The following is a 285,856-nucleotide window of genomic DNA, read 5'->3' on the forward strand; positions in this document are numbered from 1 at the left end:
TGACCACGAACGCCTTGGCTGCCATACCTTGCCTTCCTTTTTGCAGGGAGAGGAGGGATGAGGAGCACATATGTCAGATGGGAGCTAAACATCTGACGGTAAAGAGTAGCGATCTCAAGGTTTGTACCAACAGAAGAATCCGTAGAGATTGTTAACCTGGGAGGGTTAGCCTGCAGGGGCCTTGGACAGACCTCAGAAGCCGTGTGCGTTTTTGTTTGTTTGCTTGTTTTACTCCCTTGAAATTCTATGCAGGATAGTATATACTTCAGGGAGAGAGTTTTTTTTTTTTTAAGAAATTATTATTCTTTTTAAAGATTTTATTCACTTATTCATGAGACAGAGAGAGAGAGGCAGAGGGAGAAGCAGGCTCCACGCAGGGAGCCCGACGCCGACACGGGACTTGGTCCCGGGACTCCAGGCTCACGCCCTGGGCCGAAGGCAGGCGCCAAACCGCTGAGCCACCCGGGCTGCCCTAGGGAGAGATTTTGACCACCTTTCTCCTTACCTCTTCCCCCATGGAAAGTAGCTACTAACCTAATAGTGAAAATTAGTGTATTGATTGACCCACATTCTTGGTGGGCAGGGAGGGCCACTCTACATTCATTAGTGGGTTCTCTGCCTTCTGCACACACACACACAGCTTCATGGTGTAGTTGAGCCAGGATACGCTCTGCAGATCTGGTCATTTTATTTTGCCTGTCTTTAGAGCTTTCTTCATGTGGCCTGATAGAGGTTAAGACTCCCATGTTTTTAATAGCAGGGAATTGGTGGCTGTTTGAGCCCAGGAGCCCAAACCTCAACCTCTTTCTCAACTTCTGGAGTATCTTTCGTGTGAGAGTGCTGTCATAAACACCGAGTGTACAGCGGTAAACAAAGTGCCTTGGTTCCTGTTTTCATGGAGCTTATAATTTGGTAGAGAAACAGTAAACAACGAAGCAGATACATAGGTAAATATGTTATAAAGCATCATGTAGAAAAGACCGGTACAGATCTCCAACTTATGATGGGGTTATGTCCCAACAAACCCATCATAAATTGAAAATACTGTGAGCACTAGCCTGGGAAAAGATCCAAATTCAAAATTTGAAGTACAAGTTTACTGAATGTGTATTAGTTTCGTACCATCAGAGTCTAAAAATTGTAAGTCAGACCATTATGGATCAGATCCATCTGTATACTGTGCTAGAGGATACTTAAGGAGTTTGGAGAACACCCTCTATGAGAAAACAGGAAGCCAGCCGTAGCAAAGAATAGTTAAAACAGGTGAAAGGGGTTTGAGGCACTTTTGAAGCTATTAAAATGATACTTTCATTCCTGTTAGGCTGCTGGTCCTAGTATATGGCTCCCTCAGTAACCTTTTGGAGGATGGGGAGTGGGAGGAGGGAGAGAAGTTAGGGTGATTCTGGAAGCCTGGTCCTAATACCAAAATTTCACCAAATCCTACCTACGTTTCTTGAAAGTATGACATATTTTCCTAGGGAGGGAGATCTTACTTTTCCAGACATTTACAAAGAAGTCCTTGTCTGAGTTTTGGTTTCTCCCAAAATCAAGCACTGAACCCAGGATTTGGATGCAAATAGTTTATTTAGGAGGTGCTAAGAGGCACTCTGATGACAGGAAGGAAAGCCATTAAAGGATGAATTAATGAGGGGTTCCTGTGTGGGCTCAGTCACGCTGTGAAATGAGAAACTGGAACACACCCCCAGAATTTTCCTCCAAAGAGTAAAGGTAGCCACCCACCACATCCTTTCCCTCTTAGAGTGTTAATGCTCCTGTACTTCTACCCAGTTCAGTGCTGGGGAAACATTCTCCTAAAGTCAGAGAATGCATTCAGGCAACAGACATAGGCAATCTTCCTCATGTACTAGAATGCTCTGAAAGCAAACTCCAGAGTAAGCCCAAAGTGTATAGACAGCATCTACGACCCAAAACTTGAGAATGGCTACTTGGACTGAGAAACCTAGAGGGAAGGTATATTCATGCTTCCCCTTCTTTCTTGCCTTTGAGCAGCTTACTTGCATTGTGTTCTGCTTTTTTAGCACCTGTAGGATAGAGGAAAAAGGACTAATTTTAGGACTAGCAATGCCTTGAAGTGGTAACTACAGTTTTAATAAATAAAATTAAATAAAAATGTTGAAGTCTAGAAATTTATGTGTATCCTATATAAGTAAACTGAATAAAGAAAAGCACAATTTTGGGATGCCTGAGTGGCTCAGCAGTTAAGCATCTGCCTTCGGCCCTAGAGTCCCAGGATCGAGTCCCGCATCAGGCTTCCTACCCGGAATCTGCTTCTCTCTCTGCCTGTGTCTCTGCCTCTCTCTGCGTGTCTCTCCTGAATAAATAAATAAAATCTTTAAAAAAAAATAAAAGAAAAGCACAATTTTATGTATTTGTTATAAAGCAGTTTTCTTGGGGCATCTAGGTGGGTCAGTGGTTGAGCATCTGCCTTTGGCTCAGGTCATAATCCTCGGGTCCTGGGATCGAGTCCCACAGCAGGCTCCCAGCAGGGAGGTCTATGATGTAGATCTCTGATTACGTCTCTGTGTCTCTCATGAATAAATAAATAAAATCTTTAAAAAAGTAAACCAGTTTTCTCAGCAGTCCCATGTCAGTGTCAGGAGCAACTGTAGATTGCTAGAACCTGCCCCCCTCATCTTGAGTCCGTTATTACACGTTACATGTGGTATAACATTATCTGCTGTTTGGAGAGGGGACAACACTCATACCTTACGTAGTTGTGCTTCCTCCCTTGTGCCTGGAACAGTACTCCACATAGGCACATATTTCAGGTGTCATGTTGAATAAATAGATGGAGCATGAGAGTACAGGAGACTTCTACAAACTAGGAGTATGGGGCCTGGTGAGAAGCTGGTATCTTGGTAAACCCAGGAAATAAATGTTCAAGAGGACAGGCACTCAGAACCTGTAAGAAATAGGTAGGTGCAAAGGTTACCGTAGGAAAAAAATCAGTCTGTGCAGAAAGGAGAATCTCAGCATTAAGCTGGGTTCTGAGCCAGAGAGTAGTTCGAGGTTCACCCAGACTGGCACAATGCTGCCAACTTGATGAGTTCAAGCCAAATTAACCAGAAGATGGGAAATACCTCACTGAGGTGGAGCAGGTTCCTAGGGACCTGCTCCATTTCAAACATTACTCTTAAGGGTTTACTATGTCTAAAAACCTACCTCATCAGGTTGTTTATCATAGCATCATTGTAATAGGGAAAAACTGGAAACAATCTACATGTCAATAGAGGATTGGCAATTGCTTGTGTATATTAATATGAAACATTTCAGGATACATAAGAAAAGTGTGTGTTTTAATTAATGCTAGCTAAAATTACAACCCCAAAAGTTGGCTAGTTTAACCCAAAAGCTTATTTCTCACCTAAAGTCCCTAGTACCTATCCTTCAAGCAGAGAATCTAAGATTTTTGGCTTCTGATGTCTTGTGGCACTATCTTCTAGGGCCTCCTTGGAGTCCTCCAGTGGACTCTCAGCATTCAGCCAGCTGTTTAGCTAAGAGAAAACCACAAAGGTGGTGAACACTGGAAATTGTGTCTGTTACTTTCTTCCATGTTGTGTTGATCAGACCTGATTGTCTGACCCCAACCTAGGTCAAGGAAACCAGAACATGACTTCCTGTGTGCTCAAGGAAGAAGAAATGGGAAAGGTCAGCATCTGGCCAATCTCTATTGCAACTGCTAACTTTGATTGCCTCTGGGAGTGCTACTGACTTGCTGAGGAAGAGGAGTAAGAAGAATATGCTCTTGTACACATTAGATTTTATAAACCCAAATATTACTTGTGTTCAAAAAAATTTTTTTAAAAGAGGAGACCATGAAACTGTGGGTCATTCATACTGTAAAATATCATACAGCAGTTAGAATGAAGTACATCTATGCATACTGGAATGGGATAATCCAATTAGGTAAACAAGCAAGTTGTAGATAAATTAGATTTCAGCTCTACTTAGTTTGGGCTACCATAACAAATTACCATAGACTGCTTGTTTAAACAGCAAATATCTTTTTCTCACAGTTCTGGAGTCTGGGAAGTCTAAGATCAAGATGCTGGCTGATCTGTTGTCTGGTGAGAGCCCTCTTCCTAGCTTGTAGGTGGCCATCTTTTCATTATATCCTTGTAGGACAGAGAGCAGGAGCAAGCCCTAATCCCATTTATGAGGGCTCCACCCTTACGACCTAATTACCTTCAGAAAATAATACTAATAGCATGTTCCAGGTAAGGATTTCAGTATATGAATTTGGGGGAGATACACACATTCAGTCTATAATGTGCATGTATGCAAATGTACAGAGTAAGGTATGGGAGATGTTTGGAAGTGCAACACACATTTGTTTTATGTGTGTTGTTTTAACTATAAGAACAAAACAGGGACACCTGGGTGGCTCAGTGGTTGGGCATCAGCCTTCCACTCAGGGTGTGATCCCGATCCAGGGATCAGGCCCCGCATCGGGCTCCCTGCGAGGAGCCTGCTTCTCCCTCTGTCTCCCTCCCTCCCTCTGTCTGTGTCTCACATGAATAAATAAATAAATAAAATCTTAAAAAAAGAAAAAACATTCCAGTAATTTATAGCACTAACAAAGTAAATTCTTAAAGTAGTTCATTAAGATTGATTCCACATGGGCAGCCTGGGGGGCTCAGCGGTTTAGCACTGCCTTCAGCTCAGGGCCTGATACTGGAGACCCAGGATTGAGTCCCATGTTGGGCTCCCTGCATGGAGCCTGCTTCTCCCTCTGCCTGTGTCTCTGTCTCTTTCTCTGTGTCTCTCATGAATACATAAATAAAATCTTTAAAAAAAAAAAAAAAAAAAGATTGATTCCACAACAGTATTTTAGGGGCTCGAAAATATAAACCCCAGCTGCATTAGTAACCAAGAAAATGCAAATTAAAACTAAAATGAGATTCCATTTCACCCTCTCCAGATGGGGAAATTTTAAAAGCCAGATCATACCAAGTGTTGGCCAAGATGAAGCACAGCAGAAATTCAGACTTTGCTAGTTAGAACATCACTTGGTGCAACCTCTTTGGAAAGGAGGTTGGTATTACCTAGTAAATAGAACCTGTGCTTCCCCTGCAGTCCAACAGTTCCACTCCTTGGTATATATCCTAAGTAAACTCTTGTACATATATTCCAAGTAATATATATAAAAATATATCAGTATGCTTATAATAACTAAAGGAAGCCACCCAAATGGAATGTAAAAACATCCACAGAAAAATGTACTTTTTTTTTTTTTTGTGAGAAAAATGTACTTATTACAGCTATTTAAAAAACTAAGATGAATCTCCAAAACAATAGAAACAAAATAACAGGAGAATACATACACTATGATTGTACTCACAAAAAGGACGAAAATAGGCACAGTTGAATAAGCTTTTCTGTATTCAATACCTAAGAAGAGCAAGGAAACAAAAAAATCCAGTTTGGTGATTGGCTCGAGGGAAAGGAGAGGGATGCCACCCGGGTCAGGCCCACAGAAGACTTCCAAGATTTGGGTTACAAGTGCCCAATTATGGGGCCCCTGGGTGGCTCATTCGGTTAAATGTCTGCCTTCAGCTCAGGTCATGATATCAGGATCCTGAGATCAAGTCCTGCTCCTTAGGCTCTCTGCTCAGCGAGGAGTCTGTTTGTCCCTCTCCCTCTGCCTATTCATGCTTGTGCACTCGCTCTCTCTCTGAAATAAAATCTTTCTAAAAATTAAAAAAAAAGCTCAATTATTTGTATATGTTTATGTGTTCTTTTAAAGTATATTTCATAATATAAAGTTTGTTTTCTCATATCTCAGGTGGTACTAATGTTGCTGGTACCCCATAATCTGTTCTTCTTTCAAACTGAGGGGACCTCTAACACTCTTCAACCTGGTTTCATTGCGCCTCCCTTGGCCAAACCAGTCCTCTTTCCAGGGATGCCACTTTTCTCCACCTGTCGAAGTCTTCTTTTTTTTTTTTTTTTAAGATTTTATTCATTCATTCATTAAAGATACAGAGAGACAGGGAGAAGACATAGGCAGAGGGAGAAGCAGGCTCCATGGAGAAAGCCCGATGTGGGACTCGATCCCGGTATTTCAGGGTCATGTCCTGGGCCAAAGGCAGAAGCTCAACCACTGAGCCACGCAGGCATCCCACCACCTGTACAGGTCTTGCTGGCTCTGCCAGTTTCAGCCAATGGCCCACCTTCACTCACCCCCTGCTGTGAATGCTTTGAGATTGTTCTAGGCCTAAGGGAAGTACACTTTCCACCTCACCCAAACCATTTCTGGACACTGAGCCTACAGTGCCATGGACCTACAGTCTTCTCTTTTTGTGATTATTCTGTATTTCAAATTAGGTTGTGAGTCACCAATTAGGGGCAAGGAATACCCTCTCACTAGAAAGAAAGTAAAGGATTTTTGGGTTTGGTATTTTGTTTTGCCTTTTTGCCCACCTTAAACTCTGCCAGCATGATGATAATTTAGAAATTCGTGAAGAGCCACATTTCTCTGCTTTCTGGGAAAATTTGCAAAAAAGGTACGTGCCACTTACTTCTCAACCTCAGGCAGGGATTCCAGAATCTTAGAGGGTGACTGTAATTTATAAAAGCATTTAAAAATACAGGTATCTCTCACTAAACTCAGGAACCTAATACTCATTTATCTTCTCATAACTTGGTATCCCTCCCTCTCTGAATTCAGGAACTGAATAGATGCAGACAGCCTGGAACTTAATGCCTAGTTTCCTAATATAAATTCAGATAAAAAGCCCAATAAAAACTTTATAGCAACAATTAGATTTAAGTGTTTATAATGTGCCAGACAACGTGCTAAAGGATATATAGTTAGTAAAATAGCCTTGTGAGGTTTTTATGCCAGTTTTACAGATGAGGAAATAAACTCGAAGTTTGAGGAACTTGCCTCCAGAAATTCCTGGAAATGCTTAGCACAGTACCTGCCTTGTTGTAAGTGCTCAGTAAGCGATAGCTATCATTTATTAGTTGGTAGAAGAGAGCAAAAAAGTATTATGGGATGGAGGTTGAGCAGCAGTGCCTGCTGTCTGTCTGACCCAGGTCTGCTTACTCAGGAAAAAAAAAAAAAAAACAGGTTTCTACCACCGTGAGCATGATGTCATTCACACCATACCGCTGCTGCTGCCCTGCAGCCCATGGCACTGCCTCATTTCCTATTGCAAAATCTGATGAAGGAAATGAAGGCTTTCTCTTTGATTCTTAGTAAATTGTGAAGGTTCATTTGCCTTGAGCACCCAAACTGAAAAAATGAATTAGGGTTTCATATCTACCAAACTAGGCCCCCAACTGACTGGACATTGAGTTGGAAAATTCAGGACTTAAGAAATAGGGATGGGGTGCCTGGGTAGCTCAGATCATAAATCCAGGGTTCTGGGATTGAGCCCCATGTCAAGCTCAGCAGGGAGCCTGCTTCTCCCTCTCCCTCTGCCTGCCACTCCTCCTGCTTGTGCTCACTCTGTCAAATTTTAAAATCCTTTAAAAAAAAAATAGGGGAAAAAGTGCCCTATCAAATGCAGTGCCTGGACATTTGTGAACCATTCTCCATATGCACAGGCTGTGAACAGTCTGCCTAAAGAGGAAATTGCCTTCCATCATCCAAAGGGACCTGGATCCCAGAACTAGTGTTAATTCCCTGGTGAAGGGCAGTGGATCATGACAGAGGGAGGGCTCCCTGCGAGTTTAGAGTAGTCTACACTCTAAGCATCCCATCTAGGAGACAGAGAAGGTGTTATTCTACTATTAATAGACTCTTCTGGTTCAGTCTTTTGGGGGTAACTTGATCTCTCTTAGGTAAGTGCTAGCCCAATTAGCCACCCCTCACTTCTTCATGCCATCTCCCATAGAGCATCTAGTTGGACATGAAGATAATACCGCCCACCTTATATAGAATTACATAAAGGTGTTCTACAGTATGCCCTGCCCAAAAATTTAATCCACCCAAATTCTAGAGAAAAAAAATAGAGATTTGGTAGCATTGTGGTAACTATTACAGAATAGTTGATGTTCTCATGGGCCTTCATATGTGCCAGGTAAGCCTTGGGGAACAGCCTGAAAGCAGGGAAACAAATAGGAACTAACTCCAAGTATTGCAAAAACACCCACTGGTCTTCAGAAATTAAAGCTGTACAGACTATGCTGCAGCTAGAAAAAAAAAAAAAAACCTTAGTAAAGAGTTGTGGAATTTCACTTATAAATGTGCATATGGTATGTTACTAACATTTCACCTGGCAGGGAGACCTTGGAAGGAAGCAAATTTGGAGTGCCAAGAACCTCTTGGAGTGTCCTGGAGAAGCAGGTGCATATGCAAGGGCACATACAAATGTGGCATTCTTCTAGATTAAGTAAACCAGGCTGTAGGAAATGTACTGCCAGGAGAGCATGCCCACAGATTGCCTGGGGGTAAGGGAGCAGATCTTAGTGCCATCACCCCAATGTAGAAAGGATAGAAAGGAATTTGCACTCTGAATATTTGAAAAAGAGAAGTGGGCAAACCTGAGGGTAGTAGAGTAGAACCAGCAACTAGGATGCTTGCACAAAGCATCCCTGCAAAGTAGAGTGTCTTAACCTTTTAACAGCTAAAATTCAAGGGATAGACCATCAATATAATTGTCCTTGGAGGGCCCTAGTTCACCGTTGTCCTGCAGCCCTCATATCAAAAGCCATGCCTAATTCACTCAGAGCATGGTGCTCCTTCCCTACTGTAGGGATGAAACCCCACCTACCTGTGATGTCCAGACCATGAGAGTCACTGCCCTAGAAAAAAGGAAGAGGAAATAAAAGTCACACTTGTGTTTTCCAACCTGCAGGGATGTGGAGAGGAGAAACAGAAGAGGGAAAGAAAGGAGGGCGGGAAGGCTTCAGGGTTCTCACTTTCCCCTATCCATCCTCCCCAATCCATCCAGATCTTGACCAGGGGAAGCTACAGAAGGCAAATATGGAGACTATGAAGAACCCAAGAACATCAGAGACTTGTGGACCACTTCCTCAGGTCCACAAGGGAGGCTGCCTGTAGGCTTAGGTGAAGCCTTGCACTTGGCTTTTCATCATGTCCAAAATACTGAAGGAACAATAGTGTAGCAATGATGGAGGGCAGAATCTAGGCCAGTGAAAACCAGGATAACATACCCAGTCCCTTACAGCCTATACTTGTTCTGCAGGAGATCAAAAGCTTCCCTCTTCCCCATGAAGGCATGAGGAAGTACTGTAGAGGCTTGCACAGAGAACTGAAATGAAAATCCTGCAGAGGTAGGACTTTGTGGCACAAGGCAAATGTTGGGACCATGGACTTCAGCTCTGGGTGATTGCATCACACTCCAAAGACCAGATTAGACGCACTGCATCTCAGCTGATAATTATAGAACTCAGGAATCAGACCCAGTATTTCATGACAGAACCAGAGGACAGTACAAGGACTTGCTCACAGGGATCCAAGGCAACTCTTTCCTCCTACCACACAGATATGAGTGTGCCTTCCCTTTCCCATACTCCCAGATACCATCCGGAAAAATGAAGGGGAAGGGGAAAGAGAAGCAGCATTTACTTAAGAGAGACCAAGTTCTAGGGTGGTGGAAGGGGAGGAGGGCTGGGGGTGGAGGTGATTGGGTGACGGGCACTGAGGGGGGCACTTGATGGGATGAGCACTGGGTGTTATTCTGTATGTTGGTAAATTGAACACCAATAAAAAATAAATTTATTATTAAAAAAGAGAGAGAGAGAGACCGAGTTACCCCCAAAGACACTGTTTGAACGAAACTAATCCCATCTGTTATTTACTGGCAGATCAAAATCTCCCCTCCACATCCAGCAGGGCATGGGCTTATGAGAAGTGTTAGATTATAGAAAACAAGAAACTCCATTGTCTCTGCACCTCCAACTTATAGGGTGAGTAAACATGCATCCCTGCTTTAACTTTTCCTGTGCTTTATACTATAGGGCAGGCATATAGTGTACGTACAGTCGGCTCTTCAGTCAAGCTAGATAGACCCTGACCACTAGCAGTGCAGCAGGAAATGGAGGCCTTTGTGACAGGAGCAGCAGTGATCCAAGGCAAAGCATGGGTGCCACATTCCACAGCAAAATGGACAGGACCCACAGTAGAGTGAAGAGGAGACCAGGAGCAGGTTGGGACTGTGGTTGGATAAACTCTGCAGGGGGCTTGCAACAAACCCATTTTCTAAATTAGGACCTCCTGGTTGCTAGTCCCAGAAAACCCAAACTGCATTAGGCTGCTTGCATTCCTGCCATAACAATAGCAAAAATAAAAATGTTTCTTTCTGACACAAAAGTCTGAGTATAAGCAGTCCTATGCTAATAGTTCAATGTCCTACTGCCAAGGTCCCAGGCCCTTCCCATCTTGTGTCTACCATCCTCAACTTGCAGCTCTTAGCTCCCATAACCACATTCCTACAGCATGAAGAAGAGGGAAAGTAGAGGGCACACACTTTTCTGTTAAGGTTATGAACAAAGTTGCACATATAGCTTCCTCTTCCATCCTAATGCCCAAAACATAGTCACATGGCCACACCCAGGGTCTCAGTTAGCTATGCCCACAAACATGCTATGTTACAAACAACCACAAAATACCAGTGGCAGCCAACAGTAAGCATTAATTCCTTGTTCACCTGTCTACAGGTGTTTGGCTAGTCTATGTTGGATTCAGCTGGGTATGGCTCCGTACAGCTTGGGTTCAGATCTGTTCCATATCTCTCATTCTCTTGCCACCAGCAGGCTTCCCAGGCCATGTGATCCTCATAGTAATGACTTTCATGGTAATAACAACACGCATGCCTTGGGAAGTCATGTACATAGGTTAGAAGCTATGTGGAGAAGGTTGCCTTAGAACAGGATTGGTCACCTGGCACAGGTCTGAACCGTTTTACTTACCTGTCCAGAATCAGAATGGCAAGATGAAGGTCTGAGCCCACCAATTTCACCAGCACATTTACTTATTTAAATATTATCTATTTATTTTTAAGATTTTGTCTATTTATTCATTAGAATACACAGAGAGGAGAGAGAGGCAGAGACACAGGCAGAGGGAGAAGCAGGTTCCATGTAGGGAGCCCGAAGTGGAACTTGATCCTGGGTCTCCAGGATCACAGCCTGGGCTGAAAGCAGCACTAAACCGCTGAGCCACCCAGGCTGCCCCCTCACCAGTACATTTAAAGCCTTTGCTTGGATCATGTCTGCTAACATCCCATTGATCAACACAAGTCACATACCCAAGCTCAACATCAGTGGAGCAGGAAGTATATTCTCATGAACAGGAGAGGAGGAAAGGAATCAATGCCTTATAAATGATAATCTAGTCTATTGTCTTCAGCAGGGTGTTCATATTAACAGGAGGGTCATGCCCATCCTTATCCCTTTTTCCCAAAGCCATGCATTCTGGCTATGGGGGAGATGGCGTCAAAGACTGGCTGCTGATTATTAAGGCTTATAAACTAAGACTTAAGCAGGCAAACCCACTGTTCTACCAAACTAACTCTTTCTGGGTGATAGGACATATGGTAAGTCCTGGAATTCTAAAAATGTGAGGCCACTTGTCCCAGTTGATTTGCCATAAAAAATGTCCCTTTGATGGAAGCAGCATCCTGTGAGACAATGTGGCAATGGATAAGGCATTTTGCAAGTCCATAAACTGGTGGTGCTAGAAGAAATGCTGCAGGCAGGGGAGGCATATCCATACCCATGCTATGTGTCTACTCCTATAAAGGCAAATAGCTTTCCTCAGCATGTTGAAAGGGGTTCAGTAACTGGGTGTCTGGCTGGTTCTTGTAGCACTGGTGCCATTTCTGGGCTCAACAAAGCTTCTGAATAAATAAGTGGGGCACTCAGCAGCAGTATTCAGGGAAATGTATAGCACTAAATGTCTTATATTACAGAGGAAGAACAGAACAGTCAAAAATCAATGACCTCAGTCTCCATCTTAATAAATTGAAAAAAAAAAAAAGAGTAATTTGAACTCAAAAGGAACAGAAGAAAAGAAATAATGACCACAGTGAAATTCAGTGAAATACTAAACAAAAAAGAGAGTAAAATCAATGAAACTAAAATTTGATTCTTTGAGGAAAAAAAAAGTCTCTACAATTGTTAAACTGGTAGTCAAACTGATTAGGAAAAAGTATAGAAAACACAAATTACCAAGATCAGGAATGACTGAGGTGACATCACCACAGTTTTTACAGATATTGAAAGGATAATTTAGAAATATCATGAACAACTTCAATGTCAGTAAGTTTAACAAATGAAATGAATGCATTTCTTGAAAGACAAAACAAACTGCCAAATCTCATTTATGAAGAAATAGATAACCTGCATAGAGTTATTAAAATTATTTATTTATATTTAAATATTTTATTTATTTATTCACGAGAGGCACAGAGCAGTGGGGTGGGGCGAGGGGATCGACACATAGTTCAAAGGGAAAACAGACTCTTCATAGGAGTCCCCAATGTAGGACTAGATCCCCAGACCCCAGGATCATGCCCTGAGCTGCCAAAGGCAGACACTCTACTGGTGAGCCACCCAGTAATCCCCAAATTTTTTAATTTGTAGTTAAAATCCTCCCTGACACACACAAAAAAATGTTGGCAGTAGCCAGGTCAGCTTGGGGAGGGCAAGTCTATGTTGAGCCCATCACTGTCTCTTTTCCTGCTACCATGGCCACTTTGCAAATGGGTCTATTGACCAAGCACCAGAGTATCTGAGGAAGAGGCCATCTTATGTCCACAGGTTGGGTCATCTTGTCCTGATTATTGAGAGTCTTATCTACAACAGAGACCCTTGGATGAACATTTATGTGGAACATGAATATACTTTGTGGATGGCAAGAAGTCCATCTTTCACTTGACGATCTTGTTCTTTATAAATTCCTGACCAGCGGGCTAGCCTTTAAGTCACTACCAACAAGTCAGGTTAGATCTGTCATTAGCTGGATTTGCAACAGAGTACTGCTCACTGGAGAATGTCCCTTCACTACAAGCTTTTGGAACCACTCCAGAGTGGGCTGTGGCACAACATTTCTGGCTGCTTCTGGAAAAGAAGCCTGTGCTTTCTTTTCCTCCATTAACTGATCTTATCTGTTTCTCTGGAGGGCACAGGCAGAAGAATGTTGGAGGAGATGTAGTCAGGCAATGGCATTGGATACCAAGGAAATCAGATAGTTCACTATGCCTTTGGATCTGCCCAGGACATACCCATTTCTATGTTATAATGGCAGGCTGATATGCCTTTCCAATTTTATGGCTCACTAGACTAAATAATACACAGTTTGTGATAAGTACTTCAGGTTGGTTGAGTCTCCTCATGTCTTTATCCTTTATTACCTGTGCTTTATCCCATGCTACTGCCAGTGATAATTTGCTTATTTGTGATGACACTGCATGTTATGGATTGCCAGGGTTCCATTTCACCAAAATAAGGAGATTCCATGTCCTCCTCATATACATTAGCAACTCAGTTCTGGAATCCTTAATTTTTTCAACAATTCTATATATTATGCAGTGCTCACCACAGTAAGTGGAGTTACCATCTGTCACCGTATGGTTTTATTACAATATTATGGACTGTATTCCCTATACTGTACTTTTCATCTCCATGACTTATTTACTTTATAACTGAACGTTTGTACCTCTTAATCCTCTTCATCTATTTCACCCATCCTCCCACCCACTTCCCCTCTGGCAACCACTAGTTTGTCCTCTGCATTTATGAGTCTGTTTCTGTTTTTTGTTTGCTTTTTTATGTATATATTTTTTAGATTTCATGTATAAATGAAATTATATGGTATTTGTCTTTCTCTATCTGATGTATTTCACTTAGCATAGTACCCTCTAGGTCTATCCATGTAGTCACAAATGGCAAGATCTCATTATTTGTTGTGTCTGAGAAATAGTCCATTGTTTATATATATTCATACTACATCTTCTTTATCCACGGAATCCTATTTAAGACCACTCCTGTTACTAATTATTGTACTAGTCAGGTCTGAAAAGGAAATAAATGGCACACTCAAAATGGATACCTTGAGAAGAATTTGGCCAAAGAGCTTTTTGCAGAGTCATGGTCAGGGGATACGGAAACCAAAAGAAATGTGTAATAGTCCAGGATTCGCAATGTTGGGAGCAAATGACATGACAGAGGCCATGACAGAGCAGGGAGACAGAAGACTATTGGAACCAGAGAAGGTAAGTGAAGGAAAGTACCAGAAAGTAGCTATCAAAGTAGCCTTTGATGGGAAGTTTGACCTTACCAAGCTCATAAGAAGGGAGGTAAGCAAATAAATACCCTAACTTCCATCTCTTCCTACTCTCTGATCTCCTGCTGATACCTCCCTCTGGCCAAGCCCAACAGAAAACCAGAGGGCAAAGGGAGCCTATTGATGTAATCCTTGAAGGTCAATACCCTGAGGCACAGAGCCTGGTAGAGAACAAGGGGAGGAGAGGTGGAGGAGGAGACAGATAACTAACTAGCATACAACCCAAACACGTTTATTTTTTTTTTTTAAGATTTGATTTATTTATTCATGATAGACACATAAAGAGAGAGGCAGAGACACAGACAGAGGGAGAACCAGGCTCCCAGGAAGGAGCCCGATGTGGGACTCGATCCCAGGACCCCAGGATCACACCCTGAGCCAAAGGCAGATGCTCCATCGCTGAGCCACCCAGGCATCCCACAACCCGAACAAGTTTAAACAAGCAGGTAATGTACTGGCTCACATATCTGAGAAGTCAAGCTGTAAGGCTTGAAGCAGAGCCTCAAATGAGATCATCAGTATCTGATTTTCCTCCATTCACAGGCTTCATATACAGGCAGGCTCTCCCATTGTGCTCCAGAATGGCTCCAGAAATACACAGCCTTTTTTATTCAAACACAGTAGAATCTATCAAAGGATTCATTGGTCTCATTGACTCTCGTTGGGTCGCATGAAATGCCTGACCCAACAACCATAGTGCTCAGCACTGAGGAAAAGTGCTGCTTGACTTAGATCCCTGTCTGGAGTTAGGACTGAGTGAAATTATGGCACGGAAATTCGATGACTAGGAGGACTGTTGATGTTGCATTGCCAAAACATTTGTACCCTTTATCTCTCTTCCCCAATGTATGAGGCAGATCCATAGGTACAATTTTTTGTACCTATGGATCACCAGGGAATCCTATTAAAGTACAGAATCTGATGAATTATGTCTTGAATGGTGCCTGGGATTCCTTATTTCTAACACATGATGTCAATGCTACTGATCCAGGGACCACACTTTGAGTAGCAAGGTTCTATAGCTACATAGTCCAATATGGTAGCTACCAGCTGCGTGTGTGGCTATTGAGCATTTGAAATGTGGCTAGTCTAAGTGGAGATGTGCTGTAAGTGTATATACGTGCTAGATTTTGAGGACTTAATATGAAAACTAGTTAAAAATCTCATCAATAGTTTTTATATAGAATACATGTTAAAATGATATTTTAGACATATTGGGTTAAATAAAATGTATTTTAAAGTTAATTTCACCTATTTCTTTTTAGTTTTTTAACATAGTTACTGGAGAATTTAAAAATACATGGCTTGTGGCTTGTATGTTTCTGTTGGATAGTGCTAGTCTAGAGTAAGGTAATGAAGTGCATAAGAGTGGTAGTTTTTAAACATGTTCATCTTCAGGGTGCCTGCGTTGCTCAAGCATCTGCCTTCAGCTTGGGTCATGACCCCAGGGTCCTAGAATAGATTTCCATTTCAGGCTGCCTGCTCAGTGGAGAGTCGGCTTGTTCCTCTCCTTCTGCTCCTCCTCCCTGCTCATTCTCTCTCTCTCTCTGAAATAAATAATAAAATCTTTTTAAAACCCCACATTCATTTACACTTATGGATACTCAATCAGAAGAACCTAATACAGCAGGGACCACATGAGACTTGCCTCATGGGTCCCTGCACTTGGCCCACTTCTAAGACCTCAGGACCTCAGAATTAGGTAGTTACAGGCTGTAGTAATGCATGAGTTTAGGATAGGGGTCACCTGAATGAGCCTGGTGAGGTTTGAGGAGATTCTGGGGATCCCAGAATTGCTCCCTCCCAACTAGCAGTCACTTCAACTAGCTGTCACTTCATTTCTCATTTTTTTCTTTTTCTTTTTTTTTTTTTTAAGATTTTATTTATTTATTCACAACAGACACAGAGAAAGACAGAAGCAGAGACACAGGCAGAGGGAGAAGCAGGCTCCATGCAGGGAGCCTGACGTGGGACGATTTCTCATTTTTTATGCAGTTGTCTGAGGCAAAAATTACCACAGTGCTTATCAAACTTCCCTGATCTGTCCTGCACATAACCACTAGACTAATCTCTACACTCGGGTTTAGCCTTTTCCTGCACAGACACATGCACTCAGTTGTAGTCTACATTCCAGGGGCTCCCTCCCTCCCTCCTTTCTTACTTTCCCCAACTAAATTATTCTCTTACTGCTTGAATCTGTGGCCAACAATTCCACGTTTCTTCTTTTTTTTTTTTAATATTTATTTATTCATGAGAGAGAGAGAGGCAGAGACACAGGCAGAGCGAGAAGCAGGCTCCATGCAGGGAGCCCGATGTGGGACTCGATCCCGGGTCTCCAGGATCACGCCCTGGGCTGAAGGCAGCGCTAAACCGCTGAGCCACCCGGGCTGCCCATATTAAAGCTTATTAAAGAGAGCGGATCCTAAGAGTTCTCATCACAAGGAAAAAAACTCTTTTTTTTAAATCTATATGAGATGATGGATGCCAACTGAACTTACTGTGGTAATCATACACAATGCATGTAGGTCAGTTCATTATGCTGTATACCTTAAACTCACATAGTGCTATGTATGCCAATTACATCTCAGTGAAACGGGGGAAAAACAGGATGGAAAATTAAGCTTAATCATTGTGCAAATTTTTTTACTTCATTTTTATGTTAAATTTTTTAAAAACTTTGATCTTGAAATAATTTTAGATTCTCAGGAAGTTGCCAGAAGAGTACAGGGTAGTTTTTGAACCTCTCATACAATTTCCCCCAATGGATACATCTTAAGTAACTGTGATACAATGTCAAACCAGGAACTTGACATCAGTACAATGTGTGTGTATATAGTCCTTTGCCTCTTTATCACATGTGGAGACCTGTGCAACCACCAGTACATTCTGGATACAAAACTCTTACCTTCAAGATCTCCTTTGGCTACCTTTTTATAGACTACCCACTCCCAGTTCCCAGCAGTCCTAACACCTGATTAATCTATTCTCCATTTCTATAATCTTAGTCATTTTGAGTAGAATTTCATTTTGATTTATTGACAGTGTTTGGAGAGTATTTCTTTGTATAGATATTTACTAAGTACTCAGGACAATATTGTATGTGTATAATTTATCTCAAGTTTACTTGTGTTGACATTGCCAGTTTTAATGCGGTGTCAAAAGTTTCTTCCTTTCAAGTCCCTTTACCTTCCTCTGTTGATAAATAACAGTCTTAATAGTTTCTCTACATAAATTGAGAATCACATCAGACAATGCATGAGTGTGTGGGACAGGGGACTCTACACTGGATCTGTGATCTTTTAAGGAAAGAGGAAATCATAGAGACCACAGAGTCCTCCTCCTGGTCAGCCATCACTTCATTTCTCCTATTCATTGTGCAGTTGCTTGAAGGAGAAATTATAACCATACTTACCAACTTCCCTAATTTAGCCTGCATACAACCGCTAATGCTTTGCTTAAACCATCAGATGTCATTTAGAAAACTCAAACGGGGAAGGAAAGCATATTATGTTAACTTATTTTTACACTTCTTCCTTCTTGATATTCCAAGATTCTAATTTTTTAGTCATTTAATTTCTCTTTCAAAAATTCCCTATAGCTACTTTTTAAGGGTAGGTCTGCTGTTGACAAATTCTTATTGTTTTTCTTCATCTGAGACTGTCTTCACGTCCTTTTCATTCCTGATTCTCACTGGATATAGGATTTTGAGTTGACAGTTCTTTTCTTTCAGCACGTGGAAATCGTGCAAAAAGAAAAGGAAAGGAAAGGAAATATTGTGTCACTTTCTTTCTTTGACCTCTGAAGCTTCCAATGAAAATTTGATGTCATTCAAATTGTTTTTCCATTATAGGGACAGTATCATTTTTCCCTGGCTGCTTTCATGATTTTTTTCTTTGTCTTTAGTTTTCAGAAGTTTGACTATGATCTACCTTGGCATGGATTTGGAGGGGAGTGTCTTGTTTGGGATTTGATCAGCTTCTTGAATCTGTAGGTTTAGGTCTTTTGCTATATTTAGAAATATACTCAGCCACATTTATTTGAATACTTCTAAAATTCCACCTTCTCTCTCCTCTACTTTTGGGATTCCAGTTGATGTGTGGAGCAAAGGTAAAGGAAATTTACATAAAATTAAATCTCCCTATGACTTACAGCTCATTAACAAGTGCTTGGGATGCAAATATTAGATGTTTTCTTAAAGTCCCACAAATTCCTGAGATACTGTTGATATTTTTTCAATCTATTCTCTGTTGTTCAGAGTGGGTGATTTCTATTATTCTATCTTCAAGTTCACTAAATCTTTCCTTTGTCCTTTCCATTTTACTACATCCAAATGGATGAATTTACCTTCATCCAATGAAGTTTTTTTTTCTCACTTTTTTTCAGTTTAAAATTTTCACATTAGTCCTTCATTTCTTTTATTGCTTTATCAAGAATATTTTTTTGTTTGTTTGTTTGAAGTGTTAGTCTAGAGGGACAACAAGATGGCAGCCGAGACAGTGGAACTCCATAAGCGAAGCTTGCTGAACTAAAGCAGGAATGTCTTGCTCATGGTTTGGAGATTAAGGGAATAAAACAAGATTTTATCAATAGGCTCCAGGCATATTTTGAAAGCAAAGCCAGAGCTAGGGCTCATCTAGGAAAGCACTCAGAGATTTGGTTTGAATCTCTCCTAAATCTTCAGAAAGTCTGAAGATGATGAGAAGCTGAAAAAGAGGAAGAAACGATTTGGGAGACAGGCAATGAAGAGGAATAGGGCAGAGTGCTTTGGGATTGCCTGATGAAAAGCTCTTCACACTTTCTGTTCTCCAGTGGTTTCCATCTCTGACTCTTCTTGGTCATATATTTACCTAAGTGCACAGTCCTGTGCCTGCCTCACCATGAGAGAGCATGGGCCCGGGTACATCCATGCAGCAATTTCACTCATTGCTCTTCCAATTTTAAGGTTGTTCTTGTGTTGTTGTTGTTGTTATTGTTGTTTTTAGAGAGAGTGCGTGCATGTGTGTGAGGGGATGCAAGTTGCAGGGGGAGAGGGAGGGAGAACATTAAGGAGTTTCCACACTCAGCATGGAGCCCGACAGGGGGCTTGATCTCACGGCTCTGAAACCACAACTTTGAGCCTAAATCAAGATTGTTGGTCCAAGTCAACTGTTAGTCCAATCAAGTGTCCAAGTCAGTTGGACACTCAACTGACTGAGCCACCCAGGAGCCCTTTTTTTTTAATTAATTATTTTTTTTTATTGGAGTTCAATTTGCCAACATATAGCATAACACCCAGTGCTCATCCCAGCAAGTGCCCACCCCAGTGCCCGCCACCCAGTCACCCCCACCCTCCACCCACCTCCTTTTCTACCACCCCTTGTTTGTTCCCCAGAGTTAGGAGTCTCTCATGTTCTGTCCCAGGAGCCCTTTGTATTGCTGTTTTTTAATCATTATTTTGCTTGTTCATAAAAAACAAATAGAAAACGAAGTGCATTTGTAATTGCTCATTGAAACATTTTTACAATGGCTGCTTTAAAATCCTTGTCAGGTAATTTCAACATCTGTGTCACCTTGGTGTTAGCATCAGTGAGATTGTCTTTTCTTTCTTGAGATTTTCCTGGTTCTTGGTATGAAGAATGATATTTCTGTCCTGAAAATTTTGAATACTATGAGGCTCTGGATCTTATTTCAACCTTCTGTTTTAGAAGGCCTTCTCAGTGCTCTTAGATGGAAGTCGAAGTTCAGGTTCCCCTGGGAAGTGGGGGTACCTAGTTACTGCTGGGCCTCCCCTGATACCACCCTGGCTGGAGGGGAAAGGATGCCTCATTCCTGCCCCCCTTGTGGCCTCCACTGACATGATGGAGCACATGGCTGCTGGCAGTGGTGAAAATCCAGACTCTCCACTGAGCCTCTTCTGACACCACCCTGGCAGGCAGGAGAAGTCTGGGCTTGGCTGGCAGGGTATAGTTGGTATTGCAGTTTTTCTAGTCCTTTAGCTTGAGAGAGCGAGCCTTTTTTCTCCCCAGTCTGTACCAATTAATTTCTGGGTTGCTGGCTTTTCCAGTACTCAGTCAGAGCTATATGAGACAGAAAGAAAGCCCCGGGAATCGTCACCATGTCATTCTGTGGGTCCCCAGGATCCTAGCCAGTCTGTCTTTTTCTCTCCATCTTTCAGAATCTCCTTATTTTGTTTTATTATATATGAAATCCAAGGTTTTGGTTTTTTTTAACTGTACTTAACAGAGGGAATAGGGAAATCTGTGTTTACTCCATATTTTCTCAGAACCAGAAGTCCCCAGGGCCTTTTAGACCATTTATTCTGCATGATCTGGCACAGAGCCGCCAGTGGGACAAAGTTCCCCTGAATTGATGGTGAACTCCCCTCTCACCCACCTGCCTACCAGCACAATGGCCCAATGTGTTCTGCTCTGTGACTCTGAGTTCACCTTCTAGAATTTGAAGTCATTCTAGCCTGGTTTGAACAGGCATACTCCAGTTTTCCACCCCTTGCCACTTCTCAGCCCCACAACCCAGAATTCTCTGTCAACCAGAGGCCCTAAAGAGGTTGCTCCTGCATTGTTTGTGGGAAAGAACTGTATTCATGTCTTCCTGGCTTGGCTAAAGAACCATGGTGCCCCTTTGCTATAAAGCAAGGCTTTCAGCGTGGCTGCCAGGGAGTCATGGCACTTCTTCCTTTGTCCAGGGTCAGTAGGTCTGGTCCTTCTGACTCGAATGCCATGCCATTCATGAAAGTCCCTTTTAAGATAAAGTTACAGAAAAAAATTTGAGCTAAAGAAAACATTTTTTTTTAAAGATTTTATTTATTTATTCGTGAGAGACACACTCAGAGAGAGAGAGAGGCAGAGACACAGGCAGAGGGAGAAGCAGGCTCCACACAGGGAACCTAATGTGGGACTCGATCCTGGAACTCCAGACACTAAACTGCTGAGCTGAGCCACCCAGGGATCCCATGAAAGAAAATATTTTTGGTATACTTTTTTGAATCTCAAAATTAACAGATAATTTTTTTTTTCAGATAATTTTTAAAACCAATTGTCAGGGCAGCCCCGGTGGCTTAGTGGTTTAGTCTCTCCTGGAGACCCGGGATCGAGTCCCACGTCAGGCTCCCTGCATGGAGCCTGTCTCTGCCCCTCTCTCTCTCTCTCTCTCTCTGTGTCTCTCCTGAATTAATAAATAAAAATCTTTAAAAAATAAATAAAAATAAAATCAATTGTCGGAGAAGAGCTTTTCAGATGTCTGAAAATATATTATCCAATTTCCCCTCCACTTCCCTGACCAGGCGAGAAAAGATTATTTTTTGTTTCAGTCATTCCTAATTAATGATTTTAAAAGACCCACCTTAGGGAGATGCAGCAAGGGAGACAGCTGTCCAAGTGGAGTAGCAACAACACTTGTACCTTTAAACTCAATGCATCTTTTAATTATCAAAAATTTTAAACACACAAGAATAAGAAAAAAGTGAACTTATTTAATAACTATTGTATGGTCTCATTTGCTTTATATATTCCTTATTATTTTTTTCTCAATTTACTCAAGTATTTAAAAATCCCATGTATCACTTATTTCATGTCAATATGCTTCAGATTTGGACTCTTTTAACAAATTTGGACATTTCCTTATGTAACTGCAATGCTATTATCACATCTTAAAAAAATACTGACCATTTTTTAGCATCATCAAATACCCAGATTTCCCCAAGTGTCCCAAAGATGTCTTTTTTTTTTAGGGGTAAAATATACATAATGTACCATCTTAGCCATTTTTTAAGTATACAGTTCACCAATGTTAAGTACACTTGCATTTTCCTACAACCAATCTCCAGAACATTTTTCCTTATGCAAAACTGAAACCATGTACCTGTTAAACAATGACTTTCCATTCTCTCCTCCCCTTGGTCTCTGGAAACCCCCATTCTATCTCCTCTCTATAAATTTGGCTATTTTAGATACCTCATATAATGGAATTATATAGTACTTATCTTTTTGCCACTGGTTTATTTCACTTGGCATAATGTCCTCAATGTTCATTCTTATTGCAGCATATGTTAGAATTTCATTTCTTTTTAAGCATGAATACTATTCCTGGGACCCCTGGGTGGCTCAGTCGGTTAAGCGTCTGCCTTTGGCTCATGTCATGATCTCAGAGTTCTAGGATCAAGTCCCATATCAAGCTCCCTGCTCAGCAAGGAGTCTGCGTCTCCCTCTGACCCTCCCCCATCTCGTACTTTCTCTCTCTCTCAAATAAAAATCCTAAAAAAAAAGGTTGAATAGTATTCCACTGTGTGTGTATACTACATTCTGCTTATCCATGCATATGTCAAGGGGTATTTAGGTTGCTTACACAGATTTGTTGATGGGAATAACACTGCTATAAATATGCATATACATATCTCTTGAAGACCCTGCTTTCAGTTCTTTTGGGTATATACTGAGAAGTAGAATTGCTGGATCATATGAAACTTCTGTCAATTTTTTGAGAAAGTGCTGAAACATTTTCCATAGCAACTCTAACATGTTACATTCCCACCTAGAGTGTATAGGTCTCCAAGTTTTCCACATCCTTGCTAACTCTTGTTATTTTCTGGCATTGTTTTATTGATGGTAGGCAATCTAATGGGTATGATATAGTATCGCGTGTGTGTGTGTTTATGAGTGTGTATGTTTGTGGTGGGGGGAGGTGCGGAGGAAGAGGGAGAGAGAATCTTAAGCAGGCTCCACACCCAGCGCAGAACCCAACAAGGGGCTGGATCTCACGACCCTGAGATCATGACCTGAGCTGAAATCAAGAGTTGGACACCTAGCTGACTGAGCCACCAGGCGCTCCTTGTTGTGGTTTTGATTTGCATTTTCCTGATGATTAGGGAAGTTGAACATCTTTTCCTCTATTTATTTGCCATTTGTATATTTCCTTTGGAGAAATGTCTGTCCAAGTCCCATGTTTTAATTGTGTTATATTTCTTTTTTGTTGAGTTGTAGGAGTTCTGGATATTAACTTATCAGTTTTATGACCCAAGAATGTCTTTTTACAATAGGTCTGTTTGAACCAGGATCCAGCATAGTCATCCTATATTATATATATTTTATTGTCTAATCTGGAGGAAATCCTTCTCCTTGTTGTTTTCCCCTTGTCATTGACTTGTGGCAGATTTCATGTCCATAGGCACGTAGATTCTTGTCTACATGTGTAGTATTTTAACTTTGCTGCTGCCCTCCAAAATTTTCTGCTTTTGTCTTTGATAATTTCAGCAGTGAATTTCTCCTCTTGAAAAATGAGGGTTTCTTAGCCAAAGGTTCCTAGAGGACTACACTCAAGATGAGAAGAGGTGGGCAGCCCAGGTGGCTCAGTGGTTTAGCACCGCTTCAGCCCAGGGCATGATCCTGGAGACCCGGGATCGAGTCCCACGTCGGGCTCCCTGCATGGAGCCTGCTTCTCCCTCTGCCTGTGACTCTGCCTCTGTGTGTGTGTGTGTGTGTGTGTGTGTGTGTGTCTCTCATGAATAAATAAAATCTAAAGATGAGAAGAGGAAGTTTTCTTGGTATCTGGAAAACCCACCTATATGGAAGTGGGCATTGGTGGAAGGAATGTAGGAGAGATGTGAGGTTCAGATGGGAGTGAAGTGAGCACATTCAGGTCACCAGCCCGGCCTGAACGAATGGAATTGTTTCCCATGACTCTAGTGGTGTTACCCAGAGAAACCCCTCACCCAACCCCATGACCAGGAATCAACCCAAAAACTAGTAGATCCTAGGGGACTCTTTCGGGACCACACTGAGGCTCTGCTGCCCTGGGGACACTGGAGAAGGAAGTTCTGTCTCAGAGCTGCCCTGAATACATGGAGCCTTTCTAGGAGTCCCTGAGAGCACAGGGGCAAGGCTGGGGAGCCTCCAGAATTCAGGAAGCTCAGGGGTCAGGAATGGTAACAGAGTGACTATTGAGTGAAAAGCTATGGTCACTGATAATGTCTGGGCCCTCTAAAAGATCACTAGAGCTATCTCTTGGATTAGATTTATCACTGATTTTTAAAAATAATATATTTTCTAAATTTTCTTCAGTGAATAATAAAAAACTGATATTCTATTTAAGAATAGATCAAAACCAGGGCACCTGGCTGGTTCAGTCAGTAGAGCATGCAACTCTTGATCTCGGTCAGGGTTTTAAGTTCAAATCCCACGCTAAGTGTAGAGGTAAAAATAAAATCTTTAGGGATGCCTGGGTGGCTCAGTTAGCTAAGCATCCAACTCTTGATTTTGCCTGGGGTCATGATCTCTGGGTTAAAAGATCCAGCCCCATGTTGGGCTCCATGCTGGATGTGGAGCCTGCTTGAAATTCCCTCTCACCCTCTCTCTCTGCACTCCCCACACATGTGTATGCTTGTTCTCTCTCTCTCTCTCTAAAACAAAAAACAACAACAACAAAAAAAAACTTAAAAAAATAAAAGTTCTAATAGATCAAAATCTTCAGGATTAACACAGATAGCTTAAGGATGACCATTATTGATAACAGAGTTCTCCAGAGATCTGTGGGCTGTAATGGAAGTTCTCCAGACTTTCCTTAGAGCCTAGAAGGGCTGGGCAAGGACCCAGAAACATGGCACAATCCAAAGGAGGCCACGCCTGGCAGAGGGGAGCAGTCTCCCCAGAGTCTGGAACTGAGGCCACTATTCCTGGTTTCACCTGCAGCCCTGGTGAGGCCTGGGACCTGTGAGGAGGCCCAGCTCTCAGCAAGCCCCTGACAAACCCACTGGAGCCTACCCAAGGGGCCAATTTCTCTTACCCAGGAGAGCCTTATCCCAGGTTCCTGCTTCCAAACTCCCAGACACAAATGAAACCTGCTATTCCAAAAGTAGAGAACTCTTTATTATAAACCCAGGATGCAGAAGACAAATAACAAATATAGGCATATCTCAGCTCTTTTTGGAATTTTCACAATGCATACAAAATAGGTATGAAAGATACTTTTTTGAAATTGTTTAAAAATATTATATTCCCCCATATCAAAGTGGGGATAAGTGCACAGTTAGCGAAGTGCTTTGTCAAGATCATGCAGAGAGGGGCCTCCAGTCCCTCCCCAGACCCTGAGAAAAGGTAACTTGCCCCCAGCCCTGGCTAGGTGTAGAGTAGAAAAGACACATTTTCTATTAGATTTAGGGTCTTGGGGTCTGCCCTGGGACAGAGATATGAGACCATGACATTTTCTCCCCTGAGAAGAGCTTGAAGATAACAAGCATACAGACCCCCTGGGAGGGAAGAACTGCGCCTGCAGCTTTCTTGCTATACGAGTTCAAGCAGCTCTCTTTCTTGCTCTGGTTCGCCAAAGGCACAAATGCTGGCATGTTGGGTTCTTTCCAGAGTTTGGTTTCAATGAAGAGGGGAAAAGAGAGAAAAGGAATACAAGCATGTCCCACCTTTGTCCAAGGTTAAGCCCATCGATAGTGATTCAAACATAGCTACTGCCAGTTCTGCCCACCCTACTTGGTTGTCAAATGGAGAAACTGAGGCTTAATATGTGTGGCCAGGTCAGGGCTGCTTCCACGGTCCTCTTAGTCCCAGCTGGCTCTGGACTTCATGGTCTTGGCTGACAACCTAGCATGTGGACATGCCACTTAATAGCTACTGGTTCCACAAAGGACATGACATGCCATGTCCCAGCTAGGTACAGTGGCTACAGATGTCTGCAGAGTTGGCATCTCCAGGAATGAAGAGGCAAGTGGAGCACAGCTTACCCCAACCACTGCAGGAGGAAGCAGGGGCAGAAGTGCACGCAGAGGCTGAGAGATAGACACACACCCACCCACGGTCCCAGGGCAGTCTTCAGGGCAGGGACAGGGCCTTGGCGAGGCGAGTCCAGAACCAGGACTTGGTGCAGGGGTTGGTGTAGTCACAGACAGTGATGAACCGCAGGATGCTGGGGAACTCTTTCTTCATTGCCTTGTACTTGATGGGGATCAGTCGCTTCTGATGGGCACCTGCAAGTCATGGATCAGAGCTGGCACCAGGCCCTCACTCCACAGTAGGGGGGGATCAGTCCCCAGCTCAGGGGTTAACCACAGCTCTCCCCCCAGCTAAGCACCCCTGGCACACATTCACCCATGCAGAGGGGACACTCACGTGCACACACACACTCAGGAACCTACAGGAGTTCCTTGATGCTACATCCATGGCCCTTGGTGAGGGACAGATGGCATCCCAAGGTCCTCTCTGCCCCCTGACCCCCACCTGTGGCAAAGGCAGCACTTACCTGGAGAGAGACTGAGTGCAAACTTAGTCTGGAAGTCACATTCCCTGCTTTGCAGGTAATCATCAGAGACAACCACTACCATCCGGCGGCACCTGAGGGAGAGTGGGCAGGCTGCAGGCACTGTGGCAACCTAGCATATACCACCCCCTCCCCAGCCGCCCTCCTAGCCCCAGGGGATGGCCTCAGCAGGAGTCCATTGTGCCCAGGCTAGACAGGGCCCAGCTGGGAGAATCCCAGCATCTGGATCTCTTGGGCAGGGCTTTGTGTACCCACCCATTTGCCCCCTAGCCACTTAGCCAACCTCTTCTCAATGAGCTCGCTGGCAATGGACCAGACACAGGTGCCAGGCAAGACATCACGATCAGACACACACAACTTCAGCCGATAGTTTGTCTGTTCCAGCTGCCGGATCATTTCCTGAACAAACTGGATATCGCTGGGGCAGTAGCAGATGAAGGCATCAAAACGCTCAGGCATTTGCCCTGGGTGCAGAGCACAAGGGTGACATCAAAGCTCTACAGGGGAGGAGCCCCGCCAGGAACCCTCAGCCTAGGTAATCCTGGTCCTGACTGGACCTATCCTGAGATGACACTAAGAGCAAGTGCCCTTCCTACGAAAGGAAAGATGAGTGTCTCTCTCCCCACCCTGTCACCCTGGGGCCAAGCCCTGGGTTGACCATGAGGCAGACACATTTCGTGAGTCTCATACCAGCTCAGAGGTAGGATTATAATTATTCTCATTTCTTAGATGAGGAAATGAAGAGATCAGAGAGATTAAGAGACTTGCCCAAGGGGCCAACAGCCTACCTGCTTTCAAAATCTGCTCTTATTTTTTTTTTTTTTAAATCTATGCTCTTAACAATATCCTAGGGTTCACCTGTCACACCTGAGGAGTGAGATTGGGTCCTTACCTGAGGGATCATCAAGCATGGTGATGCCCCCTCGCTCTGGTGTCCGTGGGTCACTGCTGTCAACAGCAGGCACCTGTAAGGGCTTCTCAGACTCCTCCTGCTGCTGTTTCAGAATATACTTTTGGCAATCCTCCTCTGTGGAGAAGAGACAGGGTGTGGCAGACTCCCCAGGTTTCCCCATGCCTTTGCGCACAGTTGGGACCCATCCCTTGTCCCACCCCCTTAACTGGGTTGTGCTCCAGGGCTTTTCCAGAGCACTGGTGCCATTCACAGCTCAACAGCTCTGAAGAGCTGAGTTCCCATCTGGCTCCGACCATCCCAAAGGGATGTCATTGGTGTTCTGGTCATCTGTGAAGTCATCATGGTCAGGCTTGTGTCTTTCTGTCCCTTTGTCCTGACCGCCCTTCCTAGAACTCCCGAGAGTACAACCCAAGGTCTGCTTTTTCTAGGACCCATGGCTGATGGAAGCAGGAGACCGGGATGCAAGAACGGCTCAGGAGACCCAGTGGTTACGTGCAGTGAGGGCAGAGGCCCCGACCAAGCAAGATGCATCATCTGTGGGCCACTGTCCTACACCTATGCGTGCATATTCTGTGCCGGTGAGCGGCCCGTAAGGGTGCATTTCCCAGGGACCTGAGGTTTCCGGGACTGTAGATTTTGCTCTACTGGAAGTAGTCCTGACATCCCCACAGAGGACCCTGATTCTGACTCCTGGCTCTACTACACGAAAGCCTCTGCCCGTTTTCCTGCGTTCTCTGCCTCTGTCCAGCCTTCCCCTCCTTTCTCAGTATCACCCCGCTGGAAGAGGGAACTGGTCTCACAGGGTGTACCCCCTCAGCAGGGTGCCTTCAGCGCCGCACCCCACCCCCGCCCCAGGCAGAACAGGAGGTTCTCTCCAGGGGAGGTTAGATGCTGAGGCTGGCGAAGGTCAGCGCCCTCATCCCCGAGGTACGAGGCCCGAGGCCCGGAAGCGCGTGTCCTCACCGATGCTGGGCCCCAGTTCCACCAACACGTCGTCTCGGCCCAGCTTGGTGAGCAGCTCAAGCAGGCGGCCCACCGAGGCGCCAGGGCGTCCCTGCCAGTCGTCCAGCAGCTTGCCCGTGGGGTCGGCGTGCATCTCCAGGTGCCGGATCTCCAGGTACTCGAAGCCCATCTCCTCGGCCAGCGCGGTCCAGTCGGCCGCCACCTGCGTGCGCACGTTCAGGAACAGAGACAGGCGGCGGCGCACTCGCACGTTGAGAGCAGCCAGGGGCAGGGAAGCCTTGGGGCAGGCCGGGGAGGCGGACCCCGCGCGGGAGCCCTCGGCGGCCATGGCCGGACGCCGGGGACCGCAGCGCCGTCTTCGCGTCCCGGGCCCGCGCTTCCTCCTTCCTCCGCCGCCGCAGCCCCGCCCCCGGCCCCGCCTCGCCCCGCCGGTTTCTGTTTCCGAGAAGCCCCGCCCCGCCCCGCCCCGCCCCGCCCCGCCCCGCCCCCGCAGCTGTGCGAAGGCGGGGGACCGTGCCCCCCTCTGCCCTCCGGGCCGGGCTGCAGGGATACGGGAACCCGGCACCTGCACCGCAATTCCTGTCCTCCGGGGGCTAGAGCCGTGGCAGGGGCCGGGGGCCCGGGGGGAGGGGGCGTCATCACACGACCCTCCCTTGGGACTTGTAGGAACTAGGGGCCTTAGTCTTTGGGAACTAGTGGAATCCCATCCTTTCCGTTGGGGACCTGGGGCGTTCATACCGTACTGCCCTCGAGGATGGCGGGGAGGCGGCAAAGGAGGAGACGTCACCCCCACCCCCAACACCCATCCCTGGATCTCTGGGGAAGGCACAATCCAGAGGTGAGGTGGGAAAGAGTGATACTACCTTCTGTAGTGTGAGGCATGCCAGCCCTGCCTTTGAAAGGTGGGAAACCCTCTGGGGTTGGGGGTAACAGGGCACCCTAATCTTTGGTGTCTAGGAGAAACCCAGTAGTGTTTTCTGGGGTCTAGGGAAACACATTACCATTGGGAGTCAAGGGGGCATCTGGCCTTGCTCTTTAGGGTTGTGGGGGTGGGAGGTTGGGAAACACAGTCCTGGCCTAAGGAGCTCTGGTCTTTCATTCTGTAGGTATTTATTGATCACCTACCAAATGTACAGCATGTTGCAGTAACTCCAGATACAAGGTCCCTCCCTGCCCTGGTGGAGACTCCAGCCTAGTGTGAAGGTGGGGACTAATTAAATAAACCCAAACCACTGTAAAATTGGTAAGAAGTGCATGGTACTCTCCCTAGATAGGCGGTTTGTCACATCTCTGCAACTTTATACAATCCATTCTCATGCCACACCAGAGTCCACAATTCCCTCCGTGTTCTCGAAAAGAGAGCACATTTGCATCAGGGTAAGGCTCTGGGGCCTCTAGTAAACATGTAAGCCCCCCAGCTTGGGTACTGAGATCCAGGAGACACAGAGAAGACCAAGAAGGGGGAAGAGGAATTAAGAGTCCCCGCCTCCTTCCCAAGGAGGAAGTCGTTGGCAGGAAGGGGGTGGCAGTTGGAGCAGAAGGGGGCTGGCAGTGTCCTCTTCTTAGGTTTGGTAGCATGGGGTGGGCATAGTTACAGAGAAAATAGACCCGGCAATGGCGGACTTTATTTCAAGATACTGAAAGGGCTATTCAGGGCTTGGGTGGCTCAGTCAGTTGAGCTTCTGACTCTTGGTTTCAACTCAGAGCCAGGAGGTCAAGCCCCAGAGGGGATCATGCTCATTGTGAAATCGGCTTAAGTTTCTCTCCCTCCTCCTTTGCCACTCCCCAGCTCTTGCACTGGAGCTCTCCCTCTCTCTCTCAAATAAATATTGAGAGAGGGGAGAAAGCCAGAGAGCACGAGTGGGGGGGGGGCGGGGAGGAGACTCCCCACTGAGCAAGGAGCCCTATGCAGGGCTTGATGCCCTGACCCAAGGATCATGACCTTAGCTGAAGGCAGACGCTCAACCGACTAAGCCACCCAGGCGCCCCAGTATGTAAAATCTTTTTTATAAAAGGGGTGGAGAGCGCCTGGGTAGTTCAGTCGGTTGAGTGTCTGCCTCCTGCTGAGGTCATGATGTCAGGGCCTTCTAAACAGGCAGAACGTGCTTGCGGGGGAAGTGGGGGGGGGGATGCTCCAGGGATGGAGCCCCCGCCCCCACAGGGCTTCTCGCTGAGCCGGGAGCACGTTTCTCCCTCTCCTCTGCCTCTCCCCCAGTTTGTGCTGTCTCTGCTCTCTCTTTCTGCCAAATAAAATCCTTAAAAAAAAAAAGAAAGAAAGAAAGATGGGCAGCCCCGGTGGCTAAGCGGTTTAGCGCCGCCTTCAGCCCGGGGCGTGATCCTGGACACTCGGGATCGAGTCCCACGTCGGGCTCCCTGCATGGAGCCTGCTTCTCCCTCTGCCTGTGTCTCTGCCTCTCTCTATGTCTCTAACAAATAAATAAAATCTTTAAAAAAAAAAAAAAAAGGAAAAGATATCGAAAGGACTGTTTAGTAGGCAGGACCGTTAAGTGGAAGGGTTTCCTGCCTGCATTTCTGGGCGGGGCTTCGGAAGGGTCTACCTCCTGGTTGGCCTCCTTAGCGCGACTCGGAGGGGCAAAGACCCTCTCCACCAAAGGGCGAGCCCCGCTTTCGGTGCTTTGGTTAGAGGCCGGGCAGGGGCGGGACCTGAGGCACACACGCCTTCTGCTTGGCTGAGCCGGGAAGCGCGAGAGTTGGAGGCGGGGCTGTGGGCGGGGCTGCGGGCGGGGCTGCGGGCGCGGGGCAGAGTGGCTTCCGCGCCTGCGCAGTTCCGGGAGGGCGAAGGGGCCTACTGCGCCGCGACGCGAGATGCGGAGGCTGCAGGTGGTGCTGGGCCACCTGAGCGGCCAGCCCCCCTCGGATGGGGCGCCGGCGCCGCAGGCCGCGCGGTGCTTGGGCGGCGCTCCGGGGGCATCGGCCGACGACGTGGTGGTGGTGCACGGGCGGCGCACGGCCATCGGCCGAGGGGGCCGCGGCGGCTTCAAGGTGAGGCCCCAGGGTCCGGGCGCCGGCGGGGAGCCCACGGGCCGAGCTGGCTGGGGCCTGGCCCCTCGAGTCGGAGGCGGCTCCGCGCGCGAGCTGTGACCGCCGTGTCTCTGGGGTGGGCTGGGAGCGGGGCTCCTGGAACCCCGTGCGCTGCGGGCGGGAGCTCACGGTGTCCGCGCCTCCCGCTGCAGGACACCACCCCCGACGAGCTTCTGTCGGCTGTCATGACCGCGGTTCTGCAGGACGTCAGGCTGAGCCCCGCGCAGCTGGGGGATATCTGCGTGGGTGAGCACACTGCCCAGGCCCTGGGCTCGGTCCTCCTCGCCCTCCCCAGACACCTCCTCACCCATCAGGCACCTTCCAGGTGCTTTCACGGAGGAGAACGTCTAGGAACCCCATGCGTGAATCTTTAGGCTACGTCCTACCCCTCCCGCCCACCTCCAGGCACCTTCTGCCCCCTCTCCCCACCCTTTGCCGCAAGCACGTTCTGCCTGTTTAGAAAGCAGCGCTCCCTGTGACATTCAAACCCAAGCTGCTGGCACGGCGGGGGGGGGGGGGGGGGGGGGGTTTGCGGACACCGTAGGAGACAGGAGCCAGGGGTCTCTACTCATCCCGCCTGTGCCACCACAGAACAGACGGACCACCAAAAACCATGTAGTTCAGCCCCTCACAGATGGAAACACTAGGTCTTGGGAAATTTGCAGAGATTGGACCTGAATCCAGGGCCTCGTGACGTTCAGTCCAACCCTTTACCTCTACCCCTACTCCTCTAGCCTGGAAACAACAGAACATGGCCAGACTCCCATCACGTAGGTGCCACCCCTAGGTTGGGAATCACTGGTTCCACCTCTGAAATGCCATCAGGACTTGGCTGAGGATACTCAGAGCGGTGTGCATTTTCAGAAATTCATTTTCCTAAGTGATAAGACCTGCTTGTTTGACTGCAAGCTTTGCATTGCAGTCTTCTTTTTGTGTTTCCTTTAAAGGCAGGCAGCCAGGCCACTGTACCTTGATTTGGGAAAGCCGGGTGCATGGCAAGGGAGCTTGTGACTCTCGGGGACTGGGTTGATTTGTATGACCAGGATGAACTGCTGTATGACTGGCTCTTGGAAATTCCAGAGCCCCGAGGGAGCCTGCTGAGGGCATGTGTTGTTGAAGAAAGTTCTGGAATGTACCTTTTCTAGTATTCACAACTGTACCTTAGTGCCTAGAACACTATCTGGCACTGAACGAAAGTTTGTTGTCCACAGGAAATGTGCTTCAGCCAGGGGCGGGAGCAATCATGGCCCGAATTGCTCAGTTTCTGAGGTAAACTTTCCTACTTCTAGCTGTGGGTTGGCCATTTTGACTCTTGGGCAGTCCTAGGCCCCAGGAAACCCAGCCTATGAGTGGAAGAGGGTCAGGTTGGACACCAGACCTGTATGCAGCCAGGATTTTTGGCACCATTCTCTTGTGGACACTACCTTTCCCCTACTTTGGCATTGTCTTTTTTTTTTTTTTTTTTTTCTTTTTCTTTTTTTTAAAGTAATCTCTATGTCCTGTGTGGAGCTTGAACTGGAACCCCGAGATCAGCTCTACCAACTGAGCCAGCCAGGTGCCCCTCCCCTACTTTGAAGGAAGGTTGCATTATCAGTGCTGAGCCAGGACAAACAGGGCCTTTGCAACTAGAGCAAAAGCTTTCTCTGGTTTGATGATTCAAAGTCAGCTTGTTGCTTTACCTTTGGTAAATATGGACTCTATCCTCTTTTGCCCAGCAATAACTAGGAGGGCACACTGAAAAGTGACTTTGAGCTTTTAAAATTTGGTAGAGCAAGCTGAGATATCCAAGGCATAGCATATCAGCAGAGACTTGGGGATGTGGCCCAACCCTGGAGTGAAGGGTAGCCCAGGAGGCGCCCTGGTAAACTTGCTGTCCTAAAACAAGGGAGGAGTTCTTAAATTACTGTCAGGTATAGGTTTAAGAACCACTTAAATCTATATACTCCCTGCTTCCTGAAGAAGAAATAATAGGAATTTTAGCCAGTGAAGGAACAGGGAAACTGACAAAACCTCTAGGGACCAGTAGAGGTTCAGACTGCTTAGCCTGGAGTTCAAGGACTCTCTCCATCTGGCTCCAGATTTAGCTTCCAGCCCTATCTAAGGTAGTAGCTAGGTAGTAAGGAGGAAGGAGACCTGGGAAGGGTTACATAGGCTGCATGGACTAGGAGGGCTTGAACTAGGACCTGAGAGGCCTTCAGCAGAGCCTGACCTGGGCACTAGCTCACGGGTTGCCAACCCTGGCTGCATACCAGAATCACCAGAACACATTCACCTCCCCCCTGAGGTTCTGGGTCCATGGTTCTGGGGAGGGCCTGGGGATTCTCTCAGGGTTTTGTACCCCTGGTTAGGGCAGGTTACATCAGGAGGGGTAGCCCCACCAGCTTCTAGGACTGGGACCAGTGTGGGAACCTAGGGGAACACACCCAAACAAAGAATGTTAGAATACTTGTACCTATCAGGGGTTCTTTGTCCAGCTGGACAAAGGCCTTCCAGAGAGAGTGGAAACATCAAGGGTTAGCCATATGGTTACTAGTAAGGCTGACAGTTTCTGGCCTTATGCTTGAGACTTGTTTTGTTCTGGTTCTCTGTCCCAGGAACAGATCCCGTTCTCTGTTTTTTGGAAGAAACGAATGTATAGTTTTCCTTTTTTTAATCTTCAAAGGGAGAGAAAGAAGGATTCCTGTGGTCCAGCCAGCTTTCCTTGCCTTTGAGCTGTTCTTGACCTTGCTTGAGGAGAATCACAGGAGGAAACAGCATGTGTTTGTGGGGCCCTGTGGAGCAAGTGCCTGCAGAGATGGGGTCTTCCCAGTATGGATCTGGCCTGGAGTGGGGACAGGGCTACTGGTTTGTTTCCCTGGTTTTTGCACACCTTGAGGGGGCAGTCCTATTGACCAGGAGCATAGGCCTGTTTTCCATGAGAGCCTGGCAGAGGAGAGGGGGCTGACTGTGATCTCACTTTGTTTCAGTGACATCCCAGAGACTGTGCCTTTGTCCACTGTCAATAGACAGTGTTCATCTGGGCTCCAGGCATTGGCCAACATAGCTGGTAAGTTTTGATGGGGTGGGTGCCCACTGCTACTGCCTGGCCTTGGTCCTGGCTCCATGGCTTTGGGTCAGAAAGGTCACGGTCTGCTGGGCAAGCAATAAGGATTTCTGAGAGGACCCTCTGGGGCCACAGAGTGAAGGAGAGCTCCTTGCCACTGCACTCAGCCTTTTCGGACACTTGGATCTGGGGCTGAGTCCCGTTTAGAGACCAGGAGGGGAAGACATGCCTCTGTTTCCAGAACAGGTAGACTCTGATAAAGAATGTTTATGAAATGCTTTTGTTGCAGGTGGCATCAGAAATGGGTCTTATGACATTGGCATGGCTTGTGGGTAAGAATTTCTTTCTGCCAGAGCTTACTAACTAACTTCTAACAACAAAACTAATTGTCATGTCCTGAGTTCTCAGAGGCCGTGATTACAGGTTTCTCCCCTGGCTCTTTTAGGCAGCTTAGAAGTAGCCTCCAGTTCTGAGTGCTCGGGAATTCCTCACATCTCTCAGCACTAGTAGGGAAAGGGAATTGGCTTTTAAAACCTTGCTTTCTTGGAAATTTGTCAGGCTGGAAAATGCAAGTATTTTGAGAAAATATAGCCGTTGGGTTTCCTTCTGTTGCCCTTGTTGATTTCTGATGCTAGTGAGACATTGCAGGTTTGGTTCCCTAAAGCCAGGGACAGTTGCCTAATATATAACTAGTCTGTTCATTTTACGGGGCTATCAGTCCCCTTGTCCCTCTCCTTGTTACCAAGGTGGAAACTTGAAGCTGCCTGCTGGGCTCTGAGGGGCATGGTCAGATCTGTGGTTTGCTCACTGTCAGCTGTGGCTCTGTCTTTAGCTGTAAAGCCACAGAAGGCTTAGTAGGCAGTGCCTCTGGGGAGAGGACAGGCCCTGAGGCCCAGTCTGGTGTGGGCATCTGTTGTGGAGAGGCAGGCCCAGCCCAGGCTCTGGCAGGCTCTGTGAGGCGAGTGCCCCAGGGTTTTGACACCTTCTCTCTGCCTTTCATTTCCTCTTTGTAGCTTTTTTTTTTTTTTTTTTTTAAATATTTATTTATTTATTCATGAGAGACCCAGAGAGAGAGGCAGAGACATAGGCAGAGGGAGAAGCAGGCTCCCTGCGGGGACTGGATCCCAGGACTCTGGGATCATGCCCTGAGCCAAAGGCAGACAACCACTGAGCCACTCAGGTGTTCCCTGTAGCATTTCTCGATTGGAGTGTTGTTGGGCCGCCTCGGGGCTGTGCTGCCTAGCACTGTGTTTGTCCATAAAGCCGGAGACCACACTGCAGAGCCTTCTGCCAGGGAAGAGCCCCTGCCAGTCTTCCCTTTGATTTCTGTCATGTTCCTTACTTGAGGAGGGAGAGGTGTGGGTTACTTGAAGAGGAGGCTGGAGCCTTCAAGTTCTTTAGAGGGCACCTGAGTCCCCAGGCAGGTTAAAGACTATGTTTTTAGAGTATTGAGGGTTTGGGCCAGGACTGTCTCCTATAGGCTTTGATCATGAAGAACAGCCCAGGACATCCTGGTTGGGAGTGCGCTCTGGGGCCAGACACCTAAATTTGGATCCCTGCTGAGTGACTATGGACAAGCTATTCAGCTCTCTGGGTCTCAGTGTCCTCATTTATAAAATAGGGATAGCTACCTCAGTTCTGTTAAAGTCGATAAAACTAAATGGAGTAATAGCAGCCACCACGCTGGGACTAGGTCATGTGACCGACACTGCTGAAAGCTCTCTAATATCTGACAAGATTTTCAAATAGTACAGGGTATGTGAAAAGAATTCAAAATTACATGTTATTCCTTGAGGCCTTATGTTTCTGTATCCCCTTGAGGGTCTTTTTTTTAAAGATTTATTTGAGAGAGAGTGAGTGAGTGAGCAGGTATATGCGTCTGTGCCCCAGCTGCAGGGGAGGAGCAGGGGGAAAATGAAAGAGAAACCCAAGCAGACTCTGCACTGAGCTTGGTGCTGGACTTGGGGCACATACAAGGAACAATGGCAGCTGTGTGCCTGAGGTCATGATCTGAGCTGAAACCCAGAGTTGGAATGTTTAACTGACTCTGCCACCCAGGCACCCTGCCTTGAAGCAGATCACAGTTTAGATTACAGCTCTAAACTGTGATCTTGCCTTCCTCTGAGCTCCCAGCACCTCCTGGTCAGTGCAGGTCAGATGCCCTCTGATCTATGGCTTTTAAAATATTTGGCTCTTCTACCCTCTGAACCTGTGGTGTCTGAGGGCAGGGCCCAGGCCTCCTGGATGTGCTTCCCCCCACTAGGCAGCTTTCCTTGGGAACTACTGATTGGCTGGCTACAGGAGCATTTGTGTTAGGGAAGCATAGCCTTGCCTGGGAGTGTGGACTATGTGGACTCCCTGGGAGTGCTTTGTCCTGGGGTGGAGGTGACCTCAGCCACCCTGCACCCCCAGCTCTGCCCTGCTGGCCAGTGCCCTGCCCAGGGTTCCCAGATGGTCTGCTGGATTTCCCAGGGCCCCCTGACTATTTCCCAGCGCCCCCTGACTATTTCCCAGCACTTGCCAGTTGCACAGCTATCCCTGGAGGGTGCCCTGAGAGTGACTCCCTCCTCTGCTGCCTCCTCAGGGTAGAGTCCATGTCCCTGGCTGACAGAGGAAACCCTGGAAATATTACTTCACGCTTGGTGGAGAAGAAGAAGGCCAGAGATTGCCTGATTCCTATGGGGTGAGTGTGTCCCCTCAGCTCCCTTCCTGGCCGGGAGCAGAAGCACAGACTTGGATCATCTTGTGGCATCTGGCCTTTGGGCTTGTTCTGCTTTGATGGGACATGGGGATGGCATCTGGCTGCTCCCAACTTCCCTTTCTTGAGGCTTCCAGGTCCTCTGCACCTCTAGGTTTCCAGCCATGGCCCAGCCTGTCATTTCCACCCTGAGGAGCCAGTCGCACAGGGAACAATGGCAGCTGCGCGCCAAAGCCTTGGAGGCTTAGAAACATGGGAGTGGAAGGGCTTTGAGATGTAACATCACAGTGCAACATCACAGTGCCTTGCATTTGCTCAGCGCCATTGCTCTGCAGCCAACATCGCTGAGCCTCTGGGCCATCCCCCAAGTCCATAAGCAGAGAGTCCTGGCTCCCCTGAATGTGAGATTGAGGCTCAGAGAGGGGCAGTGTCCTGGTTGCATCCACATCAGGAACCCTGTCTCCCAGGGAAGCCTCTAAAGCCAGAGCCCAGGTTGGAAGGCCTACCTGTGGCTCTGGGTTTCCAGCGTGAGGACAGGCTCTCTTCACAGCAGAAAGCCTGTAGATAGCCTTCCCAGGGGCCTATGGGGACCCTCCTCTCCCCACACCAGAGTAGCTTTCCTCACGGCATAGGAGTAACCAATTAGTGTCCCCAGCTGTTCCCTCATCTGCCCCGCTGCTGGGCTGGTCTTTCTGGCATACAAGCTTCTTAGGGTCCAGCCAACCCTGCTGCCTCCCTCTCTGCCCCCACACTCCACCCTGAGTCATCTATCTCCGTGGCCTGGACTGGCCCTCCTGGTCTCTACCTACAGCTGCAGGGACCCAGAGTTGGAGGCACAGCTATGCAGCCTGGCCCAGGCCCGAAGGCTGTTTGGCATGTCCCCACAGTGTGCTGGTTTTGTTTTAGGATAACTTCAGAGAATGTAGCTGAGAGATTTGGCATTTCACGGGAGAAGCAGGATACTTTTGCCCTGGCTTCCCAGCAAAAGTGAGTGCTGTTTGGGATAGGGTCTCTAAGGGGCGGGATTAAGTGGCCTCAGGTGGAGCTGCCCTTAGGCTACAGGTGGGCCAGGGAGTGGTTTCCAAGCCTAACTGCAGTCTCCCTCCAGGAGGGAGAGGTGGGCAGGGACTGGGGAAGTGCTGGAAGCGTGCTGATAGTTCTTCCATGTCCTATCACTGTCTGTTTACCCTGAGTGTCTCCTTAGCTGGGCTTCTTTTCCCCATCTATTCATGAGATGTAACAAGAATCAGGACTCTTCTCTGATTGTCTGTGGTTTGGCGATTAGATATGGCAGCCCTAGGCTTCTCTGGATAGCCTGGATCGTGGGGCCTGCACTGCTGGGGACCCTGGCATCCCAGCTTCCGGACCCCTCTTGGGTCTGGGTAGCATTAGAAGACCCCCCGGGGCTCAGGCCTCTGGACATGGGCAGGCTGAGGTTGGCCAGCCCCAAATGCCCAGAGGACAGGGACAAAAGAAAGGATTGGGCTTCTCAGAGGCAGTGGTTCTTAGACCCTTGGGGTTAAGGAAGCATTTGAAAATTTGCTGAAAACTATGGAATCTTCGCCAGGGGAAACCCCTGGGCACTGACATCTTGCATATAAGTGCAAGGATCATCTTAATGCTTGTGTACTGTTTAAATACTAAGATTCATTAAGTAATTTAGTGCCTATCATTTTAAATGAGTAGAACCCGGGGAATAGTTGAAATTGAGCCATTGGGATGGAACAGACAAGTTGGTAGAACCCAGCACAAATGTTCCTGGGGCTGTATGTTCAGTTTGGCCCAGAGAACTGAGCAGGCTCAGTCCCTCTTGGGTGAAGGGCTCACCACATCTAAATCTCCCCCTTCCTTCAAGGTTGGGATTGGCCAGGATTTGAAAATAGGAGGTTGATGGTGAAGAAGGCCCATGAGGCCTCAGGCTCCCAGGCTGGGGGAGAAGGGCCCACAGCAGTCCCTTAGAGCTCCCCCAAGGCAAGCATGTCCCCCTGTTTAGCAGCCTGAGAACGTGGTGCGTCTGCCCCTGGAAGGAAGGGACCCCTGGAAGGAAGGGAACCCCAAGGGAGCCTGAGCCTGGCTGTCCATGGTGCTGGCAGGGCGGCCAGAGCCCAGAGCAAGGGCTGTTTCCAAGCTGAGATTGTGCCTGTCACCACCACGGTCCATGATGACAAGGGCGCCGAGAGGATCATCACCGTGGCCCAGGATGAGGGTATCCGCCCCAACACCACCATGGAGGGCCTGGCCAAACTGAAGCCTGCCTTCAAGCAGGGCGGCTCTACCACGGCTGGTGAGACTGGGCTGGGGGAGGGGCAGGAGGGGCTGCGTCCATCCCCCGTGTTCTCTGGGAGCCTGGAGCCCCCAGGCACGGTGAACAGGTGGACCACCTCCGCCCTGCTCCAGGGCACCCTAACCCCCGCTGTTTGCCTCTAGGAAACTCTAGTCAGGTGAGCGATGGGGCAGCTGCCCTCCTGCTGGCGCGGAGGTCCAAGGCAGAAGAGTTGGGCCTTCCCGTCCTTGGGGTCCTGAGGTCCTATGCGGTGGTTGGGGTCCCACCTGACATCATGGGCATTGGGCCAGCCTATGCCATCCCTGTAGCTTTGCAAAAAGCAGGTAAGGTGGATCCTTCACAATCTATATCTGTATCCCACTCCTGCCTCGTGCTGTTACCAGTGGGGTGGGCGAGGTCATGTGAATGCTGCAGAGGGAAGGTGGGTCAGGCTAGCACCCCTACCCCAAGCCCTTCCTGACCTTACAGCTGGGACCCTTGTGGATTTGCCTTTAGGCCATGGATAGGATGGGGCCCTGGGGAGACAGAGTCCTACCAGGGGTCCACTGGGTCAGCTCAGGTCTTTCCCCCGTGCCGACAGGGCTGACGGTAAAGGACGTGGACATCTTTGAGATCAATGAGGCCTTTGCAAGCCAGGTAAGCTTTTCTTTCTCACTGTTGCCTGGGTCTTGGAGAGCCGAGTTGGAGCCTGTGGGCACATGGTACGGGGTGGGGGGAGCTTTAGCTGATGCTCTGCCTCCTTTCAGGCTGTCTACTGTGTGGAGAAGCTAGGACTACCCCCCGAGAAGGTGAACCCTCTGGGGGGTGCAGTGGCCTTGGGTCACCCATTGGGCTGCACTGGAGCTCGACAGGTCATCACGCTCCTCAATGAACTGAAGCGCCGTGGGAAGAGGTAAGGCTGGCTGGCTGTGGGGGTGTTCTGTGGGGTGCCCAAGCCAGGGTAGTTGAGGGGGAAGCACACATGCACACACTCAGCTGAAGACACGGGGCCATGACCCCTGTTTTCCCTGGGAACCAGCGAGGGTGGCACCCTGGCCTGCGCCAAGTACCTGCCACCCTGAGTGTGGGCTTAGGTGGGCAGTCTGGGAACTGTATGCCCAGAGATCTGGGGAGAGCTCGGTGGTGAGGCCTTGGCTGGGTGAAGGTACCAAGGGCAAACACAGTCTTGCTTCCACAGGGCGTACGGGGTGGTGTCCATGTGCATCGGGACCGGGATGGGAGCTGCTGCTGTCTTTGAATACCCTGGAAACTGAGTGAGGCCCCGGGCTAGGGGCGCTCCCTGGCTCTGCTCTGGTGGTGGTGGCGGCACTGGGACTAACATGAGCACTGGTGACACAGTACAGGAGTGGCTGAGGTACAGAGCTGCCCTCTGCCAGGTCACCCAGGCCACTGTGTAAGTCCTGGGAGTGAGGAATGCAGCAGACAGTAAATATGTATTCTCATCTTGGTGGCTGCAGTTTTTCCCAAGGGCCAGTTCTGGCTGTCACTGGTCTTGCCTCTGGCCCAGCTCGGTGCTTGGGCAGAGAGCACTGTAAGGGAGTCCCTTCCGGCCCATGAGCTGCTTGGAGGTCTTCAGCATGCACCCCTGCACAGCAAACCTGTTCCTTAGCTCTGGGTCATGTTTTATTTCCAAAGCTGGAGGGCTGAGGGCAGAGCCTCAGAGCTGGTGGGGTGATATGTATCTCTCATCATAAGAGCCTCGGCCCCGGAGCCGTAGGGTGCAGGCCTTCTCGCCAAGCATACCTTCCACCACCAGCGTGGACTCATACAGCTCACTGCTCCTATGGGGAGTAGGGGTCAGTTACCAAGGGGACCCTGGGCCAGGACCTCTGGCTTACAGGCAAGGCTGGGAGGGGCTGGTACCTGGCAGTGAAGAAAACTTGGAGGGTAATGGTATTTGGGGGGGCATTGACCAGTCGTGCCTCCAGCAGCCCACTGTTTGGAGATACCCTGAAGGCTGCAAGGTCCTTATCTGGGTCCTGCTGGCCTACACCGAGGGAAGGGGGCACACAGGAGCCTGGGCAGCTCCATGTGTTCCCCCCACACTTACCCCACCTCATCCCAGGGGTGCACCTCGGGTCTGGCCCAGGGCCATGAAGCAAGGCCACCCTGGGATCACTTGGGATTTGGGAACCAGCCTTCTCTGCAGGGCCTCCCACGAGGTGCCAGCCTGCACAGGAAGTGGGGGGCAGGCCCAGCCTACCCATCAGCACAGCCCAGTAGCTCCGACAGCCGCTCAGGTTCATGAGGGAGACCTCCCGGACCCGTTCCTGGTTCACAAAGCAGGTCCCGAAGTCCACCCAGCTGGTGGAGAGCTGCAGCTCGGGCACGGCCACGGTGGCTCTCAGGGGCACCACCTAGGGGGACAGAGCCTGTGGTGTGGGGCCCCTGCCCACTCCTGCTGGGCTCCAGGCCAGGGTCTCAGGGACACGGGGCCCTCTGACCCCAGGTACTGCAGCTTCTGGGGATCCCACGGGCAGCGCCTTGGTGAGCAGAAGGGGGCTGGGCGCCAGCAGCTGAAACCAAGGCTGGTGGGGGTCTGCAGATCAAGGGCCCAGAAGATGCCCTCTGCTCTCCCTGCCACCCCCTGACGGTGAAGGACGTGGCCATCTTTGAGATCAATGAGGCCTTTGACCATCAAGAGGCCAGTGATCCCCCCAACCCCCTGCCCTGTTCAAGCCCTGGTTTCTGCTCCCTGCTCAGGCCTCTCTCTTCCTCCTCTTCCCCCATCCCGTGGGGGCCCCAAGGCCCAACCCCCTGCTCCTGCTGGGGCCCATCTCACCTCTTCTCTTAGCCTCAGGCCCCACCTGTGCGCTGAGTGGTCCTAGCTCCTGGCGGTCCCCCCACATCACCCTCAGGCCCTGCCTCAGCCTACCCCACCTCTGGGCCCCAGCAGCCACCCAAGGACCAAGCTGGAGGGCCTGCCTGGTCACAAATGGATTCTTCCTTCTGGCTTCCCTGGAATCCACCCCTGAGGCTAGTCCTTTTTGTTCCTCACCTGTACCTTCCAGCTGGGACACTTCACATGCCACCTGCTCTGGGAAGCCTTCCCTGTTTCCCACCCTACAGTACCTCACCTGGTTCTGAGCTGAGGTAGGTAAGGAGAGATGATCCTCCTTTCTCCATGTGTGTGTCCTCATGGAAGGTCCTCTTCCAGGGCAGACGGGGCCCTCAGGACATGGGCCGGGGCTCCTCTTGTTTCTGAAGTCTTCGTCGGGGTCTGTCCTCTGACCCCCGAGAACAGTCTGGCCCGGCTGCACCCTCCTCGGTGTGGGGCGGGCCCGGGACTCACCTGAGTGGTGTGGTTGGCGTACTCCAGGAGCAGGCTCTGAGTAAACACCATCTCTTTCTCCCCGCTGGCATGCTGCCGAATGTCCACCCCGGGCAGCATCTGGTCAGCCGGGAGCTTCTGGTAGGAGAGCAGCTCCAGGGACAGTGAGAAGGACACGTTCACCTGAGCAGGTGCAAACAGGGCTGTCAGCTCCGGCTGCTGCAGACAGGCACCCCCGCCCCCCACCCCTCACCCCAAGCTCCGTCCTCCTCCCCTCCACGGCCCCCAGCTGCCCGGCAAGGCCCCAGCTTGGCCCCTGACACGACCAGCCCAGCAGTGCGCCTGCCTCCTCCTGGTGCCCCTGCTTGGGGCATTCGGTCCATAGACACTGGCCGTGCTCTGTGCCCTGCACCTACTAGTCCTGGGGATGGGGCCTCAGGAGCCAAGGACCTTGGAGGAGACCACAGGAGCCTGGGCGGCTCCATGCGCAGCTCCATGCGCAGCCCCTGACCTTACATGCAAACCATCCCTTACCCCTTGGCAGGATCAGGGCTATGGGTGTGGGATGAAGAGTACGGAGAGGTGGAGACTGAGGAGGGGTGGCAACAGGGTGTGGGGGCTGGCTGGTCAGAGAGGGGCCAGGGAGGAGGATGCCAAGGCCTGCTTGGGCAAAGGGTGGGAGGCAGTGGTATTTGCAGAGATAAAATGCTCCCACCATGAGTGGAGGCACAGGTGTAGGCAGGACAATGGAGAATTGAGTTTGGGTTTGAATTCTGGTCAGGACCGGATGCCTGGGTTCCATCAGTGCACGGAGGGTCAGAGGTGGTACTGTTACGAGATGTCTTCTCTCTGAGAGCCCTGCGGCTCCCTGAGGCACTTTAAGAGGACCTTTACTTGGTGACAGTGTGTAGTTTCATGGGCGCTCTGGTAGAAGAGGACTTTGGGCTGTGCTTTGGGGCTGTCCCTCAGTTTACCTCTGAAGAAGGGAGCAAGTGCTAAGTAAGCCGAGGGGGCCCATCCTCCTTTCTTTTGCAGATGTTTCCTCCCTCCATGGTGAGGTCCTTGGAGGAGTCTGTCACCTAGTACAGCATCTAGCACGTGGTAGACTCAGTATACCTGTACCAAAGTGCACTTTTTGGAAGAGAGGATGTGACTGCTCACTGAAGCTCTGGAAGTGGATGACAGGAGAGTGTGCAGTGTCTGGACGCAAATGTCTGTACAAGTGCATGAGGGTAATGGGCACATGTCTGTACATGCCTGCATATGTGTGAGAGGAAGGTGACCTCTGGCCCAAGTGACTGCCTGCAGTGCACCTCCCAACTGACCAGCATATTTTCCTGGGGGTGGAGCACCAGCTGCTTGCTAGCCGTGGCAGGCTCTTCCTCTCGGCCAGGGCCAGGAGCTCTGCGGCTGCGGCTGGCCCCTTCTTGAGAAACAGAGAAGGGCCTGGAGACCAGGAGTTGGAAGTACTGTGGGATCTCTGTGGTGTTGGTCAGCTTCAGGTGGTGGGTGGTCACCAACTCACTCAGCACCTGGGTGGTGACAGATATTGGGGGGTGGGGCTGGGGATGCATCTCTCCCCTCCTGGAGCCCATGGCTCTGGGGTAGAGGACCCAGACCATAGGAGGCCTCATGGAGATATCTGAGGTCCAGGTAGATTGGCAGGGGGTGGGCAGCACACTCACCCCAGTACAGGGCTGCTCGGGGATGAGGTCACTGGCCTGGTGCCGGAACTCCACACCACCACCGTAATCCAGCTCCATGCTTAGCCTGTCAGCAATGAGCATGCCTGGGCCCCGAGGGCCTCCTGGCAGTCCCACTTGGCTCATCTGGCCCTAGCCAGCCTTTGCCTGGGCTCACCTGCTGGCTTCTCCCAGTCCCATCCCAGCCCCAGCCTCCCAGAGCAAAGGTGCTCCCCACAAGGGGGTAACGGGAAGCCCAGGCAACTCACTGTGCGGGCCTCACGTAGCCACACAGGTCCAGCCTCAGGGGTCCTGCGGCAAAGTCCTGCAGGCGATGCCTCCTACCTGGAAGCTCTCGTTCTGCCTGCGGAGCCCAAGCCCCATCACTGGCGGTCCCTGAACTGATGGGGCAGCCCACCACCCAGGAGAGGCAGTGGCTGTCACCCCACTTGGGCCAGGAGGGCTCACCTCGTCATCCAAGCTCATGAAGCCCAGGGCATAGCCGACACACTTCACCTTGTGCAGGACTTCAGGGCCAAGGACCATAGGTGTGTAGGAGATGGAGATGGTGCTGCTGCCCCCCGTGGGGACCACCTGGCACAGACAGCAGCCTCATTACTGCCCCATGCCTACCCGCAGTGGACTCTTGGCAAGGCAGCTCCCAGCCCCGCCCCAACTCACCACCTGCTTGGGGCTGACGCAGTACAGGTGGTCGGCGGGCACCCCATCATGCTCCCGCAGAACAACGGAGATGATCTTCTGCGAGGCTCTGTCACTGCCCTCGGCCTGTCATCAGGGAGTTGCTGAGGCTCACGAGGCTCAGGGCTCACTGGCCCCAACTCAGCAGCCAACCTGCCCTGCCCCTCCATCCCTGCTCACAGACTGGGCAGCTTCATGGCTGGAGTCTGACGTGTTAGAGGGGCTTGAGGACCAGAAGGAACTGCTGCTCTCAGGGGTCTCTGGGCACGAGAGGTCATTCCCAGCTTGGTCCCGCAGTGGGAAAGGTGGCCCATAAAACACCAGCAGCTCCAGCAGCCGGTCCTCTCTGTCTTCCGGAGTGTAGGTTTCCCAGTCCAGGCGGATGTCTGCGGCAGGGTGGTGAGGGCTGAGGTAGGGGCAGGTGAATCGTCCCTGGACACCCCCTCCCTGCAACTCCTGCCGTTGCCTATTCTCCCACACTCAGGGTAGAGGGGGACCTCGCCCCCTCCCTAATGCCACTTCCAGACAATTCTTGAGAAACATCTACAGGTATGCCAGCTGTCTCTATCAGCCCTACCATGTGGATCACAGGAGCAGGCCTTCACATCCAAATGCACCCCTCCCAGTACTTGGGGCTCCCCCTACAGCCACCCCAGGCCCTCTGGCCCCTCTCCGTACCTGTTCCCCTCCATCCATCAGCTCCCACTGCACTCACTTCCTTCCCCAGCTGAGCTAGTCGACCCTATCATATCAACCTCTGTCTTGCCAGGATTCTCCTCTCCCTTTACCCGATCCTACCCACCTGGCAAAACCTAACCTGGAGAGCTGAACCGACCTTGGTCCCACTGTTGTGCCTTCTGTGCTGACACCTACCTTGCCTTCCAGGCACTGGGCTGCTGGCCCAGTTCACCTCCCAAAAGCCCCCAAATCAAGATGGCCCTGAAGTCCCATCCTGACACCCCTTCTGTCAGCAGGCATTTATGCCATCCCCCTTTCCTCCCACCTCTCAGGGGCCAGCCATGCCCCGTTTCCCCTCCCCTAGCTGCTTCCAGTAGCACTGAGGCAAAACCAGGTCTCCCCGCCTTGAACAAGTTTCCCTCTGCCAGACAACATTTCCAGTAGCACTTCTCCCTCCACAGCATGCCTGTAACCCTGTGCACCATCGCCTCCCCCACTGTGCTCTCAGCCACTCCCTAGCTAACATCTGACTTGTGGCTAGCCCTGCGGGAGACCTGGTGAACAGGGGCACACCACTGAACTCGTATTTCTTCAAGTTCTGACCTCGGCACCTGCCTCTTACACCCACCACATCCCCTTCACCAGGGCCACCAGTGACCTCCATCCCCCAAAGTTACATAAAGACACAGAAATAATACATGTGATGAGCCCTGAGGACAGAAGGGAACCACCAAAAGAAAGGAAGGTAGAAGAGAAATTCCGAGTTGAAGGGCAAAGATGAGATTTAGTTCTCAAATGCATCTAAAAACAGCAGCTTAGAAGTGAAACTGCTGGAAACACCAGATTATTCTTTTTAAGCTGTTGTTTTTCAATCTCTACACCCAATGTGGGGCTCAAACTTACAACCCCAAGATCAAGAGGTGCACACTCTGCTAAGCCCACCAGGTGCCCCTGGGGATGCCAGGAGATCATGATACAGCTGATTAGAGGAGAGCAGCGAGTTCCCTGCCCCTTTCCTAACTGCCCAGACCTCAAGGGCCGACGGAGCAGGGTCACAGGCGCGCTAGCACTCCCCCCGCTGCACATTCCTTACAGTCCCCAAGGAGCTTAGAGCCCTACAGGCTGGCTCAGGCCTGGAGGTCCAGTGTCTAGAGGCCTTAAACACTCTTCCACCTCCAGACTGCCAAAGCTCTTACTGTGGCCCCGATACTCTTCCCATACGCTCCCCTAGGCCCCACTGGTCCATCATCCCTCCGGGATGCCCCTCCACAGGGGAGCCTGTGCCCTACACCATGTGATCCTCCAGCAGCTCCCCCTCAGTGCACTCAACCTGTGGGCAGCCCACAGCCCGCATCAGCACAGGAGCCTCTCAGTAGAGACCCCACTGTCCTGCTCCCCCAGCAACTTGCAGAGCACCTGGCTCTAGCTCCGGGAGTGCTGGCCGGAGGGATGAGAATGGGTGGCCCCTGCCAGTGTCTGTCCTTATGCAAAGTGAGCCTGAGAGAACAGAGCATTTGTGACCCCACAGACGGGGGACCCAGGGTTGGCCAAGGGCCAGTCCTGTCCTCATGCATGGAACTAGCTATCTCTGACAACCCCCAACAAGCTGGCTGCTCCCCCCTTGGCCCTCAAGGGCTTCCCTCAGTAACCACAGGCCACCTGGACTCCTGCATCATGGGCCTTTGGGCCATCAGCTTCCTGCAGCCCCATCGTCCCTCCCAGCTTGACCCACCACAGGGCACAATGTGTCAAGAGCCCCAGTCTGTCTCATGAGCCTCTCACCACAGGGGCTGGAGTTATTCAAGCGAAGGACCCGGGTGACTGTGTCTCCTCCGGAGACCTGGGTGCCGAACCTGGAGGCAGGAGACCAGGTTCAGCACCACCACAGCCAGCACACATGTTGCGGGCAGGGCTGCTTGACAGAGGCTAGACGGGCTCAGGCAGGGAGGAGGCCCCCAGTGGTCCATCCTGAAGTCACGAAGACAGGGCAGGAGGCCTTCCCTGTGCAGTGCCTGGTGAGCTATGACCCAGGGCTGCTCGGTACCCTGCTAGCACCCACTCCCCGCACCCCCCACCCCACCCCACCAGCTCTACACCATCACCTACATAGGACAGATCCCAGCGTGTGGTATGTGGGGCCCCAGGCCTGACACTGACCTCAGGCCACACTGACTACTTGCTACTTTTATCCCCCCAAAGATGTGCAGAGAACAGACATGTCCTCTGAGGCCTCGCTCCTCTGGGGCAGCCCTGTCCTGGGGCCAGAGGGTTTCAAGGGTTAGAAGATGAGGCCAGTGGGGTCACCTGATGATAGGCTCCTTCTGCAACTGGTCAGTGGTATAGTAGGTGGTCCTCTGGGAGCTGATGGGGCAGCCTACCACTGCCATATGCACCAGGATGACTGCTGGTGGCAGGTCTCCCACCTACAGATGCACACCAATCCTCTGTCACTCTGGTTCCCTGCTGCCATGGCATTCCCTGGCTCCCTGTCCCCTCCATTTAAGGCTTTCCCTCCTCCAATATGACAATGTACATAGTTCATCCCCCATACTAAACTAGGAACTCCTTGTTGGATCATCTGTTGTGATTTGTCCCTGTATCCTCCACAGTCCAGGGGACCACATGGGAACCCATGCATAGCAGGTGTCTACTTCACATTGAATGAGTGAGGGAAGGACCAATGGGAGAGCGAGGGGATGCGCCAACGGCTAGGTGACAATATAGCTCTGGGAGTCTATTCCTGCTTCTCCGGTCACTGCCCCTCCAAGTCTCAAGTCCTGGCCCCAGGAGACAGCCTATCAGATTCTCTGCCCTCCTCCATGTGCCCAGCCTCATGGGACCCTATGGGAAAAGCCATGGAAGGTTCTGCTCACAAAGACCCCTTCTGCCTGGATCCCTGTGGTTTCTGTGGCTGCAAATGCCTGTCCCAAGCTCAAGAGCCATGTCTCCCAGCTCAGAGAGATTTGAGAGGCTGAGGGCCAGGAGGTGGAGGAGAGAGGGCCAGAGGGCAAGACCAGGCTCAGGCTATCTATTCTTACCGTGCAGATGAGGTTGTCCCAGTACTCGCCCCACATGTTGGCATAGCCTGTGATGTCGATGCTCAGCTGTTGGTGGGCCCCCAGTGTGCCCTGGGAAATGTGGGGAAAGAAGGCAGCTCCTTTCCCATGTGACAACATGCTTTCCATAAAATCTAGGTGATAACCAGAAATGGGGATTCAGGATTCCAGGGCAGGAATGAGGTCCAAACCCTCAGAAGTTAGCAAAGCACCATACGGGACAAGCTGCTGTACAGCCTCTCCTTGGTCTGGCTAGACAGACTCTCCTCCTGGGAACCCAGAATCCAGTAGGCAGCCTCCCTCTGCTCTCAGGGGCCAGGCCCCAGCAGAAGCCCTCCCTTCTGAGCCACTACCCATCCCAAATCAAAACCAGGCCCTGTGCATGGGCTGTATGCCTTAGCCAGGAGATGGCCTCATTCCAAAAAGGGGACGCTGTCAGGCAGAGGGCCATGGCCACCTCAGAGGTCTTGCTAGAGAAGACATTGAAATGGGCTCTGTGGTCAGGGTCCCCTCCCTGCAGCAGGCGGCCCACAACCGGAGAAGGCCCCAGCAAACCTGGCTGTGACCCGCCCTGGGGCTCTTACTCAGCTGCTCTCGCTTGGCCAAGTGTTCTCGAATCCGAGACGTCTTCAGCAGGGCAGGGGGCATGTTGGGGCTTTACCAGACAGGACACAGAAACGGCATCAAGGCATCAGGCTGTTCCTTAGAACTGAGCCACATCTCTCAGCAACTAGCATCCTCCAGGTCCCAGTGGAGGAAGGCGGTTCCGCATGTTCCTCCCAGGGGAGAGGTCAGGTCTATTCACCCCCCTCTCTGGTCTTGGCAACCTGCTACACTCCCATCACTCAAAGCACCCCAGCTACAGGCCACCCTCCAGCCCAGGGATTGCCTTCCATGAAACGCAGAGGGTGCTGGGCTAGGGACCTCTTATCCCCAGGCTCTGTGCCCTGTTGGCCCCAGATAGAAATGCAGCCCAGACTCCTCATCTCTTGCTCAGCCTTCTGCAAAAGGCCATTTCCAGTCTTTCCTGCTGACAACTGCCCAGCATCGAGTGTCCACTCACTCTCCTGGAGTGGGAAAGTTAATGGCTTACAAACCCTGAGTGGTTCCCTGCCACCCACGGCAGTGGTTTTTAAGCTGGGCTCTCCTGCCTTAGTAGACTAAGTGGTGCAGTGTTTGCTATGGTGTGCTGGTAAATTGGCAATTTTTGTGGTGGAAATACTTTCCCCATGGCTGAGTTCTAGATGTAGCTTTGCAGAATGCCTCCCTGCCACATCTCTGGGATGGATCTCCACGCAGCTCCCTCCGCTGCCAGGAGCTTCTCCCTCACGCACTGGCCTGAACACTGCCTCATCTCCCAGAAGCCCTCCCCGTTGCCATGACCCCAGGCTCTCCCAAAGGCCCCCTCAGAGTCTGGGAGGTGGGCAGTGGGGCCGTTTCTCTACATCACTCCATGTGTACTTGTGAAAACACACCTTTAAACAGCCTCTGGCCACCTAAGCCACACATATGCTTAGTAGGGCAAACCCACCTGGCAACTTCCTCCCTGGGAACTGCCTCTGAAAGAAACCAGACTTACAGGCTGGGTTTCTGGTTCAGGCTGTTCTGGGGGCTCCCAAAGTACTCAAACTTGAGGGTGAAAGGCGTCTGTATCGGGGAGTGATTGGTCAGGATGAGCTGGCAGTTCATGCGGGTCCTCAGAGGCACCTTCGAGCCGAAGTCAAGGCGGAGCTCCTCCAGGTGGCCCGGCCACAGCGCTGTGCTGGGAACACTGCCCCGAGCCCAGGGCACGAAGTTAGACACCTCCCTTGGCCCTGCCCAGTGAGCCCACAAGGGGAGGACTGTGAGAGTCGCCTTTATGCTATGCTCCATCCTTAGACTGCCTCCCGTTAAGCTGCCTCCCCACAGACACCACCTCCTTGTCAGCTCATGACGCCAAGAGGGGCCTCAACCACAAACTCTCCCTGCCCAGGGGTGACTGACCTGTCCGCAGGTGCTGGGCCTTGTGTGGGAAAGCCCAAGCCCCCTGCATCTCCTACAGCCTGGACACCATACCTCCAAGTGTGTGGGGAAAGACCACACAGAGGGCAGGGTTTGGGTGGAGAGACCTGCTCCCAGAGAGGTTACTGCGGCCTCTCTCGGCTGTAGGAATCAGCTGGGAATCTCCTGGCTGACAACCACAGTGCAGTGCAGTCCTTTGTATGGTCGTCTCAGCACTCAGGCCCTGGTCCCAGCCCTGGGCTCACCTGCTGTCAGAGCCCTCCATAGAGATGGCAATAGCCACTTGCAGTCCCTGGGGCTTCCCAGAAATGCCCAGAACCAGTGGCTCCTTCATGCCAGACACGGTACAAGGGAGGGCCAGATCACTCAGCTCTTCCTATAAGAAAGCCCACCAGGGGAGCATCACTACATGTAAGTCCCAGGACTGGGTCTCAGATGGTCTAGCATCTGAGCGTAGCACAGGTGGTAGCTGTGGGGCACTCAGCACAAAGGCCTTGACCTCTGTCTAGTCTCGTCTCTGTGGAAGGGCTCCCTAGTCCCTCCAGTGAGCTGCCATCCACAGGTCCAGTCTGACGTCCCACACCCTGGCCCCTTCCTCAGGGTCCCTGGTTGAGTCTGCTCCAAATATCTGTGCACACCCCCATGAAGGTAGACCCCTCAAAGTGGGCCTCTGGAGAAGCTGTGTACTTATTCTACTGAAGCTGTTCTCACAAAAAGCAAGTCCTTCCTGAGTGAGATCTGCTCTGGGCCTGGGGCCTTCTGCCTATCGCCCTAGAGCTCAGACCCAGCTGAGAACAAAGTCTACTGTCTCCAGGTTTGCCAGGGAGAAATGGGACTGGGTCTGCAAGTCTCCCCAAGGAAGAAGTCTCTTATCCCACAAGAACCACAAGCAGATAGCAGCAACCCCCAACCAAGTCCTGATGGCTTTCCTGTGGGCTGTGCCAGGGAGCAGCTGTGCCTTCTTCAGGGAAGGTGGCCACTGGCTAGCCTCTCCCCGTAGCACCCAGCACAGGCCCAGAGGGGAGGGGTAAAGCTGGTGCCGGAGGCTAGACACAACCAGTGAGCACTCAGGCCGGCTCCAGGCTTCCTGACCTTGTATCCCTAGAGAGCAGGCCTAACAGGAATGGGGACCCAAGACCCAAATGCAAGAAATCTCTTGCCCTCTGATAGAGGAGTGGGGTTTGGGGGGACCTCCGTGCTGGTACAGACAGCTACGGGGAGTCTTCTAGTCCCTCAGGCCTCCTCACCACCTTACTCACCTCAGTATGAGCAGTCAGCTCCAGGTTGAGCTGGCGCTCCTCACTGGGACCCAGTGTGCCACGTCGAGGGGAGACCTTTGCTGTGCAGACACTTGCTTGGTGCCCCAGCAGCTGACAGACATATGGGTATGCAGGCCTGTTGTCACATGCCGGGTTCCCAGCATGGACCACGCGGTGCTCAGCACTGGGGCATGCTCTGCCAGAGGCTGGCAGTCTGAGGGCCCGCAGAAGGACCAGAAGGGCTGGGCGCTCACTGGTGGGGGTAATCTACTGGGCCCTTCTCCTCACCTCCCCAACCCTCAGTGGACCTCACACCTGTCAGGAGTTGCCTGTACTGAACAAGCTGCTCTGGGAGGCCTAGGGTTATGGGGAGCAGAAGGCAGCTGCCTCTGATCCCCAGGACATGGCTCCACCTCCCATGGCACACAGAAAAAGCTCCACATCAGCTCTAGCTGGGCTCAAAACAGCTGTGTGGACCAGTCATGGGCTACACCAGTGGGGAGCCCTAGCTGTGTGCACTCCTTCTCGGGAGGAGAAAAGGCAAGGAAAAACCAGATCAGATGTGCTGCTTCTTCAAGGAGCCCAGCATTTCTGAGCATCATGGGGCAAGGGGCAGGCTGTGGGAGAGAGGTGAGCCTCTGTTATGCGGAGCAACAACCCTCTCCACATGGGCCTCTGGTGCTGAGGGCTGTAGACCCAGTGCCCAACAGTGCAGGCTCACTCACCTTGCTCCAGTGGAATCGGGTAGGCAGGAGTGTGCCATTGATGAGTGTAATGGTTGCCTTGGCAGGCACACCAAGGTACAGGTTCCTGACTTCCACATGGCTGCTTTGCAGGTACACATAGGGCTCCTGTACCTCGGCATACACAGGAAGGTAGCTGAAACACAAAGAAATAACAGCTATAGTGATTTGAGAAGAAAAAACAAAACCATCCCTATTTGTAGATGACATTATGTTCTGTGTGGAAAATCCCAAGGAATCTATATTTTAAAAACTCCTTAAAAAACATTTACAACAGGGACACCTGGGTGGCTCAGCGGTTGAGCGCCTGGCTTTGGCCCAGGGCGTGATCCTGGAGTCCTGGGATTGAGTCTCACATCAGGCTTCCTGTATGGAGCCAGCTTCTCTCTCTGCCTGTGTCTCTGCCTCTCTCTCTGTGTCTCTCATGAATAAATAAATGAAATCTTAAAAAAAAAAAAAAAAAACAGTAACAACAACTACAACAACCTCCCACAGCTAATGAATCAGAAAAGTTACAAGGTACAAAATATGAAAACAAATTGCATTTTTAAAAAATTTTATTTATTTATTCATGAGAGGCAGAGAGAGAGAGAGAGAGAGAGAGGCAGAGACACAGGCAGAGGAGAAGCAGGCTCCATGTAGGGATAGGGAGCCTGATGCGGTACTTGATCCCGGGACCCCAGGATCATGCCCTGGGCCAAAGGCAGGCGCTAAACCACTGAGCCACCCACGAATCACATTTTTTATGTTAACAGTGAACCTGTGGATATAGAAGTTAAAAATATAATACTATTTATAATTGCTCAGAAAAACTGAAATACTTAGATATAAATCTAATAAAACCTTTACATGAATTCAGCAAGATTGCAGGATATAAGATCAATAAACAGTTCTATAAACTAGCAATGAATACTCATAAAATGAAAGTAAGAAAATCAGTCCATTTCCAAAAGCATCAAAAAAGATACTTAGGAATAACTTTAAGAAAAGAAGTACAAGGTTTATATACTGAAAATGATAAAAACATCATCAAAAGAAATGAAAACAGACCTAAATAAATGGAAAGAAATTTCATGTTCACAGATAGGAAGACTTAATATGGTTAAGGTGAATATACTCCCCTCATTGACCTACAGATCCAATACACTCCCTAGTAAAATCCCAGCTGTTTGCCACAATTGATAAACTGATCCTAAAACTCATGAAAATTCTAAGGACCCCAAATAGCTGAAACAATTTTGAAAAAGAAAAACAAAGTTGGAGAGTTCATATTTCCTGATTCCAGAACTTACTACAAAGCCAGAGTAATCAAGAAAATGTGGTACTTGCAAAAGAATAATTGTATAGATCAATGGAACAGAATTGACAGCCTATAAATAAACCTTCATGCATATAGTCAATTGATTATTTTGTAAGATTTTATTTTTTAAAGTAATCTCTACACCCAGCATGGGGCTTGAATTTACAACCCTGAGATTGAATCACATGCTCTACTGACTGAGCCAGCCAGGCACCTCTAATTGATTCTGATAATTGATTTTGGCAAGGGTGCCAAGACAAGTCAATGGGTAAAGAACAGTGTTCTTAAAAATGGTGCTGAGGGTCCCCTGGGTGGCTCAGTCCATTGAGCAACTCTTGATTTCAGCTGAGGTCATGATCTCAGGATCCTGGGATTGAGCCCAGTGGGGAGTCTGCTTGACTGCTCACATGCTCACTGCATGTGCTGCTCACATGCTCACTCTCTCTCTCAAATAAATAAATATTTTTTTTTAAATGGTGCTGGAACAACTGGTTTTCTTCATAGAAAAGAATGAAGCTGGATCCCTTTCTCACACCATACACAAAAATTAACTCAAAACAGATCAGAGACCAAACTGTATGAGTCCAGACTACAAAACTCTTAGAAGATCTTTGTGACATGAGATTAAATAATGGTTTTTTTAGGTATAACCTTGAAAGGACAAGATATCAAAGAGAAAAATAAAGTGGACTTCATGGAATTTAAAAAATTTTATGCTTTGCAGTACATCATCAAGGAAGTGAAAAGACAATCCTCAGAATGGGAGAAAGTATTTGAAAAATCAGATGTCTAGTAAGAGATTTATATCTAGAATATATAAAGAACACTTACAACTCCATAATAAAAAAAAAAAGACAACCTTATTTTTAAAAAGTGGGCAAAGATCTTAATGGACAGTTCTCCAAAGAAGACAAACAAATGGCCAATAAGCACATGAAAGATGCATAACATCATTTGTCATCAGGAAATAATAAACCAAATCCTCAATGAAATATCACTTTGCACACACTGGGATGACTACCATTGAAAGATCACAAGGATGTGGATAAGCAGGCCAACAGGGTGGAGAAGGAGAGTGGGTCAGGACTGGCCACTGTTACACTTGCACCATTATATTTTATCACATACCATTTGTGGAAAACTGTACATAAAGAATAAAAGAGGTAAATATAATGCTGTTCTAATGAGAATAAAAAAAAGAAGAATGGATCAGATCAACTGACCAAACAGTACAAACTACTAAAAATCTCTGGCGAAGAAGGCCCTGCAGAGCTCCCCTAACAGAAGGAGGGGCCTCATGGGCAGAAGTGGGCCATAGAGAAAGGGCAGAAGAGTTAACTGGAGGCTGCTCAGAGGTGAGCGTGGCCAGTTCAGGGCCCAACGCCTGAGCCCACTGCACAGCACACTTCACACCGCACCACAACACAGCAACACACCAACACACTAACACGCCAGAAGGCCAAGCTGTGGCACCCCTGCTGAGGAATGTGGGTGTGGGGCTGCCCAGAGGTCAGGGCAGATCCTGCAGTAACACTGGGACTCTCAATTATCACCTAGGGAAAACAACCAGAGAGATCCGCGTCCTTTATCCCTATTTACAAATGATGGAATGCAAAGATTTCAGTAGCTGGCCAGTGGGGGGGTCCTCTACTGTTTGCCTTGGCTGCCTTCCCCAGAAGGGCCCTCCTTCTCCTGGATGCGGGTGGCGGGGTACAGAGGGTGCTCACAGACACACGCACTCCACTCCCCGGGAGAGCAGTGCTCTCCACACCTACACCCACTTCCTCAGGAACTTAGACCGCCAGCTCCTCTCGCCAGTCGGCCTCCTCTCCCACTCCAAGACAGGAACCCGCTGCCAAGGGATTACTGAATGTTGAAGAAAATCTGAAGAGTGAAGAAGCAGCTCAACCAAATCTGAGGAAACAAAAATGAGTTTCCTCGGGGGAATCAGAGATGCTGCTGCGTCCGTCAGACAATGACGGATTCCTATAAAAAGGGAACCATCTGAGAACAAAAAAGCTTAAAATTAAAAAAATATGATTGCCTGGGAGGCTCACTGGTTGAGCATCTGCCTTCCGCTCAGGGTGTGATTTGGGGGTCCTGGGATGAGTCCTGCATTGGGCTCCCTGCAGGGAGCCTGCTTCTCCCTCTGTCTGTGTCTCTGCCTTGCTCTGTGTCTCTCATGAATCAATAAATCAAATCTAAATAATATTAATAAAATAAAAATATGATTGTCAAAAAGGGCAGCCACCAAAGACCAAAGGAGTGCCCTGCAAGGCCCAAGGACATCTCCCTGAAGAAGCAGCACAAATGCCGAGATGGAAAACCTGGGGAAAATGGTGAAACTCCCACAGGACAGATCCAGCAGGCCTGCCCTGGGCCGCGGTGGCCACTGTCATTGTCTGGCCAACCTTCCCACCAGCTGCTTCCGGAGGCAGACCCGCCCCCTGGGCACAGGCAGAGGGGAGGGCGGCACGTGACCTGGAGAAGCCCACTCTGGAGAAAGGCAGTTTCATCCCTGCCCCCAACCCCCAAGGCTGTTAGGCTGGGAGCCTGGGAGCCTGGAGCCCTAAGCAGGCCCCTCCCCTGCGGGCCCCTGCCAGTGGGGGTGGGGAGCAGAGAGGCTCACAGAGAAGGGCAGTTGGAGGTGGGGCGGGGGTGAGGGAAGGAGAAAGAGGATGAACAGACCCAGAAAAGCAGCCCTGGGAAAAGGCTGGACTCAGCAGGGCAGGGCTGCCCAGTTACAGGAGCCACAGGAGCCCTGTTTCGCCTGAGTTGATTGCATCCATGTCTCCATCACGTACAACTGGAAACATTCTGATTCACACTCGGTCCGTAAAGAACAGCAGAGATAGGAAAGGAAGCAGGCAGGCTTAATAAAAGGCATTCCCCCGAGAAGAAAGACTTCACCTTAGGATTTCAGGCCACAAGATGCCACATAGGACAGGTGAGGAAGATGCACACTGAAACCCGTGCTGGTTCCGCGGAGAAACCCTTTCAGGACCCTGGTGGTACTACCCCCCCCTTCCCCCCCTCCCCCACGCCTGCCCCCTCCCTCCCTCCCCTGGGAGGCTGTGAGACTGTAGGGTAATGGGCACTCTCATACGCTGGAGGTGGAAATATAAAATTGCAGTCTTTTTGGAAGATAAATCAAGGAAGTAAAGATTTAGAACAAGCACTTAAGTGTTTTTATAACGAAATACCAAGTGTATGCAGAAATGACTATTAAACACAGCTACATCATAAAGGATATACACAGTTTGAAGAATAATAAAAAGAATACCTGTGTGTTATCCTCACCCAGCTTAAGAAAATGAATATTATACTTCAAAATAATTTGGGAAGGGATGAAGGATATGAATGGAATAATGTCTGCAGAGATTTGATAATTATTGAAGGTAGGTGATGGGTATGTGGGGGCTCATTGTACTATTCTATTTTTATATATGTAAGACATTTTCCACAAGAAAGAAAAAAAGGAAGGCAGGAAGGAAGGGAGTGAGGGAGGAAGAAAAGGAATAGCACCGATAACCTTTGAAACCTCCAGTGTGTACCTTCCCAGAAATCAGTGGTATTTGCTCATTTAAATATGTCACTCAGCAGTTGAGCACCTGCCTTCGGCTCAGGGTGTGATCCTGGGGTCCTGCGATCAAGTCCACATCAGGCTCCCTACATGGAACCTGATTCTCCCTCTGCCTGTGTCTCTGCCTCTGTCTCTGTGTCTCTCATGAACACATAAAATCTTTAAAAATAAATAAATGAATAAATAAGTGTAAGTAGGTAAGTCACAATTTTTGGTGTCCACTCTCCTGTTGACCATCCTTGGTTGTTCCCAGTTTTCCACAGCTGTGAACAATCTGGTGATGAGCATCCCCTGTGAGTGCTCAGCTCCCAGTGCACATGTGCAACATTTCTCGAAGGGCTGATGCTGGGTCCCAGGGAATGCACACAGCTCACTTTACTGAGTAACACAAAGTGCTGCTGAAAGTGATTGTACTAATTTATAATCCTTTACACACAAACTTGAAGGATGTACCCTATAATATTACCAGTGAATTTTATCTGGCTAATGGATTTTCTTTTCTGTAACTCCCAAATTTTATAGAACAAACACATTTCAATATCTTTAAATTCTTTAATGTCTATAAGCACTTAGCGACATACAACATCACTATATTGTGAAGAGGCATAACATGAGCTGTAGAGGCTCCCCACGGCCTGTCTTACCTCCAGGTCCCGTTTACCACCTCCAGCTCTAGGACTGTCTGCAGACGCTGGCACTGCTTGGCCTCCAAAGTGATGTTCACTCTGCACTCCCCCAGAGGGTGAATCTGGCCGCTAGAGGGCTCAATGTCGAAGGGAGACACCTGATTTAGAGGTCAATCCAGGGGAATGAGGAGAGAGGACACTTGGAATTGCAGAACTGGTGGTTGGCCCAACCAGGGTCCCCCCAAAGCTGCCCCAGCACTTCAAAGAGCTGCTAGGATGCAGGAAAAGCAAGCAGGGAGAGCAAGGGTCTCAGGAATAAGAGGACAAAACCCTGGTCTCTGGGACACCTGGGTGGCTCAGTGGTTGAGCATCTGCCTGTGGCTCAGGGTGTGATCCCGGGGTTCTGGGATCAAGTCCCGCATCAGGCTCCTTGCAGGAACCCCACTTCTTCCTCTGCCTATGTCTCTGCCTCTCTGTGTCTCTCATGAATACATAAAAATCTTAAAACAATAGCAACAACAAAACAACAAAACCCTGGTCTCTAAAGGAGAGGGTCCCTACGCACTGGCCCAGATCTGAGAGGTAAAGGGCAGAGGGAGTGCCCCAGGAGACAGGGGGAGCCACCCTGGGGGCAGGCTCAGTGGCTCTGAGAGGTCTGCCCAGCCCCACAAAGCAGGCATGAGTCAGGACCCTGAGGGCTCTAAGTAAGGAAAACTACCAAGTCACCAGATGGGGAAGGGTGAAGCTTCCACGACCACAGCACACATACATCCCCACTGCCCACCATTGCTCACTGCAGGCTTGAACACTTAGCCTCTACACCAGGCACAGGAAGGAGAGAGGAAAGGCAAAAGCTTAGGAAGAAGAATGCACCTGGGACCGGGGCTCTCTACACCCCTCTTCCTGCCTTGAGACAAGGAGCAGTGGTATGAGGGAAGGGCCCCAGGGCCCCACTCCCTGGTGAGGGTGTCATTGTACACAAGGAAAGGTCACACCCAGGGGAGATGCTATCCCCTCTTTGGTCTCTTCATTCTAGGAGACTGAGGGTGCCAGGCACCTGCCTGGAGGGCGTCCTCCCCACCCGTGCGGGCCTGCCCTCTCCTAGCCCCCCCGCCACGTCCCACCCATGCTGCCATGCTGGCCAGATCAGGTCCAGAGTGCTAGTCCTGAGCTTTGCACTCTCTTGCTTCTGACAGTTCACCTCCCTGGCACTGGTGAGATGGATGGGCTCACCTAACTCTCAGCAAAAGTGGCTCAGGTGCTCAAGTCTGGGCCCCAAACTCTGGTAGTAATGACAAGCCCTTTTGCTTTCCTTGGCCTTTGCTCCTCATATGTGCCCCCCTGGGAGCCCTGGGGGATGTTGTAGGCCAGGACTGGGTCTCTTGGACCCTGACATATGCACATCTAACCAACCCCGGATCCCAGCACTGTTTTTTGAGAGTTCAAAAGAACAGAGTAGGGCAGCCCCAGTGGCTCAGTGGTTTAGCACCACCTTCAGCCCAGGGTGTGATCCTGGAGACCCGGAATCGAGTCCCATGTCAGGCTCCCTGCATGGAGCCTGCTCCTCCCTCTGCTTGTGTCTCTGCCTGCCTCTCTCTCTCTCTCTGTCTCTCATGAATAAATAATAAAATCTTAAAAACAAAACAAAAGAACAGAGTACAGAGAACCATAGAGACAGGATTCAAAGCAGCCTCAATTAAGACATAAATCTTAATATACTATGAAATTGACAGTTACTTCAATTATAAAATTCTGTCATTCTTCCCCATGGGAGAAAAACCCGGATTGGGAATCAGAGAACTGGGATCTAATGATTCCACCACCCACTAGCTGGGTGACCCTGAGGAAGCCATTGGCCCTGTCTCTATCTGGCAAGAAGGGTGGCTGTAGTTCCAGAGTGCCTAGGGCAGGGGACCAGGGTATGGGGAGAGGCAGGATGGGGCAGGGGGCATCTACTAGGGCATCTCTCGGTGGCCAGAGCAGTCACACTTTATTATCGATCTTGAGCTTCTGCCTAAGGTTTCATTTGAAGAAAAGCCTCCTGCTTAAGATACAGATACGTCCATGTCCCTGCCCTATCTTCCATGGTTCCTGAATCCAAGTGGGGAGGCCGATGAGGCTGGATGGACAGTGCTAAACTCCAAGCCTGTGTAACAGGACGCTTGGCAGTGGTTCTGGGCAATGGTGTAGATAATCTGATGAAGATGGTCACAACTGCTAAGTATGATCTGAGTGCCTGGCTGGAGAAATGAGGCTGTTGCCTAAAGGACATGGTTGGTCAAGTGAAAATGCAAAGTCCTGGAGAAAGGGAACACCCACTGGCAGAAAAGATGGGTGTGCAGCTGCACCTGTCTTTCCTGGGCTTCTGAGTATGGAAGGAGAGAGCGGCAGTGTTCTGTCCCAGAGGGTAAGTGGGCAAGCAAGAGGAGGACGTTGGCAGGAAGCAGCCGGGGGGGGGGGGGGGGGTGCTTTCACCACACAGACCTAGTCAGAGCCTCCCATGGGCAATAATGACCTAAGGCAGCTCCCAAGAGGCCACAGCTGCCATGTGTATGGAGAGCGGAGGTGGCCAGCAGTGATTTACAGCTAACCGCCAGCAGGTAGGGAGTAATTGATGTGCCACTTGCCCTAGTTTTGCTCTTAATCACACATCGTATTTAAATGTGACAATGATGATAATATTTAACCACTTTTAGTATTTTCTATTTTTATAGGAAGAAAGAAAGAGCTAGTTGAGTGGAAATGAATCTTGGTTCTGTGTTCTGAGCCCTTCAGTTTGGGCCGCAAGCCCATGCCCAAGTGCCACCTGGTGGCAGGTACTCAAACTGCAAGCACAGTCCCTGGGAGGATGGGAACCTTGGGGGAGCGCTGCGGGCCTGACCCTCCCCCAGAGGCCTGGGAGCTTTCCACCCACTCAGCTGCCTATTTTCTTCTTATCTTCTCTATCAGGCTGCTCTGACAGAGGGAGAAACCCATGTCTTCTTTCCATATCAGATGGTGGAGAGAGGAACAGGAAAATCCAGTCCAGGGATAAGTTCTGCTGTAGAGAGGACCCCAAGTACCTCAGAGATGGGGAGAACTGGGGACACTGCTAGGCAAGAGTCACCAGGCAGGCTCTTCCTCTCCAGCCTCAATGCTCTGAAAGCACCGTGGGTAAATTGGCTCGTGGGGGGAGGGGTGGCATCCCCGGAGACAGCGGTACCCAACTTACATCTTCATGCCTCTCTTGGAGGCAGACTGGGCTCTCCTTCATGCACCACGTGGCCGGGAGCTGGCTGATGTTCTGGATCTGGATGGAGTTGGTAGCTTTCTGCCCCAGGCGCAGCAAACCAAACTGAAGGGCTGAGACACTGATGACCAGGGCGGGCCCCTGAGACACCCAGAGGGGCCTGTCACTGGGCTGCCTGGGAGCAAACTCTGAGCCCTACCCCTGCCACCTTTCTGGCCAACCCAGTTGCCCAGCCCCCCTGACGGCACCTTAAAGGCCGCCTCAATGTGTAACACCACTGGCGAGGGGGAGTTTTGGATTTCACACAGCAGGTCCTGGCTTACTGGGCCAGGGACGCCCCCCGTGAAGCTCAACTCAAAATCCTCCACCTCATTGGGCTCTGGAAGAGAGGAGGAGGTGAGCTGGAGAGGGGGAGGAAGGCAGTTCTCCACTCTGGCCTTCACTGACTTTTCATCCATCACATGTGCCAGGCTGCAACTGGAGCTGACCCCAGGAGCCCCTGAAACCCCTGTCTAGACCCCCTCACCTCTCAGGCCTCCCTCCCCAGCCAGCCCCAAGAGGTCACAACCCCCACCCCCACCCCACCCTGTCCCTGAAGTACCTATGGTCCCCGCACAGGGTTCCACTTCAATGATGTGGCAGTCACTGATCTTCCCCCACAGGTATCTGATGGGGGATTTGCTGTTGTTCCACATCTGCAAGACACGCCCCGATCCCGGCTCCCAGGCACTGCCTCTGCACACACACATCTGTGCCCACCGAAGGACTGCAGGGCTGTTGGCCCCCGACGGGTCCTCCCAACACCCTTCCAGCTAATTCTTGGCCAACAGCATCGGAGGATGCTGGGGAGCTGGTAAAATGAGAGTCGTGCCCAGCCTACCATGTGTGCACACCAAGTCAGTTTCAGGAGCCCTGGGGACAGTGGCTGCCATCTGCCCTTCCAGCCACGTCCTCCCTATACTCATGTCAAGTTCAGCACACTCAGGGCCGGGGAGAGACCATAGTGTACCTTAAAATCTTTCTTTACATTTATGCCAACGTAGTTCTCCCCAGGGATGATGAGGGCGTATGGTTCTAAGAGAAGCTGGAAGGGTTCCACTGAGCCTTTCACCTCGATTTCCAGGACAATCACGTCATCCACAGAGAAGGACGAATCCTTCAGGTTTTCCAATTCCAAGCTGAAGACAAACCCACTGTGAGATAAGAGCCAACACAGCCCGGAGCATGGCCCCGTGTGGCCCTCACCTCTGTCCCTTATCTGTGGTCTTATGAAAAGAAAGCACTCCCCCTCCCGCAGCTCCTAAGCACCCACAAATCAGAGGCATCAGCCAACCAAACAGTGATGAATGACCACGGCTGTGACAGTACTGGGATGGGGCCCTTGCCTGCCACCTCCCAGGACAACGCAGTAATGGTGCCCAGCGCGGGGTCTCCACACGATGCTGACTGGAGACCCAGCCTGACAGTCCGTCTGGGGAAGAGCTGGTGGAGATGCCTCCAATGGGGCACAAGCTCCCCGCCTCAGTCACCACTGCCCAGGGCCCCAGGCTGGCTGCCCCGTGCGAACACTGAGGGAGCCCGGTGAGTGGTTCCCCACTGCTGAGCCCTCCGGGCCTAGGTGCCAGGGCAAGGCAGAAGCGTCCCTCACGTCGAAGCCTGCTGGGGGCCAGGGGGCTCATCTGCTCCTTGAGCAGGCCCTGCTGTGCACCCCTCACAGAGGGCCCAGTCCCCACTCACCTCAGGGGCTCTGGGACTTCCTCTAGCACCATCTGGAGCACACTGTGAAAATCCCTCAGCTGCAAGACAAACACAGCACCCTGAAAACAAGCTGCGCTCCTGTCGGGCTGCCCTGGAGAAGATGGGAGCCATGGCTGGAGTTCCTTCTCTCCCTGGCCTCGCTGCCAGAGAGGCCTTCCGCAAAACACGGTGCGGCTTCCCTGCTACTGCTCCCCCATCCTAAGGAAAGAGGGTGGCCTGCCAGGACGGGAGCCAGGACTCACGGCGTGGGGGCCGCTGCAGTCTCAAGACTGCCATTCTTGCCTCAGCCAGGCCTGAGTGGACAGGAAGGAGAGGATCTCGGGACCCTGATATTGCCTCTCAGCAGTGCCCCCCCCTTTTTAAAGATTTTATTTATTTATTCATGAGAGACGCAGAGAGAGAGAGAGAGAGGCAGAGACACAGGCAGAGGGAGAAGCAGGCTCCATGCAGGGAGCCCATTGGGGGACTTGATCCCAGGCGCCTGGGATCATGACCCGAGCCAAAGCCAGACACTCAACCGCTGAGCCACCCAGGCATCCCTCCGCAGTGCCCCTGACCGTGGGAAGCACCACACCCTCCCAGGAAGGTCCGGGCTAAAGAGGCAGAGAAGCTCTGGAGGGCCCCAGAGGACCCCCTCCCACCCAGCTCCCATTCCTCTCATGTTGCATACAGGGCCTTGCGCTGGAGCCCACCATGTAAACCCAGCCCTTGGCACCCACACCTCACTCTCTGGGGGGTGCTAGGGGCCGAGCAGAGATGGTCCTGTCACCCACACAGTGGAAATACAGGAGACACCAGAGCCCAGGAAGCGAGCCCAGGGTCTGGGGCAGACAAGGTGCGTGCATGCTCAGGACCAGGCGGAACAGGCTGCTTTGACCTCCAGCCCCACACTTAGCTAAGTGCTGGCCTTGGAGGATGCCAGGATCTCGTCAGGCTCAGCTGTGGCTTCAGGGTCACTACAGAACAAGGATGGTGGGTGGGGATGGGGGGTGAAAGTCACCCGATCACACGTGACTATTGGATGGCATCATGTTTACCTCATGAGGAGAAAAGGTGAGGATGAACTCATGGTCCGTGTGTGGGCCGAGAACCCCCCTTTCAGGCAGGATGGAGAAGGCCGTCTCCCTGTCAGGGTGGTACTTGAGGCTGTCCAGGCTGTAGGTTTCTCCAGGCATTAGGGACTGCAGATTGGGCTTCATGATCTGCCAGTGGAAGGCCAGCTCCACATGCCTGTGGGGGCAGTGGATGGCCCAGTTTTGCCAGGACCAGTCTTCTGCCCCCCTGCCTGGCGGGGCCCCCCTCTAGCAGTGAGCAGAAAAAGACCCAGGGACAGGAAGTGGGGGAGCACGTGGGTCAGGGAGTGCACACTGGAGACCTCCTAAGGGAGCTTCCCTCTCCCCACTACAGCAGTTGCGGGTCGGAGCCACAGTGACTCAGGGAAACTGATAACTAAACACAGGGAATCAGGCTCTGGTTTTTTTTGTTTTTGTTTTTGTTGTTTTTTCATGAGAGAGAGGCAGAGACACAGGCAGAGGGAGAAGCAGGCTCCCTGCAGGGAGCCCGATGCAGGACTCAATTCCAGGACCCCGGGATCACGCCATAAGCTGAAGGCAGACGCTCAACCACTGAGCCACCCAGGCGTCCTCATGCTCTAACTATTAAGGTGCAGCTACCCAGAAAATTTTCTGCAGTGTCTCCTACCATGTGAGAGTTCCAAAGATCTGCCCCACGGACTCCTCGCTCTACCCTCTACCAGCCTCCACCCCTCCATCTCTGGCCTCGCGGGACACCTCTGTCCAGGAGGGTATGTGCCCACTGGCTCCCAACAGAGCACTAACAACTCCATGGTGGTGGGGAGGTGGGACTCCAGCATGCTGCTGGTGGGGAGGGACAGCAGATGAGGACCACTCATCCCCTCAGGTGACAGAACCGTGTACAGCCTGGGGTCACCAGGGAAGCCTGGCTGGGAGGCTCCCTGAGGTCTGTGCTAGCGTAACGGCGGTGCTCCCAGGATGGGCAGGAAATAAACAGCAGCAGGACTGAACCCGCTGGTCACAATCTGTCTGATCTTGGAACTCGGGTGGCTTTCCCTCATGGGCAGGGCAAGACCTCTCTGCAAAACTATTGTGGACTGAGGATACTCCAGGATGTTCTAGAACAACACTGTCCAATATGACAGACTGCAGTCATGGAAATGTCACATATCTGCTCTGTCCAAAATGACAGTCACAAGCTACACACGTGGCTAATTCTTAAAATGTGACTGGTGCCACTGAAAAAGTGAGATTAATTCTAATTTCAACTGATTTCAGTTGAAACAGTCACATGTGGCTACCATGATGGACAGTGCAAATCTGGATTCTTCCATCCTGTGCCCAGATTCCTTCCTGGCCCTTGGAAGGAACCTCTCCCGCTTCACTGGGAATTCTGGGCCAGGTGAGGAAGGAGAAAGGGTGCATGTTGGAGGGTCCAGCACAGGGGTCACTCACGTAGCATTTCTAATAATCAGTTGTTTTCTAGCTGTGGATTGAAGGTTCTCAGGCTCAAAGCGTATGAAGTGCTGGGCTGTTAAGTCTGTGAGCTCTCCAGGCTCCGGATGACTTTCTTCACCAGAAATATAGATCAGATCCAAAGCAACCAGCTGCCCGATTCCTGACACGGTAAGATGGTAAAGTTTCACCAGGGCTAAAATCAGGACTCTGTGGCCAAAGGTTATCACAGGACCCATGCCACTGTCCATATGCAATGGCCTTGATCATGACCCCAGGAATGGTACACAAGAGGGGGGCAGGGGGCCATCAGCATACAGATCCTGTACCCATACCTTCCCAGACTAAAGACATGATTTTGATAACCTGGCACATAACTGGCATTCAGTTAATGCTTGCTGGGTGAAATTGGATGGATGGATGGAAGGAAGGAAGGAAGGAAGGAAGGAAGGAAGGAAGGAAGGAAGGAAAAGGATGGATGTAAGGAATGAATGAATGAATGAATGAATGAACAAGGGCATCTTGGGGAAATCCAGCAGGATGGCCCTTCTAGCTCCACAGAACCTGGGGTGCCTCTGGTCATTCATATGTAAGTCTCTGGCAATTCCCCAAAGGAGACTGAGGTGAGTTTCAAAATGAAGTAATCAAACACTTTACCCCAGGTTTCCATCTGTACCTTTCTCTAGAAGGTTCCTTGGGATTGTCCCAAAGTCCACACTGGTTTGGGTCTCCAATGTCTGACCAGAGCAACAGGCCCCATGCTAGACCCCGAGCCTGGAGGCTGCAGCACCCACTCAGTGTGCCCCCTGACACAGGGTGGGCACAGCTGTGCCACAGTCAATGCTAGAGTCAGGGTACCGGCCCACCCTGGCCCCAGGCCTGGGAGCACACACAAGCCCACCTACGGTCACCAGCTCCTTTATCTGGCAGTTGTCACACACAACGATGAAGGTCTGCTCTGCCTTTTCTAGGCTCGTTGGGAGGAACAAAACCTAGTGGAGAGAAGGGTTCCCCTGTTACCTCCCATTAAGGGGCTGACCCCTCCTCCTCTCACACCTTCTACCCTTGTTCTCACTTCTCTCCTCCCTCCCTGCTGCCTGGCACCCCCTGCCACCCCCAGTCGCCTTCTCCTTAAGGCCAGTGGGTTCTGCCAAGGTTCCGGCCCAGACCAATGCAGGAAGCATGTTGAAACGGATGAAGAAAATGTTCACAGAGACTGAGATACAAACAGCTCTCAGACACATGAAAATTCGTTTAACCTCATTCACAATAGAAGAAATGTAAATGAAAACCACCCAGAAGTAGTTTTCACTCTTCTTTCTGGCAAACAGCAGAAAGCCAGCAATCATAAATGTAATGACAAGATATCTGAATTTTCTTCAAAATAATCTGGAGGGGAAGGGTGGTTTGGCTGGAAGAGATGGAGGGGCATAGATGCAATGAGGTTGGCCAAGAGTTGATAAACGTTGATCGTGTGCTGTGGACACAAGTGAGCATTAAACTAGCCTCTCCATTTTTGTATCTGCTTTAAAATATGCATGACAATGGTTTTCTTTTTTTCTTGTCTTTTCTTTTTACTTTCCTTTTCTCTTTTCTTTCCTTCTTTCTTTCTTTCTTTCTTTCTTTCTTTCTTTCTTTCTTTCTTTCTTTCTTTCTTTCAACAGTTTTTCCTTTAACTTTGATAACACATCATATTGGCAAGGGTGTGAGGAACCAGGCACCCTGCCATATCTGCATGGTGGGGATTTTGGCAACGCATAGCAGTTCTGGCCAGCAGAGACCCCCGAGTCAGCGAATCCTCTCCAAGGACTGTAACCTGCCGGTAGACTCATGGTTGGACAGAGTGATGTATGTAGTCGCCGAAATGGCAGAGGTCAGAAAGAATCTTCATGGCCATCAGGAGGGGACAGCTGACCTGAGTTATGGTTCACTCACGTAGTGGGATACTACACAGCTGTGACAAGTATGAGAAGGCTCTTCAGGATAGAGCAGAACAGTGGGTGGGAAGAACAGAGTACAGGTTGGGCAACGATATATGGGAAGGAAAAAGGAGAAGCAAAGGAAAGAAAGCACTCACACAGTTTTTCATCAAGCATCGGGTATCTCTGGCAGGGCGGCCAGAGACCTGGTGGGGCTGTGGCCTCCGGGTGGCTGAAGAACTTCAGTGTTTTGATTTTTAATTATGTGAATTTGTTTCTTACTTGGAAATATGACTGCATTTTAAAATAAACTCCAAACAATCAACAAAATACACAAGGAATGCCAAGGGAAAAGCCTCCCCTGGACTCTTCATTGTTCCCCCAAAAGTCCTGCTGCTCCCCTCTTCCTTTCCCTGGGGATCACAGGAGGATGCGGTGGGGTGGGGGTGTCCTGGCCTCGGCAGGGGTGCCCAGCCTCAATTCCTTAAAGCCACAGCACAAGGTACTGACGAGGCCTGGACCAGGCAAGAGGACCCAAGCCACCTCCTAGCAGCAGGTGAGGTCTGACAAAGCCCTCCAATGTCCTGAATTGGCTTCATCCCAACCCCCAAGGGCCAGGTTCTTATCGGGGATCAGATCAGCATGGACATGAACAAGATGGCATCACTCCAGGACTCCCGGACGTCCATCAGGTGCTTGAAACTGGAAAGCAGTTGATAAAAGAAGCCCTCCTTTTCACTATGGCAAGCAGCTTACATCAGTGGGCCTCAAACTTTGCTGCACACCTGCAGAGCTTTAAAAATCCTATGTCTCAGGGCAGCCTGGTTGGCTCAGCGGTTTAGCACCGCCTTCAGCCCAGGGCATGATCCTGGGGGTCCTGGGATCGAGTCCCACGTCGGGCTCCTGCATGGAGTCTGCTTCTCCCTCTGCCTGTGTCTCTGCCTTTCTCTGGGTGTGTGTGTCTCAGGAATGAATGAATGAATGAATGAATGAATGAATGAATGAATGAATAAATATCTTAAAAAAAAATCCTATGTCTCAGGCAAACCCCAGACCCATTAACAAAACCTCAGGACTGGCAGCCAAGCCAGTGTACATTTGCAAGTTTCTCAGGAGGCTGCAATAGGTAGCTAGGTTTGAAAACCCACTCTCTGGTTCTTGGCCCTCTACCTGCTGACATGGTGTAGTCCAAATCCCCTTCCCCAGAAACCAAACAGTTTTCACTCTTGAATGTCAGTGCCTTCTCCAAAGGCCAGCAGGGAAGGCCACATATGCTTGCAGCACCCAGTATGATTCCTAGACACAGGGGGTCAGGCAGTGGGGAGTCAGGGAGGGGGAGGGTGTGGAGCAGAGGGGCAGGGAGATATCACCGTTTCTCACAGACTATGCTGGGCACCTGTGAGCAGGTGTGATGAGCCAAAGGGACCACTAAAAGAAGCTGGTTAGGAAAGGAAAACCCCAAAGCCAGCAGATTTCAACTCTGGGAGCTTTTGCAGAGGTTCAGAGAAAGGCAAAGGAAGGAAGGCCTTCAGGTTTTGCTGGCCATATAACTGAGGAGAAAAGAGGAAAGAGGATGAAGCCACTATCATCCCCCAGGCACTGGATCTGGTGTCCAAGAGAGAGCAAAGAACCATGGGAAGATCCTGGAGGCAGCTAAGATGGGAGGGCCTCCCAGGCCAACAGCATGGGCAAGCGGCATTTAGGGATCATGATGGAAAGACTAGGGCTATCTGCACTTGTTTTGTAAGAGGGGTCATGAGACAGTCAAATGAGCTCACCCTACCCAATGTAAGAGGCCATTCTAGAATGGGAATAGATATTCAGGTCACATAAACCAGAGGCAAATGGCCTCATGCAAGCAGTTGAGGAAATAGCTGTGACCAGCTGTGACAAGGAGAAACTGTACGTCACATCTAATTACCTACCTCCATACATACGGCCTGCCCAGGAGCCAGCTCAAACACTGAAGGTAGGATTCCAAAAGGAGGTTGCTCAACGAAGCCAATGGTTGCAACAGCCTTAAAGAAAAGCGGAGATTACACAAGAGCGTGGAAGAGGTTGTAAAATCCAGTGCTTGATGACATACTTCTCTCCTCCAAACACCTCTTTTGCAATCTGAAGGATCCTGAGGGTCAGCCGGGACACTACCAGTGAAGAAACTGAGGCTTGCCCATTCCGCAAGGACCCCCTCCACTTTCCCTGGGCATCTGAAGGCTGGCAGCGCACCAGTGAAGAGCTGAGCTCTGGTAGGAGGTGGAAGGAACAGCACTGATGCATGCTTCCAACATGAGGCAGAAGCGTGATAGGAGGCCTTGTCCAGCAGGTGGGCTCCCAAAGTATAGTCCTTTCCCCACCACAGCGCCCTGGGTGGCTGCTGCCAGCTTATGTGTCTGCCTCCATCTCTGAGCCACCCACCCACCCTGCCCAACCTCTAAGCCCCAGAGTCAGGGGTGGGGGTGGGGGAGCTGCCAAGTTGCTGGCAAAGGAAGCCATCCCTGCACCCTGGGGACACAAACCCACACCTACAGGATCCTGGCAGGTAACAGAAGGGAGTGAAACGTGTGTCTTGGCACATGCAGTCCTCTGGATCTATCACCTATTTCCCGGAGACACAGTTACAGAGAAATATTATTTGAAAAATCACAGTGTGAGCGTGCAATCCATGGTGCCAGTGCTCCATTCCAGCCAACAGGCCACGGTGAATCCGGGCCCAGGGCTGCATATCTTCCAATCTTTTTTTTTCCTGTTTTTTTTTTTTTTTTTTTAAGATTTTCATTTTTTAAAAGTAATCTCTATATCCAACATGGGGCCCAAACTCATGAGCTCGAGATCAAGAGTCACACGCTCTACCGACTGAGCCAGCCAGGCAGGGCCCCTCCAATTTTTCAGGAACTGGAAATGCATATTTTAGGTGAAATCTCTCTATGTTGTCTCAAAAATGATTTTAGGGGCACCTGCGGGGCTCAGTGGTTGAGTGTTTGCCTTTGGCTCAGGGTGTGATTCTGGGGTCCTGGGATCGAGTCCCACATCGCCACAGGAAGCCTGCCTATATCTCTGCCTATATCTCTGCCTTTCTCTGTGTCTCCCATGAATAAATAAATAAAATCTTTAAAAAGATGATTTTTTTTTAAAATTTTATTTATTTATGATAGTCACAGAGAGAGAAAGAGAGGCAGAGACACAGGCAGAGAGAAGCAGGCTCCATGCACCGGGAGCCCAACGTGGGAATCGATCCTGGGTCTCCAGGATCGCGCCCTAGGCCAAAGGCAGGCGCCAAACCGCTGCGCCACCCAGGGATCCCTAAAAAGATGATTTAAGCACTCTACCAAATAAATATGCACACAGAATTCAGCCAAAGAGCTGCCAACTTAGGGCCTTGGCTCTATGAAAACATTTTAATGACTGAATGAATAAATGCAGTGACACTTGAGCCAGGCTAGGAAGGATAAGGAAGGTGATACAACATGCCCGGGTGACACAGGTGGCATAACAAGAACTACAGTGCTGGTCTCCATACATGGTAGATATGGCAGCTGGGAGAGAGTCACACAAATCTTTTCTCTGCATGTTTCCCCTCACAGGTGTACTCTAGGACATCCCTCACAGGATGGGGGTGGAGGGATTTCCTTTGATGGATTTGCTCTTGCTCCAGGTAGTGGTCTGTGATCACTCACCCTGAAACTTGGTGGTGGCCAGCTCTTTTTGGGCATAATGCAGAATTTGCCAACACTGAAGCCCACGTTTTTGCAGATGAATCTGGTTATCTTCATTCCCCCAATGAGGCAGTAACCACAATCCAAAACTGGTGACACTGAAGCCATAAGAAAAGATGCCCAACGGAAATGACGTGTAGCTCTGAATAGCCCCTATTGCCCTTGTTCACCTTAGGTCCAGCCAGAGCTCAGAGCATCTGTGGAAGAACACAGGGCCTCCGGGCCAGCACCCAGAGCAAAGCGGATGGAAGAGGACATGCCCTGACCTCTGTACCCACGTGGCAGCCACTGATCTCCACGCACTGCTGGCTAGAACGACAGGAGTCTGTGCTCACTATTGGCTCGGACCTCAGCCAGGGCCACGCAGCATGGTCCTGGTGGTGGTGGGTCAGAGTCCTAACCTGCAGCCTGTGCCCAGCTGAAGAGGCTTACTGCTAATGAGGGAGCCCAGCCAAAGCCAGCTTCCCCAAAGAAGCCACCCACATAGCCACGGAGGTGACATCTACTGAGGGCCCCAAGGCACCCCTTCCCCAGCTCAGGGTGACACAGGCCCCCTCGGGGATCTGGGAGCCAGCGAAGCCTGTGCTGGGGCTCACTAGGCTGCTGGGCTCCTTTCCTACTCTGTGTAATTCTGAGTCAACCTCCACTGGGAAGTCAGACAGTTGGGGCCTGACACCGGGGAAGGCTGTATGGGAACTGTTAGTCTTTGCAGGGACTCGTCAACCTGGACTTCCTGTCCAGGGAAGGCAGAGCACACACTCACGCGTCAGCACTGGGGGTGGCCTCCTGGCCTGCAAGGGGATCAGGAGTGTGTGAGCTGATTGGGTCTCCACTAAAATAAAATCATCAAAGTCTCCAAGGCAGTCGGGAAAAAACTGGACAGTGTACTGGCAGGTCATCCCAGGGGCCACCATTCCACCTTTTCCTGGGAACATCCCTGCACATGACAAAAGCAGCAGATGAGGACCTGGGGCCCCGCCAGCCACCAGGACTCGCACTTCAATGCGACAGATGGCAAGCAGAGACCCCATCACAGCTGGGCTGCTGCAAGGCCACACTGCTGGCAGAACTACCAGGTTGTGCAAGGGGAATGGGCTGCTAGAGCAGGGAGTCCAGGTGAAAACACCAGGGCCCGGGGCAGGTGGGAGGGATATGGTCCACCTGGAAGAGTTAGGTGAGGCCATGCCTGGCCTGACGGCTCAGAATTTATTTTGTGGACAGCAGAGAGCCATTTGAGCTTCTGAGCATGGCTGGGGAGGGGAAGGACAGGGTCAGAGCTATTCTTGGAAAAAGCACTGTGTCACGGAAACTGGAAGGCTGGCTGGGAAGCCACCACAACGAGTTAAGTGAGGAACGAGGACGGCCTGACTGGATGCAGTGGCAGCACAGAGGGTGAGCAGAGGACAGAGAGCAGGGCCTGGAGGGGGTGACTGGAGAAGGGGGCTGGTAGGACTCAGAGATACCCCAGGACGATGGCTGGGAGGTGGGCAGGCTATTGGCAGAGCACGAGGGCCCCAGGGACTGTGAAAAGAAATGTAGGCCCAGGCTCATCTGACAGTCAGGTGGGCCTGTGCCAGGAGCAAGCCCAACATACAATTTTGAGGTGGTCCACATCCCGGGAGGCTGACTCACCCAATCCCAGAGCGAAGTACGGCGTGGAGGGCGGGATGACTCGCAGGTAGCGGCTGGTTGCGGTGGTGTTCTGCAGGGAGATTACCATCTGCCCAAAGGTCAAGGGGAGCTCTTTTAGATGGCCGCACGCATGGCCAAGTGATATGAAGCCCAGATTGACTACATAATATGGAAAGTGCTACCCACTTTAGAGGTGCCAAAGAGTGAGTCTGGGCTGGGGGATGGGCACATGGGGATTTATTATGCGACCTTATGGATCATAGATTCTATTTGCAAAAACTAAAATGCAAGGTGAACGTAAGGTGGGAATAGACCTGACTTATGCTTTGTCCTCTTTAAAACCAGACCTACTGTTGAGCACCTGCCATGTGCCCCCTCAACCTCACAGTAACCAGGAAAAGGTGGGCACTGTCTCTATTTTACCCCCAAAGAAGCTGAAGTTCAAAGAGGTACCCTAACCAGTAATTAACAGTCTTGAGGTTTGAGCCCAGGACATCTGGCTCCAAAATCCTGCCACCTGGCCTCTTACTTGTTGACTTCTTCCCATGCCCCCAGTCAAGAGGTGCTGGTGGTCACCTATACGACAGGGTTGTAATTGGGCATTCCTCGACCACTCCACCCATCCAACTCCCATTAAACCCTGCCGCGGGATCCCTGGGTGGCGCAGCGGTTTAGCGCCTGCCTTTGGCCCAGGGCGCGATCCTGGAGACCCGGGATCGAATCCCACATCGGGCTCCCGGTGCATGGAGCCTGCTTCTCCCTCTGCCTGTGTCTCTGTCTCTCTCTCTCTGACTATTATAAATAAAAAAAAAAAAAAAAAAAAAAAAACCCTGCCTCTACTCCCTTCTCAGACTGGGAGATCCCGAGGGGCAAGGCCTGGAACTCACACACTGCTAACCCCCACCCCCACTCCGCACAGCACCTAACACAAAAGAGGAGCTCAGTGTATGACCACATCTTTTGCTTCTTTTTTGTGAAATATTATAGTGGATATGTAAATTTTAACATGACAGAAGCCATGTTTCCATCACCCAGCTTAAGAAAAAAACACTAAAAATACAGATGAAACTCTACTCCAGCACCCTTACCCTCCACCAGATAACAGCTACATAAATTGGAAGTGTGTGTCTTCATACTTCTACTCATAGACATGTATTCCTAAGTCAACACTTGTCCATATTTGGCCAACACAGCATTTGCACCAGTCCATCTGCAAACCATACCCAAGTGTGGAGAGACCCATATTATGGTTTTAATTTTCATTTCTCTATTATTCATAATGATGAGTATTGTTTCATACCTTTATTTGCTATTTGGGGTTCTTCTTGTGTGAGTTGTCTGTCCATATCATTTTACCATTGTATACTTTGTCTATTCTTATTGATTTGTAGTTCTTGCTATATTCTTGGTACTAATTCTTTATAAGGTATATGCTATAAACATCTCCAAGTTTGTAACTCATATTATGTTTTGATGTACAGTTTCTAAAGTTTTTTTTTCAGTTTCTAAAGTTTTAATATAAAATTTATCCACAGCTTGTGCTTTCAAGAAATCTTTCTATATCTCCTATATTTTCTTCTTTAAATTTTGTTTGAGGGGTTCCTGGATGGCTCAGTCAGTTGAATGTCCAACTCTTAGTTTTGGCCCAGGTCACAATCTCAGGGCTGTGAGATCAAGCCCTTGTTGGGCTCTGCACTGAGTGTGGAGGCTGCTTAAGATTCCCTCACTCCCTCTGTGCCTCTTCTATCTCTCTCTCTCTAGAAAAATTCATAATAACAATAAAACTAAATTTCAGGGCAGCCCAGGTAGCTCAGCGGTTTAGCACCGCCTTTGGCCCAGGGTGTGATCCTGGAGACCCGGGATCGAGTCCCACGTCAGGTCCCTGCATGGAGCCTGCTTCTCCCTCTGCCTGTGTCTCTGCCTCTCTCTCTCTCTCTCTGTCTGTCTCTGTGTCTCTCATGAATAAATAAATAAAATCTTTAAAAAATTAAATTTCATTTGAAAATAAATTTTGTTTGAGATCTTTGCTGAAAAGTACTTTGCTTAGGGTATGGAGTAAGGTAGGGATTAAATTATTTTCCGTATGCCAAGCATTCTCATTTGCCTCCTCAGGTGTGCACATGTACATGGAACAGCCGGAGCAACAACATGTGCAGCTTCCTCCATCAGGCTACTGTTTCTTCAGACACCGAGCCAGGTGCACCCACTGCTGAGATTAACGGTCAAGGTGTTCATGGCAGCAGCCGCTCCTCATGTCCACCGAGGCATTAAGAGAGCCTCACTCCAGCCACACAAGGCAGATCTCTGACCAGTAAAAGGCAGGAGCCAGCAGTTTATATGGCTTCTGAAGGGATGTGCCACATGAAACCGTCAATTGCGCTCAATGGCAGTCAGCTCAATAACACATTCTCAGATTGGTTCTTCCTCTTTCCATCCCCTTTCCTCACTCCTCTCCAGAGATGCAAATGACAGCACATGCTCTCACTGCCTCAGAGTCTGCTTTATGAGGCACCCATGCTATGACAGTTGGCATCAGAAGGCTTCTAAAGCAGCAGACCCTTAGGATGCAAGTCTGGAGTTGGCTTTCCCACCAGTCTGGTGGCAATCAAGACTCTAGCTGGTAGGAGGTCGGGTGTGATGACCTCGGGTATGCAGTGACATCACAACTACCATGGCTTTCACCCATGGTCAGCTGAAATGAGATGCAGGTGGAGGCCAGGAACTAGAACATGGGCTAGCTATGGTGCTTGAAAGTTCTGGGGGCAGCACTAATTATGAGGACTGTAGAGTGGTTAACAGCACTGAAAGCCCCAGAGGGAAAAATGACAGGCTCAGGGCAGCGAACTGCCAATTCAAGGCCCACTGTGAAGACATGCCTTACACTCCTGGGTTACACACAATTTGCTCCTGGCATGTTTGTGTGTGTACACATGCGTGCGTGGGCCCACGTGCACTTCTTGCTCAATTTGGCTTGCCATTTTTCACCTAGTATTTCTGCACCTGTGTTTTTTATTTTTTCCTTTCAAATGTCTTTTTTAAGTCACCAAAATATTAAAAGGTAAAAAAAAAAGAGCAAGTATATGAAGTCTACAGCCACCTGGCTTACAAGATACAGATCTCTATTCCCACCACAACCCTATAGCCTTCACATTCACAGCCTGGGTCCCATCTGTCCCCACCTCAGGACAGAGAAGCTCTCCTGCAGCTTCCAGAGGATGGGGACTGGGGGTGTACCAATGTTCTTAAGCAAGTTTTTCATTGTCATAGCTCCTTATGTGGCTTTGAGGTCAAGGTAACATTAGGCTCTTTCTTGGTCCATTTGGGCTCCACTACAAAATGCTATAAACTGTTGGCTTATAAAAATAGAAATTTATTTCTCACAATTCTGGAGGTTCACAAGTCTAAGAACAAGGTGCCAGCATGGTCACATTTTGGTGAGGGCCCTCTTCCTGATTCATAGCTGGCACCTTTATCACTGTGTTCTCAAAATAGTGGAAGAGGCAAAGGATTTTCTAGAACATTTTTTACAAAAGCAGTAATCCCATTCATGAAGTCCCATCCTCATGACCTAGGCACCTCCCAGAGGCTCTACCTTCTAACACCATCATCTCTGAAGGCTAGGATTTCAACATATAACTTCCGGGGGCACACATACATTCAGATAGCAGGCTCATCACATAATAATGAGGGTATGTTCCTTCTTTTTCTAGTCTCTGAAAGAGTTTATATATAATAGGGATTAGCTTAAATGGTTGGTGGTGTGCACCTGTAATGTGATCTGGGCCTAGCATTTCTTTTGCTACAAAGTTTTGTTTTGGGGGTTTATTTGTAGTTATTTTCATCAAAGTTGGACAGCCACACAGGTTACAGAGTCAAAGGTTTTGAAAATCTTTGATCTCTTCCCTTGGATCCTTCTCCTGACATTTCCTACAATACTTTATCCTCTTTTAGCTGATTATTTCAGAATATGTCTCCATATGACATGTTACTTTTTTTTCATTTCTAGGCATTAATTATGGATAGATGATATACACATTCTCTCTTTCCTCTCCCATATCACCATATGATATACCCTTCCTCTCTCCCATCTTTCCAAGATAAGTTATATCCTACTATTTGGTTAATATAGTAATTAATGTTTACATTATTGTCATGGTATAAATGATATTCACAGCTGAGCATGAAATTGTCCCTTATATAATTATCTTTCCAGAGTTAATAATCAGTTGATTATTTTGTTTAATGTGTACTTATTAATAATTCAATCTCCCTGCACTTCTCTAAAAATCTCTTCCCAAGATGTTCAGGTGTATCAGGGACTCTTAATGATGTCACTTCCATAAATCAACCTCTGCTAGAGTCTTCTGGCCTCTTCTAATATGGGCGGCTTGACTGCTAGGCCTACTGCTATCACCCAGGACAACCCCTGTAGCAGTTTTAAGACATGTCTACAAGTTCTTTGATATCCTCCCACTGAGCAGTGAGATGTATACAGCCTCCCCATGAATCTGGGTCAACCTTAGTGAATCACTTGTAACCTACAGCATGCAGAGGAAACAGTGACTTTCTCTACTTGTCTACTTGGAAGGTAGCTTCCAAGGTTAGATCATACAAAGTGACACAACCTCCCCATCGTGCTTGCTAGGATATTCACTTAGAAGGTCTGATGCTCACTTTGAGCTGCCATGTACAGTCAGACTACCCTGAGGCAGCCCTTCTGTGAGGAAACCCAGGCCACAGGGAGAGTTCATGTGTAGGTGCACCATGTGTAGGTGCTCTGGTAGACACCCTCAGCTGTCTACTGACAACCAACCACTCACTATGCAAGTAAAAATGCCTCAGATAATTCCAGCTCCAGCTTTGAAGTCACCCCTCGGCACTGACTCTTTATGGCTAAGGCCTCAAACACTGTGGAACAACCCATTCCCATTGTGCTCTGTCTGAATTTCTGATCCAAAGAATCTGGAAGCATGATAAAATGGTTGTTTTAACTTGCTAAGCTTTGGAGAAATCTGCTTTGCAGCAATAGCAACTGGAAAACTACTTAACTATTAGGAACCTGGGGATTTCTTTTACCTCTCTCCTATGTTGGATCTTTTTGTTTCCTACATACCATGCCTTCCTCCTCCTTTGTTTGCTCGCCGATAGGAGAGCATGTTCCCTAGGAGTTCCCTGAGGAAAGTGCATGGGGCATACATTTGTAAGAACTTTATAAATTTGAAAATATTTTTATACTTAAACTTTGTAGTTTAGTTGGGTAAATAACCTATGTACAAAGTCATATGCCCAACAAATGCAAGGTGTGTTTCTAACAGATATCACTATATATAATACAATTTATTTTTCTAAAGATTTATTTATTTGAGAAAGAGAGTGTGTGTGTGTGTGCGTGTGTGTGTGTGTTTGTGTGTGTGTATGAGCGGGGGACGGGGAGAGGGAGAGGGAGAAGCAGACATCCTGCTGAGTAGGGAGCCCACCCTGGGGCTCGATTCCAGGAACCTGAGATCACAACCTGAGCCAAAAGCAGACGTTTAACCAACAGAGCCACCCAGGCGCCCCTATATAGTAAAATTTATATAACAGACTGTGGCAGAGTGTATCTTTCTCTTTGGGAGGCTTGCTCTGGGGAAGCCAGCCACTGTGCCGGGAGGAGAGGGAAGAAACTAGCTGATGTAGAGAAGCCTCCATGGGAGGCCACAGGGAAAGGAACTGAAATCTAAGGTGAAAGCCAGCATCAACCACCAGACCTGTGAATGATTTGCACTTCGGAAACTTCGAGCCTCCTTTTCTGGTTAAGACTCCAAACATCACAGTAGAAATAAAACTCTTCTTACTGTGTCCTAACTGATCAGCAAGTAAATAGCTATTTTTATTAAGTCTTGAGACAATTTGTTACATGGCTATACCAACTGGAATACTGAATACATTGAAAGAAAATGAAAGTTGCCCCTAAAACCATGCCTGAAAGAACCATTTCAAATACTTTTTTTCTATCAAATACTCTTAACCACAAATGTTGGTTCCAGAATATAATACATCTGGGATTTATGCCTTCCACTGTATAAATACTTAGAATCCTGCAACTGGACATCCACTTAGTGTGGAGATCTGATCGTGTGCCTCACTAAAAAGCCACTAGATGCAGAGACTTCCAAAAGTAGAATTTGATCCCAGAGTCTTGAGATGATTGTGGAAGAAGCAAGCCACAAGCATGGAATGGGAGGAGGCAGTGTGGGATTAGACTATAATTAGAGGCATCAGTACAAAGTCATGATTTTAAATACGTATGCAACCGTGTATGGACATATGCATGTACATGTGTGCACATACATATGCATATATATGGTTGGATCTATGCAATTGCTCTTTTTCTCCAGATCTGTCTGTTGAAAGGACCCACAAGCAAGGACACCTCAGCAGTGAAGAGTAGGTGTAGTGCTTAGACCTTTGTTTCTATATACTAAGTTTCTGTGTTCTCCACAAAAAGGAACCAGGGCTTCTTAGAAACTGATTCCAAAACTGGAACAAAGTGAGTATAAGATGAACCTGGAACATCTTGTAATGCTTGAATGTAAGAAAGTACAAAAAAAACCAAACAAACAAAAAAAACAAGCAAACCACAAAAGAACATAGCAGACCATCTGTAAGACTCCCACTGGACAAATCTACAATAATTATAGAAGCAAAATAAATACTGACTTTTAAATGTTTTATTTAAATTTTATTAATTAACATATATTATTGGTTTCAGAGGTAGAGGTCAGTGATTCATTAGTCCTATGTAACACCCAGTGCTCATTACATCATGTGCCTTCCTTAATACCCATCATTCAGTTGCTCCATCCCCTCATTTCTCCTCCAGCAACCCTTAGTTTGTCTTCTACAATTAAGAGTCTCTTTTGGTTTGTCTCCCTCTCTGATCTTGCTGTTTTATTTCTTCCTCTCTTCCCCTAAGATCCTCTGTTTTTTTTTTAAAGATTTTTATTTATTTATTCATGAGAAACAGAGAGAGAGAGAGAGAGAGAGAGAGTGAGAGAGAGAGAGAGAGAGGCAGAGACACAGGCAGAGGGAGAAGCAGGCTCCATGCACGGAGCCCGACGTGGGACTCGATCCCAGACCTCCAGGATCACGCCCTGGGCCAAAGGTGGCGCTAAACCACTGAGCCACCCGGGCTGCCCAGATCCTCTGTTTTGTATCTTAAATTCCACACATGAGATTGACTTATTTCACTTAGCATAATATCTTCTAGTTCCATCCACATTGTTGCAAATGGAAGGAGTTCATTTTTTTTTTTGATGGCTGAGTAGTAGTCCATTATACATATATACCCCATCTTCTTTATCCATTCATCTGTCAATGGACCTCTGGGCTCTTTCCATAGCTTGGCTATTGTGGACATTGATGCTATAAACATTAGGGTGCAGATGCCCCTTTGGATCACTACATTTGTATCTTTGAGATAAGTACCCAGTAGTGCTGGGTCATAGGGTAGCTCTATTTTCAACTTTTTGAGGAAACTTCAAACTGTTTTCCAGAGTGGCTGCACCAGCTTGCATTCCCACCAACAGTGTAAGAAGGTTCCCCTTCTCTGCATCCTCGCCAATGTCTGTCATTTCCTGACTTGTCAATTTTAGCCATTCTGACTGATGTGAGTTGGCATCTCATTGTGGTTTTGTTCTGTATTTCCCTGATGCTGAATGATTTTGAGCATTTTTTCATGTGACTGTTGGCCATTTATATGTTTTCTTTGGAGAAATGCCTGTTCATGTCTCCTGCCCATTTCTTGATTGGATTATTTGTTCTTGGGTTGCTGAGCTTGATAAGTTCTTTTTAGATTTTGGATACTAGTCCTTTATCTGATGTGTCATTTGCAAACATCTTGTTCCATTCTGTATGTTGCCTTTTGGTTTTGGTGACTGTTTCCTGTTGTGCAGAAGATATTTATCTTGATGAGGTTGCAATAGTTCTTTTTTTTTTTTACCTTTGTTTCCCTTGCCTTTGGAGACATTTCTAGCAAGATGCTGCTATGGCCAAGGTCAAAGAGGTTGCTGCCTATGTTCTCCTCTAGGATTTTGATGGATTCCTGTCTCATATTTAGGTCTTTCATCCATTTTGAGTCTATTTTTGTGTATAGTGTGAGGAAATGGTCCACTTTTCATTCTTCTGCATGTGGTTGTCCAATTTTCCCAACACCATTTGTTGAAGAGACTGTCTTTTCCATTGGATATTCTTTCCTGCTTTGTCAAAGATTAGTTGACCATTGAGTTGAGGGTCCATTTCTGGGTTCTCTATTCTGTTCCATTGATCAATATGTCTGTTTTTGTGCCAGTACTGTTTTAATGATTATGGCTTTGTAATGTAGCTTGAAGTCCAGAATTGTGATGCCACCAGTTTTTGCTTTCTTTTTTCAACAATCCTTTGGCTACTTGGTGTCTTTTCTGGTTCTATACAAATTTTAGGATTATTTGTTCCAACTCTGTAGAATAAGGTAATGGTATTTTGATAGGGATTGCATTGAATGTATAGGTCGTTCTAGGTAGCATAGACATTTTAACTATATTTGTTCTTCTAATCCACGAGCATGGAACCTTTGTCCATTTCTTTGTGTCTTCCTCAATTTCTTTCATGAGTGTTCTATAGTTTTCTAAGTACAGATCTTTTGCCTCTTTGGTTAGTTTTATTCCTAGGTATATTTTGGTTTTGGGTGTAATTGTAAATGGGATTGACTCCTTAAATTTTTTCTTCTGTCTCATTCATTGTTAGTGTATATAAATGCAACTGATTTCTGTGCATTGATTTTATATCCTGCCACTTTACTAAATTCCTGTATGAGTTCTAGCAATTTTGGGGTCAAGTCTTTTGGGTTTTCCATATACAGTATCATGTCATCTGTGAAGAGGGAGAGTTTGACTTCTTCTTTGCCAATTCGGATGCCTTTCATTTCTTTTTGTTGTCTGATTACTGAGGCTAGGACTTCTAGTACTATGTTGAAAATAGTGGTGGGCAGTCCTGGTGGCTCAGCGGTTTAGTGCCGCCTTCAGCCCAGGGCGTGATCCTGGAGACCTGGGATCAAGTCCCACGTCGGGCTCCCTGCATTGGACCTGTTTCTCCCTCTGCCTGTGTCTCTGCCTCTCCCTCTCCCTCTCTCTCTGTCTCTCTCTCTCTCTGTGTCTCATGAATAAATAAATAAAATCTTAAAAAAAAGAGAAAATAGTGGTGATAGTGGACATTCTTGTCGTGTTCCTGACCTTAGGGGAAAAGCTCTCAGTTTTTTCCCATTGAGAATGATGTTTGCTGTGGGCTTTTCATAGATGGCTTTTATGATATTGAGGCATGCTCCCTTTATCTCTACACTGTGAAGAGTTTTAATCAAGAAAGGATGCTGTACTTTGTCAAATGCTTTTTCTGCATCTATTGAGAGGCTTATGTGGCTCTTGTCTTTATTTTATTAATGTAATGCATCATATTGATTGATTTGTAGATGTTGAACCACACTTGCAGCCCAGGAATAACTCCCACTTGGTCATGGTGAATAATCCTCTTAATGTGTTGTTGGATCCTATTGGCTAGTATTTTGGTGAGAATCTTTGCATCTATGTTAATCAGTGATATTGGTCTGTAATTCTCCTTTTTGGTGGAGTCTTTGGTTTTGGGATCAAGGGAATGAGTTTGGAAATTTTCCTTTCATTTCTATTTTTTATAACAGTTTCAGAAGAATAGGTATTAATTCTTTAAATGTTTGGTAGAAATCCCCTGGGAAGCCATCTGGCCCAGGACTCTTGTTGGGAGGTTTTTGATTACTGCTTCAATCTCCTTGCTGGTCATGGGTCTCTTCGGATTTTTTATTTCTTCCTGTTTCAGCTTTGGTAGTTTGTAAGTCTCTAGGAATGCATCCATTTCTTCCAGATTGCCTAATTTGTTGGTACATAGTTGCTCATAATATGTTCTTATAAGTATTTGTATTTCTTCAGTGTTCGTTGTGATCTCTCCTCTCTAGTTCATGATTTTATTTATTTGGGTTCTTTCTCTTTTCTTTTGATAAGTCTGGCCAGGTGTTTATCAATCTTATTAATTCTTTCAAAGAACCAGCTCTTAGTTTCGTTGACCTATTTTACTGTTCTTTTGGTTTCTATTTCATTATTTTGCTCTAATCTTTATTAATTGTCTTCTCCTGCGTGATTTAGGTGTTATTTGCTATTCTTTCTCCAGCTCCTTTAGGTGTAAGGTTAGCTTTTGTATTTGAGACCTTTCTTGTTTTTTGAGAAAACAAAAAAATTCCCTCTTAGGACCACCTTTGCTGCATCCCAAAGGTTTAGAACAGTGTTGCTTTCATTTTCATCTGTTTCCATGGATTTTAAAAATTCTTCTTTATTTTCCTGGTTGGCCCATTCATTCTTTAGTAGGATGCTCTTTAGCCTCTTTCCAAATTTCCTCTTGTGACTGAGTTCATTTCAAAGCATTGTGATCTGAGAATATGCAGGGAATGACTCCAATCTTTTGGTACTGGTTGAGACCTGATTCGTGACCCAGTATGTGATCTATTCTGGAGAATGTTCCAAATGCACTCAAGAAGAATATATGTTCTGTTGCTTTAGGATGGAATGTTCTGAATATATCTGTGAAGTCCATCTGGTCCAGTGTGTCATTCAAAGCCCTTGTTTCCTTGTTGATCTTCTGCTTAGATTATCTGTCCATTGCAGTGAGTGGGATGTTAAAGTCCCCCACAATTATTGTATTATTATCCATGTGTTTCTTTAATTTTGTTATCAATTAGCTTATATAACTGGCTGCTCCCACGTTATGGGCATAAGTATTTATAATTGTTAGACCTTCTTATTGGATAGATCCTTTAATTATGATATAGTGTCCTTCCTCATCTCTTATTAGTCTTTGGAGTTTTTTTTTTAAGATTTTATTTATTTATTCATGAGAGACACAGAAAGAGAGATAGGCAGAGGGAGAAGCAGATTCCCTGCAAGGAGCCGATGCGGAACTCAATCCTAGATCCTGGATCAGGACCTGAGCTAAAAGGCAGATGCTCAACTGAGCCATCCAGTTGTCCCCAGTCTTTGGTTTAACATATAATTTATCTGATGTAAGAATTGCTACCACAGCTTTCTTTTGATGTCCATTAGCATAATAAATGGGTTTCCAACCCCTCATGTTAAATATGGAGTTGTCTTTGGGTCTTAAATGAGTCTCTTGCAGACAGCATATCAATGGGTCTTGCTTTTTTATCCAATCTGATACCCTGTGTCTTTTGATTAGGGAAGTTAGCTCATTTACATTCAAAGTAACTATTTAAAGATATGAATTTAGTGCCATTGTATTAACTATAAAGTCACTGTTTCTGTATATTGTCTCTGTTCCTTTCTGGTCTATGTTACTTTTGGGCTCTCTTCACTTAAAGAATCCCTTTTAATATTTCTTGTAGGGCTGGTTTGGCGATGATAAATTCTTTTAGCTTCTGTTTGTCCTAGAAGCTTTTTATCTATCCTTCTGTTTTTAATGAGATCCTCGTTGGATAAAGTATTCTTGGCTGTGTATTTTTCTCATTTAGCATCCTGAACATATGCTCATCCTTTCTAGCCTACCAGGTCTCTGCGGATAGGTCTGCTGCCAGTCTAGTGTTTCTACTCTTGTAGGTTATAGGCCTCTTGTCCAGAGCTGCTTTCATGATTTTCTCTTTGTCTCTGAGATTTGTAAGTTTCATCTTATATGTCAGGGTGTTGACCTATTTTTATTGATTCTGAGGGCTGTTCTCTTCCTCCTGGGCTTGGATGCCTGTTTCCTTCCTCAGATTAGGGAAGTTCTCTGCTATAATTTGCTCCAATATACCTTCCGCCACCCCCACTTCCTTTTCTTCTGGGATCCCAATTATTCTAATATTGCTTCACTTTATGGTATCACTTACCTCTCTAATTCTCCCCCTTCCCTCCAGTGACCCAGTAGTTGTTTATATTTTTTTCTCAGTATCTTTATTCTCCATTTTTTATTTTCTAGATCACTAATTCTCTCTTCTGCCTCATTTATCTTAGCAGTTAGAGCCTTCATTTTTATTGCATCTTATTAGTAGCCTTTCAGATTTTGACTTGATTAGATTTTAGTCTTTTTGTTTCTCCAGAAAGTTATTCTCTAGCGTCTTCTATGCTTTTTTCAAGTCCCATTATTATCTTTATAATCATTATTCTGAAGTCTAGTTCTGACATCTTACTTATGGCCAAACTGCTCAGGTCCCTGTCTCTTGTTTTCGTTTTTGAGATGAGTTTTTATCTTACCATTCTATCCAGAGAAGAACAGATGGAACCAGGGAACAAAAATCTAAAATAGCAACAATGACCCAAAATAGACACTAAACAAATCAGAAGAGACTCAAAACCAAAAAGAAAGAAAGAGAGAGAGAGAGAGAATATAATCAACCAGGTGAACAAAATAGAACAATACACTGGATTCTGCATGTTTTTTGGTCCATTTGTCTGAAAACTAGATCCTAAAATTATAACAAAAGAAAAAGTTATATGTACAAAAACTACAATGGAGGAATAGAATGTAACTGTAAAAATGAAAATTAAAAGACAAAAAAAAAGGAAAAAGGGCAGTCTGGGTGGCTCAGTGGTTTAGCGCCGCCTTCAGCCTAGGGCATGATCCTGGAGACCCAGGATCGGGTCCCACGTCAGGCTCTCTGCATGGAGACTGCTTATCCCTCTGCCTGTGTCTCTACCTCTCTTTCTCTGTGTCTCTCATGCATAAATAAATAAAATATTTTTAAAAAAGAAGGAATATAAACAGAAAAGTGAACAGAACAGAGCATTACACTATATTCTGAGTGTGTTTTGGCTGGTTTGTTAGAAGAAACTACATCTCAAAATTATAAGGAAAGAAAAACATATATATACAAAAGTAAAATTAAATACATTTAAAGGATAGAATTAACTGTAAAGATGAAAATTAATGAAGACTTTAACAAAAATGAAAACAAAAAAAAGGAAGAAAAAACAAACAAACAAACAAAAGCAAATATGAACAGACTGGTGAAGAGAATAGAGCCATACACTAGATTCCGGGCTGTTAGAAGAAACTGAATCCCAAGATTGCAAAGAAAGAAATATATATACAAGATAAAAATGAAATACAATGAAACGGTAGAATGCAACTGTAAAAATGAAAATTAAGAAAAAAACTTTAAAAATAATTGATAAAACAAGAAATTGGTTGAAAAGGAAAGAGAATATTAAAATTGAAAGACTACAGAATCGTGAGAAAAAGAAACAAAAAACAAGAAGTCATGAATTCTACATGCTATATTCCCCTAGTGCTGGAGTTTTGCACTTCTGTGTGATTGGTAGACTTGGTCTTGACTGGATGGTCTTGCGGATCTTCTGGGGGGAAGGGCCTGTTGTGCTGATTCTCTAGTGCCTGAGTCCCCAAACCCTGTAGGCTCCTGCAGGGAGGCAGAGGGGGTCTCTGCCACTTGCTGGGGCCCTGCTCCGGAAGTGGGAGCAGGGAACAGTCATGCAGACTGTGCCATGGTTCACAGTTTATGGCAACCCCAAGCTGAGAGCCCACTCTCTAGCTTGCTGACTGCAGCCAGCTTCCCCTGCTCCGATGATGCTCAGGAGCTCTGCTGACTCCAATGCCTGGGTCTTCCTGTGACCTTGAGGATCCTGAGACCACACTGTCCCACCTAGGATTCCATCCTTGCTTGAAAGGGTTCAGGCAGGGATGTCTCCAACAGGAGCAGACCTCTAAAAGTTTGGATTTGTGCTCTGTGGCTCTAGCACTTTCTGGTGGGGCTGATGGGGGCTCCCGACCCACCACCCCTACCTGCTACAGTTTATCTTCCCATATATCGCCTCAGATTCACTTCTCCGCATCTCCTACCCTGCAGAAAGTGGTAGCTTTTCTATTTGCAGAGTTGCAGCTATTCTTAGATCTCCAGTGGGATTTCAGGTGTTCAGAATGATTTAATAGCTATCTAGCTGAATTCCTGGGACCAGATAAAACTAAGGTCTCCTACTCCTCTGCCATCTTCAACTCCTCCCAAATACTGACTTTAAATGAACTCATTTTAGGCTAGGCTAACTTAACTTCTATAGGCTTAATAAAGCTTTTTCCATCCTTTATCCTTACTTTTAAGGTAATGTCATACAAGCAATGTTTAGTTGGTGTTTGTTTTTCTAACCAGTCTGATAATCCTTCTCTTTTAATTGGAGTACCTGGTCCATTTACATGTCATGCAATTGTTGCTTTTCATTCCTTCTTGCATTACTCTCCTTCCATATGGGTATCATTTTCTTCTGACTGGAAATTCCTTTGGTGCAGATCTCCTGGTGATGAATGATTATTATCTGGTTGTGAATTATCAGCTTTTGTCTGCAAATGTCTTCATTTTATCTTCATTTTTGAAGAATATTTTCACTAGGTTTAGAATTCTATATTGAAAGTTACTTTCTTTCACCACTTTGAAGCTTCCATTCCAAGTATTTTTTAGCTTCAATCATTTTTCTGTTAGAAGGTAGTGGGTCTTTTTTCTCTAGATGCTTAAAGTTAGGGTTTCCCCCTCCTTCTTTGGTTTAGAACAGAATTTTAGTATAACATGCCTGGGTATAATTTTCTTTTATTTTACTCTGCTGAGGGTTGTTAGCGCCTCAATCTATGGCTTGATGTCTTTGTTACTTTTATTTAGTTATCTTTTAAAGATTTTATTTATTTATCCATGAGAGACACAAAGAGAGAGAGAGAGAGAGCCAGAGACATAGACAGAGGGAGAAGCAGGCTCCCTGTGGGGAGCCTGATGCAGGACTCAAACCCAGAACCCCAGGATCACAACCTGAGTCAAAGGCAGATGTTCAACCACTGAGCCACCCAGGTGCCCTATTTTTTTTTTTTTTAAGATTTCTTTGTTACTTTTAGATCACTGTCATCCACTACATCTTCCAACTCTGCTGCTGCCCCATCCTCTCTCTCCTCTCTTTTGGGGACTTCCAATTATGTAGCAGACCTTTTGGGACCCCTGGTCCCATACCTACTAGGTCCCATATTTTAAAATGCTACTTTCTGTATTTTTCCTTCTTTTTTTCTCTTTGTGGTTTGGTCTGGATCTCTTCTACTGAACTCTCTGCAAGTCTTCTCTTCATCTGTGTCTGAATTGCTGGTAAGCCCTATTACTACTGAGTAGTTTCAGTTCTATCTAGAATTCTCATTTTCTTTAGATTCTTATTCTTCAGGTTATCTAGCTACAATATTGCCATAACCGGAGATCTTCCTAATATACATATATTTTTTAATGCTTGGTTTTGATATTGGATTTACAAGAGTTACAGGGATGCCTGGGTGGCTCAGTGGTTGAGCATTTGCCTTCAGCTCAGGGCGTGGTCCTGGAATCCTGGGATCGAGTCCCACATCGGGTTCCCCTCAAAGAACCTGCTTCTACCTCTGCCTGTGTCTCTGCCTCTCTCTGTGTGTCTCTCATGAATAAATAAATAAAAGCTTAAAAAAAAGATTTACAAGAGTTACAAAAAATAATCCAGAGAGTTCCCATATGTTCTTTACTCAGCTTCCCCTTATATTGGCATCTTCATAACAAGAGAACTATGATCAAACCTAAGAAATAAAGTTTGCTACACTATACTAACTAAACCACAGAATCCATGTAAACTTTTCCAATTTGTCTACTAACTTCCTTTTTCCATTGCTGGATCCAATCCAAAATCTGAAATTGCATTATGTTTCCATGTCTTTTTAGTCTCCTCTGATCTGTGACAGTTCCTTAGTCTTTCCTGTTGCCCATGACCTTGAGCCTTTTATTTTTTTTTAAAGATTCTATTTATTTGGGGGGGGGGGCAGAGGGAGAGGAGAGAGAATCTGAAGCAGATTCTGTGCTGAGCATAAAGCCCCACATGGGCCTCAATCCCATGACCACGAGATTACCCGAGCAGAAACCAAGAGTCGGAGGCTTAACAAATTGAGCCAACGAGGTGCCCTGATCTTGAGCCTTCTGAAGAGCACTGGTCAGTTATTTTGTGCAATGTTCTTGTAGAATGGCCTTCCGTTGTGTTTGTCTGATGTCTACTCATGATTAGATTGAGGTTATGCATTATTTGCAAGAATATCACATAAGTGATGTGCCCTTCTCAGTACGTAATATTGGGGGCCTATGATATCAAAATGTCTTATTATGGGGATGTTAAAATAAATCATTTGGCCAAAGTGGTGTCTGCTAGGATTCTCTATTGTAGTTATTATTTTTCCTTTGTAATTACAAGGTATTTGGGGAAAGACTTTTCTGTTTCTATTTAAACTTTTACTCACTAATTTTAGCATCTATTAGTGTATCTTGCCTGCAAATTTATCAGTGTGATATTTAATGGTAACTTTTTTATTTCTTTCATTCTTTCTATATTAAAAATGAGAATTCTCCTGTAATAGAGGCAGCTGATGGCTCAGTAGAGCATGCAACTCTTGATCTCAGGGTTGTGAGTTTGAGTTTGAGCCCCATATTGAGTGTGATTACTTAAAAACTTAAAAGTTAACTTAGAATTCTTCTGTAACAGAGAGTTATCCTTTTCTCCATTTATTTATTTATTCAGATATTTCCTTATATCAGTATGAATTCATAGACATTTATTTTATTCTTTGGGTTATAATCTAATACCATTATTATTTATTTTATTGTTTCAAATGTTTCAACTTTGGCTATTGTGAGCTCTGTGTCCTCTTGAAATGTCCCCTCTTCCAACCATCCATCTATATCTTTCTCTCTTTTTCTCTCTCTTTCTCAGCACTTCTTTACACTTTATGGTACCACAGATGCTCTAGGTTCACATATTTCCCCTGTTTCAGCCCTGGAATCAACTACTTTACTAAGCAGCCCTGGTGCCTTTTATTGGGACAGTACTTAGAAACCAAGATCTGGACACTAGGTGTGCTAACTGCTATTAGAGTGTCACTATTTCTGTTCCTCTGGGTAGATAGGAAATACATGCAATTGTACTAACTTATGCATTCATATACATCTACATTTATTCCTGTACCTATCCATCTGTGTGTAAGTGTAATGCACAGTTTGAAACCACAAATCCATACTTATGCCTCCAACTACAATCCAGCACCAGAGTTGATTCTAGCATCCCCATTTCTTATTTGTAACTTCTTTTTGCAACAGTAAAAAATCTAATTTTCATTCATATATTTTTAAAATTTAAGATGTTTCATCAATATCAAGTTTATTAAAAAAACTTATGACCATAAATTTTTCTCTGAAGTGTACTGATTATGTATGATTCTTTATGTACTATTGGTGGCTTCTAGCCATAGGTACTCATTTTATGTAATCATTACATCATACTTTAATTTTTAACGTTATTGTACATATACTTCCCCATAAAACACTTTTCCTGCTTAGTAACCTTCTTTTTTTTCTGCCTCTTTGAAAATCACATACCTCTTCTTTTTTTTTTTAAGAGAGAGAGAGAACTCAAGTAGGGAGAGGGGCAGAGGGGGGAGAGGGAGGGAGAGAATGTTAAGCAGGCTCCATGCTCAGCACAAAGTCTGAGGCAGGGCTTGATCTCACGACCCTGAAATCATGAACTGAGCCAAAATCAAGTCAGATGCTTAGCCAACTGAGTCACCCAGGCATGCTGCTTAGTAACCTTCTAAAGGAATAAATACCTTAAGCCCATTTGTGGGCTGTCATTCACTAACTTATCAAAACCCTTTGGAAGTCATTCTCTCCCTCTCTCTCTGACTCTGTCTCTTGTCTCTCTCTCTCTCTCTCTCTCTCTCACACACACACACAGAGTTGGATGTTTTTTGTTGTTGTCGTTGTTGTTGTTATTGTTTTTTAGTAAAATATGGCACCTTTCATTTGCTCTCGATTTATCTTATCAGGGGTAGGCAAGGCTAACAGGTAGACCTGTCTTCAAGTATTTATGTAATTCAGTCCATACATATTAACTGAGGAACTACAGTATGCCAAGCACTAATAATAAAATGATAACACAAACCTAGAAATAATTCTGTTGGGCTTACAGTCTATTGGGAAGACAAATGTAACACTGTGTCACCAAAGAGCAAGTGGTAGGAAAAGAGCCTGCAATCAGGACATTTAATCCAGTTAAGAAAGGTCAGGGTGATCTTCCAAAGAAGTGACAACTCAGCAATAGGAAAACGATGAGCAGTAGAGCACTAGGCAGAGACAGGAGGGAAGACAAGAAGGCATTCTGTGTCTACCTTGTCTATAGGCTTCCACAGTTGACACCCTCCAGTCCTGCATATAAAGGGTCTATCATATGGCCCTGCGTGTCTCTCCTTTTGCCTCCTTCCACTCTCCAATGGAAATTATTTTTACTCTCTTTCTTGGAGTCTTTGCTAGTTTCTGCAACTGTCCTTGAAACATGGTGACTAGACACAGAAGTCCAAAAAAGAATCTATCACTGTTATATTAAAGAAATAACAACAACAACAACAACAACAACAAAACTGCTTTAGCAAACAGCACATAAGACTGACATATTTGTCTGCTTTTACCACAGGTGGTTGAGAGTTCATGAAGAATGATGGATTTGCAGGGCACCTGGGTAGTTGAGTTTGTTGAGTGTCTAACTCTTGATTTCAGCCTGGGTTGTGATCTCAGGGTTCTGAGATGGAGCCCAGAGTCAGGCTCAGCAGGGTGCCTGCTTGAGGATTTCTCCCTCTGCCCCATCCCCCATGTACACATACATGCTCTTGCTCTCTCTCTAAAATAAATGAATAAATCTTTAAAAAAAGATTATGGATTTGCAAATGCTCTTTAAAGTGTAAATTACAATTCACATGTATATGAAGGATCTGTCATGAGATCTGTCATGATTAAGCCTGGCTGTCTTTAGACCTGGTGAGCAGAGTCAGTGACTACTATGCGTGGTCTTGGTCTGATTCCCTAGGATGGTGGAGGCTAGCATGAAAATGAAGGAGACTGGGAAATCAGGTCAGTCTCTATATCTACTCTCCAAGGAATCACTAGATATGCTGTTAAGTGAAACAAACAAGGTACCAAGGACAGTAAGAAGGAAAGGGAACTCAAATATATCCACATATTTGCTTATGATTCCAAAAAGAAACAATAGAAGAACTCAAACTAATAAAAAATCCCTATGGGGTAAGGAGAGAGTAGCATGATATATTTCAAGGTTATTATTTGGAATTGAAGGAAAAGATATAAGATTTCGCAGAAAAATAAGCTAAAGGAATTCATCACCACCAAACAGGCTTTAGAAGAAATATTAAAGGGACTTAAGTGGAAAAGAAAAAGTCATAATTAGAAATACAATTATGAAAGGAAAAATTTTATAAATAAAAGGAAAGACACAGTAAAGGCAGTGGAGTCATCACTTAAAAAGCTAGTATGAAGTTGAAAAGACAAAAGAAGTAAATCAATTATATCTTAAAAATTAGCTGAGGGGACTTGCGGAATAAAAAGATGTAAAATACAATAACATATACATAACATGTGGAGGGAGAGTTAAAATGAAATTCCTTAACAATGTTTTCAAATTTAAATGATCATCAACTTAATATAGACTGCTATATACTTAGAATGCGCTTCCTGATAACCACAAACCAAAAACCTATGGTACACAAAAAAATGAAGAGAAAGGAAACACAACTTAACATCAAGGTAATTAATCACAAGGAAAGAAAACATGAGAAGAAAGGAACAGAGAACTACAAAAATAATCAGAAGACAATGAACAAAATGGCAATTAATTCATACTTTCAAATAATTACTTTAAATGTAATTAATTAAATGTAATTAATTTAAATGTACTTTAAATGGTCTAAATGCTCCAATCAAAAGATACAGAGTGACACATGGATAAAAAACAAGAGCCCTCTATATACTGCCCACAAAAGACTCACTTCAGGTCTGAAGGACATACACTGAAAGCTAAGGGATGGAAAAATAGATTCCATGCAAGTGGGGAGAAAAAAAGACAGGATAGCAATACTTATATCAGGGAAAAGAGACAAAACAGGCATTACAAAATGATAAAGGGATCAATGTAATAAGAGGATATAACAATTGTAAATATCTATACACCCAATGTTAGAGCACCTAAATACACAGAGGAAATCTTAATAGACATAAAGGGAGAAATTGACCATCGTATGATAATAGTAGGGGACTTAAACACCCCATCAATGGGTATACCAATGGATAGACAATCCAGGCAGAAATCAAGAGGGAAACAATGTCTTTAAATAACATATTAAAACAGATGGACTTAACAGATATATATGGAACATTTCATTCAAAAACAACATAATACATATTGTTTTCAAGTGCACATGTAACATCCTCCAGGAAAGACCCCATTTTAAGCCACAAAACAAGTCTCAATAAATTTGAGAAGATCAAAATCATATTAAACATCTTTTCCAACCACAACAGTGTGAAACTAGAAATCAATTACAAGAAAAAAGCTGGAAAAATCATAAACACATGGAGACTAAACAACATACTACTAAATAACCAATGGGTCAATGAAGAAATTAAAATGAAATTTTAATGACAAATGAAAATGAAAACACAATGGTCCAAAATCTCTGGGATGCAATGAAAATGGTTCTGAGAAGGAAATATATAGCAATACAGGCCTACCTCAAGAAACAGGAAAAAGCTCAAATAAACCATCTACCCTTAGATATAAATGAACTAGAAAAAAGAAGTACAAACAAAGCCCTAAGTTAGTATAAGGAAGAAAATAATATAGATCACAGTGGAACTAAATGAAATACAGACCAAAAAACAATAGACAAAATCAATGAAACCAAGAGCTGGTTCTTTGAAAAAATAAAATTGATAAATTTTTCATCAGAGTCATCAGGACAAAAAGTGAGAGAACTGAAATAAATAAAATAAAAAATTAAAGAGAAGGAACAAATGGCATCCACAGAAATCCAAAAGATTATAAGAGATTATTATGAGAAATTATATGCCAACAAATTGGACAACACAGAAGAAATGGATAAATTCCTAGAAACACATGATCTTTCAAAACTAATCAAGAAGAAATAGAAAATCTGAAAAGACTCATAACTAGTAATGAAATGGAATTGGCAATAAAAAAAACTCGAAGAAACAAAGGTCTAGGACCCAGTGGATTCATAAGTAAATTCTACTAAACATTAAAAAAAGAGTTAATACCTATTCCTCAAACTATTCTACTAAACATTAAAAAAAAAGAGTTAATACCTATTCCTCAAACTATTCCAAAAATACAAGAGGAAAGGAAATATTCCAAATACATCCTATGAGGCCAGCATTATTCTGAACCAAAACCAGACCAAGATGCTACAAAAAAAAGAAAACCACAGGCCAATATCCTTAAAATACATGGATAAAAAAATCCTCAACAAAATATGAGTGAACCAAATCCAAAAATACATTAAAAGTATCATTCACACAATCAAGTGGGACTTATTCTGGGAATACAAGGATGGTTCAACATCAAAAACTATTAGAATAAATGAATTCTGTAAAGTTTCAGGACACAAAAATAATATACAAAAATATGTTGGATTTCTATAATTAATAATGAAGTTTCAGAAAAGGAAATTAACAATTTCACTTAAAATTGTACCAAAAAGAATAAAATAACTAGGAATAAACTTAACCTAGGAGATGAAAGACCTGTACTCTGAAAACTATAAGACACTGATGAAAGAAAATGAAGATGACACAAATAAATGGAAAGATATTCAATGCTCATGAGTTAGAAGAACAGTAAAACATCCATACTACCCAAAGCAATCTACAAATTCAATGCAATCCCTATCAAAATACCAACAGCATTTTTCACAGAACTAGAATAAATAATCCTAAAATTTGTATAGAACCACAAAAGACCCTGAATAATCAAAGCACTCTTGCAAAAAAAGAATAAAGCTGGCGGTATTACAATCCCAGATCTCAAGATACACAAAACAATAATAACAAAAACAGTATGGTGCTGGCACAAAAACAGACACATAGATCAAGAGAACAGACTAGAGAACCCAAAAATCCACCAACACTTATATGATCAATGAATCTGTGACAAATGAGGCAAGAATATGCAATGAAGAAAAGACAATCTCTTCAATAAATGGTATTTGGAAAACTGGACAGCTACATGCTGATTAAACTGGACCCTTTCTAACACTATACACAAAAATAAACCCAAAATATGAGACCTGAAATCATAAAACACCTAAAGAAAAATAGGCAGTAATCTCTGCCGTTAGCCTTAACAACTTTTTTCTAGATAGGTCTCCTCAGAAAAGGGAAATAAAAGCAAAAATAAATGATAGGAATTGTATCAAAATAAAAAGCTTTTGCACAGTGAAGGAAATCATCAACAAATGAAAAGGCAACCTACTAAGAGTACATATTTGCCAATGATGTATCTAACAAGAGGTTAGTATCCAAAGTATATAAAGAACTTATACAAGTCAACAGCAAAAACCCCCCAAATAGTCCAATTAAAAATGAGCAGAGGACCTGATTATTTTTCCACAAAAGACATCCAGATGGCTAACAGACACATGAAAAGATGCTCAACATCACTCAATGAGGTATTATCTCACACCTGTCAGAATGGCAGGTATTATCACACAATGAGGTATTATCTCACACCTGTCAGAATGGCTAAAATCAACAACACAAGAAACAACAAGTGTTGGTGAGGATGTGGAGAAAAAGAGGAACCCTCACACACTTTTGATGGGAATGTAAATGGGTGCAGACACTGTGAAAACCAGAATAGAAGTTCCTCAAAAAATTAAAAATAGAGCTGCCCTATGATTCAGTAATTCTACTGCTGGGTATTTATCCAGGGAAAGTGAAAACACTAATTTGAAAACATGTATGCACCTCTAGGTTTATTACAGCATTATTTACAATGACCAAGACATGGAAGTAACCTAAACGTCTTTTGGTAGATGAATAAAGAAAATTTGGTACATATACACAATGGAATATTAGTAAGTCATAAAAAGAACGAAATCTTGCCATTTGTGATAACACAGATGGACTCAGAGGGTAGTACACTAAGTGAAATAAGTCAGGCAGAGAAAGACAAATAAATACCATATGATTTCACTTAAATGTAGAACCTAAAAAAACAATGAACAAACAAAAAAGTAGAATCAGACCTATAAATGCAGAGAATGAACTAATTGATGGTTGCTAGAGGGGAGACGGGTGGGAGAGGGGCAAAATGAGTGAAGGGGAGTGGGAGATACAGGCTTCCAGTTTGGAATGTGTTAGTTATGGAGATGAAAGGCACAGCATGGGGAATGGAGTGGAGTTAATGGTATTATAATTGTGTTGTACGCTGACAGATGGGAGCTACACTTGTGGTAAGCAGAGCATAAGGCACAGAATCATTGAATTACTATGTCATTCATAGTAATGAAACTAATGTGACGGTGTGTATCAGCTCTACTTCCATAAAAGAAAAAAAATGAAAAGGTAAACTCTGAGAATAGATATGGTTCAAAAAAGAACTCAAATCTATTATAGGACTAAAAAGTCTATCCATAAGCAAGGAAAAGACAGACAACCCAAGAGAAAAAATGGGTATTAATCAACAGTTCACAAAAGAGGTTATCCAAATGGCCAATAGACACATGAAAATGTGCACAATGAGTTATCTCTGATACCTTTCAGAATGGTTAAAGTTAAAAAGACTGAGTCCTGGTGAAGATATTGGACAACCAGAAGTCTCAACCACTGTGTACAGCAACAGAAATAGTCACTTCAGGGGAAAAAAATCTAGCAGGGGGTAGAGGAGGGATCACTACCAATTAAGGAGGAATAAGAGATATTTTAACCAAATGCAATGTTTGAATTCTGATTCAAATACACCAAATGTACACTGACTTTTTTTTTTTTTAAGATTTTATTCATTTATTCACGAGAGACACAGAGAGAGAGAGGCACAGACACAGGCAGAGGGAGAAGCAGGCTCAATGCAGGGAGCCTGACATGGGATTTGATACCAAGACTCCAGGATCACACCCTGGGCTGAAGGCAGATGCTCAATCACTGAGCCACTCAGGCATCCCGATATTAGTTAGTATTCATTAATGTTAATTAATGTTAATACTCCTGGGTATGATAATGGTTATCTTGTAAAAGTCCTTGCCTGTAGACATACATACTGAATTTTTAATTAAAGAATGGTCTGATGTCTAGGCTTTTTTTAAAAAATATTTTTATTTATTTATTCATTCATGAGAGATACAGAGAGGCAGAGACACAGGCAGAGGAAGAAGCAGGCTCCCTGTGGGAACCCCATGTGGGACTCGATCCTGGACCCTGGGATGACACCCTGAGCCAAAGGCAGATGCTCAACCACTGAGCCACCCAGGCATCCCTAGGCTTTTCCTTAAAACACTCCAGTGTATGCACATGTACATAGACACACACACAAAGAAGCAGTGGGAGTAATACGTGAAACCAGATTTGCAGAAAAAAGATAATTATTGAAGGTGGGTGATGGGCACACAAGGATTTATTGTAGTCTCTTACTCTAATTTTGTATATGGTTTTAAAATTCCATGCATCCTTAAAACATAAGGAAGCTGATGAAGGGGGGGTGCTAGAGAGAAATAAGATTTTTTACCTCATAAACTGGCCCAATTTCATAATCCGTGAAAAATCCGATTGATGGTTTAGCCAGAAACACGGGAGTATCCACACAACTGTGGAAGGGCAAATGAGGGGAGAAAGGCTGTCAGTTTCATTTGCGTGATTTGTGCAAAACAAAGACACCCAAACTGTCAAAGCTATTCACAATATGTCATGTATTGGGTTTTGTTCCTGTTTTTAAAGCAGGTTACAAAATAATTTTCCTGTAGGACAGAATCTTTGTGAAGATATGTGCAGCTGCGTGTTTCATTTTCAATATGCACACAGGAAGCTTCCACTCTGGAAGCTTCCACACAAATATCCTAATTGGGTTTTCAATATAGGTGCTGTGTTTCTTTGCAAATATCTGTCTAATTTTTCTTGATAAAAAGACATTCTTTAATACGTGTGAATAGTTTTAAGTCCCCTGAAACTATGAACCCATGAAGCCATTCATTCCCTTCATAAGGACAGTTAATGAAATAAGCCAAAGGGGTGCTCTGAGAGAAAAATCACAATTTTAATTTATTATTTGTAATTAATCAAATTTTAAGTATTTTTATTTTTAGGTTCGTATTCCAAGACGTATGAGGGCAATGGAAAAGCACATGGTTACAGACCAAGACCAGTCAGATGTAAGCAGAGGGGCTCTGGCAGGTCAGAGGAACACAAACCCAGGCCTCTGGGGAGCCCTGAAGCCCTGCTCTGTTCTGATACTGATATCCTGCCCCCCACCCTCCCCCAAAAGTCTAGGATCCTCTATAACCCAGAGCAGACCTAGGACCTTCTGGGTTTACTTCCACAGGTCTGACTTTCTGGAAAAGACCCACCTCTCCTCCAGATCTCCACTCGGGAAGTCTCCTGTCAGCATTGGCTTCTTTGGGGGAAAGAGAAGAGACTTGCCTCCTTGGGGAGTGTTAGGAGGGAAAAACCGAGGGTTTTTTAGGAAGCGGTTCCGACTCTCCATCCTGACAAGCAGAAGTCGCTCCAGTTCTCTTTGGGGCACGTGTAAGTGGCTCATCCACTTTGCATTCTTGGATGGACCTGCCTTTTTTTAAAAATACACAAGAAACTGAGTCCACGAACGGGCTGGGGGACCACGTGTGCCGACCGCATGACCCACCCATCATCAATGCAAACTCTCCTCCCTATTCGCCTGTGGATCCAGGACATCCTGTGTCACACTGGCTCGCCTTCCCCTCATCATGTCCCTGTGCCCTCTGGCCACACACACCCCTGCACACAGGTCGTCGCACCAACCTTGACAGTCTTGCATTTGCCCTTTAGGGACAAGTCCCCTGTCTGGCTGTCCACGGTGTAGTCTAACTCGTCTTTAACCTTAGTGAGCATCTCCTCACAGGAAGCCTCGAGCTTCTTGGTCAGGTGCTTCTTCGGGACGGAATGCTTCTCACAACTGAATGTGAGTTTGGAATATCCAGGGATGGAGACACCTGTGGCACCAAGGAATCAAACTGTGCTCCCACTGACGATGGGGACGTTTCTAAGGCGACTACATAAACCCACCAAAGCCACAGTTAGCTTGATACTTTTTCCTCAACTTTCCCATTTACTATACTAGATACAATTGCCTGTTGAGTATATAAATTACTCCTGGAACGTATTCTGTGTACTCGAGACTTAGGACTAGAATGTAGAAGTGTTTGATTGATTGTCAAGCATGGTCAAAGAACGTGAGGAGTCTTTCAATCTCTCTCTCTCGTATGTACGCATAGCCCATACGTGAACTTGCTGTTCACCTGAGGAATCACCTGAGGAATCAAAGTTTGTACCAGCTTTTTACCCCTGTAAGATCATCCCCAAAAGGTGAAAGAACACTTGTTAGCAAGAGCACAATAAAACTGGTACCAGTATAATACCTGGTAAACCTTTGATACATGTTAACTCTAACCTTACTTATCTGCGTAAGACAGTGAATTTCCGACTCACTTAACAACATTAAGTCGCTTAGTTCATATGACACTTACTTCTGCTCCCTCTCTCTGGCCTGCCTTCTCTATAAGGCTCAGGCTGTCAATGGAACTCTGTTCTCATTAGCACCCTCAATTCTCTGGATCTCAGTCTTCCCACCCCAAAGCTCAGCTCCAAAGCCTCAGAGATCACCAGAGTCCCACTGACTAGGGTGGCCAGAGAGCTCATCTTTGAAATCTAGCATCGCTGGGCCATCCTGATATGTGGTCATCAGGACCCACGGAGCAACTTCTTCCTATCTGTACACTGACTCTCCCAAAAGTCCACGTCCTTGTTTAAACCCACAATCCAGCTCCCACCCTACTCACTCTCAGAAGATCTTGCCTCCCACATCACAGGAAATTGGCCCGACATCACACACACATACACATCCTTCTCTGCCTCCCTACCAAGTCTGTCCACCATATTCAAAGAATATAAAGGTGCTCTTTTCCTATGTGGGGTATAGAAAAATCACATGGTCCATGGTCTCACTCCAGCAGGAACTTCTAATCACTTATCTGTCTTCTGTCCCTCCCTCTCTTGGTTCATTCAACTACTTTTTAAAACATTTTCGTATCTTTTGCTGTTGAGCAGCTGACAAGGGTGCAAATTCCATATTGAGGAGTTGAGAATTTTGTCTTGCAGGTGTTAGGGAGCCAGAGAGGAAGTGGCATGCTTAGAGCTGACCCTCCCAATAGTCACTATCGAAATTAAACAAAAGGCAGGAAAAGAATCAATGAAGAAATGGCAGGAAAGATGGCCAGTGCGGTTGTGCTACTAAAGAACTTCCCTCGAATGAGAGCAGAGCCCCTAGCAGAGCAAAGAAGCCTTACCTTTAGGTGCAGAGCAAAATGGCACCGTGTCACTGTAGTAATCGTCTGGAGAGATCAAATGATGTTTCTGTAGCAACTCACTGTCCACACACCATCTGAAGATAGACTTCACTACATAGAAGGGAAAAAGGACAAAGGTGTTTTGGAATACCTGGCTGGCTCAGTGGTTGAGCATCTGCCTTTGGCTCAGGTCATGATCCCAGGGTCCTGGGATCAAGTCCCACATTGGGCTCCCTGTGGGGAGCCAGCTTCTCCCTCTGCCTATGTCTCTGCCTCTTTCTCTGTGTCTCTCATTAATAAATACATAAAATCTTAAAAAAAACCCCACAAAAACAAAAGCAAAGGTGTTTTAAGCCAGATTAATGTTACAGGACCTGCACCCCAAACTTTTTCATTCTCCAAATCTAAATCATCTCACAGAATTCTTTCTGAGAACCGTGTGGTAATTTTGAGATTTCAGAAATTAATCAGCAAATGTTTACCAGGCACTTAAGAGAGGCCAACCATTACGCGAGGCTGTGCTGTGGTATTGTTTGAGCTAAAATATTGTGTGATTCAAGGAGAGGTCTATTGATAAAATATAATTAAGGAAAGTATGGTAGATTAAATAAATCCTTCACCCTTCTCCGTATCCATACCCTTTGCCATATGACTTTGCAGTTCCTACTATTAGAGACAGAGTGCACTTCTTCACCTTTGACTTTGGCCATGTGATGTGCTTTGACCAATGAGATGTTGGCAGGGATTTGCACAGCTGAGCCTGTCTCTTGTGCCTTTGCCATCATCACAAGAAGAGCTCCCTTGTCCCTGAGAAGAGCTCCTGCCTCTTCAGCCTGGACTCCAGTAAGAATCCATGTGAAGCAGACTTGAGCCCAATTTGTACCAAGGAGCCAAGTTCAGCTTAAAGCTGGCTTAGCAAGCCAAGCCCGGCTAGATCAGCCAACCCGCAGCAGACCCACTGATGCATGAAAGTGAAAATCTCACTGAATAGAGTAAGAAGTCAGTCATTAATATCCACAGCTGATGAGTTAATAAAAAGTAGCAGAGACATATTATTCAGGGTATCCAGAAGAATCAAAGAGCTAAAAATGGCCACCTTTGGCAGGTGGACTAAGCTTGGAAGAGGTGACATGGAACATTTTTTTCCCCAATAGACTTCATTTTTTTAGAGTAGTTTCAGGTTCATAGCAAAATTGAGTGGAACAGAGACGTCCCACATACCTCCTGCCCTCACACATGTATGGCCTCTCCCACCATCCACATGCCCAACCAGAGTGGAACAGATGGAGCCCACACTGACACATCATTATCATACAAAGTCTGTAATTTACATTACAGTTCACTCTTGGTGTTGTAGATCTATGAGTTTGGACAAATTCATAGTGATATGCATGGGTGGAGGCTTTTTATATTTCATTAGAAGCTTTTCAAACTATTTGATTTTCTAAAAAACATATATATTAATACATTGATAAACATTAAGGAATAAATAAGATGAATGGAAAGCGCAGAAGTTTTCGAACTTTGCTGGTTTGCCCTCTTAACCAAAATGGTGCCGGTAAGTGGCCTTGCCCTTTGGAGGTTCCCTATAACCAAGAGTGTAGATGAGGAAGGTGAAGAATATATGTTTCTCCCATAATATATATTAATTTAGGAATTTCAGGGTTTGGCTTAGTTACTGTTATAGTCAGGGTTCAGTGATGAAAACAAATCACTCTCTCTGTATCATATATAAAGGGGTTGAATGCAGAGGATTATGGAATCAGAGACTGAAGGTCAGGGAAACTATCGGTACCAACTTCAGCCAGCAGCACTGAGGCGGGGGCTTTTCAAGAAGTTATCTGGAGGGGAGCCTGGGTGGCTCGGTTGGCTAAGTGTCTGCCTTCGGCTCAGGTCATGATCCCAGAGTCTCGAGATTGAGTCCCACACTGAGCTCCCTGCTCAGCAAGGAGTCTTCTCCCTCTGCCCCTCACCCCACTCATGCTCTCTGTCTCTCAAATAAATAAATAAAATCTTAAACACACACACACACACACACAAAGTGTTAAAAAAAAGAAAAAGTTATCTGGAAGCTGCTGTGAAACTCAAAGCTGCTTAGTCATCTGCCCACTAATGCTTCTGAATAGTGACTTCCCCTTCCAAAGCTCACCAAGAGCTTTTCATGAGTGACCTAACATGGACCTATTGGGAAAAGTTGCATTCTGGGAAATGCCTGGCTTCTCCTTTGCAATACAGAGACCTTAACAGAGGGTGGCAAGAATACCAAGTTCTGTTCCAGCCCAGTTGCCAAGGACTTTGGTGATGTCCTATTTGAAATATTAAAAGATAAAACTTCCACACAAAGGGCAGGGGCCATGTAGGAAGATGTATCCACTCTCTTCTGATACCATTTTCTCCACTATCCTCCCCCAGGCTCTGGGGAGTTAGGTGTCATGGCTGCAGAAGCAGGGGAAGTTTGTGTATCAGCTCTTTGGAAAGTCTCTCTCCATGTCTGGTCTGTGCTATGTACCAGGTGAGCCTTGGAACACCTTGCATGGGCCTGTGACCATCCTTCTCCACCCAGGAAGAGTAGGCTTCCTGCACTGACCCTATGTTCCTGTGCGTGGCTTTGTTCCATTCCCCAAGAGATAATGTGGACAATTTATCAGCAACAGAAGGGAATTAAAGCACAAGATGTTCTCATCTTTCCCCCTCTGTCTGGAGAATTTACATGTTTTCCACCTTGTGACATGTGTCACAAATAAGAAAAGTTTCAGAGAAATATAATCACTATCAATCATCTAAGGTAAAAAAAACTTTCTTGGGTCATTTTGCCCCCTCCCCTCCACCCCAACCAGAAGCAGGAACCAGAGGGATATCCGTGGAACTGGATCAAGATCTCTACTTCTGCTACTTTTGAAATAAAAGAGAAAAACATCACCAGCAGAAGACTGATAAACCAGGACAGATAATGTCTGGTTGTAACAATATTATCTTGGGTAAAAAAATATAATGAAGGTCATTGAAAAAACTCTCCTGACTGAGGTTTGATTCTCAGTTCTCAGTCTTTTACTTTACTTTCATTTAAAAACAACCAAACAATGATTTCATCCCCCTTGATCTCTGGCCGAAAGAATCCTACCCACAACAAGAACAGTATTGGACTCCCGGGACTGAGGGGATAGCAGGTAACCTCCTGGGAATCTGTTTCAACAATCTCTGCCAAATCCACAATGGAGGGAGGAGTCCTGGCAGTTACAGGACTCTGCTGTGGAGGCTGGGGAAGAGAAGATATGGAATACACACGGAATGTTCACTATCTGTCGGGCTGAGCCTCAGAGGTGGCAAGCCTGACCAAGTTTTGGTCCTCACACCCAGGGCCACACCCAGAGCCACATCGTTGACACCTGCATGACACTGTGCCTATTCTGGTCAACAATCCTTCTTCCTGCTCCTGATAGAGGAAAGACAGGCTCTGACAGCAAACTCACTCAAGTTCAAATCTGGAGTCCTTCTGAGTTGTGTGAATTTAGGGAAGTTATTTGATCCTTTCTCTCAGTTTAGTCCCCACAGGTATAAAATGGAGAGAAAAACTACCTCCCAGGGTCATTGGAAGGGCTCAATGGGATAGCCTATGCAAATCATCTTATACAACACCTGGTCCCTAGTAGGACCTCATTAGTATAACGCCTTCCTAAGCCACTAACACTTCCACTTCTCCCTTCCTCAGGGCCATAGATATGCTGGGTCTCTCAACCCTAAAAGCACAGTCCCTTCTGCCTTTTGTACTGGAAAATGATGACTTTCAGGGATGCAAGAGGTTAGACCAAAGTCTCTGGGGACAAATAAAAGGAACCAGCCTTCTTGGAGAAATGGCTGATTCCAGGTCTGGTACAATAAGAAAAACACGGAATATTGGACCATTCCAGAAAATAAGGAAGTTATCAAAGACAATTGCTATTGTTTCAAAAGAGTTAGGAGGGAACTTGAAAAGGCTCCAACTGGCCAAAGATGGGAAAATTTGAGCATTAAAAAGATAATAAATATAACTGTAGTTATGAAATCCATGAGTTCATAATGATACTAAAAATCAACCAACAGGGTACCTGAGTGGCTCCGTCGGTTAAGCATCTGCCTTCAGCTCAGGTCATGATCCCAGGGTCCTGGGATCGAGCCCCATATAGGGCTCCATGCTCAGCAGGGAACCTGCTTCTCCCTCTCCCTCTGCTGCTCCTCCTGCCTGTGCTCTCTCTCTCTCTGACACAATAAATAAATAAAATCTAAAAATAAAAATAAAAAAATCAACCAACAAATCTCTTTAGTCACAACTGGAAGATCCTAGGGGAACCAACTTGTTATTTTAAAAACTGGCAAATAAGGGGAAAGAATTCATCTAGCCCATTCATACCTTGGAATAATCATAGTAGTAGCTGAAAAGTTTCTCTTTATGGAAGTATCCCAGTACCATTAACATTTTGTTGTAATTTACAACCCCTAATGAAATAATAGATCTGGGCAAAGGTTGCCAGCATCACAGAGGGAGAGACATCAGACATCATGTACCTCCTGAAGACAGCACTCAGCACAACCTATGAAATAGTCTTACCCCTTTCCCCACCAAAGAACAACCTGAACCTCATGAAGTCTCTAGAACTAATTACTGAATTGCAGGAAATGCAGGAACCAGGAGAACAGGTTAAATGACATGACAATGCTGAAATCAGCAAAATCCAGACTACAGATAACTCTACTGGAAAAACAACCCAATTTCTTTAACAAATAAATTGATCAAAGAAAGTGTTGTCATGGAGGTGGCTGACTGAGAAAAGGCTGTGAATGCTGGTGGTGATGGAACTTGAGGAGGAAGGAGAATCGGTGAAATCTGAGGATATTTCTCCATGAATACTAATCAGTTGTAATTTAATTTGGAGAATTTAATGTAGAAAACCCCCAGCAGATGCCAATTTGACCAGGTGATCCAGGTTAATATCAGCTGTGACTGCGGCAGTGAGAAGAGGGCCCCTCAACTTCTGTGGTATTGCTGCCCAGAATGAGTCTGAGTCCTGTCACAAGGAAACACAAGAGCCATCCTATGGAATGAAAGGCCATCCAGAAACCATCAAGGGAGGATTCTGTGATGACATGGAGTAAGAAGCACCAGAAATCCTCTCCCCACAACTGCACTGGCAGAAGTACTCTAAGTAACTATTTTGGAACCCTAGAGCCTAGGGAAGGCTGGTAACTTCTGGGGAAGACTTAGAGGTAAACTGCAATTAACTGCAACTCTTAGCAGAGTAGCAGCTACCCGGCCACCATGCCACTCCTATGGCAAGCATCTGTGTATACGTTCCTAGTGCAACCTGCACCCAGTTTGTGGAAGCCTGGGTGAGCAAAAAGGACTCCATTGTCCAAATGCCAGGGATCCACACTCTGATTACATATTACTTCTTCTGATCACAGAGGTGTAGACAAAGAAGCCAGGAGCCATTGCTGTGGTCCCGCCTCTACTGCTGCAAGCCCCTCTCCCTGCAGCAGAAGTGACTTCTAGGCAATTTAAAGGGCTGATGCCTTTTTCCTGTCATTCACCTCCCTTTTCTCCCTTTCAGAAGCCAAATATTAAAGGTCAGGACATTCAAAAGCAACTGCAGCTGTGGGGAAAGTCAGAACATGACTGCACGTGCCCAGGGAAAGGCTCAGAAATGACCTGAGAAGACCTTAAGTTTACAGCTCATGCTGACTCTCAGCACAGACAGCCTACAATTAAAACAAAAACAATAACGAGCACTGAGGCGGGGGGCACTTGACAGGATGAGCACTGGGTGTTATACTATATGTTGGCAAATCGAACTCCAATAAAAAAATACAAAAAAAAAATAAAAAATAAAAATAAAATAAAACAAAAAAAATAAACAAAAAATGGCAAGAAGGGGAGAATCTGATTTCTTGAGTTCACACATTATTAGATTCAAATACCCGGTTTTCAATTAAAAAAAATCACAAGAGGGGTGCCTGGGTGACTCAGTCGATAGCATGTGACTCTTGATCTCAGGGTGCAATTGGGTATAGAGTCTACTTTAAAAAAATCACAAGACATGCAAAGAAAAAAGAAAGTGCAGTCCTCTCAAATGAAATCAACCAACCAAAACTGTCCCTGAGAAAGACCTCATTACAGATACACTCGTTGAAGACCATGAAACAGCAGTCTTAAAAATGCTCACAGAACCAAAGGAAGATGTGGCCAAAGTCAAGAAACCATAGATGAACAAAATGTAAACAAAATATTCACTATCAGAGAGGGTTCAAGGTCAGATGTGAGCAGGTAGAAAAATCAAAATAGGACAATGGAAGTGATCGAGTCTGAGAAACAGCAACGAGAAAGATGGGAGAAAAGTGAACAGAGCTAGATGATCCATGGGATCCCATTAAACAGACCAACACACACACGTGGGAGTCCCAGAGGAGGACACAGAAAGGGACACAGAGAACACTGTGAAATAATGGCTAAAGACTTTCCAAGCTGGATAAAATACATGAGTATGACTATCCAAGCAGCTCAATGAACTGTAAGAGGAACTCAGAGACTCACGCAGAAACACATTATGATCAAACTTCTAACAGACACAATGAGGGAATCTTGACCACAGCAAGAAATAAGTCACTTATCAGTACAAGGGACCCTCAACAAGGATGCCAACAGATTTCTAAGAACTTTGGAGGTCAGAAAGCAGTGGGCCAATGTATTCAAAATGCTAGAAGAAGAAAACTGTCAATCAAGAATCCTATATCCAGTAAAACTGTCCTTTAAAAGTAAGGAGGAAATTAAGACACTCCCAGTTAAGCAAAGCTGAGGGTGTCTGTTACCACTAGACCTGCCTGCAAGAAATGCTGAAGGGAATACTGCAAAGTGAAATGAAAGGAAGCTAGACAATAACCTGAAGCTGTATGGAGAAATGAAGATCTCAAAAAAGGTAAATCCATGGGATATCATGAAAGTTTTCTACATGATTTAAGAGACCATCACTTAAAGAAAAAAAAAAAAAACAGTACTAGCCTAAATGCTAGTATTATAGTAACTTCATTTTATAACTCCAAGTCTTGTTTTCTACATAATTTAAAGAAACAAAGGCATTTAAAAGAATTGTTAGTTTATATAGGAACACAACATATAAAGATGTAATTCTGTCACAGCTAATTCTGTGACATCGACAACCTAACATAACAGGGTGGGGATGGAGATGTAAAGAAGCAGAGTTTTTGTATGTTAAGCTGGTATAAATTCAAATTAGAGTGTTATAACTTTAGGTTGCTAAATGTAATCCCTATCACAAACTATGGCTGGTTTCTTTGTAACCACATAGAATATACACAAAGAAATTAAAAAGGAACTTAAACATTTCACACACACACACACACACACACACACACAAACTCACTCAATACAAAAGAAGACAGCAATGCAGGAAATAAGAGATAAAAGATCTATAAGGCATATAGAAAAAACTGACAGAAGTCCCTCCTTATCAAAGTAATTACTTTAAAGTGTAAATAGATTAAACTTCTCAATCAAATGACAGATTGGAAGAATGGCTAAAAAGATACAATCCAACTATATGCTGTCTATAATTGACTCACTTTAGATCCAAGACACAAATAGAGTGTAAGTGAAATGATAAAAAAAGATATTCCATGCAAATAGTAACCAAAAAGTAACTGATAGTATTCCATGCAAAAACACCAAAAGGAGTAGCTATTCTTTTTTTTTTTTAATTTATTTTTTATTGGTGTTCAATTTACTAACATACAGAATAACCCCCAGTGCCTGTCACCCATTCACTCCCACCCCCCGCCCTCTTCCCCTTCTACCACCCCTAGTTCGTTTCCCAGAGTTAGCAGTCTTTACGTTCTGTCTCCCTTTCTGATACTTCCCACACATTTCTTCTCCCTTCCCTTATATTCCCTTTCACTATTATTTATAATCCCCAAATGAATGAGAACATATAATGTTTGTCCTTCTCTGACTGACTTACTTCAGGAGTAGCTATTCTAATATCAAACAAAAGAGGCTTTAAAATCAAAAGGTTCCAAGATACAAAGAAGGATATTATATATTAATAAGAGGTTCAATACAAGGAGATGTAATCATTATAAACATTTAGACACTTAGTGACAGGTCATCAAAATAATGAAGCAAAAATAGACAGAACTGAGGGGAGAAATAGACAGTTCTACAATACCAGTTGGAGACTTCAGTATCCCTTTTACAATAATGAATAGAAAAACCAGACAGAAGATAATAAGGAAACAGAGGACTTGAAAAACACAATAGACCAAATGCATCTAACAGACACAGACATAACATCCTAAACAAAAGCAGCTTAACTTTCTTCTCCAGTGCACATGGGACATTTCCCAGATCATATGTAAGGCCACAAATTGAGTCTCAGTAGATTTTAAAGGACAGATATCATACAAAGTATCTTCTCTGACAACAATGTCAGAATTCAGTAACAAGAGGAAACTGGAAAATTCACTAAATAGTGGAAATTAAACAATACACTTTTAAACAACCAATGGATCAAAGAAGAAATCACTATGGAATTAACAAATACTTAGAGAAAGTAAGTATTTCTTTGAGAAATGAGAAAACTTATAGCTATGAATACATTTGAAAACAAGAAAGATCTCAAATCAATAATCTAACTTTAGAACTTAAGGAACTAGAAGAACTCAACCCAAAGCTATGAAAGAAACAACAAAGATTAGAAAATAGAGAACAGAAAAAAAAAAAACAGAGAAAAAAATCAATGAACCTAAATGTTAGTTCAGAAAAATCAACAAAATTGATCAACTAAGAGAAAGAGAAGACCCAGATAAATTAAAATCAAAGATGAAAGTGGTGATGTTACTACCAATTTCACAGAAATAAAAAGGATTCTAAGAGAGTATTAGGAACAATTCTACATCAACAAATTGGAAAACAGATAAAATGGAGAAATGCTAGAAATATGAAACCTACAAAGACAAAAATCCCAGAGAAATAGAATATCTGAATTGACCTATAACTAGTAAGGAGATTGAATCAGTAATCAAGTCTCCCCCACCCCCCAAAACAATGTCCTGGACCTGATGGTTTTACTGGTGAATTCTACCAAACACTTAAAGAATTAATACCAATTCTTCTTAAGTTTAAAAAAATGGAGTAGGAGGGAACACTTACTACCTCATTCTATAAGGCCAGCATTACCCTGCTACCAAAGCCAGACAAAGACACTACCAAAAAACTACAGACCAATATCTCTTATGAACCTCAGTGCAAAAATTCTCAGCAAAATACTACCAAATTTAATCTAGTAGCAGCTTATTGAATGGATTAGACACCATGACCAAGTGAGAGCTACTCTTGGAATACAAGGGTAGTTCAACATATGAAAACTGATCAAAAAAAAAAAAAAAAAAAAGAAAGAAAACTGATCAGTGTGATACATCACATTAATGGAATAAAGGAGAAAATCATATGATCATCTGAACTGATGCAGAAATAACATTAAACAAAATTCAACACCCTTTCATGATAAAAAACACTAAAAAAGCTAGGACTCAGAGGAAACTACTTCAACATAATAAAAGCCACAGATGGAGAACCAATAGCAGGGATCCCTGGGTGGCGCAGAGGTTTAGCGCCTGCCTTTGGCCCAGGGCGTGATCCTGGAGACCCGGGATCGAATTCCACGTTGGGCTCCCAGTGCATGGAGCCTGCTTCTCCCTCTGCCTATGTCTCTGCCTCTCTCTCTCTCTCTCTGTGTGACTATCATAAATAAAAATTAAAAAAAAAAAAAGAGAGAACCAATAGCAAACATCATTCTCAATGGTAAAAGACTAAAAGCTTTTCCCCTAAGATCCAGGAATGAGGCAAGATGTCTGCTTCCACCATTTCTAGTCAGCACAATGTTGGAGGTTTGAACTAATGCAATTAGTCAAGAAAGAAAAAGGAATCCAAATTGGAAAGGAAGAAGTAAAATTATGTGTTTGCAGATGATATGATCTTATATGCAGAAAACTCTAAAGGTCCCACAAAAAAAACCCTATTAGAATAAATGAATCCACAAAATAGCAGGACACTAAGTCAACATGCAAAACTCAGTTGCATTTCTATTCATTAACAATAAACAATCTGGAAAGGAAATTATGGAAACAATTCCATTTAAAATAGCATCAAAAAGAATAAAATACTTAAAAGTTAACTAAAAAGGTGAAAGACTTTTATAATGAAAAGTACAAAACACTGCTGAAAGAAATTAAAGATGATAAAAATAAATGGAAACACATTCTATGCTCATGGATTAGAAGGCTTTTTTTTTTTTTAAGATTTTATTTAGGGGCACCTGGGTGGCTCAGTGGTTAAGCATCTGCCTTTGATCCCAGGGTCCTGGGATCCAGCCCGGGAGTCAGGCTCCCTGCTTAGTGGGGTGCCTGCTTCTCTCTCTCTCTCCCATTCCCCCTGCTTGTACACACACTCTCTCTATCAAATAAATAAATCTTTAAGAGATTTTAAGATCTTTAAAATCTAGGGGGCAGGCAGGGGGAGGAGCAGAGGAGAACCAGACTCCCCACTGAGCAGGAAGCCTGAGGTGAGGCTGGATTCCAGGACCCTGAGATCATGACCTGAGCTGAAGGCAGATGCTTAGCCGACTGAGCCACCCAGACACCACTAGTCAGATGATTTTTGACAAGGATGCCAAGAGCATTCAATGAGGAAAGAACAGTCTTTTCATCAAATGATGCTAGAGGAAATGGATATCCTCAAGCAAAAGAAAGAAGTTGGACCTTTATCTAACACCATATAAAATGTCATATCAAAACGAGTCAAAGACCTTTGCCTTTCTCTTTCTCTGATTTACTGCACTTAGCATTATACCCTCTAGGTCTATCCAGCTTGCTGCAAATGGCAAGATCCATGCTTTTTATGGCTGAGTGATATTCCACTGTATTTAGGTACCTCTTTATCCATCCATCTATTGATGGACATTTGGGCCCTTTCATATCTTGGCTGTTGTAAATAATGCTACAATAAGCATTTGATTTCACTCATGTGGAATTTCAGAAACAAAATAAATGAACAAAGAAAAAAGACAAATAAAAAGTGAGACTCTTAAATACAGAGAACAAACTGGTGGTTGCCAAATGGGAGGTGGGTGGGGGGGATGAGTGAAATGAAGGGGATTAAGAGTACACTTAACTGTGAGTCACTGCATCACCTAGTCTGACTTCATGCCAAAGGGAGTTAAAGTAATTTCACCACTTCTAGCTCATGGACTTAATGAGGCACCTATAGTGTTACTCAATAGGAAACTATTTGCATCTTGAGATAAGTATTTCATTGTGTGCAATTGTCTTAAGTGCTGCAGCATGTCTTAGCCTCCCTGACCTGTGGTGTACGAAAAGCCAGAAGCAAACCTTCCCCCTTCACTGGAACACCAGAAATGCTTCCAAATATTTCTGCATGTCCACTAGGTGGATAGCGCTGCCCCAAGGTGAGAACTACTGAAGATACTCTAAGGTTAAGTATATCCTTCCCTACCAAAAAACTCAAACCTATATCTCTCCTTATTTGGATAATGTATCAGCCACCCCAAGAGTATAAATTCCATTTTGACTAAAAGGCCTCCACTTCTTACTAGCTGAGTGACCTTGAACAAGGCAGCAAAACTTATGGAGCCTTGGTTCCATCTGTATAATAGAGCAGTAAGCTCTAGTGCAGAGGCAAGTGTTCTCTCCTGACTTTCCTCTGGCTCTACTCCCTTTCCTCATGGCTTGGAGAACACAGGGAGATCACTGCCTAATTTACCTGCCACAAGGTTAAGGAGCCAGGATGTGTAAAGAAATGAAGTCAGTAGGGAGAGGTTGAGTCCAGCTTTAGCATAATTATCTTTGATGACGCAAATGGAGAGGTAGCTGCTAGTCTGCCAGCAGGACATGTAGGTGGCTTTCCAGTTTTGTAATTGAGAGTGTTCTTCACCCTGGCGCTTAACACCATTTGCTTTTACTCAACACAAAATATGGGTCTTGGCTGTTCTGGAACATCTTGTACATTAAGATCCTTTAAGAATTTGTAGAAGCTAGTTCCATTAAGCACAAAAATATATTTACTGCAAACAGAACACACTCAATTTCTTTAAAAAAAAAAGAGGGGTACACTTATGGTGATGAGCACTAAAATTGTTGAATCATTACATTATACACCTGAAGATAATATAACGCTGAGGGTTAATTATACTTCAATTCAAAGACCTAAAACAATAAAACTCTTAGAAGAAAATATAGGGCCAAAGCTTCACGGCATTGGGTTTGACAATGATTTCTTGGATATGATACCAAGGCACAGGCAAAAATTCCAAAAATGATTTAAAAATGGGTTTGAAAGGACATGTCTCCAAAGAACATATACAAATGGCCATAAGTATGTGAAAAGATGCTCAACATCACTAATTAGCAGGGAAATGCAAATCAAAACTACAGTAAAATACCATCTCACACTCACTAGAATAGCCACTATCAAAAAAACAGAAAATAACAAGTGTTGGCAAGGATATGGAGAAATGGAAATCCTGGTGCAATGTTGGTGGGCATGTGAAAATGTTACAGCCGCTGTAGCAAGCAGTATAGTGGTTCCTCAAAAAATTAAAAATAGAACTACTATATAACCCAGCAATTCCCCTTTTGGGTATACACCCAAAAGAATTGAAAGCAGGGTCTCAAAGAGATAACTGTACACTCTTGGTCAGAGCAGCGTTATTCATGATAGCCAAACTGTGAAAGCAACCCAAGCGGCCACCAATGGATGAATGGATAAGCAAAATGTGGTAAATACAACAGAATACTACTTAGTCGTAAAAAGGAAGGAAATTCTGACACATGCTACAACATGGGTGAACCTTGAGGACATCATGTTAAGTGAAATAAGCCACGGGCAGCCCTGGGTGGCTCAGCGATTTAGCACCGCCTCCAGCCCGGGGTGTGATCCTGGAATCCCGGGATCGAGTTCCACGTCGGGTTCCCTGCATGGAGCCTGCTTCTCCCTCTGCCTGTGTCTCTGCCGCTCTCTCTCTCTCTCTCTCTCATGAATAAATAAACAAAATTAAAAAAAAAAGAAATAAGCCAGTCACAAAGACAAATACTATATGACTCTACTTCTATGAGGTACTTAGAGTAGTCTAAATTGGACAGAGAGAAAGCAGAATGGTGATTGCCAGGGGCTGGGTAAGGGGAAAGGGAAATTATTGTTTCATGGGTATAGAGTTTTCGTTTTGCAAAATGAAAAGAGGCCCAGAGATGGAGGGTAATGATGTTCATATGATATTATGCATGTGCTTAATACCACTGATCTGTACACTTAAGTATAGGTAGGATGGTAAATTTTCTGAGTATTTTAACACAGCAAAAAAAATTGGAGGAGGGATTCCTGGGTGACTCAGTGGCTGAGCATCTGCCTTTGGATCAGGTTGTGATGTCAGGATCCTGGGATCAAGTCCCACATCGGGCTCCCCACAGGCAGCCTGCTTCTCCCTCTGCCTATGTCTCTGCCTCTATGTGTCTCTCATGAATAAATAAATAAAATCTTTTAAGAAAAAATTGAGGGAGAAAAGCACAACTGTCAATAACATGAAAGACAATTATGGAATGTAAAGTCACAGGAATAAAAGGCACAGCATAAGGAATGCTGTCAATGACACTGTGATAATGAGGTATAGGGACAGATGGTACCTACACTTGTGGTAAGCATAGCATAATGTCTAAACTCATCAAATCACTAAGTTGTACACATGAAACTAATGTAATATGCGTGTCAACTGTACTCAAGAAAGAATTTTTTTAAAGAGGTTGAGAGAAAGAGGAGGGGCAGAGAGAGACGGGCTCTCAAGCAGGCTCCATGCCCAGCAGAGAGCCCGACACAGGGCTCTATCCCACAACCCTGAGATCATGACCTGAACCAAAATAAAGAGTCGGATGGTTAACTGGCGGAACCACCCTGGTGCCCCAGACAAGACATTTTTTTAAAGAACATGAAAGACAAGAAAAGATAAAGGAATTCTTCCAAACTAAAGATTCAAAAAATGGGTCTTGACAATCAAATGCAACATGACTTCCTAGACAGAGTCCTGGACCAGAGAAGAGAAACAGCCACTATAGGACAGCTACTTAAATCTGAACAGGACCTGTGAATTGTAGGTTAATGTTGCACAGATGCCGATTTCTAGGCTTGAGGGGTTGTATGCTGGTTACATAGTAGAGAGTCCCTGTTTTGGAGACATGCATGTTAGACTGTTTTGTGGTAATGAAACATCACACCACATCTGCAATTTGATCTCCAAATGTTCAGAAAAAGACTAGAGAGTGGACAATGGAGTAAACATTGTAATATATTAACAGCTGGGGAATCAGGTGAAGGGCATGTTGGAAGTTCTTTATACATACCTGGAGGCACCGTGATAAAATTCTCAAGGACATGCACTTTGGCCTGTTGCATGATCCGTTCTTTCTCTGCAAGAGCCCGGGCGCGGGCCTGAATGATATGTCTCTCCAACATTTCAACTTCATCCAGTCGCTGCTTATAGACCTCCCGAATCTGGCAGGTAGACCATAAAATGCACAGAAATATGATGAGATCACAGTTTTACTCAACCCTCCCCCGTCCCCGAGCATCAGGCTTCCTGTGAAGCACAGAAGAACAGTCACAGAACTATGGAGACCATCTGGTCCAACCTAACAGATGTGAAAACTGAGACCCACGGAGGGAAAAGGCTTAAAGGTCTCATAGTAAAGTCAGGAGCAGAGCCAAGCCTGAAACTCTGCCTCCTGCCTTCACAGCTGCCACCCAAACTCTGAAACAGCAAACACAAGTTAGCATACCACCCCTGGTAGACGGAGACGCACCACCCAGATGCCCTTCCAAGGAAGGACTTACTACCTACCTAGCAGCAGGGAGTGTAATGAACAGCCTCCAGCTGTCAGTCCCTTTAAGTTTACCACAGCTGCTAGAAAGTGCTCACCTGAGACTCCCTTTAAGGGATTCCTCAGCAGTGTGGACAGCAGTCGCACTGAGCAGAGGGGATCCAAGTCAGCTGCCTTCCTCCTTGCACAGATGAGGAAGCAGTTGCCTTCCAGAGACTGGGCATGCTTCCTCAAATCTGGGCATAAATGCCTCGGTTACGACTGTGGTTTGTGATACAGAGACAGGCACCCCAGAAGGGGTGACTTTTAGCTTTATCATCCGTCCCCAGGGAACAATAACTTTAGCTATCTGCCCCAGTCCTTTTATTTACATATGCAATATACGTGTGCATGCACGGAGAAAAATGAGGGCGGGTGGGTGCCACAGACTAGAAGGTGCCCTCTATGTGTGTTTATATAAACGAGCGAACAGAGCGCCCTTCCACCAGACTGTGGAACACACTGCGACGCGGACTTCGCGCTTTCCTAGCTGCGCCCCCAGAGCCTGGCTCCCGGCAGGTGCCGGCACTCGTGGAGCGGCTGAGTCCCGCGGGGCCGGCCTCTCTGGGGGTGCGCTCCGGCTCCACCACGCTGTCCGCGGACCCCGGGGAGCACCTGCGGGGAGCGCGCGGGGCTCCGGGGCCGCCTTACCCGCCGCAGCTCGTCCACGAATTCCTCGTGGCGCGCATCCTCGCCGCCGCGGGCCTTGATCAAGCTCGCGCTCAGGTCCGCGCCGACCACCTCGTCCGTGTACAAGTTGCGGAAGACGCCGGTGAGCAGGTGCGAGACGTCCTGGGTGCGCAGCGAGGTGGGGCGCAGACGCAGCAAGTGCGGCTCCGGGAGCGGCTGGGGCGTCGGGGGCCCCACGCGGCGGGCCCGGCTCCCGAAGCCGTAGTGGAAGGCCTCGGAGTAGGCTAAGGAGGGCAGCCGGGTGGCCTCGCTGGGGCTGCGGCCCCGGGCCACGCGCGACGCCGGCGTCCAGGTCGCTGCCCCGAGAGCGCAGGACCCGGACTCGCCAGATTGCGGGGCTTCGGCTCCGCCCGTCTCCATGGCAACCGAGACGCCGCTAGCTGCTCGCCGCCCTTCCGCTTCCGGCGGGGCCGCTTCCGCTCGGCCTCTCGCTGCGGGGGCGTCCTCGGTGCCCTGGTGGCGGCCTGTGCTCGCGTCTTTTGCGTCGCCCTTGTTAAAGCGAGCCTGGGCTGAGGCACCAGTGCAGGGTGGCTCATAGCGCAGCCAGGCCCGCCCGCTTGCAAACCCTGGCTCCTCCCTTCTCGGTCCGTCCGTCCGCTCGGGCACTACTTAGTGTAGATTCTATCTCAGGTCTGTGCTAGGAGCTGGAGACAGCAAAGGAAGTAAAATGCTGCTTCTGCCCTCGTTCGTGTGTGGGTGTGAGAGAGACAGACAGACCGACAGACCTAGACCGGGACACCAGGGTGGTGAGCAGGGAGGGAATCGGAAAGCAGGGTGAAGCCCAAGGCTGGCAGTAAATGTCGGTGGTCACGGAGCCACAAAGCACAGGAACTGAATCATCTCACAGAGGGAGCGTGAACAGTGGCTTTTTGGACCAAGTGAAGACCAGGCAGAGATTTTTTTTTTTTTTTTTTTTTTTTTAATGATAGTCACAGAGAGAGAGAGAGAGGCAGAGACACAGGCAGAGGGAGGAGCAGGCTCCATGCACCGGGAGCCCCACGTGGGACTCGACCCCGGGTCTCCAGGATCGCGCCCTGGGCCAAAGGCAGGCGCCAAACCGCTGCGCCACCCAGGGATCCCTGTTTTGTTTTTTAATCACCATCATTAGTCATCAAGGAAGTGGAAATTAAAACCACAAGCACGATACCACTACACACTTAGTAGAATGTCATGAAGTTAAATAAATGTACCAAATGAGTGCTGGTGACATGTGGAGAAACCCCAATTGTCACGTTGCCATGGGAATACCAACAAGCACAGCCCGGCTGGAAAGCGGTGGTCTGGCAGTTTCTTAGAACGTGACACACACAGCAGGCCCGCTCCTAGGTATTTTCCCAGGGGAAATGAAAACTTAGGTGCACACAAAACCCTGTACCCAAATGTTTATGGCGGCTTTATTCATCATCACCAAAACCTAGAAAAAACCCACATGTCCTAACCACTGGTTAAAGGATAAATTGTAGTACATCTGTTCAACAAATGCTCAGCAATATAGAAGAAACAGAATATTGGTACATACAACAGCAGAGATGAGTATCAAATGTATTATGCTGGTAGAAGAAACCATTCTCAAAAGGCTATATACATAATGATTCCATTTTTTAAGGACATTCTGGAAATGCAAAACACAAAACACATCGAGGAGCCTTGGGGGCTCAGTCTGGAAACAGCAGACTCTTGGTCCCAGCTCAGGTGTTGATCTCAGGGTCATAAGTTCAAGTCCCATGTTGGCTCCATGCTATACATGGAGCCAATTTAAAACAAAATAAACAAACAAAACAGAAAACCAATCAGTGGTTGCCAGAAGCTGGTTATGGAAGCTAGTGTTGGCTCCCAAGGAGCCTGAGGAAATTTTGGGGGGTGAAGGAGCTATTCTTTATTGTGGTGGTGGTTACACAACTGTATGAATTTGTCAAACCTCACAGGACTGTAAAGGATGTAGTTTGCTGTATACAAACTACACTCCAGTTTTTTTAAACAGTGAAGGAAAAAGAAGAGAATGAGTAGGAATAAGAGGAGGAAAAGGGGCATTCTGGGCAGAGGGAACCATTGTATAAGAGTGGGGTGAGAGCAGTGCATATGGGAAGAAATGAAAGAAGTTCAGGAGTGGAATTTCAGAGTTTGAGCAGGAGGAATGAAGCTGAGAGGTGAGGGCCAGATCATAAGCAGGTTTGTAGGCAACATTTAAAAAAAATATTTTATTTATTTATTCATGAGAGAGTCAGAGAGAGAGGCAGAGACATAGGCAGAGGGAGACGCCAGCTCCTGAGATGGGACTCGATCCCAGAATCCTGGGATCATGACCTGAGCCAAAGACAGACAACCCACCATGTGGAAATAAATGGGAACTTAAACTTTAATCTGAGTAAAGGGCCACCAAGGGTCTTCAGCGAGGCATGTGTTCTACTAAGATCACTCTGGTTGCCTCAAAAGAACAGACTGGAGGGAGGAGGCAAGAGGTGTCAGGGTGATGGATTAGGAAACTAGTGCAAAGGTTAGAAAAGAGATGGATTAGGAGCTTGGGTTGGGGGGAGGAACTGATTGGAGACCTGAATTCACAAAGCCTGCTGATTCATAATGGAAGTGAGAAGAGGAGCCCAGAATGACCCCCAAATGTCCTGTGTGTGCAACCAGGGGAGGGATTATCTCCCCTGAAATGAAAGAACCAGGCTTGTCCAGGCCAGCCCCTTGACATCACATGGACTGTCATCATTGGCACACTATGGTGTCCGCTTGCACCTGCTTTTTCCTCCTGGGATGAGTAGGCTTGTCTTCTCTAAACCCACTTCCTGAGATGAGCCCTAGGATGTTTGCCACTGACCTGGGCCACTTCCACTTCTTTTGGGTGGGCCTGTCTCCCTCATCTCATCTGTCCTTTCCAGCACCTTTCCAGTCCTCAGAGAGGACCCTACTCTGGCTCTCTCCCCAGCTGCCCCCTTCTCCACAGAATGAGAAGACCGAAGAGAGGCCCAGCGTCCACCCTTCAAGTACCTGGGACACAGGAATGATTTGCTCAAACATCCTGAGGCCATTGACAAGTCCTGGGCAGGCCTCTTTTTAAATCTTTCCTCCCTTAAAGCAGTGGAACAGTCTGGGGGAGTCTCCATTTTTCAGGTATTAGGAGTAGGCCAGCTGAAACCAGGGGGTCTCAGGAGCAGCTTTTGTGGGGGCTCCCAGGCCTCCTTCCCTGTCTCGGGGAGAGACAGGAGAATGGATTCTTACTGTCACTTTTGGCCTCCTCGTGCTGCCTCCAGATAGCTTTGGGTCAGTCACAGGGAGAGGTCTGCATCAGCCCAGGAGAAGCCTCCCGTTTTTCTGTGACCCTTCCTACCCTCTGGCTTTAGCCCCCTTGTTCTGTCCAGGCTGAGGTCTCCGGCAACCATTCAGTGCCTCCAGCAGTGGCGGCCCCTCCTCTGTCCTGGTCATCCAGGGCTTCTCAACAGTCCTGCAGCCATCTCCTTTTTTTTTTTTTTTTTTTTAAGATTTTATTTATTTATTCATGAGAGGCAGAGGGGGGGGGGCAGGGACACAGGCAGAGGGAGAAGCAGGGTCCATGCAGGGAGCCCAACATGGGACCCGATCCAGGGTCTCCAGGATCACGCCCTGGGCCGAAGGGGACGCCAAACTGCTGGGCCACTGGGGCTGCCCTGCCTCCTCCTCTCTTGCCTTGCTCCTTCCTCTCCTCTGTGCCCCTTCCCCACCCACGTGTCTCTGCCTGCTGCCAGTCTCTCTCTGTCTGATCAGCTGGATCCATCCTCCATTCTGCCTCCAGACCATGAAATGAATGGTTCAAACCCTGCACCAGAAACAAAGGGCCAAAGGGCTTGAGCCATGTTTACGTCCACTCTCCAGCTTCCTCCTCCAGGCGGACCTCTTAGCACAAAGGGAGTCCCTGGAGCCGCCTTCTTCATTTACTAACCTGTTCTGCTGACTGGAATGTGTGTGTGTGTGTATGTATGTGTGTGTGTGTGTGTGTGTGTGTTTAAAACAGATGCAAGACAACCCACCATGTGGAAATAAAGTGATTTAATCACGTGCCTACTAATGAACTTCACCTTGTACATGTTTTTGTATGTAACATATAGATAAGATGACAGGATTAGATAATAAGATAATATCATGGAATTAGAATTGCTTAGCCAAAGGGTATGTACTTATTATTAATATTTGAGATATTGCCACATAGCCCTCCAGAAAGATGATCTCAGAGCAGACTCCCACCAGCATTCTGTGAGAGCATGACGGATGTTTTTCACATGTTTTCAACCATATCCCAAGTTTTATATACAGCCCACATCTCCCTCCAAAACTCTATTTGTGCATCCATCATATACTTGACATCTCACCTCGACAGCCTGAAGGCATCTCAAACGTATATGTCCAGAATAGAGCAGCTGCTCCTCCTCAGCCTTCCCCCATTTCAATTACTGGGAACTCCTTCCTCAGTGGCCCAGCCAAATACCCAGAGCCTTGACTCCTCTGTTTTTCTCAAGCAGCCCCCACCAGTAACTCTTGCTGGCTCTCCCATCAGAATATATCCAGCATCCTACTACTTCTCATGACCTCCACTCCTACCCCCAAGGTCTGAGCCACCACCTGCCTCACTTGGATTACTGCAAGAGCCTCCTCGCCAAGCTCCCTGTTTCAAGCCTTGTCCCTCCACGATACTTCTTTCTGCAGCCAGAGTGATTCTTTTCTTTTTTCTTGAGGGGGGTGGGGAGGGACAGAGGAAGAGGGAGAGAGAGAATTTTAGGTAGACTCCATGTCCAGTGCAGAACCTGATGCGGAGCTCAGTCTCACAACCCTGAGATCATGACCTGAGCTGAAATCAAAAGAGTTAGATGCTGAACCAACTCTGCCACCCAGGTGCCCCAGAGTGATTCTTTTAAAATATAAGTTGGATCATGTCCCTTTTTGGCTTGAAACCTTCCAAATGCTCCCCATTCCTCCCAGTGTAAAAGTAGAAGCCCTTAGAAGGCCCAGCAGAATGTGGTCCCCATTACTCTTGTCCCCTCTCATTATCCCTCTCCCTTTGCTCCAGCCACATTGAATTCCTTGCCAGTCCTCCAACACACCAGCCATATTCCTGCTGCAGGGCCTTGGCACCGCCTGTCCTCTCTGCCTGGAATCCTCTTCACCAGGTATCTCCAAATGGCCCACTCTCTCACCTCCTGCAGAGCTTTGCTCAAATGTCACTTGCCCTGTAAGGTACAAACTATTTAAAATTTAACCCTCTCCCATTCCTGAATTCCCTTACCCTACATACCTTCAATATACTATACAATTCACTTCTTACGTTTATTATAGTGTCTCTTTTCTTCCTATTAGAAGTTAAGCTCCACAAGGGCAGGAATTTGGGGTATATTTTGTTCACTAATGATTCCCAAGTCTCTAGAACACTGCCTGGCACATAGTAGGTGCCCAATAAATATTTGTTGAACAAACAAAATAGCAGAGCAGTATCTTCTTTGCTTCATAGGCTTGAGTGTGTCTCCTCCTTCAGAGGAGGGTCTGAGGGCCAGTTTCCTGACAATTTCCCCACACCAAGCACTAGACCCTGCCTGTGGGGTGGGATTGGGTGGGGGTGAGCATTGGGATTTAGTCCATGTTCAAATAAATATCACAGTTACATTCACAAGCAAGCATACCATAAAATTCCACAAATGTAATTCTGGAAAAGTAACCCCAAGTCGTCCCATATCATCCTGGGATAACCAGTGGGCCCAGACACCCTGTGGTCCATCACAGCATCCTGAAAACCCTGCATAGTCAGTACTGTCTTCATGGCATGATGTAAGCATGCACACTTGCCATAGCCACTTCCTTGGGAGAGGCCACCTTTGCTTTTCCTCTGGATGTGTCTGATTTGGGTCCAGGACCCTCTGGGGGGGATTCAGGTGGGCTTTTCTCCAGCTCTGGCAAGCATCAGGGGCATGCCCTCAGAACAAGAGCCTGAGGCTGGGCTCTGTGACCACCAGGCTCGGTAGAGGAGGCCAGGTAGGGGACATCGGTGGGGACCGTGCATGTCCATCCAGCAGGCACTTATTTGTACCAGGGAGCCAAACTCTGTTATTTCAGGGAATTCTGAGGGAGACTGCAGCTCCTGACTGTGGAGGTCACAGAAATGAAGGGATTTGCTCAAATTCTCACAGAAAGAAAGAGCACAGCCAGTTTAAACAGCCGCTCATCCTGGTGCCCTAGGACAGCCTCCAAAGACCATGGGGGTGCAGAATAAACTGCCTGCAAGTCACCTACCGGAGCTTGCCTGGGTCTGCATTTCTGGGGGAAGGGTGGGGCAGGGCCGGCCCTGAAGCCCTGGGGAGCCTGACAGTCCTGAAAGTTGACATTCATAGCTTTGATCCTCCTCCTCCCCAGGCCTCTAGAGGGGGTAGTGATGAGGGAACAGGGAAGTATCTAGAGGTAGGCAGGACCCTAACACCAGGTCTCACTAGGTCTTCTCTTTCTCCAATCATCCCAGAAGTCCCCTTTGCCTGCACCCAGCCTCACACACACACACCAAAGGCAGGATGGTCAGGGGATCCCTGGGTGGCTCAGCGGTTTCGCACCTGCCTTTGACCCAGGGCGCGATCCTGGAGTCCTGGGATCGAGTCCCGCGTCAGGCTTCTGGCATGGAGCCTGCTTCTCCCTCTGCCTGTGTCTCTGCCCCCCTCTCTCTCTCTCTCTCTCTCTCTGTCTATCATAAATTAAAAAAAGGAAAAAATAAAAAGAAGGCAGGATGGTCAGTTGAGGTGGCAAGATGCCTGAAACTCTACCATAGGACAACACGGCTTTGAGCATGCGTGGCCCCTCTCTGCACACTAACTGAGCCTGCCAAAAGTCCTGTGAGTCACCAGGATCTCAGGGCATCTTGCAGAGGTAACTGAGAACTGGGCTTTGGGGAGGGTAATTAAGGCGCCTGCCCAGGGCTGGGCCCACAGGAGGCCTTGCTTGTTTAGGGCAGAGGGAGCAGAAGCCAGCAACCCTGTGGTTGGGTACAGAGCCTCTTGCTGGGCCCTCCACACAAAGACGCAGTCATACTCCCTGCAGAGCCTTGCACCCAACAGAAGCAGGCGGAGTGCCTCACGGTCTGTAAGAGTGGGAGGGCCAGACAGAGGAGGTGAGGACAGTCCTGGAGTTCAGTCTGAGCCACAGGGCAGGGCAGCAGCCTGGCCTCTCTGAGCAGGGCACTGCCCAGCTCTCTTTTCTGGCAGAACCTGGTCATATGTGCCAACTCTGAGTCAGCCACACCTAACAATCTCAGGCCAGGGAGGTTTCAGCTTGGGCCAGATGCCAGAAGACGACCTGTGTGGGGAGGGTTCAGGGTATGTAAAGGAAGAACCTGGCTGCAGCCCCCACCAGAGGCATCTGGGGCCGGGGGAGAAGCTGCGGTTCCACATAATGCCCTAGTTTGGAGCCTGGGGCTCAGAGCTGGGAGGTGACGTGGATAAATAGGAATGATGCTTGAATTGAAGCCAAGGCAACTGCTGGTGTCAGAATTTCTTCGCATTTCTGCCTGGGAAGAGGAATAGGGCTGGAAGAGTCCTGATGTACTGAGTAGAGGGGTTTGGAGGACCCCAGGAAAGTCAGAGGCTCCCAGAGGGCAGGCCTGAAGGCATATGTCCTAGCCTAGATGAAAAGAGAGAGAGAGAGAGAGAGAGAGAGAGAGAGAGTGAGTTGAGGGCAGAAAAGAACCCCCTCATCCATCCTTCCCCCATCCCCCTGGCTCAGGCTCTAAAGTCAGGCCTGCCAGTGTGGACTTGCTCATCCCTGACTGGAAAGGAAACCAAGGAGAGTCTGCCAGGCCTGCCAGGCCAGGGAGCACTCCTACTGAAGAACAGGCCCACCAGAACAAGTGCCAGATAAAGAGCTAGACCCTGTATGTGGGTCAGAGAGGAGGCTCTCCGAAGTTCCTAAGCCCTGACCCAGTCTCAGTCCTCAGAACAGGAAGACCTGCTCTGTGGCTTGCATCCCTACCTGGGGTATTCAAGACCACCTACACCTGATTGTACTAGAAAGAGGAGGGGTTAAAGCGAGCCAGGCTTCTCCTCCAAGAGAGGTCCAACAGACTTTCAGGTTGGCTTGATTGGCCCAAAAAGCCCGGGTGATTCACTGGTGGGCCCAGCACCCTTCATCCTGGGAGGACTTCTGGAGGCTCTCCCAAGGGACTCTCCCAAAGGGTGGTGGGCAGCAGGATTCCTGCTGGGGGTATATGGGTACCCTATAAAGAGGGTGTCTGGGTTGCTATAGTTGAGGGGGAGCCTCCATGTAGGGGGCTAGGGACCCCTTGTTCAGACAGCCCCTTGGAAAGCCACCCAAAGAAGGGACCCTGGAGATGTAACCCACCCCTAGGTCCTGTCCTTCCACTCTGCTGTACAGATCACCAGAGATTCGCGGTGTGAGAGGCTCAAAGGTGAGTTCCCTGCACCCAGTTGCTGTAAGCTTTCCCTGCCTGCGCCCCAGCCCCCGCCAAAGGCGCTTCTGGGGTCAGAAACTTCCATGGAGAGAGGAGGGGCCCCTCCTCAGGACAAGATCCAGGCGTACCTCTCTGAGGACCTCCTAACCCATGCCCGTGCACCCATTTTGCAGAAGGGAAAGCAGAGATCCGGGGACCCACAGCTGGACGGCCGGACGCCCGGGCCCTGTTTCACAGCAGCTCTGAGGGGCGTCGGAAGTTCCGCGGCCCCTCTCCCAGAAGCAGGCCAGATTCTTCCGAGCATCACCCCAAACCCGGAGCGGCGCCCACAGGTAGGGCGTGGGCCGGACCGCCCGCGGTAATGACAGGGCCCACGGCCTGCGGGCGGCGGCGGAGGAAGCGGGAGGCATCCGGCTATTTCTGGCCGGGACGCGCCCACTGGCCCGGGCGGGGGTTGGCTCGGCCGCGCGGCCCCCCTCGGCCCTCCCAGATCCCCGAGAGGGGCGGGGAGCAGCGCGGGTCGGCGCGCCCGGGGGCGGGGCGGCGGCCCGGGCCCACCTCCGCTCTCCTCCCCGCGGAGTCTCTTCGGGTCCCTCGGCCGCGCTCGGTCGGACCCGTGCGTCCCGAGGCGCCCCCGCCCGCTGCGCGCCCGTCGGGCATGGACCCGCGCCGGGACTTCCTGACCCTGCACGGTGAGCTCCCGGCGGGCGGGCAGACCCTGCGGGGCCCACCCCGCCCAAAGGCTCCCGGCCCTGGCCGGGGACCCCCGCTCCTTCGGCCGCCCTCCGCCCCGCCCCGCCCCGGGCCCGCCTCTCGGCTCCCGGTTGCATCGGGGAAATCTCGGCCCCGGACTCTCGGGGCGGGACCGCCGGGCAAGACCCTGGCGTCTCCGCGCTCGTCCCCCGGGTCTGGCCGGAGGTGGGGTGGGGTGGGGGCGGGGGTGGGGGCGGGGGTGGAGGCGGGTCTGAAGACTTCTCTGAAGGCCACCCCCGACCCCCTGACCCCGCTGCAAGGATTCAACCTTTTTCTGGTCTCGGAGGGCTGGGCGCCGCGGTCCGGCGGGCGCGGAGGGCCGAGGCGGGACGGTGCCGCGTCCGTGAGTCGCAAGATCTCCGCGCCCCGCCCGCGCCGCTGGAGAGGCTCCCCAAAGCCCGGGCTCGCCTGGCCGCGTGAGGCCGCGCGGGCGGGGCGGGGCGGGGCGGGGCGGGAGGAGGTGAGGAGGTGTGCGAGGTTGGCCGAGGTCGGGCCGGGCGGCAGGAACTGCCCCGCGCGGAAATCCCAGTCAGCGATGCCCAGGCTGGAAGCGGCAGCCCGTCCTCCCGTCCGCGCACCCTCCCGGAGGGACTGAGCCAAGTCTCACCTGGAACTGCCTGCAACTCCGCCCTTGGTCTGGCCGAGTTCTGTCCCTCTGACCCACCGGGTAACAGGCTGGGTGGGCTCCGTGCGGTAACGCCCTCCTCCAGGAGAAAGAGCCGCAGTGGCTTCCCACTGCAGGGCCTGGACGTCTGGCAGGTCAGGACGGCCAAGCTGGTCTGGCATCTCTTCGCTCCAGCCTGGGGACTCACTCACTCTGAAGGATGTCCTGCGCTCCTGGTTCCTGAGATCATCTGCGGTGATTTTGCCTTACGCAAATCCCTGCTTAACCATATCTCCGTGTTTTCTAGTATCCCTGGGGCTGGAGACTTCAGTGCCTGCCACCTATCCATCTAAATCATACATGGAGGTATTGGGAAAGAGAAAGGCAGAGCTCTCCAGCTGCCCGCTAGAGACCCCCTGGAATTCAGGGGAACAGGACATGTTCTTTTCAGACAGCCCCTAGTCTGCCGTGTGTTACCTGGTCTCCATGGCCCAAAGAGATCTTGCTCAGCGCCCAGAGCAGTTATCCTCCCACCAGTAGCTTGGGCTCCTCAAGGCAACCTCGTCCAGCTGGGTCATGGGATCCCTGCCCCTTCCAGTGCTTCCTCTTCTCTCTTCAGAGCAGAGGTGTCTTTAGTGCTTTGGCCAGACTGGCAGGAATGGAGCCTGGATGGCTCAGAGGACCACAGTGGAGACCTCTCCTTTCTCTCTCCATCGTTTAATTAGTGCTGTCTCCTCTGCTGAGTGCCACCTCGTCTGTGCCTGTCTCACACTCAGATCTCCTAGAAGCCCTCTGGTCTCCTCTGAACCAGCTCATGTTGGAACGGGCTCCATCCTCAGGAGCCTCATCTGTGCCCTTGTCATCTTCCCTGGAGAGGAAGCTATGTGGAGACACTGTGGCGTGGATCTGGCCACATTGGCCCATTCTGTTTGAGACCTGCCTCCAAATGCCTCACTCTGTCCAGCCTTTCCTGTGGGGCAAGCAGGAACCCTAAGCTCTTTCCCTGAAGGCCCTGCCACTTCTAGCCCAACACCCAGAATTACCTCCCTTAAGTGCCTTTGATCCTCCTGTAGACCAGATCAGGGAGCTCTAAGGACCTGCTGAGGAGAATTGATGGTAGGAAGGAGTGGTCATTGTGCCCTGTGCTATTCCAGGGTGTCCACACTTCCACTGGAGAGTCTGTACCTCTTGCATATCTGCACCCAACCACGCTATCTGGCTTGGGCAGTCAGCAGACCGCTGCAGAGAGCCCCCCACCCATCTACTGGCCTGGGGGGCTATAGGGCCTCCCTAGTCATGAGATGTCTCTTACATCCTCACCCCAGATGCAGGTAGATGCGGTGTCGCAAATAGGCATAGGTTCTGGAGGCAGACTGAGTTCAAGCCTTGACTTTTTCATCTTAGATAAATTCCTGGTTTTCTTTGTGCTTCAATTTCCTCAGTGAAATAGGAGATAAGGACACTACCGACTTCATAGGCTTGCTGTGAGGACTGAATGAGGTAATACATATGAGGCAATGGGAACAGTGCCTGGTGCTCCATCGGGCCTATATTTCTGCAGGAGGTTCAGCCACAAGTGATCATGCTCTCTGTGTTCTTGGGAGATGAAGGGGCATCATAAGGGAGTCCCTTGCTAGGAAAAATGTGCCCAGAACAGGACTCAAGTACCAAGGGGCTCCTTCTGGTGTCTCAGAAGCCCTCAGACTGATGCTCCAGTCCCCTGGCCTCCTCCCCCTACTCCACTACCTCTGCTGTCTCCATCCTAGCCAGGCCTGTGCTGGGCTCTCCAGGAGGTCCCCAGATGTGCCCAAAAGGACACTGCTTCCCAGGCCCTCCCCTCACTGAATACATCCACCTTCACTAACTTTACTTACACTAAATCCACCCTGCCCCACTGTAAAAACTGGCATTTGTAAAAGTGGAAGGCAGGCTGTAGGGGGGGCCTCATCTTGGACCCAGGAGACCTGAGTTCCAGTCCTCATTTTGCTTCTCTTTAGGTTGTGACCCTGAGCATGCCCCCTTGCCCTTTTTCTGGGCCCTTTTTTTCCACCCATGGCATAGCAACACCCAATTTACAGGGGATGTCATGAGGGAAAAGCACAAATGGGCATAGGAGCTCTAGTTTGCAAAAAAGCCAGTGCCCCCAAGAGATCATGGTTCCAGAGCCATCACAGCAAGTTGGGGTGGCCAGCCCCCTACCCATTCAATTATGTTTCAAAACTGTCTGTCTCTGGGGTTCCAGGTTCATACCCCACAGACACACACTGATCCACACTGATCTTAACATTTTGTGCCATAGGGCCACTTTGACAGTCAGAGGAAGCCTGTGGCCCCCTCCTCAACGTCATGTTTTAAATACATAAAGTAAAATACAAGAGAATTCAAAGGAAGCAAATTACATTGAGATGTGATTCTATCCATAGGTCCTTGGTGTGGGGCAGTGTGTGTGTGTAGGAGGGTGTTCTTGGTCCTCTGGATGGGAACCCTTGTGTGGTTCCTCTAAAACAGGTTCATCTTACCGTCTGCCTGCCCACCCCTAAAAGAAGAACAACTTGTTTGTGCCTGTATTTCAGCCTGTCTACACTAACACACGTTCTCATGATTTATTCTGTGTGGCGTGACCTTAGGCAAGTCACTCTGCGCTTCAGTTTATTGTTAGTGTTGCTTTGCTTGGCCGAGCTAATGGCTGGCTTTGCCGGTGACTCACTGCCAGCGCTGGTGACTGGAGCAGCAGTGAGGCAAAAGGAGGTACTGTTCAGAGGCAGAGAGTAAAAGAGAGGGGTGAGTCAGGCCTCTGGGTGGCGTCCTGACCTTGGCACACAGTAGGGGCTGGGTGCATGAAAGAGAAGTTGTAACTTCCATGAAAGGTCCCACTGTTTCCCAGCGCCCTGGCAGCCCAGTTTTGTATAAAGTTGCAGTGGCTCTCATCTATTTGTCAAAGCAAGCCTGCGTTAATGAACTCATTTTTAAGATCAGCCTTTTTTAAAGAGTTCCATTCGTATTTGGAAGCTTCGAGATTACCCCACTCGGGTGGAGACACCGAGAGAAGGAAACGGGTCTGCCTGTGAGGCAACAGCCAGCTGAATGACAATGAATTCGTTGAGTAATCGAGGCAAAATATTTGGCGGCCTTGGTGGTCTGCCCCAGGCCGGGTCCCCCGCGCCGTCTGACCCCGCCCCATCCTGTCCGCTTGGTCCGCCCACCCAGGCCGCCGCTGCCCGCCCCCAGTCTCCCCTCCTCGGCTTCGTCTCGCCTCGCTCACGCTTTGGGGCCTCCGCCCGCCCCTAGCAGGTGTTTCGAATTCGCGACTCGGGCTCCGCCCCCGCTTGGACACCGCCCCTGGCGGGACACCCACCGCCTCCAGGGCCGGGGTTCAGCCCCTGCCTGCCCGAACCCCGCGTTTTCAGTGAGGGACCCTCCCCCGGCTCGCCCCTGGGCCCCGGCCCCGCCCCTGGCCGGTTTCCCGAGTGAGGCTCGGCCTCCACGTGGCCTCCCACTCGCGGCCGCCTGCCCCGGCCGCCCCCACAACCTCTGGGGTTGGGGCCCCGCCCCCTGCCCGCCCTCTGGGCTCGCGCTCGCCGCTCCTCGGCTTCCCGGGCTATAGACTAATCCCGCTTCGCCTCTTGCGTTCTGGCTCCTCCTCTCACCGCCTGGAGGCCGCCCTCGCCGCGACTCCCGGGGCAAAGGTCCTGCCCCTCCCGGACCGGCCACGTCTCCCAGGCTCTGCCTCCGCCCCTTTCAGCCCAGATTTCCCTCCCGCCCCGCCTCCGGGGCCGAGGCTCCGCCCCTCCGGGCTGGCCCCGCCCCTCCCCGGGGCTCTGACCCCGCCCCTGGCCCGCCTCCAGGGCGGTGGCTCCGCCCCCGCCGCCGGGGCTTTTTGGAGGCTGCGCGGTCCCGGGCCGGGCTCGGTGGCGCGGAGGCACTGGAGGGCGTCATGCAGTGCCTGGGAATCCCGAGCCGCAGCCGCTCCAGAGAGCGTTACCTGCAGGAGGAGAGCCTCAAGGTGGCCGCGCTCAATGGGCAGAGGCTAGGTAAGGCACGCCGGGGGCTCGGAGCTCTGCGGGGAAAGCAGCTGGGGCAAGATGCAGACTGTTCCCGAGCCCCGGGCTCTGCCTCCCATCCTTCGGTCGGACCTGTTTAGTACTTCTGTGAGTGGGAGACCCACCGCGGGGCTGTGTTAGCAGGGGTGGCATGCGGGATGTGTTTAGGGGGGATTGGTTGCTCTCCTGATCTACCTGAGCCACTCCGAAGCCCCCCACCCCCGTATTACCCCTAATGCCGCCTGTTTACAGATTTCTGAGGCACTACTAGATATATGGCCCAGGGTGTTACTGGTATGACTGTGTAGCTCAGTGAAATGATTTTCCGAGACTATGTGATCCGGTGTGATGCTGTGCAAGTGTGAGTGACAGGTGTGACAGTGGGTTGACCTGGTGTGTAACCTAGTGGTGAGCCTGCCCCTCGTGTGGTACGTGGAGCCGCTGTGTGGCAATGATGATATGTAATGCTGTATAACCAAGTGTGTGACATTGTGACACCAGTGTGGTGTCCACACACACCAGTGTGTGATCCAGGGTGATGCTGTGCACTGTGTGTGACTGTGGGAGACAGACGGTGGGTGCCCCAGGTGATTGATGCTGTCCTGTGTTACAGTGTAGCTTATGTGGACTTTCTGATACTGCTCTTTGTGACATTACTCAGTGTGCCTGAGTGGTGACTTGCATAAGGTAATGTTAATGTTTTGTAGCACTAACCCTTAGGCAGGCTTCTGAGTCCTGACTCCACCATGTAACTTCCTAGAACCTCAAGTTTCCTCATCTGTAAAATGGGAATAATGATAGTGCCTTCCTCAGAGGGTTGTTGGGGGAATTAAATACCTGTGCTAAAAACAGTATTTTATTCAAATACTGACCATTAATGTGATGGTGGCTGCTATCATTATCATTGTGATGTCCTGGCACTGTATGTTGAGATGGCAGTGTGCAACTGCGTAGCTGTGTATGGCTGTGGGCTCCAGACCCAACTTGTCTCCATTGTGCATCACCTTCGGTATAGGGGCAGGACTCCCGGCACCCGCCTTGGCCTCCTCTTAGCACCTGCACACCCTCTGCCCTCCTCCACATGGCCACCTCACTGTGTGCGGCTGCCTGAGCAAGTTGGTGAGGCTACAACGTCAGCCCAGGGGCCCCTGAGGTCAGAGGCCCCGCGTCTCTATCCTCCCACAGGAGGAGAAAGTACTAAAGCTGAGTGAGTGGGGCTGAGCGAGGGGTGCCCATGGACTTTCTGGGTGCTAAGGGAGCAAGGATGGTGGGGCAGGCAGCCCAGAGGCCTCAGAAATAAATGGGCCACGCAAATGAGACTCAGAGATGGGGGTGCCTGCCCAGGTTCTCTAATGGCCCAGAAAGCAGTGGCTATTATCAAGGCCCACCTTGGGGCTGAGGTACGTGTTCCGGAAGCCATGTCGGCAACCGGGGGACTTATCTCTGCCTGACCGCAGACAAGGCCACAGCCTGGCTCCAGGACAGGATGAACATGTCATCTCCCCATGGTGTTTTCCAGAACCGGAGGGTGGGGTTCACCTACTTTCTAGCCCCCTCCCCTGCTACCATCTGTGTCATTGGCAGTGGCTTGTTCTAATGAGTGTCCTGCCTGGGGGTAGGGAGCAGGCAGGGGGTAAGGCGATGCCTTGCCTTAGGAAGGACATGGAATGTCCTGGCAGAGGCTGAGGGACTCTCTCCTAGCATCTGGGACTCCCTTCCCCTTCCTGCTGTTCCAAGTGCTAGGGACACAGCCAGCAGTTTAGGGTACCCTGCAGGAGCCCCCTTCTCTTCCACTGAACATCCCTGGCACTGAATGGGGGATGCTCACACTAAGACAGAGGGGTCTCCCAGCAGTGTGGAGAGACCTGGGACAGAGGAGGGAGGAGGCCCATAGACGCCTCTTGCCACGTTGTTCTCACCCAGTGCTAGTGGGGGAACAGAGGCACAGGGAAGGAAGCTGCCTAAAGCCATGGGGTGGGGCGGGGGGGGCGGGTTGTTAGCACTGGGCTCTGTCTTTAGTGGAGGCAGGAGATTTGGGAGGTATAGAGAAGATATGGGTGGCTGAGGCCTGGGGAAGCGATCCAGAAGGTTCCATAGGTTTTGTGGCTGTGTGGGTTTGGCTGGTCGAGTAGGGGCAGTGGGGACATGGATGAAGCTGGATGGCTGATCAGGGTCTGTAGACCTGGGCTCAGAAAAGAAAAGCTTAGAGGCCTCGTCACAGGGCCCTCAGACTGGACCCACACGGTCCCTGATGTCAGCGCTCTGCTGGAGCCAAAGGACCACATAGTTTTAGTTTTGGGGACGGAATGAAGTGAGATGGCCACCTGGCTCCAAAGAGAGCTGGCTGCTGGACTGCATCTGGCTCAGCTGATAGATATGAATCTAGATGCATCTATTTCTATATTATACTGATGAATCATTAAGGTGGTGAGTGGTCTCTCCTGGATCCCAGTTGATACAGGGTCTGCTTGGGGATGAGGGCTCCTGGGGGCCAAGCCCAGTGCCCCTTCAGTTCCTCCTGCTTGGTCCTGTTAGGACAGAGGGCATTGTATCTTTGGGAGCCCATGCCATAGAGACCAGCCCAGGTCTCTGAAGACAGCTGGGCAAGAGGGGCCATGCAGCCAGGGTTCTGGTTGTCACTTGGGGCCCTGGGCTGGGTCCTGCCTCAGACACTAAGAGGGCTCAGTGTGCCTTAGGACTGTTATACCCTGAAGGTCCCAGACCCAGGACATTCAGAGACAGGGTGGGCAGGGAGAGCCTGGGGCATCCCAGCAGGCCAAACCCTGGCCACAGTGGGCTCATTGGTCTCTTCTCAAGCAGGTGGAAGTCAGGGTGGGGCAGCAGGGGTGAAGGTGGCAGGGATGGGCCCAAGGGTCCTACAGCAACCATAATGTTGACACCAAGAACTACAACTGCTGTTACCTCCAGACCTTTTCTGTTCTGCTCTGCCTAATATTTTGGTCCCAGCTTCCTTCAGATCACTTTCACCCCTAAGTGTGACCAGGAAGGGCACAAACTTTGTTTCGCAGAACCAGGCCATTTCCTAGGTGTCTGGTTCCTCAGGAATTGGATGTGCTTGAATTAGCTGCTTCCCCTTGTTCCATTCTGCTGTGGATGGCAGGTCACAGTATATAAAGTGTAGCCTTGAGTGGGGGGGCGTCCTAAGGTTTGCCTGGCCTTAACTGGCAATCAGATGACTTCCTGGAGGAGGCAGGGCCTCCAGGATCACGTTGGAACATGGGTGAAGGTGGGAGAAGGGGACTGAGAGCTGAGGACAAGGCTGGTGGGAAGTGGGTCCCTTCTCAGAGAGGGTCCAGAGGCAAGAGGAGCTAGCACAGGGCCTGGGGCAGCAGGGACACCAGAGGAAGTGGCATTTCACCAGCCCTGCCCCCTAGGTCTCCAGCACGATGAGGACCTACATGCACTGCTGAAGGGCAGCCAGCTCCTGAAGGTGAAATCCAACTCATGGCGGAGAGAGCGTTTCTACAAGTTGCAGGAAGACTGCAAGACCATCTGGCAGGAGTCCCGTAAGGTCATGCGGACCCCGGAGTCCCAGCTGTGTGAGTGTCCCTGGGGCTGCAGGGTGGGAGCAGAGCGTAGGACCTGTGCTTGCATGGGGAAGCCAATGCTGGTTGGGGCCGGGGCCAGGGAGGTCAGTCCTGGACCAGGACCACAAATAGGGAAACCCAGGCCTGTCCTGGTGGTGCCCAGGTTGGTCACACAACCAGGACCAGATATAGGGAAGCTGAAGCTGGCAGAGTTTGGGCAGGGGGTGGGGGGGGAGTTAGTTAAATCCCCCACAGGGAAATTGAGGCCTAGTCTGGGCCAGGGAGGGTAGTCATTGAGGACCAATCTCGGAGGCTGCTGGACAGTGTTGTCTGAACTCATGGGGTATCCACCCAGACAGATATGGGAAGGAGGGAAGTTGGGTGGATTAGGACTCCAGGTGTAGTGAGACCAAAAGCCAGGCCCAAAGTCCGGAGGCAGATAAGGCCCTTCCTGGTTTCAGTGGCCAGGATATGAGGTGGGGCCGCAGGAGGCAGTTCCTCCCTGGGACTGGGGCCATAGCAAAGAGGGAGGGTGGAGTAGAGAGAGGCCATAGCTGGGCAGTTCCCCTCAGGATGTTGGGGCTGAGGGTTTTCTGAACCCAAGGCTGTGAGGCCTGCAAATGGAGAACACCTCCAGCAAGGCCTCACAGAGAAAGCTGTACTGACTAGCTGCCTTTTAACCCAGTGCCCTAAAGATTTTGTAAAATGAGATGCCCACGCTACATCTTTACTTGGTGGGAAAGTTTTAGACCAACACTACTCCAAGGAACTTTCTTTGATAATGGAAGCGTTCTATTATCTGCGCTGTCCAGTAGGGGTGCCGCTAGCTACCTGTGGCCATTGATCGCTTGAAATGTGACTAGTGTGACTGAGGAACTGGATTATTAATTTTACTGAATTTTAGCTACTTTATATTTAAATAGCGCATGTAACTAGTGACTGTTGCATTGAATCATGCAGAAAGATCATTGTAGCTGGATTTCACACAACCCCGATCCCCCTTGGCTGTGATGGGTAGGGGCAGGGGCAGCCCACTGGGGAGTGTGATCAGACACAGATGACAGGCTCCGGGTGGGAAGGGGGACAGGAGGAAGGGGAGGTGCCCAGGAAGGGTTTGCTGGGTAGAAACCTGAGAAAGTATCACTGGCTGGCCCTATGGCCTGTAGCAGGGTTAGAGGGAGGCAGGACAGAAGCAGGGTCAGATGAGGATTGCTGGGCTGGGGCTTTGGGGGTGTGGGCCATGGATGTTTTCTGTGCAAGGCAGGATAGGGTTAAAGTGGATAGAGCCCGAAGTCCTCTCACACAGCATGGGAGTGACCCAGACCTTGCCTCTGCCTGTCTGTGGCACCAGCCAGGCTGCTTCATAGGCCTCTGCCCTGATATGGGGCTTCCTGTCAGATGCTGGCTGGGGAGGAGGCAGGGGTAATGGCACAGTAGGAGTGGGCATCTTGCTCTCTGGGCTCTGGGGATTCCTGAGAGCACCCCCACCAGGCAGGACATGTGCATGGTTCCCTGCATGTGCCCAGCACTTGATGGCAGTGGGTATGGGGGCAGAGACAAGAGCAGGGGCCCTGGGCTGGTGCAATGAGCCGCCCTCATACTGGGACAGCTGTGAGCGCCAGGGCAGGAGGGGCATTCCAGGCAGGAGACCGGTGTGAGCAAAGGTGCAGCAGCAAGATTGGGGAAGGGGTGGGAGTGAGGGCTCTGAACCTGACCAGAGGGGCCGCCGGGGTGACAGGTGCGGGGTCAGGTAGCAGGTGGATTCAGGTGAGGAATGTGGCTCTCTTCCATGTCGGAGACCCCGAGACGGCTCTCGGGCTGAGCAAACCCGTTGGCTGCTTCCCTTCCCCAGGTAAGCAGTAAGACTGTTGTCCCCAAATACATTCTACCCTTGGGGAAACTGAGGCCAGGTGAGGTGGGAGTGGAGCAGCACCCCCAGTTCTCTCCGCATCTGTTCCCTGCTTGAAGTTTCCCCTGATCCTGCCACTGCTATGCTCGCCCCGCACTGGCTCCCAGAGGCAGACAAGGGGTTATCAGCAGTATAGGCATCTGGACTTTCTCTCTGTGCGGGCGGGGGTGCTGGCCCGGGTGCTGCCTGGCTCATGTTTCCTCTTTCCCCTCCGAGCCAGCCCCGGGCAGGGCACAGGAGGCTGGATGAAGCAGTGATGTCCCCCTGCACCCCAGATGGCCCAGGGCCCAAATGGCCCCCTCTCAGAACCTGCCCAGGCAGGGTGCAGGCAGGCTTGGGGAGGACAGGTGAGCTTGCAGCTGGAGCTAGTCTAGGACCCAGGACAGATGGATGTGGGTGACTCAGGACATAGGTGGGGCAGGGGCAGAGCCTAGAGCTTGATGCTGAGCAGCTTAGCATGAGCCCAGCGGGTGAGACTGGCTCCCTGGAGGAAGGGCTCCCTGGGGGCCCACGAGAGGCAAGGTCTTGCTTGGAAGGCTTGGGTATGATAGGAAGTCTCCCTCCCAGTTCCTAAGGACAGAATGATGTACTCTCCCAGAGCCCTAAGGGATACCTCTTGGGATCCTAGAGGACGAGATTGCCTTCCCGCAGCTTTCTCGCCAAGGGGTTCCCTGAGGTCAGGACACATCCAGACCTACGTAGGGCAAGGCCCTGTCTGTGATGCAGCACAGGCACTTCTCCCTGTGCCCCCACATTCCAGGGCCAGGGCTGCTGGAGGGGGGCTCCAGGCTCCTGAATGATTGGGACAGGCGCCTGGAGGCTCGCATGGTGCAAAGTCAGGTGCAGTAAAGGAGGCTATGTGGCCTCCTGTCTGTCACAGGCTCCAAGCTCCAGAACAGTCTCTCCCCATCTCTAAAAGCCCTGCCCTGCCCTAGTCCTCTCACAGGGGCCCTACTCCCTCCAGTCTAGGAACAGCAGGACTTGGGGTCCCAGGTGCTTCTCTAGAGTCAGTCTGTCCCTCTGTCCCCGTCCCCCTCCCCGTGTTTCCCTGCCCACCACAGCTGTGTCTCACACTCCTCCACTTCAGTCCCTGTCCTCTTTCCTCTCTTGTGTTCCCACTTATCCATCCTCCTGCCACCCTCCTCGTCCCCAGACCCAGGCCTGAGCTCCAGCCTCAGCTCTGTGTCCCCACGCGGTACCTTGGCCACATCAGGGGCAGGGTCTGGCCTCACAGCTCTCTCTGCCACCTGTCCCCTCCTTGCAGTCTCCATTGAGGACATTCAGGAGGTGCGGAAGGGCCACCGCACGGAGGGCCTGGAGAAGTTTGCCCGGGATGTGCCCGAGGACCGCTGCTTCTCCATTGTCTTCAAGGACCAGCGCAATACACTAGACCTCATCGCCCCATCGCCAGCTGAGGCCCAGCATTGGGTGCAGGGTCTGCGTAAGATCATCCACCACTCGGGCTCCATGGACCAGAGGCAGAAGCTGCAGCAGTATCCTTTTGGTGGCAGTGGGTCCTGACCCAGCCCATGGGTGCTGACTCTGGTCATCCCCAGGGCAGCCTGGGTGTGGAAGATACCCAGCTTGGGCCATCATCCCCAAATGGCATAGGCTGCGTGGCTCCAACAACAGAGATGAATTTTCTCACAGTTCTGGAGGCCGGAGGTCTGAGGGCTGGGTGCCAGCATGGTCGGGTTCTGGTGAGAGTGGTCTTCCTGGCTTGTAAGTGGCTGTCTGCTCACTGCGTCCTCACGTGGCAAAGACACAGGGAGAGAGACGAGATCTTTGGTGTCTCCTCTTATAAGGGCACTAATTCTATCACGAGGGCTTTACCTCATGACCTCATTAAGGCCCCCAAGACTCATCCCAAGATGCCATGATATTGGGAGTTGGGGCTTCAACATATTAATTTGGGAGGAACACAGTTCAGTCCTTAGCTGAAGGGAAGCAGAGAAGGTACCTGGGGTCCTGTTTGATCTACTGTGTGCAGCCCCCAATGTTCCCTCTCCTCCCCCCCATAACCAGCACAGAGTTCTGGAATGGCAGCAGCCTGCTTCAATGGGAGACTGTGTCTTGGGCATTTTAATCTTGTTTCTTGGAGTTACTACATTTTTTTCTCTCTGGGAATTTGGAAGGCCATGTGCCATTCTCTGGGGAGTGATTGATTTTCCCTGGGCCTCATGTGCAGGCCAGCCTGCAGGCTTAAAACTAATTCACCTCCAAATCTGGATGCACAACAACATGCTAGCCTATGATTCAAAGTGATCAGGCTTCTGGTTCATAGGATTAGGGTGGAACCGGTTCCAGCTCCTTTATTTTAATGACAGTTTTATTGACATATAATTTACATACCATGTAATTCACCTGCTTAAAGTGTACACATCAGTGCTGGTTAGTTGTAAATTCACAGGCTTATAAGTAAATTTACAACATTTTCATCACCTTAAAAAGAACCCATTAGCAGCCAGGCCACATCTCCCCATGATCCCCCTGCCCTGGACAATCGCTAATCTACTTTTTGGCTCTGTATATTTGCCTTTTTCTGAACATCTCATATAAATGGAATCGTACAGTCCTTTGTGACTGGCTTCATTCACTGAGCATGTTTTTCAGGTGCATCCGTGTTGTAGTATGACTCAGGATTTCCTGGGGTAGTATACATCAGACCTTCATTCCTTCTTATGGCTGAACAATATTCCATGGTGTGGTTATTCCACATTTTATTTATCCAGTCAGCAGTTGATGGACAGTGGAGCTGTCCACTGTTTCACTCTGGAGCTTTTATGAATTAATGCCGCTATGAACATTTGTGCAGAAGTTTTGTGTAGTCTATACCTAGAATTTATAAGTCTTACAGTAACCGTATGTTTAACCTTTTGAGGGACTTCCAGTTTCCCAATGAGGAAATTGACGTTCCCACCAGCAGTGTAGGAGGGTTCCAACTTTTTGCATCTTTGCTAAGGCTTGTTGCTATTCTTACTACTTTATGGTAGTCACCTTTGTGGGTGTGAAATGGTATCTCCTTGTGGTTTCAATTTGCATTTCCTTGATAGCCAATGATGTCAGCTATCTTTACATGTGTTTATCAGTCATTTATAGAAATATCTATCAGATACTTTAAAGAAATATCTGTCAGATCCTTTGCCCATTTTCTGTTCTTTTGGTTTTTTTAATATTTTATTTTTATGTAATTTCTATAGCCAATGTGGGTCTGGACAACCCTAAGATCAGGAGTTGCATGCTTGGGCACCCGGGTGCTCAGTCAGTTAGGTGTCCAGTTCTGTTTTGGCTCAAGTCATGATTTCAGGATTGTGAGATCGAGCCCCACGTCTGGCTCCATGCTCAGTGGGTAGTCTGCTGGAGATTTTCTCCCTCTGCCCCGCCCCCTGCTCACACATGCGCGCGCGCGCGCTCTCTCTCTCTCTCTCTCTCTAAAATAAATTAAAAATCTAAAAAAAGAAAAAAGAAAGAAAAAAATTGCATCTTCTACCCACTGAGCCAACCAGGCACCCCTGTTAAGCTCTTTTTTAAATGGATCTGTCTTTTAAACATTTTTATTGGTGGGAAAATCTACGTAAAATTTACCATCTTCAACTGTTTTAGTAGTGTTGAGTACATTCACATTGTCACGCCAGTCAGAACTTTCTTTGTCTTGTAAAGCTGAAATTCTATACCCATTGAACATTCTCATTCTCCCGCTTCTAATCTCCACCCCCACCCCCTACCCACCCCCACCCCTGCCCCGCAACCACCCTCTACTTCCTATCTCTATGAATTTGAGTACCCTAGGGACCTCAGACAAGTAGAATCAGATAGCATTTGTCTTTTTTGCACCTGGCTTATTTCACTTAGCATTATGTCCTCAAGGTTCATCCGTATTATAGCCTGTGTCCAGATTTACATCCTTTTTAAAGGCTGAATAATAATATTCCATTGTCTGCATATACCATATACTGTTTTTTCATTCATCCGTTGAAGGGTGCCTGGTTTGCTTCCACCTTTTTGCTGTTTTGTGAATAATGCTGCTGTGAACATGGCTGTACAAATATCTCTTTGAGACCTTGCTTTCAGTTCTTTGGGGTATATACCTAGAAGTAGAGTTGCTGGATCACAGGGTAATTCTACTTTCAATTTTTTGAGGAACTACCATACTGTTTTCCATAGCACCTGTACTAGTGTACACTAACTGACAGTGCACAAGGGTTCCAATTTCTTCAAATCCTCAACACACTTGTTATTTTATGGATTTTTTTGTTTGATTTGGTTTGGATTTTCATTTGCATTTCTCTAATAATTAATGATGCTAAGCATATGTGCTTTCCTGAATTTTCTCTGGAGAAATGTCTATTCACATCTCTGGTGCAATTGGTTTGTGGTTTTTTTTAAAGATTTTATTTATTTATTCATGAGAGACAGAGAGGCAGAGACATAGCGGAGGGAGAAGCAGGCTCCATGCAGGGAGCCTGATGCAGGACTCGATCCCAGGACCCCTGGATCACACCCTGAGCCAAAGGCAGACCCTCAACCACTGAGCCGCCCAGGTACCGCCCCCCCCCCCCCCCCCCGCTGGTACAATTTTTAATTGGGCTATGTCTTTTGATTATTGAGTTGTAAGAGTTATTTATATATGCAAGGTACAAGTTTCATCATAATTATCCTTGTAAATAATTTCTCCCATTCTGAAGGTTCTTTTCTTTTTCTTGATGGTATCTGAAACAAGAGGGTTTAGTTTTGGTGACACCTAATTTAGCTACTTTTGCTTTTTTTTGCTTGTGATTTTTGCTGTTATATCTAAGAAGGCTTTGCTTAACCCAAAGTCACAAATATTTGCTTTTGTTATTTTTTCTAAACGTTTTATAGTTTTAGCTATTACATGTAGGTCTTTGATTCATTTTGAATTCATTTTTGTGTGTAGTGTGGTTTGGGGGATCCAACTTCATTTTTTTCACATGTAGGTAGTTGTCCTTGCACCATTTGTTGAAAAGACTGTTCTTTCCTCATCAGTTGTCCTTACACCCTCATCAAAAACCAATTGACCGTAGATATGAGGGCTTATTTTCATGACTGTCAGTTTTATTCCATTTATCTGTATGTCTGTCCTTGCACCAGTACCATATTCTGGTTACTGTAACTTTGTAAGTTTTGAAATTGGGAAGTATGAGTTCTCCAAATTTGTTCTTTTTTTAAATAAAAAAATCTGTTTATTTATGAGAAAGAGAGAGAGAGAGAGAGAGGAGGACCAGGAGAGAGGGAGAGAGAGAGAGAGAAAGAGAGTGAGAGAGAGAGAAAAGGAACAGGAGGGGCAGAGGGAGAGTGAGAGAGGATCTCAAGCAGACTCTATGCTGAGCATGGAGCCTGGTTCAGGATTCAATCTCATGACCTAAGATTGAGCTCTTGGCTGAAACCAAGAGCTGGACGCTTAACTGACTGCTCCACCCAGGTGCCCTTGTTCTTTTTTTGCAAGATTGTTTTGACTATTCTGGGTCCCTTGATGTTCCATGTGAATTTTAGGATCAATTTCTGCAGAGAAGCAAGCATGATTATGATAGGGGTTGTGCCGAATCTGTAGATCAATCTGGAGAGTATTCCCTATTTAACGATATCAAATCTTGTGATTTGTAAATATGGGTATCTTTCCATTTATTTAGATCTTTCTAAATTTCTTTCAACATTGTTTTGTAGTTTTCAGAGTATAAACTATACATTTAAAAAAATTTAGGTGTTTTAACTCATTTTGAGGCTCTTTGCTGGAATTACTTTGTTAATTTCATTTTCTGATTATTCATGACTAGTGTATAACCAGCTGCTTTGAGGGACATACTTTGAGCCCTGTTAGTTTCCTTACTCTGTGCTTTTCAGCATTTCACAGATTTTTAAGTATTTTTTTCAAGTCTACCTCTGACTGATTTTGAGCTTTTTTAAAAGTCTAATTCTGTAAGTGGTGGCTTATCCTTGGACAATCTTGTACCCTCTGGAGGCTTCTGTTGCCCAGCCTTTGAGATCATAAAATCATCCCAGCTTGCTGAATAGTAGTTAGCATGGGAACCTCATATCCAGCTGGACCACTTTGAATTTGATTTTTTTACCTGCAATTCTGCTATAATTATTTTTTCATGTAAATATATACATAAAATGTGGAGTTTTCTTTTAATTTTTAAAAAAGATTTAATTTATTAGAGAGTGTGTGTGTGTGTGTGTGCCCACGTGTGTGCATGTGGCGGGTGTGTGTGGGTGTGTGTGTGTGTGTGTGTGGAGGGAGGGGCAGAAGGAGGAGAGAGAATCTCCAGGTAGACTCCCTGCTGAGAACGCGGAGCCCAAGGCAGGTTTCAGTTTCATAAGCCTAAGATCATGACCTGAGCCAAAACCAAGTCAGACGCTTAACCAGCTAAGCCACCTAGGCACCTCAAAATGACGTTTTAAAGGCCCACAAAACAAAACTCCGATATTTGGGTTTTCCCCCAATCTCCTTTTCTGCATTTCAATTTGCCTAATGATGCATTTGCCAAAATAGTGGAGATCATACATTTGTATCCACTTTCTGTGTACCATTATGTCATAATTATTTCCCAGTGTTAGTACAGTTTCCATAAAAAGCTGTAGTGACTGTGTAATATTCCCTGGAGTAGATGCCCTATAAGTTAGTGATCTATTCTTTTTGTGCTGAACATTTATTTTCAGTCTCTCACTACTATAAGTAACATTGCAAAGAACTATGTTCCTAAAACCTTTAGGTATTTAGGAGTATCTCCTTATCAATAGATTCCTAGAAGTGGAATTAGCAAGTACAATGATGTAATAGTTTCAAGCTTTAGCTGTATCTCTGCATCACATTGCCAAGGGTTGGACAATTTCCTTTGTCCAAATGGTGGTTAGGAGTATCCGTGTCACCTCACCCCTACCTGCACTGAGTAGTATGCTTTTATTTATTTATTTGCTTATTTATTTATTTTTAAATTTTATTTAAATTCAGTTTGCCATCATATAGTATAACATCCAGTGCTCATCTCATCATGTGGGTAGTATGCTTTTAAATTGCTGATCTTATAGTTTAAGAAATTGCATCTCATTTGCAAATTATTAATATCTTTGATTACCAAGAACATTTGCAAAAGATCAGTTTGTGTCCTTTTCTCAATTATTAGGGTCATCCTCATGTTATCTGGATGGCTTTATTTCTACTTTACTCAACCCTCAGAATTATTTAAGTTTATATGGTATCAGTTATGTTGTTTCCTTTGTGACCTCTAAAAACCTGCTGACTTCTAAAATCCTGCTGTCAATTTTTAAAAATTGTTTTTGTTGTCTTTGTTCTTCAATTTCTGTGGAATGTACCGTGGAGTTCCTCTTTCTTGGCTTCTCCAGGTCAAGTCTGAGGGGAGAGGGGCTGGAGGTAAGGGAGAAGTGGGGGCCTAAGTGCCCCAGTGTGACAGCATGATTCAGGCTTTGTTTTTGCCTGTGGTATCCTCACCTTCTGACCTGTGGCTTACAGTTTGCTGTTTCCTGTAAAATAAGTAAGTAGAAAAAAGACCTCTTAATAGGATGTAACATTTTCTCCAAAGAGGCCATCGGGTTGTGTCCCTGGAATGCTGATGTGCAGTACAGTATGCCTGGCCTGCAGGGAGCTTTGTCTATAGGTGATCTCAATCCACCTTGTTCCAGGAGTTGACCCTGGGCTTGAACTGTGGTTCTCGCTGGGACCTTGGGGGTACCAGGGCTCCTGGGTTCTTTCCTTACTTCTTGCCCAGCTGGATTCACTCCTGCTTGCGAAAAGCTGACAAAAACAAGGACAACAAGATGAGCTTCAAGGAGCTGCAGAACTTCCTGAAGGAACTCAACATCCAGGTGGATGACAGCTATGCCCGCAAGATCTTCAGGGTGAGGCAGGGAGTGAGGGCTGGGCCTGGGTGGCTGTGGGCCCTAGAGCCGGGTTGGGACCATGCTCTGAGCCCTGCCCACCTGGCCTTGCAGGAATGTGACCACTCCCAGACGGACTCCCTGGAGGACGATGAGATTGAGGCCTTCTACAAGATGCTGACCCAGCGGGCGGAGATTGACCGCACCTTCGCTGAGGCGGCGGGCTCTGGGGAGACACTGTCCGTGGACCAGTTAGTAAGCTTCCTGCAGCACCAGCAGCGGGAAGAGGCGGCAGGGCCTGCCCTGGCGCTCTCCCTCATTGAGCGCTATGAGCCCAGTGAGACTGGTGAGAGCCTGGCTGCGGTCCCTGGGGTCACACGGGGCTGGGAGACCCCTGGGGAGACTGCAGCCCAAGTGTAGGGAGCTGGAGGGAAGGGGGATGCCTCAGCGGGCCCCAGGGCCTCTGGTCAGCGTTTGCCTGCCCCATGAAGGCAAGCAGATGGGAGACAGGGCCCCAGCATCACTACCCTTCTCCTGGTTCTTCGTCCAGGGGGGTTTGTAGGCTCCTCCCTCAGGAAATAGAGAGGAGGCTGGAAAAGCAAACCCTTTTCCTGCTTCCATCCTGGGGCCCTGTCCTGGGGAGGCTTCAGTCTGGAGGCACGGAGGAGGAGGAGGAGGAGGAGGAGGAGGAGGAGGAGGAGGAGGAGATGATGAGGCCCCACCTTCAGGGGCCTCACAGTGTGGGGGACCGGGGAGGAGACAGGGTCCCAGTCTGATGGCTGACTCAGACATACCCCCTCCGAGGGATATCTCGACCACCAGCTGAGGACGGGGAGGCAGGGACAGCAAGGGGCTCCCCTGCCAGGGCGGCGGCGCCAGGAGGGTCTCCTGGAGGTGGCTGGCCCCAAGGCTCTGACCGGTGCCCGGCTCCTTTGCAGCCAAGGCGCAGCGGCAGATGACCAAGGACGGCTTCCTCATGTACCTGCTGTCCGCCGACGGCAGCGCCTTCAGCCTGGCGCACCGGCGGGTCTACCAGGACATGGGCCAGCCGCTCAGCCACTACCTGATGTCCTCCTCGCACAACACCTACCTGCTGGAAGACCAGCTCACGGGGCCCAGCAGCACCGAGGCCTACATCCGGTGGGGCCCGGGAGGGGGCGGGGCGGGGCGGGGCGGAGCTGGAGGGCGGGGGCCGGGCGGCCTGGGGGAGGGGCCGGGCGGAGCTGTGGGCGGGGCGGCCTGTGGGCGGGGCTGAGCTGGGGGCGGGGCTGAGCTGGGGGCGGGGCTGAGGGCCTAGCGGGCGCGCCTACCCGCAGGGCGCTGTGCAAGGGCTGCCGCTGCCTGGAGCTCGACTGCTGGGACGGCCCCAACCAGGAGCCCATCATCTACCATGGCTACACTTTCACCTCCAAGATCCTCCTCTGCGACGTGCTCAGGGCCATCCGGGACTACGCCTTCAAGGTGGGCGCGCCCCTGGCGGGTGAGGAGGGCCGTGGTAGGGGCCGCCCCCCCTCCTAACCTGCCCTGGGGCCTCCAGGCGTCCCCGTACCCCGTCATCCTGTCCCTGGAGAACCACTGCAGCCTGGAGCAGCAGCGGGTGATGGCGCGACACCTGCGCACCATCCTGGGCCCCATGCTGTTGGACCGGCCGCTGGACGGGGTCACCACCAGTCTGCCTTCCCCTGAGGTTCGCGGTGGGCATGGGGGCGTCCTGGTGAGAGGGCAGGGGGACTGGCTGGGAGGCCAGCTGGGTCTTGACGAGCTGCTCCTCCGGCCTTAGCAACTGAAGGGGAAGATCTTGCTGAAGGGGAAGAAGCTTGGGGGCCTCCTGCCCCCTGGCGGGGAGGGCGGCCCTGAAGCCACTGTTGTGTCTGATGAGGATGAGGCTGCTGAGATGGAGGACGAGGCCGTGAGGAGCCGAGTGCAGCGCAAGCCCAGGGTTCGAGGGGGAGCTGCGGGGAGGGGGCAGCGCCGGGGCCCTCTGCCATCATGGGCTGTCTGCCTTGCCTCAGTTCTCCGTGGCTGCCACTCAGACCCTCTGCCCCCCTCTCTCTGTCTGTCTCCCTCTCTGTCTCTCTGTGTCTGGGTTTCTGGCTCTCTCAGTGCCCACCCGCCCCAACCTCTGAATCTAACCTGGGCCTCCCCGTGGCCCCCAGGAGGACAAGCTCAGGCTAGTGAAGGAGCTCTCAGATATGGTCATTTACTGCAAGAGTGTCCACTTTGGGGGCTTCTCCAGCCCTGGCACCTCAGGGCAGGCCTTCTATGAGATGGTGTCCTTCTCTGAGAACCGCGCCCTCCGACTGCTCCAAGAATCAGGTGAGCCTCGGCCCTGCGTCCTCAGCGCGCTGGCCATCCCTCTGACCGTTTGGACTGGCCAGGGCCAGGCCTGGCTCCACCACTTGGGTCGTGGCACAGAGCTGGCACACTCCCTACCCTTCCAGATGGGGTGGGCATGGGGTTGGGGGTTGGGAGGTGGGGGTGCTTGGGCTCAGCAGGAGGCCTGCACTTCTGACCACCCACACCCTTTTCAGGAAACAGCTTTGTTCGCCACAACGTCAATCACCTGAGCAGGATCTACCCTGCTGGCTGGAGAACGGACTCCTCCAACTACAGCCCTGTGGAGATGTGGAACGGGGGCTGCCAGATAGGTAGGGGCTGGCAGGGGCTGGGAGGAGGCCTGCATGGGAGGGTTTCGGTCCAGAGGGCCAGGGGTCAGGAGGCTCTGGGGACCCAGCTGGAGCTGGACACAGGGGCTCTGGGGGCTCAGGAGCTAACCAGCCACCAGCGAGTCTGAAATCCCATTGTCAGCACCGTAGTCCTTTGAATTCTGGCACCAGGAATGGAATGTGAGGTTGGCGTGGGGGCCAGTTAGGGTGGCAGGAGGGCAGTGGGCATCGGAGTGGTGCCGGACCACGTTTCTGCCTCCCCACGTGACTCTGAGGCCTTCACTCTACCCCGGGTAGGCTGGGCTCCAGGGCCCCCCGGGGCCAGCCCGCAGCCCGTGACTGGTCTATCCTGCCTCTAGTGGCCCTGAATTTCCAGACACCTGGCCCGGAGATGGACGTGTACCAGGGCCGCTTCCAGGACAACGGGGCCTGTGGGTATGTGCTGAAGCCTGCCTTCCTGCGAGACCTGAACTCTACCTTTAACTCACGTGCCCTGGCTCAGGGGCCCTGGTGGACCAGGAAGCGGCTTAGCATCAGGGTATGGCCAGCCACAGGAGGGATAGGAGCCTGTGGGCCTCCCTCCCTGCTACCCCTGCTGAACCCCCATCTGTCCCTTGCCCCTCAGGTCATCTCTGGACAGCAGTTGCCAAAAGTCAACAAGAATAAGAATTCAATAGTGGACCCCAAGGTGACGGTGGAGATCCATGGTGTGGGCCGCGACATGGCCAGCCGCCAGACTGCTGTCGTCACCAATAATGGTACTTGGTGGGCCTCGGTGGGGCCTGACCCCTGGAGCTGGTGGCCATGCTGTTGACATGGTACTGGTACTCCTAGGTTTCAACCCGTGGTGGGACACAGAGTTCGAGTTTGAGGTGGCCGTGCCTGAGCTCGCCCTCGTGCGCTTTGTGGTGGAGGATTATGACGCATCCTCTAAGAACGACTTTATTGGCCAGAGCACCATCCCCTTGGGCAGCCTCAAGCAAGGTGTTTGTTGGGGAGAGGGGGTGACAAGTTGGAGGGGGCAGGGCCTGTTATCTCTTGGGCTAGGGCCATTATCTCTTGAAGCATCCTCATTGAGTGACTGGAACTCTCCTTGTGCTCTTTCCTGCCCATCCACCTGCCAGGATACCGCCATGTCCACCTCTTGTCAAAGAACGGAGACCAGCACCCATCTGCCACCCTCTTTGTGAAGGTGTCTCTCCAGGACTAGGTTTGGGGGTTCTGGTTCTGGCGGGGGCTTCCCCAAGCAGGCCTGGCCCTCTGTCCACGTGTAGGGACAGGGCTGGTATAGCCGCTCCTGACCTCTCATTCGGAGCTAGAGGCCCCACGCTGCCTTCAGCTCTACATATTGTCTGTGCTGCTGCCTCTCTAGGGGTCCCAGGAGCTGGCCTAGTCCCTGGAACTCTCCTCAATTCCGTTAGGAAAAACACTGCAGCCCTCTGCCCTCTGGCCTGGCCCTGGGTTGAGGGTTTTTATAAAAAATATAAAACTTAGTCCTGTGATCTCCTTATCTGAATGCCAGAAAATCCCTATAAAGAACACATGCATGTGTGTGTATGTGTGTGTGTGTGTGTGTGAGTGCGCTGGAGCCCCAGCACCTCTCTCTCCACCTCCCCCACACTCACACTGTGAGTACGAGGGTGGTCTGTCCCCTTGGGCAGGAAGGACCAGCAAGAACAAACCCCTCCGTGGAAGACAGTGAAGAGAGCTCAGTCCTCTGGAATGTCACAGACCATCCCCATCAATCCCAGAGGCCCCTTCTTCCCAGAGGTGGACCAACCCAACAGAGTGATCCAGACTTGAAAGTTCACACATCACACCTTGTGAGGGCTACCAGCTTTTATTGACCGGGGTGGAGGGGGTGATCCGGGAGTCTCCGACTAGGGAGTGCCAGCAGGGTCTCCCCGGGGCTCAGGTATGTGTTGAGAAGGTACCCTTAGAGGTCCCGGCCATGTGGGTAGCACCAGCAGGGGCAGGGCCTGGGATCAGAAAAAGCCAAGCTGCTTTTTCTCCTGCTGCTGCCTCCACTTGGCCATGCTGTAGAATTCTTCCTTGGATTTCCCAAAGATATCTTGGAAGTCAGAGTCAGAGAGATAGAACTGGTGGGGAGAGGGTACAGGGGAAGAGTTGTCAACTGATCCCAGAATCCTAGCCCATCCACCCAGTGGTGTTATCCCAGGGCTAACGGCTCTCCTCTCCCACATCTCTCTGCCTGTTATCCCATCTGGAACTCATATCTCCCAGGTAGCCTGCCCATTGCCCACCATCTGTGGGCAGTGCCCCAAGGGCCTCCAGCTCAGTTTTAGATGATGCATCAGTGTTGGGGCAGTGAGTGGCAGGGCCTCAGGCACCCACCTCCTTGTGGGCTGGGTCCACGCCCTCTGGCAGGTCCTCAGCAGCTTGGTGCATTAGCTGCTCACGGGGCAGGCTCCCCTTGATGGTGGGTTTGGGGCTGCTGTGGTAGCTGCTGGTGCTGGTGCCACCGCCCTTGGAGTCAAGCTGCAGCTCATTTCCTGAGCCGTCCTGGGAGCCCTTGAGGGTCCGTGGGGACAAGGGGCCTGCCCTGCCATGGCTTGGCACTCTAGACAGCTGGAAGTTGTTGAGTTCCTGCCCGGAGAGGGGACTCAGGCTGGGGAGATGTGGGGAGAAGTTCCCAGAGGGAGGCCACACTGAGCCCACTGGCCCCCTTCCCCCACTGCAAACCCTGCCCCCCACCAGGGCCTGGCTCCTGCCTTGCCCATTCTTCCCTTCTGGATCATACTGACCAAGCCTAGAACCCAGCAGGAGCCTGGGGAACCCAATACTCACTGCTGTGAGCTCAAATATGGCAGGTTTTGCTCCCAGGCCACCATCCACCACCTCCTCATAGGATTGGTTGTTCTGAGGGCAAGAATCAGGGCAGGGGCAGGATGGAGGGCACCACCGGGTGATGGAGGGTGGTGGAGGCCCCCAGGAGGGGGCCTGCAGACAAGACCAGGTCTGCTCTACCCACACCGGAGGTCCCCAGACAGGGCAATACCTCCTTCCAGTTGGCTCAGGGCGGGCCCCTCTCCCTGAAGTAGGATGGGGCTGGGAGTTGAGGCCTCACTCACAGTCCACTTGTAGGGGTCCCAAGTGAAGAACCATCCAGTGAAGGTAGGAGGCTCATGGCCCTGCTTGATCACCACGATTGGCGTGGCAAGGCTCCTCCCTGCCGGGTGGGTCTTCAGGTACTCCTGGCCCCAGGTCACCGCCTCCTTCCACCCACTGGCAGCTTCTCCAAGCCACAGGAAGATCTGGGCCACAGAGGGGGCCTGGCCTTGGGCGAGTGCAGGGGCTGCCCAGAGCTGACCACTTCCTTCCCACCCCTATCCATTAAATGGTCTCATGGCCCCCAGACATCCCAGCCAACCAGGCCCACCCAGCAGGCTGGCCGCCATACACACACACCCACAGACGTGCTGGAAGGTCACAGGTATGCATGTATACATTCACTCCACAAGTATTTATTGAGCACCTATTGTGTGCCAGACGCTGTTCTAGGCACTGGAGATTCAACAATGAAAAAACAAAACGGGTAAAAATCCCTGCCTGCTCTTTATAGAGTTTTCATTTTATTGGGGAAGAAAGACAATAAGTAAAATATGTGCTATATTAGATGGAGAAAAATAAGGCAGGGAAAGACGACTTGAAGGAGGGTGGGGATGACTATAATTTTACATTAGAATCAGGGAGAGCCTTACTGAGAAGGTGACATCAAGGAGGCCACCGTGGCTATACCAGAGCAAGTGGAGGGGGGCAGAGAGTCGAGGCCACCAGGTCATGTGGGCTGCCATAAGGGCTTTGCTTTTGTCCTGAGATGGGAACACACAAGCCTCATCACCACATTCACACGGTGTCACTGGCACTGACGTAGACACACAGTCACTCGCTACACAGTCACACAAAGGAATCACATACACTCGCATGGTCATTCAATCTGCAGCCACTATCACTGCCACAGTAGCCACAGGCACGTAGTCACCTGGAATCACCCTGCTATAAGGTACACAGACACAACTACAGGATGGCTCACAATTGCACTGCAGCCCCAGACACAGCCAGTCCCCTGCAGCTTCACCGTGACACAGAGGTGTCCGCGGTCATAAAGTGCACCGTCACTCACGGTGTTACTGTGTCACACACAATCACACAGGCTCACCCGTGACCTGGCATGGCTAGGAACCCACAGTTCTGCACACTCAGCCCCAGCTGTGGTGGGGGTGGCCGCCTCACCTCCTGCCAAGTGTCCAGTAACATGATGTCATACTTGTCCAGGTCCTCTTGGCTAAAGAACACAACTTCTGTGAGGACCAGCTGGCCCATCTGGCTGGAGCACTCAAACAGTCGTGGCTGGAAGCTGGAGACATCCTCGGGAAGCCTGGCCAGTGTGGGCAGCCAGGCTGTGAGGGCTGCAGAGAGAACTGTGCCCCTCATCAGCCTGGACTGAGCTAGCCCTGAGCACAGGGCCCCTGCCCCCAGGATGGGAAACGGCTTCTGGAGCGGGAGGCCTGGACCCTCCTCTGAGCTCCACCTATCCCATAATTTACTCCAGAGGAGCCTGGCTCCTCTCTGGGCCCCAGTGTCCCCACCTGCCAGTGGGAAAGCATGTTATGTGACCTGTCTAGCCATAGCCAGCTGTGACACATGCTGCCCTGGGAATTCCCCTATGAATGGGCCCTGGGAAGAGGATGGCAGTCTTATTGGGACTGGGCCGGGGGTGGGGGGTCTTGAGGAGGGGTATTAAGCTGGGGCCCTGGCCACCACAGGAGGGAGGAGCCCCTGGTCCTGGCTGGATGCTCAGGGGACTTGCAGGGAGTACAGTGCATAACCCAGCCCCACAGACACTCACAGTGGCTCTGACTCAGCAGCCTCCTCCCTTGAAGGCCTTCTGATCCACACCCTGTCCTTTAACACACTCCACACATGCTGTTTATTGACACGTCATGTTACACACACACACGCACACACACACTCAGCACCATGACGCCTGGGGACTGTGGCGGGGAATGTGATAATGGGGCTTTGCCTTCTTGCCCTCTGCCACTGGGAAGGTCCAGGACTGGCCAATGTAGGGAGCATGTTTGGCCAGAAGAGGGCGCCACAACTCCGCTGGTCCTGGCATCTTCCCAGTTACCCAGGACTGCAGAGTGAAGGGTGGGCCCACTCTTCTGGGAACCCCTGGAATGGGGAGCCAAGAGACCTCAGTTCTAGGGTGGCCTTTCCAGCTTTCTGTATGACCCTGAGGTAGTCACCCACCCTCTGTGGGTCTCAGTTTCCTCCTCTGTGTAAGGATAACACCCTTCTCCCAACCTTGTTACCTCTTATTGCTGGGGTAGGGAGCCCGGCCCCCCAGGGCCTCCCAGAAGCAGGGAGGCTCCTGACCCTCCAGCACCGTTTCCTTGGTCTCCCCAGACATGGCAGTGACCACTGTCCGCGCCATCTCCCGCTGGTCACCACTGCAGCCCTGGCGGACAAAGCTGGGTGAGGCCCTGAATGGGGAGGGGTCTTCACCTCCACCCCCAGGGACTCTTGGGGACTGGGCCTGAGACACAGGAGGCCTAGGCTGATGGCAAGGCACACATGAGCAAGCAATCTCCCCTTCCCCATTCCCAGGACTGGGACCTTCTCCTGGTCCAGAGAATGGGATGGGGACCCCAGGCTCAGGGATCATTTGTGGTTTATGTTGAAGAGAAGAGAAAACGACTAGGCCTCCTCTTTTTCCCAAGAGACTCGGTAAGGGTCATGCTCCTTGCTCGAGGCAGGAAAGAGAGGAGGCAACCTGGGCCTGGCCTGACTCTGACCAGTAGAGTCCCAGAACTGCCTGCCAGTTTCAACTCCCTCCCCCCACACCAGGCTCCACAGGGAACACTATGGCCTTTCCCCTGCTCTGCTCCTGGCCTATCTGAGGCTGGACATGAAGTCTGCCTCCCCTGTGGAGCAGAGCCATCCCTGCCTGCGGCATAAGTCAAGTGGTCAGTGTAAGAGGTACCTTTCCAAACCAGAGGTAACAGATGCTAGCTGTGACCAGCAAGAAGACGTCATTGGAGTTGAGAGCTGAGGCACGGGCCGGCACCTCCATGGTCTTGGTGTTGTAGATGTCAGTGCCTTGCACGTGGAAGAGCCTCATGGCAGATGCTGGCAGCTCCTTCCTGTTGTGCCCCATGCGCCCCTACAAGAGGGCTGGGCCTCAGGATGAGGCTGGGAGCTACCTACCTGTCCCAGTGATGGACAAACTGCCCTGGGGCCCAGAAGACTCTTGCTTAAAGCCACCACCCTCTTCGAGACCTTCTGAGTATGGAGTGTGAAGACCTCGTCAGCCTAGGATAGGGAACCAGGCCCTTTCTAAATGAATCCCTCCCCCATCTCCAAGGAGTCAGGTTATGGTTCCTCTAGGCCTTGAAGACAGGAAATGGAGACCCCAGGCAAGGTCCCACTCCCTTCCAATTCAACTTCTTTACCTGTGCTTCTGTTTTGTGGCTGACTCTGGGGAGCAAGTGAAGAAACTCAGGTGGGGGTCACCCTTGGAGCTCCTGGGTGTCTGACAGCACCAGGAGATCAGGGGGTGGGTAGGCTAGGTGTTGGGGCTGAAGAGAAGCCTAGCCCTTACATAAGGGCTACGGGCACAGGAAGGAGCTGGGGAGTCTGCGGGAACAGCACCAAGGTGGGCCCTACCTGGAAGACCACCAGCTGGCCCTGGAGGATGGCGAGGAAGTGCGGGGGCTCGCTGCCCATGGTAACATGCTCCCGCACCAGAGCTCCATGGTACATGAGGTCCAGCTCCTCCGCGTTGCAGTTCAGGGCTTTGATCTCACTTGTGGTGGCCTGGTGGCCCTGCAGGTGGGGGTGGTAAGGGCCTGGGGCAGCTCTTAGATCCCACTCTCAGATCCTCAGCTCTGGGGCCTGAAGGTGCCTACCACCCCCTCAGGCCAGCATACCTGCCACAGGTACAGAATATACTGGACGCGGCCCATCTTTTGGTATGTATAGAGGACAAGGTAGCAGTTGCCTGCATACAATTGTCCGTGATGCTTGGGGTCCATGGGTTGTCTGCATAAGTCCTGGATGCACCATACCTGGGGAACAGGGGACCAGTGGGCACAGGTGGCTCCTCCATTTGAACCAGCCCGCCCAGCTTGTGCCCAACCAGAGAGCTCTCCTCAGCCTAGGGGCAGGACTCATCTGTGCAGGCAAAGGCTCTGCTGGGCCACAGGCAGGTTAGGGGCGGGCAGGTCCTGGCACAGCTGCTTGCTGTTCAGGCCAGGGCAGAGAAAGCTGGGCAGACACAAGGCCTTGGGGCTCTTGGGAAAATTCTCTTTTCTCACGTGTCACTTAAAAAGACAAAGTTTGTTCAAAGGTTTAAAGGAAAATACTTCCTTACACTAAATAGTGTGATTTTCTGTTCCTGTGGGGAGAGCGCCTCGGCTCTGAAGCCAGGCAGATCCTCATCAAATCCCAGGTGGTGAGACCTTCCAAGCTTCAACTTTTCCCACCTGTAAAGTGGGTGTAACACCCACCTGACAATGGCAGGAAACAATGCCTGGGCATCCTGTGCCCACACAGAGCCTGACAGCTCTCTCTGGGGAAGATGTCTCCTGGACCAGAGCAACCCGAATCCAAGTACACATGCCCCTGGTGTCCCTGTGTGACGTGCAATTGTGTGTACGTGGGGCACTTTAGTGGCCATGCGGGTCACCTGAGGGCAAAGCCCACCCCTGTGTGCCTATCTCCTCCCAGCTAAGTTAATGCCCCTTACCTCCACCTGCCCGGAGGCGTCGTCCACCATCCTGAGCTGGGCCGCTAGCTCAGGCTGACTGTGCAGCTCACCCACATCCAGCCTTCCCCGAATCAATTCACCTAAGGGAGGCCGTAGGGTATCACTGGCGTCCTCACCCCCGCTAACCTCGCCCAGCCCATCACTCGAGAAGGGCCTCTGGCGGCGCGCCCGACCCTGAGGCGCTTCCTGGGTGCAGCTCCTTGTCCGTCCCACTCCAACCCCCAGACCCGGCCCCGCGTTTGCGGCGCGCGTATCCCCACAACTACTCGGGCCTCGTCCCGCGCATTCTTCCCTGCGGCAGAGGTTCTGGGTGCCGCCCCGCCCGCTCTCATCCCACCGAGGCTCTGGGTGCCGCCCCGCCCCGCAGGCCCCGCCCCCGCAGGCCCCGCCCCACGGGCCCCGCCCCCACGGGCCCCGCTCCGCTCCGGCCCCGCCCCCCCACCCCGCCCCCGCCCCGCCCCGCCCCGCAGGCCTCGCTCCGCGCCGGCCCCGCCCCGCCCCCGGCCCCGCCCCGCGCCAGCCCCGTCCCGCCCCGCAGGCCTCGCTCCGCTCCGGCCCCGTCCCCCGCAGGCCCCGCCCCCCGCCGGCCCCGCCCCGCAGGCCCCGCCCCCCGCGGGCCCCGCTCCGCTCCGGCCCCGCCCCCGCCCTCGCTCCGCGTCGGCCCCGTCCCGCCCCCGGCCCCGCCCCGCCCCCGGCCCCGCCCCGCGCCAGCCCTGTCCCGCCCCGCAGGCCCCGCTCCGCTCCGGCCCCGCCCCCGCCCCAGCCCCGCCCCGCCCCGCAGGCCCCGCCCCACCCTGCAGGCCCCGCCCCCCAGGCCCCTGCCTCCGACTCACTCATCCCGTGGAGGTTCCTGTTCTCTGGCTTCTTCGCAGACCAGGCCCGGAAGAGCTGTTTGAACGCGGCCGACTCGGCGCCGTCGTTCACCACCTCCACGTTTGTGTAGGTCGGGTAGCCCTTGGCCTGGATGAAGGCCTGGGGCGGGGGCTCTGTCAGGCGTGCAGCCCGGGGGCCCCATTCGCCGCTCCACCCCCAGGGCCCTGCGGCTCGGCCCAGCCCGGAGCAGCATTCATTAACCGAGCTCATGACCCGCTTAAGAAGTTGGCTCCTTCGCTACCTACTTCTCTGAGGTCCCTGAGAACGGGCAAGGTCCCCTCAATCTGCACCTCGGGAAGGGCGGGCCATGACAACACCCCCAAACCTCAGGCAGAGCCCTGTCTCCCTCGAAAAGGAGGGGGCGCCCAGTGCAGTAGGCTTCTCGGCCTGCAAAGGGGGCCTTTCACATGATTTTGGGGTGCTAACTGGTCACCCGCTCCCCCAACTCCTATCAAGGTCCCAGGGCAGGCTGCATGCCCCTATGTTTCCCCTCAGACCCCTGGGCAGAGCTGTGTCTCCCTCTTAAGACGGGGGCGGGGGTAGGGGGGCGCTTTGTCTCTAGGCTCCAGACTTTGTCTCTTAGGGCTCCCAGGGCAGGATGTATCCTCCTCCTGGCCCAAGGTCACCTCCCCTTAAAGACCCCAGGAACGTGGATGGCTCCTAGCTTAGAATGGTACTGCCATTTCTTCCCTCACACCCCAGGGCAGAGCTCCCCCTTCCACCCCCAGGCAGCCCCCTTGAGCCAGGGCCCAACAGCTTCACCAGGGCCCGGCTGAAGGCGGCCTTTTTCTCTTGGAGGCCAGACATGCGTCCCTGCCACACATAGATCTTGGAACCGCCCTGATCCAGGATGTAGTAGTCCTGGGAGCAAGAGAGGGACAGGTCAGGAGGTGGTGCAGGCTGGGGTGGGGTTGTGGGTGGGTGGGGATGGATGAGGTGGCTGGGGCAGGCCACCTCACCTCCTCTCGCAGTAGGTCTTGGGTTAGTGGGCAGGTGGCCAACTCCTGGATCACCAAGTCCTCCTCCTTCTCACAGACACTGGGGACAGGCATCCAGATGGAGGCAGCCCAGCCTCCGTGGGCCCTGCTCCAGTCCAGCCTCCTTTAGCCTCCCCGCCCCACCTCCCTGAGGCAGAAGGCATGGGGCCTGGGGCCCTGAGTTGAAGTCTTGACTTCACTGCAGCCTTGCTGTGGAGCCTCGGGTAGCTCCCTTAGGTAACCCTCCAGTGCCTTAGTTGTCCTATCTGTACAGTGGGTTTCTCAGAAGGGCAGTCATGCAAGACTACAGACTGGGCCCAAAGCCCCACGTGGCTTGGTCCAGAAAGCATGGGCCTTTCCTGGAGAGCTTTCTAGAGACATTGTTATTGAAATAATGATAGACATGCAGACCCAGGCTATTCCACCCACCCTGCCCATTCCCAGGGTCTTCTCACTGGTAGAGGCGGACACTGGCCTTCTGCAGCTGGTTAATACTCTTGTTGGGCATGGAGGCAGGCAGGTTGCCCACTCTGCAGCCCAGCACAGCTTCCATGATCCTCATGAGGTCAGTGGCTTTGACCTCGTCATCCACCACACCAATCTGTGCGCGACCACCACGCTCCCTGTCCTGGAGGCTGCAGGTCAGGGCCAGTCCCTGTAAGACAGGACCTGGCCATCAGGGCTCTCCCAGCAGGCTCCTCACCCCCCTACTGCTCAGATAGTCCTAGATCCCTCCTGTCACAACTCAGCTCCCAGAAGCTGGAGTCGGGGAGGTGTTACCGTATCCTGGCATTCAAGGATACCACCAGTGCAGGGTCTGGACTCAGCTGGCACAAAGTAGGAGCTTCTCAGATTGTAGTGGAGAACCAAGCCCACCTCTTGGGGTGGCTGGAGCATGGGCATCTGGAGGATCCCCCTTCTCCCTGAGCCCTGCATCCCTTACCTCTCAGGGTAGACACTGACCCTCGCCTTCTCAGAAATGCTGGTCTCGGGCCCATTCCACTGGATCATGATCTTGCCCAGGTCCAGCAGGAAGATGTCACTCTTATTAAAGCTGTTCCAAGAGAGCTCCACCTGCCAGAGCCAGGAGGGATGGCACAGGAAACAGGCTGTCATACCACCAGCACCGAGGCAGAGGGGTACCACAGCCTATTTCCACCCACATGAGCAGCATCCACTTGTGTGCACGAAGCTGTGAGCAACTGCGTATATGTGTGACCAGTATTGTGGAGCACAGGCATGCCTCTGTGTGACCATGTGAGACCTTGAAGGTCCCTCTGTGGGCGTAGCTGTGTGCATCTCTAGGCACGTGTAACTTTAGGTAATGCTGCATTTCACAGGGTGTACGTGATTATGACACTTAATGCATGTTGGTAGCTGCACAAAGGTAGTTGTACATGTGTATACAACTGGGGTGTGCATATCCATTTATCCACATGTGTAGATATGTGTGTACATGCGCATGTGTATATCTACAGGGACACATCAAATGTGAACAAGTGTGTGAGCTCACGGGTGACAATGTATATATGCCTGAGTGGGGGCAGTGTGCTACCTGTGGATGAGGATAGTTCTCATCCAAACAGAGACACTCTGGGGAGTAAAAAGAGGGACTCTAATGATACTATGCAGGCAAAACCTTGCACTGTGTGTTTTCCCTGCAGGTCCAGGGAGATAGGGTCACTGAATCTGTGGGGACAGTGAGTGAGCCTGTGTGGGGGTGTCACAGGGCTGCCGTATACCATATAGACAGTAACATGCACAAGTCAGGTGTCACCACTGACATCACAGACATCACACATCTGAATGTTCACGATACCAAATCCCTCCCAAATGGCAGCAATGTGTCTTGTTCTAAAAAGATCCCATTACTTGCCTGACAGATGGAAGTAATGGGCACTCTACAGACTAGGGTGGGCTTGGCGGGGGGACCAGTGGGTCATCTGGGAAGGCTGACAGCCCATGGTCTCCTCCCCCTGCCCTGCCTCCACCCTCCACACTTCCCTATACTGCCCTACACACATCGCACATCCTGACCTGAGCCCAAGGATGAAGCGGCATCCCGGCAGCCCTCACCTCAGTGGCTGATACGTGCTTCCTCCCTTGGATGTGCAGCAGTCGCTGGATGTTGTACATGTTGGTCTCCACATGCTTGAGGGCAGAGTCCAGGCCACCTTTCCTGTAGCTGAGGAGGGAATGGGGTCTCCTGTAAGACTGCATGTTGCTACGTGCAGGAGTGAGCACAGTTGTGAGCACATGTGTACACATGTACCTGTGTACAAGTGGGGGCATACGGGTATCTGTCCACGGAAGGATAGACCTGAATGAGTGGAATTTGGGCAACAGCATACATGTGTGCCCATGGACACATTTGCATGTTGGTGTGCCCACCTACCGGCCCATCCCATAGGACTGGTTTGTTTTCTGCCTGTGCTCATATAAACACGTCCATCTGTATACCATATGCATGTGTGAGGCTTAACTGTACAAAACAGAAATGATCAAATATTGGCATTTTCCTATGGTTTAACCTAATCTATTGCAATTATTAATTTAATACAGATTTGAAGCAATTTACAGCCAAAGACATATTTTTACTAGGCACAGTAACATAGAGGCAAACTCAAAACAACATTGGTATCCACTCCTGGGTATATCCCCGAGAGAAGTGAAAACCCTGTCCACACAAAGCTTGTAGACAACATGGATGTTAACTAAACTTAGGGTGGTGATCACGTCATAATAGTTGTAAGTCAAGGGACGCCTGGGTGGCTCAGCAGTTGAGCATCTGCCTTTGGCCCAGGGTGTGTGATCCCGGAGTCTGGGGATCGAGTCCCGCATCAGGCTCCTTTCGGGGAGCCTGCTTCTCCCTCTGCTTGTGTCTCTGCCTCTCTCTCTGTGTGTCTCTCGTGAATAAATAAAATCTTTTAAAAATTAAAAAAAAATACTTGTAAGTCAAACCATCATGCTGTATACCTCAAACTGTACAGTGATGTATGTCAATGATATCAATAAAACTGGAAAAAAAACAACCCAAAACATGTATACAAATATCCATAACAGCCCCTAAGGGTTAGCAATTCAAATATTCTGGAAGTGATTAATGCATACACAAAGCGGGTTCCCACATCACGTGTTGTATAATTCCATTTATAAAAATGTCCAGAATAGGCAAGTCTATACAGCGTGAGGGACGAAAGTGTTGGGTGGGGGGAAACAGGGAGTGTTGTGAAGGGTATGGGGCTTCTTTTTGGGGTGATGTTTGCACAAGTCTGTGACTATATGAGAAATCACTGAATTTATACACTATTTTTTTTTAAAGATTGTATTTATTTTTTCATGAGACCCAGAGAGAGAGGCAGCGACACAGGCGGAGGAGAAGCAGGCTGCCCGCGGGAGCCGAGGCGGGACCGACCGGGAACCCCGGGATCACACCCTGGGCCCAGGGCAGACGCTCAACCGCGGCGCCTCCCAGGCGTCCCACATTCACACTCTGAAAGGGTCGCTGAGACCCGTTTGTAACTCAGGCAAGGCGTCTCCCCCAGCCCGACCCCCAGCAGGGAGCAGGGCATCCGCCAGGCCTCGCCGCCACCGCCCAGCACTTACAGGACGCCCGGGCGGAAGTAGCTGCGGAAACAGTGGGACTCGTGGCCCTGCGCCTCCCGGTGCTGCACGGCGGCCCCGCCCAGCGCCTCCAGCAGGTGCTGCACGAAGGCGCCCGCCGAGCCCTGCGCCGCCGCGTCCGCCTCCTTCCCCACCCAGTAGTGCAGGTCGCTGGATGCCCCCTGAGTGGCCTTCAGGCTCCGGGGAACCTAAAGCACAGGTGTTTGCGGGGGGGGGGGGGGGGGGGGGGAGTGGGGGATGGCTTGCAGAAGACCCAGGGGTGGAGTGGACCCAGATCCTGGATGCTCTGACCGCCTTCAGGGGACTGGGCAGGTGCCTCCACCCCTAGGAGGTTCAGAATGGGAAGGGAAGGCCGAAGAAGCCTCAAAGGCGGCAGCCCCCTCATGGGATGGACTCTAGGGCAGCCAGCCTGCCTCTTCCCGAAGCAAGAGCCTCATCTGCATGATCAGACTCCCCAGCGGGGCCAAGCCACCCCTCAGACAGACTCCCCAAATGCTCACATGGAGGACGATGTAGCAGTGTTCCTCAAAGAAGTTCCCATAGGCCCTTTCAGGTACTGGCACCATCCTCTGGTTCTGGGAGAATGGGACACCTATTGACAACTCAGCAGGACAACTCAGCCATGACCCTCTGGGGTGGGGTGGAGGAGGGAGCTCTGAGTTGGCAGGTGGTGGGGGGAGCCCTAGCCTCAGAGACTGCTGTGTCACCATCTCTGCTGTCTGGTGGTGCCCCTCACCTCAATGATCCATACGTGGAGGTCCCTGTGGCTCGCAATGGCTGGGAGGCCTTTGTTGATGTCCATCCTAGGACAGGCGGGAATGACAAAAGCTGGAGTTCTCATTCTCAGGCCCTGGCTACCTGTGCTCTGTGCTCCAAGCAGGAACTCTCCCCACCTGCAGCTCTCCAAAGCACCAACATCATAGAACACGCCTTTCATCAGAAGGGCTCTATAAATACCCAAATGCTAGCAAACCAGGACAGGTACTGCAGACACTGGCACAGAGGCTTTGCAAGCAGGGACCTGGTTTGTTGTCTGTGGTTATGCTCTTGAAAGAGAGCCAAGCTCTGTGGGCAGGGATGAGTTTTGAACACAGGGACCTCTGCAAACAGGGAGTTAGAAACAGGTATGTAGACAGACAAGATCTGCAGCTAGGGACAGCCATGGGGAACAATGACAGGTTGTGCAGACAGGCAAGAGTTCTGCTAGTAACAGAACAGATTCTGCAGCCAGGGATAGGCTCAGCAAACAGGCTCTTGAAATGAGACTAAATCCTGTAGATTTTGTCTACAGGATTCAAAGCTGCAAACAGGCCTAGGTCTTCCAGTTAGGGGACAGGCTATGCAAAGAGAGACCACACAGGCAGAGAGTGATAGATTCTGTGGATAGAAAAAGGCTCTACATATAAGCAAGGCTCTGCAAACAGGGACGGCTTCCTCAGACTGAAGAAAGAGCTGCAACAGTCACAGGTTCTCCTGACAAAAATGAATTCTGTGGTCAAGGATCAACTGTGTGTATCGGGACAGCCTGCAAAAAGAGACACAGACTCTATCCAGGGAAATTCAGACAGGCCAGGGAAACAAGCAAAGGCCATGAACACAAAAAAAGACTCAAACAGCCACAGGCTTGGCAGATATGGAGGAGCTACACAGACTGGGAAAGGCTCTGTAAATTTGGGTGAGGACAAACCCTTAAGATAGGGACTCTTTGCATAAGGGACAGACTGTAGATATGGACAGGTACATAGAAAGGATAGGCTCTGCAAACAGACGAGGCAGGTTCTTTAAGCAAGCAGACGCTGCATCCAGGAACAGCCTTGGAAAACAGACTCAAATCCTACATACAAAGAGATGGGAAAAGCTGGGCAAACACCCATCAATTCTGCCAAGAGACCCAGACTCTGAAAAAAGACAGAGGCTCTGCAGACAGAGGCTCTACAGTCAGAGACTTTGCACTTTGTAAGCCCACACATGCCCTGCAAACAGACAGGTTCTGAAACAATGACAGCCTCTTCAGAGCAGGCAGGGTTTGCTGAAATGAGCTGGCAGGGAAATCAGCTTTGTGTTCAAGCACACGGGTCCTGGATCTTGAAACAGGACTGGGTTCTATAGACAGCCCAGGTTCTGCAAACAGGGACAGAGTTGATAGAAAAAGATGAATTCTGGAAACGGATACTCTGTAAATAGGGGAAGGTTCTGCTAACAGTTATACATAGAATTAGGAACGGAGTGTGTGGACAGGCAGAGGCTCTGCAAACGGGGATGTGCTATGCAGAGAGACATAGCTGCTCCCAGACAGACACAGCGTCCTCTGACAGTGATAACTCTTCACAGGACTAGATCCTGCAGGCAGATATCGTTTCCATTCAGGGAAATTCAAATAGGTTGTGCAAGCAGTTAAAAGCCCTAAAAAGATGTCATAGATTGTACAAATAGGGCTCAGATTCTGCAGACAGAATCAGACTCTGAAATAGGAAAAGACTCTGCAAACAGGGGCATAGTCTATGGACAGAGACACTTACTGCAGAGGAAATAGGGTCTGCTGATAGGGACAGGTACTGTAAACAAAGCTTTGCAAACAGGAGCAGTGTCTTTCGGCAGGAAGAGGTATCCCAGACAAGGACACCAGACAAGCTCCGTAGACAGGGATACGTTCTACGTGCAGGGCAGCTTCTGCCATAAAAGTGAATCTTATACATAGAGGAGTGGGGACACACTGTTTAAAAATACAGGTACTGGGAGACTCAGTCGGTTAAGTGTCTGCCTTTGGCTCAGGTCATGATCTCAGGGTCCTGGGATGGAGCCCCACGTCAGGTGCCCCTGCTCAGCAGGGAGTCTGCTTGTGCCTCTCCCCCTTCTCTCAAATAAATACAATCTTAAGAAGAAAAAAAGACACATTCTGAAAAAAGACCCTGAAAAGAGCCTCTAGACCCAGGCTCAGGAGAGAAACAGACAAAAAGAAGTTTCTGCAAACTCAGGACAGACTGCACACAAGGATCATCTCTGGAGACTGTGATGGAGTCTGTAGCAAGCAACAGGCTTAGCTAACCTGAGAGGCCTGGTAAATCCAGCAGAGGCGCTCTTAAATTCTGAAACAGAGCTGAACTCTTAATGCAAACAGACCTGTGAACAGACACAGGCTCTGCAAACAGTGACTTGGCTTCCCCCTTCACTCAGTACTATGGTTCTGGGTGTACCTGGGAGAGCAGCATGGACTGAGAGGTATCTGGGGAGGAAGGGGCTCTCGATCTCGTTACATCAGCAGACAACTCTTGACTCCCCCAGGCTTCCCCATAGCAGTGCTTCAGAAACCTCTGTGGGAGGTCTGGTCATTCCTTCATCTGTGGAAGTTCTTTCTTCATCTAACCTAAATCCCGCCAGCTGCAGAGTTTGCTTCTTGCTGCTGCGGGGCCCCAGATCCAGAATCACCACTCTCTGAATTTCTCTTTCCTAGTGACCTATGGTGTCGGTTCCTCTCCCCTCCCCACCCCAGTCCAGCCCCGTCTTAGCAGCGGTAGGAACCCCTGAGGCTCTGCTGACCCTGCATGACCGGGGCAGAGGAGGTAGGGGGAGTTAGGGACTTGTAGAATCAGGGGCTTACTGTGACTTACAAAGAGTCACCTGCGTGCCTTTGTCCAGGGCCCCTGAGGGCGGGCTCAGGCCCCGGGGAGCTCGGAGGTCCCTATGGAATTCCAGGCCCTCTCAAAGAGAGGTGGCTTCTGGAAGCTTGGAGTGGTGAGCATGGCAGGGAGCTGCCTGGAGCGGCCGGGTAGAGCAGGGCCCTGCGGGGGCTCCGGCTGGAGCAGAGGAGTAGAGGCCTCCGGGGGCAGAGGCCTGTCCTCTCACTTCCTGCCAGCTCCCAGCTGCCCCATAGCCCGCAGGTACTCAGTGGCAACTATCCATACCTACCCAGGGAGGGTGGAGGGACGGCGGGGCCACCATGGCTCTGAGCCCAGAACTGCTGTTGCAGTACCTGCCACGCTGTGTGACAGTGATGCGGGTGATGGACAGCCATGGTGATCGTGGAAAGGTGATGACACTGGGCGACAGGCACAGTGACATTCAGTGGTGATGGACAGAAGCATTGTCCAGGGACAGCAAGCAGGGCACAGGTGGGTAGTGGCCAGAGGTATAAACTATGGGCTGCAGTCATGTGACAGAGTGACAGGAAGCCTGGCTGGCCACCGCACTGTGGTCACCAGTGACCCGTGGGGGACAGGAGAGTCAAACTGGAGACCAGAAGACCGGGACTGGGCAGGGTCAGCATCACCTGCAGCAGGCGGGAAGGGTGCCTCGAATCCAGGTCCAGCTTACCTTGTGGGCTCTGGGGGCCTGAGTCTCTCACCCCCACGTAAGCTGGGTTCTGGGGCTGGAGAGGGATTCTCACAGGGATCCCGGAGCACCTCTCTCTCTCCCCGAGGCAGTCTCCTTCTCCCTTGGGGTGGAGGGGGGCAGGGGCGGGGAGGGCTTCCCTTCCCAGAGGGCCCCCTCTAAACTGCCAAGCCCTCCCGCCTAGAGCCCCTCCCCCCTCCTTCTGGAAGCCCCTTCCTCTTCCTGGGGGCTCACTCCCTACAGCCCAGGACCCCCTTCTCTCCCTGACACCCAGTTCCTTCTCTGACAAATTCCCCTCCCCCTCCCCCATGCTCCCTCCTTTCCTGGGCCCCCTCTGTCCCCACTGGGCACTCCTTCCCCCAGGTATCCCCCCTCCCCAGCCCCCTTCCTCTGCCCTCCCGGCCCCCAGCGCTCCCTACACTGTTCCAGAGGCCCCTCTCCCCAACCTCCCTGCAGCACCCCTTCCCTTCCCCAGTGCCCCCTGGCTCCCCTGGCCTCCCCTTCTCTCGCCTGGGCCCTCCTCACTGCCAGGTGCTCCCTTCCTTCTCCAGATGCCCTCTCCTTTCCTGGGCTCCTCCTCTCCCGAGGGGGCCCCCTTCTTCTGGGGCCCGGAGGTCACTTCCTCCTCCTGAGGGACCTGTGGCAGGCGGGACCCTGAGGTCACTCCGCCTGAACCGCAGGAAGCGGGGAGGGGCGCCGCCCGCGGGAGTGGGGGCAGGGGGTGCCGGGCCTGGCCCCCAGGTGCTCCCACCCTGGCCCACGGAGCCTCCACCCGTACAGGATCTGCCACCTTCTCCCCATCGGTCGCCGGGGGCGCCGGCCCTTCCTCTCCCAGCGTGTGTCCACTCGCTGCGTCCCACGTTCAGATGACCCCGCGGGACACCCCAGACAGGCAGCCCCCCCCCCCCCCCCCCCGCCCCGACCCTGGGCCCCCTCACTGCCAGGCCTACCTGCTGCCAGGTGCTCTCTTCCTGGGCCAGTGGGCAGTGCCTGCTGTCCCCCAGCCCGCCCTGCTCTGTAATTCGACCCCTGCTCCGCCGTGGACACACCCCACTCCGCCGCCTGTGGGCTGGGCCTCAAAAGCACTCAGTCAGTCAGTCAGTCAACAAATATTGACTCAGCTCCCAGGCCGTGGTCCACAGGGCCACAGCTGGTCGGCCAGGCCTCACCTCCTGGGGACTGGTGGCCAGAAGGGCACGGAGGTCTGGGCTGCTCTAAGATGCGGGGTGTGGAATATAGGATCACTTTCCTGAGAGCCCGAGGAGCCCCTGATCCGCGACCCCCAGAAGGCCAGGCCATCCCAACAAACCTTAGGAGGCAGGAGGACCATGGCTGTTGGATTGGGGGCGGCAATCTGGCTCCGTGAGACCCCGGTCACTTCAGGAGGTGGGGGAGGTGGCCAGGGCTCCCTCTAGCATCTCTGCTATCCTGGGCGCTCCCAGATTGGCCTTGCTGCCCAGCACCGTCCTCCCCGGGGGACCCGGATACCCACGGTGGGAGAGGCCAGCCCGGCCCTTGCACGGAAGACACCTTTCCCACACCTCGGGCTGCTCCCTCCTTTCCTTCCTGATTGTAGGGTGGGGCAGGTGCTGAAAATAGAACATTTCAGGAACTGCAGGAACAAGGCCACCCCTTACTTTCAGCCGTTTGTCTCAGTCCTAGCCACAGCCCAGCTAGTGGGGCTCCTCTCCCAGGACATACTGCTAAAGTCTGCCTTTTGGCACCGAGCCTCTTTCCCCGTGTCCAGTCCTCGTCCCTACCTACGGCTCCCTGTCACAGAGAGGGGGTGACTCCAGGAAGTCTGGGTCCACCTGCCTAGTACAACCTCCTGCCAGGACGTGACTGCATTTGACAGAACTAATCGGCCCCTGTGACTGAAGGGATGCCTGTGTCACAGGACAGTTGGTCGGTCCCCGTGTGTGTCTGAACTCGTGCGTGAGCCAATGTCTGTTCAATCCTCTGTTCCTTTTTATGACGGTGTGTGTTTGGCTCTGCTTGTGCTTGTGCAGGCCTGTTTCCTGTTTTCCTGACCCCTTTGGTCCCCAAGCTCAGCAAAATCCGGTGTCCTCACTTCTCATGTCTTCACTGCAGATCCTCCCCTCCCTGCACTCTGCTTGGCCTTTGTTCTGGAACGCCCTGGAAATGGCTCTTTCCTAGTCACCGATGCCCACTCTTGCCACAACAGGTTGTTCCCTGTGTTCATCTTACTCTCCCTCTTACCACCCAGGGACCCTGCCGACCACCCCTTCCTCTGGAAACACCTCACAGGCCAAGAGTTCTCCCCAGCTCACTGGCCACTCTGCCCTCTCAGCTGGGTCCTTGACATGTCAGTGGCCACACAACTCAGGCCGTAGCTCCTGTTCCTTGTCTGTTTTCTTCCCAGGATGTAAATGCCACGGAAACACCAGTCTCTTCCACACCCACTCCCTCTCCTTCTGAACGTCCACCCCCAACTCACCCTTCATCCTTCAGCTGTCGGGTCACATCTCTCCCGATGCATCTGACCTCACACTTGACATCCCAGTCAAGCCCCTCCAAGGCCAAAAAATGTTATGAATGTCCCCAAACCTGGGGGCCATCCTGGGTTCCTCTCCTTCCCTCACGTGCACAGGGTGGCCACTAGCCAGTCTGGTTCATCTTGGATCCTGAACTTGGCTGGGCCTCCTTGCCCTGCTCTGGGACCCAGCCTCTCACCAGTTGGGCGGGAGCCTCTCTCTGTGTCTCCTGGTCTCTCTGGCCCCTATGTCCATCCTTGTCCATCCCCCCACAGTTGCCAAAGGGATCTCTTAACCACAAATAGATCACACCATTCCCCTTCTTCAAACCTTCCAGTGGCTTCCCTAAAATAAAGCCCCAAAGTGCCTCTCCCTCTGGCTGCATCTCCATTCACTCCCCCCATTTCCTCACTGTGCTCTAGCTATAATTTTCTCATTGTCCTTTAAGACACCAACCTCATTCTAGTCTCTGGACTTTGCACTTGCTGTTACCTCTGCCAGAAGCCTCTCCCCGAAATCGTCCCATGCCTCTTTTTCTGCATTCTGGCCTCAGCCAGGATGACACCTGCCCAGAGGGGCCTTCCCTGACCATGTTAGCTAACACAGCATTCTCCCCAGCCACCCGCCACTTTCCTCATCTTCCTACTGCTTCCAGAAGCAGATAACCTTACTGATTTGGATCTTTGTTCCGGGTGTGAGGTCCCTGCGAGCGGGGCCTTGCTTACTGCTGTAGCCTGCGTGTAGAATGGCGCCGGGCCCACGAGGGCTGCTTAATAAATATTTGTCGATGAGCTCCCGTGGCCTGCGTTCTGATCGCCTGGACCCTTTCTGAAGGGGAGGCCTGGAGTCGAGCCTTCCTCAGAGTCAGGTTCCAGCCCCAGTTCAAGTGCCCACTGGCTGTGTGACTCTGGGCACATTTCTCAGGCTTTTTCTTGAGCTGACATGTCCTCCTGTGAGAAGGCAGGGCAGGTCACATCTTGTGAGCCGGACACCCCACCTGGTGCAATCCAGCCTCAGCTTAGTGGGGGCACAAGGACCTCTCCGAGGTCCCTCCCCAGAGTTCTCTGGGTCTCTGGAAACCAGAGACTTTGTATGTGCTCGACTGCCCGACTCCAGGATGGTGGGCATCGCCCGTGGCCTGTGATCCTCAGGGCCAAAGAAATGGCAGTGGCCCCCCACTGCGGGGCAGTCCCCGGGGGCCCAGATGAGCGCTCCGCTTTGTGTCTGGTGTGGACAATCTTCAGCTCATGGGATCACACGCATGACCCAGAGAGAGGAAGCGGAGGCTCAGGGTAGTGCTCCCAGGTAACCAGGGTGCTGCAAGGACGGGGGAAGCCCAGCCTCTCCCCACCTCCTCCCCTAAGCAACAAGGGAGCTCGGCCACCCGCTTCTCCTGCTCAGCCAGCACAGCCCCGCTCTGCCCCACTGGTCCCGTGGACCTCTTCGCCCTCCGGGGACCCTGCGGCCCACCGCGCTCTCGCCGGGCGGTTCCCAGGGACCCACACCCACACCTGGAAGCCGGCCCGCCCCGGCCCAGCTCTGCCTCGTCAGTGTCAGTCCCTCGCAGTGCGCTGCCCCCCGTGGACACCAGGGCCTGCGAGGGGTGCGACCCTCCGGAGAGCGGGGGAGGAAGGCTTGGCCGGAGCCTTGGACACGTCCTGGCCCCAGGAGAGCAGCCTCGGGCCCACGTGGGCTCCCTGTGACACGGTCCCTCGGAGGGCGCGGTGGTGGGAACCGCTAGGGCCAGGCGAAGAGGAGTCTGTCGCTGTGCCCGTGGGGCCACCACTCTGATGGGCCTCATGAGTCCGAGGACAGCTCAAAAAAGAGCCCCAGGCCCCTGCAGACGAGGAGGTGCCGCTGCTTTGCGTTCCCGCTGCTGGGGATGTGTCACCCTGGCCAGTTGTGGACCCCCTCAGTGGGGACACCGCCTGGGCCAGGACCGGGGTGGGGAGTGGCAAGGCTCGGTTAGGTTGGTGGGCAGTGTGACCAGTGCTCTCACACGAAGTGGGGGGATCCACTCTGCTCCGCACCTCACAGCAGGGAATTGTCAGCTGGGTGTGACCCTATTAGGACCCATTCCTCACCCTTGCCTTGAGGAAGGCCCCGCCGTGCCCGTGTGGGGTTTTCTTTGGAATTTTCTGGGTTTCCTGATCTTTTAGCAATGAACACATGTGGCTGAGCTTTCAGGTAAGGCAATACATGCCATTTCCCCAAAACCCGGCCTGTGGCTCCTTTGCCATACCTGGGGTGTCAGGCCTGAAACACCTTGTGGGACTTTCTTTACCTCCACAGCCAGTCAGAACAGGGGTTCGCAGCTCTTCCTGAAACTTTGAGCCCCTTGGGGGCACTTAAAAATGTGATGCCCAGTCTCAGGGTTTGGGGTTTAAATGGTTTGGGGTGGACTTAAGGGATGTTTATGTAAGAGCCTTCAAGTGATTCCAGTGGGCAGCCACAGCCAAGAATCACTGAGCTAAGGAATGGGGCTGTAATAGAAGTTTGGGATGGAAAACTCTGGAGGCCACATAACCTCCTGAGTGCTGGAGGGCCCAGTATATTCTCCTTGCAGATCAGGCTGGTGACCATGCCAGTTGGTGGCTCTGGGCCTTGAGCACGGGCAGCCCCAGCACAGGAGACCTGCCACGTGAGCATTCCAGTTTCTCCAAGGCCTCTGCTACAAGCCCCCGATGCACCCCGGGTTAGCCCCGGTTAGTCTCCCCAGGCTGGCTTTCCCCAGCCATTCCTCCCTTCTGCTCCCCTCCCGGATTCCTGTCCCTTCTTTGGTCCTGGAATACAAATATGTGCTCAAACAGGAAAGCATCGGGAGGTGAAATCTCAGTATGCCCAAGTCCCAAAGAAGTGACCTCCTGATGACGTGCGTTTCCTTCCCACCTACTGGGAGGGCCTATGGACATTCACTGGGACATCTCAGCTTCAGGGGCTGCCACAATTCTCGGCTGTCTGTCTGTCTGGTTGTGGGGCTGGGCTGAGGGCGGTGCCTGGAGTAGACGTCCCACTGTGAGCACGCGGGCTTGGCCGTCCTTACTCTGCCCGGCCACGCTTCAGCTGGCAGCCGCAGCAGGAGCCCGCGTGCCGTGGGCTCGGGGTTCAAGGCCGCGTGCTCCCACGCGAAGCGGGCGGCTCCTGTGGGGCGGGGCGGGGCGGGGCTGCGCCTGGAAGCCGCCGCGCAAGGAAAGCGAGCCAGGCTGCTGCTGTGTGCGGGGACACCGCCAGGGGCCTGACATCGAGCGGGATGGGTTTCCGGCCTCGCCTGGGGTCCAGGTCGGTGGCTCCCGGGGTGCTGCGCCCCTGCTCCCATCCACCGCGGCCCCGCAGAACGACGCAGGGGCCCAGGACACCGAGGCGCTGGCGTGAGGCTGCGCAGGCGGAGCGGACAGAGCGACCCAGCGGGAGGCGGCGCGGGGCAGGCGCGGGAGGAGCAGGCCATCCACAAGGGGGCGCGGCTTCACGTGTTTATTTTTGGCAGGAAGGAAATCATCGCAACCCTCTCGCCCCTGGAAACGTGCACATTCCACATGTAGTATTTCCCATGTAATGCTGGCTTGTTTGTCACATTCAAATGTCCAACAGAAATCCACGACTACCCAGGCACCAGAATCCCCACTACCGGGGGAGGGGGCGGGGGGGGGGGTTAGAGAAGCTCCCTGGAGAAGGAACAGAACAGACAATAGCATCAATCTTACAGTGAGATAGGTACAGAGGCAGCCAACAGATTCTGCTCAGGTAACTGCTCGCACTTCAAGCCATCCCCTCCTCTGGAGCCCCGGCATGCCAGCTGTCCATCACAGCACCTTTAAAAGCGGAGGCACAAACGTCACAAGTGTTTGTCCATATAGGGCTGTGTGGTTCTAGATTTTATTAGAGAGCTGTCCTTAAAATATAGGATTGCAAAATGATGCCAGGTTATAGATTTACAGATTTCTTTTTTATACCAGAAGTTCAAATGCTGCGACCATGACAAGTCAGTGTCATCACAGCCTCTTCACGTCTCCAAAGTCACTTCATCAAAACTGCAGTGTCTAAGGAGCTTCCCCACAAACCATCGGCTGTTGACAAGTGGTCCTCCCCCTTAGGATACAGATACACTGCTTACAAACAGCTAATGGGTGAAGCCACAGACCAATACACAGGATTCCAGAGCAACAGGAGACAGAACAGTGACAACCTCAGATGTGCCCGGGCACCACCACTCAGGCCCGGCCAGAGATGTCATCCCATCATAGGGGCCCGAGTCCACAACCCAAGGTATCTTGGCCCAGATCTTAATGTAGAAAAATACTTGTCCGGGAGACTATATTTTAACCCGGTACACAAGAAACTCAGGAGGCTGGATTTCTCTTTTGGTTAGAGTGGGGTGGTGAGATGGTATTTTGGTAACATGGGAAGCATATGGCACAGAGAAACAGCTAATAGGGTTCATCAGGTTTTAAAGCCCACAATTTAATAAAAGGTAATAATTAAAAACAATACCCGTATTTACCTTAAAAAACATAAATCCCAAACATTCATCTCATTTCTTGGCCTTATGTTAGAATTCTATTGCTTCATTTACACGTAGAGGATTAAAAATATATATAGAGATATAGATATTCTGATTATGTACATAAAGCAGAATAAAGGGTTAAAATAAAAATGGCATTTTGGAGTATGGTCAAATAAGGTGCACAGAATCCAGAACCCTCAGGGGGTCTGTTGGCCCCCCTGAGACATTCTATGTCTGCGATGGCTGGAACCGGGCTCCATCCCCAACAGTCGTGCAATGGCGCTCACGGTTTCAGGAACTACTAGGTGCAGTGTCTGGCTCAAGCTTGCCAGTGTCTTCACTCCATCTCTCAGACGTGGGACACTGTTCCTAGGTTCGATTCCCCTGAAATACTCTGGAATTTCAGTCCTCTCTGCCCCCTATTCCAGGGAAGGTCTCATGATGCCAGCAGAGAAAGGGCAGGGGGGAGGGTGAAAGGCTGTTCCCAGGACTGATCTTTGTGTGGGTTTCAACACATGACAGACACTTGACTGCAACATTCAAGACATTTAAGGCAGTGGGTTCATTAATGACTAGTTTTCCAAATCAAGGTTTAGGGCATATGCAGATCTGCCATGTAAAACTGCCATTCCCTGTGGTCATGCCTAGCATGGGGCTGTTTCTACTGGAACTGGCATGGGGATTACTGGATTCTGCACATGCAGAATGCTGGGGCACCTGGTTACCCCTGAATACTTCTCTTCCAAATGCATGGCAGTCCACAGCTGAAAGTGCTGTTTGGGAGGACGTGATTGGCAGCTGGCTTCATTATTTTGTAAATGAAAGGAAGAACAAAATTTTACCTCACCCCCCCACCCCCCCATCTCCAGACTTGTTAGTGCCAGTTGCTCCCACAGAACTCTGGCAGAGGCCCAACCCACAGAGGACTAAGGCAATGGTGCCGACATGAAAGGGTTCTTTTAAATTATTTTTAAGAGCAATACTTTATAGACTGTCTTGTCAAACGAGGAACATGGCACTGCTTAAAACAGCTCACTGGGAAAGGCTGCAAGGGAAGCCCTAGCCCAGGGAGGGCACCCTGCCTCTCCCCAGCTCAGGGCAATGAGTTCCACATATGGACAGGTTTCCCCAACCCCGGCTCAGAAATAGGCTGTGCTTCAAGAGAGAAGTCCAGGAGCAGACCTGGGCCACATCAGTGCGGTGGCTGGTTGAGGCCACGGATTCTCAAGGAACAATAGTCAGCTCATCACAGTATCTGATGTTGACTGTGGTCTAGAATGAATGCCACGCCTGTGTGGTGTGCTGGCCCTTGCCTCTTTGTTCCCTTCTGGACTCCCACGGCCAGTGCCAGGGAAGGGGTACACTTGGTGCAGTCTGCAGGGGAGCGGGACACCTACTTTCCTGACCCTGTCCAAATCTGCAGCTTAGCAGTGAGCGGATTCTGAGCATAGGCACAGTGGCAAAGAACAGTGTAACAGCCGCTGGTCAATTCCATTTGGTGGCAGCGCAGTAGCAGCAAAGAAAATTCCCAAACAGCTCCGTGTGTATCCAGCTTTTGGAAAGGAAAGATTTAAAAATCAATACACAGATTTTTTTTTTCTCTTTAAATATCCAAGGGTTTCAGAGTTTCTTATAACTGCTCCACCCAGAACGACAACAACAAAACAAAAAACATACAGAAGTATGGCAGTAGTGTGAAAGCGGAAGTGACGATGCCACTTTTCAAGGGGGAAGTGTGACCTCAAGACAAAACTGTCACCATCTGAAATAATATAATAATATAAAAGTATCTATTGTTTCCAAAAGTGTTGAGCCACACAACCGCGGATACATTCCAAACTGGGTCAGTGATTAATGGAGACACCGCCATGGTCACCGAGACTCCTATCAGGAGCCTGTCCCTGCAGCACGCCTGTTGGGAGACAGGCTTCTATGACTCACCTCCATCCCTAGCCACCCCCCCACCCCCCAGGTTCTAGAAAATTGTCATATTTGTCTTTTTTAGAGAATCTAAGACAATAAAAGACTAAAAGATGTCTGGAAATATGTTGTGTAGAAAAATTAACTCTCAGCTTAAAATAACATTCAAAAAGGCACTTCATCCTGTAGGAAAGAGATTCTGAGTTGGGTCAGCTGCTCCAAGCTCGGATAGAAAGGGACAGGTTGTCTGCTTGGAGGGGGGTGGGGGTGGGGAACAGTTGATAGGAAGTCTCATAGATATCAAGCTTGTTTTTTTTTTTTTTCCATTTTTTTCTTTTTGGTATGTTTTACGAAAAGCAAATCCAGTAAAACGCATGTCCCTTTATGAAATCTGTTAAAAGAGTTCATTTTAAAATAGTTGTTTCTGTTCTTAAAAAATAAAACAGGTAGGTATGGCCACGTGGACCCCGTGGCCTGGAGCACGGAGTGTCCTCACTTTCCGCTCCCAGGGAGCTGAGGCTGGGTGGATCCCCGAGGCCAGAGGCTCCAGAGCGACCAGGCGGGAGGCAGGCAGAGGCCGGCGCTACCTATTGCAGAGTCTGTGCAGCATGCTGTACACGTCGTCTTCCCGGCTCAAGCCCTCAAAGAAGGGGATGAGGTCCAGCAGCTCTGTGTCCGTCATGTCATCGAACCAGGACTGCACAGGCACCTGGAAGACAGTGTGTGGAGGGGCAGCGGAACCGCAGCCAGCCCTGGGGACAGCTCCTAGCCTGGCTGGGGCCCCCGTGCTTTTAACTTTTTTTTTTTTTTGGTAAGGAAGACAGGTATCTTAAAAACCATCACCTGCCCCCCCATCACCATCATCACCATCACCATTATCTTGTTTGTTCTCCTGTCCCAACTAAGATTGATCCAAAAAGCAATTTGGTTCAGGAGGAAGGCAAAGTTCAGTGTATTTGCCTTTTATGTCTTAATGCTAGTTTGTGTGCACTTGCTTGTTTTGGTTTCTCGCCATAGGAAAGGTGGCCAGAGCACAGAATTATCTGAGAGCTAGCCTTGCTCCTTGCCAATTTCAAAAGCTCTCTCCATTGTAGCCAACCAGCTTTTTCCACCTCACCTGGAGCCAGAGGTTACCTGCCAGCTACTGACACCCAGGGAGCCCACAAACAGAGGGCACAGGAAAGCATCCACTTGGGGTGCCATGTGCCATGCCGCACGGCAAAGAGAAGTGGAGAGCTTCCTCCCATCCTTAGCAGTGATCAGTTACAAGCAGAAGTATAAAATTTCAAGACAGTCTGAGCCATGGGCACAGACAGAATTTTCACTTAGTTTTAGAGGGTGGGGAGAGGTGGAAATGGGTGGTAGCCAGGGGTGCAAAAGAAGAGTGAGTTGTAAAGAGAAATTTGGGAGAAACCAAAGTAGTTCAAAAGTAGTATTTTGGGCACTTTTACAAATCTAAAGACTGCTCAGAGACAAAACAATTCATTGTATAATTTAGAAATATAAACTAGGATTACCCAAAAATGACTAGTCCTAGGAGAAGGGCAGGGGATGAGGGAAAGGGTAGACTTGGACACAAGACTTCTCTAAATTCATCTCTGTTGGTAGTTTTGATGTTGGAATCATGGAAATATGTTACATAATTGAAATAAGATTAAACCATTAAGAAAAGAAAGCAATAAAAAGTGAACCTAAGAATAAAGTTGATGACATAACCACACAGAGAATTATTTCAAGTGATTTTAAAAAACCTAGTGTTCTGCCAGTTTTCCAAAAAACCCTACGTGCATTCAATTGTCTTAGTAGTGGTGACAATATCAGTACTGCTATTTGGAAACTACTAGATGTGTACTACAGAATAAATCAAATAGGTAATGATATTAATATATTTAGGAACTAAGAGTTTCAGCACAAGAGGAAGAACAAAACTGAAGAAATTAAATAAAAACTGTTATAACATTGATCTGGAAAAACCAATATGATTTTATGATTTAATTTTAATTCTACAAATATGTATACTTCAGTTCTACCCAGTATAAAGGGCTGGAAGCAAAGGCTATCTCAGGAACAATAAGAATCCACCCAAACTGTCATCTCTAAATACCATTTCCATTAATAGGAAGCAGGCTCCACAAAAGTGGCTGAGGCAAGAAATGGACAAGATGAGTATGGAGCATCTTGTTGCACCAGAAAACTGGAAGCATTCAAAGACTACTGTTATATGAAAGGATGGCCGCTGTCCAAAGGTGAACACTTGAGCATACAAAAGAATAACAAATGGATTAAATTATAACAATAAAAAAAATCCATGAGTTCATAATAACACTTAAGACAAATTCACTGGCTACTTTTGGAAGTTTGCTAGAGCACCACCTCACTATCTGAAGAGTGAAGAATTAAAGAGGACCAAGACTTTACCCTGACTTCCTAATTCAAACATTCAAAGTGAATTTAGGGTAATCAAGTAATCAATGGGGGCAAGCTTGATTTAAAAAAAAAAAAAAAAAAAAAGAGTTCCAGCCAACAAATGTGCAAAGAATGGCAGAATTTAGAAATCACCATTTTGTAATTCTCAATGAAATAGTTGATGTAGGCAAGAGTATCATCAACAGCTGTTCACATTTTTAGTTGAAAGGTCGATGCAGAATTTGAAAACAGATGGAATAGGCTAACAACACTTGAATCCAAAGATCAATTCAAGATCTTTAAAAGTGGCACCTGAGTTGGCTAAGCATCTGACTCTTGATCTTGGGGTTGGTGCATTCGAGTCTGATGCTGGGCTCTCCACTGGGCGTGCAGCCTACTTAATAATAATAAATAAAGTCTTTAAAATTGGAACAACTTGACATTACAATGCATCTTGATGTGATTTCATGGTCTTGATGGTAAAAACTTGAAAGATTTGAAAAATTGAGCCTGCATTTAATCAAGTAACAGTGATCTAACTACTTGTTTAAAGGAAATATGGCAATTAGAAAAACACAGTAAAGCACCCCCAGGAGGCTGCAACCAGACAGATCCAGAAGAGAGGAAATTTCTACAGGACAATAACCAGAATTTCTTCGACAAGTAAATAGGATGGAAGAAAAAGGGAGAAGGGAGGGAGAATTGCTAAGATTATACAACAATTACTAGACACATTACTAACCAAAGCAGGGCTTGGACCTTGTTTGATTCTGAGTCAAACAATTCAAATGTAGGACAACATTTTGAGATGACGGGGAAAATATGAACACAGTCTGGATACTGGGTAATATTAAGAAACTGTTAGTTCTGTCACGTGTGATAATGGAACTGTGATTATATTAAGAAGTAATCCTTATCTGTTAGAGACACATGACAAAATGCATTAGATTGAATTTGATTAACTCGCTGAAATGAACATGTTTAAATGTAATAAATTTGGAATGTTTACTCAAGTAATCATTGCACACTAGCTAACTGAATCTAGCTTGAACTCATTTTGTTTTAAGTGGAGCCACAGAGTTCTGGCTTCAAGGAAAGGACCCTGGGGAAGCTTCTGTTGAGTCTGAGAAGCCCAGGTTTGGGAGAAACCCTCCCCTCCAGGGCAGGCTGCCTGAGCTGTGGGCCAGTGTGGCGGGACTGAGGGCTTGGCCATCAGCAGCAGGCCTGGCTGGGTTCTCTACCCTTGGAAACAGGCCAGGAGGTGGGAGGCCATCTGTCTCTTGCTCAGAGAGTCATGCTGCACCCAGTAGCAGGTACTAAGGATTGCCACGTTCCAGGGAGTTTTATGTAGGAAATGTTCCCATTGCATACTTTTTAGATATCATTATGAGGCGGAAAAGCCTGGCAGGCTTGTCTGAAGACCTTAACTGGGCTCCTTCTATTCATTCTTGTTTAAGAACTTCTGCTGAAGAGGTCATGCAGGCCTTCTGAGTCTATAGAAGTCATGAAGCTAGCTCCAGGAGGTTATTGATGGAACCCTTCTCAGTAACTAACATTAAAAACACCAAGATCCAGGCCCACTGAGCACTTACCCAATGCAGGCAGTGTTCTAAGGGCCTTCCATGCTCTGCCACACTGAATCCTCCAACCATCCTACGAGTCAGCAGCCCTAGAATCCCCATTTGAGGGGGAGGTAGCTAAGGCTCAGTGAGGTTAGATAACTTGGTCAGTGCCATGTAAGTCAGGGCGTGGAGCTGGATGGGGAGCTGTGTTATCCCCCCTGGGGGCTACTTACTGCATTCTCAGGATGGAAGATGTACGAGGCGGGAGAATTGTCCACAATGATCACTTTGCTCAGCTCCCGGCCCAGGCGGCTCAGGTCCTTCACGTAGTTCCCACGATGGAAGACACATGATTCTCTGAAGAGCCGGGCCCGGAACACACCCCAGCGGTCCAGCAGGTCGGCCACGGGGTCTGCGTACTGAAAAGCAGGGCACGGTGAAGGCAAAATGCCTGAAAGAGCCCACAAACCCTAACTACAGCTCCCAGATCCGCACTGCTTTTCTAGAAAGAGATTTAAATAATTGGATGTATGTTAGGATCCTGGTTATTCTACTCTCCGTGTGTGTTAGATATACCCAATTCTTCCACTTCATTGTTTGTTTCTTTTTTTTTTTTTTTTAAAAAAGATTTTATTTATTTACTCATGAGAGACAGAGAGAGGCAGAGACACAGAGGGAGAAGCAGGTTCCCTGCGGGGAGCCTGATGTGGGACTCAATCCCAGGACCCCAGGATCACGACCTGAGCTGAAGGCAGATGCTCAACCGCTGAGCCACCCAGGCGTCCCTTCCACTTCTTTCACCTCTCACATCCAATCTATCAGAAATTGGTTCCATCTCCGAGAGTATCTTGAATGCAAGAGTATCTGCATCTCTATATGCATAATTGGCACTTCCCTGGTCCTGACCTGTGTAACCTCTGGCTGGGGTAGGTGTGAGCTTCCCAAAGAGCCTCTCCTCCCACTGTGTCTCTGTTGCAGCCTCTGTGCCTCACTGTTGTCAGGCTACTGGAAAACACGTCCCTTCATGCCACTCCCCTGCTTATAACTCCCATTCTCGACCAGCGGCCCCTGGACTGAGGCCCTCACTCCTTGGACCTGCCATACCCTACAGGGCTGCAGCCACGTAATTTCCACCACCCCTTGGCTCCAGCCTGTCCGTCACCTGAGGTGCACTGGGTTTGACCATGGTCAGAACCTCTGTACCCATAGAACATGCTCTCCTCAGATCTCTACATGAATATCTCCCCTCTGTCTCCTTCACCTTTCAGGTCTTGGTTCCCTGGCCACCCGTACATCCCTCCCTTTCTGGCTACTATTGCCTCACTCTGGTCTCCTTCATGGAGTTCGCTCATCACTCCCCAGAGATTACTGGGTTTCCTCTTCCCTGGTCAGGATGCAGGCCTTATCTGTCATGCTCACCATGATGTCCCTGGCATTTTGCACAGTGCCCACCTTATGGTGGGAGCTCAGGAAATATTAGTTTCATAAAAAATGAATAAGCAGGCAGGCTTTGAATCTGGCTTGTGTGGCATGAGGCCATGCTGCCCCCCCATGGGTACTCTGGCAGCTGGGCCAGACAAGCCCCTGATGGCCACAGGACAGTGCCCAGACACCGGCTTCAATTTCCTTGGAGCCCAGGTGTTTTATAAGAAGGAGTGTGAGCCCTGCTTGGCCCTCTCTCATGGCCTGGGGAATTTTCCCAAAGCAAGCTGACCTTCATAACTGATAAAGAAATAAAGGGATCATCCCAGAGGGAAAATTTTCATAAATGAAGATGTCTGAAAGACTGGGCCACACGGAGCAGCTGGGCTGGAGGCAAGGGTAGAGTTCCAAAGCCAATGTGAGGCCAGGTCTCAGCACTGAGACTGCCACAGCCAGGTGTCACCATGGGGCCTGGCAATTTTGCTGGCATTTCTGCTGGGGAGGCAGGATGCCCCTCTGAGGCTGGAGGTGTTGGGAAGGCCAGCAGTAGAGTGCACAGCAGCCCCCAAGAGCAGAGAAATCCCAGCACACTGAAGGATGCAGGGCTCTAGGCAGCAGCTTGGACTCTGTGGGAATGTCCTCCTTTCCCCGGAGACATCAGGAGGAGGCTGTATTTCCTGCTAACCAGGTGGCCATTGCAGTTTTCAGCTGCTAAGTGAGAAGTGCCCCATGGATGCTAGGGGTTGACTCTAGATGGAAACAGTGATTAATTTCCACTGGTGGTGGTGTACATCCTTCCAGGAAATGTCTGAGTCTGGGGGCTCCAGGCCTTGGAGATGGATGTGGGGAAGGTCAGCTCCACAAGGCTTTGTCTCTTTTGTTCTCTGCTGCATCCCCAGTGCCCAGGACAGAGCCCAACATACCATAGGCACTAAGTATTTGTTGGGTGAATCCATCAACAAAGGAGACCAAGATGAGGAAGCAGACATTGAAGGGCTCTGACAGCATAGGGTTTCCGTAGGCTCCTGGGCAGTGGGCCAGCAGGGTGGTGCTGGCTGGGAGCTAAGCCCAGAGCCAAGAACTGGGGAGTGCCCACCTGTCCACAGAACTTGCGCATCAGGGAGGAAAGGGCTGGAAAGTTGCACCTGGGAGCTGACGCAGCTGAGCCAGGCTGGAGCAGCACTGAGAGGAGGGCTGCAGAGACAGATGGAGGCACAGGTGGGAGCAGTTGAGGAAGGGAGACTGCACAAGGATGTTTGAGTGCTGGGGACAACGCCAAGGAAGAGTGTTTCAATTCTGCCAACCTCCCCCACGACAGCAACCCCCTAACCCTACCAGTTCTCCATCTACCTGCACAGGTACTATCTTCCTGTTTATTTCTTTAGTTGTTACTTCAGTCTTCTCAGCACCCCAGAGCACTGCCAGGAGAGCCATCTCCACTACAATACAATTGGTCTTGGTGCCATTCATGGGAAAGAGTACCCACAGGGAAAACTGTCTTCCCTGAGGCTTTTTTTTTTTTTTTTTCATAAGGAAAAGGAAGGTCTAGGTTTTAGATTCCCTCTCTACCAGCTCATGCTACAAGGCCTGGCAACGAGCCCGGCAGAATGTTGTGCAGGTGGGGTCCTCTCTCATCTCAGCCATGACAGAGAGATGGCCCAAACCAGGAATGCCCAGTCTGGCAAAGTGTGATGTCTGGGAACCTAGAGTTAGAGTCCCCAGCATGCAGAGGAGAAGGCAGCTGTCCAGAGCCAGGAATTGTCGGGGGATGGGGTGGGGTGGAGCTATATGTGAGTCCTTGCAGCAGGTCTGGAGATGAGTAGACTGCTAACCTGGGCTCCCCAAAGCTCATATCTGGGGCCAGTTTAGAGTCTCTGAGGTACCCTCGGAGACACTGGTGGTGCCACCCATAAATGGATGACCCCCCCTTGCCATCAGAGTCAGGATTTGAGAGATGGTGATGACAAGGATTTCCTCCGAGGGGTGGGAGCCTACCCTCTCTCCCTTAGGCTCAGGACACACATAATCATATAGGGGGCAGTCCTGTGAACCTGCTAGTTCCTTTAACAGTAGGAGAAGGCAAAGAAACCACTCTATGTGGTTAGAGCCAGTGTAGACACTGGGTCAAAGATGTGTGAATTATTTTGTTATCATCAATAATTATGATCATGAAACAATGAATGTCAGGAGCACTTCCATGTGACAGTGCCTGTGGGGCATATGAAGCACAGCAGTTGCTCCATGAATACTTGCTGAATATGAGTCAGGCACTATGCTAATGCCCTTTACATGCATTATATCATTTGTGCCACCCTATGATGTAAAGAGAGTTGTCCCTCATTTCTAGAAGAAATGGAGTCGAGAGAAGTGAAGCCATTTGCCCAGTATCAGAGGGCTCACTAGGACAGTCAGAACCATCCTTCGGCCTGTGCATGTCAGTGAATCTTGGACACTTATCCTTTCCCAAACTTGTGTAAGCTAATGAAGGACACAAAGGCTTACGCCTCTAGTAGTGGGTTGCCAGTCAACAGAGGAGACGCAGATGCCCTTTCTCAGTTCCACCGGACACTTTTGTGATATCCTGCATGCAGCAACTTCATGGAGCATTTGTTCCCAGGGCTCCCTGTCACCATGGTAACCCAGAAGCCTTTCAGGCTGGTGCCATGCACATGGCCTGCATCAATCCCATCTGGGGTGGGAACCTGTCACCATAGAAACCACTTCCCCCACCTTAACAGAGGGCTGCCTGACAGATAGGGGGTCGGGGTGGAGTGGCTGGAGGCACCCAGCTGGGAGCAGGATGTACCTTAGCCAAGCTGGCAGTAAAGAGCACACACTCGAAGAGCTGCCCCATCCTCTGGAGGAACTCATCCACGTGGGGCCGCTTCAGCACATACACCTGCAAAGGCAGCAAACAGCAAACTGGTCAGTCATGGCAGCTGCTGGGGGTGGCCTGGGGCCAACACCCATGTAGGAAGAATTCCTGAGAAGGTCACCACTTCCTGGCCCCAGCTCTATCTGTGGCACAGATACCTCTATCTATCTATCTATCTATCTATCTATCTATCTATCTATCTATCTATCTATCTATCTATCTATCATCTATCACCACTATATGAGGGCTGTGTGGTCAGATGCGGCACTTAAGGCCAGACACAATTCTCTGGCAGGGCTCCTGGTCTGAGTTTGGTGTAGACACCCCTCCCAAGGGAGAAAGGGTAGCTGACCGTGGTACTATGGGTCTTAGGGATTTTCAGAACCAGTGAGTAGAAGAGTTGTGCCATGTTTGCATGGAATGACTCATCCTCTCATGTGTTTCTTGGCATACACTCTGGGTCAGGCCCTATGTGGACACAGGCCACAGTCTGGGGCTGTCCTTTTGGAGGTCAAGGCCTGACCCACTGCCTGGCAGCACTGGGACTGCTCCTGCTGCTACCTTCTACCCTTGACTGAACACCTCCCTTTTTAAAAAAATTTTTTTTATTGGAGTTCAATTTGCCAACATATAGCATATCACCCAGTGCTCATTCCATCAAGTGCCCCCCTCAGTGCCCGTCACCCAGTTACCCCATCCCCCCACCCACCTCCCCTTCCACTACCCCTTGTTCTTTCCCAGAGTTAGGAGTCTCTCATGTTCTGTGACCCTCACTGATATTTCCCACTCGTTTTCTCTCTTTTCCCCTTTATTCCCTTTCACTATTTTTTATATTCCCCAAATTAATGAGACCATATAATGTTTGTCCTTCTCCAATGGACTTATTTCACTGAGCATAATACCCTCCAGTGGAACACCTCCCTTGCTCAGAAGGCCTGGAGTGGGAGTGCAGGGCCCAGCAAAGCTGTAAGAGGTGCCTTCCGTGTCAGCTTGGGAAGCCGTCTACTTGACACCACAAAGGTTACTCTGCTGGGGTTTGTACAGAAACAGATTACAGGGGACTTGAAGGTACCTATTCCTGGCCCCCAGCCAGCAATCAGGAGGGGCCTTCAAGCAGAGGGGGGCAAAGAGGAGGCTTTCCTAGAGTGGCTGCTGGGCTCTCTGCTCCTGACTGGGGAACCTGAACAAATCTGAGGAGACTAGGGAGATGGGAGAGAAAGCAGAGCTGGTGAGAGAAGATAGGGAAGGTGGGAGGAGGGAAGAACTAATTAAAACTTGAATAAATTCCATTTGAAATTAGCCACTTCCCTAAAATAAATCAAACTTATTAAAATTCAATTCAACTCATATTCACTGAGCCCCAGTTCTGTGCTCAGCCTGAAGAAGTTATAAAAATGAACAAAATGCAGGCCTTGCCCTTGAAGAGCTCACAGTCTAGAGCAGATACAAATAAAAACAAATCAAGATAAGCATGCATAATGGAAGTTGTAGTAGAGGGATATATTAAGGACAGTTAACCTCCTTCTCAAGGGAGGAGGTCACAGAAGGTAATATTTGGGTGAACAGGAGCTCATCAGGCTGATAAGAATGAGAAGCAAGCTTCCAGGCAGAAGAAATTGTATGAGCATGAGACTTGGTCTGAAAATACCTGGGGGTTAGAGCATGGCCGAGCCCTTGGTGACCAGCCCTCTAGAAGAGATGGGAGACAGACGTGGTTGAAGAGGAAGTATGAAAGGCAGCTCGGGAAGAGTATACGTGGGGCTGTGAATGGCAGAGGTTGCCAGCTGTCTATCCTGTGGAGTCACAGTGGGGAGTCGGGGCATTCTGTGCATTGCAGAGGAATTCTGTAATGAGCCAAGGCCTGGTGGAAACTTGTAGCCAAGTGAAAGAGTGGGGTAAGCACAGTCTGGCTGAGGGTGTAGTGAGGGGCCAGAGGAGTAGGACGGCCTGGGGGATGGTGGTGACAACAGGGCTGGGAGGAGCTGGGAGGCGGGGTAGGGGTGAGGGCAGAGCTTGTGGCTGTAGTAGCTCCAGGCCCCCACTTTGCCCATGAGACTTCTTGATGCCAGGGAATGGGTACAGCCTGTGGTCCTCAGTCTCCTTGGGAATAGTACTTGGAAAGCAAGCTTTGCTCTATGCAAACAGCAGGAGACTGATTTGGGAACTCTGATGTTGATGCCTCTGGCAGACAGGAAGGTCCTGGGCCCAGATGCCAGCGTCCAGGCCCGCGTCCGCGTGCAAGTAACCAAGAATAGGCCCATTGGGACCTGCACAGCCTATCCTGGATTACTTGAACGAGGCCACGGCCTTCGCCAGGGCCTTGGTCCTCCTCTTGGCGCCTGTGGCTTCATTCCCTCAGGAGAGAGAGTTTCTGACCCCAGCCCTGGGGCCCTGGAGTATCTATTGCCATATGAATCAGCACAATCTCGAGGGAGGCTAGGGGTAGCTGGAGTGGCTCCTTTGAGAATGGGCTGGCCATAGCAGGTCAGGCCCGGAAGGTCATGCTTGCAGTTGCAGGTAAGAAGGATTAATTTCTCTCCTAATTCTTGTCATGCCAGTAGGCAGCCTCTCTTTTGTCTCACTACTTTGTAGCAGAAGCCAAGATAATAAATGAAGCCCTAACTGCTTCTTAGATGCTGAGTTAATTCAGCTGATGCTTTTGCAAATGTTAAATGCCCAAGTGCCTGCCTTTTGGCTCCCCGGTGGCTTTTAAAAGCATGAAGTGTGGAGACACTAGGGACAAAGTTGCCTTTCTCAGTACTGGCTTCCTGGCAAGACCGTCTGGGAGAGGAGGGAAGGGACCAGAGCATCAGGAAAAGAGACATGGGCCAGGAGGCAAAAGACTGGAAGTCTCATATTAATTTTTCCCATTATATGACCTTGAACCAACCCTTTCTCTGGCTAAGACTTCGTTTCCCCATTTGGATAATGAGGTGGCAGGGCCAGCTGATTTCCAAGGTGTCACCAATTCTGACATCCCCATACTCAAGGGCCAAAGAGACGACTGGCATCATTAAGGAAAGACATTTCTTTTGGCTCAAGCACAAGAGAGATTTTCCTTCCTGGGATAGAAACACATCAGGTCAGAGACTCTTCCCTGAAGACCCTGGGGTTGACAAGGAAGATGGTCAGACCATCCCTGTGGAAAACCTGACAAAACCCCCTCTGCTCCTTAACCTCCAAGGCTACTTTTCCTACAATGTTCCAATATGTTCATAAATGAAGCTATTCCTGGAGAAGTGTCATGCAGATGAGAAAAAAATATCAGAGCAAAGATGCATGCCAATTAACTAGGGCATCTTTATTCAAATTTGTCTCCTGATCCAAAAACACATCTTTCCCCCTTCATCCTTTGGGTTGGGATTTTGCTAAAGATTCATTAGAGAACATGAAACAGGAGCGACAAGATCAGTCTGGAGTGGCTGGCATTGGAAATGGACATCTCTTCCCAAGATGCCACCATTAGTGGGTGACTTGTGGCATTTTTCTGTTGCCTGCTAGGAGAGTAGCCGAAAGCATTTACAATGAGGAAGTTAATTAGATCATCAAGCTAGGCCAGTGGGGGATATGGAAACTTCTAAAAGTCTGAATCAAATCAAAGAACTATTTGAACTTGCAACCACATCTAATATCTACAAATAGATTTTAGCTTCCCTTAAAAACTCGGTGTAGAAGACATTCATCTTAGTGGGAAAAAAACCAGAAAACCATTGTATTGATTTTACAAAGCCGGCTCCCTTTTGATTCAGTCATAAAATTATTGATGAAATGGGAATTTAGAAATAAGTTTATAGGAAATGTAATTACTAAAATAATGTTAATTGCAACACAAGTTGAGCTTTGATTTCTTACCTGATGTATAGTTCCATCGATTTCAACCGGAACAATAAAATCAGCATTACTAATAGGCTAGAGAGAAAATAAATTATAATTAATAAATCTGAAAGAACAAAATAAAATTGGAACTTCAATAAGAAAAAAGCTGTCTGGGCCAATGTTTTTATTATTGGAAAAAAACAGTTCAGGCAAAGGATGTTGAAGTATGCTTTGGTTCCTTAAAATAAACACAAACAGGAAAGTGCATTTTTTTTTCCTATTCTGAATACTGTTACATCTTCAGCACCTTGGTCCAACCTTTCTATCATTTTCCTGGCCTAAATGACAAAAGGTAGGGAAGCCTACCCAGGGAATGGGTCTTCCCAGTAACCCCAGCTCTTGCCTAGAGCCCTGACAGGATGATGTGGAACCACTGCTGGCCACTAGGGGGAGGAGGTGAGAACCCAATGGTCCCAGAGAACCGTGCTACTTGGGGGAAAATGATTTGTATGGGACCGACAGATGCAGGCTGCCCTGTGATGGGCTGCTCAGCAGGAGATGTTAAGCACATGGACACAAAGCAGGGCCACAGACATGTGGGGTGAAGTAAGAGGCCACAGGCCAGGACCTCAGGCAGGCTCCTTCCCTTTGGACCTTGGTTTCTCCTCTCTACCACAGTTACAGTACTGGGTCTGATGAGTGACCCATGGCTCCATCAGTCCTGAGCATCAGTGATTTCAGCCTTGCTGGGGACCAGCTCCTGCTCTGAGCAGCCCACTCTAGATTGCTACTGCTCTGCTCTAGGTAACACAATGCACTCCCACAAACTTCAGTGTATTTAACAACATCAATGACAACATTAATGACACTTAAAGTCCAAATACAATTCTTTGATAGCCCTTGTGCAAGTCAATGCTGGGCTTACATACAGTGCTAAATGCAATTACACAAACAAGGTGGAAACTACTCAAATGAGAATCAATTACCCTAGGATAGGGAGGAGAGCATGTATGTGGGGGCCACTGGGCAGGGTTGCAGAGAGGGGTGTGTGGTAGAGAGTCTCTGGTTAGAATATGAACTGGGATCTGTCTTTAAGCCCATCACTGTACACACACACATCATTCTTTGATAAGCAGACTGAAAATACATAGAAAATACTAGATTGCAGAACCATTCCTAAGTACTCAGTAGAGCACCTGAGCCTTAAGATTACAGTTTATTCACTCCTGTGGTTGGAAGGTCAAGGATGAATTCAGTATTTTACAATTCCACAACTGAAATAGAATATCATGCTAAGAAACCCCACAAGATTGAGGGAAGAAACTCCAGCAAGGCATTAGTAGATTGTGAAATTGTATTCCATAAGGTATATTAAAAGAGAAAAAGCCATTACCCAACTCAGAGCAAGCCTGAGCCTCCATCTCTTCTCACATGCTGGTGTAAAGGAGGCTGTGCCAAGCCATAGTTCTTAGCCTGGGTCCGAGAGCCTCTGAATTATACACCTGTATATTTTCTTTTCTTTTCTTTCTTTCTTTTTAAAGATTTTATTTATTTATTCATGAGAGAGAGAGAGAGAGAGAGAGAGAGAGAGAGAAAGAGAGAGAGAGATAAAGGCAGAGACATAGGCAGAAGCTCAAGTATCATGCCCTGAGCTGAAGACAGACGCTCAACCACTGAGCCACCCAGGCATCCCCATACATTTTCAAGGAGTGAGGTTCACAGATTTTGGATTTTCAAAGGCCTCTGAAATGCCCCGAATGCTAAAAACCATACATTTAATAAAGGTGGTTGTCAGAGGGAAAGTGGGTGAAAGAATGGGTGAAATAAAGGGGATTAAGAGTACATGCATCTTGATGAGCACGGAGAAATGTATAGAATTGTTGACTTATTATGTTGTGTACCTAAAACTAACACTGCTCCACTGGCCAGTTAGACCCCATTCCTCCTTTTACCCTCAGCCCTCAACTCCTCTCCTGTATGTAAAGTATATTTGAGTAAAAAACAAACTGAATACAATAAAGAATAAGCTGCTTGCAAATATAGGCAGGCCAGGGAGGGAAGAAATGAAGACATGCTGTTCACATAAGCTCATATAATACCTTTGGAGGCAGGAACCCTCTGTGACCTCAGGCTGTCTGGCCAGCATTGCCCATACTCCCAGAGCTGCTTGGGAGCAAGCTGGGTAGGCTGAAATGGCAAATGGCCCCTGCTCCAAAGGGCTTTCCTCCAGAGGAATCTGAAAAGTCCTGAGCAGCTTGCCCACAGGGGAGAAAAGGCTTCCAATGCTGTTCAGAGCTAAGCTGGGATGTAAGGTCATGGCAGCCATGGGACCAATCCTGGAAGGGCCCTCAAGGTGCTGGACAAGGAGGTGGCACTTCCAGGCTTCAGTGGCCAGAGACAGGCCATTTCCCACTGCTAGAGTAAGTGTGGCACCTCCTCCACTCTCCCAAAGGACTCACAGACAATTGCCTGGCCTTGTCCTGGTAAGGAAGGCTTCTGTTCAGGGAGAAGCAGGCTCAAGGAAGGATGCTTCTGACAGAGAGGTCTTCAGGTACATTTGATGGCTCTTCTACTTCCCAATACAATGGTTAAGGAATGGCTATGGTTCATGTGAGACACATACCTCATCATGGCTGGTGCTTTCCATATCTCTTAGCAAAGGAAGGGGAGGAGTTGAGGGCTGAGGGTAAAAGGAGGAATGGGGTCTAACCGGCCAGTGGAGCAGTTTAATCTCCAGAAATACCCCAAGGAAAACAGGACCAAGACCCTCCTTCCTCTCCCCAACATACTAATCCTCTATTTCCAAACCTTTTTTCCAAAGTTGCCTCTTTGAAACAACTTGTTTCATTTCAAAAAATGGAAAGGCGGTTCACAAAGTCATTTCTTAATAGTGTAGCCACAGCTGTTCCTCCACAGATGCTCTCTGGTAATGTGTAATTTTTGCTGTCATTCTAGCAGGGAGGTGGAATGAGGAAGGAGACAGAAGTAAGACTGTGTGACATCACTGCAGCCCCACCCTCTTCAGGAGGAAAGTCACGCAGGTGGATGGATACTCATTTAGTTATGAAGCTAGTAAAAAACCAACCAAAACCCAACCAGCAACCTCCTGTGAAAAAGCTTGAAATACACAGCTGAATCTGTTCAGATGCTGCAACTCTGGAAGTCTTCTTTAGAGTTGGACATCTTTTAAAAACTGCTCTGGGAAATATTCCAAGGTAGCAGGTTGCTTGACAATTTAACAGTGCCTCTCCTGCCCCTCCCAATAAAACATACAGCACTCTTCTAGCTACCTTGACAAATACACAGTGGCGTCTTGGGGGCACTGGTGTATTGATTGCCGCTTGCCACCTGAAAAGTATTTGTAGGGGTTGGAGGCTTAGGGCTAGAGGCTTGAAAAACTCAAATCTCATAAGTAAGACATGTCTAAGTGACACTGGCAGCCCAGCATTTCCTCCAAACTAACCATGTAATATTCAACTACTTCAGTTAATGTTTACCAGAGTTAGTAAGCAACTGTTCTTGAGATTTTTTCATGAACAGTGAAGACATACACCAACAACTACAAAATGTCATCCTTTTTATTCTTCCTTTCCTATACAACTGTGACTGAATCACAAAGATCATGGATTGTTTATGTTGATTTACCTTAAATGAACTGTGCACCAATGTTTCATCTAAGTCAATGACCACACACTTCTTTCCATAGTCAAGCACCGTCACCTCTGGAAGGAGGTATTTAGCTGGTGGCTAAAATGAAAAAAAAAAAAAAAAAAAAAAAACAGTACTATTACCTTTATGTAAAAGACAAACCAATGCCCTTATTATTGTTATCATATTACGTCTTTGAGGTTATAAATGAGACCAAACACTTAAATTCCTGATTAAGTACATCATGGAATTTTATTAAAAACAATAGGACTAAGTAGTTTGCAATGGAAGTTTTAACAAATACTGGGTCATTGTGTGAATGGTTATTTGAGGGCCTAGGCTTTGGAACCAGACAAGCCAGGGTTTGAATATCAGCTCTGTCTTTTTCTTGGCTCTAAGTTGGAGTAATAATACCTACCATGACAGGTTGTGGGGAAGTACCCAGCATTCCACCTGGCACATATATGGTACCTGCTGCTATTATTAAAATGGGCTATACAAAAATAAATGCTCAATAGCTACTCTAACCACGCAGGCTCATTTCCTGGGGTCCTATTTTGTCTGAAATTCACTGTGGCACACAAGTGTATCTTACAGCTATACTGGAACCACACTGTTTTGTTTGTTTGTTTTAATGACTAACATTTTCAGAAACTTGAAGAGCACCTACAGACCCACCAGCAAAATGCAATCCAAACTGACTTCCAATAATAGGAAACAGAAATAAAAGTGGTTGAGGTAAAGTGCCCTGTCTTGCGTCTGCCCCACTGCAGTATTAATATTGAGCAAGCATGGCACTGTTACCCCTTGGATTCTCAGTATCTGAAAGTTGTTTTAATCTACACGCTATGTGCTAATCAGAAAACATACTATTTATGTCTTTGTACTAGCTGACTCCAATCTTATGTATGATAAAGAGGTTGTAAAGAGCTAATAATCTGCTAGGTATCTTCAGCCAACTTCATTCTTGATTTAGAGTTTTATTTCTTTGGGCCTTGCCTCATTCCAGAAATGATTTGGTTTACTTTGTGGTGTATTCAGTATCCAATGTTAACTAGCTAATTCTCTATCCTGGAAGGTCAAGCTCTGTTCTATTATTTAATGCAAAACAAAACGCAAAAAACTGTGTCTCTAGCCACTGAAGAGCAGACAATTTAGCATGCTAAAACAAACAAGCGAACCCAAAAACAAGAAACAAAAAAATGCAATCAAGAGGTAGTCCCTTTTAAATGGATATTTCCTTTCTTTGGTGGTGGGGGGAACATTAGTCAAGGATCCACAGTTAATTTTGGACGACAGGGTAGGTAAATTTGCAAGTGTGATGATCATCTTGTCTGGGCTGACTGGATGAGGCTGCATGTGGGTATTCTAATTCTATAGGGGCTCTCTCCAGTGAGTGTGGGTATTTCCTTTTGTCCAATATCATCCTGAAGAAAAAGCCTCCATGGATTCCAACTCCCTTGGCTCTAATTAAAGTTCACCAAGCAGTACTCCCTCAGCCAGTACTCCAAGTAGCACTGTGAGGAGATGTGCCTTAGACACGGGGCATGGGGTTTGGGGTCCTAGAAATGACTCTGTCCTTCATTATAAATCAGCAAGCAAGCAGGTTGCTAGAAAAATTAAACTTGCAAGAAGCAGCTTTGTATCAAAAAGTGTTTTGAAAAGGCAGGGCATGATGAGCTCTGTAAGTGAACAGAATAAAGAGGATTTTAGTTACTTCTGTTGTTTGGGCCATACTAGAAAAGCATGCCTGTGCCTAGAATAAAATTAGTTTTAATTTTTTATTACACAATTATATAATAAAAACACATTCTCATTGTAAAGAACCCAGACATGTAACAGACAACTCTTCCCTTTCCCCTGTTCTCCATTCCTCTTCCCAGATTCTCCCCCCTTTTAGTTTCGTATGCATCTGTCCAGGCCTTTCTCAATGCGTTTATATACTAAAACAACACTTTCACTTTATGTAATTGCTAGCCTGGAAAATAAGGCTCTAGAAATTCTATCCCTAGCAGATCTGAAAACATCAAAGATCTGCCAAAAGTGGCTCAGTTATTTTCCAAACCTGAGAATAAAAATTACTTTCTTAGCCTATTTAACCCATACTTTGCAAGCATTCTCTGAGCTAACAGGATGGAAAAGGCCTCACGGTACTACTGGAAGAGAGAAAAGAGGGAGAAAGGTGAGAGTCCTCTTAAGCAAGCTACTGATTTAGCATTTGTGCTGCAGAGAACAAGGCTGGGCTGGGGGCAATAGACAAGAAGGAGGTTCCATTAATCCTCAGCCTGCTTCCTAAATACACACAGCTTCTGAGCTTGGCTTTAGATTAATGCAAATTCTTCAGCCACTGGTAAGAATTCTTCTGGACAGCTCTGTCCTTGGAACATGCAAGGACGCTATATAATTGCAATAGTGCTTTATTATTTCAATTGATCTGTTCAGGTGATGCTTGAATTATTAACTAAAAATGTCCCGAGGCAAATTTTCTCTCAGGCCACCAGAGAACTAGAGAAGAAGAGAAGCACTAGTTATATTAAGAAGAGCCTTTTCTATACAAACCTCTTGCTCCAAAGCACATGGAGGGCATCGCCAGAAGAGTGGAAGAGGTGGGGATAGGGGGCAAAACCATGTGAGGGGAAGGGGGAAGGAAGGAATCTTGGCTTGCCACCCAAGGTATGGGAAGGGCCTTCATTCCAGTTTTCTTCCTTGTAGTAGTAGGTCTGGAATTTCTCATCCTTGGTAGTGAACCCACAGCCATGAACAGTTAACTCTAAGGTTCTTTAGAGTACCCACCCCACTCACTCTCTTTTTGGCATAACAGATGGGGGCCAAGTCTTAGAGTCTGTACACTAGGCTTCCCAAGCCATAGAGTGGAGGGCAGAGATCCCAGGGCTTCTGTGGGAGGGGGCAAAGGAAACTCTAGACTATCTTTAATTACATTCGTTTCTGCTGATGGGTTCTTCATAACATCTGGTGTAAAAAAGTATACTACTGTTTATTGAAAGGCTTAGGCAAATAGCATAGACACCTGTTAGAAAACACATTTCTCTTCTCCCCTTTCAGCACTTTTATGGCTCAGATAGAGGTGAACCTTAGGACGGAGTGAGATTCGTGCAAGAGTGGGCACAGGGGTAGTCGGTTCACAGCCTCAGTAGCATTCCTCTCTGGGACCAAAGCATTTGAGTGACCACCCAGTCTTCAGGGGGTTCTAAACTAGTCTCTCTGCTTTTTTTCTTACCCTTCAATACCTGACCTTTACTGGACAGCCCATGAAGCTTCCAATAAGATGCGTGGAGAGCCCCAAATCCCAGCTTGTGTTTGGGAGACAAACGAGTGGAATGTTTAACATCAAGTCCAGATAAAGATGTCATTTTCAAGAGGGGTACAAAAGCTAGATTAATCAATAAATAGTGTTGAGACAACTGCCCTGCCACTTGGAAAAGGAAATAAAGCTGGATCACTACTTCATGCCTTACATCAACATGAATTCCAGATAGGTCACAGATTTAAATGTAGAGATAAAACCATTAAAATACTAGGAGAAAATATGGCTCACAGTCATAGAGTGGGGAGATCTTTCTAAGTATGACATAAAATTCAGGAGCCATAAGGATAAGATGAACACATCTGCCTATGTAAAATGAAACTTCTTTGTGGCCAAAATGATTATAACCAAGGCTAAAAGACATACCATAAATTTTGGGGGAAAGTCCTAATTTCCTCGAAATTAAAAGATAACACGGTATAACATCCAGAAGAAATGAATAGGGAAGAAGAAAGACATATGGATAATAAACCTGTGAAAAGATGTTCATCTTCATTCATAAAGAAAATGCAAATCAAAGCAATGAACTGATATACCATTCTTTACTTACAGATCAGCAAAGATTCAATATTCAATTATAATTTTTTATAAATTTATTTTTTATTGGTGTTCAATTTGCCAACATAGAGAATAACACCCAGTGCTTATCCCATCAAGTGCCCCCCTCAGTGCCCGTCACCCAGTCACCCCCACCCCCCGCCCACCTCCCTTTCTACCACCCTTAGTTCGTTTCCCAGAGTTAGGAGTCTCTCATGTTCTGTCTCCCTTTCTAATATTTCCCACTCATTTTTTCTCTTTTCCTCTTTATTCTCTTTTACTATTTTTTATATTCCCCAAATGAATGAGACCATATAATGTTTGTCCTTCTCCTATTGACTTATTTCACTCAGCATAATACCCTCCAGTTCCAACCACGTCGAAGCAAATGGTGGGTATTTGTCATTTCTAATGGCTGAGTAATATTCCAGTGTATACATAGACCACATCTTCTTTATCCATTCATCTTTTGATGGACACCGAGGCTCCTTCCACAGTTTGGCTATTGTGGACATTGCTGCTAGAAACATCGGGGTGCAGGTGTCCTGGCATTTCACTGCATCTTTATCTTTGGGGTAAATCCTCAGCAGTGCAATTGCTGGGTCGTAGGGCAGGTCTATTTTTAACTCTTTGAGGAACCTCCACACAGTTTTCCAGAGTGGCTGCACCAGTTCACATTCCCACCAACAGTGCAAGAGGGTTCCCCTTTCTCCACATCCTCTCCAACATTTGTTGTTTCCTGCCTTGTTAATTTTCCCCATTCTCACTGGTGTGAGGTGGTATCTCATCAATTATTATCATTTTTGATAAGGGAATGGGCAATCCCATACACTCCTGGTGAGAGTATAAATTAGGCTTTCAGAGGACAATGTGGCTTTAATCTATCCAAAATGTAATATATATTCTTTGATCTAGTATTTCCACAATTAGGAAGGGATCACAACAAGTACTATAATTCAAGTCCAAAAACATACATACATAGGAATATTCCTAAGAGAAGCATTTGTAACAGCCTAGAAGTAGAAACAAGGCAAATGCCAACAAGGACACATAAAACATTGAGGTAGATCATTACGCTCTAATATTTGGGAAGATGTTCAAGGTATATAGTTTAAAGCAAAAAACATCTTGCAATACTCTCATTTGTGTAAATACAGTTGTGTATAGATTTCTGGAAGGATACATAACACATATTGGAAGTGGTCATTCTAGGGAGTGGGACCATGTTGGGAGATTTTTTTTTTTACTTTATTCTTTCAGTGTTTTTTAAAACTATGAGCTTGAATCATTGCTTAGTAAAAAATCAAAAGACCAAGGCTGTACATATAAACAGAGTAGAAAGAAAATGAACCAATATGGCTATGGTGGGAAGCAGAGATGAGGGGCTCCAGCTAGAACTACTCTGGGTACCCACCAACTCAGGGGTACCTTTCATCCCAGGGACTGGAAACAGCTTTTATCCCAGAGGCTGGGAACAGCTTTCAGGAGGCTACAGGCTCTGGTTTGGGAACAGCACAAGCCTGGATTTCTGGTCCTATGATACAGTACCACAAGCTCACATAGGCTGCTCTAGCAGGTTCCCCATGATCTAGAAAGGGCAGGGCTACTGTGTTTATGTGACCTGCAGCCTTGACAGGCGGTGCAGATTCTGCAGGGGATCCCAAGGCTAGAATCCTGTGGCTGAGCTGGCCTCCAAATGGACTTGGGTTCAGCTGTGCATGCTAAGCAGGCAGTTGGAAATCACTCTAAGCCCATCAGTAGTAGAACTGCTTTTCTGGAGAATATCATTTAGTGATGCAAGTTACTTTAGTTAGGTTTTGTTTTTCTGCAAGAAATTTCAGAAACTCACAAGAGTTTCTAGAGTCTCATTTCTTAAGAAGGAGTCAGTGGTTTATTGATCTAACACTGCACTAAATTATATAAGGGATCTTTTTCTCTTTGGCTATTTTATTCTGGGATTTTAGAATATGTTGTATTTGTGGGGAAAGGGTCATTTTCCCTGAGTTTTGCCCTGACAAATGCTTGGTTTGGCACTTAATGAACTTTGAGCAAAGCCAGTACCATAGGAGTATCACAGGTAGGGGGAAAGCTACTTTCACCTGTTTAATATAGGTAGCTTTTCAGGAAAAATCTATGTAACTACTATGTATAGTTGAAAGGACACCCCTGGTGTCAATTCCACTAGGTAGCCCGCTCAAATACTGGATAAAAAGTCCTGCTGCCTGATCCATCTTTTTGATTAAAGTTGGTTTACCTGATGAAGCCCAACCTCCAGGCTTGCTGGTAAAGTTAGAACCACTCTACAAACCCCTGAAACTTGTTAATGGAGAATTAAAGTCCTGAGAAAAATGAAATTATCAAAAAGCTGGGGGGAGGGGCAATGTATTCCAATTTATAAGTGACACTCATTACCAAATATGGAGTCAACTTGTACTAATGAAATCCATTCCTTTCAATGTAAGATTGCTAGGTCTCCTGGATGTTCCTAGAAAATATGTGGAGAAGTCCAAGGAGAGTTAGACGAACAGATTTGACTCAAACAATCTGAATCAGAGACTCTTTATGAATTAAAGTTATCAATTCATGGACATCTTTTAAAACCTAAATTCTAAAAAAAAATAAATAAATAAATAAATAAATAAATAAATAAATAAATAAATAAAATAAAATAAAATAAAATAAAATAAAATAAAATAAAATAAAACCTAAATTCTTCTCTAAGGGCACAGAGCTTTTTAAAAGGCCTTGCTTGATATGGACATCTCAAGTGCAAGTTTCTTTGGAGAGTCAGTCTGATTGTTCTCTTTCTTGTTGGCTGGCCTCAGGCTACGTGGCTCTGTTGTCAGAGCAGAAACAGTTGGGGTGGCGTATGTATGTGTATTTATGTGTGTATGTTGGAGGGGTGGGAGGCTGAACACTGGTAGCTACTCCCAAATTCCAGGGCTGAAAAGAGAAGCAGTGGCTCAAGGGAGTGCCCAGCTGAAACAGAGTTAGAGCAAAGCCAGCCTGTGGGAGTGGGAGTAAATCCTGCAATTTCGGGGAATGCAATCGGGGCAATTTTTTTCTCATCTCAGAGCCAGGGCCAAGTTCCCAACACTGCTGAGTAGTCAGAAATGGTCTGCTCACCTGGGACAGGGCTTGCTGAGCCCACCAGGACAGAACCTGCTATACAATCTTATGTCTGGGCAAAAGTATGTTCTCATGGTCTATGGAGTTGGGGCTGAGGTGCTGGGGTGGGGAAGTGTGGCAGGTTGCCTTAGGTTATTAGCTTGGAGGCCCTTTGCAGAAAGAAAGGAAAGGTAAGAATTTGGGTAATAGATACTGGTTGCCCTGCTGTTCCTGAGAAAGGAAACTCTCTGTACAGAACCTCCTGCTCACAGTTTTTAAATGTAACTTCATTTTTTAACAGAATGGAGCTGTTTATACCACATGCCTAAACTCAACATATGCAAGAATGTTTAAAAAAAATCTTTTATATCAGTAGGCCCAAAGATACAAGATTCCATGAATGTGTAAATAAAATTGGATAAATATACATACACTTGGTATGGGAATGACCTGCCTCTGGTCACCCTAAGGAAAAAGAAAAAAGAAATCATTGTCAGGTTTGAAGAGAAGTAAGTAGATCATATACTCAAAAGAAACTTCAAAGCACTCTTGAGTACAGCAGCCCTATGATTTCCTGTTCTCTGTACCTTAGTGGCATTTAATGAACAGGAGGAACCCAAAGATTTTCCAGTTAGGGCACTGGGCTCCACTCTACCTCCCAGATACTCCCTACCTTGACGAACCAGGCTGGGTTCCCGAGGCTCCTTAATCATGTTTATTTAAGTGGTGCCTCCCTTGCTCCCAGGAATTTAATCCTTAATTGAAAAATAAAAACAAAAGCTCATATATTACTTTGAACCATTAATCCCTTTAATAACTGGCTTATTTCTTCTTTTAAGTAGGTTTTTCCCTGAAAAGACTGAGCCTTAAGTCAATACAATATGCAGGGAAAGGAAAACAAGTTTATCAGGTTATAAGGAACCCTCTTATACTGGTTTTCTTCTAGAGGACTGGGCAGAGGGGACAGGCAAGGCTCAAGAAGTTCCCTCTGAGGCCATAGATGTGGAGCTAGCATTCTTTTTAAGGGGAACAGAACCTGTACTCACAGGAAGTATTAAAAAAATTCAGGTCCCAAGGTGGGGCCTCACCCATTCCTCAGCCTCGGAATGCCAGCCATTCCAAACCTGGTTGATGAAACATTTCATTTTAGCATCATGAAGAAATGCTAATAAAATAACACAGTTTTTCCATTATTGCCACTGGGCATTTCCAGTTTCTGGATTTCTTCTTTTTTAAACAGTGGGACTGGAGGCAATGAATAGCAGCATCCTAGTCCTTGATGAAGAGATACACTGTTTCCAGTCTCCCACATATAAGGATTTGTGAACAGTATGTCCATCTTTACTGAGGTGACACACTGGTGACAAAGGTCTCATGGGAAGGGGTCAAATCCGACTGTTGACAGATGCAGGTGGCTGGTACCTTTTGAGTTCTGCTCTGACTCTAAGCACGATTTAGCAACTTCTTGATTAACTGCAGCCCTAGTAACCACCTCTGCAGTGTAGCAGCAACTACTATTTCCTCTCCAGATCATCTTGACTGCTCTTTCCTTTTTCAGGACACTTGGGGCTTGTCTTAAGGATTCTAAACTGTCCTCTGCCATTATTCAAGGCAGAGCTGTGCTGTTCTCCAACATGACGGCAGAATCAAATCAAATTCCAGTTTCTAAGAACTTCCATGGGGAAGTTCATTTCAGAAGCTCTTAAGTAATATTATATCCAACACCTGGATGTAGCAGCCGATCACTGCTCTTGGTGGGGAGACTTTAACCAGAAGCTCACAAGCCTGTTGGACCATTACAGAGTAGTTCTCAATTCTGGAGCTACCGACATTCTGGGCCTGATAACTCTTTGTGTGGGAGCTGTCCTGAGCCTTGTAGGATGCTCGACAGCATCCTTGGCTCTTTTACTCACTGGATGCCAGTACAGTGCCCAGTAGTGGCCATCGAAAATGTCTCCAGACATTGTCAAATGTGCCCTAAGGGGCCAGAATCCTCTCCAAGTGAGAACCACTGCACTGGTGGGATGCTGCAAACCGCCCCTCCACTCAGGTGCATCTTCAGACAAGCTGAGCACATCATTGGTAAAACAAGAGGTAACAGTAAAAACAACTGAAGTGCTTGGCAAAACACAGGCTAGGACCGAAAACACTACTCTGGCCAGGTATTTGGGCTGGAAAATTACCCTGGAAAAGTTTGCATATATGTGTACCTGTGTGCATGGGGTATGCATGTATTTGCGAGTATCCAAGCAATCCCTTTTCTTTGCCCTCTCCCAGAGGTCCCAGAAGTCCTCCATGGTCCTGGCCATTGGGGTCTTCTGGGTGCTGACTTCTTCCTGCCTCTGGCCAAGGCGTCAGACCCATTTATTTGGGGCAACTGGCCTGCAGGTCCAGGTTGTAACTGTGATGGTGGTGACTGCTGCCACTTTAGGCCACTGCTGCGGAAGCATTTCTCCAGGGCAAAGTGAATACGTACGATAGAACCCCAGATGCCACCTGTTGCATTCTGCCCACAGCCTTCCCTCTGCTTCTGACATGCTGAGTTCCAAGAGGAAGGGAGCTGGAGGCCAGCAGTAGGGATGGGCCTAGAATCTGTTTCCACATCTCATGCGCCTGGGCTCTGTGTTCTAGGGGTCCTGACCAAGCTGAATGTGAGGAAGGGCACAAGGTCCTCTTCTAGGCCTCAGTGCCCCACTTTGACGCCGGTTCTTTCTGTGGTGTCTGGTCTTACAGACTGAATAGTCAAGTGTTACGCAAATGATGCATTACTCAGAGTTAAATAGTTAATCTTTTAAAAAGCCATTTTGATAAATGTTAAGTGAAGGAAGTCCCATGAATGAACACTGAATCCAGGTGAGCTCAGTTCTGCCAGAGGAACTGCCTTCAAAGGCCTTTATGCTCTCATATATACAGCCAGCCATTCTAAGAAACCTGCCAGGGGTGCACCACCCTTGTCTCATGGCATTTCATCTAGGCAAATATTATTTTTATTTTATTTTTTAAAATATTTTATTTTTAAGTAATCTCTACACCCATATGTGACTCACAACCCTGAGATAAGAGTCGTACACTCCACTGACTGAGCCAGTCATGCACCCTGGCAAATACTATCTTTATTTATTTTTTTATTTTTATTTTTTTAAATTTTTTTTATTTATGATAGGCACACAGTGAGAGAGAGAGAGAGAGGCAGAGACACAGGCAGAGGGAGAAGCAGGCCCCATGCACCGGGAGCCCGACGTGGGATTCGATCCCGGGTCTCCAGGATCGCGCCCCGGGCCAAAGGCAGGCGCCAAACCGCTGCGCCACCCAGGGATCCCTATCTTTATTTTTTTTTAAAGATTTTATTTATTTATTAGAGAGAGTGAGAGAGAGAGAGAGAGGCAGAGATACAGGCCGAGGGAGAAGCAGGCTCCATGCAGGGAGCCCGACGTGGGACTTGATCCTGGGTCTCCAGGACCACGCCCTGGGCTGAAGGCGGCGCTAAACCGCTGCGCCACCCAGGCTGCCCAAATACTATCTTTAAATAAAACTTTTACTATGATAGCAGTGATTCTTCCCTTATATCCTCTACAAACCTCAGGTACCAACTATGGTCCTTTTGCTAATGATGATTCTCTAAAGCAATGACAGTATGAGGAAAGCTCACTGGGGGAACACATCAGAATCTGGCGCTACAAGCAGGTTTACAATAGAATCTCATCATATAAATTCCACTAATAAATTTTTCCATACCAATGTATAATAAGGATTCATCTGTTAAGGCAAGTCATCTTTCATTATTTTTTCCTAAATTTTCTTACCTATTCTTGGATATTATTTCTTCCACATAAATTTTAAGTCTTATCTAGAAATATAGCAGATCTCTCCATAAATAAGAGCTACCATAGCAATACATTTTCATGATTCTATTTTGGAAGTATTTGGGTTTTCTATGTAAATAATCATGTCTAATGAAAATAAAACTAATTTCCAATCCTTTTCATATTTACACCAAGTGTTTCATTTTCTTGTCTTATTGTATTAGCCAGAAACTGCCAAAGATTTTACTATGTTGTTTGCTGTGTTTATTGTTTAAAGATTTTATTTTTACGTAATACCTACCCCCAACATGGGCCTTGAACCTGCAACCCCGAGACCAAGAGTCATTCCTCTGAGCCAGCCAGATAGATACCCCATATTTTTAGAAGATAGTTTTTAAAAATCATGTTTAAATGGTTTTCTTCTATATATTTGTCTGCACTGTTGTCTGCACAAAGTTTTATGACTATTATACACTTCATGTATCAGACCTATTATTATTAGAAAATGTCCCTCTTTCTCCCATTTAATGTCTTTGACCTTGAATTTTGTTTTGTCTGATATGAATATTGCCACTTTTGCTTTCTTTTTATTTGGTCTTTTTATATTTTGCCCATCTATTTTCTACCTTTTAAAAATCACTGTATATTAGATGTTGGGTCAGAAACTAGTAGCCACCTACTATAATAGTAATTAGCGCTGGTATCCAAATAATTCCAGTTCTCTTCCTAGACAGTTGGTAGGATTGCATTTCCAAGTTCCTTGAAGTTAGGTGTAGTCATACGAACTGCTTTCGCCGTAAGATGTAAGTTACTTCTTAGTGAAAACTTAAAGAGCCAGTGTGACTCACCCTTTTTCCTACTGTGACAAATCAATAATGGAAGCAAGGAGATGAGGCTTTTCTCAAGTCTAGTCTATGAATGAGGATAAAACAGACTAGGTAATCCAATAATGGTAGCTATGAGTTACAGGTGGCTACTGAGCCTGTGCAAGGTAGCTAGTGCAAAGTAAGATGTGCTATGAGTATAAAGTATAAGATTTTGAAGAATTAGTAAGATAAAAAGAATATAAATCTTATCTCACTGATAATTTTTTCTACTGATTACATGTTGAAATAATATTTTGGATATCTTTGGTTAAGTAAAACATATTGTTAAACTTGGTTTCACCTTTTTAAAATTAGTTTTAAAAATAAGGCTACTAGAAAAACATAAATAACATATGTGACTCACATTATCTATTTATTAGCAAGTGCCATAGAGCAGAGAGCTCACATAATCCATGATAAACATGCAGCAGGAGTGAAAAATATACTCTTACTGTTTTAAGCCTCTGAGGTTTGGGGGTTGTTACTACAGCATAATTGAACCCACATTGACTAGTACATCTACTCAGTAGTCATTCTTCCTTTTTCCTTTGTGAAAGTGCTCTGATTCTGTTGAAGGCAGGAATATGCCAGTCTAAATTCTTCCCCTTTCAGGCTTTCTTTGCTGCAGGAGGGTAGATGCGTGACAAAGTTCTGGCCAATCAACATACATAGAAGTCCCCTGGAGTTTTCTGTGAAAGCATTTACTTTCCACAAAAAGGACAGGCATGAGTAATGCTACTCCTCTTTCTCCTCTTCCCTTGAATGTGGATATGCTGTCTGAAGCTTATGACTTTGAGATAATAAACAACAAACATGAGGATGAAGGCAAACATGCCAAAGATGGTGGGGCAGAAAAATGGAGAGACAAGAACAGAACAAACTTGGGTCCCTGATGGCATCATCAGGCACCTAAGCCAATCCCAACAACTGCCAGACTCAGGCCTTTTATGTGAAAATATAATCCCCTATTTGTTTAAGTTATTATTTGTCAGTCTTCTTTTACTTGCTGCCAAAATTGTCCTATCTGATACAGGTCTATTCTTGGAAATAGCATACAGATGAATTTGTCAAGCCAATCTGATATAATCTTGGTCTTTTGTTAGGAGAATTTGGTTCACTAAACTTGGTTTCATGCCTATTCTTTATGTTAGGTTTATTGTTTTGTCTTTTTTTTCTTTTCTTAATTTTGATGGCTTGTTCACATTTCTGCCCATTTCTCCTTTTACTCCTTGTGAATTTTGAGACTCTGTTTTCATTTCTTTTTTTTTAAGATTTATTTATTTATTTGTGTGTGTGTGAGAGAGACAGAGAGAGAGAGAGAGAGAGAGAGAGAGAGACAGCGCAAGTGAGCAAGCAGGGTGGAGGGGCAGAGAAGGAGGGAGAAAGAGAGAGAATCCCAAGCAGGCTCCATGCTCAGCACAGGCCCAATATGGGGCTCAACTGAAGATCTATTTTCTAATCGTGCTGCTTGTTGCAGTTCTATTCCTAATGCTTGTATTTATTCCTACATTTCCTATAATTACATCATAACAGAATATCAATCTCACCCAGATTTCTTTTTTCCCTTCTTTGAATCATTATGTGTCTGAAAATGTACTTCCTTTGCCTTAATAGATAAATGATATCTTGGCCACACATAGAATTTTTGGTTTGGAATTCTCTCTCAGTAGCCTGTAGATTTTTTTTTTTTCATAGTCTTGTGGCTTTCAATATGGTTGATGAGAAGTCTGGTACTAGCATAACTTTCTTTCTTTTGAAAATATCTTGTTTTGGTAGCTTGCAAGGAGCACATACTTAGATATATGCTGTTGAAATTCTGAAAACGTAAGTGTAACGAGAAGTCTTGCAGAACTCCTGTTACTTGCTATTAGGTCTCCTGGATGCCTCTTCCCACCCCCCTCAATTATTATCTCTATATCTCTGGTCTCAACTATAAGATATCTTTTCTACTTGCTCTTCTAGAACATTAATTCAGTTCTCAGCAGTGACCATCCTCATTCTCCTTTTTCTCAGTTTTTTTTATTTTTTTTACTGAATTTTTAAATTTAGACATCACGGGATTTCTTTTTTATTTTTATTTTTTATTTTATTTTATTTTATTTTATTTTTTTGGGGGGATTTCTTTTTTAAATTCTAAAAGTTACTTTTGTACTCAAAATTCATTTCTCGAAATATCATTTCTTGAGTTGTCTACTAAAGGTCTCTTCAGAGTGCCTGGGTGGCTCAGTAGGTTGGGCATCTGACTTCAGTTCAGGTCATGATCTTGGGGTCCTGGGACCAAGCTGCATTAGGCTTCACATTCAGTGGGGAGTCAGCTTCTCCCTCTTCCTCTGCCCCTCTCCTCACTCATGCTTTCTCTCTCTCTCTCTCTCTCTCTCAAATAAATAAAACCTTAAAACAAAAAGTTCTATCTCTTCCACTAATTCTACCCCAGTAGGAGCCTCATATTCCAGTTTTTCAACTTGGACCTTCTCAGCAGGGGCAAATGAGAGAGCAATGCCAGGCCCCACAAGGAACAATGTTTTCATGGTCCAGCAGAGCCCAAATTGATAAACCACAAGGACATGAAGAAAGTCCCTGCACTAGTGGGCTCCTTTAGGGTACAAGAAGTAAAAGCAACTCAGCTTATCAGTACAGGCCTTCCAAGGACCACACACATTAAGTGGGCAGTGGCCCTTTTCAAGGGGCTTCACAACTCTTGCTGGCTGGTGGACCTCACAAGACTATCTGCTTGAAGTGTCTGTCCTAGAACTCTAAGACAAGCAGGCATTTCCCTCTGTTGGTAGTTCCCTGCTTCTCACCAAGGACTAGAGAGGATGAATCCTGTGCCTGCTCTTTCCACTGGTGATGTCAGGAAAACTAGAGGCCTTAATACACTTTCCAGGTTCTTCAAGCAGGCTCACCTGTGTTTATTCAGAGAGAGAATTTAAATGGCCAGAGCCATGTGCTCAGGTTATCACCTTCCCAGAATCCTTTTCCTTACACTGATATATACTTTTAAAATGATTTATTTTCTAATCCCAGAAGTAATTTAAGCTTATTTTGTGAAAATTGTGAAAAGAAAAAAAAAAAAAAGAAAGAAAGAAGTAAAACACAGAAAAGGGGAGAAAATCCAATATATGATCCCATCAGTCTGAGATAATCTCTTCATATTTTGGCATATACCATTCTAGTCTTATAGATGCCTGTGTGTGTGTGTGTGTGTGTGTGTGTATGTGTGCGTATGACTACATGTATACTTGTAAATATACTCCCCTACGAGTTTTTTATCCTGTACATGACATATTGTGAACATTTCCCTATGTCAGTTATATTTATGAAACATTATTTTTAACAGCTGCACATTATTTGATTGCATGGTTATTCTATTAGTTTTTTTATTGTCTATTGTTGCTCATCAGGTTGTTTACAATTCTGCAATATTAAAATCTATGCTGGACAGTACTCTATGGTTCAATCTTTGCACATCTATAATTATGTCAGTAAATAATTGCTAAGGTTTTAAGATTATATTGTCAAATTTCCCTCCAGAAAGGTGTAACCAATTAACATGGCTACCAATAACCCATTTATATCTTCTACCCTCTCCTCTACCCTTCTATCCATGCTACCCTCATCCAAATCCAAATACTATCTTTATAAATATCTTTTAATAATTTGATAGATGGAAAAGGCCATCTCATTGTTTTAGTTTGCATTTCTTTGATTACTAACCATACTGAACATTTTTTCATGTTTATTGACCAATGGTATTTATTTTACAAAATGCTTGCTCACGTCCTTTGGTCACACTATTTGGGACATTAAGTTTGATGGGTTTTGTGTCCTCAATCTCAACTATCTTCAGAATGAATAATCTTCTTTGTCTTTTTTTTAAGGTTTTATTTATTTATTCATGACAGACACAGAGAGAGAGGCAGAGACACAGGCAGAGGGAGAAGCAGGCTTCCCACAGGGAGTCCGATGTGGAACTTGATCCTCGAGTCCCTTCTTTGCCTTTTTCAGTGATTGTTACCTGAAATTCTATTTGAATGAATGCTGCAATCCTGCCTTTTTTTTTTTTCTCTTATACTTGTGTGACATCTTCTTTGCTCATCCTTTTACTTTTAGCTGTTCTAAGTCACTTTGCTTAGGATACGTCCATTAGACAGCATGTGGATAGAGTTTAGTTGTGCTTTTTTTAATATATTGTGAAAATCTGACTTAAATTTTGTATCTGACAGATATAAAAGAACATAAAATAAATCTGTTTGTTATTAAACAAAGTAGTTAAATCCATTTATACTTATTATTAAGTATAAATGGTTTTTTGGTATGCCTCTGTTTTTCCATTTGTCTTCCCATGCCTTTCTCTACTACTGGTTCTTTAGCTTTCCGTTTCATGCAGCAAGACAGAATGTTATAAAAATGTGAAGTGATTCTTATAACTCTCATCAAATATGTGCTTCAGTTGCTAAATGGGAATGACTGAGATATCCTCGGGGAGTGAAGATGACTTTTCAAGCCATTTTAGATCTGTAAGTTAATGGCTGCACACATACTATTACAGACTCTTATTCAGGATGTTCACGAAGGATGGGACAGCTGTACAGCTACTGAGGCTCTGGTGAGTGCACACCTGTCCTCTGGCACTGACCTTCTGAAGCCCACCGTTCTCCTCCACCAGGGGCGGAAGCACGCTGGGGCCGCTGGCGGGCGGGGCCTCCACATTGTAGTCACGGAAGCAGCAGAAGAAGGAGCTGAGGATTCCACGGCTCCTCTGCTTCTTTAAGCTGACGTTGCATTGAGATGCTGGAAAGAGAAACAGCACAATGGCCAACTGCAGCATGTGGTTGTCATGGTTGTCATGCAAGGTAAAAGCCCAAACGTGCAGCTGCCCCCCTAGAGCCCTGATACTAGGAGACCTACTGAGCACGAGAAGAGGAGGGGCCCCAGGAAGTTACTCTAAAGGATTGTTATTCCACATGGGATTCCTAGAGGGCCAACTGGTCGATGGAGTCAGATCCTGCTGGCCAGACAGTATTCCTCTGACCACAGCCCAGTGGGGGCTGCTGGCTCATTAACTGACCCATCCTTAGGGTCGAGCACCATCTGCATTCCTGAACCCAGCAATACGGTCTTCCAACCAAGACTAAGCATGACTTCAAAACAGAGATCCTTTCAGGCAGAAGTCAGACTCTATACTCTCTGAGAAGCATTTCTCTGTGAAGGGTACCAAGAAAGAGTCACTTTGAAACTAGGTTCTTGAACACTCTAACTCCAAGACTAACTTCATTAAGAAATAAGATGTAGAAGGGAATAAGAAGACTCCTTCTTAAACTCTGTGGTTTGTCAAGAAATTGATGGGGGGGCTGGAGTCTTCCATTACATTTAAAATATAATCAGCAGATGTGGGACAGCGAACACGTGCTCTGGCTGGAGCAGGGCTGGCCTGGGAAAAGCCCATCCTCCTGAAATCCAGGGCAATCCTGTGCCGTGGACTCATTTCCCAGCCTGGACTAAGCCACCCAAGGGAGTGATGTTATCCTTTCTGTTATCCATGTCTCAAGACGAGCTGCCACAAGTCAGAAATAAAAGGCAAAAATTAGTATAAGATGAAAAACACACCTTACGGGAGGAGAATGACAACCTGGAGGGCCAGGAGTAGTGCCCGGGAATGCAGCCAGGGCTGTCCCACCACATACCATGTCTGGGCGGGTCAACAGTACTGAGCAGAAGCCACAAAGGGCCCGTGCTCAGGGTTAATGGGAAATTACCAATGTAGGAAATCACTGAGTCCACATGATAACTGTTGGGAGTTTATCTCTTCCCAAAAGCAGTTTTGGCATGATTCCTCTTTTTGTGTGCTTGAGGGATTTGTACAGCACCTTCACTCTCAAGGGATCATAAAACTTCTGCTAAATGTCTTGGGGTACTCTTCTGCCAGCAGCAAAACCAAATGCATTTACACGGAAATTCACATGAAAAAGGACTGAAAAATTTCTTGCCAGCAACCCCACAGGTGTGGATGACTCCAGCTTGGGTTTGGGTGAGCGACTAAGTGTGAGTTTAAGGTCCTGATTCACTAACGAGATTTAGCACCATAAACTCCTGGAAACGCTGGCTGTTTTATCTTCCTTGAGAATGTGTGGGTACACATCACAGGGCACCAGTCTTCTCACTTGGGGCCCCCCATGGCAGGCCAGGCCAGGCCAGGCCACAGGGACGACTGGGCACAGAGGCCTTCCAAGCAGCAGGGGGCAAGGAGTGATAATGACCACTGTTTCCTGAGGGCCAGCGTCTAAATTCCAGTACTTTACAATCCTCATCTCACATAACCCTCACAACTATCCAAGGCAATCGACATTCCTGCTTCCATCTTACTGCTGAGGAAATAAACTAGGAATTGCACGTGCAAGGATCTAAACCCAAGGGGGACTGTTTCCAAAGTATGTGTTCTCTCCATGTGCCATGTTGAACAGTCCTGACAGACCAGGTGAGATCAATGAGGGAACATGCCAAATGGAGAGAAAACCACTGCAATAAACTCATATTTGGTATAAATGATTGGGGGGCATCTGGGTGGCTCTCAGTCTGTGGAGCATCTGACTCTTGATTTGGGCTCAGGTCACAATCTCAGGGTTGTGAGGCGGAGCCCTGTACCAGGCTCTGTGCTGGGCGTGGAGCCAGCTTAAGATTCTCTCTCTCCCTTTCTCCCTGTGCCTCCCTACCTCTACAAAATAAATAAATAAATAGTTAATTAAAAAAATATGTATGATTGGTTAAACTGTTTTGCTGTTACTTTGAGTGCTTTGGTTGTTATGCCACACTCAAATAATTTAGTCAGAGGAAGAAATAAAATGGTCTCTTCCCTAGCTGATAGCACATTTCCTTGCAAGTAAACAAGCTATTTGTTCATGTCTCAGAGACACTGAGTAGCTAATGCTCAAGCTGGGCAGTAAAGAGCTCTGCAAAAAGCACCCTCCCTCAGATCCCATTTTCATCCTCAGGTCACATACATTTTTCCCACAACAAACTAACAAATTAACAAACTAACTTATATGCTAAAAAAACAAAACAAAACAAAAAAAAACAACCCTGACCCTGGAACCAGTGAGCTACTTAACAGTTTCTACCATTTGATGGCTTACTCGTAGAAGCGACAAACAGAGCTGTGGGAGTGAGTCCCTAGGAAGGCCATCACCCCCTGATAGGAAAGTGACAGCCCAATTTAGAACCTCCCTTCTGTGCACCAGGAGGTGAAGCCGCCCGAAGTGGTCTCACTTCCAAGGCTGAGGCAGGGGCTCTCTAATTTTCTAATTGCTCTTGGACTGGTCTGGTGCTCTCAAAATCAGGTTAGCAAGGGAAATGAATAGAGTTGCTTAGGACCAGCATCAGCCTTACCCTACCCTCAGCACTCATTTGGTCCTGAAAGGGCTCAAGATGCTGGCTGTCTGGGTCTTATAACCCTACTGTCTTCCCCTTACAAACTGCTTTCCAGCAATTATCCAAGGCCTGGCCAATCCAAGCCACATGACTGGCTTAGGGTTGGGCATTTGACTGAACCTGGGCCAAGGAGGGTGTGCCCCAGGATTCAGGCTACAGCCATTGGAAAGGATGTTCTCTTTTTTGCTGGTTTGCCAAGTGGGTAGGATGTAAACCTGGAGCCCCTGGTGGCTCCTTTGCCACCAAGTGAGAAGCATCTATCTGAGCATGAGACAACGCGGAGGAAAAAGTAGCTGAGACATGGAGAGGGACAGATCTCTGACAAAACCTTCTGGGGACTTGGTTTCATTAAAGCCAGATCCTCCTGGAATTTTCAGTTATATAAATTATCTGTTTCTCTAGGTTTACGTTATTTGCGCTGGAAAAGTTTATTACTGAACATGTAAGCTCCCAGGCAAGGCAGTGTAGAAACAGTGGTGAACCACACAAGGCACCATCCCCACTTCATGAGCCTCAAGTCTAGTGCAAGAGAGGCTGGATGAGAAGTTTGTGTCTTGCAATGATGGCAGCACAGGGCACTGACGGGGCCCAAAGAAGGGTGCGCAGTCCAGATTTGAGAGTGGGTAGAAGTGATTTCTTAGAAGAAGTGCTTTCTGAGCCGGGCCAATAGGTGCATAAAATTGTTGGAGGGGGCAGGGAAGTGGGGAAACAGCAACGTGCAAAGGGCCTGATGTGAAAGACAGCATGAGGTATTTGAAAAATCAGAGCAGTGGCGAGGGGGTTGGGGACATGGTTGATGATGGATGGCCTTGTAAACCATGGTAATGAGTTTGTATTTGACTCTACAGAAATGGGGAGTGGTGTGAGCAGATCTGTACCACAAATGTCACGGTTTGACCTCTGTAACTGGAACCACTGAGCTTAAATTTTAAGTTGACTGATACAGGCTATCGATCTGCATCAAAGAGGATACTGAATTTGCAAATCAGAGATATGGACCATTTCTGGGTACTGAATGGAAATCTCTTACTTAAAAACTGACTTTAAATACAAGTTACATGGAGATAAAAAATACACAATAAAGTAAAAAATATATATAAGTCACATGGAAAGAAAATGGGCTTTGGAGTTCTATTTGGGGTTTAAGTCTCACCCTGCCACTTGTTAGCCAGTGTGACTTCATCGACTTAAGCCACACCACTAATATAGGAATCTTCATATCTACCCTTGCAGAAAAGGCTGTTGTGTCGATGCAGCAAAAACACGCATATTTGTTCAAGAGAAAAGATCTACCAGTAGCTTAAAATATAGCAACAAAAGATTGATTGATTTTAGGTACTGATCAGTGTCTCACTGTGAACATTTATAAGTTAGTGTGTATCCAGACAACAGTTCTTATAAAAACAGCCTGGCTTAATGAGAAAACATGGAGGCAGACCCGTTTTGGTTTTGGGTATGTGAATTCTAAACTTAGAACTTGAAGTAGCTCCTAAAAATTTTACTTTCTATCCAGTGAAGGTTTCTTTGTATAATAATAATAATCATAATAATAATGTGGGAAACTAAACAATAAAAAGCAGCTCCACATTGAAGCTTAACATTAACCCTAGTACTCAGGCCTTTTCTTGGAACTCTTATATGAAATATGGTTAGAAAGAAAGTGTTATAATTAAAAACATGAAATGTTCAGGGGAAAGTCCACCAAGGTGGACAGTGAGGTTCGGTCCTTCAGTGGTTATCAAGAGGACTGGTCTAAAGAGCTATTGAACTGTGCTTATGGCAACAGAAGAAAGGTGCAAGTGGATCCATCAGGACTTGGTATGCACCAGCCAAAAGAGGGCATTTCTAGTCATCCGCTTATACTTCCTGACCTAACTGGTCCTCTTCTGCATCCAGAAACTGAAATGTTGACCCTAAACTGCCAGTGTTTCTTAATCCGTGTGATAGCTGTGTATGCACATAACAATGTGCAATTCTTGGGTTCTGACCTGGTTTAGATTAAAGATGTGGGGAGGCTCTGGTTCCATCATCCTGAACTCCTAGCTTCAGACTAGGACCTCTGTGGTCTACAAAGACTCAGAGCTTCACATATTCACCTTTGTGAATACCGCGACCCATCTGTTCTCATCTCAGATCTGACCTGGAGCTCCCGCTGCCCCACACACATCCCCACAATGACATAAGGGGTTCACAATGAAGATCAGAGAAGCTGGAATATAGGTGGAAATGTTTGCTACTATGAATCCATCCATCCCCAATAATTCAAGTTTCTCCCCAAGCGAAGAAACTGCATCTTGGCAGCTACAGAAAACAAAGGTTTGCCTTTAATTTCCACAGTGTCAAGCCAGCCTACATGCCAGCACAGAGGACAGACGGCCAAAGACTCAACATAACAGAATTTCTAGGAGAAAAGTGACTTAACACGAAGTCTACTGCTAATGTGTCAAAGCACCAAAACCTGCCCTGAAAACTAGCTCCTTTCTTGTCAAGAAAGGTATTCCACAGCAGGTCTGTATCATTGAGTGTTCACAGCAGAACATTAAAAGTGTGTCCAAGCATCAATGTGGACACCAGTGCTGTTAAGGCCTCAAAACCACATATTGGAGTTTCCCAAGGAAAAGATGCTTCTTTGCACATGGGGATGTCAGAGCACATGAAGAGACCGTGCAGCTGAATTCAAAACTATACTACTACAGAAAGAGCTGAACATCATTTTTTAAGGGGGGGAGGGGGAGTTCCTCCCAATGGCCCAGCATTTAAATGAATGCACCCTTTCTTCTCTTGTAGGACTGGGCTGCAATCTCTGGAATGTATCCCAGGGCCGTGGTTTGGAGTGGGTGTCTAACAGGAAATTCTGGGCAGTCTATGCATACATTACATTCCTTTCCCACCCCGAAAGAGTGGTCAACAAACACAACTTTCCTCTGTTTGAATAAAACAGGGGGTGTAGGGGGCTGTTGGAGTGGGGAGAGGCCAGGGCACAGACCGCACAGAGTTCAAAAGCAGATGTGGCAGCTGAGAATCCAAACATCCTTTTCTCCTAGAAAAAGGACTTAGTCATCAAAAGAGTCACCTTTTGAGATATCCAGTCAGTCCCTATTCTAGTTCCAAGTGATAATTTCCCCTGGCAATTGCACCTGGCACTCTGAAAGAAATGCACCTTTGAAAGCTCTTTTCCTGGGGCAGCCTACGACTGGCAATGGTGAGGAATCATAGGGAGCAGCAAGGGTGGATGGCTAAAAGCTGGGCAGGAGGAATTCCAATCTCGTCCTTCCATGATGGTACTGTGTGTTTCCTTTATACACTGCTGGCTCCTAACAGTCCTCATTAGTTTGGTGCCTTGCTTGCCAGAGGCCCTTGACATGATACTGACTGGCCTTCCCAGTGTGCAGTGCCCAGATGACACCCCATTTTCCAGTGAGGAAACGGAAACTCAGAGCACTTTCAACTGTGCAGTGAGGGTGCTGGGGTTCAAAGCCAGAAGTGCCTGACTGCTGCACTCCCAGACTTCCCACTACCCTTCTCTGCCTCTCCCCAGTCCTCTTCTGGGTTTGGGGTTTACTTCCAGGGAGAAAATAGATATGAGGCCTTGTGCTGCCTGCCATTACTCCAAAGGTTGCACTTCTGAAAATTCCAAAGTGAGCCAAGGATACTCGTGGCAGGCCTATTAGGTAAGGCCCGACACATACCTAGGCCACTAAATTCTCCATGACTCAGGTTCCAAGAAGTGTCCCTGTGCTGGGAACACCCTCCTGGCCTCACCATGACCCAGACCCCTGGTCAGAGGCCACACAGCTCCTAGGTAACAGGGCTGGACAGAAACCAGGTCTGTGAGAGTCTAGAATCGGAGCTCTCAGCCATCCCTGTACAGAGTCTGTTTTTCATAGCAAGAGCCCAAATAGGTAACAGAATAAAGGGTTTAAACAGAAAATGCACTTAAGAGGAAGTAAAGGTTAAAATTTTACAGTAATCAAACAAATGAACACTTAAACAGTGAAGACCAGTTTTTTACCTATTAAATGAATAGAAATGATAGAAATAAAAACAGAGAGCCAATGGTGGTGAGGTTTTGATGGCCCAGGCCCCTTTGCTCACACGTGGCTGGTAACTCTGTAAACTGGAACAATCCATTTGAAAAGCAGAGGAGTGACGTGTTGAAGACTGTGAAGTATTCATGTAAACCATGTGAATGTCCAATAGAGTATGAATGGTTAATTAAAGTACCACATAGCAGCTGGATAGAATACTGTGCAGCCACAAGAAATACCACTATGAAGGTCTGTGGAGAAGTGCCCGTGGTCACTATCTGGTGAAGCATCTCAGACACTGCACATGCCCTATGCCTGTAACTCTGTCATGTGTTTCTGGACAAGATCCGGAATGTAGGCTCCAGGGGTACAGGCTTGGAAATCATCTTGCTCATGCTTGAGTCCCTAAGACAGAGGAGCGTCTGGTATAAACAGGCTTGTTGTGACAGATGTTTACTGAATGAATGAATGTATGAAAGGAAACAGAACAGTGAAAATGACTGAGGTATTATTAGTAAGGAACAGCTCCTACAGTTGTTCAGAGAGAGGTCAGCTCAAGCAGCTCTACTTCCTGAGAAGCCCTCTTGCCCACAGCAACCCTCTTCCTCCAAACTGGTTTAACCTATGCCACCCACACATGGCCAACCCCCCCATCTGAGGAATCCAACTCTTAGCTCCCAGACATTTTTAGTGAAGGTAGCAATCCCTACTAATCCCTATAAAATAATTTTATAATCCCTATAAAATAATTAGTAAAAATTTTCAGAGAGAGATTATATAAAATTCACCAATATGTGCAGTAGGCATGGCAATCTCTGGATCCTAGGACTAGGTTGTTATTTTTCTTTATACTTTTCTATTGTTTCCCAATTTCTACTATCTATATCATGTTAATAATGGAAAAAATGAATATTAAAAATGTTTGTTTCTACTTAAAAAATATATGTGAACATTTTCCCATATCTGATACTCTTTGACAACCTTACTTTGCTTGGTTGTACTGTATTCTACTGGGTAGATGTGTACCATACCATAATTAAACTAACTTTGGACATTTATGTTATATTATTTAAAAAGGTGTCATGACAAATACTGCAGTTGGTTTGCAACAGCAATGGTAGAACAATCTAGTTGTCCATTAACATGGGACAAAATAGGATAGGATCTCCAGTGTGGAATATTCTACAGCTGTTAAAAAGAAGGTTGCAGTTCCATCTGTACAGATACTAGCTAACACTTATGTAAGATGTGCCAGTTGCTATTTTATGCACTTTCTATATAGTGACTCATTGAATTATTTCAGTAATGTTACAATGTAAGGACTATTACTATACTCTTCATAGATGAGAAAACTAAGGCTCAGAGAAGTTAAGAAACTTGCCTGAGATGACATAGAATAAATAGAGTTTATTCAAACCCAACTAGTAAGTAGTAGAGTCTGTTCAAACCAACTAATCTGTGCTTTTTAACTTCTGCTACTGATAATGGAGCACATTCTGAGGGTAAATGAGAAAAGCAAGGTCCATATGGTACATATAACATGCTACCACCAACTTTCAGCACAAAATTAAACAGATTAGCAAAATAAAAAGCACAAGCATGTGTTTATTCTTACATGTACAAAGAGTATCTCTGGAAGGATTTATAAGTAACTGGTTGCTCCATGGCGGAGAAGTGGAGGATAGAACTGGAAGGAAAGGAGAATTACTTTTTACTCTATTTCCTTTTAGTATCCTTTGAATTATGTATCACTTGTTAAAGTAATAATTCTATGTAATGTATCATGCATTATAATAAGAAACTCAAAAAATATTATGGTGAAATTAGTGTACATAATTTTATGTGCATGTCTGATTATTCCATTAGAAGAAATTCCTAGAATTGTAATTGCTAGGACCAAAGTCTCTGAAAAAATGTCAAGCCTCTTGATACCTGTGGACAATCTGCCACCTAGAGAGGTAGTGTCAATGTATGCTCCCACCTGTGGGGTGTGCCACTGAGGCTGTGCCAACATGGAGCCTTTGCCAGTCTGAAAGGTGGAAACAGCAACCCTGTCGCTTTCATGTGTATTTCTTTGACTGCCATCCAAGTTCTATAATCTCTCCTATACCTTTTGGCCATTTCTATTTCTTCTTCAGAAACTACGCTTATATGTATATTTTTGCCTATTTTTACATTTTTTCTTTGATTTCTAAGAGTTCCTTTGTCCTATATTGGAAACATAATCCTTGGACTATTCTGTACTGGACTGTTCTGTATGTGGGAAATAGTCTGTTTTAGGCTGTTTGCTTTTGTTTATAATGGTTGTAGATGTGCAGGAGTTTTAAGTTTTTAGGGAGTCAAACCTAATGGTTTTTTAACTGATTGCTTCTCACACTAATATGATACATTATTCATTTACATTTTCTTTTAGTTCCTTTTTAGTTAAAAGTATCTTTTAAAGTAAATATTTAAAAAAAAATAAAGTAAATATTTTTTTCTGTTTGGAGTTTATTTTGAACATAGTAGGATATATGCATCTACCTATTTATCCCCAAAGATTAAATATCCTAGGGGATCCCTGGGTGGTTCAGTAGTTTAGTGCCTGCCTTCGCCCGAGGGCGTGATCCTGGAGTCCCGGGATTGAGTCCTGCATCTGGCTCCCTGCATGGAGCCTACTTCTCCCTCTGTCTCTGCCTCTCTCTCTCTCTCTCTCTCTCTGTCTCATGAATAAATAAAATCTTAAAAAAATATCAAATATCCTAATAATATTTATTTAAAATTCACCTTCATACACTGATTTGGGCATTTTATTCTATTCTATTCTATTCTATTCTATTCTATCCCTTCCCATCCCACTTTATTCCACTCCATTCCCCTGCTTGTGCCCGTAATACAAAGCTTTGCTACTGTAGGTTTATTGTTTTATATTAAACAATACAAGTCCCCCTTTATTATTTTTTTCCAAAATTTCTTGGATAGTCTACCCCTTTATGCTTCCAGATGAATGTCAGAATCACTCATCAAGTTCTAAAAAAAATACCATTGGGATTTGGTTGCATTAGGCTCATAAAATATACATCCACTAATTCTAGTTACTTCTATTAAAGTGATTAAAGGAAGGTTAAAATGAAGAAGTTAAAAAATCCATTTGTTGTGTCTTATTCCCCCAAATTGTGCCAAGATTAAAAATGGTCTTGGTTATCAGCTTAAAATAGACTGTTATAACTATGTTTTATATGACTTCCATGATAACAATAAAAAATACATATAGATGAGAGACAAAAGAAAATGAGAAAGAACTAAAAAGCATGTCACCACAAAAATGTCAATGACATACAAGACAGCTAAAAAGAAAAAAAAGAGAGACTAAAAGTTACAAGACAGAAAACAAAATGCTATAGTGAACCTTCCCTATCAGTAATTAGTATAAATGTTAATAGGTTAAACTTCCCAATCAAAAGACACAGAGTGGCTGACTGGATAAAAAATAAGATCCAACTATATGCTGTCTGTAAGAAACCCACTTTAGATTTAAGAATACACATAGGCTGAAAGTGACAGGATAGATAAAGACATTCCATGGAAATGGTAACCAAAAGAGAGGAGAGTGGCTATAGTTACACAGTCAAAATAGATTCTAAGTAAAAACTGTCACAAGAGGGGTGCCTGGGTGGCTCAGTTGGTTAAGCATCTGCCTTTGGCTCAGGTCTTGATCCTGGAGTCCCAAGATCGAGCCCCATGTAGGGCTCCCTGCTCAGTGGAGAGTCTGCTTCTCCCGCTGCCTGTCCTTCTGTTCCTTCTCTCTCTCTCTTTCTCTCTCTCTCTCCCCCCTTCTTCTCTCTCACTCACTGTCTCTCAAATAAATAAATAAAATCTTCAAAAAAGCTGTCACAAGAGACAAAGAAGAACATTATCTAATGGCCAAAGGGTCAATTCACTGGAAAGGCAATAACTATAAATGTGTGTGTACCCAACACCAGAGCAAGCAAGCATGGGCAGAACTGAAGCAAGAAACAGACAGTGACAAAATAATTGTAGGAGATTTCCATAATAGACACAACATCTAGAGAGAAGACAAATGAAAAAACAAGAGGACTTGAGCATCACAAGAAACCAAAGGGACCTACGAGGCATGTACAAAACACTACACCCAACAGCAGCACAGCACATATTCTTCTCAAGTGCACACAGAACATTCTCCAAGACAGATCACATGTTAAGTCGCAAAACATATTTAAGAAGACTGAAATCATACCAAATAACTTTTCCAACCATACTGGAATTAAACAAGAATTCAATAGCAGAGGGGAAATTGGAAAATTCACATATATGTGAAAATTAAACAACACACACTTGAAAAACCAATGAGTCAAAGAAGAAATCACAAATATCTGAGACAAATAAAAATGAAAACATGACACACCAAAACTTATGAGATGTAGAAAAAGTACAAAGAGGGACATGTAGAGTGGCAAATGCCTACATTAAATAAGAATGATATCAGATAAACAACCTAATTTTATACCTCAAAGAATTGGAAAAAAAAGAGAAAATCAAGCCCAAAGTTAGCAGAAGGAAGGAAGTAATAAAAATTATAACAGAAATAAAATAAAGACTAGAAAGACAATAGAAAAAAATAAATGAGACTAAGAGTTGTTTTTTCGCATAGATCAACAAAACTGACAAATCTTTAGCTAGGCTAATTAATGAAAAAAGAAGACTTCAATAAAGTAAAAAATGAAAGAGGAGGCATTAGAACTGATATCTCAGAAATAAAAAAAGATTATAACTGAATCATAAAGAAAGAGAAAATCAATAATGAGTAAGGAAACAGAATCAGTAATAAAAAATGAAAATAAAATAAATAAAAAATCTCCCAACAAAGAAAAGCCCAGGGTCATATGGCTTCATTGAAGAATTCTATCAAACATTTAAAGAAGAATTAATGCAATCCCTCTCAAACCCATCCAAAAAATTAAAGAGGATGGAACACTTCACTCATTTTATAAGGGCAGCTTCATCTTGATACCAAAGCCAAATAAAGACCTACAAGAAAAGAAAAGCATAAACCAATAATATCCCTGATGAATACAGCTGTAAAAATCCTTAACAAAATACCAGCAAATCAAACTTAACAGCATATTAAAAGGATCATGTGCATAAGGTGGGATTTATCCATGGGTTGCAAGGATGGCTCAATATATACAAATCAATGTGATACACCACATTAACAGAGTGAAACATAAAGACCACGTGATCTTCAACAGAGGCAGAAAGGCATTTGATAGAATTCAGCACCAACTCATAATAAAACAGGAAAAAATGAGGATTAAAAAATAATCTCAATATAGTAAGTGTTTTTATAAATATAGCCCATAGTTTTGCTGTTGTTGTTATTATGTTACAGTTAAACATATCTCTCCTATGAAATGCCCCTTCCCCTCCAAAAAGCCTATAGTTAACATCATACTCCAAGTGAGAAACTGAAAGCTTTTCCTCAAGGATCAGGAACAAGGCAAAGATTCCCATTTGCCACCTTTATTCAACATAGCAGTGAAAGTCCTAGCTAGAGCAATTAGACAGGAAAAGAGGTAAAAGGCACTTAAATTATTAAGAAAAAAGCAAAAACTGTCTCAACACAGATAACATGATCCTATATATAGAAAACCATAAAGATCCCATAAAAAACTATTAGAACTAATAAATGAATTCAGCAAAGTTGAATACAAAATTAATGTACAAAAAATCTGTTGCATTTCCATCTGCTTACAATTAACAATCCAACAATGAAAAGGAAATTAAGAAAACAATTGCATTTTCAATAGCATCCAAAAAAATGAAATTACTTAGGAATAAACTTAGACAAGGGAACAAAAGACATGTACACTGAAAACTACAAAATACTACTGAAAGAATTATAGAAAACACAAATAAATGCTAAGACAGCATGTGTTCATAGATTCAAAGACTTAATGTTGTTAAATTACAGATTCAGTGTAATCTCTATTAAAATCTCAATGGCTTTTTCTTGTTTCTTTGCAGAAATAGAAAAAAAAAAAAACAATCCTAGAATTCATATGGAACCCAAATAGGTAAAACAATCTTGAGAAAGAAGAACAAAGCTGGAAGCCTCACATTTCCTGACTTGAAAACATTAGAAAGCTACACAACAATATGGTGCTGGCATAAAAACCAATGGAACAAAACAGAGAGCCCAGAAATAAACTCACACATACATAGTCAAATGATCTTCACAATCTTCAACAATGGAGTCAAGACTACAAAATGAGGAAAGTGTAGTCCCTTCAACAAATGGTATTTCTGGAAACTATATACCATCTACATGCAAAATAATACAGTTGGGCCCTTATATTATGCCGTACACAAAAATCAACTCAATATGGATTAGACTTAAACTTAAAACTTAAAATTGTAAAACTCCTAGAAGAAAACATAGGGAAAAACACTGATCTTGGCAATGATTTCTTGGATATTGACACCCAAAGTGTAGGCAACAAAAGCAAAAACAGACAAGTGGGACTACAGCAAACAAAAGAGTTTCCACACAGCAAAGGCAACCATCAGCAGAGTGAGAAGGCAACCTATGAAATGGGAGAAAATATTTTCAAACCATGTATCTGGTAAGGGGTTAATATCCAAAATACATACAGAACTCTTATCACTTATTAGCGAAACAAAACAATCAATCTGATTTTAAAAATGGACAAAAGATTTGAAAAGACATTTCTCTTAAAGAGGACCTACAATGGCCAACATGTGTATGAAAGGATACTCAACTTCACTAATCATCAAGGAAATGCAGATCAAAACCACAATGAGATAATATCTTACACCTATAAGGATGACCATTACTTTTTTTTTTAATTTTTATTTATTTATGATAGTCACAGAGAGAGAGAGAGAGAGAGAGAGAGGCAGAGACATAAGCAGGCTCCATGCACCGGGAGCCCGACGTGGGACCCGATCCCAGGTCTCCAGGATCGCGCCCTGGGCCAAAGGCAGGCGCCAAACCGCTGCACCACCCAGGGATCCCCAGGATGACCATTACTTAAAAAAAACAAAAACAAAAACACACACACAAGAGAAAATAACAAGTGTTGGCAAGGATGTGGAGAGACTGAACACTTGTGCACTGTTGCTGGAAATGCAAAATGGTGCAGTCCCTGTGGAAAACAATGTGGTCTCAATTAGCAGCACTGTCAGCCCCCAGAGGGCAGTGAATTCACCAGCACATGTTTACTTAGTGTCCACTATGTGTCAGATAGTGTTCTAGGTGGACAAAACTTATAAACACCGCTGCTTTCACTGAGCTTACTTATATTTCAGGGGAAGAGACAGACAGTAAATAAGCATGTATAGAGTATGTTAGGTGTTGATAAGTATTATGGATCAAAGTAAAGCAAGAAAGAGCAGAAAAAGAGGTGTGTGTGTGTGTGTGTGTGTGTGTGTGTGTGTGTGTGATTTCAAATAGTGGATCTGGGGGAAGACCACACTGATAAGGTGACACTTGAGCAAAGACCTGAAGGAGGCAGAGGCAAGCCTTCTAGAGGAAGAGCACTCTGGGCTCTCATGCAACCAGAGTGGATGATGCAGGTGCAAATATCCTGAGGTAGGGGGCATTCTGGCATGTTCAAAACAGCAAGGGGACCAATGTGGCTGCAACAGACTAATTGAGGAGACAGTGGTAGGAGCGGAGGTCAGTGGTGAGAGGCTAGGTCAGGTAGGGCTCTTCCTCTGATTAAGATGGGAAAGTTGAAACAGCCCATAAAAATGGCAGGCGTATGATAGAACTTAAATCTATTTAGGGCCAAAGTCAGGTCCTATGGGGTTATCAGCCCTGAGGAACAGTCCTGGCTTTGGAGAACTATTACCCCTATAAGGAAGGAACTTCACAACTGATGTATCTTCTCCACTTCTCCTTCTGTTACCCACTTTCCAATGGCCTCCACACATATCCCACCCAGCACTCTTTCTGTAATGTTTGCCTACCCTTACCTGTCTATCAGCACCTGCCCTCCTCCCAGGACCAGATGCATACTTTGTAGGACCTGGTGCAAAATAAAAAATTCAGAGCCTCCTAGCTTAAAAAGTGAGGATTTCAAGACAGTAACAGCAGAGCATGAAACCTAGTGTGGGGCCTTCTGTGAGGTACCAGAATGCACGCCCACGAAGCGGCCCTGCTTATTTCTATTCTACCCAAGAAGGTAGATGAAGGCAAGGCCCTGTGGATGAGCCCTTCCTCCCACTCCAAACACAGCCTCAGTTAGAGGTGCAGGGTGACTGACAGCAGCACTTACTACATTCTACAAAGAGCTGAACAGGTCTGGGTAGAACAGAGAGACCAGCGCAGGACCAGCAGTGGGAGGGCAGCCTTTCATAGGGCAAGGCAGCTTCCTGAGGGGGAACCTGGGCACTCAGAGAGCCCTAACAGAAATGTTTCCTGAGTACCTCCTGTGCACTGGGCTTGAGGGAACAAGACAACGATGGATGATGCGGGCGAGTATCCACAGTAGTTGGCTAAGGCTTCTTTGGACAGAAAAGGTCCCCAGGGGAGATGGGAAGGCAGCTGGGCCTAGAAAGATGGACAGAGGGGATATGGGGGGACTTTTATATGGGACAAATGGAAAGTTACAAGGGCAGGCAGGCAGTCAGTGTGTCTGGGGGGCAACGGGGAGGCCAATTTGGCTGGTGGCAGAGGATGTCCCACCAGGTAGGACCACAGCAGGGAGGGCCCTTAATCTGAGGGCAGTGTCTGTGTCTGTGTGTGTGTGTGTGTGTGTGTGTGTGTGTGTGGTGGGGGTGGTGTCAGTGAATGCTCTGAGGAGGGACAGGATGAGAGCTGTGCTCTTGGAAGGCTTGTCTGGCAGTGTACGAAGGGCAGACGGCAGGCTCAGATCCTCATCTAAGCAGGAGTGAGGGCAGGGGGGCAGGAACCTACCCAAATTAGCTGGGTAGAGCCTTCTGACCATCAGCAGTGGGTCTGCCCAGATGGACAGACACAAGAGGAGGTTTAGATGCACATTTCCAAGCAAGGAACAACAAATAAGAGAACTGAACATCCCTGAGACAAAGTTCTCTGGCAGGATGCCCCAAACCACGTGCATCCCGCAGAATTCCTAATTTTAGAAACCAGACTGGAACTTGTCTGACCAAAATAAACCTGGCCCTAAATATTTACTTTTGTCATTATTTTGCAATTGTGGAGGCAGGAAGATCAACACAAGCCCAGAAGGTTTTCCAGGTTACCCACCAGGATAATTCCTCATGGTGCCCTCTCACCCTTGCTGGAAAAGCTAGTAACTACAATACAGGGGAGTCTCCAAGTAAAAGGAAAAGCTGTTGGCACTGGGTCACTCGTCCCTGTTTTTTGGTCTTTTAAATATCAACTTTGGACTTCGTAACTCTTTCGAATTCCTTTTTCGCATGGATAAACAAGCCTCTCAATCGTGGGAGAGCAACCACAAGGGACAAAAGAGCAAATGGCTGGCCTAGAGAAATTTATTTTCATCACATAAACAGGACACACAGCACTCCTTCTCTCTCTCTAGGCCAAATAATCGAAACAACTTTAGCATGAATCATGATGAACTCTGAATTCTTACCTCAAGAATTTTAAGGCAAAGAAAATTTCACCTTGGATGAGTCTGAAGTGTATGGTAAGAGACCTGTCTTCCTTATGCCCAGTTTTCAAACACAGAAACTCTTCCCTGATTCATTTTAATAAGAGAAAGGTAAAATAGCAGAGTTCGTTTGTGACGTTTGGATGAAAACGGGCATCAGCTCTCATGCATATGGACAGATGTTTTCAGGTTAATTTTGAAATTTCATCATTACACGTGTCATTCCTTTCCTACGATCATAGTTTTCCTGACAGCCTAAGTAAGTGATTTAAAACTGTCTGGATTTTGTTTTGCTTTGTAAGTGTGTTGTTTCATTTAAAAAAAAAATAGACAAAAGCAAGGAATACCTAGAAGGCTTGTTCGCATCAACTAGCTAACAGTTTAATAATTCAGATGGAAATATGCCATTAAATGTCACTGTCAGCAGCTTATAGTTTTAACCACACATTTTTAATTCCCATAAGTGCATGACTGTATAAGAAATTTTTTAGTTATTTGTTCCTTAACCAGGAATCTTCTAGGGTGTATAATCTTTATAAATGGAAAAAATATTAACAAACGACCCCAGGAAACCTCTTGAGATAAAAAATGCTTAAACCACATATTTCAAAATAAACGCCACACTTTGGGGGACTGAACATGGAATAAGTAGTACCATGTGATTCTTCCTACACAGAGTTCCATTCTGCCAAGATCAGATATTTTAAGAACACATTTGAACTATCAGCTGGGATGCAGTCCTCTGGAATTCTTCATGGCATCTTTAGGGTTCCCCCAAAGACGACCCTGGGGCTCCTTCCTCCAGGTGACTACTTCCATACCTCTAAAGGAACACCAGCAACATGGACAGTGACCTCAGCTTTCCCTTTCACATTCCCCACAACCAACCTGCTGCTAGGCACAGGCTCTTCTCCCATCTGCTCAGCCATCATCCTGGCCCACGCCACTACCCCACCCTCCCCGGGACCTGTGCAACAGCCTGGCTGATGACAGGTCTCTCAGCACCCACTCTTGCAGAGCAATCTCTACTGAAATGCAGATGTGGTGAGGTCCTTCCCTGCTCAGAGTCCCTCAGTGGCTCCACCTACCCAGGCTAGGTTGCTGCAGTGTAACAAGAGATGAGGTAACACCAAACAGAGTCAAGAAGGCTTGATGAACTCACCCCCTGCTGTCCCTGATGGAAGGGCAGCCTTGGCTCATCTAATACCCACAGGCTGGGACAGTCCTGCAGGCTCATGGGCTCTGAGGCTGGGCTGGGATGCAGCCTTGAAAGCAGTCCTGCAGACATACTTCGATGCCCCAGGCCAGGCGGGGGCAAGGCCCTGGCTGGCAAGCAGGCTGTGCTCACAAGCCTCATTTTGCCAATCACTTGTTTGGGATATGGAATGCTCTTTCCCATAAATACCATGTGACAAAGAGTGATAAGGTGCCCATAAAAGCTAATTTAACCCATAACTCAACAGAGGTGCTTTTGTGAGGAAAAGGAGTAGCAATCTATTTAGTAAGGATTTATCTGGTACTAGATATAAGGATGTTTGCTAGCTCCTCCAATAAAATAACATCTTGATCCTCTCTACCTGGGCAGAGAGGGAGAATCTTTCCATGAGACAGAGCAACTGGGAACTCCCAGCCAAATTCGTGTCCTGAGATCTGATTTCACTTTGGGTATCCAACTGGTCAGTTGCCCCTGCTTCAAGTACCTCAGGGTACTGTTTTTCAGGCCACTCAGTCTCAGTCTGGAGACAGACCCTGGCCTTCATGCTCCACAACACTGCAAGTCTGAAGAAAGAATTCAAGAATCAAACTCAGGGTAACTTGTAGCCACTGCTAGATGTAGCTGCCCTCACTTTCCTCTCCATGGGAACTCTACGGGGCTGTCCCCAGCTATCTCTCCTCTCTAAGCACAGGTCTTCATTCCCCTTGCTTGACTTGAAGAAGTCCCCAAGCACATGTGAACTCCGCAGAGGCAAGGCCCAAGACAACATGGCACAAAAAGAAATGGCTGTCCCACGATCATCAGGAGTTGTAATGACCACTCTTATAGGAGGTATGTCTGCTTACCACACTGAGAAGGCCTCAGAAAGTTGTAACAGTGGCACATCAGCTTTAAAGTTGTACACATTGTGTGTGTGTGTGTGTGTGTGTGTGTGAGTGAGTCAGTGGGTGGGTGATGGTGGTGGTGGCAGTCATAGGGGCTGGGACTGCTTTCTCACACCAGCTATATTCCAGATGCTGATGAGGCACTGAGAGCTTAAAAAGAGTTAAAGAAAGAAACATTTCTGTCCTTGGAAAACATGCATACTGACGAGTGGGAGGGGACAGACACACACACACCCAGCTACCTATAACACCGCCTCTAAATGTGGGCATATGGACTATGGCTGGGGTCAAATAGGTCAGGCAGAACAGGCACTGGTCCCACACCCTCTCTGGGTCTCTTTCCGACTGTGAAAGAGACAGTGCCATGGGGCGTGTGCTACACCGGCCAGCCAAGCACAGACAGAGGGGTACTCCTCACATGGGAGCAGTGTATAGAATCCCAGACAGCACCTGTCCCCAACAGCCTTTTCCTTAGGAGAGCCACTGAACCGCTCCAAAGGGAAACTCTGTTAGCTGGTAAATAAAAGGCCTTGTGCTGGCCACCTCTAGAGGATGAGAGAAGAGATAAAATCATGGGTGAGAAAGTATGAGGATGGTGCTTTTGGCTCCCTCTCTCTCTTGCTCCTATCATGAGGGTTCTGGTTCACTGAGGCTCAGAGAGGCTGAGGGACCTGGATGCCAGCCCATGGCTGGTGGAGCCAGGTCCATGGGGCTCAGAAATGCAGAAGGCAGTAGGGCTCATGGGGATTGGAGCAGGGAAGAGACTAGAACTGGGCTCAACTGTTAGCGTCCCCTTAAACTTGAGCTAATCAGGCCAAAACACTTGCACCCATCCATATGGCAAGGGGAAGGCATCCACATTAAATCCCTAGTGGCTGACAGCACCACAGAGCAGGGGTGAAAGGATGGACAGTCTTGAGCCAGGCGTTGGTCTTCCCTCCCAAAAGGTCACTTGTTGAAAATACCACTGTTCATGAGGACATTTCCAAAATGAAAATGCCACTTGTGCATGGACCTCAACCATCCACAGACCCAAGTGAGAAAGAGCCCGGGCCTCCCACACATCTCCTGCCAGGGAGCCCAATAGGGCTTGTCTCCCCCTCCACTCTGATGTTAAAGCACCAGGGCAGATGTTCACAGCCTGCGGAAACACAGCTGATATGAGGGGGAGCAAAGTTACAGCACAGCTCAAGCTGCCAATTAAAAGGAGGAGAAGACTGCTTCCTTCCTGAGCAGTTCCAGCAGCTCACACCCCTGCTTGCCGCAGCAGATAAGTCAGCTCTAGAGAGAGCTGCCCTCACGGGTGCTCAGTCTCACCAAGACCTGGCACAGGTCACACAGCACTCCATCTGCTGGAGGGAAGGTCCAGGGAGCTCAATTCTGGCCACCAGGTGGGTTTAGCCCCCAAGACAGGGTGCTGTAGCACATGCTCAAAGACCTCAAATGGAGATATGAATTCCTGTCTTTCATCCAGAAATCATTTCTCAGGATTCAGCTAAATCCTTTCTGTCCTACAGTAGGTTGAAATTGAACGATACTCCCCATCAAAGGCAGCCACACACTGATCCCTGGAACCTGTGAAATGTTACCTCTATGGCAAAGGAAATTAGTATACTTGATTACATTAGGGATTTAGAGATGAGGAGATTACCCTGGATTATTCAGATAGGCCCTGTATGTAATCATAAGGATGCCAAGAAATCAACGTAGGAAGTAGGAGATGTGAGAAATAACGGGAGGCTGCAGTGATGTGAGGAAGGGGTCATGAGCTAAAAAATGCAGGTGCCCCAGAAATCAGAAAAGGTCAGGAAACAGATTCCCCCCTAGAGCCTCCAGAAGGACCCAGCTTTGCCCACACCCGGACCTGAAGCCAGCAAAGCTGATTTGACTTCTGACCTCTAGAACTAGGAGGAAATATGAGTGTTATTGAAGCCTCTAGCAGAACCTGAGAGAAGGAATCACCTCAGGGCTTCCATAACTCTCCACCCTCTTAGATGAGCTTTCTGGCTCCTGCCTGCTTTTGCCAGCTCCCTTCTCCAACCATCCTGTGGATTCCTTCACTGGGCTTACTCACTGAGAATGCCTGCAAACAAACTTCCTTCTCTGTCTCCCCTGAGGCCCTGCCAAGCACAGCTGCCAGAACCCAGGAGGGTCTCTGAGGGCAGAGACTGATGGAGAGCCCATCACCCTGAGAAAGGGGAGCCCTGGGCCTCCATCCATTTGGTCTCTGAGGATCCTTCCTCTGCTGCAGCCTCCCACCAATCCCTGAGCTTCCCCAGGACCTGGTTTTGGATTAGCAAATACCTATTGTCATCAAATTCCTCTGTAAAAAAGGTCCTCCACACCTGCCCCGCCTATTCCTATTCTGGGCTCTCTCACACTTCACTTTTAAAATAAAGATGGAGGTGAAAACGTATTCAGAGATTCTGTCCTGTCATGTGTTAATTATTAACTTGAGGCAAAATTCTACAACTGCTTTTCCAGGGAAGGGAAAAGTTTTAAATTCTAAATTGAGGAAACTGTCTGGAATGTCCTCAGTGAGGGGGGCCTATCTTAAGGCAGACTCCTGGAAACAGCAAGGATACTCTGATCATGAAACCCTAAGTGCAGTTTCCCAAGGGTCCAGAGTCCATAGTAGAGTATCTTCTATAGAAAAGTCTAGTTTCCAAGCTTTAAAATATCAGTAGATGGTCATTTTTAAAAGGTAACTCATACAAGGACCCTAATATAAAACACTGCAAGCTGAGAAGAGCCGCTCTGTGGGGTGTGGGGGGCAAAAGGGGGCAGGAAGCACCAAATCTGATCCACTCAACCCAAGGGGGTTTCTGAGCCGTCTAAAAACCACTGATATCACACATAATCTACTTGTATATTACGTACAGTCTTTTAAATGACAAGTATTCCCATTGACACAAGTCCTATTACAATAAAAGATGCTCTTGCCACTTCCACAGTGTCCCTGAGGGTTCTCCTCTCAACATTCTCTAGGCCCTGTTTCTCCTTCCAGAGAGGTAGCACAGCCTGTAGGAGGGAGGGAACAGTACTTTCTTCATGGTTCTGACTGGCTAACAGCAGCCGATCACATAAAGTTCTTAATGTTTGTTGGGTGAATGACTCAAATTGTTTCCAAGCTCCAGGCACTGTCATTTATTTAAGATCCCACCTGATGCAAAAAGACAAATGAGAAACAACTCTATCATAATTGAAGAATACAATTTCTTAGCGTCACCATAAAGCAATATAAGTTTTGGTCTATTTGTTCATGATCATATTCAAGCAAGAGAACATGGGATGGAGAACTAGTAAGAGTACATGTTACATGAAAACAGAATGTGACTAGAATGACAGAATGAAGTTAGAATCCTCTAGAAATGTGAGCTCAGATGATATCTCCCAGGAGATGCAGACCACATTTATAGGCTGAGGGTGCTCCAAGAATACATTAAATGCAAGAAGGCTTGGGAACTATTCCACATGTGTCCCTAAAGGTGGTGAGACAATCTGGGAGCAGGGTCATGGCACTAAGAAAAGACCGGGCACATGGCACAGGGGGCCACATGGACCCCAGCCAGCCTAAGCAGACAGACATAGGGACTTCCAGAGCTGCCAAAGCCTTGGCTTGATGAAGTAAGCAATGAGAGCAGACTGCACAGGGGTGGAAGGGGCTTTGACAAGTTAGACTTTGAGGAATGTCCTGATATCACGTGGATTTCTGAGTTCCTTACTAAAGGTATAAAGAAATGAAGTGGTCTGCACAAAGTCAGAGTTGGTTAGAGGCTGACAGAGACTATAACTTAGAGCACCAGGCTTGATCATCATCTGTTCTCTTACTCCACAAAGCAAATATGCATGTTAAACTGAGTATACTAAGCCTATGTTCCTTCTGGAGCACCCTTCTGTACATTTCTGGTTGCTCCCTGCCTCTGCCTTTGCTTCTGCTCTCCACCTCTCCTCACTTTATAAACCTGCCAGGCTCTCGCTAGACCCTAGCCCTTTATTAACCTTTTAAGGCCCAGTTCCATGAAACTCCAAAATTCTTCCCCAAAACTCCAACCCATATTTCTCTTCCTTAATTCCCCCCTCCCTTTTTTTAAATAAAAATTTTATTTATTTATTCATGAAAGACACACAGAGAGAGCCAGAGACATAGGCAGAGGGAGAAGCAGGCTCCCTGTAGGGAGCCCAACGCTGGATTTGATCCCCAGAACCAGGGATCATGCCCTGAGCCGAAGGGAGATGCTCAAGCACTGAGCCATCCAGGTGCCCCCCTTCCTTAATTCCTACCGTGCCTTTGGGCACTTGCTCATCCAGCTCTTTACTCAATTTTTTACTGTCAAATACCATAGCACTGAATTTTACACTTTGCTTATCTGTGCCTTACTCAACACCGTATCCCTATTGCCTGCCTAGACACTCAAATTAAGGTTGAATGAATAAAAGAATGAAGGCTTCATCACTTACAGTTTGTCTCTAGCTGAGGACAGGAACTGTCCAACACTTCCTTTAACACTCCTTTGAAAGTTATAAATAAAAATTTGATGACTGAGTAACACTGTGTACTAAATAGAAACATTTAATAGTAAAACTATATCTAGTAAGTACACTGTGGTCTGGCATTTGCTGTAAGGCTACATTTTCAAGCAGATGACATCAATCTAATAAATTCTAAATTTATTCACCTATACTGTGATATGATTTAGGACAATTTATCAGCAGATCATTTTCTAAATAATTACAATGAGAGTGTCTAACACTTTAGGGCAAAAGATGTGCCATAAATATTAAACAGGATACATAAATGCTTTCTTACATTTCATTTGTATATAAACCAGAGTGGAAAACTCACTTTGCATGAGTAAATTTATTCATACTCTGCTAAGCTCTATTTTAAAAGTTACGATAATTTAGTCATGAAGTGTATCTTCTCTGCCATTGGACCGTGAGCTCCTGAAGAAAAAAAAATGAGTCCTTGTTCTATCCTTCCTGCATTTGTCCTTCCCTGTACTGTGCCCTGATCTCACCCAGACATAGGACCTTAGTGCTCAGTAAGTGTCTGCTGAACAAATGAATGAACACAAAAATGGATGTGTACACTGCCCAGTCAAGTAAATGTTACATTCTTTTCAACTCCAAAGCAATGAACATCAGCCCAGGGTCACTGGGAACCTCTCTTGACCTAGGACACTAGAGAGATGTGATGAAGTTGGACAAAAATTGTGGCATCTCATGGGTAGAAAGAAGCAGGACACCTAGGTACAATCCAAACTTTGCCTGTGACTTGTGCACCTAATATGTGGCACCTAGATGTTTCCTCTTTGGGCCTCAGTTTCTCTAACTGATCTCACTTGGCACCGCCTACCTGCCCACATTCCTGTCAGGATAGTTGTGCAGAACAAACACTGTGGTTTCTGGGGAAATACTCTGTAAACTATAAAGCAACATATGTGTTTCTTAGAGTTCCCATGTCAAAGCCACTTAAGCTGGGTGGCTTAAAGCAATAGGAATTTACCACTTCACAATTCTGAAAGCTAGGAGTCTGAATCCAGGTATCGGCAGGGTCATAGGTCCTCCTTAACTTGCAGGGAGAATCCTTTGCTTCTTCTAGCATCTGGTGTTTGCTGGTAACCCTTGGTGTTCCTTGGCTTGTAGATGTACCACTCCAGTATCTGCCTCTGTTTTCACATCGATGTCTTCTCCCTGTGTGCCTCTGTCTCTGTATATCTTCTCCTCTTCTTATAAGGACACAAGTCCATTGGATTAAGGGCCTATTCCACTACAATATGACCTCATCCTAACTAATTATATCTGCAATGACCCCATTTCCAAATAAGGCCATGTTCTGAGGTACTGGGGTTTAGGACTTCTCCTCATGTCTTTCTATAGGACACAACTGAATCCACATCAAGCGCCATGTGAATAAAAGTACCACATTTAAAAAAACCACTGAAATAACGTTAGGCTAGGTAATTCAGGTGGATAACACACCTGCTGAGAACAATGAAAAAAGCTGGAAAAATATTTTTAAAATTCTGCTAGAAATTATGGAGGATTATCAGGCAATGAAGAATAACAAAGCCAAAACTCAGAAGAGAGAAGTCCAGAGAGACAAGCCTGGAGTTTGGGGACACTACCTCCAAGAGTGCCTGTTTCTGGAAGAGCTGGCTGAGAGGCTGAGCAGTGCTTTGGACAGCCTGTGGAACTAGAGGATCTAAAATTAGAGTCTTATTCCCAAAGTACTACGCTCTGAGAGTAAAGGTGAACCACAAGCAGACTGGTCCTGACAGATAGAAAGGCCCTCTCAATCTTGGAGACTGGATGGCAGTGATAACAGATTGCTGATGTGCTACAGGGCCTGCCAGAAGCAAATATAAATTCTCTTGAAAGTTAAGATAACATTGCTGAAGGCCTCAGGTTTTTCTGTAAGTTTTTCATCTATGATTTGACACTCAATCAAAAATAACCAGGTATATGAGTATATAAGACAATATGAATGAATTCTGAGTAAAACAACAGGCAACTGAAACAGACTTATATGGCTAAAAATAAAAGTGCTATCAGACACAGAGTTTTATTTTTTAAGATGCAGAATTTTTTTTTAAACTATGCTTAGTATGTTCAAAGATAAAACTGAAAAGTTTCTCAGAGAAATAGAGGCAAAATAAAACAAAAGAAAAAAACATATAGAAACCCTGGAACTTAAAATAACTCACATTAAGAATTCAACAGATGCAGGGCCCCAGGGTGGCACAGTTGGTTAAGTGTCTGACTCTTGGTTTCAGCTGTGGTCATGATCTGAGAGTCCTTGGATCAAGCCCCAGGTCGGGCTCCATGCTCTGCTTCGGGATTCTCTGTCTCCCTCTGCCCCCTCCCCCACTCATTTGCACACTCTCTTTCTAGAACATGAAATGCAAGAAAGTTTCAGGACATTAAAAAGAGAATTCAATGTTTAAGAGCAGCTTAAATATAGCTTGAAAAGAAAATTAATGAACTAAATGATAGGTCCAAAGAAAATACCTAGTTTGAACTTCAGAGAGACAAAAGGATAGGAAATAAAGATGGGAGAGAGTAAGAGATACAGAGGATGAAGAAGGAAGGGATCATAGATATGCAGTTACAGCCACAGGACAGGAAGGAAAGACCTGGGCAGAAGAAATGACAGCCAAAAAATTTAAAACTGAAAAAAAGACATCAAGCATAGATCTAATATCTTAAATAGATAAACCCCACACAAGATGAATAAAAAGAAAGCTACACCTAAGCACTTTACAGTAAACTGCTGCGCACCAAAGACAAAGTGAAAATCTTAAAAAGCGGCCAGTGGGGAAAAAAGACAGATTATCATTAAGGGGCTTAAATTAGATGGACAGTTGATTTCTTAGTGAAAATACTGAAAGCCAAAAGGTACTGGAATATTGTCAAAGTACTAAAAGAAAATATCCAAATGTTTAAAGAACAAATAAGATCAATTTTGAATAAACTCTTAGGGAGGAAATAACGCATATCTCACACAAACCATAGCACAGATATTACCAAAGGGTAAAATTATACACAATCCTTGTCAGGAGCACAGATGTAAAAAATCCCAAACAAAATATTCGGAGATGGATCCAGCAATATATAAAAATGATAATACATCACAAGCAAAATGGGTTTAATGCCGGAACACAACTTATCAAAGTCAGAAAAATAATCTGATGAAATTCAATATCCATTTATGATAAAATTCCTTGTGAATTAGGACTAGATAAGGACTTCCTGAATCTGATAATTGGTATTTATAAATAACTGTAGCACTCATCATACTTGGTGAAATGTTGAAAGCTTCCTACAGAGATCAAGGACAAGACTAGGCTGCCCAAGTCACAAATTCTATCCTACATCATACTGGGAAAAAAGGAGGTATAAGAAAAGGGGGGAATCTCATTCATGGATTTTCTGACTGTGTGCATAGAAAATCCAAAAGAATCTTCAGATAAATTTCTAGAATCAACAATTATTTGGGAGATAAAGTCAGTCTGAAAATATCTTTTGTGTTTCTAAACATCAATAATAAATATTTAGGAAAGGAAAAAGAATCTAAAGTCATAATTTATACTGACATCCAAATACAAAATAGGAATAAACTATGATGTGCAAGATATGTAAGACCTGTACACAGAAAATTCTAAAATGTTATTTGGAGAAATTTTAAAGTCCATAAAAAATAGAGGGACATACCATGTTCATGGTTTTGAAGATTCAATACTGTAAAGAAGTCAATTCTCCCCAAATTGGTCTATAGACTCCATGCAATCTCAGAGAAAACCACAGTAGTTTTTGTTTGTTTGTTTTATGGAAACTAGAAACAGATAAGCTGATTCTAAGAAGAAATGCAAAGAGCCAGTAACAGACTTGCTTCACTGGATACTAAAACTTACAGAGCAATAGTAACTTAAGAAAATGCAATTTTGGTAAAAGAACAGATGAACAGACTAATGCATTAGAACAGAAGCCCTGGGGCAGCCCCGGTGGCGCAGCAGTTTGGCGCCGCCTGCAGCCTGGGGTGTGATCCTGGAGACCCGGGATCGAGTCCCACGTCAGGCTCCCTGCATGGAGCCTGCTTCTCCCTCTGCCTGTGTCTCTGCCTCTCTCTGTGTGTGTCTATGAGTGAATAAATAAAATCTTAAAAAAAAAAAAAAGAACAGAAGCCCTGAAACAGTTGTGGGCAGATATATATTCCCACACAGAGAGAACAATGTTGGCAGATTCCTAGAGCAACATCATTACTCTCTGTAATCCTGGGCAAGGCTAATCCCCTGTCTGATCTTCAGTTTCTTCATCTCTAGCATCTATAAGCTGGACTGTGTCACAAAATTCTGACTTGAAATAAAAATAGGCAGATCAATAAACATGTCCAGTTTGCAGTGTCTCACATCCACCTGAAAGCAAGACAATCTTCTAAGAAACCATTTCCCCTCTGCTTTCTGGGAAAAAGAAAAAGCAGGGATTATGCCCTCTGTTCTGTCACCTACAGATTTTAGTCCTAAACATTCCAGGCAGTCTCAGTATAAAGGGTATAGCTTAGTGAGGTTTATACTATTTGCTCATTTAGGAGGCATACAAGGTAGAGGACAAATCAAGTAGAACTTGGTTTTAAAATACTACTTTTCATTTACATGTCTATCAAGTTTCTAATTAAACTATTTAAGCTCTTTGAATGTCAGTTATCCTTATCTGGGAAAGGACAGTTACTGTGAAGGTTAAATTGAATAATGCTTATAAAGCATTTAGGAGAGTGTCAGCACAGAGTAAGCATTTAAAAAGTAGAAGCCATGGGGATCCCTGGGTGGTTCAGTGGTTTAGCACCTGCCTTCAGCCCAGGGTGTGATCCTGGAGTCCCGGGATAGAGTTCCACATCAGGCTCCCTGTAAGGAGCCTGCTTCTCCTTCTGCCTGTGTCTCTGCCTGCCTCTCTCTCTCTCTCTCTCTATCTCATGAATAAATAAATAAAATCTTAAAAAAAAATAGTAGAAGCCAAAGTGAAATAAGCGGGACAGATAAACACCCTGGTGATTTTACGCACATGTAGAATCTTAAAAATAAAACAAATGAACAGACACACAGGAACAATAAAAAAAGAAACAGACTCATAAATACAGAGAACAGATCGAAAGTTGCCAGAGGTGAAGGGTGTAAGAGGATGGGTGAAATAGGTGAAGGGGATTAAAAGTTACAAATTTCCAGTATAACATAAATAAGTCACAGAGAAGAAAAGTACAGCATAGGGAATATGATATTGTAATAACTGTATGGTGATAGATGTTGGTTACAGTTGTCATGGTGAGCATCGAGTGATGTAGAGTTGTCAAAGCACTGTGTTGCATACCTGAAGTAAATATCAACTATATTTCCATTAACAATAAAAAAATAAATAAAATTTGGAAGCTATTGTTGAAAAGATTCTAGGGCTGGGTGTTAGGGCTATGGTGATGATGAAGAGAGAATAACAGAAGTAACAGTGTAGACTTGTGAGGGTTTATCACAGAGTGCCTAATGTCTGGTTAATGTTTATAAAATATTTGTGGAATGGAGAGGTTACTCATTTACTAGGCTCTCCCAAATCCTTCAAGCAGTTAAGGTCCCTTGTTTATAGTGTCAGACGCCCTTTGAAATGATAACCAAATTCCTAATACATTTCTGTTTCCCATTATTACTGAAGCCTGGGCTGGTCCCCATGTCCCCAACATCACACACACACACACACACACACACACACACACACACACACACCTGAAGACCTGGCTTCAGCTAAGATTTTTTTTCCCACCTTAAACACATGGGTACCTTTCCTGCCTCTTATGCTCAACTCGTGTCTGGGTAGCCTGAAGCCTAGCTAACACCTAATGGATTTACCTTACCCAGAAACTCCTAATACAAAACCTACCATCCATAAAGGAAATATTTCACAACCAATAAGAGGGCAGGTACTCAAACCTGTATTCCAGAACTTACACCTGAGGCCTGAAAACATCTGCCTGGAAGGAAGGAGTGGTCAGGGTTGACTGCAGAGGGAGTTGGCCTCCTGTCCTCCAAGGGGAGCCACAGTACTCTATCCTTCCCTGCTGGGACAGTCCCATCACCTCTGGACCCTCACCCCACCCCCCAAGACGCCACAGTATAGGTGCTGTCGAAGCAAGCACTCCCCCAAGCTACCCTAAATCAAAGTGCTTTAAAGTTACAAATGAATATGCTGAACTGTAATTAACTAAAGAGGTTTTCCTAATGACAGTTTTTCACTTGTAAGCATATCAGAGTCCTGCTCCTCCCTCTCTCTGTAGAGGGTTACACCTGCTACCCAGGTGTTTGGACAGCTTCCTGATTCTCGCTACTACCTCTCCTCTTGCCCTTCCTAGTAAGAGAATCTGAAACCTTTTTGGAAATCTACTAAAATGTTAAAGAAAATTTCTTGACCTGCAAAGAAATCCCTATTATTTGCCAAAGGGTCTTCTTGCTGGATGTTTGGTGGAACAGGAAGCAGGTAATTTGCACCCAAGACAAAGAAGACTGTTATTCCTTCATCCCTCAGTCCACTCTGTTCCAGATACTCAGCTCTACTTTCCTCTCACATTCTCACTGGCCCTTCTCTGAGTTGTTTCCCAGTTCTTGCTGAATAACAAAAGGGAAGTCATCGCTCTGCAGCCTCCACTCAAGTTCTTAATGCATTGAAAATTGTTACCAGAGCAGCCCCGGTGGCGCAGCGGTTTGGCACCGCCTGCAGCCTGGGGTGTGATCCTGGAGACCCGGGATCGAGTCCCACGTCGGGCTCCCTGCATGGAGCCTGCTTCTCCCTCTTCCTCTCCCTCTGCCTGTGCCTCTCTCTCTCTCTGTGTCTATGAATAAATAAACAGAATCTTAAAAAAAAAAAAAAAACCCTTAAAAAAAAAAGAAAAAAAAATTGTTACCAAAAGGGACCTTCCCAAGTCTGTGAAACCCAAAGGGTACTCTACTCTGACTTACTATTCAGTCATGTCAGCAAAGCACACTGTGGAAAAGTGAACGCAGCAGTCACCATAACCACATCTCACCCTTTGCTTTGATTTCCTGAGTACAGCAATAAACTGAGTCAGCCCATGATAAACTGTTTTGAAAGAATCAAGGGAATGAAGTGATTTAAATTACCTTTATGCTCACTGGAGGCTCTGTGTCTGTCCCAGCACCCATGAAAGACACAGGACAAAATCACCACATAACAAAGCTCTATTTACAGTCATAAAGCAGGGCAGAGGCCAGGACTTTGCACACAGGCAGGGGCCTCGACCTTGGAACCAGTGGAGTTGAGAAGAGCTATACCCACCGTCTCACCTCCCCCAGACCTCAGACCCCACATTCATGTGTGCTGAGCTCACACCTCTCACACAGGGCCCTGGCCCCCACCCTGTGCAGTGCAGTAATTCAGGCTCTATGTATTTGTCTAGGACAGGACAAAGGGACATCTGTTTCAGTAGCAAGCAAACTTTTTCCATGGGAATATAGCACAAAATTTTAAAAATCAAAGCCAATAAAAATATTCATTATATCCTACAACTGATTTTTCAAGAATATGTTTGCTATACTATTGATGCACATTCTTTGTAAATATTATCTACTTCAAATGACTGAGAAATTTTACCAAATTACCTTTACACTGAATTTTCAGATCTCTGAATAGAAGAATGCAGTCCAGCCTCTGAGAACCATAGATTCAAAGGGAATTCAGTAAGTAAAATCTTAGGGCCTTATGGAAACTATTGTATGGTCACTCTGTGTGGCCTAGAATAGTGTTAATACTTTATTCACACAACCTCATTTAATCTTTTACAGATGGGAACACTGAAGCACGGGGAGGGTAAGTCACTTGCTTAAAGTCACATAGCTAATTAGTCGGGCTGGGATTTGAGTCCTGTTCATGACTTAACCACTCTTCCCAGAATATGAAGATAATGGGAATGTGTGGTACATTCACTTTGTGGGAAATGAAAGTTTAATCTTTAATCAGCGGAAGTTTGAAATCCATTGGCATTAGTTCCTGGGCACCACGGTCTTGAATTCCAAGTGATGGTGACTTGCTCTCCCTTTCTTTGTTCCCTCCCCACACATGGGACTTGGTGTCAAGCCCTGCTCAAGGTCACACAGCCCCAAGATCTTGATCACAGAGCCCCTGGTGGGAAGGGCCAGACTTCCCGCTGCAGGAGGAGTTAGAGAACTCAGGTTACCCATCTAGGACTACTCCTTTCCCTCCTGCTGCTGACCGAGAGAATACCGCTACACAGGAAAAACAGGAAGCTGGTAACCAGATATGCCAGAACAACAACCCCACTGTTCAGGGCCACTGGTGAGAAGCACAGCCACTGCTGTGAGTCCCTAGGCCGCCTGCCTGGAAGGAAACAGCAGGCCTCAGGGCAGGGTTGGGCATGCCACAAGCAGTCCTGGGTTAGCAGTGCAGCTTTATTCTTCCTAACCAGCCACTCAGCCACCCTGCACAGCCCGCTCAGCCCTAGGATCTGGAAGGCAAGAAGCAGAAAAAGGAGCCCTGTTTACTGGGCACCCACCATGCCAGCATTTGTTCATAACCATAGCCAGTCCCACACATGGAAGGTGGGTCATAATTTCCATGGCATCAAAGAGGCTCAGAGAGCTTGTGTGATCCGCCCAGCCAGGACATCACAGTCAGGGACTGGAACCTGGTCTTGTCTACCTACAAAGCGTTCAGTTCAGTGCATTTTTCGTTACCCCATGCTGTAAAATTTCTCAAATTTAACAAATAGTATCTTGATTTTTGTTTGACTAATAAAATAAAACAAAAAAACACCAAAGAATCATAGCAGTTCCTATAAAGAAAAACTTTATATAAAAATTTTAAAAATTTTAAAGGGAAAATATAAAATAGTTGCAGAATTCACAAAAACTAAACACTGGGTAAAGGCTATATAAAACTGAAAAGAAGGGACGCCTGGGTAGCTCAGCAGTTAAAGTGTCTGCCTTAGGCCCAGGGCATGATCCTGGAGTCCTGGGGTCGAGTCCCACATCGGGCTCCCTGCATGGAGCCTGCTTTTCCCACTGCCTGTGTCTCTGCCTCTGCCTCTCTCTCTCTCTCATAAATAAATAAAATCTTAAAAAAAAAAAAATTAGAAAAGAAAAGCCCAAGACCACCCAATGGTAATATAAACAAAAGTACTAATCTCAAACTTGGAAAAATTTCAACCTCTTTATAATCAAAGAAATGCAAAAATAAAATCAATGTATGTAAGCTATAAAATTGGCAATTAAGAACTTTTAAATGCCACCACTGCTACAAGAATGTACTACTGTTGTAAGTGTAAATTGCTACTATCCTTTTGGAAAGCAATTTGGTAATCTGTACCAAGAGTACAGATGCTTTTCATACACTCCTTTACCCAGTAATTCTATTTCCTGAGTCTATCCTAAGGGACTAATTTAAAATATGAAAAGGTTACATGCAGCATTTTCTGCATTACTTATATGTGGGGGATAAGGGGAAAGCGACTTAAATGTCATTCTAATAAGTGCTGGTATATTCAGTCAATAAAGTATTACACAGCCATTAAAAATGACAGTAACAGAGTCTATATAGCAAAATGGAAAAATACTGTTAAATGCAACATTAAGGAAAGGTAACTGGGATAAGGATGTAAAGTGTAATTTATGTAAAATGAGGTTATGTCAGCATGTGATATCACTTTTGCAAAAAAAAAAAAACAAAAAAAACAAATTACCCGTAAGAGACTAAAAAGGAAAACGTCAAAAAGAGAAAAGAGGGTGTGTTACTCAAAATATTTTACAAAAGCTCTTCGGATAAGTTACATGCACTTGCCATATCTTCCACCTTCCCTTGAGCATTTTTTTTTTTTAAACAAAAGAGAACCATATTTGGAATAGCCTTGCCTGCTGTGATGGACATTGGCCCACTTGGTGGGCACTTACCAGATGGTGAGTTTCCAGAAGTGAGCCTGAGGGGCGGCTCACAGCAGCTCTTCCTTCGTGTGGTTTCTACACAGCTTTTGTGCTGTTTTTGTGTTCTGATCCTACAAAGGTTACTTTTGTTCCATTAAGTACTGTGGTTCAGGGGATATACTGAGGGCTATGGAGGAAGACCATTCAAACGTAACAGTAAAATCCTTTTTAGGTTTCTCTTAAAATCTAAAAGAAAAAGAAAAACTGAGGACTTATTGTTTGTTTTGTACCTTATGAGCAGAGGGTTGCATTTATCACATGCAACAGTTCCTGGTTAACACTGTCTAGGCAAAAGCCCTGTATTTATGTTTTTATGCATTTTTTTCCTTTTATGCCTACAGCCCATTTCCATTCCCCTTGCTCCACAGAGAAATTTTCTAATGTGCCTGAGGTGTATCCTTATATCTCTAACAGTGTTTACAAAATGTGCAATGGGGGTTTCTGTGCACCTATTTTTAACTTATGGAAATATTAGTTTGTGCATCTCATCCTTCTTTTTTCCACTAAATACTATGCCCTTGACATTCACTCACATTGCTCTGTGCACAGTGCTGAACTGCTGGGTAATAAATACAGTGAGTGTGTATCCACTAGGGCACTGAATGCTGTGGACTCTCAGTCTGTCATCTCTTCACCCCCTTCCTCCTTCCTCAGCTCTGCCACTTGTCTGCACATGTGCTACATGTGGACTGAAGGGATATGGCCAAACATAATACTGAAATATCAAGTGAATATGAAAATTATTTAGCCCTTTTATTATTTTTAAAGAAAAAATTGCACTTGATATATGTAGTTTATGAGCACGTATTTTTCCTGTATGCCAAGAAGTCTCTGTGATAGTTTTGATAATTAAAAATGTATAAATATATTCAATTCCCTTATCCTCTCTTAGAACTATTTTGAAGCAGCTGCTTTTAGAAGGGCCATAGGTGGTCACCTAAGACTCTCAAGGCCGAGGTCTGAATTCCAGAAATGTCAGAAAGCTGCTGCTGCTGTTTGATGACATGATTCTGTAATCTGGTATCTCTGAGGTCACACTTTGATCCTGAAATTGACACTCTGGGAACCACGTATGTCTCAGCAAGTGCACATAGCAGGACAGAGTGAACGGAGGAAGGTTTTTAGCTGGGACAGGAGCAAGGGTAATGTCCCCACTGAACTCTGTACCCTGCCTGTGACCCGTACCACAATAAAAGCTATTTATGACTACAATTCTCTTTAGTCCTGTACTTGATGTTCATCAAAGCAGTTTCCCACAGACTCCTTCCTTTGCACCGCCTAACAATCACGTGCGGGACAGGGTAGGTGTTACCAACTCCTGGTTTGGAGGGAAGGTGCTGAGGCTCAGAGGGTAAAGCCACTTGCTCAAAGTCACAGCAAGGGGTAGGAGGGACAGTCCAGCCTTAGTTGATGTGATTCGCTCTTGCTCTTTCCCCACTACCACAGTGGGAAAGCACACCTGTGCTTTCTTTGGAAATCAGGGTTCTAAAAGCCTCTGCCTACCAAGGCTCCAATGATTCTTATCCTAGTGACTCTGCTCAAAAGATCATGTTTCTACTAGTCCCTCCCTCTCCTGATCCTGGTGAACCATGAAAGGAGGCAAGAGTGAAAAATGGGAGCCCCAAAGGGCCAGCTCCTCCCCTGCTTGCAGGCATCTTTTTTCAGAGCTGGAAAAGATCTTAGGAACCGTATCCATCAGGGTTCTGGCAGGAAACAGATGGCACTCTCAAATTGGGTAATTTGAGGAGAGTTTAATAAAGGGGCCATTTATAAGGGGTAGGCAGGGAGTAGGGGAACCACACTGCAATGTTCTGGGACCAGTAGCAGTGCCACAGTTACAACCCTAGGACCAAAGCGGTGAGGGAAGAGAGGCTACTGGAACCTTGAGACAAAGTGCCCTGCATAAAGGGCTGTCGGCCAGAAGCCCAGACACCAGGAGGAGCCAGGAGAATCAATACTTTGGTCCCACTCCTCCTCCACTCCTTGCCCCCTATCTCCTGTGGGTTTTCCTTATAGGGTAAACAACATAACAGGGGCCAGGAAGCAAGGGAGCCCATTCATATAGTCCCTACTGGTCAGCTTCCAGATCACAGGGCAGGGTGGAGAAGGCTGGAGGAGAGAGGATCTGAGGGACAAGGAGAAAACATCCAGCACAAAAACAAACTGATCCAACCCTTTAGCCTGAAAGGTATGTAACTCCCAGGGAAAGTCCTGGTGTAGAAAATGGATAGATGAGCTACAGAGCTGGGCTGGGAACTCAATCCCTGGGTGCCAGTCCACACTCCTCCACTCTCCATTTGACCCAAGAATTCCTTTTCCTACAAGCATGGCTCAAGCCTTGAAAAAGAATGGGCCTTCAAATCAGCTGGAAATGATTTATTTCTCATTTAGGGATTGTGTATTCCAAAGTTACTCCTAATCCCTACCTTGACACTACTCCACAATAACTTTTGTTCACAACTGTGTGCTACACCTTTGACACAGGAGTCAGAATCCCCGCAATATAAAGGGACCAGCTCAGAATAAAATATCTTGCAGCAGGTATAGGCATGCAAACACACATAGGTGAGAACATGTCTGCAGTTCTGTGGTGAAGCCCAGCTGTGACACAAGAGGGGAAGAGCGAAGTCCCTCCGTCCAATCTCTCCATTCAGACAACCAGGCCCCCGACCTTCAGTGAACTGGCACAGCACCCTCCCACTCTACTTACATACAGAAATAGCTGTGCATTGACCCATGCGCTCCCCAGGCCTGGAAAAGTCCTCCAGGATATTTTAAAAATCACATGTTCTTCCAAGCCTTTTAAAATTTGACTAGAGAAGTAGTTGGCTAAAAAAAAAGAGCAAATTATCGAGGTCCTTTTTGGAGGCACTGTCTGAGCTACAAATTCAAAATAAAAGATCAAAATGTCATTTGACTCTCAATTTCCTTATATATTTTATAAACCTAGTCCTCTTTATAAAACAAGACAGTCTCCCCAATTCTTTGGATAAGAGACTTAGCTCAAGAAAACCATGAAAAGATTATCAATGATAAATCTCATGCATATATTAGCATGCTACATCTATATAAAATTAAAAACACCAGACAACTCTTGTTTAGCTTCCTAATTTTTATGTCCAGTAATTCCATCTCTAAATGTTTCCTGAGTGTCTGTGTTTGGAGCTACTGGCAGAACAAAGTTCAGTGAGACGACTCAGAGTGGCAAGTGGGGACCAAATCCCAAAGGAAGGTTCTCCCATCTTTTTCTGTCTCTTGTAGGCAGTAAGGAGGCACTGAGCACTTCCAAACAGAGAAGTGATTAGACTGCATCACGCTTTGGCAAGTTATGCTAAAAATATGAACAGGATGGGGATCCCTGGGTGACTCAGTGGTTTAGTGCATGCCTTTGGCCCAGGGTGTGATCTTGGAGTCCCAGGATCAAGTCCCACATCAGGCTCCCTGCATGGAGCCTGCTTTTCCCTCTGCCTGTGTCTCTGCCTCTCCCTCTCTCTCTCTCTGTGTCTCATGAATAAATAAATAAAATCTTAAAAAAAAAAAAGAAATATGTACAGGATGATGATGACGTGGAACCCAGAGGCAGGAAGCCTCGTTAGGCGTCTGTTATGATATTGCAGTCAAGATGCAAGGATGGACAGAAAAACCACTTTTCCAGATCATAGAATGTGGAGAAGTAAGTGGCAAAGATTTGGACCAGGTCTACATGATGCAGCAGAGAGATGTGTTCTGGAATGTGGAAAGGAAGGGGACTCATGGCTAGACATGATTTCTCCACAAAAAGGGGGCTGAGCAGAAAGCTGTGAGCTGAGTGCCCAGACAAGGGTGAGCTGTGCCCTTCCTGGTGGCTTGTCTCAGAGTCTGGGGTGGAACACTGCTCTGGCCAGGGACTGGAAGGGGACCTCTCAGTCCTGACAGGCTCCTCCAATCTCATCTCTGTTCCAATGAATCAGCACTAGGGTGAACTGGTTTTCCTGTGGCATAACTCTTCACACTGTGAAGTTCTTTCTTAGTGTGAGTGAGACAAGTACTCTGGGTCTTTCACCTGCTTGAGTGTCCTCTAAAGCTTGGTAGTGTGTACCTCTCCGTCTTCTCCTGGGTGTCTGTAAAGCGGCCCAGTGAGGACCCTCCCCCAAAGGGAATTAGTGCTGAACAGCTGAAAAAAGAGCCACAACCAGCCTGACTCTGCTCAGCAAACTGGCCTTCCTCTCTGATTCAAATGAAAATGTCACATAATCAAGTTCAGAGTTAGTAAAGGGCCGTTCTGCTGGCAAGCGGACAGGCAACCAGACCACGGAGCCAACTTTACTGCCCAGAATTGTTCACGCTCAGGAGATTTAGTGTACAGCTCTCCTGCCCTGGAGAGGCTGAAGGAGCAGTCCAGGAGCCAGCAAGTGTGTGGTACGGATCTGGCGAGGGAGGGAGTGCCACCCAATGACTTTATGTTGATACTGTTAGAGCTCACTCATGTGCTGCTTCTATGAACCAGTTGCCTGGTGGCAGTGGCTGTGGGAAGCTGGCTGGCGGACCTGGCACCAGCTGGAAGCAACTGCATGGAGTTGGCAAGAACTCTGCCCAGCAGTGGTAGTGCCCTGACCTATCGCAGCTTCTCAGCAGAAGAGGATGGATGCAGGGTGGACAAGAGAAAAGGGACAATGGGGCTTCTGTCCCAAGAGACTCTGAGCTTGTGCCCAGACTGCTATGAAGCCATTGCGTGGCCCACACTGAAAGATGTGATGGGGGTGTGACACACCCTCTGCTGTCTGCCTGCACAGCTTCGTGGTAACAAGGGTGTCCTTGCCTGGCTCTGGCATTCGACCCTTGGGACTCCGTTCTCTTCATCTGCATCAGGAATCACACGAAGACCCTACAGCCAAACTGAGGAGATGGAGCAGCTTCATTCATCCAAGCTGCAGGCCTCTTCCCCACTCTCTGACCACAGGCTCTCATGTCCCAGGCTGCCAGGCAACTCTCCCCAGCTCCCTGTCCCTACCTCCAGGCAGCCTCACACCTCAGGGCTCAAAACTATTTTGTGGCTGCAGTAGCAGCTGTAATAACAGCAACAAGGAGGCCTCTGGAGTGAGTCACTGATTCAAAGTATGTGCATGCACATTCCCTCATTTGTCCTGATAACTACCCCTCACCTCTGGGCAGCTTGGGACGGAGAGTGCAGCTAACAGCAGCTCCATTCTCCAACCATGTCCTCCTCAGGAATGCCAGCAATCTGACCAGCAGCCTTTTCCCAAGACCTTTCCTCCCTCCCTTCAGAGAACCCACACTCTCCACTCTGCCCTGGCATTACTACACTGGTGGCCCAGGCTGGTGTGTGGCTCTCTAACACCCAGATAACAGGAATCACAACCCGCCCACACACACATACGCCCTCACCCCCATCTCAAAGTCTTAAACAAGTCAGGCATCCTTGCTTGGCTCTGGCATCTGACCCAGCCAAGCATCCTTGCCCAGCTCTGGCATCTGAACCTTAGGGCCCGGAGAGGCCCACCTGGGCCTGTACCTCCCTGTTGCTCAACTTCAGGGTAACAGAGTTTCTTCGAACACAACTCTTGTGGTTTCAATGTGCACAGTGCCCCTACCCCTACAGCTGCGCATGGCTCTGTGCCTGAAACTCTCTGATATAATGTACCGGAGAGGACCTGGGATCCATTAGCACCTGCCACAGCCACAGGTCTCTGTTGAGGAAAGAAACCAAAGTGTGTCCTGTGGATAAAGGGTGACTGGGGGCAACTGGGGTGGCCTGGTGCAAGATGGCCTGACTGTGATGTTCCTTGTGAGTGGTGACTGTTTGACTCAAGACATCATCTCTTTAGGGAGTCTGACTGTGAGACACAGCAGTGGCAGCAGGGATAGCAGCCAAGGTGAGACAGTAGAGAGGGCAGTAGAAGCAAGAGGAAGAAAGAGCAAAGAGCCCGGTTTTGCAGGCCTAGAAGAATCCTTAGGGGAAGGAGCCCTGTATGACCAGTTCTTAAGTGCTGGCATGACAGTGGGTGCTTAGAGTTCCTGGTACATCCTAAATGATGAGGTGTTACTGGGCCTGCTGGGAAGTACAGAGACCCTGGGTGAATGGGGTGTGGGCAGAAGGGACCCAGGCCTCACTTTCTCCTTGTCCCTGGGGATCTGCCCAAAGAGCTCTCATACCCTGACAAACTGGGTACACCTCCTAGAGGCTGAAAAAGCCAAAAGCCAGACTTGAATAGGAAGAATTATTACCAGAGGAACAACTGATCTTCCAAGATACTAAATGCTGATACAGCCAATGATGGCTGCTCACCTGTCAAACGTTCCCTTGCCTCCCTTTCCAACAGAACTCTGATCTTTTCAGGGATGGCAGTGTGTGCAGCTGAAACTTCTCCCACACAGTCCCTTACACCTATGTGGCCACATGATAGACTTCTGGCCAATCAGACATAAGCTAAACCTTTAGGAAAAATCTCCTGCTTTCCTGATCTAAGGATTGCCCCTGATTTCTACTCTACTTCTTCCTGCCTCAGATGTAGCAGCCATCTGCCACCATGAGGAGGAAAGTCACATGCCATGAACAGTATAGGTAGGAAGGTAAGAGACTGAATCCTTGATGATACCGTGTGAGCCCTGGACTGGCTCGTTCCAGAATTCTCATTGCGTCTGAGAAACACCTGCTTACTGATTTAAGCCACTTTTGGTTGGGTTTTCTGAGTTTTGCAGCTGAATGCATCCCTCACTGATATACCTGCCTAGTCATGGAGCTGCTGGTAAATGGCGCAGCTGGGTGCCAAGCAAGGTCTGCATAATTTCAGAGCCTACCTTGCTTGTTTTCCACTGGGCAGTACTACCTCTTGCTCTCAGAACAAGGGGTCTGCAAATTAAATAAGATGCTGTTTGTAAAGTGCCTGACACATCACAGCAGATACCCAGTAATTATTAGCTACTGTTACTACTATTAGTATGAGGCCAAATAGGCTCCAAGTCACTTCAAGCTCCTCTGTGTTAGATCTATGGCCATAGTCAAGAGGGAACCGAGAAAAAGGTATCTTTCTTTCTGAGGAAAAGAGAGTAAGGAGGGGTTAGGTCCTTGGGCCTAACGCTAGGAACAAAAGAGTTATCCACTGAGATGGGCTCCCATTCCCACAGCCTGCTTGTCCCCTGGGAAGGGTAGCACAAGTACAGAATGACCCTTGCCATCATTAGTGAATCAGAAGACTTCCTCTTTGTTCCTTCAGTCTGGACCCAGCATCTACCGAAACCAGACAAAGGCTCTGACAGGCTCAATCAGGGGCATCAGGCATCCTGGCAAACATGCATTTCTCTTCCTTCCCCAGACACAGAAGTGTGTTTCCTGAAACCAAGGATATTGCTGCTTTTACAACAGAACATTGAAAATAATCCAGAAGCCTAATAACAGGTACTATTTTAAAATGTGATGCTATGTCCACAAAAGAGAACAAATATTCCATAGTCATTAAATATGATATTCTCTAAGGGTTTTTGTAAATTGGGAAAAATTCTCATGCTATGTGAAAAATAGCTGATATATTAAGTTATACATGTTATATTTCCCATGATCCCCTTATGATATTATACATATACATATGTAAGAGAAAATTAAAAAGCAAGAAAAATAAAAAAGTTAACAATGATTAATATCTTTAAGTTGTGGTATTATGGATGACTTTTTTATCTCTACACTTTTGTATGTTTTCTATGATTTCTTTAGCTTCTTTTATAACAAGAAAATAAGTTGAAGAAAGGGGAAAGTGTATTAATGACAGAAGTTGTGACATTGTTATTAGTATTTGGACAGGATATCTGTCTTCAAAACATGCTGTTTGCCAAGCATGTTGTTTGAAAGCAGACATTTTAGTGAAATATTTTTAAAATGGACGACAGTCTCTGATGTGGCATTCCTCATTTCCCAGCAAAAGAAAAACACTGCCTCCCTTACTTGGGGCCTGGGTCTAGAGACACATTCTTTACCTCTTCGAAGCAGCTCTGATCTGAGACCCTTATCACTGGGTTCCCTGAGAGAAAACCCTCTTTGTAAAAGACCATCTTTGCCAAGTTCACAGAGCACAGATATCTCAGATACCTGGAAAGGTGTGGCTAGGCGTTTTGATGAGGTTGGGACATGGTTTCTCTCCCTAATATGATGAAAAGTGAACTGATATTAAGAGACGTGTTTTCCCTGCAGTTCAGCTCGCTGTAGCTCCATAAGCATCAAGCTTGAGTCTTTGGAACTGGCTCTAAGCCAGCCAGCAAACCACCACAACCATGGCAAACTTACTATGGAAGTGCTCTGGCCTACCATTCTTTCTGTTTTTCTCACCCGAGGCATTTGTGTTCCTACATCACACTTTTTCAGCCTACCATTTCTTTCCTCACATCAAATACTTAAACTCAGTGGTCTGGAAGTAACAGTATCTCCACTAGCTTTCCTTTACATGTGACATAGCAGGTATTGACCTGGACCTGGATGCTTAGAGATGGAAAGTTAATTTTTCATCATGCACCCAATGGTTCAATATATTGTCTGGGACTTTGATCAAAGATCAGAACCCATCAGAGGTAATACTAAAACCATTAATGAAAACTCATGTAGTAAAAGATACTCTTTTCATCCAAAGAAATCATGTTGTTCCATACAGTTTTAAGATTCCATTTCCTTGCACTCGGGAATTACCAGAATGCTATAAGCATTCTGTGAAAAGTCTCATTTCAAGTTTGGATTATTCAGACTCCTCTGTGACAGATGTAGAACTCCCAGATTCCCATGAAGTGTTGTAAGTTTTCCCCTATAACCCCCATCTGGCTTAACAACACCATCAGTCATTTTTTCAGAATGTGAAAGTTCAACAGTTTTAAATGTTAAAACTCTGTAAAAAGCAGCATTACCACCCAGCAACAGCTCAGAGCTTTGACACTCTGAATATGGGATTTGTAATACATCTAACAGTACAATCCAGACTTGATGAAGAAAGAGTTGGCTAATAGAGTACAATAACATTCCAAGAGGAAATATTTACTCTGTTTGAGCAACAACTTTTTCAAGTGGCCATAGGATCACAGACTGTTGGAACTAGAAGGGCCTTGAAGATCCTCTAACTCCTTCAAGTTGAAGCTAGGGCCTGTGCACCCCTCCAAGGGTGCATGACTGGAATAAAACCTTACAGTGAGGAGGATTGGGGCTCTCATCCAGGCTTCCTACATTTCTAGGTACCACTAAGTAACATTTATGTTAAAGCATCTGTCTCTCAGCCTTGTGCAAAGACACAACGTCTCCCACCTATCTAATGAATAAAATCCAAACCTGGTTTTTAAGGCCCTGGTCTCACCTTTCTACTTTTATTCTACACTCTCCAAATACCTGCACAGGCTCCTTTTTACACCTGGGATACCATTTCTCCTGCTGAAGCCTTCTGTCATTGGTATTCAATATATACCCTCCTCCATGCAGCCTTCCATGGTTCTTCTGACGTAAATATGCTGTCATTCTGAACAACCACACAACCACACCAGCTTGTCCCTTACTCTATTAGAGAAGGTATCAAATTCTGCACTCTATTATTGGTATGTTTGTTTTAGATCTTTCATTAGACTGCAAGCTTCCAGAAGACAGGGAAAATGCTTGACTCATATTAATTAATTATTCTATGGTACTTTGCTTATTAGTAGTGTTCAGGAAACTCAGAACAAATGTGCTCATAATAGATATTTCTTGTCTAAAAGACAGATTCAATGAAGGTTCAATTCACTGTGTTGCAGTAATTCTGTGTACAAAGAATTACAAACAAACTTCTTCCTCACTCATTCTCCCCAACACTTTGTTATGAGAAATTTCACATATACAACAAAGTTGTTTAAGGCCACCAAATTCTACCATTAACATTTATCTGACTGTACTTACTTTATCACATATATATCTATACACATATCTCTTCTTATATTCATTAATCCATTTAATCTTTTTTATATATTTTGAAGTAAACTACAGGTATCATTCTATTTCCTCTAAATAATTCAGGATGTGTATCATTAACTACAGTTCAAATTTCATTTTTTTCTCTTGAGGTAAAATTTGCATTCAATGAAGTGCCCAAATCTTAAATGTATATACAGTGAGTTTACATAAATATATACACACTTGGATTAAAAAAATCCTTACTCTGCTGTAAGGAACCACTGTTTTGACTTTTCCCCCCTTATCCTAGAATTTCATATAAATGGAATAAAATATTACATACTTTTTGTGGAAGGCTTCTTTCACTCAGTTTTTTAGTTTCATGCAGATTGCATGTTTTAGTAATATTATCCTTGATATTCTAAGTAGCATTCCATCGTATTAGTATACCACTGTTTATACATCCCTTTTCCCACTGATGGGAACACATAGGCTTTATATGTGTTTGTCAACATATATTTCAATTTCTCTTGTGTAAATAATTATGAGTAGAATTGCTAAGTCAAACAAGGACATATTTAGTTTTATAAGAAATGCCAGAGGGGCACCTGAGTGGTTCAGTTAGTTAAACATCTGATTCTTGATTTCAGTTCAGTTTTTGATCTTGGGGTCATGAGTTCAAGCCCCGCATTGGGCTCTATGCTAGGAATGGAGTGTACCAAAAAAAAAAAAAAAAAAAAGAAAGAAAGAAAAAGAAAAGCTATAGTTTTAGAAAGTGGTTACATCATTTTACATTTCTACCAACACTGAGAGCGCCAAATTGCTTGTGGGAAAGTTTCTGATGTTGAATTAGACTTTTTAATAGACATAGGGCTATTCAGATTTTCTCTTTCATCAGGTGTCAGTTTTTTCTTTTTAAGATTTTAAAAATTATTTATTTGAGAGAAGGAGAGGGGGGAAGAGAAAAAAAGGAGAGAGAGTACAAGAAGGGGAGGGGCAGAGGGAGAGGGAGATATGGACTCCCTGCTGATCAGGGAGCCTGACATGGGATTTGATTCCAGGACCCCAGGATCATGATCTGAGCCAAAGGCATATGCTTAACTGACTGAGCCACCCAGGTGCCCCCAGGTGGATGAGTTGTATTTTTCAAAGAATTTGTAGAGTTCATCAAAGTTGTTGAATTTTCTTGACATAATATTCCCCCATTAATTTTTAATGTCTATAGGACATTATTCTTTTATTCTGGTTATTGGTAATGAGCCCGCTCTCTATATTTAATCAATTTTATTGATCTTTTAAAAGATGTAGTATTTGGATTTACGGTTTTCCCTATTTTTGTCTATTTTCTGGTTTACTGATTTACAGTCTTATCTTTTTTCTTTCATAATGTGGTTTTGTTGGTTGTCCTGAGGATCAGAAGACATTTCAATTTGTACACAATTCTTTTTTTTTTTATGATAGTCACACAGAGAGAGAGAGAGAGAGAGAGAGAGAGAGAGAGGCAGAGACACAGGCAGAGGGAGAAGCAGGCTCCATGCACCAGGAGCCCGACGTGGGATTCGATCCCGGGTCTCCAGGATCGCGCACTGGGCCAATTCCAAGGCAGGCGCCAAACTGCTGCGCCACCCAGGGATCCCAATTTGTACACAATTCTTAACATGCTTACTGAAAATCTAAAAAACCATGTAGTTGTGATTCTTTTCTAAAAGTTATTCCAGTGACCTTCCAGCTTAAAATTTGAAGGCAAATTTTCCTTAACAGTATATTAAGTACCAATATCTTCAAATGTTGATACACATTAAGTCTCATTAATTCACAAATTAACATAATATATACTATATACTCAAATTCTCAATCTTGCATAATAGCACATTAACACAGTTACTAGGAAAACTGGACTACCAGACCAACATGTTACAAGATGCACAAAATTTTGACAGAGCCAAGATCAAGGAGTGGTTTTCTTTAGGAAACAGTTCTACCAAAACAACATGGAAATATAAGTAATTAAAATGTTCAAGACATTAAATGCACGCCTAACTCCAAACTGCCATTTAGTATGCCTGGTATTATAGGATATAAAAACTACCCCATCTATGGATAATGTTAAACTGACAGCCAAGACAATCAAAGCCCCCCCACATTCAATACCTCACTATTCTCTGGTTGTACCAAAAAATAAACAACCAGCAAATGATTTCATCTCTTAAAAAAAAAGCAGTTACCCTTAAAAAGCAGGATGAGGTGGGAGTCCCTCTTCCTTAAAAATGTTTCTAGAGCTACTAAAAAACTTGCATTTACTAAATAGTTGATAAAAATATTTCTCTGGATTGTATAAGAAGGGAGACAGGGACCACTGATAAAACATGGTATATGATATTAATCAGACCGCTTCTTTCTCTCCTGCTTCATCAGAAGCTAGACTCTCATTTTCATTTCTCTGTTTTTCTGCAGGTAAGTCCTCTTTCATTTCCTGGTTAGCCACTTCAGCCTATCTTCCCTTTGCTCCCCTTTCCTCTTTGTTTATACTTCCTTGTCTGAAGATTTATTGTCTCCTGCCACCTTTCTTGGCTTTGTTTCTGCTTTTGCAGGTGCAGCTTTAGCTGACGACCTTGAGACCTTCTCTTGGGCTCTTACTACACTGCTCCCTCGCTCAGTCCTCGAGGAACTGAGCTTCCTCTTGGGGTGGGGGTGGGTGGGGAGAAAGGGTCCCAGTGCTGGGTGCCTGCGGGCTGAGGCACACCAAGAACCTTCATGAGGCTGGGCTGCCTGGTTGGTGTGGCTCCTCCTGGGTGCTGTTATCTTTTTCATGTCCTTCTTACCACTTATTTTGGATATTTTTCTTAAGAGGAAACCTTCAGTCATTGAGTTTTAGACCTGTCTTACCTGATATGGTAGCCAATGACCACATGTGGGTATCTAAATTTATTTAAATTAAATTAGTTAAAAATTAAAGCCATATATGATTAGTGGCTATCAGACTTGACAGCACAGGTACAGAACATTTTAATGGCCACAGAAAATTCTATTGTACAGCAAACTTAAGTAAGACCTTTCTTTTGGGGGCACCTCCATGGCTCAGTTGGTTAAGCCTCTAACTCCTGATTTTGCTTCAGGTCATGATCTCAGGGTCATGGGATCGAGCTCCTGGCTGGACTTGGTGCTCAACACAGAGTCTGCTTAGGATTCTTCTCTCTCCTTCTCTCTTTGGCCCTCCTCTCTCCCTCAAATAAATAAATAAAATCTTTTAAAAATACCTTTTTGTAATACATTTTAAAGCTATAAAATTTCTTCTAAGTACCACTTTAATGGCATCCCATAAATTTTGATATGTTGTATTTTCAATATCATTTAGTTAAAACTATTTTTGAATACCTTGTGATTTCTTCTTTGAAATACAGGTTATTTACAAGTATGTTCCTGAATTTCCAAATATTTGGGGTTTTCCAAGATATATTTCTCTTATTGATTTCTAATTTAATTCCAATATAGTCAGAGGATATATTACATTCTCTACATATTCTAAATGGTCAAACTTTATTGAGATTTGTTTTATGGTCCAGCATTTTGACCAACATGGTAAACATGCCATGTGCAATTGAAAAGAATGTGTATCCTGTTATTGTTGAATGTAGTATTCTACAAATACCAATCTGGTTTATGTCTTCATCTATGCCTTTTACTGATTTTTTTTGGGGGGTGAGGTATAATTGATCTATCATTGCTGACAGTGGGAAAATCTCCCACTCTGATTGAGGTGTTTTTGTTTCTCCTGCTAATTCTGTGAATTGGTACATAAGTTTCTGCCTGACAACTTTCAGTTGGCTAATATGAAATAGAAATTTTGACTAAGGGGATCCCTGGGTGGCGCAGCGGTTTGGCGCCTGCCTTTGGCCCAGGGCGCGATCCTGGAGACCCGGGATCGAATCCCACGTCAGGCTCCCAGTGCATGGAGCCTGCTTCTCCCTCTGCCTGTGTCTCTGCCCCTCTCTCTCTCTCTGTGTGACTATCATAGATAAATAAAAAATTTAAAAAAAATTAAAAAAATAAAAAATAAAAATAAAAATAAAAAAAGAAATTTTGACTAAAAGATTTAACAATGAAGCTTCTGGTATCATAATAATATGTTAAAGTATACAATGAACTAGGTGGCTTATTTGGTTGTTGTTTTTTTTTGTTTTTTTTTTTAAGAAAGATTTATTTATTTATTTATGAGAGAGAGAGAGAAAGAGAGAGAGAGAGAGAAGCAGAGACACAGGAGGAGGGAGAAGCAGGCTCCATGCCGGGAGCCTGACACAGGACTCGATCCCAGGACTCCAGGATCGTGCCCTGGGCCAAAGGCAGGCGCTAAACTGCTGAGCCACCCAGGGATCCCCTTATTTGGTTGTTAATAGTAGTTTGTATACTAAGACCCTAAAAATAACTGTTTCCTCTAGAAGTTTTCAAGTCCCATGTCTTCATCTACTTACAGATATAGTTTTCAAAGTTGCTAATCTGAATTAATTATAGGAAGGAGCAATTTACACTTTAAATGTTCTTTAAAAAGTATGCTTTGGGTTCCACCTTTGGTAGAGCCAATAAGCTCCTACTGGACCAATTCTCCCAGAAAAAAGCTATACACTCCAGACAAAATATAGAAACAACTGCCTGAGGCATTGTAGAAAGACAAAAAAATAGGGAGATTCAGCAGCAGGGCTGAGATATAGAAGAAGGGAAAAGACACAGATGTGTTTCTCAATGTTATGGCTTTTAGTTTGGTGGCAGGCCACTGCCTGTGCCATGCTGAGTGGTTAAAACTCCAAGAGAAAGCATGCAGTCTTTCCGAGACAGATTTTGGGACCACCACAGCCTTGGAAAGTAAAGAGGGAATCCCAGAAAGCATACAGCCAGAAAGAGAAAGCCTCAAATTCTGTGTAAAAACTCTGCCCAAATCTCCTGAGACAGGCGTGCATGGGGGGACTCTAAGCAACCTACCTAAGGATAAAATAACTGAACCAAGAATTGAGGTGCTGCCCAATAACCAGGGTTTGCGGTTTTAGTTCAACCAAGGTAATTGCTAGCTAAGGTAAAAGCCAAAATAAACAATAACCATCCCCCCAACAATAAACCTCCTCAGAAGAATATAGTAAAATCCGGAGTCTCCCTAATGTAGTAGTACAATGCTTAAAATATAATCTAAAATTATTAAACATACAAAGAAATAGGAAAATGCAGTCCATTTTCAAGAAAAAAAAACAAACAATAACAATCCCAAGATAAACCAGATGTTGCAGTTAGCAGATAAGGATTTTATTTTATTTATTTGACAGAGAGAGAGCACAAGCAGGGAGAGTGGCAGAGGGAGAGAGAGAACCAGGCTCCCCATGGAGCAGGGAGCCAAATCCAGGGCTCAATCCCAGCACCATGGCATCATGACCTGAGCTGAAAGCAGACGTTTAACTGACTGAGCCACCCACCCAGGTGCCCCCGCAGATAAGGATTTTATTTTTTAAACAAATTTTTAAAAGATTTATTTATTTATGATAGAGAGAGAGAGAGAGAGAGAGGCAGAGACACAGGAGGAGGGAGAAGCAGGCTCCATGCCGGGAGCCCGACACGGAACTCGATCCCGGGACTCCAGGATCGCGCCCTGGGCCAAAGGCAGGCGCTAAACCGCTGAGCCATACAGGGATCCCCTGGTAAGGATTTTAAAGCAGCTATTCTAATTATGCTCAAAGGCAAAAAAGAATATATGAAATATATAGAAAACCTTGCCATAGAAATAGAGACTGTAAAAGAGGACCAAGTGGAAGTTCTCTAATTAAAAAATATAATATAAAAAATTATTTAAAAAATCACTGGATGAACTTAAAAGAATGGAAATGATATTGTAAAGCATCAGTGATCTTGAAAACAGACCAAGAGAAATTGCCTAATCTGAAGAATAGCGAGAAATAAAGATTAAAAAAAACCACAACAGAATATCAGACCTGTAGGACAATATCAAAAAAGTCTATCATAGTGGTGAAAAGACACATGAAAAGATACCTAAGCGGGCAGCCCGGGTGGCTCAGCGGTTTAGCACCACCTTCAGCCCAGGGCATGATCCTGGACATCTGGGATGGAGTCCCACATCAGGCTCCCTGCATGGAGCCTGCTTCTCCCTCTGCCTGTGTCTCTGCCTCTCTCTCTCTCATGAATAAATAAATCTTTAAAAAAAAGAAAAAGAAAAGATACTTAAGATCACTCATGATCAGGGAAATACAAATCAAAACTACAATGAGAGATGTCTGGGTGGCTCAGTGGTTGAATATCTACCTTTGGCTCAGGGCATGATCCCAGAATCCCAGGATTGAGTCCTACATCGGGCTCCCCATAGGGAGCCTGCCTCTCCCTCTGCCCATGTCTCTGCCTCTCTCTGTTTATCCCTCATGAATAAATAAATCAAATCTTTAAAAAATACAATGCAATATCACCTCACATCTTTCAGAATGGTTAAAATAAAAAACACAAGAAACAAGTGTTGGCCAAGATGTGTAGGAAAAGGAACACTTTTATACTGTTGGTGGGAATGCAAACTGGTGTAGCCACTGTGGAAAACAGTATGGAGATTCCTCAAGAGGTTAAAACTAGAACTACCCTACAATCCAGTAATCATACTACTGGGTGTCTACCCCAAAATACAGAAACACTAATTCAAAGGAATATATGCACCCCTATGTTTATACCAGCATTATTTACAATAGCCAAATTTTGGAAGCAGCCCAAGTGTCCACTGATAGGTGAATGAATAAAGAAGAGGTGGGATACACACACACACACACACACACACACACACACACACACAGGTATATTTTAGCCATAAAAAAGAATGAAATCTTACCATTTGCAATGACATGGATGGAGCAAGAGAATGTTAAGTGAAATAAGTCAGAGAAAGACAAATACCATATTATTCCATTCATATGTAGAATTTGAGAAACAAAACAAATAAGCAAAGGAAAAATAGAGAAAGACAAACCAAGAAACAGATTCTTAACTACAGAGAACAAACTGATGGTTATAAACGGGAGGCGAGTGGGAGGATGGGTAAATAGGTGACAGGGATTAAGGAGTGCACTTTGGTGATGAGTACCAGGTGTCGTATAGAAGTGCTGAATCATTATATTGTACACCTGAAACTAATATAATGTTGTATGTTAACTCTACCAGAATTAAGATATTAAATAAGTCTATCATAGGTATAAGCACAGTCTCAGAAGGAGAAGAGAGAGAGAATGGGGCAGAAAAATATCTGAAGAAATAATAGCTGAAAACTCTCCAATTTTGGTATAAAACCTAAATTTATAGAATCAAGAAGCTCAATGAACTCTAAGCAGAATAAATAAAACCAAAGATAAAGATAAGAAAATCTTGAAAGCAGCCAGAAAAAAAGGATAAATTACATAAAGATAACAATGATCCCAGTGACCACTGACTTCTCATCAGAAAGCAAGGAAACCAGAAGATGGTTAAAATAGCAGCTGAAAAAAAATCCTCAACCCAGAATTCTATATCCAGTGAAAATATCTGTCAGGAATGAAGATTAAGTAAATATACAGTATATTTGTCATATCTTTCAGTCAAAGCTTTTTATTTTGCCCTAAAAGTTGGTTAGCTATGTAGCAGTCAGCACATCAATTCACAGAACCTTTAAAACACATGTTTTAAAATACACAGTAATTTATGTGCTTGCTTCAGCAGCACATATACTAAAAAGAACAGTATTTTTTTTTTTTTTAATCATGTAAACTGGAGGGAGGGTAGGGTGCGGGTGGATCAACAAAACAACCTATCTTCAGTTTTTCCCTTTATGGTAAATAGTGGGTAAGAAGTTATTTCTATGTAATCTGATCTAAGTCTGGGAATCATTTACATTCCCAAAATTTCCTGGTCTCAAAAGTCTCTTGTCCTTCCTCCTTTCCCACACGTGTGCAACTGGGCAAGTGAGGAATAGTTCAATTTACGCCTCTTAACAGTATTCAGACCTAGAGACAGTATGTAGAACTATCAAAAGCTCACCTGCTAAGAGTCCAAAATGAAAGGTGGGCAACATATGAGGCACAAGAAAAGAAAACAGGCCAACACAGCCTGAAAGGACACATTCAAATTGGAGAATTAACTGCAAAAGTTTGAGACTGAGTCAATATTTGCATTAGAAAGCTCAACCTGAATTAACACGTTTGTTGGACTTGCTAGTCCAGAAATAGTTCCCAAGAGGGCTCTGGAAATGTGACTTTCTTCTGCACATCTGCTCTGACTTGTATGAGTTCTCTTAACACTTTTTAAAGCCGCTAAGTGTTAATTTTTGTTCAAAGAAGGATTACCAAACAACCTGTTAGCAATACAAAGATCCCCTTCATACTTGCCCTCCTTAAACCTAGAAGCATAGTTTTCCAAACTGTTAACATCCCAAGCTGACTGCCAAACACAGTTATTAACTAGAGTCTGACATCTAAACAACAGCTGTGTGCTGTCCTGCTTAAAGGACAGCCTCACACAGACAGTGACTCTCCAAAGGTCAGCTGTGTCCTGCAGCAGGAAGTCCACGCCATGGTTAGTGGCACATGCCGGCACAACGGAACAGTCTATGTTTGTCCCAATTCCCTTTCCTCCCTTTTGGCTAATCTTCACTGGTCGTAAATGTTCAGCTCGCCTTGCACAGGAAGTGGGGGCCTTAAACTCCATCCTGCTCACTCGCTGCAGATCTTGCTCTGACACAAACTCTTTTCACTGAAGATCAGCTTAGAGTTGCCACTGAAAATGGTGCTGATGACAAAGGGCCAGGAGACAAAGTAAAAACACTTGTCTCAGAAGCAAAAACATTTAAAAAATATTTACTGTCAGGTACTGTTCTAGTACTTTCTTACAATATCCCCATCCTCTACTCCTGTAAGAGTAATCCCTCCAGGTTACTACACAGGGAAGCTGAAGTTGCTCACATTACTTAAATGAACTGCCCATGGTCACATGGCTTTGGAGGAACACTGCCAGACTACCTAGTTCTCTTTAACTCAAGTCCAAGGGTCTTTCTACTCTGGCAACCTTCAAAAGTACAAACACCCTTCAAAATTTCAACTAGATTTAAAAAAAAGAACTTGTCATATTGATGGGATGTAGGTGGAAAGTTGATTTAAAAATTTACCTGGAGGAGTAGATGCATAGGAATAGCTAATGTCATTTTAATAATAATAATGTGGGATTTTCCTTTGCAGATATAAAAAAATGTGTTATAAGGATAATGCATGAAACTATGGTATTTGTTTACCCACACAGTGCCTAGCCGATAGTAAGTACTCAATAAATGTTAGCTATGATTATTATAATATGCTAAATACATTATATACTATCTTACTTAGCTCTTTTTTTCATAGGGCCATTCTGAGGACAATTTTATTCCATATTGCATTATCAGGAAACTGAGGCACAGAGTTTAATAACTCGCTACAGGTCACAAAGTATGGACTATCTGGAATCTGAATTAAGGCTGATTTCAGAATTAAGGATGTTATTTCATGAAGAATATTAATATCAAAAGTCTCAAAGAATTCAAATGTTCGCCAATAGGGGGCTTAGATAAATGAAGGTGCATCCATATAAAGAATATTTCCAAACATGAGGTAAATCTATATGAAAAGATGTCTATAATACATGTCAACAGAAAAAACATTGCACCTATGCACTGCAGAGGTGAGATCTCATTTTTGTTGAACAATAACCATATACGTTGAGTCATGGTTGTTTGTGAAGATACATGTGTATATACATATATTGTATACATGTATGTGCATATATTATATAAAGCTGTATATACATACATATATACCATCCTTATTCCCTATGGATGGGATTAGGATGGAGGAAATTCTTTTCTAACACACTTTGTATTGTTTCAATCTGTTATAAGTATGCATTACTTCAGTAATAAACCAGTAAGATTTATTTTATTTTTTTTTTTATGATAGTCACAGAGAGAGAGAGAGAGGCAGAGACACAGGCAGAGGGAGAAGCAGGCTCCATGCACCGGGAGCCCGACGTGGGATTCGATCCCGGGTCTCCAGGATCACGCCCTGGGCCAAAGGCAGGCACCAAACCGCTGTACCACCCAGGGATCCCAAACCAGTAAGATTTTTAAAATAGCTCACTACCTAAAAAATAAAAGATGTTTTTTTTTTTTTTCAAAGGAAAACACTTCCATAAACAGGTGAAATCTTGGCTAACTGAAAGTGCAAGGGGTCCTCCCAAACTAGGAGTTTGGTACAGTCATTTCCACTGTAAAATGGCACTCCAGGCCTACAACAGAAGACAGTCTGGACTTTAACACAGACCCATGTACACAAACAGCCATGTCCTAGCTTGTGGCTGGCCTGGTGTCCTGCACACACCTGTGTGTAGGAGTAGAAAGGCTCTTTTCTATGTAGTCATTTCTTTTAGACAGTGCAAGTCATCAAGAGTAGAGATAGAGAATTGAATGGCTGCTTAAATATGGCCACAGTAGTCCAATTCTAACGAGGCTTGGTGAGCCCATATGTGGATTAGTCTGGACTAGGATAGGTCCCAGATTTACGATAAGGTACCTCCAGCAAGCAGTGGTGATACTGGAGAGAAGGTTATCCCTGGAAAGGAAATCTGGTCCAGCCCATGTTTTCTAGGTTGACTGGGTTGGCCATCCCCAGGTTGGGATAGCCTGGAACCATAGTACCACACTCCAACATCAACCTGGGCAGTGGTGAAAATGGGAGAGCCTGGTGTGCCCGCTAGTTAACTCTACTCCCTAAGGTTGGCCTTGAAACACAGTGAGTCACACCAACAGGCTTCACGTGGTGAAAAAGTGGAATTATCATCTGATGCAAGGTCTAGCTGGATGCATTTTGGATAGAATTTCCCTGAAGCTGTCTCAATAGCTAAGTGGCAAATTGTTTTCTAAATTCATCTATAAAGGGGATTTTCTCCTTCCTTCCTTTCCTCCCTTCCTGTTAAGAGATACACATCCCTCCGTCTTAGAACCTCACCTGAAACTTGGTATGACTCTGGCAGGAGCCTAGTCACCTGCCAGGGGACAGGAAGGATATCCTGTGACAAGGAACCTGGGGACAAAGGGCCTAGATCCAATCAAGACTTTGTGTGCTGTCCCATCACCCACCACACGGGTGATGCCTGTGCTGGCAAAAGCTTGTTGAAAGATGCAGGCTTGAATTTCCCACTGATGGGCCAAACTTCTGACCTTTTATTATTTTTTAAAATAATTTTCATTTTTAGCAGAGCAGACAAAATCATATGGTTTAAATAAAATTTCTCAAAAATACTGAATTAAAAGAAAAAAGACACTACCCTGAGGTACACACTTCCAATGCTTTTAGTTTTTTAAAAAACCAAATAATATGTTAATATTGCCATTTCTTGGTTTATCTATTTATCCTTCATCTTTTAACTTTGTTATAATAATTTAGGTTTCAGCTTCTTTACACGTACATCCACCACATTTCCCCTTCCTTACGTTATTACAAGAAAGAAAAGCCAAAGAATTTACTGATTTTTTTTCTGTGTACCATTTTCTTCCTTGTAGTAAACATTTCCCTTTTTATTTCATTTGTTTAATCTTTTCTGCACTTCTATTTAAATATTCCCAAACCTTGCATGAATTAACAATAAATATTATTTTCCAAATGGCCAAATACGTCAGATAATCTATGAATTCCAAAATGGCTGAGCCTATTTTATACACATTGGGCTTCTCTGCACTGTTTTCCTGTGTTGGATTGTGTTTCTCTCTCCTTTTTTATTTATTTCCTCATTTTGCTGAAATATTTATTCTGGTTGTTTCCTAGAAAAGGATCCACAGGAAGCAAACTTTTGAGTCCTTGCAGATTTAAAAGTGTCTTTGTTCTATCTTTGTATTTGATTGAAAGTTCAGCTGAGTATAAAATTCTAGATGGAAAATTTTCCTCAGAATTGACTTTGTTCCCTTGTCTTCTAGCTTCCAGTACTGACGTTAAGAACTGTGATAGCATTCTGATTTTTATTCATTTGTTTGTGACAAGCTTTCCCCCTCCAAAGCTTTTATAATTCACTGTTTCTAGAGTTTTGAATGTTGATGACAAAATGTGTAGGCATGAATAATTTTTTTCATTTGTTGCATTCTTTTTAAGCTTTTATTTTTTTAAGTCATCTCTACACCCAATGTGGGGCTTGAACTCACAACCCTGAGACCAGAAGTTGCATGCTCCACTGACTAAACCAGTCAGGCACCCCTCATTCATTGCATGTTTTATATTATTTTAATTTTTTAAAAGATTTTATTTATTTATTCATGAAAGACACAGAGAGAGAAGCAGAGCCATAGGCAGAGAGAGAAGCAGGCTCCATGCAGGAAGCCCGCTGTGAGACCAGATTCTGGGACCCCAGGATCATGCCCTGGGCCAAAGGCAGGGGCTCAACCGCTGAGCCACCCAGGCGTCCCTCATTGCGTGTTTTAATCTATAGCACCTTGACTTGATCATCAGTTCTGAAATTTCTCTTGTATTATTTCTCACATAATTTCCTTCTATTTCTGTGTTTTCTCCTTGGAATTCCTATTAGTCAAACACTGAAACTCCTGGATGTGCCACTAAAAAATTTTAAATATTATTCTTCCCCTATTTTCTTTTTTTAAAAATAAATTTATTTTTTATTGGTGTTCAATTTGCCAACATATAGAATAACACCCAGTGCTCATCCCATCAAGTGCCCCCCTCAGTGCCCGTCACCCAATCACCTCCTCTACGCACAGAGTGGTCCATATCTTGCATAGGAGATATCATGTGAATAAATAAAAGTGATAGCTAGCTAAGGCCTCCTGGCTGCTGCCTGCCATCCAGCCATCAAGCTAGCATTCAGATCCCCCACACTGCTTAGGCCACAAATATATATATATATATATATTTTTTTAAATACTTATTTTAAAAGACCCTGAGGTAAGACTGTATATTTCAATCCAACAAAATTTTCCTGGGTCTCAGCCATTCCACAGCAGCTTCATGCTAAGGCAAATGGAAGCCTACCAAGTGCAGAGGCAGAGTCAAGGCTTTCAGCCTGGCCTGGCCCACAGCAGCAACCTCCGGTACTCTCCCTAACTATGTATCTAAAGATCCACAATTTGAGCAACATCTCCAAAATGTATGGGCAACAAATGAAATATTCTGGCTCCTCCTAGGAGATGAGAATGATGTATGGCCTAAAGATGGTTCCAGAAACAAACTGGTTTTCTAGTCTCTAGAAGCGTGAGCCTTACATTGTGACAAACACCAAGCAACCTATTTAAATCAGTCCTCTTTTAAAGAATATTGCACAACTCAAACAGTGCAATCTAAAAAGTATTTTGGTAGCACGGGAGATCACTTGGTAGGTTCTCATGGACTAGCATCTTCTATCCCCCAAAAGAAATAAGCCACCGGAGCTTGCATTTTAGCACCCTTCTAGGGCTCTCCTGTACTTGGAATCTCAAGTATGGCACCACTGTGTCTGGAGCACCAAGAAAGGTTAACTTGGCACTATGATTACAGCAAGGTGATGCTTTGGCAACCCAATTGGTTGAGTATTTTTACAGAAGAGTTAGAAAAACATATGATTTCAAAGATTAATTCAGATTTGCATCACTTTAGAGACGAGGCAATCTTACTTTTAGCTTAAAAACATAACCAAGGAGTGAGAAAACACTGGCAGTACGGCTCAAATGAGAAAAAATTCATACCTCCCATTGGTGTTAGCCTGATAGTAAATGTCGAGAGATGTTTTTCCTGTTGTCAAGCCAACATGTGCCATAATGGGCATGCATGGATCTCCCGGACCCAAACTTTACAAAGCCTTAACTGCTGCCACGTCTGTCATCTATCACACCCTTCACTCCAGCACTAACACATCTTTTCAAAGCACCCTCTCCTCCACCTTTGGCTCTGCTCATCTGCGTGGTTACAGCCTGTTATGTAACTGCCACTTATCAAGAACTAAAATGCTGAACTGCTGTGTATTTCTTAAATTATGCAAAGCTTGACCTTATTGCTAGGAAATACCTGGTGTATTTTCATTGTCTTCAGGGGTCCAGGCAGCATTTTGAAGAGCTATTACCACCTTATTAGTCATTTCTCTGATCTGCACTCAAGCAACAAGAAAGGAATTGGTAACTCTTAAGGGTGATAACTGTGTTGAGCCATGAATCGTGCCTTTAGAGTCTCATTATTTCATCAGAGTTCCCATGAAACAATGATAATAACTGCAATCTCTTACTGAACACTTACTATGTGCCAAACACTGCTTCAAGTGCTTTACATGCACTTTTTATCCTCATTACCATCCTGTAAGGTAAGAATTATTTTTTATTTTCATAATCTAATAATTTTTTTTTCATAATCTAATAATTTTTTAAATCACTTTTATTCCCACTCTCTAGATGAGGAAACAGGAAAAGGATGTCAAAGGTCATACTACTAGAAATGGTAGAACTGAGATACAAACCCAGGGAGGCAGTATGCTTAGTGCCTTGCCCTAATGACTATACAGACTGCCTTTCCATCTTGGCATACTGGCCCAGGGCTGCATGTGCTGGGATTTGGAGAGCTCTAGGTACATGTTTGGGTTTGGTTTACTTGGGTGTCCTGTGGCACAGATAGTTGGCAGGCTGCAGAGACTGGGCATCTGCACTTCAGAAGGTGCTCAGAAATGCTCAGCAAGTGGGGTGTTTCCAACAAGAATTCCACTACACTTGATATGTTGCCAAGGTGTGCCTAAGAGTATTTTGAAAAATAATTTGGGTCCTGGGGCCAAATAGCCAAGCATGTCAAGGGAGGGCAGCTGCTGGAGCCCAGGCCAGTTTGAGCCTGGGAAGGCATGCAAACTATAGCACAGAGCTGTTGCTATCCCACATTCTGGATAGGAATCTGGTTGTGGGTTAACCCAAACCTACTCCTGACATGGGAAGCTTCAGAAAAGCATGAGTGTCTATAGGGGCAATATCAAGGAACTCAAAACAGAAAGACACAAACTCTATTTCTTAAAGGGTAATCTGAGGATCATCTATATCAACGTCATGTGAAGAGTTGTCTCTGTTTGTTTTGTTTAATGAGGAAATTCAGTCCTACTGGATCCCTACTGGATCAGAGTTTCCCTTACTGGGCTTAGAATTAGAAGTCTGGAATTTTAGAAATCTTCCCAGGTAATTCTAATATACTCTAAAAATTGATAACCATTACTTTGGATCTCTGGGGCTTCATGTCCGGGTATGAGAGAAAAACTGTATTTTAAAAGCAAATTTCAATTCAACATGTAGTATTTAGGTCTGCAAATCACAGTTCTAGTCTCAGTTTTACTAACAGCTTGCTGGTTGACTAGGGGGATGTCCCTTGGCCTCTCTGAATCTTAGGCTCCTCATCAGTAAGATCACAGGACTAGGTTACTCCTAGCTCCAAATCCTGGGCTTCCCCAAGTGTATCCAAGTATACTCAACACATCTAAGTGTTTATTGAAATGCAACTGGTGAGGTACTAAAAGGGGTGGTCAGATGAGTACCTAGAGGGCCAAACATGAGTCATTATGGACTGGAGTAAGGCAACATGCCTTCAAATGAGGGGATTCTGAAATGGGGTGGTCACCCTAACACGGCATCACAGTGAGGGGACAAAGACCCAGATGTGAGGATGTCAGAAAGTGAGCTGGGAGAGAAATAAAGCATGTATAAGAAAAAGGAAATATTTGGAAATGAGCGTGGGGAAATAAGATGGTTCCATGTTAATGAAGCCCTTCAAAGTCTGGGGAGGGGATGTAGTATATGATGGAACCTACCAAGAGAAGTGACAATGGAAAGTGGAGTTTGGGGAATATGACTGTGCTGGCTTAGGCAGGATAGGAAGGGTGGGAGAGGGGCTAGGGCAGGCCCCGAGGCTCAGCTAGGGAGAGAGATTTATGACCCAGAGACAGGCTTATTGTAGAGATGATGTGGCCTTGACCTGGATCTATGGCAATAGGAACAGGAGGGGAAGGACATGTCAATGGGAAAATCTCCAAGTCCCTGGGATTGTGGGTAATTCTTAGGGGTTTTTGTTTACTTGTTTTTGCTTTTTGCTTATCTGTAGTTTCTGTCCTCTCTGTAGGGAGCAGATATTGCTCTGTGCTAAGAAAAAGAAACATACAGTTCAGCATTTCCTCTGGGAATCCAGCAGACAAAGCTCCTACCCCTTTGCAGCTCAGCCCTTCCTCTTGTCAGCTCACTTCTCTTTAGAATCCCCTTTCTCATACTGTTTGCTCACACATTTGCACCCCTTTGTTCCTGCCTCATGTCCCTTTACTAAGAGGCTTCTACAGAGCATTCCTTCTTTTCTGGATGATTCCTCTCAGGGCAAGCCAGGAAACTCCCTCTCTCTTGCAGTGGCTCTAGACCAGGCCTCTCCCAACTTTCTTCATCAAGCTTTCTCTGAGGAATTAGCCTTCTTTCTGGCCTGGAACCCAAACTCTTGGTATTTGCCTCAAAAACTTCTTTTGCAGAGTTCCCATCACCACTCTGGGGAAATGCTCCCATTCACAACTAAGATCACCGAAACTCCTGGCATCACAACTCTTACTTTCCCCAACTTCCACAACCATTTCTGATACTCTATGGCCACCTAGCCAACTTGTGTACCTTGAAACATGTCAAACTCTGAAACCCTACTTTGACCATGAACACCTGTCCTCTGGCTTCTTGGATGTCCATATTTCAACTCAATGTCCAGTCCTTAGCACTCTTTCTAATTCACTTTCCTCCCAAGCATCCTGGATTCCAAGGCCAATTAAGTATATTGCCCTCGTCAGTATCCTGAATTCTGTTTTCCTCCAAAGCTCTACTAAGCCTTCTGTACCACCATATAACCTGGCACCAATTAAGCATTCTGCTTCAGAAGAAGTGCCGTTCTTCTGGGCCCTTTCAAAACCTTTGGTAGGACCCCAGTCAGCTTAGCTGACCCCACACCCCATACCTCTCTCCTAAGGCCAACTCTATGAGAGAACTACTGTCCTCAAGACCCCTGTTCCACTCTTGGCAAATGTTCTTTCCTCCAATTTCACTAAGAAATTGGCAGCTATGAGTTGTGAATGTTCTTATCTCCCTTCTCTTTGGCTTTGAACTTCTTCATATCTCCAATCAACTTTTCCTCCCTTCTGAGAAGAAATGTCCTGCTCCTTTAAGGCTAACTTCTGTGTCTGAGTCCAGGATCTCCTGTCTTTCTAAGGGATTTACTCAACGGATTGTTCCTTCTTTCTTATAGCTTTGAGCTTTCCTTCCTTCCTGGCTGTTCTCCACCAGGCAAGAAAAATGCTTTGACACTCCCCTCCCCAACCACCCTCTCATCTTGTGACTGCCAAGCTCTTGAGAAAGTTTTGCTATTTTTGTAGAAATGATGCATGTTCATGCAAACATTTTAAACAATACAGAAGAGCAAAAAGAAAATAACTATTACCCAACATTCTACCACCCATAGATAACTGCTGTTAGAAATTTGGCGGCTGGGGTGCCTGGGTGGCTCAGTCAGTTCAGCATCTGGCTCTTGATTTTGGCTCAGGTCATGATCTCAGGGTTGTGGGATCAAGCACCAAGTGGGATGAGCGCTCAGTGGGGAATTGCTTGAGATTCTCTCTTCTTCCTCTCCCTCATGCACAAGCTCTCTCTCTCAAACAAATGAATAAATCTTAAAAAAATAAATTTGGTGACTATACTTCCAAATTATTTTCTTTGTATACATTCATATGTAAAAGTATGTATTTAACACAGAAGAGACTACAGTATACATACTCTTCTGTGATTTGCTTTTTTTTTTTTAAGATTTTATTTATTTATTCATGAGAGACACAGAGAGAGAGAGAGGCACAGACACAGGGAGAAGCAGGCTCCATGCTGGGAGTCTGATGTGGGACTCGATCCTGGATCTCCAGAATTACACCCTGGGCCAAAGGCGGCACTAAAATACTGAGCCACCCGGGCTGCCCTATGATTTGCTTTTTATAACCAATAATATTTCCCTAGCTCATTTCCATGTCAATGTCCTAAGTTTTGTAGCCATAAAAGTTAGTCTAGTGAATGTGACTAACATAATTACTTCCCTGTCCCATATTGAGTTTTCAGGTGTTTTCTGTTTGCTTGTTTGTTTTCTGCTGCTATAGATAACACTGTATTGAGTATTTTTGCATTTGTGAATTTATGGCAAATTCCTTTTTAAAAGTATTGTTAGATGAAACATACTCACATTTTGTTTGATATACACTATAAAACAGTCTTCCAGAAAGATGATATGAACTTCAACTCCCATCAATAGTTCTCATTTCCCTAAACCCTTCTAAACCCTGAGTTTTGTTGTGTTTAAAAATTTTACCCAATATCAAGAATGAAAAAGAGGAGAGCATTATGGATTCTATAGACATTAAAAAGAGGATAGTTTGAAAAACTTTGCTTTGAAAATGTAGATGAGATGGACAAATTCCTAGGAAAAAGGAACATGCCAAAACTTATATGAGAAGAAATGGAATATCTGAATAGTCCTACATCTATTAAGTAAATTAAATCTACATTTAAAAACTTCCCCACAAAGGAACTCCAGGATTCCTTCCCCACAAAGGAACTCAAAGGGATTCACCTATGTATTCTACTCAATTATTTAAAGAAAAAACAACACTAACTTTACACAAATTCTTTCAGAGAAAGAATAAAGAGAATAAAATTGTCCAATTTTTTTTTTTTGAGGCCAGTATAACCTTGATACCAAAACCTCACAAGGACACTGAAAGAAAAGAAAACCACAGGCCAATCTCTTTTGGACATGATGATAAAGTTACAGGCACTGTTAATACTATAGTGGTTTATTTCCCGTTATCTTCGTAACCGAGAAAAATTCTCAATTTTAGTTAAGGGTCAATGAAAATTAAGAAGTTATATTTTTCACTAACCAAGTTGCTGGATTCTCTGAATTCTATTCATGGGCCATTTGGGGATCTGTGGACTCCAGGTTAAAAATCCCTTCACTGAAAAACCAGTGCTGGAGGCAGCCCAGGTGACTAGGAAACCAGTGCTCTAGTCCAAATGTTGATCCCACCAGTTCAAAGACTTAATGAGCGCGCCTCTATGCGAGGGATGCCACAGGTCTTCAAACACTTTTTCAGTTGATTTCTTTTAAGATGACTCCTTTTGATTTTGCATTTCACACATTTCTTTGTTCTCCTTCCAATATGATTTTACTTTGCTTAATATAAAGGACTTGACTAAACATTTCAGTTCCTTTATTCTCAAAATAAATTCCCATGATAACGGGGTAGAATTGGCAAATCTAGCAAATCATCTCTTTGATGCTACCCAAGCTATTTGACTACACATTTGTAAATAGAACATTTTAAGCCAGCATAGACTTTTACAGCCAGCACTCTACACAAAGCCAACCTGACTCCAGACCAAGCACTCACAACACCCTTTGAAAGGTCACCTGAGAGAAACATAATAGGACTGGGGCGTGACCTGGCTCCAACCTGCATATCTGGCATAGCCTGAGTTAGCACTGAGATCACAGAATCCCCTCTGGAAAGCTCAAGTTTTTTTGGATATCTTCCTGAACACTCTCCTATTGGGAAAAGAACCAATTAAATTCATTAACTGCTTCTTTACCATTCTTTGGAATTGATCTCTATGTAAAGGGGGCAATAATTTTCTAAATTTATCTTAATACTCAACCAAACTCCAGGATTAACATTTTTAATTATGAAGTATTTAAGCATAAGAGAAGTACAAAGAATAAATATAACCAACAACTATATATTAGGCTACCCAACTACCCAGCTCTAGCACCTCTTAAAATCTTGCTGTATTTGTCTCAAGAAATAATTCATAGAATACAAAACATTCAGTATACACCTAAAATTACTTATATAGCCTTCCTTGATTTCATTCCTTTTCCTCCCTCTTGGGAAATAACCACTATTACGAATTTGCTCATCATTCCAAAAGGATGTTTCTGTAGTTTTATAATATATACATGTATCCATACACTATAAACTATTTTTGCATGTTTTCGAATTTCTGTATGGTATCACACTGTAGCTAGTAGTTCCACATTATGGAACTTGCTTTTTCATTCAATGTTACATTTTAAAATTTTAGCCATGTTAACAGGTGTGGCTCCTGTTTATTCCTTTTAATTGCCTTATATGATTTCACTGTTGGCTTCCTGGGGCATCTGGCTGGCTCAGTTGATACAGCATGTGACTCTTGATCTTCAAGTACAGAGTTCAAGCCCCATGTTGGGTATAGAGCTTATATAAAAAAATTGGCTTCCCTTTGTTTCTAGTAGTTTCTAGAAAATGAGCACCTCTTCATGGAGCCTGCTTCTCCCTCTGCCTGTGTCTCTGCCTCCCTCTCTCTCTCTCTCTGTGTGACTATCATAAAAAAAAAAAATAAAATAAAAAAAAAAAAAAAGAAAATGAGCACCTCTTAAGGGAGAACAAGGATTGTTACTTGTTCTGATGCTGCTAAGTTAAATCATCAGCAGGTGGAGGCAGCAATGTATTTCACTAGGTAGTTCTAAAGTATAATTAAGCCTTTTGCCTGGTCTGTGAAACAGCCAAATCTGATTCTCTGGCAATATCACAGAGCCTACAAAATCACTAAAATCTTTTGACAAACCCCTTTCTGTCTAAAACAGTTCACATGGATTCTGTGGTTTGCCCCTCAGAACTCTGACCAATACAATGAGATTCAAACATCTTTAAGAGCCTTTCTTAGCACTCTTTCTTTCCAAAACACCTCAAAACTCCACTTTTACCTAATTACACACCTAGAATGATAAGAGTGAAACCTATCACTTCTTTCAGAATTTTAGAGAGAAAAACTAGTAGATTCTTGGCCCTTACTTTAACTCCTCTCATTTCTTACTGTTCACAGTACACAAGTGAATATGAAGAGTGAAGAGTTAATAGTAAGACTTAAGGAAACAGAATTTGTTATATAAATAACAGAGCATGAATTGTAAGAAAATATGGCCTGTCAACTTGGGTGAGCCCTAGAACTTATCCTGTTAAATATGGTGCCTCTGGCAGAAGCAAGAAGCATCTTTTGGAAAAATATGGTTGCTGTTTTTCAGGATGTAAATTTTTTGAGCTTATGGTATTCTCCAAATATTACCTATGTTGTCTTTTAACAGAATCACACAGACTAGGTTTAACTTCTGGCTCCACTATTTGGTAGGTCTATATCTACATCATATAAGCAAGTTACTTAACCTCTCTGAAACTCTGTTTACACGGATATAAAATACAGATTATAATACCTACATCTAAAGGCTGTTCGAGGATGAAATGCATGTAAAGTACTTGGCATACAGTAGGCATAAAATAAATAATAGCTTCCATGGCACTTTGTATACCTTTTCTTAGAGCAATATGCTTGAACACCTCAAATATATGGGCAGGTCTCATTCATCTGTGCATCCAGGCACCTGGTATGTGTGAACAACTCATCATGAGTGATCAATAAATGTTTCTGAATAAAAGAATTAGAAATAATATGAATAGTAACAAGAAAAATGTTGATTAGACACGTGCTTTGATATGCACTATATGTATACACACATATATTACACTGTTTAATCCTCATTATAATCCTATGAAGTATTAACTACTATAAAATCAAGGCTCAGAGAGATTAGGTAACTTGTCAAACTTCACACAACTCATAATGATGAAGCTGGAATTCAAACCGAAGCCTATGCCTTTGAATGTTACACTGTTTACTGCATCCTGCTCAGGCAGTACAAGGAGGTGTCAAGAGAAATTGATGCTTGAGCTGGATTTTAGAGGACTAAGAATCCATCAAGCACATAAGGGAAAAGTATCCCAGTAAGGTGAATCAGTACATGTACAATGGAGCAAAAAATCACAGCATGTATGGGCTTAGCAAGTAGCTCATTACAGTGTAGAAGAGGGGTCCCTAGATAGGACACTGTAAAGGCGGTCTAGGGTCAGTCCATGAAGGGGTTATAGGCTATGAAACATCATGTTCTTATCTTGGGGCCAATGGGGTATCACAGAGAAACAGCTTTAAGCAGGCAGTAGCATGATCAGAGCTGTGCTTTAGAAATTTACCTCAAGCAGCCTCACAGAGGAAGAACTGGTATGAGAGCCCAGATAGGGGGTAGAAAGATAGAAAAGGATTTTAGCCCTTTTCTTGAGTTATCCTATCTCTGAGACTCTGATCATCTCTATATCATTTTCTAAGTGGCACGTTAACATTAGTGGCCAACACAGCTGTGATCTCTATACAAACTGGGTCACACTTTCTGGTTGAAGACTTCGTTCTCTTTTTTTTTTTTAAGATTTATTTATTTATTTATTCATGAGAGACACAGAGAGAAAGAGGCAGAGACACAGGCAGAGGGAGAAACAGGCTCCATGCAGGGAGCCTGACGTGGGACTCAATCCTGGGACTCCAGGATCAGGCCCTGGGCTGAAGGCAGGTGCTAAACTACTGAGCCACCCAGGGATCCCTGAAGACTTCTTTCTTGGGAAAGTTTCACTTGTTTACTTACCTGGGGGTAAAAAAAGAAAAAAAAAAAATGAGGGTACCCAGTGAATGAGCTCAATCTGCCCTTTTGTTTCAGGTAGTATAAGTACTTCTCCCTGGCTCCTCCATCACAAACATCTGTGGATAGCCTGAAAGGTATCCCTCACAGGCTCTAGAGCCCAGGCCCTTTCTTCAGAGCTGGGGCTTCAGTACATTTCTCCGTTCCAGTGCTATTCTACTCCTTTGTTCTCTCAGACTCCATCAAAATAGTTCCTATTTTTATACTATTGTATAACTATGGGAGACTATATTTTAAACGAAAATGCTTATTTATCTTATATTTTTGTATTAGCTTTTTGCAGAAGGATACTCAAGATTAGAAGAAATTCTCAGACCCAAATTTAAATCTGAAAAAAAAGAGAAAGATATACCATACAAAATCTGTTTCAGTAAGTTCCTAAAAAAAGATGGGAGGAAGTCATAGGTTTTGTCTTTCAGAGCCCCCCTCACTGCAAAATGCAGAGTAAATCTTCCCTGCCAGATTGTAAAATGTCTTGGTCTTCTCTTCTGCTTAAATCATGACCAAAAATTTACTTCTGAGGGATGGCTGGTACCATATTAAGCTTAACACCACTTCACAATAAAGAGGTGATCAAGACTTGAGGAGAATTCAGAATCCAGAAATAGTCCTACATATATGTAGTCAATTGATTTTTAATAAAGGTTCAAAGGCAATACAATAGAGAAAGGGTGGTCTTTTCAATAAATGAGGTGGTAACAACTGCAACATCCATATACAAACAAATCTCAAGTTTTGCCCTTTAGAAGACATCAACACCTCACACCCATAGGGTAATTGCTATAAAAGACCAAAAATAACAAGTGTTGGCAAGAATGTGGAAAATTTTGAATCCTCATATACCTGATAGGAATGTAAAATGGTATAGCTGCTATGGTATACTGTATCACTGGTCCTCAGAAAATTAAACATAGAATTACCATATGATGCAGAAATTCCACTTTTGGATATGTACCTACTCACAACGACTAAAAGATGGAAGCAACCTAGTGTCCACTGACAAATGAATAAGTAAGCAAAATGTGGTGGGGCACCTGGGTGGCTCAGTGGTTGAGCATCTGCTTTTGGCTCAGGTTGTGATCCCGGGGTCCTGGTATCGAAGACCCTGCAGGGAGCCTGCTTCTGCCTGTATCTCTGCCTCTCTCTGTGTCTCTCATGAATAAGCAAGTAAATAAATAAAATCTTTAAAAAATAAATAAAATGTGGTATGCTTTATATACTATATATACATAAATTTATACAATATGTATAACATATACAGTAGCTATAAAGCATATATACATACATATACAATACTGTTGACCCCTGAAAAACATAGGTTTTAACTGTATGAATCCACTTATACATGGATTTTTTTTACAGTAATGTAAGGGTACTTTGTCTTCTTTATGATTTTCTCAATATTTTCTCTAACCTACTTTATTGTAAGAATACAGTATATAACAAATATACAAAACATGTGTTGTCTGTTCATGTTATTAGTAAGCTTTCCTGTCAAGAGCAGGCTATTAGCAATTTAAGTTGTGAAGTCAAAAGTTATATGAGATTTTCAACTACTTCAGGAGGTCAGTGCCCTTAACCTCTGAATTATTCAAAGGTCAATTGACTATATGTGATGGAATATTATACAGCCTTAAAAGGAAGGGAATTCTAACACATGCTACAACATAGATCAGCCTTGAGGACATTATAGTAAGAGAAACAAGGTGGCCATAAAAAGACAAATACTGCCTGACTCCACTTAGAAGAGGTACCCAGGATAGTCAAAATCAGAGACAGAAAGTAGAATGGTGGTTGCCAAGAACTAGGGAGAAGGGGAAAGGGGAGTTACTGTTTAATGGGTACAGAGTTTCAGTGTTGCAGGATGAAAAGAGTTCTGGAGGTGGATAGTGGCGATAGTTGCATAACAGTGTGAATATACTTAATACTACTGAATCGCACTCTTAAAAACGGTTAAGATGGTAACTTTTATGTTGTGTGTATTCCACAATTTTAAAAATTGGAAAATAAAAGATATTGCTAAGAGAATGAAAAGACAAACAAAGACTGAGAGAAAATACTTGGCAAAACATATTCAACAAAGAATGTATATCCAGAATATATGAAGAAACTTCTAACTCAATAAAAAGAAATGAAACCATCCACAGGGAGCCTGGATGGCTCAGTCAGTTAAGCATTCAACTCTAGATTTTGGCTCAGGTCAGGATCTCAAGTTCCTGGGATGGAGCCCTGGGCAGAGCCCCACATCAAACTCTATGCTCAGTGGGGCATCTGTTTGAGGTTTTTCTCTCTCCCTTTGCCTTTGCCCCTCCCTTCATTCACCTGTGTACTCTCGCTCTCAAATAAATAAATCTTAAAAAAAAAAAAAAGGAAATGAAACAATCCAATTTTCTAAAATTGGGCAACAATTTGAACCAACAACTTAGCACAGAATCTATTTACATGGCACACAAGCACATAAAAAGAATCAGAATCTCAGCACTACTGGTTGTTAGGGATGGCTACAATAAAAAACTGACAGTGCCAAGTGCCAACAAGGATGCAGAACAACTGGACTGTCATACACTGCTGATGGAAATGCAAAATGGTACTACCACTTTGGAAAATAAGTTTTTTATAAAGTACAACACACACTTTTAAACTGTTGTACTTCCATGCAAGTGAATGCTACCCAACAATAAATACAAACAAAGGAGGATACATGCAACCACCTGGATGAGTTTCAAAAGCATCAGGTTAAATGAAAAGCCAAACTCAAAAGGCTACATATTACACGATTCCATTTAGTATAATATGTCATTCCAGAAAAGGCAAAAAACAATAGGAGAGAGAACAGATCATTGTTGGCAGCTGAGCGTAGAGGGAGGATGGCTGCAATGGGGCCCAGGGAGGATTTTGAGACTGATGTTAATATTCTCTGCCTTGACTGTGGAGGTGGTTGTATAGCTGCCTGAGTTTGTCAACATTCACAGAAATTTGTAACCTTGGGTTACATGAAAAAGACTGATTTTTATTGTATGCAAATTTGCCTCAGTATAAAAGCAAACTAAAAAACATTTCAAAAAGAAGTCAGCCCTATGGCAGTGACATAGAGTAAACTGTGGAGCAGAAAAATTACTGCTCGCCAATAACTGTTTAAACATCTGACAGTTAATAAGCCATAAGCTACTCAAATTGCACACTTATTTGATGACGGCTATGAAATATGTTTGTTCTAACCAAAACCAAAATGAATGTGTTGAGCTGTTTCCTCAACAAGAAGAAAGAAAATATGGCTCTTACTGAAGTCTACGGAATTAAGGTCAATGGTTTCTGACTTGAACATAAGTGAGCCAAATCCTTAGAACAAATTTAATGATATTCTAAGCATGGTAGCTGAGTCTTGATCAGAATGCAGAAGATATTCTATACAACGTAAAGTACAGTATACATTCCTATTGGAACACTGACTTCTCTCTGGTACTTTCAAGCCATGTTAACAAGGTGGTGCAGTCTGTACTTCAAGATACCCTGAAATGTTTAAATGTTAAATACTAATTATGAAAAATAAGAATAGTATCAGTCATCAAATGTTAAGCCACTTCTCTTCAGTTTTTAAAATGCTTTAAGTACCAGGATCTAAAAACATTTTGGCAAATAGCCTTAATACAAATAATCACAAAGAAACCTTTCAGTTTTTAACTTGAAGCAGCTACTCAGAATCAAAATGAGCTATTACTTAGGTGATTACATAATCCTTAGCATCCATAAAGACCACTGTTTATTATGCCCTGGTTTCAGAGAACTATGCCACTAGTGTTTTCCGTCCTGATCCCAAATACAAAAATGTCCACATCCCAACCCAGTGCTACAAACAGTTCCTAAGCCTTTGCCCCATTATGTGATGTTATTTCAGAGCCATAAAGGCAAATATTTGTTTATTTTTATTTTAAATACAGCATAGAATATGCATCATCACTTTTTTGAAAATAGGAAAATATATATTAAAATATTAAAGGGAAGAAAACTATTTCAAGAAAGCAGATTTTAAAAAGAAAGGCCACTAAAAATACTGAATGTTGGGGTGCCTGGGTGGCTCAGTGGGTTAAGTGTCTGCCTCAGGTTATGAGCCCAAGTTCCTGGGATCAAATTCCGCATTGGTCTCCCTGTTCAGCAGGGAGTCTGCTTCTCCCCATTCCTCTAAGCACCCTTCCCCTCCCACTGCTCATGCTCTCTAATAAATAAATTAAATCTTAAAAAAAAATGAAAATACTGCATGTTAAATGCCTAATAAATCAAGATTTAAGATCTGGAAAATAAGTTAAAAGGTATATATCATATCTTTAATATCACTCAAGAGACTCCTTACATTCCCTGACCTTGGCACCCAAACAGTACTGACAGAGCAAGTGAAAAACATGTATATTAAAAATATATATGTATATTTAAATCTAGAATCATTGGTGGCCAGAGTATTTCCTGACTTCTGCCAATTCCTAGCTGAAAAGACCCAGTAAACCCACTGGCACTGTCACGTATCCCACTTCCTCTGCCCACAACATCACTAAAAGAGAAAAAGGCTTTTACCTCACTTCTGGGTATATATCCAAAGGAAACAAAATCACCATCTCAAAGAGACATCTGTCTCAGTCTCATGTTGATTGCAGCATTATTCACGATAGCCAAGACATGGAAACAACCTAAGAATCCATCAATAGAGGAATGGATAAAGATGTGGTATATGCCTATACAATGGAAGGTTATACAGCTATAAAAAAAGAAGGAAATCCTTCCCTTTGTAACAACATGGATGGACTTTGAGGGCATTAGCTAAGTGAAATAAGTCAGACAGACAAAGATAAATCCTGGATGATCTCACTCATATGAGGAATCCAAAAAAAAAAAAAAAAAAAAACCAAATTCATAGAAAAGGTAATCAGATTTGTGGTTGCCAGACACAAGGAGTCGGGGAGGGGGACTGGGTGAAGGTGATCATAAGGAACAAGCTTGTAAACTCCCAGTTACGAGATAAATAAGCACTGGAGATATATCATACAACACGATGACTATAGTTAACACTGCCGTACGGTATATTTCAAAGTTGCTAAAAGAGTAAATCCTAAAAGCTCTTACAAGAAAAAAAGGAAGTTTTCTGTTTTGTAACTACACAAGGTGAAGGATGTCACCTAAACTTATTATAGTAATCATTTCACAGTAGGTATGTACCTAAGTCATCATGCCACATAACTTAAGCTTAAATAGTATCAGATGTCAATTATACCTCAATAAAAAAATTGGAAGGTAGATAAGTAGATAAGTAAATACATACCTACCTACCTACCTCAGAATTAAACTTGAGGCTCAGTGGTCCCTCCTGAAAACGCAGTCCTGCCATTACAAGTGGGGCTACTCTCCAACCTGGACAGGCCAGTCAAGTGCACTGTAGTGCAAGTTTCTAAAGCCCTAAAACCTTCTTCCAGAGCAGCCTAGACTGAAAGCAGACTTTTCCAGTCACTGGCCAGCAAGCCATGTCCAGTGGTCATGAGTGCTAAATCCAGAGATACACTCCTTTGTGTTTAACCTATGAAGACATTTCTATATATTTAAATTGATGCTTTCTTGCTTGAAAAATAGTCAAAGCTATGAGTTTGAACATGCTTGCCAATCAAACAGAATATTAGATTAAAAATATATTTAAATCAGGATACTATGAACTCTGATCTAAAATTCTGGTGTTAAGACCAAAACTTATGAATGCATCTTTTTAAGATTATTTAAACAACAGTTGTCACTGAAGCCCTACTGATCTAGCCTTGATTTCATACTGAATTCATTACTATGTCTCTTTTTTAGGGGACAATCAAGATTCTCAAAGCACTAACTCACTTTGACTTTTACATTACACAATGTTGAAATAAGCCTTTAAAATGACAACTTTCCAACTGCAGTCTTCCTTAAAATACTAATTTGGATTAGTCTAAAAGCTAATCAGGGGACTTCTGCTTCCAGGTACATGGAGTAGACATATTTTCTTCTTATTCTTTCCAAATATAACTAAAAACCCTGGACACTGTTTACAAAATAAACAACAGAAGACTCTGAAAGGTGGAAAGAAGATAGACCAGCTAGAGACTTTGAGACTTGAAATGACATTGCAGTGATGTTTTCTTTTTTCTAACAGCCCAGACTTAGCTGAAGAAGCTGGATAAAGCTAACACCAACAGTTGTAGGCAAGAGTTCCCTCAAAAGACTATTCTTTTTTTTTTTTTAAGATTTTTATTTATTTATTCATGAGAGACAGAGAGAGAGAGGCAGAGACACAGGCAGACGGAGAAGCAGGCTCCATGCAGCGAGCCTGATGTAGGACTCAATCCCGGGTCTTCAGGATCATGCCTTGGGCCCAAGGCAGGCACTAAACCGCTGAGCCACCCAGGGATCCCCAAAAGACTATTCTTTATAACCAAAGGATTGGAAAAGGGACAGCTTAGCAAGACAGAAAACTTTCAGATAATACTGCTCTACTGTAGCCAACTCCCCCCCCCCACCACACACACACACACACACACACACACACACACACACAAATTGTAGTCCCAACCTCACCCGTGCCAGTAAAATCTCATGGGTACCAAGAATTCCACCCTCATTAGGGTGTAAGGAGGCTGGGGTAGTGTCAGAGAAGGCCAAGTAGGGAGCAGGGACTTTAATCCCTGACCACTGGTAAAGAGCCCCAGCCCCCCTCCACCATCCCGCCTCCCAGAGGTGTCAGTGGAGACCACGTGGCCAGCTTGGACTTCCATCCCTACCTAGCAATACAGTACTCTTGTCTCCCACTGGAGTGGTCAGAGGAGGCAAAGGAAGAGTCGGGGCTTTCCCATTACCCGGTGTTAATGAGACCACTCCCACTGCAGTTCAGTGGAGACCAGGTAGAAGCCAAAACTCCCTCCCTGCCCAGCAGGGTGTCAAAAGAGGCCAAGCAGAGATCCTGGACTTCTGTATCTATCTGGCATAATGAGACAGTACTCTTCCCTCTCTGCTGGAGCGGCTCAGAGAAAATCAAATAAAACAGAAGGTTTAAATAAGATCCAGAGTCTCATAACATAGTATGAAAATGTCCAGGTTTCAACTGTAATTCACTTATTAAACCAAGAACCAGAAATTCTCAAATTGAATGAAAAAGGACAATCAATAGATGCCAACACCAAGATGATAGATGTTTTACTTATCTGATAAAGATTTTAAAGCAGCTATTATAAAAGCAATTATAAACACTTTAAAACAAGTGAGAAAAATAGAAAGTCTCAGCAAAAAAAAAAAAAAAAAATAGAAAGCCTCAGCAAAGAAATACAATACATAAAGAAAAACTAAATGGAAGATTTAGAACTAAAAAATACAAAACTGAAATAGAAGTTCAGGGGATGAAAAAAAAAAAAGTTCAGGGGATGAAAGATACATAGTAGCATGGAGGGAACCAGGAACAAACCAATGAACTTAAAGGCAGGACAAACAATAGAGATTATCCAATCTGGATTAATAGAAAAGAAAAAAGATAGCATTGATAAATCCGTGGACTATAGCAAAGGATTTAATATTTGTGTCATCAGAGTCCCAGAAGGAGAAGAGAAACAACAATGCTGAAAAAGTATTTCAGGAAATAATGACTGAAAACATCCCAAATTTGGCAAGAGACATGCTCTACAAATTCAATGAACTGAGTAAATTCCAAGCAGGATAAATCCAAAGAAACCCACACCAAGACATGTCATAACTAAACTTCTGAAGACTAAAGATGACACAGCCACTTTGGAAGACAGTTTGGCAGTTTCTTACAAAACTAAAAATATTCTTACTCTACTACACAGCAATGGTACCCCATGCTGTTTATCCAAATGAGTTGAAAAGTTGTGTCTCCAGGAAAACCTGCACCTAGATGTTTATAGCACTTTATTTGCAACTGTTAAAACCTGGAAGTAACGGAGATGTCCTTCAGTAGGCGAATGGACAAACTATGGTGTATCTGTACAATGGAATATTATTCTGCACTAGAAAGAAACGAGCTATGAAAAGCCATGGAGGAAGTTTAAATGCATATTGCTAAGTGAAAGAAGCCAATCTGAAAAGGCTACATACTATATGATTCCAACTATGTAACATTCTGTTAAAGGCAAAACTATGGAAACACTAAAAAGATCAGTAGTTGCCAGGGGTTGCAAGAAGGGAGGAATGAATAAATAGGACACGGAGGATTATTAGGGCAGTGAAGTTATTCTGTATGATATTCTAACGGTGGATACATGCCATTACACATTCGTCAAAACTCACAGAATGTAAAACACCAGGAATGAGCCATAATGGAAACTGTGGACTTGGGGTGATAACAATTGTGTCAGTGCAGATTCATAGATTATAGTAAATGTACCACTCTGGTGCAGGGTACTGATAGTGGGGGAAGGCTGTACCTGTATGGGGTCAGCGTTGTATGGGAACTCTAATTTCTACTCAATTTTGCTGTGAGCCTAAAACTGCTCTAAAAAATAGCCTATTTTTTAAAAAATACATTGAGCAGAGTGAAAATGTCACATCAGAATTCGTGGGACATTGCAAAAGTAGTGTTAAGACAAAAATTTGTAGCACTACAAATGTATACATTAGAAAAGTCTCAAATCAATAATCTAAGCTCTCCTCCAAGAACTAAGAAAAAGAGCAAAATAAACCCAAATCGAGCAGAAGGAAGGAAATAATAAAGAACAGAAATCACTGAAGTTGAGGGTGCCTGGCTAGCTCAGTTGGTTAAGCATCTGCCTTTGGCTCAGATCATGATCTCAGGGTCCTGGGGCTGAGCCTCCCATTGGGCTCCTTGCTCAGTGGGGAGTCTGCTTCTCCTTCTTTCTCTCCCCCTCCCCTGCTCATGCTCTCTCTCAAATACATAAAGTCTTAAAAAAAAATTACTGAAGTTGAAGACATGAAAGCAATAGAGAAAATTAATGAATCAAAGAGCTGGTTCTTTATAAAGATCAAGAAAATTGAGAAACCTCTAGCAAGAACAAAAATTAACAATATCAAGAATGAAATATAATGTATCATTTCAAACCCTACAGGCATCAAACAGATAATATGGGAATAATAGTATGAACAAATCTACATATAAATTTGACAACTTACATGAAATGGATTAAATCTTTAAAAAAAAAAACACCTATAACTTAGCCAATATGAACAAGATAATTTGAATCGCTCTATAACTATTAAGGAAATTGAATTTGTAGTTAAAAATTCCCCCCAAAAGAAATCTTCAGACCCAGATGATTTCACTAGAAAATTAACACCTATTTTGCATAATCTCTTCCAAAAAAAAGAGAGAACATTTCCCAATTTATCTTGTGAGGCTGATGCCAAACCAGATTAAAGAAAATGCAAAAAAAAGAAAACTATAGAACAATATCACTCATGTGAATATAGATGTAAAATAACAACATATTAACAAATAGAATTCATCAATATAAAAAAGAATTATATACCTCAGAAAACCATGCAGTTTATTTTAGGGATGGAAGGCTGGTTCAATATTCAAAAATCCGTCAATATAATCTACCACATTAGCAGACTAAAAGACAAAAACTCACATGATCATATCAGTTGATGCACAAAAGTACATGACAAAATAACAACATCCACTCTTGGTAAAAGCTTTCAGAAAAAATAGAATACAGGGAAACTTCTTTAAACTGATAAAGATTTTCTACAAAAAATCTGTAGCTGGGGCACCTGAGTGGCTCAGTGATTGAGTGTCTGCCTTTAGCTCAGATAGTAGTGATCCCGGGGTCCTGGGATGGAGTCCCACATTGGGCTCTCTACAGGGATCCTGATTCTCCCTCTGCCTCTGCCTCTGTCTCTGCCTCTGTGTTTCTCATGAATAAATAAATAAATATGAAAAAAGGGGGGAAAAGAAAAACAACAGAACTAGAACAGCTACAATAACTTTTGAAAGAGAACAAAAATTGGAGGAATCAGTCTATCCGATTTCAAGACTTAATACATAGCTACGGAAATCAAGACTGCACAGTATAGGCAGAGGTCGCAAAATAAAGAACCCAGAAAGAAACCTATACAAACGTGCTAAACTGATTCTTGACAGAGATGCAAAAGAAATTCAAAAGAGGAAGGACAGACTTTCCAACAAATGTGGCTGAAGTAATTAGAGTCAGAGGCAAAAAACTGAACCTAAGTTTCTTACCTTACAAAAAAAATTTTAACTCAGAATGGACTTTTTTTTTTGCATCAGTGAAAATTCTTGCATATATACCTTTTGATGACGTATGAGGACATTTCTCTAGGAGAAAAACCCTGAAATAGAACTATACTTGAAGGAATCACCTATAGTGTTGATGGGCTGAACCAACACCTGTTCCCTTCCATGTTTAATCATCTCCTGCCTCCCACAACAAAGGCTGGAAAAGCTGGAAACTCACTTTGTTGCAGCTAGGGGTGGCCATGTGACCCAGTTCTAGCTAGGTAAACATCAGCAAAAGTTTGCTGAGCAGTTCCTAGGAATGTTTTTTGCTTTCCAGTAAAAGGGGTAGGCACGACTGGCACTGTCTCTTTTTTCTGCCCTGAAGGCGGCAGTGGTGTTTGGAGGGGAGGGGTGGCAGCCTTGTTACAACATGAAGGAAAGCCGAGAGGGTCATGGTGAGGTCAGTCCTGCTATCAATGAATTGCTGAAGGAAAATCAGCAGAAGCTTACCTCCAGACTATTTGTTGTTACATGAGAAAAAACTCCTATTGGTTTAAGCCATAGTATAAGCCTGGTTTTCTTTTACTTGCAGCCAAATAGGTTCCTAAACAATTCAGTACTAAATTACTCTCTAAAAAGTCTGTGTTTATTTTATTCTCTAACAAAAGTCTGTAAGAGTGTCCATTTCCCAAAACTTTTATTTACTTTGAATGTTGTCAGTCATTTAAATGTTTAAACAAGCTGATGTATGCAACTATTTCACACGAAGTAGAGGATCATTTCCTACATTTATTGAACCGATTTCCTCTTCTATAACTTCTATAATTCCTTGTTCCTATCTCCCTTGTCCACTCTTCTAGTGGATCTTCTTACTAATTTATAAGAGTAAATTTCTTGAAAGCAAAGCACACTTAGCTGAACTTACCGGGAAATCTGTCTCTGCATCTTTATACTAGCAACCAAATCAAACACAATTAAGAAATACATCTTCCCTGACAGGCCAGGCTGACAGTGACAATCATGACAGTCATCTCTAAGTAGTGCACCACCATGTGGCAATGCGACAAGAAGTAATTCAACTCATGCAAAACACCATAGCCCAAGCTTATTAGTACTTTTTTTTTTAAACAAATCTACACTTAAAAGAAATGTTTACAGAGTAGTGGCACACCAGGCAGAGTCCTTAATGTACATCATCTCATTTAACCCTCATATCAATTTGGGGAATATAAATAATAGTGAAAGGGAATATAAAGGAAGGGAGAAGAAATGTGTGGGAAATATCAGAAAGGGAGACAGAACATAAAGACTCCTAACTCTGGGAAACGATCTAGGGGTGGTGACAGGGGAGGAGGGCGGGGGGTGGGGGTGAATGGGTGACGGGCACTGAGGGGGATGCTTGGTGGGATGAGCACTGGGTGTTATTCTGTATGTTGGTAAATTGAACACCAATAAAAAATTAATTTATTAAAAAAAAACAAATCCAAGAGCAGTATTTTTATTTGTTTCACAAAATAACTGATTAAAGTAATCATTCAAAACCAATAGTTTCTTTTCTACCACAAAAAGGTACAACATTCCAGGACCCATAAATAAAAACAAAAAGATTAAATGTTTACCTTAAATTTAACTATGTAAAATACATTGTGCCTATCTAAATATAGATCAACGCGCTTAAGCTAGAAACATTGCTGAACCTGTTTAGTGGTTAAGGAATCTGAAGAAGCTGTTCCAAAGTTTGGCTCTCAAGTTTTTTGCCACATTGTAATTGACCTTTTTTTTTTTTCCTATTTTTTAAAATGAAAAACTGAATTGAGCACTATAATAATGCTTCAGCAAGAGGAACCTACTAGCTAGCCACTCCATCCGAGAGCAGCAAGTATTCGTCTGATCAGTTAACAATCTGCCAACCTGACACTAGAAAATAAACAAAATAAGCTGTTAAAGATAATAAAAGGTCGTCATGAAAAGCAATGTGAAGAGGTTGAATAGAACAAGCATTTGAGTATTGAGTATTTGTACATGGTTTGGATTTTGGTTTGATTGACTCTACTTTAAAAAGTCTAGCAGCTAGAGGAACAGAGAAAGTTGGGGAGGATCCTACTCCTTGACTCAGGCCGGGGGCAGCAGGAGGGCTGAAACCCTGACAAATATTTCCTTGCTTTATGCCGCACCTCTCCTCACATGAGCTCTCGATTCTCTCTCTGGCAAAGCACCACACAAAGCGCTCAATCCGGAGTGTGGGAGAGCCAGACATCAAACCACCTTAGTGCCTCCCACTAAACCTTCCTCAAGAGGACACACCCAGCCCAGTGCTTGCAGGCCAGGGCCCCAAGAACTGACAGCTCCCAATGGCAGGAAGGCCAGGCTACCTATGTGTTGCCCACTTGGGCCCCAGGGAGGCATAAGAGATTCACCTGAAGCACCTTTTTTTTTGCATAATTTTTTAGCAGTTTTAAGGCACAGGAAAATGTCTGGGGGAGTTTGGTTTCTAATTCTACATAAAAGAAAACAAGTCTGCAGACACATAATGTTTACAGTCTACAAAAGTGCAAATGGGATGATAAAACCCCAATCTGACGGTACCTCTCACAGTTTCTTGCATTTTCCAATGGGCTTGCCTAGTAGTCCCTGCTTAGAAAGAGAGGGTCTTTTCTCCCACTCTACCCCCACCCCCTTCCTCAGAAAGGCTGCACACCTCACCCCTCTGGCCCAGCAAGGATAACACATGGAAAGAAATGTGATTCTTTGCCAAAGTTGGCTGTGGCCAGACGAGGCTGGATGAGGGGAGGGTGCCCTGGTGGGCTGCCCCGGACATCAGTCTAGGTGTTTGTGGGGCACACATAAAGAGAGGGAGGCAAGGCTTTAGTCACCGGAACAGACCAAGCCAGATTCTTTGGCCCTTCAAAACGTCAGGACAACTGACTAGAAGGACAGTAAGCAGGGCATATGAGAAACGGGTATATCAAGTCTCAGAGAGGAGCAGAGACACAAAGAAAAAGAACAAGAAACAGAAGAGGGTGATGCAGTCAAATATGCTAAAATCAAACCATGCACTGCAGCACAGAGGGAAGAGACACACCTGGCACCCTAAGGGCTCCCTGAGTGCCTGTTACAGGCGGGCCCTAAAAGACTTGCAGGCACTCCCACCAGGCTGGTGTCATTGAGACAGTACAGTCCAAAAGGGGGTAGGCTTAGGTACTGCCCATCCCCCCTTTCCTCCCCCCAGCACTTGCACCACCAACTAAACACCCAGGCACACAGCCTCGATGGTGCACACATACATATGACACAGGCAGGCACACAGGCTTCAGTCCATGGACACAACGTATTCAGCCTGCCAGCCGGGTAGTGTAGGCACACGATGCACACACACAAACTCCCGTCAGGAGGGAACACACAAACCTTTCTGCAGGCTCACGCTCATGCAGATACACACATACCTACCCCACAGCCTCTTAGCTACATGCAAAACCTCTACAAAAGGTACATACAAAAACTCATGGCCTGGCAGAAAAACATGCACTCATAACCTCTCTGGTAGGTGCACACACACCCTCACAATCTCACTTGGCGTGTGCACACACACGCAAGTGCACACACACTCAGAATCCACCAGGCACACACTCACCACCTGTCAGGTGCTTAGCATACTCAGCACCTCTCTGGGAGACGCACACCCCCCTTAACGACCTCTCAGTCTCATGCACACACAGCACCTACCAGGGCGCACACACACGCTCACAACTTCTCCGGCGGCCGAGCGCAAACCCAAACTCGCAGGCCGTCAGGGTCACCGCCGCCAGGTCCCAGCCCGGCCCGGCCCGCGGGCGCACCCCTCCCCCAGGCCCGTGCGGGCGCGCGAAGGCCAACTCCAGCGGCGGCGCGGGGAGTGCGCCGCGCCCGCCCCCGCCCCCGCGCCCGCCCCCGCTCACCTTTCTCGCTGGCGCCCCGCGCGCGGCCCTCGTCCTCCTTGGGGTTGGTCACCTGGGTGATGATGGCCGGGCCGTCCATGGGTGCGCGGCGCGGCGGCCGCCCGCGGGCCCGGCCCCCCGCAAGCCAGGCGCGCGGGGGCGCGGCGCGGGGGGCGCGCGGGGCCGCGGGCCGGGGGGGCGCTCGCCGCCGCCGCCGCCGCCGCCGCCGCCGCCTGGGCGCGCCCGCCGCCCGGCCCCGCGCTCAGGGAGAGGCGGCCCGGGCCCGCGCCCCAGCTCCCTCCGCCGCCGCCGCTGGGCTGGAGGGGCCGCCGCCTCGTCACCATGAACCCCGGAGCCGCGCCCGGGAGAGCCGCGCACGGAGAGGCGGAGCGGGAGGCCGGGCGCCGCGGGAAGCGGGAGCGGCCGAGGGGGAAGGAGAAGGAGCGAGCGCCGAGCGAGGGCGGGAGGGCGGGCGGGAAGGAGGGAGGGAGCGAGGGGAAGGAGGAGGGCGGGCGGGTGGGTGTGTCCCGGCCCGGGGACCGGCCTCCGCCGCCGCCGCCCGCCAGCCCCGGGGGGGGGGGGGAGGGTGCGCGGGGAGACGGAGGGGCGAGCGGGGCCGCGAGGAGCGCGCGTGCGGGGGCGCGGGGGAGGCTCGGGCGGATGAGCGGGGCGCAGGAGGCCGGGAGGGCTCGGGCCGCGGATGCCGGGGGCGCGGGCGGGGGCGGGGCGGGGCAGAGGCGGGGGGCGGAGTCTGGCGGGCGCGGGGCCGAGCGGGGCCGAGCGGGGGCCCGCGGGCGTGCAGGCGGGGTTCGGAGGCCCGAGGAGGGTCGCTCGGCCGCGGGGGTGGGCTTGGGCGCCGAGACAGGAGGTGGCCCCGCGAGGGGGCCTGGGGGGGATGCCGGGACCGAGCAGCCGCGGACGGAGGCGGTCGGGCGGAGCGGGCCTCGGGCACCCGTGCGGGGCGGCGGGCGGCCGGAGGGGGCGGCGCGGTCGGGGCTGGGGCTTCGCGTCCGCCGTGGGCCCGAGAGCCTGCGAGCCGGGCGGCGGGGCCTCGAGGGCCACCCTGCTGGCACGTGGGGTGTCGGCGTCCAGGGGGCCTGAGCAACGGGCATTTCCGGTGCTCCGCAGCCGGGGTGGGGGTGGGGGTGGGGGCGGGGGCGGGGGCGGGCGGGGCTGGGCAGGGGCCGGGCTGCTGAAGGACCGCCAGCCGCGGGCAGGCCCGGAGCGACGGCCAGAGCGCGTGCATGACGGGAAAGGGCCCCTCGCTCAGCCTGGGAGGGTCGGAGCCCTCGCGCGCTCGCGCCGCGGCGTTCCAACTTGGAAGCTCCAGCGACCGCCCTGGACGCCAGGGGGCGGGGCGGGGGCGGGGCGGCGGGGCCGGGGCGGGGCCGGGGCAGCACTCGCGCGCGCTCTCCACCGACTAGACGGGTTGGCGAGGCTGAGGGGGCGGGCTGCCTCCTGGAGCGCGCCGGCTCCCTGCGCGGGGTTGCGCGCGCACTTCGGGCCTCGTAGGCACGTTCAGCCCCGAGGAGACTTAGGTGACCTAGTCGGTCCCTTCTCGCGCCTTCAAGTCTCCTGGAGCCCGGAGCCGGTTGTAGCTAGGTCGCGTGCTCAACCGGGAGAACCGGCGAACCTCTCC

The 285,856-nt window shown here is 46.6% G+C and overlaps 6 protein-coding genes and 1 long non-coding RNA gene across 44 annotated transcripts; 3 read left to right on the forward strand and 4 right to left on the reverse strand.

Moving 5' to 3' along the window:
* Nucleotides 1-25,115: 25,115 nt before the first annotated feature.
* MYD88 (MYD88 innate immune signal transduction adaptor) lies at nucleotides 25,116-28,818 on the reverse strand. The gene is made up of 5 exons (XM_072793376.1): nucleotides 28,413-28,818; nucleotides 27,429-27,563; nucleotides 26,820-27,000; nucleotides 26,519-26,610; nucleotides 25,116-26,246 (listed from the first exon to the last, which is right to left on the reverse strand). Exons 1-5 carry the CDS (start codon nucleotides 28,738-28,740, stop codon nucleotides 26,092-26,094), a joined length of 891 nt encoding a protein of 296 aa, XP_072649477.1. The 5' UTR covers nucleotides 28,741-28,818; the 3' UTR covers nucleotides 25,116-26,091.
* Nucleotides 28,549-40,921, forward strand: ACAA1 (acetyl-CoA acyltransferase 1). 5 transcript variants are annotated; one of them, XM_072793375.1, is made up of 13 exons: nucleotides 28,549-28,566; nucleotides 29,519-29,615; nucleotides 31,607-31,700; nucleotides 32,666-32,723; nucleotides 34,421-34,500; nucleotides 34,787-34,829; nucleotides 37,082-37,180; nucleotides 38,102-38,182; nucleotides 39,289-39,479; nucleotides 39,623-39,802; nucleotides 40,060-40,115; nucleotides 40,226-40,371; nucleotides 40,657-40,921. In XM_072793375.1, the coding sequence occupies exons 3-13, from the start codon at nucleotides 31,640-31,642 to the stop codon at nucleotides 40,730-40,732; spliced, it is 1,071 nt and encodes a 356-aa protein (XP_072649476.1). In that variant the 5' UTR covers nucleotides 28,549-28,566; nucleotides 29,519-29,615; nucleotides 31,607-31,639; the 3' UTR covers nucleotides 40,733-40,921. The 5 variants fall into 5 exon arrangements, with proteins under 5 accessions (XP_072649476.1, XP_072649473.1, XP_072649474.1 ...); XM_072793373.1 differs by lacking the exon at nucleotides 28,549-28,566 and adding an exon at nucleotides 29,106-29,250; XM_072793374.1 differs by lacking the exon at nucleotides 28,549-28,566 and adding an exon at nucleotides 29,210-29,314.
* A 163-nt stretch (nucleotides 40,922-41,084) lies between these two features.
* Nucleotides 41,085-116,608, reverse strand: DLEC1 (DLEC1 cilia and flagella associated protein). 14 transcript variants are annotated; one of them, XM_072793335.1, is made up of 37 exons: nucleotides 116,195-116,608; nucleotides 115,028-115,178; nucleotides 100,577-100,687; nucleotides 99,033-99,223; nucleotides 98,603-98,820; nucleotides 97,768-97,846; nucleotides 73,118-73,205; nucleotides 72,249-72,422; nucleotides 71,447-71,583; nucleotides 69,698-69,790; nucleotides 66,755-66,845; nucleotides 65,854-66,016; nucleotides 64,402-64,594; nucleotides 63,344-63,402; nucleotides 62,616-62,784; nucleotides 62,208-62,301; nucleotides 61,855-61,985; nucleotides 61,589-61,747; nucleotides 58,396-58,535; nucleotides 52,851-53,004; nucleotides 52,126-52,236; nucleotides 51,112-51,242; nucleotides 50,445-50,627; nucleotides 49,450-49,520; nucleotides 48,848-48,999; nucleotides 48,114-48,232; nucleotides 47,592-47,662; nucleotides 45,312-45,517; nucleotides 45,114-45,218; nucleotides 44,901-45,026; nucleotides 44,702-44,796; nucleotides 44,436-44,520; nucleotides 44,076-44,282; nucleotides 42,772-42,933; nucleotides 41,683-41,836; nucleotides 41,343-41,466; nucleotides 41,085-41,260 (listed from the first exon to the last, which is right to left on the reverse strand). In XM_072793335.1, exons 1-37 carry the CDS (start codon nucleotides 116,591-116,593, stop codon nucleotides 41,137-41,139), a joined length of 5,220 nt encoding a protein of 1,739 aa, XP_072649436.1. In that variant the 5' UTR covers nucleotides 116,594-116,608; the 3' UTR covers nucleotides 41,085-41,136. The 14 variants fall into 14 exon arrangements, with proteins under 14 accessions (XP_072649436.1, XP_072649437.1, XP_072649435.1 ...); XM_072793336.1 differs by having other exon boundaries at nucleotides 41,343-41,436; nucleotides 50,445-50,636; XM_072793334.1 differs by having other exon boundaries at nucleotides 50,445-50,636.
* Nucleotides 116,609-122,971: 6,363 nt separating this feature from the next.
* On the forward strand, nucleotides 122,972-124,881 carry LOC140614264 (uncharacterized). Its single transcript, XR_012015161.1, has 3 exons — nucleotides 122,972-124,306; nucleotides 124,583-124,643; nucleotides 124,820-124,881. It is a non-coding gene; the product is annotated as an uncharacterized lncRNA (long non-coding RNA).
* A 302-nt stretch (nucleotides 124,882-125,183) lies between these two features.
* PLCD1 (phospholipase C delta 1) lies at nucleotides 125,184-147,513 on the forward strand. Of its 2 annotated transcripts, none has more exons than XM_072793366.1 (15): nucleotides 125,184-125,338; nucleotides 133,439-133,603; nucleotides 136,765-136,993; nucleotides 143,246-143,375; nucleotides 143,469-143,700; nucleotides 144,293-144,494; nucleotides 144,671-144,815; nucleotides 144,892-145,041; nucleotides 145,135-145,293; nucleotides 145,511-145,670; nucleotides 145,886-146,002; nucleotides 146,380-146,558; nucleotides 146,646-146,778; nucleotides 146,855-147,004; nucleotides 147,145-147,513. In XM_072793366.1, exons 1-15 carry the CDS (start codon nucleotides 125,305-125,307, stop codon nucleotides 147,228-147,230), a joined length of 2,271 nt encoding a protein of 756 aa, XP_072649467.1. In that variant the 5' UTR covers nucleotides 125,184-125,304; the 3' UTR covers nucleotides 147,231-147,513. The 2 variants fall into 2 exon arrangements, with proteins under 2 accessions (XP_072649467.1, XP_072649465.1); XM_072793364.1 differs by lacking the exon at nucleotides 125,184-125,338 and adding an exon at nucleotides 129,860-130,034.
* Nucleotides 147,514-147,841: 328 nt separating this feature from the next.
* Nucleotides 147,842-165,082, reverse strand: VILL (villin like). 17 transcript variants are annotated; one of them, XM_072793351.1, is made up of 20 exons: nucleotides 164,928-165,082; nucleotides 160,026-160,092; nucleotides 159,790-159,864; nucleotides 159,272-159,477; nucleotides 157,742-157,850; nucleotides 156,629-156,739; nucleotides 156,121-156,320; nucleotides 155,648-155,726; nucleotides 155,451-155,549; nucleotides 154,649-154,787; nucleotides 153,795-153,895; nucleotides 152,977-153,114; nucleotides 152,714-152,872; nucleotides 152,031-152,210; nucleotides 151,360-151,505; nucleotides 150,275-150,419; nucleotides 149,113-149,295; nucleotides 148,829-148,900; nucleotides 148,376-148,627; nucleotides 147,842-148,119 (listed from the first exon to the last, which is right to left on the reverse strand). In XM_072793351.1, the coding sequence occupies exons 2-20, from the start codon at nucleotides 160,089-160,091 to the stop codon at nucleotides 148,006-148,008; spliced, it is 2,574 nt and encodes an 857-aa protein (XP_072649452.1). In that variant the 5' UTR covers nucleotide 160,092; nucleotides 164,928-165,082; the 3' UTR covers nucleotides 147,842-148,005. The 17 variants fall into 17 exon arrangements, with proteins under 17 accessions (XP_072649452.1, XP_072649450.1, XP_072649451.1 ...); XM_072793349.1 differs by lacking the exon at nucleotides 164,928-165,082 and adding an exon at nucleotides 164,569-164,652; XM_072793350.1 differs by lacking the exon at nucleotides 164,928-165,082 and adding an exon at nucleotides 163,601-163,871.
* A 4,488-nt stretch (nucleotides 165,083-169,570) lies between these two features.
* Nucleotides 169,571-284,373, reverse strand: CTDSPL (CTD small phosphatase like). 4 transcript variants are annotated; one of them, XM_072793380.1, is made up of 8 exons: nucleotides 284,239-284,373; nucleotides 204,539-204,693; nucleotides 195,666-195,698; nucleotides 188,261-188,362; nucleotides 184,652-184,708; nucleotides 180,731-180,823; nucleotides 176,736-176,921; nucleotides 169,571-173,243 (listed from the first exon to the last, which is right to left on the reverse strand). In XM_072793380.1, the coding sequence occupies exons 1-8, from the start codon at nucleotides 284,315-284,317 to the stop codon at nucleotides 173,118-173,120; spliced, it is 831 nt and encodes a 276-aa protein (XP_072649481.1). In that variant the 5' UTR covers nucleotides 284,318-284,373; the 3' UTR covers nucleotides 169,571-173,117. The 4 variants fall into 4 exon arrangements, with proteins under 4 accessions (XP_072649481.1, XP_072649480.1, XP_072649483.1 ...); XM_072793379.1 differs by lacking the exon at nucleotides 284,239-284,373 and adding an exon at nucleotides 234,293-234,404; XM_072793382.1 differs by lacking the exon at nucleotides 195,666-195,698.
* Nucleotides 284,374-285,856: the final 1,483 nt, after the last annotated feature.

The sequence above is a fragment of the Canis lupus genome, chromosome 22 (genome assembly GCF_048164855.1).
Source record: "Canis lupus baileyi chromosome 22, mCanLup2.hap1, whole genome shotgun sequence".
Classification (NCBI taxonomy): Eukaryota; Metazoa; Chordata; class Mammalia; order Carnivora; family Canidae; genus Canis; species Canis lupus.

Excerpts from the sequence above, each read along its gene's own strand:
- MYD88 (XM_072793376.1), bottom strand. The coding sequence starts at position 28,740 with ATGGCCGCCGAGGGCTCCCGCGCGGGGTCCGCCTCCCCGGCCTGCCCC. Across the intron at positions 26,611-26,819 it reads AGCGAGCTCATTGAGAAGAG|GTGCCGCCGGATGGTAGTGG; the intron begins GTTGGCTAAGTG and ends ACTCTCCCTCAG. Across the intron at positions 26,247-26,518 it reads TGCACTCAGTCTCTCTCCAG|GTGCCCATCAGAAGCGACTG; the intron begins GTAAGTGCTGCC and ends CATGACTTGCAG.
- ACAA1 (XM_072793371.1), top strand. The coding sequence starts at position 31,239 with ATGCGGAGGCTGCAGGTGGTGCTGGGCCACCTGAGCGGCCAGCCCCCC. Across the intron at positions 38,183-39,288 it reads GCCCTGGCTTCCCAGCAAAA|GGCGGCCAGAGCCCAGAGCA; the intron begins GTGAGTGCTGTT and ends TGGTGCTGGCAG. Across the intron at positions 39,480-39,622 it reads GGGCGGCTCTACCACGGCTG|GAAACTCTAGTCAGGTGAGC; the intron begins GTGAGACTGGGC and ends GTTTGCCTCTAG.
- DLEC1 (XM_072793331.1), bottom strand. The coding sequence starts at position 116,593 with ATGGAGACGGGCGGAGCCGAAGCCCCGCAATCTGGCGAGTCCGGGTCC. Across the intron at positions 100,688-115,027 it reads TTTTATCACGGTGCCTCCAG|TGAAGTCTATCTTCAGATGG; the intron begins GTATGTATAAAG and ends CCTTCTATGTAG. Across the intron at positions 62,785-63,343 it reads GAAGTCCCAGAGCCCCTGAG|CTTGGAATTGGAAAACCTGA; the intron begins GTGAGTGGGGAC and ends GTTTGTCTTCAG.
- PLCD1 (XM_072793364.1), top strand. The coding sequence starts at position 129,938 with ATGCAGTGCCTGGGAATCCCGAGCCGCAGCCGCTCCAGAGAGCGTTAC. Across the intron at positions 146,779-146,854 it reads TGCTGTCGTCACCAATAATG|GTTTCAACCCGTGGTGGGAC; the intron begins GTACTTGGTGGG and ends TGGTACTCCTAG. Across the intron at positions 147,005-147,144 it reads CTTGGGCAGCCTCAAGCAAG|GATACCGCCATGTCCACCTC; the intron begins GTGTTTGTTGGG and ends TCCACCTGCCAG.
- VILL (XM_072793346.1), bottom strand. The coding sequence starts at position 163,371 with ATGCTTCTGTCCATCACCACTGAATGTCACTGTGCCTGTCGCCCAGTG. Across the intron at positions 159,865-160,025 it reads TCCACGTATGGATCATTGAG|AACCAGAGGATGGTGCCAGT; the intron begins GTGAGGGGCACC and ends CCATTCTCCCAG. Across the intron at positions 154,788-155,450 it reads CCGCCTTCAGCCGGGCCCTG|GCCTTCATCCAGGCCAAGGG; the intron begins GTGAAGCTGTTG and ends CCCCCGCCCCAG.
- CTDSPL (XM_072793379.1), bottom strand. The coding sequence starts at position 234,389 with ATGCAGGGAGCCCGACGTGGGACTCGATCCCGGGTCTCCAGGATCACA. Across the intron at positions 188,363-195,665 it reads AGGTCATTCCCATACCAAGT|CCACCAGCTAAATACCTCCT; the intron begins GTATGTATATTT and ends TTTTCATTTTAG. Across the intron at positions 173,244-176,735 it reads TCTTCCATCCTGAGAATGCA|GTGCCTGTGCAGTCCTGGTT; the intron begins GTAAGTAGCCCC and ends ACTGTCTTCCAG.